The sequence below is a fragment of the Perognathus longimembris genome, chromosome 19, assembly GCF_023159225.1.
Source record: "Perognathus longimembris pacificus isolate PPM17 chromosome 19, ASM2315922v1, whole genome shotgun sequence".
Classification (NCBI taxonomy): Eukaryota; Metazoa; Chordata; class Mammalia; order Rodentia; family Heteromyidae; genus Perognathus; species Perognathus longimembris.
The window spans coordinates 32,477,343-32,748,559 of NC_063179.1; the positions used below are offsets into that span (position 1 = coordinate 32,477,343).

The window sequence follows — 271,217 nt, forward strand, 5'->3', positions numbered from 1 at the left end:
ATTTGGGAAAAGGAAACTCAGGGGTCTTAGGAGGGCTCCCTTTTAAAGTCATATGACTTGCAATAAAGTAACCACTTCATCTGAAGTCATCAAGGTGTTAAAGTGTGGGGGTGGTTATTTCAACATCAGATATAACCTGACAGACCACAGGATATCATATGTGTCACAGTAAGAATCACATCCTCAGCTCAGAAAAAGAACTACAGACATTTCTTTATATATATATACTTTTTTTTTAACCAGTCATGGGTGTGAACTCAGGATCTGGGCTCTCTCCCTGAGCTTCTTTTGCTCAAGGCTACTTAGTGTTCTACCACTTTGAGCCATAGCACCACTTTCAGATTTTTCTGTTTGTATGGTACTGAGGACTTGAGCCCATGGCTTCATGCGTGATGGGCAAGCACTCCACTACTAAGCCACATTCCCAGCCTAGAGATATTCCTAATAAAGAGCACACTCCATACTGTTCATCAAGGAACCGAGCTTGATTTTTCTCCAATATTAAGTCAAAATAGCCACAGCTAAATCCCCTTTTCCTTCTCTGCTCAAAGTGGAAAGAAAGAGGAAGAAAGAAGGGAGGCAGAAGGATGGGAGAAAGACAGGGACGAAAAAGAGGAGGGAGGGAAGGAGAAGAGGAGGTAGGAAAAAGGAGAGAGAAAGGAAGATGGTGACAGCTGGAGAGAGATAAGGAGAGCAACGGGGAGAGAGAGGGGGAAATGGGGAGAAAGGAAGGGAGGGAAAAGGGCAGGAAGAGAGGAAGGGATAATTTTAGATACAATATCTAGGGTTGCAATACCAAACTTTGGGGAAAACAACATCAGAGGGCTGAAAGAGCCAACAGCCTCTACCCCACCAGCCCACGTCACTAACCCTATCACAGATTCCAGATAGGGGCACAATAAACCCTCCTCCCCGAGCAGGGAAGAGAAAAATCCAGGCAGGAGCTGGTGGTACATAAATCTCTTTGCTGATCTCAACTTGCACTTGGCCTATTAATTCTTTTTTTTTCTTTATTGTCAAAGTGTGATACAGAGTGGTTACAGATTCATATGAAAGGCAGTGAGTACATTTCTTGTTCTAGTTGTTACCTCCTCCCTCATTTCCCCCTCCTCCCCTCCCCCTCCCCCTTCCCCTCTCCCCCTAAGAGTTGTGCAGTTGGTTTACACCAAATGGTTTTGTAAGTGTTGCTTTTTGAATCATTTGTCTTTTTGTTCTTTGTCTCTCTATTTTGGTATTCCCTCTCCCTTCCCCAGTTCTAATACCCATATAAACAGTATCCAGGGTACTCAGATGTGATACAGTGGTCGCGAGGGTACAGCCACAGGCAAGGAGTACAAGAGAAACAAAACTAAACAAACCAATCAGTCAACAAACAGACAAGGAAAAAGAGAAAAAAAAAGTAGTACGAGTTCACATGGCATGTTGAAAATAATTACAACAGTGGTGGTATACTTGCACTTGGCCTATTAATTCTTATATAACTAAAAGAGACAGCTAGAAAGTTTCTTAGTGACCCATTTTAGGGCTTTATCTAAAGCTCTGAGTTTTAAATCATCAAATTATAGGCTGAAGATTGCCACTGAATAAAAGGTCTTCAAAATCTCAGTGAGACATCTTGAGTTGTCTGTTCTGATGGCCCCATGGCTCCTCATGCACCCCACAGAATCACAACCTGCCCCTCAGTGAACCTAGCAAAGGAAGTTGTGCCCACTGGCCAGGCACCCATCTTCACTGATCTTACCCACATCTGTTTCATTTTCTAATATGAAACATGGAAATTTAAGGTAAAGAGAAGGAAACCACATTCTTTGCTCTCAAGTATAAAGGTAGAAGCAGCCAAGAACCAAAGCAGATTTTGCTGTTGATTCATGTGGTAACACCAGCCACAATGAGGAACTTCTGTGCATTTCTGACATCTTCTCTCTCAATTACCACATTTCTCCTGCTCATTTCTGAAGGTAAGACATGACCATTACATAACATAGAACATTTTCAGTGAACTTTTTTGTTAATATTATCTTATTATGCTAATGGAAGGTATTTTTCTCCAAAGCATCAAATGTTTCGCATTTTGTTTTGAATTCTACATAATTGTTTTTTGGGGGGAAAGGTTTTAGAATAAATTATTTATTTATTTATGAATAAAAAGATTTCTCATTTATAATTTCTTTCTAAAAGATAACAGAACAATTTTTAAGCTTCTTGCTGGTGATATGTAGAGTGAAAAATTCTTTAGAAAGACAATATAAAAATGAGTAAACAAATAAAATGACAAATCAGGAAAACAAGTTGTACCTTCCAAGAAAGAAACAGTAGTAGCTTCATCCATTCTCTCTCTCCCCTCTCTCCTCTCTATTGGCAAAAGAAGGAAGGAAATAAGGGAGGGAAGGAGGGAAGAAGAGAGGGAGGGAGAGAGGGAGGGAGGGAGGGAGGGAAGAAAGGAGGAAGGAAGGAAGGAAGGAAGGAAGGAAGGAAGGAAGGAAGGAAGGAAGGGGAAGGAAGGAAGGAAGGAAGGAAAGGGAAGGGAAGGGAAGGAAAGGGAAAGGATGACCAGATAGTCTTCAAGACAGCTAAGACAAATCTGTAGTAGATGCCAGCAGCCAACGAGAATAAATTAGAATGTTTATTGCTACGTCTCTAGGCTGGAATCTCTTTGGGAATACATAAGGACACTGAGAAAGTGCTCACATAAACTCTTTGGGAAGACTACACTATTTTCCTTTAAGCTGATTCTTTGGTCTAGAGAAGGGTAACTCATGTTCCAGCTTTTTTGTAACTTCCAGGTGCAGAAGTTGAAATGCTGTGATTTTTGTAGCACTGATGCTTGCAGTGCCCAGGAAAAGCTCTAAATTTTCTTTGCAAAACCTAGTAGCAGGTGAGGATGCCCTGAAGCTGTAGCCTGTGGGGCTGGCAAACATAGAGGCTGTGGTTTTTCCCCAGTACCTTCAGCTTTGGGAAGTAGAGGTGTTAGGCAGGGACTTCTATAATAACCTCAATGCCAGAAAATTCCTAAGAAATTGTGTAGCTTAACTTGCAGCCAAAAATGAAAGGAAATCTAAAAATAACAAGGCTGTAGGACAACTAGAACCAAAGGGTAGGCATATTACAAATATGGCAATGGCACAAAGATATTCAGGTAAGTTCAATTCTCCTGCACAGTGAAAAAAAGCTGGATATTTAAAATACAACAAAACCAACTAGCTCTTCTCCCTTTTGCTTCAAAAGGCAATATGGACCATTTGAGAATAGAAACAGCGAAGGGGGTCTTATGTTCTCACTAATAGTTTAACACTCCTCCTTATTAGCATAATCTGGAAGCTGTCTTAAAAATATTGACATCAAAAAGAAAATATTGACATCACAGTACCAGCCTCAAAACTTCAGATAAAATTTAATTTAGAATGGGAAGCAGACTGCCAGTTTCTGAAAGCTTCCCACGTTTCCTAATCTTAGCCCAGACCCTTCTAATAGACAATCATGGCAGACATGGACTTATTTCTGAGGCTGAGAGCCCAGACAAGCAAAATAAAAACTATCCAAAAAACAGTGCTCCATTAACACTCTATTCAACGTTATGATTTCTGGAGCTCAGAATGTCAAAAATGCACCTTTGTAATCTATCAATATGTGTCATCCAGAGAAAATTTGGGGTCAGGCTGAAGTTCTTTTTGTTTCCACGTTCCTTTGCCCCTTTATTTTTAGAGGTTAGGCTTTCACATTCTCAAAATTCCCTTGTGGAAAGCAAGGGAATTCTCATTCTCTTCCCCTTCCCTTCATCTTCTTCAAACCTTAGAAAAGTTCCTACGTCTATCATTGATATCTTTCTGTGATGTTAGCAGTGAATTTGCTTCACCTATAGAAATATCCCAAGAAAACTTGAGTCTCAGCCACCACTCAGGAGAAATAGCTTAGGAAAATCTAAGAATATCTAGTGAGGAATATGGAGAGCTGAAAGTCTATCACAAAGACACCCAAAGCATGTGTGCTTTGTCTGTGCCTTATTGATCTATAACAATAGCTCTCTCTATACTCCTAGTCTGCCATCATGGAGATTTTTCTAAGGCAGAATTCTCTACTTATAGAATCTCTCACCCTCTGCCCCGGCCCGCGGGGTTTCGTCAACCGGAGCCCGAGGGGGAATTGACCTGAATGAGAGACAAACCTGACACAAGGAGGGAGACCAAGACAGGATTCTGATCAAGGTCTCAAACTTTATTTTTGCAGGGCAGCTTATATAGTAATCAGCAAAGGGTAACTCATGTAGACAGGGTCATTAGGTTGCTGGGTTACAGAACCATAGGATGCTCTTTCTCAGGACAGGGACTGGGTAAAGTTCACAAGGTTGTTAATTAAAGCTAGACAAAATGTTAGGCTTAACAGGCAAGGTTGTAAAAGCATCAAACATTCTTATCAGCTAAGTCTTATAGTGTCATATTGTTAGAGCATGACAACCAGTGCCAGATTTCCTTATCAGTTAAGTTTTATAGTTTCTTTATGTTACATCCTGACAGCTATTTTGGCTCCCGGCAACCCTTCTCCACATCTCATTGGATAGGCTTTAGATAAAATTTGTCTGGAGGCTTAAGAGGATCTTTAGGTATAGTAAGTGTCATTCTCCTGTGAAGGATAGTGCAGCTGGATACCAAAAGTCTCACCCAAGTATATTTGAAGGGTCACAGCTAGTATCAGTTTGCGTACCACTTTTTTTTATTCTTTTCTTTTTTTTTTTTGCCAGTCTGGTGCTTGAACTCAGGACCTGAGCACTGTCCCTGGCTTCTTTCTGCTCAAGGCCAACACTCTGCCACTTGAGCCACAGTGCCACATCTGGCTTTTTCTATATATGTGGTGCTGAGGAATCGAAACCAAGGCTTCATGTATACAACAAGGCAAGCACTCTTGCCACTAGGCCATATTCTAGTTTCCATACTCCATTTTTATAAGGGGCTCTGGGAAAAAAGGGAAGTTTTCAGGCCTTTAGAGCTCTCCTCTGCTTTTTCAAATTACTAGTAAGAAGGAGTGGAGATCCTCATTCACAGCACAGTAGCCACCAGCAGCAGCACCTCCTGTAGCATTAGGCTGCCGCAGTAAACCAAGTATTAATTCTCTGCCCTTGGCAAGGTTTGAACCTGAACCTAGAGGTTTGTCACCCATTTCCAGCCTGACCATCTCTTGGAACACCAGTTTCTAGGATTCTGTGGGTATAATAGCAGAAACCTTCCACAGTGCCTACAGCACCAGGATTTACAGCCAGATGTAGAAAGGCCTATATGGAGTAAAAGCTCATCCAGGTTTTCTCCTTAAGTGGAAAAGGCATAGAAATTCTTGAAATACAGCTTTATGTAGAGCTTTTTGGAGTGGATACTGACCTGATTTCCCTTTTTATACTGAATAGAGGGCTGTGTACAAATCATTGGAGGAAAAGAGGTAACTCCTCACTCAAGACCCTACATGGCCCTACTTAAACTTGACCAGAAAACCATCTGTGCTGGTGCTTTGATTGCCAATGACTGGGTATTGACTGCAGCCCACTGTGTCCTGTAAGTGATTTTGAATTTTAAACTCATTTGTGGAGATATTCTAATTTGGGTTAATAATAAAAAGAGTCTATCTTACTAAGCCATGGGAGATTTATATGTATTTTCAGACTACTTAAGTTTCTGGCAACTTACTTTAACCCTAAAGGGACTTAAGCCCCAGACCTGCCCCCAAATTATCAGGCCAATGAGAAAGCATAATCCACAAGCTCTTTCTGAAAGTCTCCTCTAGACACCCAGGGCTCATGGCCTGCACAGTGGTTAGTACACACAAAAAGGTCAAAGTTGTGTACTCCCTCAGGGCCCTGGACACAGCCATCAAGTAGAGAAAAATTATTTCCAGTGTTCTCTTCTACCCTATAGTGAATGACTCATTCCTTCAGCCATCTCTTAAGTCCCAGTCAGCTATAACCTTGTAGCTTCTTCCAGGCCAGCTTTTCCTCACCTTTAAACCATGCCTCTAAATTTTGACTACCCAATAGGATAACCATGTGTGGCTATGCAAATGTAAATCAATTAAAGCCAAATAAAATTACAAATGTTTTCAGACACTAGCCACATTCAAGCCCTTAGTTGCCACATGTGGCTTGTGGCTACTGTATTGGACCATGCAGATTTATAAAGTATCCAGTGTAAACGCTACTGGACAGCACAGATTCCATGTCTTAAGCAAACCCAATCTCAGCTGTTGTAATGGGAAAGAAGCAGTGTAAACATCTGGAAGTATGAACTATAATCGGTTGTGAATGTAAGAGTATTTTTACATTAATATATAAAAGAATATTTTTGTTCACAAAAGTTAACCTTGGGGCCCTTGTTCAAGCCACTATCTCTGCAATAAATACACACTTGATAAGATACAAATAGGTTGTTCTGAGCAATCTGTTTCTATAAGTTTTCTCATTCATGATGAATTAGTTGTTCTCTAAAGATCCCAAGTGCTGGGTTTAGTTCTATGATAAAGCACTTGTCTAACACGCACAGGCCTTGGGTTCTATCCTCAGAACCACAAGCAAACAAAGATCACCTCAGTGTGTCACTTTACAACTGTTAGGTAGAAACCTTTTGCTTCTGTCTCTAGAGTACTGATATCTCTGGTAATACTGGATTGAGTGATCTGTGGCCTCATTCCCTATCACAGCAAAACAGGATGAAGGGAAATGGTAGATTACACAAGACTAAGTTTTGCTGCCATCAAATTCTCTTGTTTGTCAACGAATTTATAAAAACAAGCTGGTAGATGTGACAATGGTGATTACTATGGTTTGGATATTGTTCATTACCCAAAGGTTCATGTACTAGAATCTTGGTATCCAATAGGACCCTACTAGAGGTAGTGAGATCTTTCAAAAACAATTGGGTCATGAGAGATTAATGGTGAAGAGTCTAATGTAGTCTTGAGAGTTACATAGTCACTATGAGAGCAGATTGTTATAGAGCAAGTTCAATTTCCTTGGCTCACTTCCTTGCTTCCATTGAATCCCTGCTCTTCTATACCCACCCACTTCCCTTCTACTTTTCTGCCATGAGTTGTCACAGCATGATACCCTCAGCAGAAGCTAACGACACACTGATACCTTTCTTAGACTCCAGATCCAAAAGCTAAAGGAAGCCTCTTTCATTTATGAAGTATTTTGCTATAGCCATATAACATGAACTAAGATAATTATTATAATGAATTTCTAAACATCTTATTTCTTTTTTTGTGGATTCACCCTTTATTCTTTTTTTTCTTATTTATTGTCAAAGTGATGTACAGAGAGGTTACAGTTTCATATATTAGGCCTTGAGTACATTTCTTACACTGTTTGTTACCTCCTTCCTCATTTCCCCCTCCCTCCCTCACCCTTTCTTTCTCCCTCCATGAGTTGTTCAGTTGGTTTACACCAAATAGTTTTGCAAGTAAACATCTTACTTCTTACCTATTAAAGCACATGTTTTCTTTCAAGCCACAAATGATCTCCAGAAGAAGAACATTTACAAATGACACCATCAAACTCATCAACCCATAATGTTCTCAGCTCCTGATTAAAAGGTAAAGTCAGTAAATACCGCTGTGTCTATTCCAGGACCAAGACATCTGAGGTCATTCTTGGGGCTCACTCAATGAGCAAGAATGAGCCAGAAAAACAGAAACTGTCCATTAAGAAAGAGTTTCCCTATCCATGCTTCGATCCGGATACATTCGAGGGTGATCTGAAACTTCTCCAGGTGTGTGCCTTTGATTGATTTCCTTCTCCAATCACAGGACCTCCTATAGTGTGGCCCCTGCATGGAAAACTTTACTTAGTGCCCCTACTGATATAAACTCACGTAAAGAGGTCCAACTGTTGGGCTAGAACTTACACGAAAATGTTCATATTTATCTCATTCTGTTAACTCTTTATGTTTGTCTTCTCACAGCTGAACAAAAAAGCAACAATTAATAAGTATGTAGATATCCTGAATCTACCCAAAAGAGGAACTGATGTGAAAGCAGGAAGCAAGTGTCAAGTTGCAGGGTGGGGCACGACTAATAATAAGTCACCTATGTCTGATACTCTGAGAGAAGTAGACATCTCCATCATAGACAGGAAAATCTGCAATGATCACCAGCACTATAATTTTAATCCGATGATTGGGTTGAATATGATTTGTGCAGGAAGCCCCCGTGGTAGAAAAGACACATGCCTGGTAAGTAATATAAGTTCCCACGTGTTAGCTGTTAATAGTAGGATATACAGGTACAGCCTGGTAATGTCAGGCTGTGTCTTAGCTTCTACAGGGTCCCATTAGTTCTTTTTTTTTAAAGTTTTTATTATAAAACTGATGTACAGAGAGGTTACAGTTTCACACATTAGGCATTGGATACATTTCTTGTACTGTTTGTTACCTTGTCCCTCATACCCCCCTCCCCCCTCCCCCTGTCCCCCCCTGAGGTGTTCAGTTTCCCATTAGTTCTTAAAAGAAGTCTGACAAAAACTCCTAATTAGGGCTAGGGATATGGCCTAGTGGCAAGAGTGCTCGCCTCATATACATGAAGCCCTGGGTTCAATTCCCCAGCACCACATATACAGAAAATGGCCAGAAGTGGCGCTGTGGCCCAAGAAGCAGAATGCTAGCCTTGAGCAAAAAGAAGCCAGGGACAGTGCTCAGACCCTGAGTCCAAGCCCCAGGACTGGCCAAAAACAAAAACAAAAACAAAACAAAACAAAAAAACCCTAATTAATTTGCTCAGTGTAAATATATGTTTACAGAAAGCATATGGCTTACTGCATCATCTTGGTTTTATATTAAAAAAAAAAACACCAAGAAGCAATGTTTCTCAGTTTTCATATTACCACATATGATAACACAAAGGTATATACACCATGAAGAAAGGCTGAAATCAGCCTTCCTTGAGGGCCTCCAGTCTCATTTCCCATCCTGGAAGTCCATCTAGCCGGGACATGTTTGAAATACCTGCCATCTTCAAGAATAGCTGAAGACCTAAGATTAGACCCACAGCATCCTAGAACTGTGAGATACCCTGTAAGGAACCCCTGAGCATGACTACACCAGAGACCATGTCACACTTTACCCCAGGGTGCCCAGAGAGAGAGAGGGATTAAAGACAGGGTCCTGATTCAAGACGAGAGTAGGGGAACACTGCACATTTTTTAGCTCTAGGTACTGAGCTGACATTTCTCTTTCTGACTTGGGAATCATGAGCGACTGAGAGAGCCAGAGGTCTCTGCCATTTCCAGGACCAAGGCTAGCAAAATGGCAGGAAAAGATGGTATTTGTCTTCTTTTCCCTCCCTTACCCACTGTCTCACATATCCACTACTTAGGGAACCCAGGAGCCTAGAATAAACTGCTTTTGAAACTCAGATTCAACATCATGAGGCCCCAGCAGTGTCCTTAGATGCTGGTCTCCTAACCCCCTCTTTCATGAAGCTTAGCCATCTTCCCTGCTCTCTCAATGCCCTAGAATGGGTAAATTAAGCCTAAGACACTGATTCTGCAAATACCAAGCACTAGAGTAAGCAGTGAAAATATGTCTATGGGAAGACCTCAGGTTCTCACAAGGGGTTTTCATTTCACAGATTCCTAAGATGGACTTTTACCCAAAAGGGGCCACTTTGATTTTGTTTCCTTGAAAAGATCATTTACCTGCTGGAAGGACTGGGAAACATAACTCTTATACTTTGCCATATTGTGTTACTTGCAGTCAGCTATTTTACTCCTTTTTTTATTAAGTATTTTTGAGAAACCAACAAGTAGGAAGAGTTGCCTTTCTAAAAGCAGAGACTCAATCTCAAAATCAGTAGATAGCTTGCAAGCTTCACTCCAATTTTTGCTGGTTCATAAACACAGTGAATTAATTTTAAAATATTTAAATATTTCTTAACATTTTTTATCCTTTCAAGCACTAATTTTCAGTTCAGTGAAGGTTTTTCTCAACTTCTTCTTAAAGGCTGGAGAAATCCTCCTAGTTTGCTTGTGGTCAGGAGCCACAATGGTCCCATCGCACCTCCACCCTCTTGTTTTCTCAGGGAGATTCTGGAGGCCCGTTGCTATGCAGAGGCATTTTCCGAGGCATTACTTCCTCTGGCCTGAAAGGGAAATGTGGAGACCCAAGAGGGCCTGGCATCTATACACTTCTCTCAAAGAAATATCTCAAGTGGATCATCAAGACCATGAAGGGAGCATCTTAAATTACTGCATTTCCTTTCCTTTGCTGTCATTTCTTAGCCTTATCACAAATAAAAATGTGTATGTCTGAATCGGTTTCTTTCCTCTAACATTCGTGGGCGGGTCCATACCAATTGTATGAATAATGCCAGGGGGAGATTAGAGAAGGAATGTCACCAGTGTCACCCATACATTGAGTGATGGGAGAATTTCTCCCTAGACTACTCCCTGCACTACCTCAATGGACCTAATAGGAGTAAACAGTAAGATCAGTTCTGTGAAGCAACAAGCATGGAGGAGGGGGGATCAACAATTCTGCCGGTAATGTTCTAGACAATCTAGAACATTCAGGAAGGAAGGAAGTCTGCCCTTCAAAGGTTGTTGTTACATGTTCACACTTTCTAGTCTTATTTGTATGCCAAAACTAGTCTCTGAAAGAAATGAATCAGAAATGAGTAACACTATTTTCCAAAGACAGATGAGAAATAGAAATTAAAGTTCCAGAAGATACAAATTAAATGCTTGGCCAACCAAGAAAATTGTACAACACATAGTCAGCTTTGTTTCTTAGCAGTCTGCATTTAATTAGCAAAAAGCAGGACAAGAAGCATGACATAAGTGATAGAGTGCCAACACAGCAAGTGCAACACTCTGAGTTCAAACTCCAGTTCTGCCAGAAAATAATTAAAACGGTTGTTTTGATTTTTTTTATTTAATAAGACACATCAATCTGGCAAAGTTAAGTTTCATTGTTATTATTATTACAATTGTTATTACTATTATTAAAGTAGCTGTACAAACTGGTTACAGTTCCATAAGTCAGGTTAGAATTTGGTTTCTTTAAAAAAAATGTAAACAGAAAGAAGCCAGCTTAGACTGGTTAATATACTAATCATTGGCTTCAAACATAACTGCCCACCAGACTACTTAAAATTAGCAGTGCCTAAAATCCATCCAGAAATTCTGATTTAGTTGTTATTTGGTGGGTCCCAGAGTATAATATCCTTCATATGAACTCCCCAGCAATGCCAATATGCAGCCAGAGATGAGAACTCCCATATACATAGTGATATCTGATGCTGACTTCCACAAGACACTCTGGCAGGCACTGGAATAATAGTCTAGACACCTACTATAACCCTGAATTAGTTAAGATTTTACCTGCAATAAAAGGGTGGAGTATTCCCCAGTGTCAGTACATTTCACAAATTTTGAACTCATTCATTGCTAGTAGAAGTACAAATTAGTACAAATCACTTTCTCGGCAAAATTAGACATATCTATTAACACAACATATACACACGTGTGTGTGTGTGTGTGTGTGTGCGTGTGTGTATGTATATCCTCTAATCTAGCAATTCTACCCAGGGTATATGTTCAACTAGAGTAAGTGCTTTTATCCACCAAAATGTACTTAATAATATAGAGAGAAAACTTTATTCTTAAAAGTCAAACTGGAAATAACTCAAATATTCACTTATGATAAGATGAGCAATGGTCATATAATATTCAATATCAAAGAAAAAGAAAAATTACAGTTTAATTCAACGTAGACTTAACACTGTATTGCATGAATATTACATAGAATATTCCATTCATCTGAGGGCAACATAAGAAAATTCTAATCCATCGCTGATAAAGGTCAGAGTAGTAGGGTTCACTATATAATATTCACTATATAGGATCGATTAAAAATCATTATGTAAGATCAATATAATAGTGGCATTCCTTGATAGCAGGCAAAGGTAGAGATGCTCTTAGGATACCACAAATGTCTAGATGGTAGTTACACCATTATACAACTATACACTTAGGATACATGTGCTTTATTTATGTGATTATTACTCCTTACTTTACTGTGAAGCAATGAAAATGGATCTTTAAAAAGAAAGAGCTAGAGCTGGGTGCTAGTGGCTCATGCCTATAAACCTAGCTACTCGGGATGGTGTGATCTGAGGATCACGTTTCAAAGCAACCCCAGGCAGGAAAGTCCCTGAGACTCTTATCTCCAATAAACTATTCAGAAAAGGCTAGACGTGGCTTTGTGGCTCAAGTGGTAGAGCACTACCCTTGAACCAAAGAAGTTCAAAGGCAGTTCTAGGCCCTGAGTTCAAGTCCCAGGACTAGCACAAAAAAAAAAGAGCTAGAAGAAAAAGTGGGGGAAGAGAAGAGGATAGAGACAGAGGACAACAGAGAGAAGAAATTAGTCACAGATAATGTATGGGAGATGCCACAGGAAGAGAGCATGCTGAGAGGAGAGAGGCCATGCATACCAGGAGGTTCTTCACTGTATCTCATGCTAACTCAAGGAGACACCGGAAGCTAGAAAGAGCTGTGTGACTGGTCACACTTCCACACATAGGCTGTTCCATCCACAGCAGCAGAAAACACACGGGTCTGATCAGGACTGAGAGCCAGGTGCAGCACTCTGCCTCTGTGGCCTGAGGGAAGAAGGAAGGCAGTTCTTATTTCAACTTCAAGGCTGCTGCAAAAGACAAGAGGTGATATAAAGTAGGACCTGAATCATACCTCTGGATAGAGGGCTTCCTGTAGCCATAGGTCCAGAGAGATGCTCATTAATGTCAGTCAGGTCAACCCAGGCATCACCCCCCAGAGATTAAGGTTTGGCTCAGGGTTTCTCTTCTTCCCTTATCGGTGCCCTGTACCTGACCAATCAACAACCAGGAACTGGGTGGCTGATCACAGCAGAAGCTGACTCTTTCATAGTCTGGAGATGGGAAGTCGGGGAAGGCTCCAGGGAAATTTCTGTGCCTTTTAGCTCCCACTTTCTAGCAGCTATTGGCCATCTTTAACTCCTTTCTCCTACCTCTTTCTCTAGGTCACATGGCCTCCTCATTGCTGTATTTCTTACAAGAAATTGTGTCATGTCTAGGATAGTCCTAGCAGAAGATCACAATAGCTCAACAGCTCTGTACCTATGTACACATAAGATGATGCTAAGTGAAATGAACTCCAAGTTAAGGCAATAAGTGATTTACCATTGCTGTTGTTATTTTCAATGTACCACATGAAAATTATGCCATTTTCTTTTGTCTTTATTCCCCAGGGTTTTACCCCTGATGTCACTGTTACTGATTTCAGTACCCTGGGTATTGTATATACGCTTATTGGAACTAGGAAAGGGAAGAGGAACATCAAAATGGAGAGACAAAGGGTAAAAGGCAAACCAATGCAACAGCAATACTTACAAAGCTATATGCTATAATCCTACTGTACAACTCATGGGGGGAGGGAACAAGGGAGGGGGAGGGAGGGAGAAAAATGAGGGAGAAGGTAACAAGTTGGATAAGAAATGTACTCACTGCCTTACATATGAAACTGTAACTCCTCTGTACATCACTTTGACAATAAATTAATTCATAAAAAAGAGAAATTGTGTTATGACATTTGGAGCCATCTCATCTCAAGAACTTTAACTTAATCACATTTTCAAAGACCCTTTGTCTAAATAAAGTTATATTCATAGATTCTACAGATTCAACATGATATTTTTTGGGAGACAATTTTTAGCTGACACCGACATCATCATTCATACCCAACTGTTATTAATTCTGTTTTCTGTAATCTACCAACACCAAAGGAATGACCTAGAACCTAACCAAGTAAACTCATGCAACTTATTACAAAAGGACACCAAAATCTCTCTGCAAAGTCTCACCCATGAAAATCCTATTACACTAAAATTGGGCTCCAAACTTATCTCACCATATGACTTGTTTTGTATAACAACGGGAGGAACTACTGGGTCAGAATGTCTAAAAGACCCCCAAAAAAACCACATCTCCCTCAACTACATATGTTTTAAGATGAGAAAAAGTTAAGTGAATTCTCTGGAATCCTTTCTGATAATACTGGGGGAAAATCACAAGGAGTTAAGGCCGAAGAAAAATACCTCTAAAAATGTTTGTTTGTTTGTTACAGGACCACACAATAGGCTCAGTTGACCTAGAACACATAATCATTCTGCTTTGACCTTCCAAGTCCTAGCTTGCAATTGTTTGCCACCCTACCCAGCCAATGTCGATATTCTTATTCCAAACATGAGAAGATGATTTGAGTATCTCTCCAATACTCCCACCTAGGTAAGGCCCTAAACAGCTACTAAAATGGTTGCCCTGTAAAGAAACAGAGTTTAAAGCTTGATTGTAAATCTTTCTCAAATCTGAAAAGCTCCTGGAAATTCCATGCCTTCTGATTAAGAGTAAATTTCTGGGGTGATGGTTTAAGTGATAGGACACCTGCCTAGCAAGCACCAAACCCTGAATCTAAACAGGAGTACTGCCAACATAATAACAGTAACAATAAAAACTGAAATGCAGACACAGTCAATGCATGCCCCTCCCCCAGCTGTGTCTAGCCACCAAAGCAGCTATCAGGAGTTGCCTGGAGTCTTAATGTGCCAGATCAGACAACAATGAAGAACATAAAGGTCATGGTGTGGTTGTCTAATAGAGACCAGAAGTGTGCCTTAGCAGGCTGTTATGTTGCCAAATAACATTCCCAGAACCTCCAAAGAGAGGCATAGTATTAGCATTACCTAATTGTTTGTTTTCCTGTATGCTTCATCTCGCAAACATACAGGTTCTAAGAGAGATACTGCCTCTCTTGTTTACCTGTGTATTGCCTGAATCTTAATAAGTATCTGGCACATTATAAATGCCTCACATAATTAATGAATACATAAATTCCCATCGGCCTAGAGGCAAGGCTGAGTGGAGAGAGAAGGAAGATGGGATATATTATCAGAGTTCTGTAAAAGACCAGAGGGATGCAAGGGCTCTGTTCTGTAATCTTCCTGTCTCCCTGGAATGGGTAAAGAAGAAGCTTACTCGCCTCAGGGTCCCTTTCACATTCTAGACAAGGGCTGGTTCTCTTTCCCTCATCATGCATCTTTCCCAAAGAACACAATAAAAGTTTGTAAAATAGGGACATGGCATTTTACTCACCATTTACTTACCAAAAAACCCTGCTGACCTGGACAGAGTGGGACAGGCCCACAGAGCCACATCATTGCTAGGAGAACCATGGCCTGTTACAATCGCCTTTGTCTCAGGTAGCCAGATGAGGGAACAGATCTGCCATAATGTCCATAAAACACAGAATGTTAGCAAGTTCTGGCTCATTATGAATGTACTAAAGCTGATTCTACACAGTATGCTCTAACCCCCGCTTCCCACCCCACCTCCAGCCCACCGGCATCCTCCAGTAACAGCTGGAGTCCCAGTATTATAGGAATTATATTTGTTCTAAGAAAACAACAAAAGACCAAGAAGGCAAATCAGTCAGGTTAAAAAATGATGAGTTTATTTGATTTCCATCGTTGGACCAGAATAGACGACCAGTTTTACAAAGCAATGGTGAAAAAGAAAGGAAAAGGAAAAGTAGGAACAAAGTAAAATACAAGTTGAATTCACTTTAGGACTCCCAAATTAAGAGAGTTTACAGAAAAGAAATTCTTGAGACCTGGAATTCCTTATGAAATCAGTAGGTAAAGAGAGATGTGCTTAAGTTGAATGCTTATAATCATTTTCAGAAGATTCTAGAAAGTGGGGATGAAGGTGGCCTCCAGAAGAGATACTTACCTGTGAGTTTGTGCTTGGGGTCTTGATGCTTGTCCCAGTCTTTATATTCAAAATGTGTAGACATCCGTCCTTCATTCCTCCTCCAATAGCAAGGACCTCAGACTGCCAGGGACACCAGTCCATTGCCTGTAAAGTTAATGGCAACACAAGCAGGTCAGACTTGGAGAAGGTGAGTTCAGGAATGCATGTACTCCAGAGGCCCACAGTCCCAGAGGCCTACAGCTTAGCAACTCTCCTGAGCTTCCTATTCAAAGGCAGTGCAACTACACCCTCCAGAAATCATTTCCTGGGGACTAAAAGCCACTCCTAGAAAAAAAAAAAAAAAAGGCACATGATAAAGACTCTCTCGGGTTGTTCTTTTATTTTATTTTTGGTTTAATTTCTGTCGGGTTCAGTTAAGTGGTTAGAGAGAAGTGGAATTTTTTAGATCTGTGTGTTTCCTTTTCTGTTGTTGAAAATCACTAATATACTCAATTATGTTGGTTCTGACAAATTACACATTTCAAAATTATGGCTATAAATTTTGCCCAGTTATAAGTTTTTACAACACCAGCATCAGATAAACATGCTTATTTCTTACTGGCTAAAGGTTATTTATAGGGCCCGGTGGTGGAGGCCCCGCGCGGGGACCCTCGGAACCCCTGCGGTCGATCATGGCGCTGCAAGTGGCCCGGAGCCTGGGGTCCGCGGCCTGCGGCCTGCGCGCGGCCCTGGCGCCCACCGCGCCCTGCCCGCCGCGGCCCTGGCGGCCGAGGACGCTGCGCACGGGGCCCGCTCTGCCGTCGGTGCGAAAATTCACAGAGAAACATGAATGGATAATCACAGAAAATGGAACTGGAACTGTCGGAATCAGCAATTTTGCACAGGAAGCTTTGGGAGATGTTGTTTACTGTAGTCTGCCTGAAGTTGGGACAAAATTGAAAAAGCAAGATGAGTTTGGTGCTTTGGAAAGTGTGAAAGCTGCCAGTGAACTCTACTCTCCTGTGTCAGGAGAAGTAACTGCAGTTCATGAAGTGCTTGCAGAAAATCCAGGACTTGTCAATAAATCTTGTTATGAAGATGGTTGGCTGATAAAGATGACACTGAGTAATCCTTCAGAACTAGATGAACTAATGAGTGAAGAAGCATATGAGAAATACATAAAATCTATTGAGGAGTGAAAATGGAACCCTGAATAAATTAGAGTGAAGTAACTTACTGCAGCATAGTTGTCTAAATTAGTGGTGGATGAAAAATTTAACATTTTGCAGCAATTCAACACTTTCTGGTAGGAAAAGCAACGACTCAACACTGCTATGAGAGAAATACCCTTCACTTTCCAATGATTGCAGACAAACATCATATGTTTAGGTTTTTTTTTACAATAATGAGTTTTAGACTAAACTCTAGGATTTGGTATTCAGAATATGTTGCCCAGGGTAAAATCTATAATTATGTATCTCAAGGATAATACTGTTATCATACATCCTGTTGTAACTTTAAGTCCACCTCTGGATTTGGAATGACCCAATGACCTCGCCATTTGAAGTAACTGGGAGTGGAGGAAAGTGCTTGTTGGACAACCTCAGATGAAAAATTCTAGCTCCATTTTATAATGCACTGCATTTGCTGGTGCTATTTTTATACAATGAAGCAACAGGTTTGCAGAAAGTAAGAAAATAAATAAAATATTAAACCTCTTTAATCATGTTAAAAATAAATAAAGGTTATTTATAATTAAATGCTATTTTGCTTGTAGTAGAATCATAATTATGAAACAGATTATAATGATGGTTTATTTTATACTTCTTTATTAACAAGAATGAACTTCCTCTTGTGTTCCAAACCACTTCCTCCTTGTAAGTTTTTTTATCCTTTGGCCCATTTAAATATCTATAGTTTAATGCTTTTCTTAATTTTGATTCCATTTTCCTTTACTTTTGCTTTTGGTGTCAGTCCTGTGATTGAACCCAGATCCTTGCCCCTGAGCTTTATTTGCTCAAGGCTAGCTCCACCACCTGAGCCAAGTTCCTCTATGGCCTACTCTTAACTCAGTTCCCACTACTAAGTTGTCGATGTGTAAAGCCCACAAAATCTTCTTACAATAGGTGAACTTATAATGCGGGGTTAGTTAAATCATGGACATGTTTAATTAAAATCATCTGCTTTATTTAGGCTTAAAGATGAAAACTAAGTGTCTATAAAAACTAGGTTAAATATTTTGGGAGCTCTGTATAAGTGCTAGTCCTTAAAGATAAATGTTGTTAGATGCAGCTGAATTAGCTCTTTCAACAAAAACATTTTACACAGAATATGCAGTCTGATCACTTCATGAGTGGCGTTAGGTTCCTGCTCTACTTTAAAGATTGTAATTATTTTCCAAAGACAGCTGTAACAACAGATCGGTCCTAAGACTTCGCCTGTTCTTTTGTCAGAAGTAGAAAGTAATCTCCCTGCCTTTGAATCAAGGAGGACTTCTGAGGAGCTTATAACCAGCAAGTACAATGTGGTAAGGCTGATTTTGGAACTAGAATATTAAAAAGCTCTCTGAAGCACTGGACCAACTGTCAGGATGCACAAATTCCAGCTGTTTTGAAGTGACCCCTATTGTAAAGGAAGCCCTATCTACCCTAAGCCACAGGAAAAGCTAAAACCACAGCAAGCTCCTGGCTGGCTCACAGCTAGTCCAGCTCCAGACTTGTTAGCTTCTGCCGCAGTTACTGCATCTCATGAGAACCTGAGCCACCATTGCTCAGACAGGTTTTTCCCAGAGTCTCAATCCATGAAAAAGCAGACAGAATAAAATCAGTATTGTTTTACACCACTACATTTTTGAGCCATTTGTTCTACAGCGATTGATAAGCACAATAGACACCATGCACAGAAACCTTGGACAACGAATTTGTTAGAGTTTGTACAGTGTGCCTATCTTTCTCTGGTAGCAATCATCCATGGGGATATGAAAAGTGACCAAAGGCAGCCCAAATCTTCCCAAGTACTTTTTTACTGGGGTTATAGGAAAGATGGCTTCTGATCCCACACCCTCTAGGGAGAACTGGCGCTGAAGCTGCGAGAGCCATCTTGCCTACCAAATGGAGTCTGAAGGACAAAGCGCCCTAAGGAGAGACAGAGACGAACAGATGACATTACTCAAAGCCCTAGATCCAGCCATCACTTCAGCTGAGATCCTCAAAGGACTCCACAGTCACATGAGAGAACACTTTTTGTTTTTTGTTTTGCTCAAGTTCAAGGTTGACTTTGATTTCAGTGACTTAGAGCCAAAATATCTAATACAATAGTATGTCTTTCAGGACAGTGGTGGCTTCAAAACCTAAAACAATTCTAAAGGCAGAAAAAGTTGAAAATATTTAATGGCTTTCTTTAATGGTGTTTAAAAAAAAAAAAAAAAGAGGAAAGCTGGACAGCTGGTGGATTTCATACCTTAACTGCTGTGGGTAGAGGTATGACTATGAGAGGCCGGCTCTGGGCCCCCGCCCCTAGAGGGTGTGGCCATACTGTCAGCAGGCCTTCACTGCAGCCGCTGGCCAGCAGCCTGCCATCGGGCGACCATTTCAGAGCACAGACAGCATGCCCGTGGCGGAGCGTTCCAACGTGGTGCTGTGCTACCCGAACGTCGTGATGATGAACGCGTCCCAGTCTTGACCCACTGCGGAAAGGGCAAGAGGCAGGGTCACGTGACAGAAAAGTGAAGCGCCCCCGCCCCCTACAAAAGGGGGAAAGAAAACATGAGCAAATATATGTTTCAAATTACTAAAAAGACTTTAAGAAGCAGGAAGAAATTCCTTCAAAGAGTAGGATGGAATATTCTGCCTGGATCATTCTTTGTCTGCCAGAGTTTCAAAGTGAGATACAAAACATTATCTCTTGATAAATGTCTCTAATGGCTTTAATATGATGGCTTTAAAATATTCAAAGACAAAATACATTTAAAAGACTTCTAGATCTTTCCAGTTCGCAGTTTATACAACTTGGAATATTTCATACTCTCAATGAAATGGCTTTAGTATATACTTTTAGTAAAAGGCTAAACATAGTCTTTTATTACTGCATTATCGTTTTCTAACAGATGCATTCCTATTAACCTGTAGATCCACTCTTTTCTTCTAGTTGTTTTTTGGGTTTTTTTTTACATTTTCTAATGAATACCAATTAGTTGTAGAAGTCCAAGATGCTGGTATTCTGTTTTTCTTTTTGGTTTTGGTTTTTAATATTATAGTTCTGTTCAGTTGGCCCCCACAATCAACTAGTGACACAGATTTGGCTTAAGTTACCTGCTGAGAGTGAAATGATTCCAACTCAGAGCCCCAACTACTGACAAATGGCCGTGCATACTTCTCAGCCGCTTTTTAGTCACTATGTCCCATAACTGAAAAAGTGAACAAGGAGAATTATGTAACATTGGCATTATTAGAGCCCTCTGTCTCCCAAAGGCCCAATAACCAATTACTCTTGACACAGTCCATTATCAAGTAACTAGGTGAAACTCAACCCCTTAACCATAATCAGTATTCTTGAGTAGTCACGGGATTACCTGTGGAGTCTGTAAAGCACTATGCCGCTGGCAATATTGATTTAGTTGGAAGAAGAGAGAGCCTGGGGAAGTGGCATTTATTTTAAAGTGCTCCAGAGGAATTCAGTGTGCTGCTGGAAGATGAGAATCACAGTGCTTGTTCCTTCTAAACTGTGGGAGCCTCATGTCTGGAAATCTCTCCTCCATTACCAACAAACATAAGCGCTGGGCATAGAGTCTTATCAGTTAAGAATCCCTATTCCAAAACCTAAAATGATTCATGATCTGAAACATTTTTAATTAATCAGTAGGAATAAAATTAGGGTGTATGAATGCTTCCCAGAGTCAAAAATTCAATTTACTGCTAAGAGACTCCTTTCCAACCATCTGCAGCTGATATCCTGACCCTAACCCATATGAGGAAGATAACATTGGTTGATAAGAGTTTTATATATATATTTTTTTTTTAATCAAACTGAATTACAGGGGGTGTGCAGACTGATCGAGACAGATGGCAGCAGACAGGAGGTGCGGGACCGCACAGCCGGGATCGGACGTGAGCAGCACGGGAACCGGGCAGTGCAGAGGGGGAGAGCCAAGGCTGCCACCACCAAACGACCAATCGCTGAACCCCAGCACCACAGCCCCGAAGAGCCAACAGCAGTGCGGGACACACACGCAATCCAGGACCCAGTAAGTTCCCCATTACTGCCTCCCCCAATGGGAGACCAGCTATCAGACCCAAGCCCTACAAAGAAGCTAGATCTCCCTCCCTCCCCGTCTCCACCCCGAGGAACAAGGAATCCCCAAATCAGGCAGCAAAAGGTCCCTTCAGACTCTGGGAGGACACAGGAGCTAGCAGGGGTGGAGAAGCGCCAAGGCAACAGAGAAGGCTGAACCGGCCCCACCAACCCTGCCCCCTTCCCAACAGGGGCCCAGGGACCCACAGGCATTGGAAGCCCCACCTGAGGCGCCTGGTCCTTACAGACTTTTTGAACAAAAGTCACAGGCTCGCTGGTGGGCAATACCAGCCCAGCAGGGACACCTGGACCCGATCACACGCCCCCCTCCAGCGGAGGACAAGAGTCTGGGGGCACCAACCCGCGCCCGGACACTTGATCCTACTGGGGCCCACACATACCGCCCCCCACAGCAAACTCGCCAGAGGGCACAAGCATACCCCAACAACCCAGGGCTCGCTCTGGTAGGCATACCCCGCACAGGTGGGCAGGGCCCCCCAGTGGCAGCGCCCACTCTGATAGGCACACCCACACAGGAGGGCAGAGCCCCCCAGCGGCAGCACCAACCCAGATTGGCGCACTTTGCACAAGTGGGTGGGCTGCCCCTCAACAACACCAGCCCCCGGAGCAATCCACACAGGTGGGCGAACCGCCTGAGAAGTGAGCTCCTCTGACCAAGATACTAAGTGGAAAAAAGAACCAAAGAAGAGAAAAGCCTCCACACCACACTGAATCAGCGACCAGCAAACCTCCACCAGGGACATGCTAGGGTCAGCACAACACAGCGGCAGGACACTGTCCCGCAGAGAAAGACACAGAACCTACCCACCCCCAAGTGCAGTGAGGGTGACCACCTCAGCAACAACCGAGTTGGTCACGCTCTCCCATTGGGTAGTAAGGTTCAACAGCCAAACTCAAACCCAGAGCCAGGACACAAACAAGTCTCCCACTGACGAACCAGCAGGAACCAGCACAAAGCCAAACCAGGGAAGCCACCCACAGATCTCCAGATTCGCAAATCACAAAGAAATATAACAAATTTCATCAAAGGGCAAGCCAACTCGCTAGCTCCAAAAAGCAGTACAAGTGAAGAAGAGATGGAGAATAAAAATCAACTGAGACTATGATAGCAGAAATGATGGAAAGCCTCAGAAACAAAATCAGAAAACAATTCCAGGAGTTTAGTGTGGAAGTCTCGAAGGACATCCAGGAAGCCAAGAAAGAAATGGAAGCAAAAATGGATACAGTGCAAACCTCTGTTAAAGAAGACCTTAACATCCTGAGAAGTGAAATGCATGAAAAAAATAGATTTAAAATACAACTCTTTAAAGGAAGAAATTTCCACAATCAGAGGTGATCTGACAACCATAAATAGCTCCCTGACATCCATAAACTCCGCACTTGAATCCACAGCACAAAGAATTGACCATATTGAAGCCAGAATCTCTCTCTTGGACGATGATGCAGCCGATTAGGACCAGAAAATTACCACACTCCAAGAAACTGTAAAGCTCCAGGGCAGACTAATCCAGGAGCTAGTGGACAAAGACAAGAGATATAATCTGTGCATAATTGGAATAGAAGGAGCCGAATACCAGAGCAGAGGGCTTCAACATATTTTCAATAAAGTTATTGCAGAAAACTTCCCCAATCTCACAAAGGGACCTCATCCAGGTAACTGGAGCCTATAGGACACCTGGCAAACCAGACCCTAGAAAAGCCATGCCCAGGCACGTAATAATCAAGACTTCAGATCTCAAGAATAAGAGCAAATTCTGAATGCAGCCAAAGCGAAGAAAGTAATTGATTACAATGGGAAGAGGATCCGAATAACAGCAGCCCTCTCCACACAAACCTACCATGAGCGAAGAGAATGGAAGAACAACATCCAAGTCCTACAGGCCAACAACAGCCAACCTAGAATAAAATGTCCAGCGAAGCTGGAGTTCATATTTGAGAGGAAAACCAGATCTTTCCATAGCAAAGAGGATCTAAAGGAGTATGTGAGTAAAAAACCAGCCCTACAGTGAATTCTAAGAGGGGAACCCCACCCAACAGAAATCGGACAGGACACACAGACAGAAACAGAAAGAAACTACAACAGCCAGAGCCCAACAGAAAGAGCAGCTCACTAAAGACAAGAAAAAAACCAGAGGAAAAACAGCCTAACAAGAAAATGGAAGGAGGGGAGAAAGATGGCGCCGAAAGAATAGGGAGGCACCCCGACTCGCACCAACTGAATAGCGAGCTGGGAACTCCAACACCCAACACTCCACCAAGAACCCAGCAAAACCAGCATCCAGAAGCAGTGGAGAAACGCAGGAAAACAAAAAGGAGCAAAAAAGAAGAACCGAAAACCTACACGGAGCCGGAGATTCATCGGGGCACCCTCCCCCCACCAGCCGACCCTGGCCCAAACAGGGCCAGGCTGGGAAAGGGGAACCCGGCGATCGGCAGACAGGCTGCCAGGAGCGCAGAATCCATATAGCGGGAGACCCCACGGACACAAAGCAGGGTGCGGACCAAGACACACCCGGCAGCGACGAGAAGTTCGGGTCCACACCGGATTCGGACAAGGGAACCCAGCGCGGCAGAAAGAGGGAACAGGGGAAGCCGCCACGACACTTCGCCAACCCCCGAAGGGCCAACGGCGGCGCGGGACACACACACAAAGCAGCAAAAGTGAGTCCCCCATAATCCCTTCCCCCAACGGGAGACCCAAGCCCGACAAAGAAGCTATATCTCCCTCCCTCCCCCTCCCCACTCCCGTGGGAACAAAGAACCCCCAAATCAGGCGGGAAGCTCCCATCAGGCGCTGGGAAGCCAGTCTAGCAGGGGAAGGGCGGAACAGCCCCAAGCCCCCAAAGGTTCCTGAACTGGCAGAACCGGCCCCGTCCCCTTCCCAACAGGGGCCGGGGACGGCCGGCAGGGCAAGCCCCACCCGAGGCGCCTAGTAGACCTTGCGGACTCTTACAACTAAAATCACAGGCGCTGGTGGGCAATACCAGCCCAGCAGGGTCACCTGAGCCTGATCTCGTTCCCCCTCCTCGCAGCGGAGGCGAGGTCTGAGGGTGCTAACCCACACCCGGACAGTCGATCCCACTGGGCCCCACACATACTGCCTCCCCCCCCAACGGACTCGCGGGAGGACGCAAGCACAACCCAACAACCCAGGGCTTGCTCTGGGAGGCAGACCCCGCTAAAGTGCCTGTTGTAGGGGACTCACAGTGCACAGGAGGGCGGGGCCCTGGCGAAAGCGCCGGCTCTGGTAGGCGTGACCTGCACTGGTGGGCGGGGCCACAGCGACAGCACCTGCTGCCGTAGACACGCCTACAGAGAAGGGAGGGAAGATCTACACAGAGCTCCAGATGCGCAAATCACAAAGAAACATAACTCAGTTCATCAAAGGACAAGCCAACTCGCCAGCTCCAAAAAGCAGCACGACTGAAGAGGAGATGGAGACTAAAAAAGCAAATGAGGACATGTTAACAGGAATGATCGAAACCGTCAGAAATGAAATCAGAAAACAATTCCAGGAGTTTAGAGCGGAAATCTGGAAGGACACCCAGGAAGCCAAGAAAGAAATGGAAGCAAAACTGGATACAATGCAAGCCTCGTTTAAAGAAATGGAAGCAAAAATGGATACAATGCAAGCCGCCTTTAAAGAAAATCTCCACACCCTGAGAATTGAAATGCATGAAAAAATAGATTTAAAATACAACTCTTTAAAGGAAGAAATTTCCACGATCAGAGCTGATATGACAACCATGAATAGCTCTCTGACATCCATAAACTCCGCAATTGAAACCATAACACAAAGAGTGGACCATATGGAATCCAGAATCTCTCGCCTGGACGATGAAGCAGCTGACAACAACCAGAAAATGACCACACTCCAAGAAAAGGTGAAGCTTCAGGGAAGATTAATCCAGGAACTAATGGACAAAGACAAGAGATATAATCTGCGCATAATTGGAATAGAAGAAGGAGCCGAATATCAGAGCAGAGGGCTTAATCATGTTCTCAATAAAGTTATTGCAGAAAACTTCCCCAATCTCACAGGGGACCCCATCCAGGTAACCGAAGCCTATAGGACACCTGGCAGGCCAGACCCCAGGAAAACCACCCCAAGGCACATAATATTCAAGACTACAGACCTCAAGATTAAAGAGCAAATTCTGAATTCAGCCAAAGCGAAGAAGGAAACTTTTTTCAATGGGAAGAGGATTCGAATAACATCCGACTTATCCACACAAACTTACCAAGCTCGAAGTGAGTGGAAGAACACCATCCAAGTACTTCAGAATAACAATTTACAACCTCGGATCAAATATCCAGCGAAACTGGAGTTCACATTCGAAGGGAGAACCAGATCTTTCCACACCAAAGAGGAGCTAAAGGAGTATGTGAATAAAAAACCAGCCCTACAGCGAATATTAAGAGGGGAAGCCCACCCAACAGAGATCGTAAAAGACACACAGACAGAATCAGAAAGAAACTTCAATAGCCAAAGTCCAGCAGGAAGACCAGCTCACTAAAGACAAGAAGAAAAAAAAAAAACAGGAAAAAACAGCCCAACAAGAAAATGGAAGGAGAAAAAACACCCTTATCCTTGATCTCTTTAAATATAAATGGCTTAAACTCCCCGATCAAGAGGAGCAGACTGGCAGAATGGATCCGCAAACAAAAAGTTGACATCTGCTGTCTACAAGAGACCCACCTTACAGCAAGGGACAAAAACAGGCTTCGAATGAAAGGATGGAGCAAGATCTACCAAGCAAATGCACCCACCAAAACGGCAGGTGTAGCCATTCTGATCTCAGACAAGCTGGATTTCTCTTTAAAGTCCACTCAAAAAGACAAAGAAGGACACTACATATTAATACAAGGAAAAATCCAGAATCAAGACATCACGGTGATAAATGTATACTCACCGAACAAAAGAGGCCCGACATATGTCAAGCAAATTCTCACAGAACTACAGAGCAAGATAGATGCAAACACAATCATAGTGGGTGACTTTAACACTCCTCTCTCTCCAAGAGACAGATCCAACACCCAGAGGATTAGTAAGGGAGCTGAGGACCTAAATAACACCATTTCCCAAATGGATCTAACAGACCTATATAGAACCTTCCACCCTACAGAGACCCAATACACCTTCTTTTCAGCAGCCCATGGATCATATTCCAAAATAGACCACGTCATAGCCCAAACAAAGAACCTCAGCAAATACAAAAGTATTGACATCATCCCATGTATTATATCTGATCACAGTGGATTAAAGGTAACCCTCAACAACAAAGGATACCACAGAGCCTATACACACTCTTGGAGGCTAAACCCCACGCTGCTATCCAACACTTGGGCCACAGATCAAATTAAAGATGAAATCAACGAATTCATAAGCCACAATGACAAAGAAAACACATCACAAAGAAACCTATGGGACACAGCTAAGGCAGTACTGAGGGGCAAGATCATTGCACTCAGTACCCACATTAAAAGAATGGAAGCAGAGCAGGTGAATACCCTCACGATTAAACTAAAACAACTGGAGAAACAAGAAATGACAGAATCTAAAACGACTAGGAGGGGAGAGATTACAAAGATTAAAGAAGAGATAAATCTGATTGAAAATAGAAAGACCATTCAACAAATAAATAAGACTAAAAGCTGGTTCTTTGAGAAAATAAACAAAATTGACAGACCCCTTGCAAGACTCACAAAAAAAAAGAAGAGACTCATATTCGTAAAATCAGGGACTCCACAGGAAAAATTACAACAAGTACACACGATATTCAAACAATCATAAGGAGCTATTTCCAAAACCTCTACTCAGCAAAAAACAATAATTTTACAGAAATGGATCAATTCTTAGAGAAGTACAAACTGCCCAAACTGAACCAAGAAGAAATAAATCAACTAAATAAACCAATAACTTACGGTGAGATACAAGAGGTAATCAAGAACCTCCCTACTAAGAAAAGCCCAGGCCCAGATGGATTCACCAACGAATTCTACAAAACCTTTAGTGAGGAGCTAATTTCAATACTCCTCAAACTCTTCCGCGAAATGGAAACGGAGGGAGAAATCCCAAACTCATTCTACGAAGCTAATATCATACTCATCCCCAAACCAGGCAAAGATCCAACAAAAAAAGAGAACTACAGACCAATATCACTAATGAACACAGATGCAAAGCTCCTCAATAAAATATTAGCTAACAGGATCCAGAAAGTGATCAAGAATATCATACATCATGACCAAGTAGGCTTCATCCCTCAGTCACAAGGATGGTTCAACATCCGTAAATAAATCAATGTAATTCACCACATAAACAGAACTAAAATCAAGAATCACATTGTTATCTCAGTCGATGCCCAAAAAGCCTTCGACAAAATACAACATCCATACCTATTAAAAGCTTTGGAGAGAACAGGAATAGATGGAACATTCCTCAAAACAATAAAAGCCATATACAACAGACCAAATGCTAATATCATATTAAATGGAGAGAAACTTAAATCATTCCCCCTAAACACAGGAACAAGACAAGGATGCCCACTCTCCCCACTTCTGTTCAACATAGTGCTGGAATCCCTAGCCATAGCAATAAGGCAAGAGGAGGACATCAAAGGGATCCACATCGGCAAGGAAGAAATCAAGCTATCCCTATTCGCAGAAAACATGATCTTATATGTGAAGGACCCAAAAAACTCAGTCCCCAAACTCCTACACCTAATAAACCATTTTGGCAAAGTAGCAGGATACAAAACCAATCCACAAAAGTGAGCAGCTTTTCTGTACACCAACAATGTACAAGCAGAAAATGAAATTATAGAAACAATTCCACTTACAGTAGCCAAAAAAAAAATAAAATAAAAGTACCTAGGGATCAATCTAACCAAGGACGTGACGAACCTATTTAATGAGAACTATAAAAATCTAATAAGGGAAATCAAAGAAGACACAAGGAGATGGAAAGACCTCCCATGCTCATGGGTAGGCAGAATCAATATAGTGAAAATGGCCATATTGCCCAAATTGTTATACAAATTCAATGCAATCCCTATCAAAATCCCAGTCACATTCTTCACTGAAATAGAGAAAGCAATCCATAAATTCATATGGAACAGCAAAAAACCTAGAATAGCCAAAGCAATTCTAGGCAAAAAAAAAAAAAAAAAAAAAGCAGTGCAGGAGGTATCACAATACCAGACTTCAAAAGCTCTACTATAGAGCCATCATAACAAAAACAGCCTGGTATTGGTATAAAAACAGACCGGAAGACCAATGGATTAGAATTGAAGATCCAGAAATAAATCTGCACTCTTACAGTCAGCTGATATTCGACAAAGGAGCTAAAGACATACAATGGAATAAACATAGCCTCTTCAACTACTGGTGCTGGGAGAACTGGGCAGCTACATGCAGAAAACTTAAAGTAGACCCGAGCCCATCACCATGCACCAAGATCAACTCAAAATGGATCAAGGACCTCAATAACAGACCTGAATCCTTGAAACTACTGAAGGACAGAGTAGGAAAAACGCTAGAACTTATAGGCACAGGAAGAAACTTCCTGAATATAGTCCCAGGGGCACAACAAATAGGGGAGAGACTCAACAAATGGGACTACTACAAATTAAAAAATTTCTGCACAGCTAAGGACATAGCCACCAAAATAGAAATACAGCCAACCATATGGGAAAGGATCTTTACCAGCACATCAACAGACAAAGGCCTAATATCTGTCATCTACAGAGAACTCAAAAAACTAAGCCCCTCCAAGCCCAGTAAACCAATTAGGAAATGGGAAAAGGAGCTACAGAGAGACTTCACAAGAGAAGAGATAAAAATGGCAAAGAAACATATGAGGAAATGTTCACTATCCCTGGTAGTAAAGGAAATTCAAATAAAAACAACCCTGAGATACCACCTCACTCCAGTTAGAATGGCCTATACTCTGAACTCAGACAACAACAAATGCTGGAGGGGGTGCGGGGAAAGAGGAACCCTTCTCCATGGTTGGTGGGAGTGCAAATTAGTACAACCACTTTGGAGAACAGTATGGAGGTTTCTCAAAAAGCTCAATATAGACCTACCCTATGACCCAGCCATACCACTTCTAGGCATCTATCCCGAACAGCAGGTCCCAAGATATCAAAAAGACATTTGCACTTCCATGTTTATCGCTGCACAATTCACAATAGCCAAAATATGGCATCAACCCAGATGCCCCTCCACAGTTGAATGGATCCAAAAAATATGGTACCTATACACAATGGAATACTACATAGCAATTAGGAATGGTGAAATATTGTTATTCGCAGGGAAATGGTCAGAACTTGAACAAATATTGTTGGGCCTAGAACACAAAAAACAAAGGGGCATGATCTCCCTGATATATGACTGTTAAGATGGGGTGACGGGGAGACAGTAGACACCAGGTCTGTGAAACCAAAAACTTCTTGTCAAATGATATTTCCCACAGGATTGGGGCAGCGACCCAACATTATGTAACTAAAACCAAACAACTACTCAACATATAAAGGTCAAAAATTGAACTCTCAGTGGAATACAATAGCTCAAAAGCTATGTATGTACGTTCATATAAGACTATTGTCTACATATTGTCTAATGTCGACATTACATTTAAAGCCCTGGTGAATTTTCTTTGGCTAGGCCACGTGGCTACTGTATATGTTCTTGGTACATTGTGTATTGTATATATGTCTACCTGACCTACAGAAGGGAAAGAAAAACAGGGTGTAAGATATCACAAGAAATGTACACACTGCCCTACTATGTAACTGTACCCTTTTGCACAATACCTTGTCAAAAAAATTTGTTTAATTAATAAATAAATTACAAAAAACATAATAAAATGATTAATTATCAAAAAAACTGAATTACAGAGAGGTTACAGTTTCATACATTAGGCATTGGATACATTTCTTGTACTCTTTGTTACCTCGTCCCTCATTCCCGCCCCCCATCCTTTGATAAGAGTTTTTAATGGTACTGGAAAATGATCTCAGGGTCTTGTGCTTGCTAGGCAAGTACTCTGCAGTTGAGCCATCCCTCCAGTGCTTTTTTGCATTGATTATTTTTAAGCTACGATCTCACATCCATCCCAAGTGTGAACATGGACTGCAATCCACATATTTTATGTTTCCCACCAGAGCTGGGATGACAGGTAGCCTTCACCATACATATCCATCAAGATACAGTTTCCTGGACTTTTCTGTCTCTCCCAGCCTGGAACTGAAATCATCCTACCCTCTGCTTAGGATTACAGGTATCAGCCACTGATGTCCAGCAGAGAGAAAAAGTGTGTGTGTGTGTGTGTGTGTGTGTGTGTGTGTGTGTGTGTGTGTGTGTGCTGGTATTGGTACTGGGACTTGAACTCAGGGCCTGAGTGTTGTCCTTTAGTTGTTTTGCTCGAGGCTGATAACTCCACTACTTGAGCTACAATTCCACTAACAGATTTTGGTGGTTAATTGGAGATAAGAGTCACACAGATTTTCCTCCCCAGGCTGACTTCAAACCACATTCATCAGATCTCAGTCTCCTGAGTAGTTTGGATTATAGGCATGAGCCATCAGCACTGAATAAGGGAAAATATCTTTGTAAAAACAACAACAAATGAAATGTAACAGAAGACTTTAGAAGAAATTAACGAGAGTATTGCCATTTAGGAAAAAAATTCTTTCCCCACTTTCCATAGCTTCAACTAACCAAGTTTCTCTAATCCATCTTAGAGGACAGCTATTAGAGGTCAGTTGTAGTAGTCATCTAGTGATTACAGGGGAAATACCATGAGACAAGAAATAGTCAGGTACTTGTACTTCGCCCTCGCTGGTGCCAACTGCCAGGCATGTCCCCTCTTTTATCCAGGACACAGAAGATACATAATTACAAGTGAGACTTAAGTCAATGTGTTCAAGCACAGTATGATTTTCTCCATTCCATATGTAGACTGCAGATCCAAGGGCAATAGCAACAAGATTTTGTAAATTCCAGTCTAGAATATTCAGATCTGTAAAAAAAAAAAAAAAAAAAAAAGCACTCCAAATTAGGGCCATTATATGCCAAAGAAACACATTTTCAAATAAACATTTTTATTTCTAGGTAGGAATGAAAAAGTAATACTTTCCTGTGGTTAGAAAGCAATACTATGTGTCAAAGTTGATCATTAGAAGCTCAGAACTAAAAACCGGGCCAGGTTGGGTACCAGTAGCTCATGCCTGTAATCATAGATTCTTAGGAGGCTAAGTTCTGCAAATCATAATTTGAAGCCAGCCCACACAGACTTTAAGACTCTACTTCTAATTAGCCAACAAAAAGACAGAAGTGGAGGCAGGGCTCAAGTGGTAAAGTGTCAGCCATGAGCAAAAAGCCAAGCAATAGCACAAGACAGGAAAAGTATTATTAGTAGAGAAAGAAAAATTTAATTTAAAAAAAAAAAACCTGGCCAGGCATAGTGGCTCACATTTGTAACCTGATATTTTGATTGTGCAAATTTGGAGAACAGTGTTCAAGGGCAAAAAGTTAATCAGACCTCATTTCAACCAATAAATCGGTCATGGTTGCATGTGCCTGTTATCCCAGTTATGCAGGAGGCATAAATGGTCAGGAGCATGGTCCTGGCTAAGCTGGGCAAACATGTGGTATTTTATTCAAAACAATGGGAGCAAGAAGGGGTTAGGGACTTGGCTCAAATAGCAAAGCTCCTACTTAGCAAACACATGGCCCTGGGTTCAAACCCCAGTGCTGCTTAAAGTAATAAGAAAGAGCTAAAGTAGAATCCAGTCCAAGATTCATAATTAGAATAATACATATAATTTATGTTCAATATAACTATTTAGAGGCATTTTAACAATCTTGGCAGAATTACCCACCATTATTAGTACTCATGGGCATCATCTAACATTACTAAAAACTAAATGCACATAAAAATTAAATATGGATGATTATTATGATTTATGGCATTTTATATATGAAATGTCACTATCATTTCTAATCAACTACCGACCAAAGAATATCAAGAAAAGATAGTGACTCATTTGTGACACTTAGTGCTCAGCAGCATTCTCTTTTTGGTTTTTGTTGTTGTTGTTGTTGTTGTTGTTGTTGTTGTTTTTGGCCAGTCCTGGGCCTTGAACTCAGGGCCTGAGCACTGTCCCTGGCTTCTTTTTGCTCAAGGTTAGCACTCTAGCACTCTGCCACTTGAGCCACAGCTCCACTTCTGGCCATTTTCTATGTAAGTGGTGCTAAGGAATCAAACCCAGGGCTTCATGTATATGAGGCAAGCACTCTAGACACTAGGCCTGCCTTTGCTCATGTTGTTAATAGTTACCAAAAATGCTTTCTTCTCCCCTCCACCCTTGCAAGTCTCACCCATCTTTCAAGACCAAGCATAAGTCTGAATATCTAAAATCTTTCTAGGCAACTCCAAAGCTCACAGCTCCCTTATTCACATATTCATTATTCTATTCATAATTCAAAATTCTACATTGGCATGTTGGTATCCGTTTCATGTGTCAGTATTGCATCCTACCTAGATTACAAGCTAGGCACTGAACAAGGGCTCCCCATTTGGCTGATTAGATTTGCCTATGTTTAAAATTCATTCATAGCAATAGTCCAATATTAATAAAGCTCAATCTGACACAGTAAAATAAAGTATTTATGAATAACCATACTCATGCATCATCACCACCAGCACCCATTCCTGAACATGAAGGCTGCACAAGGAAAAACCAACCACATTCAACTACAGATGAATGGTTTAACGCTGAGACACAGGCACACCTGGGTCTTCCAGAATCACATTTCAAGTTTTTGTCAGAGCACTTGATGCTTTTTGTCATTTCAGCTTCTCCAGTCACAATTAAACAATAACTTACAGTAGTCATTTCGAAGACCAGTAAGATGAATCTTCACCTCTGGTTGGTATATGGGATAGTTTATATTGCTGCTTCTTTTAAGATGGAAGGATTCATCTCTGATTCCATCTCTGCAGCCTACAAAAACAAACAATGTATTCATCTCTATGGTTCAGAAAAAAAATATTTATTGTTGTGGTTATTAGATGACAATGTGAGCCAGGTGCTGGTGGCTCACACATGTAATCCTACTCAGGAGGCTGAAATCTGAGGAGCCTGGGCAGGAAAAGTCCATGAGATTCTTGTCTCGAATAAACTACTTTAAAAGCCATAAGTAAAGCTGAGGCCCTAGTAGTAGAGCAAAAGCCTTGAACAAAAGAAAGCCCTGCATGCAAGCCCCAAGAATACCACACAGAGAGAAAGAGGGATAGACAGAGAAAGAGAGAGAGACAGAGATAGAGAGACAGAGACAGAGAGACAGAGAGACAGAGACAGAGACAGAGGCAGAGACAGAGACATTACAGTATGAAAAAGAACGTGTTCCTTGTGATAAAAATTTTAGTACAAATAAGAGGGGAATAAAGAAAATAAAGAGGATTGCATTATTAATTTTTAAAAGAATATTTAAAATGATCCAATGCCACTTTCTTTGACAGTCCTGGGGCTAGGGCTCAGGGCCTGAACACTGTCTCTGGCTTCTTTTTTTTTTTTTTTTGTCCAGTCCTGGGCCTTGGACTCAGGGCCTGAGCACTGTCCCTGGCTTCTTCCCGCTTAAGGCTAGCACTCTGCCACCTGAGCCACAGTGCCCCTTCTTGCCATTTTCCATATATGTGGTGCTGGGGAATCGAACCGAGAGCTTCAGGTGTAGGAGGCAAGCACTCTTGCCACTAGGCCATATTCCCAGCCCCTCTGGCTTCTTTTTGTTCAAGGCTAACACTCTATCACTTGAGCCACAGGGCCACTTCTGGCTTTTTCTGTTTATGTGGTGCTTAGGAATCAAACCCAGGGCTTCATGCATGCAAGGCAAGCACTCTACCACTAATCCACATTCCCAGCCTGGTGGTACTTTTTCATAAAAGAAAAAGTGCGTGAGTACCAGAGCTAAATATAAGTAACAGCTTTTATGGGTCATCATGCTTTGAATATTTGCTCTCTTGTTTGAGATATTAAAGCCAGTGTATTTTCATATCTGTATTTTCACCATACCATATGTATCTGACAGACCAATCTCTACTGTGAATCCTTGTCAATATTTGTTGATCTGTTGATATTAGCTTTTTCTCTCACCATTTCTGTGTCAGAACACATGGCTAATTTTACCCCTGACTTTCTGTAGTCAGAATTATATCTTTGTTCTTTCTTAAGTTCTCATCAAAGATTCCACCAAGTTCAAACCACAAGCCACTGCCTTTTCATCTTCAACCAATCAACCTGTGGTCAAACTAAAAATGATACAATCAACAGGAACCTAGATAACTGACGGGACTTGTGGTTGGTATGACCTAATGACTTCAGATAAAATATGAGAGCTTCACAGTGCTCTACCAGGAAACCCTAAAAGCCACTCATTAACTCCTGCCTCTGTGTCAGTAATGCACACATGCAATTGTTGGCAGGGATACAAGGTTACTAAGTATATTTATGTCTTCCCACAAAGGATAGTGAACAAGTTTTGAAAGATATCAATACCCAACGATTTAACAACAGAGGTGGAAGTGTAGCTCAATGATAGAGCACACAATCCCTACCACCACTAATGGGAAATAACATCACCAGTAATAACAGCAAAAAAGCTCCTGAAACCAATGAGTAATTAGTGATTATACTAAGGTTGTAAGATATAAAGTTAATATACAAAAGTCACTATGACACTATTTAAATAAATAATTTGTAATCATCTTATGAATAAATTTTAAGCTGGACTTTCAAACTTTAAAACTTCTGCTCTATAAAAGACACTATCAAGAGAATGAAAAGCAAACCAGAGACTAGAAAAAAATAAAATCCATAATTTACCAAAATGTATCCCAAAGGGAAATATAACAGGCAAGTTTCCTTTATATTTACAAAATAAATCCCTAGTTGTCTCAGTAAGTTCCTCATAGAGAATTCAGATTCACAATCAATAATATCCCCATAAATGACACAATGTCCAAGATGGAATAGGAAAGTAGGGAGGGGGGAAACTTGCAGGGATCAGGGTAAAATGACTTTGAACATCTAAATGTAATATGGGACAAGGAATCCTCTGGAAACTACCACAGGTAGCTGTAGAAGCTTTCCCAATATATTGCCCCCACCACCACCAGTAGCTCCTTTCCGCTTGGGGTTCTGTCCTGCTTGAACGTCCCTGTGAGGTTTTCAAGTCCTAAGCAAATATGGATAAAGCTAGAAGACATGCCTCCTATACACAAAACTAGATAGAGCTTGTGTCCCAGTGTCCCAGTAGTGTACGAGGGATCCATGTCATATCTAGAACTTTCTCAAACTCAGTACCTGCCACTTGGCTCATTGGCTAGTGCTCTACTAACTGAGTCACACCTTCAACCCCACCTTTAACTTTTTCTAACAGAATCAATAGTAGATAGAGCCCTTCAATATCCCAAGGGCCTAGCAACTCCCAAGAGCCTAGCAACTAACTAGTCTTTGCTTCCAATATCCTCCTTTTTTTCTTTCTCTATTTTTTTTTTTTTTTTTTTTGCCATTCCTGGGCCTTGGATTCAGGGCCTGAGCACTGTCCCTGGCTTCTTTTTGCTCAAGGCTAGCACTCTGCCACTTGAGCCACAGCACCACTTCTGGCCATTTTCTATATATGTGGTGCTGGGGAATAGAACTCAGGGCTTCATGTGTATGAGGCAAGCACTCTTGCCACGAGGCCATATTCCCAGCTCTCCAATATCCTCTTGTTCAAATCTTTCCTCAGCGCTGCCATGAAGCCACCTCGCTAAAGCTAAGCTTATTTCCTCTGCCTCTTATTTTCAGCCTTACTAAAGTGAAAGAAAATGACCATTCTAAAATGTGAAGAAACAGATACAAAAAATAAGGGGTGAGGGGCTGGGAATATGGCCTCGTGGCAAGAGTGCTTGCCTCATATACATGAAGCCCTGGGTTCAATTCCCCCACACCACATATATAGAAAATGGCCAGAAGTGGCGCTGTGGCTCAAGTGGCAGAGTGCTAGAGTGCTAACCTTGAGCAAAAAGAAGCCAGGGACAGTGCTCAGGCCCTGAGTCCAAGGCCCAGGACTGACAAAAATAAATAAATAAATAAATAAATAAATAAATAAATAAATAAATAAATAAATAAATAAATAAATGGTGAATAATCTATTGTAGTATATTACAAACAATAGATTACAAGTTTCTAGAATGTAGATAAAGGGTTGATAGTTGACAAAGAGCATTAAAGAAATAACTTAAGGCCTTTGACTTTGTGGTGAGTACTGTGAAATAAATACTGACTACTACCTTATTATTTGCTTGTTATTTATTTGCAATACTAGGGTTTGAATTGGGAGCTTTGCACTTACTAGAAAGGTGTTTTACCATTTGAGCCATTCCTCCAGCTCACATTTTTTAAAGTATGGTATAAATACATCCAAAAACTGAAGAATAAAGTAAGAAAAGAATGAAATTCATACCTACTTTTCTAGGCAGTCATTGCAAACAAATTGCAATGTATTAGTATTATAATGAAAATAGCTGGCAATACCAGGGGAATAGCTAGAAAAACTAAGAGGGGTAGCCTCTCAAAAATGGTCTTTGGAGGTTGAGGGTAGTCAAGACAGTGTATTATACAAATTGTCTACATTTTACTGTTATCTTGATTTAATCTAATGAATATTTTTAAAATAACATTTTCAGGTAACCAAGAAATGAAGCAAGGAGACAAGAGTGTAAAAAAGTCACATGGAAAATCTTTGGCCTATACCTTTCCAAACACATTGGGACTTCTCACAGAGCTGCATTTTCCCACTCATTTGTTGATATAGCTGGTTTAGACATTTCTGGAAGCAAACACATATATAGAAAATACATCTTTAGAATCATGTATGCATATCTTAGCTGTGATGGATACACAGTTACAACTAACAACTGATTAGAAAGTTCAAAGAGTCTTCATTACCGTACCAAGACTACACTTAATTGCTATTGTTTATTATCCTCACTGTGTAGTGAACAATTCATTTAAATACATAGTGTATATATATGCATAATATATTTTTTCTAGTTTCTGCAACAACTCTATATGGTAGATACCAGCTAAATTAAAATCTTTTTATATTTAACTGGCCTAAAGTTATTTCCTTAACCTACAAACCACTCATAGAACAAAAATATCTCTACCCACTAGAAATGGGTGCAATTGGGGGCTGGGGATATGGCCTAGTGGCAAGAGTGCTTGCCTCGTATACATGAGGCCCTGGGTTCAATTCCCCAGCACCACATATACAGAAAATGACCAGTAGTGGCGCTGTGGCTCAAGTGGTAGAGTGCTAGCCTTGAGCAAGAAGAAGCCAGGGACAGTGCTCAGGCCCTGAGTCCAAGCCCCAGGACTGGTCAAAAAAAAAAAAAAAAAAGAAATGAGTGCAATTACAGAAATCTTAAGTCATTTATTTAAATTTCCATGAACATAATAAAATGATTTTGTTATCCCATTGAACCATATATAATGTATGCTTCTGATATTTTTTTATCCAGCTTTTATCAAAACTGAGAAAAACTGTCTTTTCTATCAAAGTGTGTTGCTTAAAAGGTAGGATCTTTGGCCTGTAGGCTTGGTTCTTGTTAAGGAAAAGCCAAGGACCTGCTTTGGGATAAGGAAGTGTTTTTGAAATGTAAGGTTTTGTCTTAAACTGGTTTCTTTTCAAGATGGAATTCAGACACATATCAGATTGTTCAAGAAATAGCAAAGGGTACAGGTATATTTTGAGATTACTTGTGTACTATTAATCTTATTTCAAAATAACCTTATGTAAATGCATTTAACCCTATTCACACGAGCAGATTGTGAACCTGAGCTCAATCAACCAGCACAAAGAGGTAGAGTCTGCTGTGTTAGGGATAAATAGGGCAGCAGGCTACCTTCTCTGTGTGCTTGCTTGCCAGATTTTTTGGCTTATAGCATACCCTTCTGCAGAAGTCAATTTTGTCTTGGTGAGACAATTCTTTATTTTCATGTATATCATTGTGACTCCAGTGGTTCTTGGAGAGCATATTTATAACAAAACCAGTTAGAAAAATCAGTAATGAATCAGAAAAAAAAAATGTACTTATTGGAACTTTCTCAAAGCATTCAGATGAATGAGTACTGTAAAGAGGCTTTTTTTTTTTTTTGCCAGTCATGGGGCTTGAACTCAGGACCTGGGCACTATCCCTGAGCTTTTCTGCTCAAGATTAGCTCTCTACTACTTTGAGCCACAGCACCACTTCTAGTTTTCTTGTGGCTAATTGGAGATAAAGAGTCTCACTGACTTTCCAGCCCTAGTTGACTTTGAATCGCAATCCTCAGATCTCAGTCTTCTGAGTAACTAGGATTACAGGCCTGAGCCACCAGCAGCTGGAAATAACAGTGCATTTAATCCTATGAAGGAAGCATCACTGGATCTCCACAGCTCAGACAGAAGTCTCTTTGACGAGGATCATTTTAATGTTTTGGTTTCATCCTCCCTCAATGTTATCACATAACAAACAGGGCCAGTTAATGACACATGGTTTTTTTATGTATTCCAGGTAGAACAATTAACTCTAAAGGAGAGTTTCCCAATCTCAGCACTATTGGCATTTGAGGGCAGGTAATGAAATGCACTGTTGTGGGGCTGTCCTGGGCAAAGTGGGATGATTTGAAGCCTTTGCCCACTAAGGTGCCCTCCTCCAGGGTTGTGACAATAGAAAACATCCACAGACTTTGCCATATGTCCTCTGGGCACAAAATCACAGCTGAGAACCACTAGGAACTGAGACATCAGCTCCTTAAACTGTGAGATGTTCAGTTGTTACTCTCTACCTACGTGGCCTTTAGAGTTAACATCTTCTTTCCCATCTCTGTCCAGGTCATGAGGTTCCTTGCAAAAATGGAGAGCAGAGTTACTTGTTTCTGAACTTCCTTTGATGGGTGTCTTCATGGTCTCCTCATAGGATCCTGCAAGAAAGACTTTCAGCCTTAAATTTTGTTTTTTTGTTTTTTGTTGGGGTTTTTTGTGGGTTTTTTTGTGCCTTAATTAGTTGTGTTACGAGCTTTTATTTAAAAAAGCACATTTAATACAAGTATAGTTTCGCAGATACAAGTTTTCACTTTGTATGCTACAAAAGTCTTTTGAATATTATTCTCATTACAAAAATGGAACCTTACAAAAATACTGACAATTTAATGTTTTTTATACACTTTTCTCTAGTTGCAGTTATTTCTCTCATTGTAAGATGATAGCTACCACAGAACTATGATATTTTAGTAAAAAAAAACCAAAAACAACAAAATTAACTCTGTGCTTTTTGAAGCAGCTAAAGTAAATGACACAGGTCGAGACACAGTTTATAATCATAGTGGATATAGCTAAACATTGTTTCAGAAATAATATTTTACATAGTTAACTTTTAAGGTCTTATACATTATTTATATAATATTTATATATAAAAATCATAGCTTGCTATACGTTGAAATGAAAGGACGGATTCTGTGGTGGGATGTACGCGTGGTCCATCCTAGGGTTTATGTAGCCCTTTGAGAGATTTTCATCCAAAACCAAGAGATCTGCATTTCTTCTTTCCTCCTTTCCTTGGAAGTTCAGTAGCAACAGTCCCTGACTACTGTCCATAGTGGGACCTTGCTTGCAAGGACACTTATGGATAGAGGATGAGGACAATTCTGTTCCAAGATTTAACCCATGTGTTCTGCCCAGCAGAACCCACCAAGAACTGCCCCAGGGCTCAACCCTGAGACAATAGTGCTTTATACAGCTTAGCAAGAGCAATTCCCAATAAGACCTTCTCCATTCCATTATCTTTGAGGGCAGCCTCTCTGGCAGGCTAGCATCAGCCCAGCTACTACCTCTGGCTCCTTCTGATTTGGAGTAGCCAGAAGGGTGTCAGCCTTAAATTTTGTTTTGATAATGAGATAATCACTTTGATTGGAGATCTGTCCATAGCATCTTTCACAGTAAACAGAATGTGAAAGCCTAGGTTCTCACCCCCCTTCCCCCTCCCCAAAGAAAGGAGGGTAGGAGGAAAAGGAAGGCACAAAGCCTTATCCGCGACACTGGGTTCATGCCTGAATACTCATGAGAAACTGCCTCGGTGGCCTCAGAATAGGAAGGAAATGCCAGGATTAAAGGCATGACTCCAGCTGCAGCAGCTGCACTAAGATGCTTTAGTTCTGCAAGAACATAAAGAATGGGTGGAAATAGTTCAATAGTGTAAAATGATGGCAAAGAGTATCTGCCCAACCTGTACTGACTTGACCAGGAAATCATTATAGGATCCTTGCTTTGCCCATCACCAGAATTCACTCTGTGATGGTGTTTCTCACACTTCACTTCTGCACACCAAGCCTTATCCTTGCCAGGCACTTTAAAAGGGAAAACCAAGAGTTGAATCATCAGATGACTGAGGGAAATATTTGCTTCTGAGAGATGGGAATAAGGGCTGGGCTCACTCACTTGCTCTCTCTTTCTCTCTCTTCTCTCCTTTCTCATTCCTCTCTCTCTTCTTGGGGCTTGAACTCAGGGCCTGGGCACCGCTCAAGGCTACCACTCTACCACTTTGAACTACTGCACCACCTCTAGTTTTCTGGTAGTTAATTAGAAATAAGAGTCTCACAGACTTTCCTGCCCAGGCTGGCTTGGAACCACCCTCCTCAGATCTCAGCCTCCTGAGTAATTAAGTCAGATCCCAGGTGTGAGCCAACAGCTCCGGGCTTGAAGTTTTTCTTAGGCTATAAGATTTTCTTTGCTTTTAGTTATATCATCATCCTTTATTTTGGTAATTTGCAATTACGAGAAATAAAGGGGAAAGCAGTTGACCAAAGATAACCCCAGACCGTCCTACAGGGCAAAGATAATCCAGGGGATACATCCTTTTCACTCCACAAAACTGGGCTCACCTGGAGTCAGGGTGTCCTTTTCAGACATTACCCTCAGCTCTGACCCAGCAGATTCTTCTAGGCCCAGGGTGGAACTCTCCTCCCCCAGAGAGCCTTCGGTGGCCTCCTGGATTGGACTCTGCTGCCATCTTGTGGTGATTGGGCTACTGGCCAAGGGAACCTGCGCCCACAGCCGCTTCATAAAGTTGCTCTTAAAGTTAGAATATGTAGTGGTGACTGGGTCAAATCCCTGTAACAGCAAAGAGGGTTGTGAGTTATTGTGTCTTCGATGGACAAAAGGAAACTTTCCTTAGTACAGGATGGCATGGTAAGTGCTAGACCCTATGTTCAAGCCTTAATACTGCCATAGAACGAAATTTACATGAGCTTTGTCTAGTACAAAACTAAATATGTACGCGACTTTTGTGACTTGAGAAGTTACTTAGATAATTATATATTATATACCTAGCTTCAAAATTATATATTACAAGTTTTTTGTTGACTTGAGGCATGGCTTAAATGGTACAGCACCTGCAAAGCAAGCAAGCCAAGCAAGCACAAAGCCTGAGTTCAAATCCATGCACCAGCCAGGTGCTAGTGGCTCATGCCTGTACTCCTTGCTACTCAGGAGGCTGAGATCTGAGGATCATGGTTCAAAGCCAGCCTAGGCAGAAAAGTCCTTGAGATGCTTATATCCATTAACCACCCAAAAGGCCAGAAGTGGAGCTATGGCTCAAAGTAGTAGACTATCTGTAGCCAGACTCAGGCAATCTCTGCACTTCAGCCAAGCAGCCCTTTGCCTGGCAAAAAGGGGGGAGAAAGAAAGAGAGGAGACACCATATTTGAAAATATATTTAATTTACAAAAATAAGAAAAAGAGGAAGAAGACCTGCTCAACAGATGGTTTTTACTGTTTTTGTTTGTTTGATGTTTGGAAATTCAAGTAAGCTTTTTTTAAAAAATTAAGTTTAAAAGAAGAAGAAATAGGGAGAAATACGTCAGCTAAGCAAAATGATGAAGACATTTCCCACTGGCGCCTCGGCAAGTCCGTGTGTCTCTGACTGGGCTTGTTACTCTGTCCATCTTGAATGCTTTCCACTTGAAATCTCTTCCATGATTCTCTGCCAGGGCAATTCCTAGCCCACTTTCACAGCTCAGTTTACCAACAACATCAGAAAAGTGTCCCAAAATTCCTTCCTCTCCATGCCATACTGGGTTAGGCGGTAAGGGAAGTGGAGTCAGGGTCCCCAGCAATATTCAGGTCCTAATTCTGGAGCCTATAAATTCCCCTTTATGTTGCCTTCCATGGAAATAGGACTTTATGATGTGATTAGGGGCTAACCTACCATGAGATGGGCATTCCATCCTAACTTGTCTGCTGAGCCCTAAATTATATCATGTGTTCTCATAAGAAGGCAGAGAAAAGCAAAGGGATGACAACATATCCCACATCAGAGACTGAAGTGTTGACTTCAGCAAACCAAGACAACCAGAACCTGAATGAAGTGGTAAAGCACAGATCCTCCCAGGAGCTTCTGCAGGAAGCAGGACCCTGCACATAGCTTCCACATAGCAAAACTGATCTTGGCTCTCTGGCCACCAGAACTGTGTGTTTTAAGCCACTGAGTTGTGCTCATTTATCTCAGCAGCCATAGGAAACTAATGCACACTCTTCACTGGCCTTGCACAACTCACTGCGTGTGCTTCCAATAGAACCCCACTAATAACAACATTCACTACTTATCTTACTACTAATAATATTGAGCTCTCAAGGTGCACGGACACTGGGATGTATGGATTGCATAGTTTAAGTTCCATTGCAATCCTGGGAGGCAGGTAGGTACCATTATTTGCCCCGTTCTGCAGAGTAACCTTAATGGGGTTACATAATTTGAACAAAGATTCAAAGATACTAAGCCAGGAGTCAGTAGCTCCCTGCTACTCAGAAGGCCGAGATGTGAGGATCTTGGCTCAAAGCCAGTAAAAGCCCATGATAATTTTATTCCCAATTAATTGCAAAAAAAAAAAAGCTGAAAGAGGAGCTGTGGCACAAGTGGTAGAGCACTAGCCATGAGAAAAAAAAAATGCTCAGGGACAGTGCCTAGGCCCTGAGTTCAAGCCAATTTGAATATAATCAATGAGCAGTCAAACCAAAGTATGAAGTAAATAACAGCTGGTAGCTGAAGGTGGCAGCAGTCACAGAGGGGACATGCAAACAATGAGGCCTAGGAGCTACTGCAGGTTGCACTGTTCTATTTCATCTTCAATGTTTTTAAACTTTTGTTCCAGGATCTACCTCCTGCTCAGGAAATGCCTGTCACATAGTTTCAATAGCTTGAGTATTTATGAATAGAGAGGAAGAGGAAAGTAAGAGAAAGAAGACAAAGAAGGGAAAAGGTTAAAAGACTCACTGCTCAGAGCCCACGGTTCAGCTCTCTACCTTGTGAGTTTCTATCATGGTGACATTGTATTGGGAGGAATTCAGAGCTTCAGGACCAAAACAATAAATAGAAAGACCCTAGAAAGGTTCAAAACAAGGTCAGGAAGTCACAAGATGAAACAACACAGAAACAAATGTACTGGAGAGCAAATCATCTCACACCCAAGTATTTAGCATGTGCAAAACAGCTGGACATTCCAAAAAAAGACATGTTGATGGCACAGTCTGGCATGGACCTGGTGACAAAGACAGAAGTCACAAAGAAGGTTCCTGAGCTCTCTGGTGAAATCAGACACACACACACACACACACACACACACACACACACACACACACACTCTGTCCTTCCTTAGGTCTGTGTGGCAGTTTCCAACACTGACACTATCACCAGCCCAAAGCAGCAGCATTCTCTCCACAAGATACTTCAGATTCAATGTCTCAATACTGTTCCAAGTTAATCATAAATATAAAAGACTCATCTCAAGGCAACAAACAGTACAAGAAATGTATCCAATGCCCAATGTATGATACTGTAAGCTCTCTGTACGTCAGTTTGATAATAAAAATTTGAGAAAAAAAAAAAAAAGACTCATCTCCCCATATTTGAATCTCAATTTCCTCACATTCCTGGGCAATATGACCCAAATCAAGAATGATAATGTACTGATGTTTCAAAAAGATGGGAGAAAGAACTTTGAATGTTTTTAGCATTAAAAAAGTGAGCAATGGGGACTGGAATGTGGCTTAGTGGTAGAGTGCTTGCCTCACATACATGAAGCCCTGGGTTTGATTCCTGAGCACCACATATATAGAAAAAAGCCAGAAGTCCTTTGCATGATTCCTTCCTGCATCTCTTCTCGGCTTTGAGCTGCACTCCTCCATCCGCCCTCACCATGCCGGCTCATGGAGGACTCAATGAACATGGACATGGACATGAGCCTACTGCAGCCTCAGAACTACCTTTTCAGTTTATGAACTAAAAGCTGACAAAGATTATCACTTTAAGGTATATTATGATAAAAATGAGCACCAGTTATCATTAAGAATGGTTAGAGTGTATATCACTGTTGTAATTACTTTCAACATGCCATGTGAAACCATAGCTTCCTTTGTTGATGATCCTCTTGTATTATAACCTGAGAGGCAGAAGCCCCTCCCCATGTTGGTGTGTTTGCTATGCCCCACTGAGGAAGAAAGAGGAGATCCCGCTCCATGTGGGGGAGACCAGAAGCTACACAACACACACACACACACACACACACACACACACACACACGACTGCCGGCAGGGGAACTAAAAAGGGAAGTACTTCCAGAGGAAAAAGGAAGAGAAGAGCAGGAGGAGAGAGGAGGGGAGTGAAGCGGAGTGGAGCAGAGCCAGATGGGCCAGAGGAGCAGAGCAGTGAGCTGAACCAGGCCGGTTCAAGGAGCGGTGCAGAGCTGACCGAAGCCTGCCGGAAGAGCAGGGCGAAGAGTAGAACTGAGCCAGCCTGAGGAGACGAGCGAAGCAGAGAGCTGAACTGGGTTGGCGGGAGGAGTGGTACAGAGACAAACTGGAGCCTGAGGCCTAAGGAAGGGTCCAAAGCTTTAGGACTGAGGGTGAGTCTGGAGCCTTAGGCCCGAGGAGCAATCTTAGGCCTGAGGCCGGCAGAGAAGCCTAAAGCCTGTGGGGAGGCTTGAGGCCTACAGGAAGGAAGCTTACTCCTCTGGAGGCTTGGAGATTTGGAGGCCAGGAGGCTGAGGTGGTTAGAAATTAAGCTGGAGGTTCAGAGTTCAGGTGAAGACAGGTCTCAGGTCCAGTTTCAGGGTAACTAACCCAGGACAAGGTAGTCGCGGGCAGCATTAGGAGGTAGAGGGTAGCTCTGGTTCCAGGTTTCAGATTGTAAATAAAACCCCTTTGTAAATAAAACCCCTTCCCACCTTCAGTTGTGCCTCAGTGGATCATTCTCACCCTTGGAACACAACATAATCCCCTTCCTGTGGTTGTCCCCACACTATCACTGTATCTCATCTGAGTACCCTGGATACTGTATATACTGGTATTAGAACTAGTGAAGTGAAAGGGAATATCAAAATCGAGAGACAAAGGATAAAAAGACAAATGACTCCCAAAGCAATACTTGCAAAACGATTTGGTATAAACCAACTGGATAACTCATGGGGGGAGAAGGAAAGGGGAGGGGGAGAGGGGGATGAGGGAGGAGATAACAAATAGTACAAGAAATGTACCCAAGACCTTAGGTATGAAACTGTAACCCCTCTGTACATCACTTTGACAATAAATAAGTAATTATTTTTTTAAAGGATGGTTAGTTTAGGGCTGGTGCAAAAGATGAACTGCATATCATCGAGGCAGAGGCCATGAATTTTGAGGGAAGTCCAATTAAAGTTACACTGGAAACTTTGAAAATGTCTGTGCAGCCAATGGTTTCCCTTGGGGGCTTTGAAATCACACCAACTGTGGTCCTGAGGCTGAAGCGTGGCTCAGGACCTGTGCACATTAGTGGACAGCACTTGGTTGCTGTGGAGGAGGATGCAGAGTCAGAAGATGAAGAGGAGGAGGATGTAAAACTACTGAGTGTGTCTGGTCTGCCCCTGGAGGTGGTAACACAGTTCCACAGGAAAAAGTAAAATTCGCTGAAGAAGAAGAAGATAAGGAGGAGGAAGAGGAGGAGGAGGAGGAGGAGGAGGAGGAGGAGGAGGAGGAGGAGGAGGAGGAGGAGGAGGAGGATTTTTTTTTTTTTGGCCAGTCCTGGGCCTTGGACTCAGGGCCTGAGCACTGTCCCTGGCTTCTTCCCGCTCAAGGCTAGCACTCTGCCACTTGAGCCACAGCGCCGCTTCTGGCCGTTTTCTGTATATGTGGTGCTGGGGAATGGAACCTAGGGCCTCGTGTATCCGAGGCAGGCACTCTTGCCACTAGGCTATATCCCCAGCCCGAGGAGGAGGATTTTGATGACAAGGAAGAAGAAGAAAAAGTTCCAGTGAAGAAATCTATATGAGATACTCCAGCCAAAAATGCACAGAAATCAAACCAGAATGGTGTAGGGAGCCAACAGCAAAGTTCATCCTGACTTCTGGCTATGCTCTCAAGGATGTGCAAGGACATGGCTTAGTCAATGTAGGGAACCAACTGCAAAGTCATCCTGACCTCTGACTATGTTATCTCAAGGACGTGCAAGGACATGGCTTACTTAAAGGACAGCACTAATCCGGAGATGTTTTATATGTCCACAAGAGTCTGTTTTATGTTAACCATTCAACATTGTTTTACTGCCTCTTGTTATTTACCAACTTCAGGGCCTCCTTGTTTTCTTAAACTTTAGTTAATCCTATGCCATTCCCTGGTTCCTAAACTGTATATAAGCTGGAAGTTAAGAATAAATGGGAAAAACCAGCAGCCAGAAGCAGTGGAGAAACGCAGGAAAACAAAAAGAAGCAAAAAAGAAGAGCCGAAAACCTACACGAAGCCAGAGAATCTACGGGGCACCCTCCCCCCACCAGCTGACCCTGGCCCGAACAGAGCCAGGCTGGGAAAGGGGACCTGGTGATTGGCAGACCGACTGCCGGGAGCACAGAGTCCAGACAGCGGGACTCCATGGACACCAGGGAGAGTGCAGACCATGACACACAGTGATGGCAGCGATGGGAAGTTTGGGTCCACACCGGGAATGGACATAAGTGGCTGGGGAACCCAGCAGTGCAGAAGGGAAGAGCCGGGGACGCCACCACGACCTTTCGCCACACCCGAAGGACCAAAGGCGGTGCAGGACACACACACAATCCAGGACCAGTGAGTCCCCCATTACCCCCTCCCCCAACAGGAGACCAGCTATCAGAGACCCAAACCCTAAAAAGAAGCTAGATCTCCCTCCCTCCCCCTCCCCACCCCAAGGGAACAAAGAACCTCCAAATCAGGTGGGAAGCTCCCATCAGGCGCTGGGAAGTCACAGGAGTTTAGCAGGGGAAGGGCGGAGCAGCCCCAAGGCTGCCCAGGAGCCGGAATTGGCCGAACCGGCCCTGGCCCTTCCCAACAGGGGCCAGGGGATGGCCGGCAGTGCAAGCCCCACCCGAGGAGCCTGGACCTCACGGACTCTTACAACTAAAATCACAGGTGCTGGTGGGCAATACCAGCACAGCAGGGACACCTGGGCCTAATCACGCCCCCCTCCTCGCAGCGGAGGCGCAGTCTGAGGGCGCTAACCTGCGCCTGGACAGTTGATCCCACTGGGCCCCACACATACCGCCCTCCACAGTGGACTCGTGGGAGGGCACAAACACAACCCAACAACCCGGGGCTCTCTCTGGTAGGCGTACCCCACTCAGGTGGACAGGGCCACAGCGGCAGCACCCGTTGTAGTGGGTGCACAGCGCACAGGTGGGCGGGGCCCCCGGCGACAGCGCCCGCTATGGTAGGCGTACCCCACTCAGGTGGGTGGGGCCACAGTGGCAGTGCCCGCTCTGGTAGGCGCGCCTACATAGGAGGGCAGAGCTCTACATCGGCCCGTGCCCACTCAGTTTGGCGCATTTCGCACAAGTGGGTGGGCCACACCCCAACACCACTGGCCCCAGAGAGGTCCACATGGGAAGACAAACTGCCTGAGAGGTGAGCTCCTCTGACCAAGATACAGAGTGGAAAAAAGAACCAAAGAAGAGATAAGCCTCCACGCCACGCTGAATTAGCGACCAACAAACCCCCAATAGGGGCACACTAGGGTCAGCACAGCACAGCGCCAGGACACTGTCCCGCAGAGAAAGACACAGAACCTACCGGCCCCCAAGTGCAGGGAGAGTGACCACCTCAGCAACAACCGAGAAGGTTACACTCACCCACTGGGAAGCAAGGTCCAACAGCCAAACCCAAACCCAGAGCCAGGACACCAGGGCACAAGGCTCGCACTGACGGACCAGCGGGAACCAGCACAAAACCAAACCAGGGAAGCCACCCACAGATCTCCAGATGCGCAAATCACAAAGAAATATAACACAGTTCATCAAAGGGCAAGCCAACTCGCCAGCTCCAAAAAGCAGCACGACTGAAAAGGAGATGGAGAATAAAAAAAGCAAATGAGGCCATGTTAACAGAAATGATGGAAAGCGTCAGAAACAAAATCGGAAAACAATTCCAGGAGTTTAGAGTGGAAGTCTTGAAGGAGATCCAGGAAGCCAAGAAATAAATGGAAGCAAAAATGGATACAATGCAAACCTCCGTTAAAGAAGACCTTAACATCCTGAGAAGTGAAATGCATGAAAAAATAGATTTAAAGTACAACTCTTTAAAGAAGAAATTTCCATGATCAGAGCTGATCTGACAACCATAAACAGCTCTCTGACATCCATAAACTACACAATTGAATCCACAGCACAAAGAAATGACCATATGGAAACCAGAATCTCGCTCTTGGACGATGAAGCAGCCGACAACAACCAGAAAATTACCACACTCCAAGAAACGGTGAAGCCTCAGGGCAGACTAATCCAGGAACTAATGGACAAAGACAAGAGATATAATCTGTGCATAATTGGAATAGAAGAAGGAGCCGAGTACCAGAGCAGAGGGCTTTATCATATTTTCAATAAAGTTATTGCAGAAAACTTCCCCAATCTCACAAGGGACCCCATCCAGGTAACTGAAGCCTATAGGACACCTGGCAGGCCAGACCCCAGAAAAGCCACCAGAAGGCACATAATATTCAAGACTTCAGATCTCAAGAATAAAGAGCAAATTCTGAATGCAGCCAAAACGAAGAAAGAAATTTTCTACAATGGGAAGAGGATCCGAATAAAAGCAGACCTCTCCACACAAACCTACGAAGTGAGTGGAAGAACACCATCCAAGTTCTACAGGCCAACAATATGCAACCTAGGATTAAATATCCAGAGAAATTGGAGTTCACATTCGAAGGGAAAACCAGATCTTTCCATAGCAAAGAGGATCTAAAGGAGTATGTGAATAAAAAACCAGCCCTACAGCGAATTCTAAGAGGGGATCCCCACCCAACGGAGATCATACAGGACACACAGAAACAGAAACAGAAAGAGCAGCTCACTAAAGAAAAAAAAAAGAGGAGAAAACAGCCCAACAAGATGATGGAAGGAGAAAAAAACACTCTTATCCTTGATCTCTTTGAATATAAATAGTATAAACTCTCCGATAAAGAGGAGCAGACTGGCAGAATGGATCCACAAACAAAAAGTTGGCATCTGTTGTCTACAAGAGACCCACCTTACAGCAAGGGACAAAAACAGAATGAAAGGATGGAGCAAGATCTTCCAAGCAAACGCACCTACCAAAACGGCAGGTTTAGCCATCCTGATCTCAGACAAGCTGGACTTCTCATTAAAATCAACTCAAAAAGACAAAGAAGGACACTACATTTTAATACAAGGAAAAATCCAGAATCAAGACATCATGGTGATAAATGTATACTCACCGAACAAAAGAGGCCACACAAATGTCAAGCAAATTCTCACAGAATTACAGAACAAGATAGACGCAAACACAATCATAATGGGAGACTTAAATACCCCACTCTCTCCAAGAGCCAGATCCAACACCCAGAGGATCACCAAGGGAGCTGAGGACCTAAGTAACACCATATCCCAAATGGATCTGAAAGATCTATACAGAATCTTCCACCCTACAGAGACCCAATACACCTTCTTTGTTGGGGACTGTTTTGGTCTTGGTGGAAGAAGGGCACCAAGAGCGAGAAACTGCCCTTCCCCCAGCCCTGGAACAATGGGAGGGAGCCCCTACCACCTTCCGGCCTCAACCAGAAAAGCCCCCCCGCCCCTTGGGAGGTGAGCTCGTGCGTGCCACCATGATGGTTGCCCGGCCAAGAAAGGAGGTTCCAGGATCACTTGAGTGACAGCACAGTCAGCCAATCAGTCAGTCACCCCAAGTCCTTCCCCTTCCGCCTTTGTCATCATAATAAATTTCTCTGTCCTGCCCTCTGGGGCTGAGACACATCCCACCATCGCAGCGTGTCCCAGATTGGAAAATTAAACCCAGAGCACCCGCTCTGGAGAAATGTTTTCTTGTTCTCTCCAGGAAAAGGAGGACCATGTTGGACTTCTGCTCTTCCATGGAAATATGGAAAGTAGGACTGCATACGGTAGGAGGCAACCAAGCTTCCTTTCCTTGTTTGCTTTCTAGATTTTTTCTTGAGCGTCTCATGGCACAATGTTTTTCCGTGGCAATACTGCCTACAGTGTCACACAAAGAAACTAAAGGAATTTTGCACCGCGCTTCTTCCTTTCCTCTCCCCGTGCTGCTAGACTTGGGGAGTCCCATTGGAAAGAAAATAGGAGCTGAGGGTATTGACACTCAACCCCGATGTTTTATGATAAAAATGTTTAAAAAAGTAAATGCAAAGGTTTAGCACCTTGGCTTCAATGTTTATATAAAAGAATGTTTTACTAATCACATATGTTTGAGTTATCAGCTACTGTGAACTGCCAGGAATGCCAGAGTTTCAACCTACTTCTACTTCACCACCAAAAGAGGGCTGATGTCTGCACCTGCCTGCACTTGGCAGAAACCAGCTGAGGATTCCGACTTCTGGACAAAGCCAGATGGATGGACCCTTACCTACCCTTCACCCGTTTTGTGGAAGGGGCCCACAGATCTTATGTCACATTTGCCCTATGCCCACACATGCCATGTATTTACAGCATCCCCTGCTCATTGAAAAAACAAAGAGGGGGAGATGTTGGGGACTGTTTTGGTCTTGGTGGAAGAAGGGCACCAAGAGCGATACGCTGCCCTTCCCCCAGCCCTGGGACAATGGGAGGGAGCCCCTCCCACCTTCCGGCCTCAACCAGAAAAGCCCCCCCCCCGCCCCTTGGGAGGCGAGCGCGTGCGTGCAACCATGATGGATGCCCGGCCCAGAAAGGAGGTTCCAGGATCACTTGAGTGACAGCACAGTCAGCCAATCAGTCAGTCACCCCAAGTCCTTCCCCTTCCGCCTTTGTCATCGTAATAAATTTCTCTGTCCTGCCCTCTGGGGCTGAGACGCATCCCACCATTGCAGCGTGTCCCTGATGCCTTCTTTCTGCCCCCGCTCCTGGTAACATGTGAGGGGACTGGGGGGAGAGGAGGCTTCAGCAACCTTTCCTCAACTTAGCGCAAGTCCACGAGAGTACGCCTTGTCCTTCTGCCTGTGGAAGGCAAGGACGAGTGCTCTTTCATAGATTTTAGGGTTCAAACATTCTCCCCGGAAGATCGGGGAGAAAGGGATCGTTCAGATCCCGACACTTCTTCTCAGCAGCACATGGATCATACTCCAAAATAGACCATGTCATAGCCCACACAAAGAACCTCAGCAAATACAAAAGTATTGACGTCATCCCATGTATTATATCTGACCACAGTGGATTAAAGGTAACCCTCAATAACAACGGTTACCACAGAGGCTATACACATTCTTGGAGGCTAAACCCCACACTGTTATCCAACACATGGGCCACAGACCAAATTAAAGATGAAATCAACGAATTAATAAGCCACAATGACAATGAAAACACATCACAAAGAAACCTATGGGACACAGCTAAGGCAGTACTGAGGGGCAAGATCATTGCCCTCAGCACTCACATTAAAAGAATGGAAACAGACGGGGCTGGGAATATGGCCTAGTGGCAAGAGCGCTTGCCTTGTATACATGAAGCCCTGGGTTCAATTCCCCAGCACCACATATATAGAAAATGGCCAGAAGTGGTGCTGTGGCTCAAGTGGCAGAGTGCTAGCCTTGAGCAAAAAGAAGCTAGGGACAGTGCTCAGGCCCTGAGTCCAAGGCCCAGGACTGGCAAAAAAAAAAAAAAAAAAAAAAAAAGAATGGAAGCAGAGCAGGTGAATAACCTCACGATGAAACTAAAACAACTGGAGAAACAAGAAATGACCGAATCTAAAATGACTAGGAGGAGAGAGATCACAAAGATTAAAGAACAGATAAATCTGATTGAAAAAAGAAAGACCATTCAACAAATAAATAAGACTAAAAGCTGGTTCTTTGAGAAAATAAATAAAATTGACAGACCCCTCACAAGACTTACAAAAAAAAAAAGAGAAAAGACTCATATACATAAAATCAGGGACTCCACTGGAAAAATTACCACAAGTACACACGATATTCAAACAATCATAAGGAGCTATTTCCAGAACGTCTATTCAGTAAAAAACAATAATTTTACAGAAATGGATCAATTCTTAGAGAAGTATAAACTGCCCAAACTGAACCAAGAAGAAATAAATCAACAAAATAAACCAATAACTTACAGCAAGATACAGGAGGTAATCAAGAACCTCCCAACAAAAAAAAAGCCCAGGCCCAGATGGATTCACCAATGAATTCTACAAAACCTTTAGTGAGGAGCTAATACCAATACTCCTCAAAATCTTCCATGAAATATAAACAGAGGGAGAAATCCCAAACTCATTCTATGAAGATAATATCATACTCATTCCCAAACCAGGCAAAGACCCAACAAAAAAAAGAGAACTACAGACCAATATCACTAATGAACACAGACGCAAAGCTCCTCAATAAAATATTAGCTAACAGGATCCAGAAACTGATCAAGAAAAGTATACATCATGACCAAGTAGGCTTCATCCCACAGTCACAAGGATGGTTCAACATCCATAAATCAATCAATGTAATTCACCACATAAACAGAACTAAAATCAAGAATCACATTGTTATCTCAGTTGATGCCCAAAAAGCCTTTGACAAAATACAACATCCATACTTATTAAAAGCTTTGGAGAGAACAGGAATAGATGGAACATTCCTCAAAACAATGAAAGCCATATACAACAGACCAACTGCTAACATCATATTAAATGGAGAGAAACTAAAATCATTCCTCCTAAACTAAGGAACAAGACAAGGATGCCCACTCTCCCCACTTCTTTTCAACATAGTGCTGGAATCCCTAGCCATAGCAATAAGGCAAGAGGAGGACATCAAAGGGATCCACATCGGCAAGGAAGAAATCAAGCTATCCCTATTCGCAGACAACATGATCTTATACCTGAAGGACCCAAAAAACTCAGTCCCCAAACTCCTACACCTAATAAAACATTTTGGCAAATTAGCAGGATACAAAACCAATCCACAAAAGTGAGCAGCTTTTCTGTACACCAGCAATATACAAACAGAAAAGGAAATTATGGAAACAATTCCACTTACAGTAGCCAAAAAAAGAATAAAGTACCTAGGGATCAACTTAACCAAGGACGTGACGGACCTATTTAATGAAAACTATAAAAATCTAAAAAGGGAAATCAAAGAAGACACAAGGAGATGGAAAGACCTCCCATGCTCATGGGTAGGCAGAATCAATTATAGTGAAAATGGCCATATTGCCCAAATTGTTATACAAATTCAATGCAATCTCTATCAAAATCACAGTCACATTCTTCACTGAAATAGAGAAGGCAATCCATAAATTCATATGGAACAGCAAAAGACCTAGAATAGCCAAAGCAATTCTAGGCAAAAAAAAAAAAGCAGTGCAGGAGGTCAGACTTCAAGCTCTACTACAGGGCCATCATAACAAAAACAGCCTGGTATTGGTATAAAAACAGATTGGAAGACCAATGGATTAGAATTGAAGTCAGCTGATATTCGACAAAGGAGCTAAAGACATTCAATAGAATAAACATAGCCTCTTCAACTACTGGTGCTGGGAGAACTGGGCAGCCATATGCAGAAAACTCAAAGTAGGCCCAAGCCTATCACCATGCACCAAGATCAACTCAAAATGGATCAAGGACCTCAATAACAGACCTGAATCCTTGAAACTACTGAAGGACAGAGTAGGAAAGACGCTAGAACTTATAGGCACAGGAAGGAACTTCCTGAATATAGTCCCAGGGGCACAACAAATAGGGGAGAGACTCAACAAATAGGACTACTACAAATTAAAAAATTTCTGCACAGCTAAGGACATAGCCACCAAAACAGAAAGACAGCCAACCATATGGGAAAGGATCTTTACCAGCACAGCAACAGACAAAGGCCTAATATCTGTCATCTACAGAGAACTCAAAAAACTAAGCCCCTCCAAGCCCAATAAACCGATTAGGAAATGGGGAAAGGAGCTAAAGAGAGACTTCACAAGAGAAGAGATAAAAATGGCAAAGAAACATATGAGGAAATGTTCACCATCCCTGGTAGTAAAGGAAATGCAAATAAAAACAACCCTGAGATAGCACCTCACTCCAGTTAGAATGGCCTATACTCTGAACTCAGGCAACATCAAATGCTGGAGCGGGTGTGGGGAAAGAGGAACCCTTCTCCATTGTTGGTGGGAGTGCATATTAGTACAACCACTTTGGAGAACAGTATGGAGGTTTCTCAAAAAGCTCAATATAGACCTACCCTATGACCCAGCCATACCACTCCTAGGCATCTATCCTAAACAGCAAGTCCCAAGATATCAAAAAGACATTTGTCCTTCCATGTTTATTGCGGCACAATTCACAATAGCCAAAATATGGAAACAACCCAGGTGCCCCTCCACAGATGAATGGATCCAAAAAATATGGTAGTTTTACACAATGCAATACTACATAGCGATTAGGAATGGTGAAATATTGTTATTCGCAGGGAAATGGTCAGAACTTGAACAAATAATGTTGAGCCTAGAACACAAAAAACAAAGGGGCATGATCTCCCTGATATATGACTGTTAGCAAAGGGAGACGGAGAGACAGTAGAGACCAGGTCTGTGAAACCAAAAACTGCTTGTCAAATGGTATTTCCCACAGGATTGGGGCAGTGACCCAACAGTATGTAACTAAAACCAAACAACTACTCAACATTTAAAGGTCAAAAATCGACCTCTCAGTGGATCACAATAGCTCAAAAGCTATGCATGTACGTTCATATAAGACTACTGTCGACATATTGTCTAATATCGACATTACATTTAAAGCCCTAGGTGAATTTTCTTGGGCTTGGCCACGTGGCTACTGTATATGTTCTTGATACATTGTATATTGTATATATGTCTACCTGACCTAGAGAAGGGAAAGAAAAACAGGGCATAAGATATCACAAGAAATGTACACACTGCCCTACTATGTAACTGTACCCTTTTTGCACAACACCTTGTCAAAAAAATGTGTTCAATTAATAAATTAAAAATTAAAAAAAAGAATAAATGGGGCTGCAGTCTTGAGCTGCAGACCTCACGAACTCCATCTTTTGTCTTTTGTCTTTTGTCTCTTGTCTTGTATCTTTCTTTTTCTTTAATCCTCGCCCCCTCAATCAGGATTCCCTTTCACTGTCGGCTGGCTCCGGCAGAATGGAAAAGACTCAAAATCAATGACAAGATCAAAAGGTCAAGAATCTGTCAAAAAACAGGAAAAAACTCCTAAAACACCAAAAGGACCTAGTTCAGTAGAAGACATTTAAGCAAAAACACAAGCAAGTAGAGAAAAAGATGGTTCTCTTCCCAAAGTGGAAGCCAAGTTCATCAATTATGTGAAGAATTGCTTCCGGATGACTGACCAGAAGGCTATTCAAAAATCTCTGGCAATGAAGGAAATCTCTTTAAGAGTAGTTGGGGCTGTTTGTTGAAATTTTCCATCTTATTTTATTTCTATAAGAGTTGATATCTGGCTGTCCTTTTTATAATGTGAAGTGAGAACTTTCCCTTCTATGTTTGATAAATGTTGTACAGGCTCCACTGCCAAAAACATATTGTCCAAAATGCCCATTTAGTTTTTAAAGACAGAACTCCACCCTGTGCTTGGATTTAAGTATGTATGGAATTGTTATGATGGGCCGCAGTAAATGTGATGGTCAGATGTGGAAATGGTGGGGATACAAAATATACATGTGAATATTGCCAAAGTGGAGCAGCACGTGGTGGACGGAAAGGAGCGGACGCTGTTGGTGCACCGGAAGGGCTCCACCCGCGCCTTCCCTCCTCACCACCCGCTCATCGCTGTCGATTACCAACTCACTGGACAGCCCGTGCTCATTGGCGGCACCATGGGAACCTGCAGTTACGTTGTCACGGGCACTGAACAGGGCATGACCGAGACCTTTGGGACAACCTGTCATGGAGCGGGCCGTGCGCTGTCCCGAGCAAAGTCTAGACGCAATTTAGATTTCCAGGATGTCTTAGACAAATTGGCAGATATGGGAATCGCAATCCGTGTGGCTTCACCCAAACTAGTTATGGAAGAGGCTCCTGAGTCCTACAAGAATGTGACCGATGTGGTGAACACCTGCCACGACGCCGGAATCAGCAAGAAGGCCATCAAGCTGAGACCAATCGCTGTTATCAAAGGCTAGGCCATTGCCCCCACCCCGGGCTTCTGGCCTCACTAATAACCTTAGCAAGGTGCAAGTAGACTGAAACAGTCTTCAGACGTGAGAGCTGACAGGTTCGCCTGTGTAGCTCTGCCACCATGCCACGGTGGCTACAGAGGACTGCCGTACCTGGGAGCCACACTGCTCCCGGGGGACAAGGATGGACTGCTTCCTCCACAGCACACCACCCCTTACCTGCCATAGGTGTCCAAAAGATCCTACTATTAAACATGAAGGTTTGGGACTGTGGCCTTTGTTCCCCTCCCCACCCCACCCCCTTTGTCACGTTGCCCATTTCATCCATTTATCACTGAGCAGAATTTTCAGTCCCCGTCCTAGCTGGAGAGCAGGAAACGCTGAGGACACGGGGTGAGTGGGAGAGGGGTGTGTTAAGGACGCCATATTGGGGAGAGGGCTAGACGGGGACAGGACAGAGAGGAAGGTAATGTCCCTTCGCCTGACTGCCTTTCTCATTTTAATACATGTCACCACAGCTTCAAAAAAAAAATATATATATATATACATGTGAAATAAACTCAGTATTAAAAAAAAAAAAGCCGGAAGTGGTACTGTGGCTCAAGTGGTAGAGTGCTAGCCTTGAGCAAAAAGAAGACAGGGACAGTGCTCAGGCCTGGCCAAATTAAAAAAAAAAAAGTGAGCAATGTGTGAAATTTTAGACATGTCTAGGCTGATTTAAATATTATACACTGGTTTATATGCATGGAAACATCACAATACCCCATAAATATGAAAAATGTTTATGTTTTTGTGTTGAATAAATTAAAATTAATTTCAATCAAAGCTGATAAGAATGGTTTCCCAATGCTACTACACAGCTGGTAGGAATGCAAACAAGTCCAACCACTCTGAAAAGCTGTTTGGAGGGTCCTCAAAAGACTACATATAGAGCTCCTCTATGATCCAGCAATCCCATTCCTGGGCATTTAGCCAAATGACCACAAACAAGGCCATACATACTAAAGCTACCAGTACAACCATGTTCATTACAGCGTTATTTACCATAGCTAAAATATGGAGCCAACCCAGTGGATGAATGGATCAAGAGGATGTAGTTCTATCTTCCATCAGAAAGAATGACATTGTCCCATTCATAAGGAAATGAAAAGACCTTGAAAAATTATATTAAGTGAAGTAAGCCAAACCCAAAGAAAAGTAGGTTACATGGTTTCCTTCATTTGTAAGAACTAGAATATGTCTATGATATTCTAAACATGGGATCTCAATAACCCAATTTCTTAGAGGACAATATATAATGAAGCATATCAACACAAACTCCAAGATATGGAAATGAGGTTCTTGTGATGTCCTATACATAGTTTTCTTTTTTCATTTCTCTTAGTTTTCTGTACCTTGTGTCTAGGATATAAGATTAGTTGATCAGTAGAAGGGAAAGTGAATCACAGAAACAGCAGGACAAAGGATGAACTAATGCAATATTGACACTCATGTGACAGTATGTTGGATATGAACCTTACAACATGGGAGGAGGGGAGTAGGGAGGGGTAAGCAGGAGAAAATGAGGGATGGGTTAACAGTGTTTAAAAACAAATGTACTCATTACCTTACTTATGTAACTGTAACCCCCTGCCCACCACCATTTCAATAAAGAGTTTTGTTGTTTTATTTTAAGATGGTTTCCCAGTAGGAATTGTTTACTATTCCCCATTGCCACATCCTGCCACTAAGGGGCTCTAGACCATACTTAAGTGTTCATCCTTCTATCACATTTGGCCAAGTATATCTTCAATCAGATTCCATCTTCTCTCAGCTTGGCTTGCTGCTCTGCAGATTCTGTGTTGCCTTCCAGACAACCTCTTCTCACAAGAACAAGTGTCTGTCACTGTCATTGTTCTCCATGCCTCACCCTTTTTGATCCTTAATGAGATTTTATTTAAAACTACATTTCCTAATGAATATCACACCTTCATCATAATACTATGTCATTCTTGCCCTCAGAGTCTTCCTCTAAATAAATATATTTTACCTTTCTCAAAGAAATGGTTTAATGCAGGTGAAATAATTTTGGTTATGAAACTGAAAGTCCTCAACTCTGTTCTTCATTGTTCCATTCATACGACTGTAATCTCAGATGAGCTACTAAAGAAGATGTATGCAATATAAATTTTAGGACCATAAACCACTTTGTTTATGCAAAGTACAATTTTTAAAACTAAAAATATGAAGTCCTTTATTTAGCATTCAGTTACTGGATGCCCTGTATTCCTTCCATTTTTGCATGTGTTCTCAAGTATCCCTATGTGATTTGAAATTAGGAGGAGGCTGGCTATTTCACTCGTACTTTCTTTCTGTCTTCTGTAATGCCTACTTTAGTAGATTACCAGTCAGTAGCTCTTCCCATTGTTGATACCCTAGCTTTCCTCAGATTCAATCTTCAACTGTAAATCCTTTCTTATCCTTTAGAGAAGTTGCTACTGTGCAGAGAAATGTTCAGCCTTAATATACTTACAGTCTAAAATAATCTTAGGACAGACAGGATATGGAAGCAATAATGACAGGTCCCCAGAAGCTGAGAGATGGTGACATCAAAATATTCACATAGAGCTAGGCACCAGTGGCTCATGACTATAATCCAAGCTTCTGAGGATCACAGTTTGGAACTAGCCAGGGCACAAAAGTCAGATTCTTATCTCAACCAGCAAAAGAGCTTGAAGTGAAGGTGTAGATGCCAATCTTCAGTGGAAAAAGCCAGGTAAGGGCAAAGGGCCCTGAGCTCAATCCCTAACACTGGCACAAAAATAAATAAAAAATTTTAAAAGTACAGTAGACACAGATTCATTACAGTTTGAAGAAGTATTAAGGAAACTTCCATGTATGTCTGTGTGTATCTATGTGTGTGTGTGTGTGTGTGTGTGTGTGCGCACATGAATGCTCAGCTGTTGTAGAGTGTATATCTTTTATTTGCCAGTCTTGAGGCTTGAACTCAGGGCTTAGGCAATGTCCCTGAGCTTCTTTTGCTCAAGGCTAGCACTCTACCACTTGAGTGACAGTCCCACTTCAGCTTTTCCTGTGTATGTGGTACTGCAGAATCAAACTTAGGGCTTCATGCATGCTAGGCAAGCACTCTACCACTAAGCCACATTCCCAGCTCTAGAGTGTGTATCTTACCAGGTATCATGATAAAAAAAAAAAATTCAAATACAGAAACAAAACAGGGAACTGCGTTCACCACAGAGGAGGGCGGCAGATGCCTTCAATGTTTTCTATCAATTCTTGCCATGCTCCCTGGAAATTATTAGCCTCAACTACAAGAAGTCACAGTAAATGAAATGGTCTTTCAGCAATCTCATTGCTCTTTCTAGTAGAAATTCCTTCAATGCCTGTAGAATGTGTAATGCATCTACAAAATACACAGTTCTTTCCAGCCATGCATCATATTACAAGATCACAGTTAATACCTGCTCTACACTATTCCCCAGTACTCTGCCCAGTTCTCAACAACCAACTTTTTGCTTTTAGTAAACACCTAGGCGAGCTCTCCTCTCTCTCTCTCCCCTCCCCCTCCCTCCTCCCTCCCTCCCTCCCCCCCTCTCCCCTCGCCCCTCGCCCCCCCACCCCGTGACTATTTCAAGTTTTTTAATTACAAGAGCGCCATCTTCTGGTGAAAGGTCATCTTTGTAGGGAGGGTGTTAAGAAACTACCAAAAATATTCATTTTTTCTTGGGAAAAATGCCTTTATAACACAAAGACAATGAAATGATGTGGAGTTCCTTCTTGCATTGGGAAGTTTTGCTCCATCCGCTCTGTGGGAAGGGTCCTTGGATTCCTTCGCTGTGAACGCCGCTGGCTATCCAGAGATTTCCTTTCAACTAAGCCTGGGTTTCAAGTTTCAGCTCCTCCTTCCCTTCCAGCCTGCTGAGGGAGACGCCCTCCAGAAGCATCCAAAATGGAGCCTCTGGTCCCTCACCCATTAAAATGTTCCGGGCCCAAAGCTAAGATGTTTGCGGTCTTGTTATCTATGATTCTCTGCACAGTGATGTTATTTCTCCTGCAACTAAAATTCCTAAAACCTAAAATGAACAGTTTTTACGCCTTTGAAGTGAAGGATGCCAAAGGAAGAACGGTCTCTCTGGAAAAGTTTAAAGGCAAAGTAAGTTACATCTTCAGTCTTCGTTTCTATTGTCTCCTCACCTCTCTGTTTATGCTCTTAATAAAAGGTTTGAAGTTGCATACTCATAAATTAGATATGAATGTTATTTAATATATCACATGAGTTATCAGAGCTTATTAAGAGTTATAATGAATAAACTGCCTTATTCTCAAAAGACTGGGTTTTGTTTTTTTCCTCAAACATGCTTTCACTTTTGTGTTGAATTAATACTTTGAAGTTTGTAGAAAACGGTTGTGGTTGATATGTTGATATTAATACAAGTTAGTTCTATAACCTAACTACACAAGAAAGAGCTAGGCTGGAGTCCTAACTCGCACATCTGGATTTCGGTTTCCAGTACAGTCAGCTATGATCTGAAACTAGGAACCTCGTTCTGAGGCTCCCAAAATGGCTTAGGAGTTTAACTGCCTACAGGATATTCTTTGCATCTTCTGCTTCACTTTCCGGTTGGATTTTTTTTCTCTCTCTCTCTTTTTCCGGGAGGTTTCCCTAGTTGTCAACGTGGCCAGTGACTGCCAGCTCACAGACAGGAACTACTTGGCGCTGAAGGAGCTGCACAGAGAGTTTGGGCCCTATCACTTCAGCGTCCTGGCTTTCCCGTGCAATCAGTTTGGACAAGCAGAGCCCCGCCAGAGCCAAGAAGTGGAATCTTTGGCCAGAAAAAACTATGGAGTAACATTCCCCATCTTCCACAAGATCAAGATTCTAGGACCTGAAGCAGAGCCTGCATTCAGATTTCTTGTTGGTAAGTATATACCTTGCATTGCAAACACAATTGGGTGGTTTATTTATTTTTTCATTTAAGTAACATTCACCCTATTTATTTTATTTAAAATATTTTGTTGGGAAAATGTCATTATGCTAATTAAAGAGCTAGACTCATCCTTTGTAAAGGTTTGTTTACTAAAATCAATGCTTAACTTTGTAGGTGGTGAAAGGATTCAGTTATGAGATATTAAATCCTAAAGACTTTACTTTGTGTAGCCCATGGCTGTTTTCACAAAATTCTTCTCTCATTTAACCAACATTTGTGGGCCAGTCTCTCTCCATTTTAAAGGTGTGCATTTCATGAATATTCATGGATGAGCACTATTAACTGAGCTATCTTTGCAGTTTGATGTTGCCCTTATCTGAGATAATATCCTTAAAGTTGACTATCTCACTTTATTAGAGTTTTGTCAAAATTCAAAACAGTACAATTTGAAGCTGGGAACTGGTGGCTCACACCTGTAATCCTAGCTACTTAGAAGGCTGAGATCTGAGGATTGTGGTTCAAAGCCAGAGTGGGCAGGAAAGTCAGTGAGACTGTTACCTCTAGTTAACTACCAAAAAACAAACAAAAAAACAAAAAAGCCCAGGAATTGAACTGTGGCTCAAGTGGTAGTGCACTAACCTTGAGCCAAAAAGTTCAGCAACAGTGCCCAGGGCTCTGAGTTCAAGCACAAAAACAGGACAGTCAGGCAGACAGACATTCAGACTTGATATTTCAGGAAGCAATAATGTTAGGGTTTCTCTACAATTAAACTAGCCACAGAAATCTTAAGATTTTGAGCCAGGCATTGGTGGCTCATGCCCATACTCCTAGCTACTCAGGAGGCTGAGATCTGAGGATCACAATTCAAAGCCAGCCCAGGCAGGAAAGTCATAGACTCTTACCTCCGATTAACCACCAGAAAACCAGAAGTGGAACTGTGGCTCAAACTGGTAAAGCACTAGCCTTGTGAAAAGCAGCTCAGGGACAGCACCCAGGCCCAGAATTCAAGCCCTATAACCAACTATAAATAGATTATAGATATATGGGTAGGTAGGTAGGTAGAGAGGGAAATGGAGAGGGAGAGGGAGAGAGGGAGAGAGAGAGAGAGAGTCAGACAGACAGACAGACAGACAAAATGATCTTAAGACTTCACAGGTTTCAGCAGGGTGCTGGTGCTTCATGCCTGTTATTCTAGGTACTCAAGAGGGTAAGAGCTGACTATCTCCATTCAAAGCCTGGGCAGGAAAGTCTGTGAGATTCTTATTTCCAATTAGACAGCAAAAAGACAGAAGTAAAAAGTGTGGCTCAAGTAGTACAGTGACTGCCTCAAGAAAAAAAAAAGTGACAGTACAAGGCCCTAAGTTCAAAGCCCCAATAGCAGCACAAAGGAAAAAAAAAAAACTTTCCACATTTAATTAGCACAAAGATTGTATGATATAGTGATAGTACATACTTTGGCCTCATACTTCCTGGGTTCAAAGCTCTGCTTAATTTCTTTTGCTGTGTGGCTTCAGGCACATGACTTACCTTCTCTGTGCATTTCCTTAGTTGTAAGACAAAAAAATAATATCTACTTCTAAGATTTTCTGAAGGATTAAATGTGTTGATTTTTAAGTAAGAGACACTTAAACACCTCCAGAATAACCTCCAGAATATTTAGCTAATGTCCTCTTACCTAATTTACTTTGATTCCACATTTTGCACTTTGATGAAACTACAGATGCGTACAATCAGAACCTTCTAAGAAGCATTACATTTAATTTCTAGGGAAATGGATAAAATGCCTAATACCATGAAAAGGTAACCGAGTGTAGCCCTCATCCCTTTTATTTCTGGTGTATACTGAGGAAAGTAAAGCCAGAGCACAAGCCCTCCAGCTGAGTGAAGTCGCTCATAAGAGTATTTTTCTTTATCATGGAAAACTTGTGAACCACTGCTGCCCGTTAGTAATCAGTGGTGTACTGATAATGGAGAGCTTCCCTGATCTTAGATGGGGAAAGGAAGAGAGCCCAGGGCTTAGGAGTACAGCACTGAGGGCTACCTCACTAGCCATACCATCTTCTGTCCCATCCATAAAATGGGGGCAACACACACCTCCCAGGGCTGCTGTAAAGATTAACTGTGAGCATCAATTTAAGGAACTGAGCACACTAGGCATATAGTAAGTACTTGATAATTTTTAGAATATATCTATGTGTGTGTGTGTGTGTGTGTGTGTGTGTGTTTGTTGTGTAGATAGATAGATAGCCTCAGGATCATCAGTAATATGAACATAAATCCTAGATGATGTAGATGAAAAAATCCCCATTTTATCAAAAGATTTATCAAACATATCATTATTGGTCAAAATGAGATGATTGTTTCAAACCCCTGATCATTTTCAGCTATGTTAATATGTAACAATACTGTACTTAAAAAAAATATAGTGAATAAAGAGGTAAATCATACGGGACCCTTAAACCATGTTATCTTTTAAAATCTAACAACTGAAAGTTGTGAGTCAGGGATAAAGTAAATTTCTTTTAGAAATTTGTTTTGCTGTAGATGGGCATGGAGGCATACAACTGACATCTCAGCACTTGAGGGGAAGATTTTGAGTTTGAGGCCGGCTTGGTCTATATAACAAAAGTCTATTAAAAATGAGAAGAAAAGAAAGGGAAGGAGGGAGGGAGAGAGGGAGGGAGGGAGGGAGGGAGGGAGGGAGGGAGGGAGGGAGGGAGGGGGAGGGAGGGAGGGAGGAAGGAATTTTAATCAACTTGTCTACAATACACAATTTGTTTCATTTCATGATTCTAGCTCAGGGCACTGCTCAGTGAAGTCACCAAGTGAGTTGAAACCTAGCTACTCAAGTATGTGCTCTGCTTTGTTTGGGGAGGGGCGGGGGTTCACTGCTGATGCTATTATAGTAATGTTATATGATTCTAAAGCATTCATTCATATACTCACAGAAATGAAAATCTGATGTGGGGTGTGGGGAAATACAGTTATGCTCTTCAACTACTTTCTGGTTGTTTCAGATTCTTCAAAGAAGGAACCAAAGTGGAATTTCTGGAAGTATCTGGTCAACCCTGAGGGTCAAGTTGTGAAGTTCTGGAGGCCAGAAGAGCCGGTGGATGCCATCAAGCCTCACATATCACAAATGATTGGGCAAATCATAATAAAAAAGAAAGAGGATCTGTGAAGATGCCACAGGGAAGGCAGTCCTCTCCAGAGGCTTTGTCCTCAGATTGAATGCTTTGACAAGTAAACGTAGCACTGGAGAATGACTTGGGTTTTTTTATATGCTATCTTACTAGTCAAGAGTAATGAATGTGTCAGGAGGAAGATGTTACCCAAGACAAAAAATTAAAAAATAGTAGCCAAAGAATCAAAATGCAGTACATTACATCCATCTGACTGTATTGAAAAATTTCAGGTACATAGTCACTAATGTGCTACAACATACTGTTATTCCAATTGGTCTTTTCTTCACTTGTACTTTATAGAGAAGCTAGCACCCAAACACCACTGTGTGGATACAAGAATACTTTGTGAGACAGGAATTTTTAATAACTTACTACAAATGGCTACATTGATGTAATAAAATATGTTGAAAAATGTAGAATGCATAGTTTCAAATACTGCCATGTTTGTTTCATACACAGGACTTTGTTGGCTTTTTTTTTTCTTTTCTGAAGAATAGGTCTCTACTGATTTACTCTATCTTGCTAAACAGTAATTCACAAATGGTATAATATTTCAAAAAGGCTATGTGCCAGAGGCTCACTCCTATAATCCTCGCTACTCAGGAGGCTGAGATCTGAGCATCAGAGTTCAAAGCCAGCCTGGACAGGAAAGTCCATGAGACTCATCTCCAATTAACCACCAAAAAAAAAAAAAAAGAAAGAAACGGAAATGGAAGTATGGCTCAAAGTGATGGAGTACTTGCTAGCCTTGAGTACAACCGTTCAGGTGCACTGCTCAGGCCTTGAGTTCAAGCTCAGGATTGGCATAAAAAAAAACTTCAACATTTTCAACCTCTCTCTTTTCTCCATGACCTTTCTAGAAGCAAATCAAATTCCATACATAGAATATTAACAGTGAAATCAGCCTTTGATTTTGCCTGAAAAGCCCAAGTGTAAAAAAAAAAGGACCTTAAAAAATAGAAAGGGCTGGGAATATGGCCTAGTGGTAGACTGCTTGCCTTGCATACATGAAGCCCTAGGTTTGATTCCTCAGCACCACATATATAGAAGAAGCCAGAAGTGGCGCTGTGGCTCAAGTAGTAGAGTGCTACCCTTGAACAAAAAGAAGCCAGGGACAATGCTCAGGCCCAAGTCCAAGTCTCAGGACTGGCAAAAAAAAAAGATAAGAGATATATAAATTTGCCTAAATATGTATCCTGAAAGTTTATTTCATTTCTAATGTTTAATAATTATAGTATATCTATAGTAGATAGATATGTGCATGTCATTCCTATTCTCATATAGTTAGCTTATCTGTCTACTTGGACCCAGGGCCTGAACACTGTCCCTGGCTTCTTTTTGCTCAAGGCTAGCACTCTCCCACTTGAGCCACAGCACCACTTCTGGTTTTTTCTATATATGTGGTACTGAGGAACTGAACCCAGGGCTTCATGTATGAGAGGCAAGCACTCTACTGCTAAGCCATATCCCAGCCCCTCAACAGACTATGAAGAAAGAATTCTGAGAACATGTTTTCTGTATGGAGGATCAACCTCAAAGCATCAAGCCTGCTAGGCAAATGCTCTACCACTGACTTCCAGCTCCCCTTGGGGAGGAAACCTGACACAGTGTTTGACAATTCCCATGTTGTAAATGTTCCCATGTGGCCTATTCCACCTTACCAATGTTTAATAACTGTCTTACAAATTTCCTGAAAATGTAAAACCTGAATTTTTCAAGCTATTATGAGCTAGCTCTAGCACACCAAAATTCCTTTAAAAAAATAATAATAGACTTGGATCAAGGTATAATAAGGATCTCCAAAGAGAAAAATCTAAGCCAAAAATGTATCACATATACTCATTATATATTATTTTTGACAAAGTATACAAAAATTAGAAGCTCATACAGTTTCTGAATTCTGAAATGCTGCCAATAATATACTGTCTAATCACACAACAATCTCTTGATGTAACTGGATTGTCTGCAGATGGTCTTATATTGGAAAAAAATGCAAGAAAGGAAAAGAGGAAAGAAATGGAGGCAGGAAGAAGGAAGAGGAGGGAGAGAGAGGGAAGGAGGGAGGAAGGAAGGAAGGAAGGAAGGAAGGAAGGAAGGAAGGAAGGAAGGAAGGAAGGAACTAAGCCATCCCATTTCTTGAATTCTTCCCTTCCCTTTCTCCAGACAAACTTAAGGCTGTACTTTCAGAATGATACATTCTCTTAGAGCAGAATAAAGAATAAGGAATAAGAAAGCCTTTCAGTGGGCAACCATGGAAACAGTTCTGTCCCCAGACCAGAGAATAGGACAATGGTGACCTCCAGAGAACACACCTGGGAGAGAACACCTCACACACCAGCCTAGCCTTCCTCCACCACCACCACCCCTTTGCTTAATCCCTTCCCTTCTGCCTATTCTGACTTCCCAAAGTGGCTCTACTTACTCTCATCCCTTTGAGAACACTTTTCTTTCTACATTCATATCTTCCTTTTCCCTTACCTATTGGTCTCTTTGTCTTACATCTATTATATTCTATTCTCCATACCTTCCACTCTACATATATATGTATACATGTATATATGTATATATACATATATAAGATACATACAAATCTTATTTTCTGCTTTGTGAGTGCAAATATCGCTTTGTGTCTTGTTATTTAACATTTAAAATAATTAAAACAGAAAAACAAATCTTCTAAGTTTACAAGGTTTTATTTATATTGACAAATCAATGACTATTGAAAATAACATGTTGAAAATTAACCTGTGAAAAAAGATTTTAAAAATATTTACATAGGAAGAATTCTTCAACACAAAGGCTCTAAAAAGAGAAATACAGGACAATTTGAAAGTAATAAAATGTACAAAAGACAAGCTATAGTCACTATTTACCCTGTGATTCAGAAATATGCCTAAATTTAAGGAAGAAACACATAAAAATTATTTTTCCAATTACTTATAGTCCTCTATGGTAGAGTGTGATATATTTCCCATATAGGGCATAATTAACATACCAGACAAAGTAAATTCTACTAATTTGTGGCAAATGTCCACACAAGACTCAATACTTCTCACTCTATTTCCAGAGGCAAAATGGCCTCCAATTGAATGAGAAATATGGAAGCATTTATGATCAGACTCTACAGCATAAGCTAATTGCAAGCCTCTACTATATAAATCAGTATACAATATCTTTACAGAACATGAAGAACTAAGCCAAATTTTTCTTTTTTTTTTTTTTGTTTCTTACTCAGCTTTTTATTCTATTACTGCCTTCACCAGATTGGATGAAGCCCACTCTCACTTAGAAGGACAATTTGCTTTGCTTACTCTACACAGATTCAAATGTTAATCTCTCTCAGAAACACACACACACACACACACACACACACACACACACACACACACACAATGTTTAACCAAATACCAAATATCTGGACATCCCATGACCCCGGTCAGTTGGCACTGAAAATTTACCACACCAAAGGAAAAATATGATGATCAAAATAATGCAGAGAATTAAGACTTCTGTTTAAACTACATTAATCTGAAATGCCTAAAAAGTACTGGAATGATGGACAGTGGGATATAGAAGCTTCAAGTTTTGGGAAAAGCCCATAACTGGAGGCCTAAATTTGAAATTTATTGATTTAAGAATGGCTATGTTTCTATCAGAAAGAATGACATTGCCTCATTCATAAGGAAATGGAAAGACGTGGAAAAAACCATACTAAGTCAAGTGAACCAGACCCAAAGAAACATAGACTCTATGGTTTCCCTCATTGGTAATAATTAGTACATATCTAAGATAATCCTAGAAGATGATCACAATAGCTCAAGAGCTATGTACATATCACATAAGATGAAGCTAAGTGAAATGAACTTCAACTTATGGAAACAGGCAGTTTATCATTGTTGTTATTTCTAACACACTAAGTGAAAATATTTCTTTTTTTCTTTTATTTATCCTCCCTATGGTCTAGCCACTGTTGTCACTGTATTTGATTTTAGTACCCTGTGTATTGTATATATGTTTGTTTGAATCAGGGAAGGGAACATCAAGATGGTGAAACAAAGTGTAAAAGTTGAACCAATGCAACAGCAATACTTACAAGACAGTATGTTGTAAAGGAACCGTACAACTCCGTAGGGGAGGGGAAATTGGGGAGAAGGGAAGGTGGAAGAAAAATGAGGGAGGAGGTAACAAGATTAACAAGAAATGTACTCACTACCTTGTGTATGTAACTGTAACCCCTCTGTACATCACCTTGAGAATAAAAATTTTTTAAAAAGAATGGTTTTGAAACAAAGGAATTGGATGAGATCACCTAATTAGAAAACAATAGTTTGGTGCCGGTGGCTCACACTTGTATTCCTAGCTACACAGGAGGCTCAGATCAGGAGGATCACAGGTCAAAGCCAACCCAGATAGAAAGGTCTACTATATTCCTTCTCCAATTAACCAGAAAAATGCTGGACTGGAGGCATGCTAAGCCAAATTTTTCAAACCATTCCTCTTCCCCCCCAAAAAAAAATCCCTAATTTTCTTGATATTTTAAGTGAAAATACTTCAGTAACTAACTCATCTTAATATTTACCTCAATCCTCCCTTCACCTGGTGTACATGTGTGGTCATAAGGTTCCACTCCACTGCCAAACTGAGGAGGAGATCCAGAAGGAGTATCAAAAACTTAGTTGAAAACTTAAGGCTTCCATTCCAAACTGTTATTCTAGTCTACATCTTATGCTTAAAAACATAATTATATAATCTCACAATGGCTCTGTCTGAACAAGACTGAAAATACCACTTACATGTTTTATATAATTAATCACAGTGCCCCTTTCTCCACTGTAAAGCTGTCCATTTGTACTCTGTTAGTAATCTGATAGCAATAATAACTGTAATGGAAAATAGGGCTCTGCCTCATAGCAAATACACATACACATTCACCCACACACCTTCACACATACACTCATTTTATATTTGATTACACTCTGGTGCCATTGTATATGCAATAAGATAGCAGTTGCATGTTAGCTGATGCCATTCACATATTCAACCAGCTAACAATACACTGCCAACCCATCACACACAGGTAGTCAGAGTGCTCCAGTCACAAGAGGATTTACCCAGAAGCAAGTGGCAGGGTTGCTGTGGCTGCTGACTTGGTCCAAAGCAGCCAGCTAACAACACACTGCCTACCTGACTCAGGTCACCGCGTTGCCTTCCATGGCCATGAAAGGTTAAGTTTGTAATGTGAAACCCAGTGGCTGAACTGTAATCTTAACAAGCACATTAAAGAAAACTTACAGGCAAACTTGTTTCCAGAAAACTATAAGATGCAGAGTCATTATTTGCGAAACATACAAATTTGAAAAAATTAAAACTTCTATAACACTTACACTTAGGTTTTCTGAATTAAAAGCTTATATAATAATAAACTTATGCTATTGCAGTATAAATGAATTAATTTACATAACTATAGTTCTTCAAATTACCTCTATTTACTGACCTAAAGGTCAGTTGTCTGTATTAGGAAGCATAATATCTAGTACTCATGGTTATAAGCTGAGCACAAGACATATCTACAGAAAAATCAATATTTAAAGAATTTAAAGGCTTAAGTATAAGCGGGCTCACGCCTGTAATCCTAGCTACTCAGAAGGCTGAGATCTGAGGGTCTCCATTCAAACCCATGCAGGGCAGGAAAATCTATGAGATTCTTATCTCCAATTAACTACCAGAAAACTGGAGTAGTAATGTGGCTCAAAGTGGTCGAGTGCACAAGTCTTGAGCAGAAAAGCTCAGGAGCAGCATCCAAGCCCTGAATTCAAGCCCCACGACCAAACAACAACAACAACAGAAAAGGCTTAAGTATAATTATTTTCCCCATCATATGATCTTAGTCATTGCATTCCACTATGCATTCAATTCAGTGTGTTACCATTTAAATGCAGAATATACATTATCTAGAAAAATCTAAAAAAGTGATGGGTTTGAAACAAGAACCTAAGAATAAAAAGTTCAAGGAAGGTGAACCAAAGAGAATGATTACAGCAGACGTAGGTCGCACAGTGTTGTTTTGCTAGAGTAGTTTAAATTTGTTCAGTTTTTACACTGATTATGAAAAAGTACTTCCTTGAGGCTTGGTCTTTCACTGGGAAAAGCACTAAACTGGATCAAGTTTAACCCTGGGCTATGCCACTTCTCCTATTGTCCATAAGATGGCACCATTTCTATTTTTTTGGGAAGCAAGCATCTGTGTGTGCAGTGAGTGGACTGGAGTGCAAAACTGCTACTCTCTGGGTGACATTTTAGCAGTTAGGTAGCAACTCAGACAACCTGCCCCATCCAAGCTTCCTCCTTTGCTTTTGAGACAGAAACTAGAGCACACTATTCGCAAATGATTGCTATGACTTGTCAGAGACCCTCAGTTTCTTGAATTTGTTTAGTACATGATTTGATTCTGCACTTACACAAATTGATCTTTTTTAAAAAAATTGTTTTTAGACCTGTTCCCACGTCCTCCAAATGCCTTCTTCAGCAGAATCAGTTTGCTCAAAGGTCAGAAGGAAGACAGAAAGCCCCAGTAAGTCCTGCACACTCACCCTGGGGAAACCCTGGCTTCTCTGCTGCTTCAGGTCTTTGGAGAACACCTTCATGACATTCTCCTTTGAAAAGACAAATAGCACATTGAGAGGCACAATAGTGGGAAATCACATCAGGCATTTTTTCCTCTAGATCCTTGCCAAACCACATTCACCTTGTTTAAACAACAAGGCACCGAGTCTATAATCGTAGCTACTCAGGAATCGGAGATCTAAGGATCACAGTTCGAAGCCAGCCTGGGCAAGAAAGTCTGAGACTCTTATCTCCAACTAACCCCCAAAAAGTGGTGTGTTTGTGTGTGTGTGTGTGTGTGTGTGTGTGTGTGTGTGTGTGTGTGTCCTGGAGCTTGAGCTCAGGGCCTGGGCACTGTCCTTGAACTTTGCTCCAGACTAGTATTCTGCCACTTAAGCCATAGTGCCACCACCACCACCACCAGCACCACCAAGTTGTAAAGTTTTGTGTCACCCTTTGGTCTTAAACAGGTGTTGCAAAAGGTACCTTTCGCCAGAAGCCCCTTCTTAAATAAAAGCCAGGCAAGGAAGGGACAGTTTGTTACTGACCCACAGCATGGCTTCTTCCGTGCGGACCCTGCGCGGGGCGATGCGCTCCAGCTTCCACTCCATCTCCGGCCGGCTTCGCGGTGCCTACAGTTCAGTCTCCGCAGAGTTCTTCTGGCTCCCCTCAGGGCTAGGCCATTAGCGCCTAATGTCAGTCCCTGGAGCGTCCTCAACTCTCAGCGTTCCCCAGGCCTCCCAGAGCGAATCACCCCGCGGACCCTTTAAAAAGCCCGCGGGGCGGCAGCCCAAGCGGGAATTCCCCAGGCGGCTTGTCATTGGCCAGCGCTCCCGTGACGTCAGGCCAGGGAGGGATTCCCCCGGGAGCCTGGCCGGCCCCGCGGCCCCGCCCTCCTGCCCGCGGCCCCGCCCTCCGGCCCGCCCCTACCCGCCCACCCCTGCCCCCCACTCGCGGAAGCGCGCGCGGAAGCGCCAAGCTTTGCCGCGATCCTTGGCGGGCCAGAGCCCGGGCCAGCCACCGGGGCTGCCAGGCCGGCGGGAGGCCAGGGGCTGGTGGCGGGCGAAAAAGCGGGTTTTCAGACTTCACCTTTCTTTCCCTCGCCAGAAACAATGAGACTTGGGGCCTAATCTCCAGCTACTCCTCCAACCCCACGCTGCTTTTCTGGGGTGGAGAGCGGCAGTGATTCTCAGCCCCGTCCTTCCATAAAGATCCCGAACTACTGAGGGTGGGGGAACACCTGTCCATCGGCATGTCCTCCGTGTTCAAACAGGCAAAGCGCGCCTGGATTGCCATTCTAGTGAGAAGGGAGAGGGCACTGGTATGCTCCAGCTCCAGTTCTGCTTTATGCATTGGGAAGTGGTCGGGTTCTCTAAGAGGTGAGAAGGGCAGTGACAGAGGGGACCTGAGAAAGGGTGAAGAGCCAGCAAGGAGAGCTGGGGGACCCTGACATAAGAGGGGCGAGGATGAAGACAGATGCCACTGGCTCATGCCTGTAATCCTAGCTACTCAGGATGCTGGAATCTGAGGATCGCGTTGGAAACCAGCCTGAAAATCCCCACCTCCACCCCTCCCCATGAGAATCTTATCTCCAATTAACCACTCAAAAAAAAAAACAAACAAACAAACCTTGAAGTGGCGCTGTAGCCCAAAGTGGTAGAGCCCAAGCCCTGAGTTCAAGCCCCACAAACGACACAGGGCGGGATGCTCGAGGGGTGGGGGGCAACCCAAGGCCAGAGCAGTCTTAGCTGCCATCTGAACTGCCAAGAGGGACAAACTGGCCATATGGCTAAGAGGATTTTCCCTTGCCACCCACCCCACTCACCACCTTTTGTTTCTAGGAAAAGGCTCCTAGATATTCAAAAGACGCTGAAACTCACTCTAATGCTTTCCTTGATAAAGAAAAAAGATATCAATGCTAAGATCCTATCTTAGACCAGTTTCCATTAAAAAAGATTAGGGGAAACTATTGTACAGGATAACTTCATCTTAAAATAATATTTATCAAAATGTTTGCCAGTCAAATAACTCTTGGATTAAAGATCTGTTTCGCCCACAAGAACTCTACTCCTTTTGTAGTGCATTTACAGGAGTACCCATCCCAAGTTCAAGCTCCAATAAATCCTTCCTGCGAACATGAGGGTTAAATAAGTGAACCATCTTTGAGTGAATCAGATGTATTAACTTCAGTGGTCAGCTTTGCAAATGTCAGCCAAAATTAGCAATCCCTTGGAAAGACCCAACACTGTGGCCTAAGTATGTAGGAGGAGGCATTTCTTAAACATTTCTTCATAACTTTAGCAAATATAGTTTAGGAACAGTGTGTGTCTAATTCAATTTTCACGTACTTGTAATGGTCTTCAAAATGCAGGGTGTGCAGGAGGTGTCACAAGGAGGAAGAGTGGGGGTTTAGAAGAGGTGACAGAAGAGTTGGAGCAGCCAGAAATGGAAAGTTGGGACCGTTTCTTGACCATGAAATTTCCCATTGTTCTGACAGTCTGAGCCGTTCCCTACCAGAGGAAATTTGAGGATCTAAGCTTCCCAGATGCAAATTGTTCTTAAGTACATATTTTTAATCTACATAACTATCACCCTGAGTTAATGACATTATATCCCACAATGCAGTGAATGCCACCAGCTCTCGCAAACGCCTGCCTTTTCTCCACGCATTCACACATTCACTCAGCACGCAGGTAGTTTGGCCCCAGTAATCTCCCCACAAAAAGCTGGATCTCTAGTTATACTTATCCGGCTTTTTGCAACTTGCTTTTTCTACTTCCCTGTACTCGATCGTTTTTTCCAGAAGTGCACCCCGGGGGAGCTCCCCATCCTCAATGACAACCGCTGCTTGGCGCGGCGCCGGCCCGGGGCAACTCCCGCCCCACGCCAGGCTCGGTCTGCGCCCGCCGGGCAGCTGCAGCGCCCGCTCCCGCCGTTCCCCAAGGATGGCGCCTCCGGCACGCGCCTGCCCAGCCCGCCGCCCGCGCGCCTACTGGACCAAAGGGACGGTTGGAGTCCGTTTCAACTGCCCTAGGTGGCTCGTTGCCCTGCCAGGCGGGGCTGGAGGAGTGGAGCCTGGGGGAGGGGGGGGAACTTGGGGGCAGCGCCTCGCAGGTGGACATAATATAGCACCTGATGATGGGGGACGGAGCTGCGCATGGATACCCTGCTGGGGTGAGGAAGTCAGCCCTGAATCCCAAAGAAAAGATACTCCTGCCCCGCCCCCCCCACGCCTGCCCCAGATGGGCACTAATAAACTCAGGGGGCCCCAACCCCAATGGATAGCTCAGAATAGCAACAAGAATATTGTAAAGTTTCTATCAAGGGAAACACCCCAATCTGCACAGTCCATAAGTAGCCTGCCACTTCTGCTTATATGACTTAGTGGGGGCTTTAAAATTATTAGTTCACTGTGGTTGTGGTGTGGGGTGTTTTTTTTTTTCTTTTTTCCTATTTCTGCATTATTTCTAAGTACAGGGCTTGTCATTCACCCACAGCCCAATTAAGGAGGATGGAGAGTCAAGTTGGTCCAGCTTTTAAAGCATGAAAAAGAGATCTCTTATTTCCTATAATGTGTTATCTCCCTTCCTATAGCGATCAGGTAGTGCCCAAATAACACAGTTCACAGCACTTCTAAGGCAATGTAAAATCCATTCATATAAAGATGATGCCCCCTCAAAGAAGACTTGGCTCAGATGCTCTAGACTTGAAAATCTTCCTTTCACTTGATGTTCTATCAGCACTTCAAACACAACTGTGGCACCGGTGGCTCATGCCTGTACTCTTAGCTACTCAAGAGGCTGAGATCTGAGATTGAAGGCTCAAAAACAGCCCAGGCAGAAAAATCTGTAAGAATCTTCAATTAAACAGCAAAAGGCCAGAAGTGGAGGTGTGGCTCAAGTAGTAGAGTGCCAGCCTTCAGAGAGAAAGCTAAGAGACAGTGCCTAGACTTGAGGTCAAGCTCCAGAACCAGTACAATAAGAATATAATGTTTAAAATGAAGCCAAATGCCAGTGGTTCATGCCTGTATAGCTACTCAGGAGGCTGAGATCTGAGGATCCAGGTTAGAAGCCAGCCCAGGTAGGAAAAGTCCATGAAACTCTTATCTCCCACTAACCACAGAACACTGGAAGTGGAGCTGTGGTTCAAAGTGGTACAACACTAGCCCTGAGTGAAAAAGATCAAGGATAGCACTCAAGCCCTGAGGTCAAGCCCCACAGCTGACAAAAAAATAGTACAAGCCCCTGATTTCATACACACGCATACACACACACACACACACACACACACACACACACACACACACACCTGAGCTCCCCATTACTCTTTGCATACATTTCCTAAAATGTTATCCTGTACCTCTCACAGTCATCAATCATTAGGTGCCGGACTGTTTTAACTTAATAAAATATTTTCAGAGCACATCCAATATAATAAAGAACCAGGACACAGAAGATTGCAAGTTAGGAAATCAATAGGAAAATGTTGATACAGCTATCAAAATAATTAGGTTTTATTCATAGAAGTATCTTTGAAGGTAAATGCTGTTCTTTTGTATAGGCTACAGATATCACAGTTGAGTATCAAACTTTATTATGGACACTGACAATGATATACAGAGAAATCCACAGACCTAAAAAGCCTTGCCTTAAAAGTCATGTCAGAAAAAAACAAGAAAGCAATTTGAAAGAAAATATATCCAAGTCTGTTTCCTAGACAACCCAATTTTTGTCACCATCTCTTTTTTTTTGTGTTGTTGTTGTTGTTGTTGTTTTTTGGGGGGGGCAGTCCTGGGGCTTGGACTCAGGGCCTGAGCACTGTCCCTGGCTTCTTTTTGCTCAAGGCTAGCACTCTGCCACTTGAGCCACAGCGCCACTTCTGGCCATTTTCTGTATATGTGGTGCTGGGGAATCGAACCCAGGGCCTCATGTATATGAGGCAGGCACTCTTGCCACTAGGCCATATCCCCAGCCCTTGTCACCATCTCTTATTCCATTCCTTCCTAGGCAGTAGTAAATGTCTGTTCTCCTAAGGTTAATTTTTCTGGTAACCTATTTCCTCATGATCTGTACAACTATAGTAATTTCCATCTCTCATCTGCAACCTCTCTAGCTCTACTGGGTTAAGATGTTCAGTCTGTATTCTAAGCTAACTCTAAGCTGAGTTGCTTCAAAGATTTGCTTGTCTTCAGTCTCCATTTTCTAACTCCAGCTCCCTCCCCAACCTATTTACCATCATTTCCTCACCACTTCAGCCAAAAAGTCTCACTTTAATTTTACTTGATGAAAATAAGCAATGTCCAGCATTGCTTGCTGGAAAATTTTTTCCATCTATTCCTCTATACTACATGTTCATGTGTTTCCTCCTCCTCAGTAATCGCAACTGATTTCTGTGATGTTTACAACATATCAGTTGTATGTTAAATCATCTATGGAGCATCAGGTTAGTGATGAGAGGAAAGAATCACAGGTGATTCAAGCTACCAACATGGCATCACTGACACGGACTTGAGAAGGGATGGGCAGAGCAGAACTGGTTTGTGGAACAGTTCCAAGGAGCTCCAGCTCACCATGGAGGACTTCTACCCCAATGCTCACCCTGAGAAAACTCACCTGGTGCATGGCATAGACTAACTCCAACAAGTATGTTTCACCATCCCTCAAACTTCTACTCAAGCCAATAACACTATGTCTCACAATCTTTTGGCCTCTTCAGTACTTGATCAACTTAGTGAATTGACTTTATGCAAAGAAAGAATTTTAGAGAACATCCTTGACATCTCATTCCCTTTCCATGCCCAGTCTATCACCTGACTGAGCCAATTTTAACCCTCCCCCCATTTCATCTTCACAGCCACCATCTTTATTTAGTTCAAGATATCATAAGTTCTTTCCTAGTTGGGAAAAAAAATGGAGAAATAGTCACAAGAGCAAAGTAACTCAGGGGCAGTCACTGAAAAGTTACAATGAATATCTTTAGAATGTGACAATGCAAACACTTTTCCATCTAAAACATAGTGCAGAAAATTAATCTTCAAATTATTCCTTCCAGATGTTTTTGGACAAAGCACAAGTCTGAGAGGCCTTGCTCTGCTAACAGCAATAGATGAGCACAGCAGCCCCATTTGTGGATCATACTTGACAGATGAGAGCTGGGATACAGAAAATGAACACTAAAAGGCTAAAGATTCCCAAAGGAAGTGCATGGGATTTGAAGTCCTAGAACCCAAAACTATGTGGAAAAGAACAGCAGCCTACCCACTGTGAGATGATTTACCTAAGTATCTGAGCAGCTTTCCTTAGTCAAGTCCATACCACAAAACTAAAGAGATGCTGTTGTAAGTGAAAATCACCTAGTAGCAGCCCACAGCTGCTCAGCTGCTCACCCATACTCATTCTTGTTCTTTATTTGTAAAGTTACTTGTTGTCATTGTAAAGTCACAGTGATCTTTTTCCAGAGTAGATCAACAGATCATGTCATTCTGATTTGAGGCCTTCGGTGGCTTTCTAAAGACCAGAATCATCTCAAAATCTAAGAATCCTGTATGATCTGCTAATTGCCTACCTCTCCAGCCTTACCTGGGACCACACTTCCTCTTCCATTCCCTTTCCAACAGCCTTGTCTTAAAAGAGCCATAATTCTGTTGCATTCGGATCACGATGTATTGCGTTCTCATGTTGCCTCTCCTGCTTGCTGGTTAATGTCTAGTTTCTTCCCAAACCAAACATCAACCTCTTTCCTGACCTTTCAGACCATTTCCTACTATGGCTGTAAGAGCCGCTGATTCTTTATCTGCTTAGGATTTATCATCATTTCCCCTCCATCAAAGGAGATGGTAAACCATGTGAGACATCTACAACCAATCCTGGTCTAGTCACTAGATGTCTGGCTTTAAAATTTGGATTAAAGTCTTTCCCTTTTATATATTGTTCTGCTTTCCATGATTCCAAATGAAGGTTTTTCTACACAGAAAAGAACAGAATAAGGAATAGAATAGAATAAAATAAAAAGTAGAAGAGTAGAAGTGCCAGCTTGTTTTAGGTAGCCTCTCTTCCTACTATTGGTGATATCTCAGGCAATTATCCTCTCTCAGCTTGTTTCCCAGTTTGAGAAAGCAGGACTAATCAGAGAGCTTGTCTGGAAAGCTTACTTTCTCATAAGCTCTTTCCCCAGTACCAGGCCCCTGGCACACGTGTAGCATACTTATCAGGACCAAGTGCTGCTTCCACTATAATTCTACACCCTAGACCATAAGTGCCATATAGAAAAAATTAGAGCCACACATAAAAATTTAAACTTGGTAGTATTCATAGTCAGAGAAGTAAAAATAAGTCAGTGAAATTAACTTGAATAATGCATTTTCTTTAACTTAATATATATACTATAGTATATACTATAATGTATTATTATATACTATAATATACTATAGTATATGGTATATAATATACTATAGTATATTATAGCATAATATAGTATATACTATAGTATATATTATAGTATATACTATATATTATATACTATATATTATATATACTACATATACTATATATACTATATATGTGTATATATACTATATATATATATATATATAGTATAACCTTAACTTAATCCAATCTATAACCCAATAACTAGAACTTTAACCTAATCTTTTGTATTTGGGTAACTGAATAAAAAGAGGTTTTTTCTTTTTTTTCTTCTTTTTTTGTCAGTCCTGGGGCTTGAACTCAGGGCCTGAGCACTGTCCCTGGCTTCTTTTTGCTCAAGGCTAGCACTCTGCCACTTGAGCCACAGCGCCACTTCTGGCCATTTTCTATATATGTGGTGCTGGGGAAATCGAACCCAGGGCTTCATGTATATGAACCAAGCTCTCTTGCCACTAGGCCATATTCCCAGCCCAAGAGCTAATTTTTATTATGCTATATACTATATATATATACTATATATATATACATTTTATATATAAATACATATACTTAATATATAAATATATATACTTTATGTATAGTGTATATATAGCATATACTATATATTATTGTATAGTATATTGTTGGGGACCGTTTTGGTCTTGGTGGAAGAAGGGCACCAAGAGCGAGACGCTGCCCTTCCCCCAGCCCTGGGACAATGGGAGGGAGCCCCTCCCACCTTCCGGCCTCAACCTGAAGAGAAGGCCCCCCGGGGGACCCCTTGGGGGGCGAGCGCGTACCTGCCCCCAGGATGGTTGCCTGGCCAAGAAAGGAAGTTCCAGGATTACTTGAGTGACAGCACAGTCAGCCAATCAGTCAGTCACCCCAAGTCGTTCCCCTTCCGCCTTTGTCATCGTAATAAATTTCTCTGTCCCGCCCTCTAGGGGCTGAGACGCATCCCACCATAGCAGCGTGTCCCTGATGCCTTCTTTTCCACCCCCACTCCTGGTAACATGTGAAGGGACTGGGGGGAGGGGAGGCTTCAGCAACCTTTCCTCAACTTAGTGCAAGTCCATGAGAGTACGCCTTTGGCCTTCTGCCGGCAGAAGCCAAGGCCGAGTGCTCTTTCATAGATTTTAGGGTTCAAGCATTCTCCCCGGCAGATCGGGGAGAAAGGGATCGTTCAGATCCCGACAGTATATACTATATATAGTATATATATTATAATATACTATAGTATATAGTATACTATGGTATATAATATACTATAGTATATATAGTTATAGTATATATATATTTATATAGTGTGGTTTCTACAGATCATCAATACAAAACTTTTAATAAGCTATTTTATTATTTTTGTATTAGATCCCCAAACTCCTGTGTGTATCTCTACACTTGCAGCAACCCAGTTTGTACCACCTGCCTCCCAGGCGCTCAATAGTCTCATATGGCTGGAGGTCTCAGTAGTGTAGAGCAGAGCAACCCTAGGAGCTCCAGTGCTCTCTCCCTCTTCTGCCCCCAAGTTGTTCAGTGTGACCCACACTGTCATTTTCAAACAATTGTTCATCCACTAGGTACTAAGTTAGGTGCTAGAAGGGCGTCATTTCTTAATTCCATTATTTATTTGATATAACTGAAATTTTAATTTTGATACTGATTAAAAGAACAAACTATCAAGGGAAATTGTGAAATGTCCTGGAGACACATAAAATGCCATAACTTACATATGTTTGTGGTTCCAAAGCAAAATAAGTGAGAGATTATATGTATTTCATGTCTAATCAATTATCTTTCAATGCTTCACTTCAAAAGTTAAAAGCTGGGCTGGGGATATAGCCTAGTGGCAAGAGTGCCTGCCTCCGATACACGAGGCCCTAGGTTCGATTCCCCAGCACCACATATACAGAAAACGGCCAGAAGTGGCGCTGTGGCTCAAGTGGCAGAGTGCTAGCCTTGAGCGGGAAGAAGCCAGGGACAGTGCTCAGGCCCTGAGTCCAAGGCCCAGGACTGGCCAAAAAAAAAAAAAAAAAAAAAAAAAAAAAAGTTAAAAGCTGCCAGACTGGACTTCTGCCTAGACCACAGCTAATATTCAGTACAGCAGACACCTTCTTGACAATGGATTAGACTAAAATGAACACTGTTATCACACATGACCTTTAGAAATGACCTTGCCCCTCCAACAAGGAAGCATTCCCAGCTAATTAAAATGAACACCTTTCTCTCCTGAAGATGGCGCTGTGAACATGGAAAGCGATTAGCTCTGGTAAGGAAGTGTAAGACTGTATTTATTAGGTTTTCAAAATGGAACATAATGTGCACCTCATTTTGATTTTCTGACCGTTTTATTTGCTTCACTTTGCGATGTTTCCCTCCTTCTGGAATCAATTGTACTGCGTACAGTAACTATGCCCATTAACTTTCTTGGTTATTTATTTAGTGCTGAGCATAGAAACAGGGCCTGCCTGACACATGCTCAACACTGTATCAACAAGCCCATCATTAACTTTTTTTTTTTTTTTTGGCCAGTCCTGGGCCTTGGACTCAGGGCCTGAGCACTGTCCCTGGCTTCCTTTTGCTCAAGGCTAGCACTCTGCCACTTGAGCCACAGCGCCACTTCTGGCCGTTTTCTGTATATGTGGTGCTGGGGAATCGAACCCAGGGCCTCATGTATACGAGGCAAGCTGTCTTGCCACTAGGCCATATCCCCAGTCCCCACCATTAACTTTTTGAGCAAACTTTATTAAAGTATTTTTCCTTAAAACTTTTAATAGCTGAATATTTTTGATGCAAGCTATGTGCAGACACTGTACAAAGCACTTTAAATACATCACAGAATCAGATCTAGAACCCAATCTTTTGTTTTTGGGTAACTGAATAAAAAGAGCTTTTTTTCCCTTTTTTTTTTTTTAATTTTTTTTGCCAGTCCTGGGGCTTGAACTCAGGGCCTGAGCACTGTCCCTGGCTTCTTTTTTTTTTTTTTTTCATTCAGTTATTAACTTCTTTTTACTTTTTTTTTAATTTACTTATTTATTTTTCTTATTTATTGTCAAAGTGATGTACAGAGAGGTTACAGTTTCATACGTTAGGCCTTGGGTACATTTGTTGTACTGTTTGTTACCTCCTCCCTCATTCCCCCATCCTCCCTTCCCCTCCTCCCTCTCTCCCCATGAGTTGTTCAGTTGGCTTACATCAAATGGTTTTGCAAGTATTGTTTTTGGAGTTGTTTGTCTTTTTAATCCTTTGTCTCTCAATTTTGATATGCCCTTTCACTTCCCTAGTTCTAATACCAGTATATACAGTTTCCATTGTACTCAGATAAGATACAGTGATAGTATGAGTACAACCACTGGAAGGGGATACAAGAGGATCATCAACAATAGAAGCTACAATTCAATTATTAACTTTTTAACAAATCTACAATAACATTTAAATATATGTTTCCTTTTTGATTTGTATACTAATTATTGCTTGCTTTCTATACAATTCTTATTGCCCCAGTCCTGGGGATTGAACTTACAGCCTGGGTGCTGTCCCTGAGCTTTTTCACCCAAGGCTATCACTCTGTCACTTTGAGTCACAGCACCACTTCCATTTTCCTGATGGTTAATTGGAGATAAGTGTCTCAGGGACTTTCTTGCCTGGACTGGCTCTGAAACATAATCCTCAGATCTCAGCCTCCTAAGCAGCTAAGACTAAGATCAGGATTGTGCAACTGGTACCCAGCTCTACACAATTTTTGAAATATTGTTTTCATTGACCTGTTGTGCTTTTCTAGCCTACTAAATTAGATAACAAGTATATTAACACCTACACCTGTTCTTATTTTGAATACTTTTATTTAGGTATTAATTTTTTGGTGTTACTGAGGTTTTAAGCAGGAAATTCAGATTTGTTAGAAAAGCTCTCTACAACTTGAATGGTGCCCCATTGGTTTTGCTTTAGTTAAATTAACAACAGGGTCTGGCATTTTAAATGAGTCAACCTCAGACTGTGATCCTCCTCCCTAAGACTCCTAAATAATTAGGATTAACAGTAGCACGCTGTCACATCCATGTTGAAATGGGGAATGTCTCACTAGCTCTTACCAGGCTGTCCTTGAACCATGATAAACATGTTTTTTTCCCACCTGCCAAGTAACTAGAATTGCCAGGTTACATCTCCATGATTAGGTCTATTTGGATTTTTTTCTCTTTAAATAATATGATGTTGATTCTTGCATGGTTTAAGTAGGCAGCCAATCTTTGGTCCATAAAGTAAATTTCTTATCTTCTGTTACTCTCATGGATTCCTTTTGAAAGCCCTCATTCATTTTAGCAAATATCAGATCTTTCCTTGAGATCATTAATCATTCAAAATGTATAAGTAAGTGGAAAGCTCAGAGGGATTAGCTAAGGGGTTTTCTGAGTGAGAAAAGGAGCTGAGGAAGCAGAAAGGATTGCGTCCGTACACAGGTGGGAGCCTCCTAAGAGTGTGTAACCCATAATACAGAGCCAGTGTTTTCTCTATCTCTGAATACTTATTGGGTCTCATCAATTAATTTTTTCAAACACGCTGTCATAAGACACAGGAGGCTCATCTCCATAGTCCTAGCTACTCAAGAGGTTCCATTGGGAACAGCTAGTCTGAAGCCAACAAGTGTAGGAAAGTTAGTTCGTGCGGCTCTTATTGCCAATTAATCAGCAAAAATCTGGAAGTGGAAGTGTGGCTGAAGTGGTACTAGAAAATAAAAGTAAAGCTGGTGAAACTTTCACTGTCCTTTTTGTTCACTGTTATTTGTACTTTTGATCCATTTGCATACAAAATGTCATTAATATATACAATTATGCACTGACAGCTTTAATACCTTCTCTTGCAAGAAATGATTTTTTCTTTTTTTGTCAAGAGTCTTGAACTCTGGGCCTGGGCACTGTCACTGAGTTCTTCAGCTTAAGGCTAGTGCTCTACCACTTGAGGCACAGCACCACTTCCAGTTTTCTGGTGGTAAACTGGAGATACAGGTCTCATGGACTTTCCTTCCTGGGGCTGGCTTTGAACCACAATGCTCAGACCTCAGCCTCCTGAGTACCTAGGACTACAGGCAGGAGCCACCGACACAGGGCTTAGAAATGATGTTTTTATACTATAACAAAAATTTAGAATTTTCAGCCTATAAAGAACATCTTAAATCCCCTTTATTGTCCTTAGTTTTCACTTTCAATGACATGCTCTTACCATATTTCAATATTTATTTCACTTATTTAGAAATTTCTTTATTTCCTTATTTGAAATTAACGACACAGCTTGTCAATACTTCAATCATGTGTTTCTTATGCAGTTATTTAACAGTATTTGTCATCATCAAAGTACCAAATAGGTCCTGCTCATGCTTTGATTTTTAAAAATATACATTTGTGATTTAATTTCCTATTTTCATGACAATCTCTATGCATTTAAAATATCCCCAGATTTAGTAGCTATTTCTTAGTTGACATCATTCCTAGTTGTGTCAGTATTTTATAAGGTGGCCTAATAAACTCATTGAAAGCTATTGATTAATAGGTGGGTAAGTAAGGGGGAGTGTAAACTAGAGAGTAATAAGTCTTATTAAAGTACGAGATATGAGAGTATGGGATACTATGGTAAAAGTCCTTTGAAACCTTAACATGAAATAATGAAGGATATCTTATGAATGAATTATTTGAATGGAAGATAAGTCTTCCTTAGGGTGAGTAATATTGGGAAGGAAAAGTGAATGGAGGTGGTAAAAAGAAGAAAGGTGAATATAGTTCTAGTATTTTATGTACGTGTATAGAAGAGTGAAATCTGTGGCAATTGCTTTGTGAAGGTGGAAATGGGGATAAAGAAGAGTAATGGAGAGAAGTCTGATCAAGCACATTGTAAGCATGTATGGAAATGTCACAATGAAAGCCCTCTCTCTGTGCTACTAATATGTGCTAATAAAATATATTAAGGAAACTTCTTAAAACATGTAATCAATATTTACTTTAGAGGAGTTGGAGTGGGAGGAGTTTGGCAGTCCTGAGATTTAAACTCTTGACTTTAGGCTTGTCAGGCAGACAATACTCTACTTGAGCCCGGCCCTCAGCACATTTTAAATGGGTGTAAATAAGTTTTTTATACTAGGATTTGAACTCAGGATCCCTTGGTAAGGTTTTTTGTTCATAGAAGGCTGATTATCACTTTAGCTCTGTTTCAGTGCCTGCTTTCTTCTGGTCACAGATTTCTCCTTCTAGGCTGGCTTCAAACTTTGATCTTCAGATCTCAACCTTCTTAGCTGACTTCAGGCCACAGCTCAGCAGGCACGTTTCTTTGCACCATCTTGAAAGTGATCCAGAAAAATCTACAGGCTCCACACACATCAACTGCAACACAGAAACACCAGCATGAGCCACGGGCACCCAGCAAATTCCTGGCTTCTTTTTGCTCAAGGCTAGCACTCTGCCACTTGAGCCACAGCGCCACTTCTGGCCATTTTCTATATATGTAGTGCTGGGGAATTGAACCCAGGGCTTCATGTATATGAGGCGAGCGCTCTTGCCACTAGGCCATATTCCCAGCCCAAGAGCTAATTTTTTAAATTTTTTTTTTCTAGTCCTGGGGCTTGAACTCAGGGCCTGGGCACTGTCCCTGAGCTTCCTTTACTTGAGGCTAGCACTTTACCACTTGAACCACAGCACTGCTTCCAGCCTTTTCTATTTCATGGTACTGAGGAATAGAACCCAGGGCTTTGTGCATGCTAGGCAAGCACTCTACCACTAAGCCATGTTCCCAGCCCTAGGAAGAGCTAATTTTTAAAAAGTGGGCTTCAGGAAATTTTATTTAACCAATTACCCTGGTTGCATACTGAACGAATATGCCCTAGATCCCTGAGTTTTTCTACAATTATTTCAAAAGTAAATCAAATGCTAGGTGAATCAAACTAAAGGCAGTAAGGCATTGCTACCAAAATTTAGCCTTTGGGGCCTTTTTCAGTGGTTGTACAACTTTGAATTCTGTAATCTAAGGTAAATATTGAAGCCTGAAGACTCAGGACAGTAAACAAATCATTGAGAAATAGGAGTTTAACTTATTTAACCTGATTTAAAAAAAAAATCTTTGTGTGCAAAGAATATATGCTACTGAAGTTTCTATTTTCTTCCATGGTGTTATGCTCCATAGTCTGTCATTAAATGTCATTGTTACTGTGGTTATTTTGAGACAGGGTCTTGCAATATAACTCAGGCTGGCCTCAAACTCACAACCTTTCTGCCTCTGCCTCCCAAGTGCTAGGAGTACAGGTATGCCCTATAATTCTGAGCCCTGAGTGGAGTTCTGAGTGTCAGAATCAATCTAGTCAAAATAATACTGAGGCAGAAGGAATGGAAATTATCCAAACTGCGCTGCTTGTATTATCACATGAGAATATGTATGTAAGAATACAGTAAAGGGGCTGGAGATATGGCCTAGTGGCAAGAGCGCTTGCCTCGTATACTTGAAGCCCTGGGTTCGATTCCCCAGCACCACATATACAGAAAATGGCCAGAAGTGGCGCTGTGACTCAAGTGGCAGAGTGCTAGCCTTGAGCAAAAAGAAGCCAGGGACATTGCTCAGGCCCTGAGTCCAAGGCCCAGGACTGGCCAAAAAAAAAAAGAATACTGTAAAAATGTTAGAGCACAGAGGGAATGCGGAGAAAGAGGAGCCCTATGGTACTGCTGGTGGGAATGGAAACTAGTACAACCACTCTGGAAAGCAGTCTGGAGGTTCCTCAAAAAACTAAACATATTGGGGCTGGGGATATGGCCTAGTGGCAAGAGTGCCTGCTTCATATACATGAGGCCCTGGGTTCGATTCCCCAGCACCACATATACAGAAAATGGCCAGAAGTGGCGCTGTGACTCAAGTGGCAGAGTGCTAGCCTTGAGCAAAAAGAAGCCAGGGACAGTGCTCAGGCCTTGAGTCCAAGCCCCAGGACTGGCCAAAAAAAAAAAAAAACTAAACATAGACATACCCTACAATCCAGCCTCCTAGGCATCTTCATTGAGCATCAGGAACAAGGATATGACAGGGACACCTGCATTTCCATTGTGCATTGGTGCACTGTTCACAATAGCCAAAACATGGAAACAATCAGATGTGCCACTACAGCTGATGGAACTCTAACAAATCATGTTGAATGAAATAAGCCATGACCAGAGACAAATGGCACATGGTCTCTCTGATACTCGGGTGTTAGATTTAAAATGCAACGAGATATGACAAAGTAACCAGGAGTCAAGATACTAATACATAATGAGACCAAAAGAGGACAGTCTTGGGAGAAAAGCACCAAATAGCAAGACCCAAGCACCTCTTCATATGTACATAAAATAATATACAGACTGAAAAGAACTCCAGAGATAAGGAAGCAAAGGACCTCTTCTTAATTTGCCTTATCGTTTTTAGAGGACTCTATATTCTTTACCTCATATATGGTGCATACACATGCACATCTGAGGGAGGCTGGGAGGAGGCCACAGAATGAGTGGAGCACAGGTGAAAAAATACAGCAGAGGAGCCCAACAGCTAAAATGGTCATTGATGAAAGTGAACTAAGCAACTCAAGGGTGGTGATGGGAGGGAGGAAATGAGAGAAATGGAACAGATGATACCAAACAAAGGAAAGAAATGTACAGATCACTTGATCTGGAAGAAATTGTTTTATTGTTAATGTTAACAGAGTTCATAAGCTTTGTAGATTAGAATGATGAAGTTCATCATTATGAAGGTTAATACGTGTACTGTGAAATTTATGTCGCTAATTAATCTCAATAGAAGAAAAAATGTTAGCACACTCTAGAAATAGTAGTTAACATTATTACGCTATGAGCATAGTACATGAGCTTGTTCCTGTTGGGGATTCATCTTGGCCTTAAGGGGAGAAGGGCGAGGAGAGCTGCTCCCGAGACGCCGCCCTTCCCCCAGCCCTGGGGCAGTGTGGAAGTGAGCCACACCTATCTCCTTCTGGGTCCGGAACCAGAAGGGGTAGCTTTGAGACCATCCCCCACCTTGTGCCAGCGAGCACCTGTGCTCTCCTTTTGAGGGCTTTGCCCAGAGGGCGGTACTATGGGAAGTGACATTAGCCCATGAGGGAGGTCCTTGGGAGCTGCTCTTTTTTTTTTTTTTTGGCCAGTCGTGGGCCTTGGACTCAGGGCCTGAGCACTGTCCCTGGCTTCTTCCTGCTCAAGGCTAGCACTCTGCCACTTGAGCCACAGCGCCGCTTCTGGCCGTTTTCTGTATATGTGGTGCTGGGGAATCGAACCTAGGGCCTCGTGTATCCGAGGCAGGCACTCTTGCCACTAGGCTATATCCCCAGCCCCTGGGAGCTGCTCTTGGATGGACAAGCTCACCAACCTATCACCAGCTCATGCTCAATCCTCGTCATCACTACTATATTACTGTGAGCCCCTCCTGATTAAATTGGATTGCTCTCCACAGCGTCTTCGATATCCGTCTGCGCCTGGCTTCCTTGGTGGGTAAGGAGGGAGGAAAAGGGGATCTCGTTCGGCCACGTGCACCTTAGGCTAGCCCGTGTCCCTTTGCTTCACCTTGGCTGCCTGCTGGTCGGGTGCCCAGGGGAGAGGTTGTAAAGGGGAGCACTGATAAGGGAGTAAGCTTGGCATCCTGCACCAGGGGAGGTAAATCTAGCCTGGCATGTTACTACATTCATTTGTGCATATGGCCTATGGTTATTCTACCTAGAAGTGAAGCTCGCCATCCCATCATCTCCATTGTCCAGATGGGAAAATGAGGCTGAAAGGTTACAAAACATGCCCAGGATGCCACAGCTAGTAGGTGGTTAACCTAGAACGCAAACCCAAGTAATCTTAACAGTATCTCTTAGCCACCCTGATAGTGGTTTTCCAGCACCAAGGTTTGAATACTGGGCCTTATGTTTGGCTTGCTTGCTTTACTGGTGCTCTACCACTTAATCCACACCTCTAGCAAGCATTTTGCTGGTTGTTTTGGAAATGAATTCTCCAGGAAGTTTCTATCCTGGCCATTTTAAAAAAATGTATTCCTTTATTGTCAAAGTGATGTACAGAGGAGTTACAGTTTCAGACATAAGGCAGTGTGTACATTTCTTATCTAACTTGTTACCTCCTTCCTCATTTTCCCCACGCATTCCCTCTCCCCATTTCCCTCCCCCCACATGAGTTATACAGTTGGTTTACAGCATATAATTTCATAAGTATTGATGTTGCATTGGTTTGTCTTTTATCCTTTGTCTCTCCATTTTGATATTCCCCTTCCCTTCCATATATACAATATCCAGTACCAAAATCAGTTACAGTGATATCAGGGGTAAAACCATGGGGAAGAAAGACAAAAGGAAAAGGCATAATTTCACATGGCATGCTGAAAATAACAACAATGATAAACAACTTGTTTCCATAACTTGGAGTTCATTTTGCTTAGCATCAGCTGTGTGTTCATATGTACATACCTATTGAGCTATTGTGCTCTTCTGCTAGGATTATCCTAGATGTATACTTATTATTCCCAATGAGGAAACAAAAGAGTCTATGTTTCTTTGGGTCTGGTCACTTCACTTAGTATGATTTTTTCCAAGTCCTTCCATTTCCTTATGAATGGGGCAATGTCATTCTTTCTGATAGAGGCATCGAATTCCATTGTGTATATGCACCACACTTTCTTGTCCTCTCATCCACTGAGGGGCATCTGGGTTGGTTCTATATTTTAGTGTTGACAAATTGTGCTGGAATGAACATTGTTGTGCTGGTGGCTTTAGTGTGCTCTTGTAATATTCTGCCCAAAAGTGGGGCTGCTGGGTCATAAGGGAGCTCTATGTTTAGCCTTTTGAGGAACCTCCATACTGCTTTCCAGAGTGGTTGAACAAGTTCACACTCCCACCAACAATGTAGTAGGATTCCCTTTTGGCCACATCCCCTCCAGCATCAGTTATTATTATTTTTCTTGATAATGGACATTTTTACTACTGTGAGGTGGAATCTCAATGTTTTGATTTGCAATTCTTTTATGGCCAGTGATTCTGAGCTCTTCTTCATGTGTCTCTTGGGCATTCTCATTTCCTCTTCAGAGAAGTGTCTTTTTAGGTCTTTAGCCCATTTGTTGAGGGGGCTTTAAGGATTTGTTTTGGAAATTTTTAACTTTTTGAGCTCTGTGTATATTTTAGATTTGAGGTGTCCTGGCCAACTTTAAATCATAATTCTACATATCTCTCCAGCCTGAGTAGCTGCCACCAGAGCCTGGAGATTTTTCGTGTTTGTGTGTGTGTGTGTGTGTGTGTGTGTGTGTGTGTGTGTGTGTGTGAATCCTAGAGCCTGAACTTTGGTCCTAAGCACTGTCCAGAAGCTTTTTTTTTGCTCAAGGCTAGAGTTGTATGACTTGGGAGACAGCTCCACTTCCAACTCTTTGGTGGTTCCTTGGAGACAGTCTCACAGACTTTCCTGACAAAGATGACTTTGAAATTATAATCCTCAGATCTCAGCCTCCTGAGTAGGTAGGACTACAGGCATGATCCACAGGCACCCAGAGTTGTTGATCATTTTTAAGATGGTTTTTTTTGTTTTGTTTTTTTGTTTTGGCTAGTTCTGGGCCTTGGACTCAGGGCCTGAGCACTGTCCCTGGCTTCTTTTTGCTCAAGGCTAGCACTCTGCCACTTGAGCCACAGTGCCACTTCTGGCCGTTTTCTACATATGTGGTGCTGGGGAATCAAACCCAGGGCTTCATGTATAGGAGGCAAGCGCGCTTGCCACTAGGCCACATTCCCAGCTCTTAAGATGGGTTTTAATTTGCTTCCTGGACTGCAATGTTTTTCCTTAGACTTCTGGTCATTACTGGGATGGCACCACATCTAGCTTCCCTCCATAATAGAAATAAAAGATTGTTTCAGGTAACTCTGAGTATGAACTATATTTTCTCAAATAAAGCCAAGGCAATTTATAAAACCTGCTTCTCATGCCTCCAGTGGTAATACTATAGAGACCATGTTACAGACAGAATGTAGAAGTATTAGTAATCATGAACAGATAGAATATAACTAAAGGAGCATCATACTCCCTACATTTCTTACATCACATCAATTTGTAGAATAGGAAATGATCTGAGAAACAGCCAGCCCTGAAGAGTACAACTGGCCCACTCCACTGTTTAGCCAGAACACTTTGTATTTGAAAGACTGAAGTGTAAAGCAGCTATGGACAAATACAATGGATTAGTCAATTTCGGGAAAGTAAAACAGGCTCTAATGGTGTGTTGGGGGTACCAACAGGAGGAGGGACTAGCAAACAGATGAATAAGAGTTTATTTTCATTTATGAAAATACTACAACAACAAAACTTGTTGAAATTGTTGAAAGGAGGAATGGAAAAAGGGAGAGTGGGGGCAAGGGAGATTGATCAGGATACATTGTATGCACATGTGGAACTATCTTAGTGAAACTTGCCCTTGTATAACTAATGTATTTTTTTTTTTCTTTTGGCCAGTCCTGGGCCTTGGACTCAGGGCCTGAGCACTGTCCCTGGCTTCTTCCCGCTCAAGGCTAGCACTCTGCCACTTGAGCCACAGCGCCACTTCTGGCCATTTTCTGTATATGTGGTGCTGGGGAATCGAACCTAGGGCCTCGTGTATCCGAGGCAGGCACTCTTGCCACTAGGCTATATCCCCAGCCAACTAATGTATTTTTTAAGATGACTTAGATCAGTCTGCAACATAGTTGCCAAATTGCCTTTTCTGGGTAGCAAGATATTATCCAGTACAAATTTTATTAACAAATCAGTAATTAGAATGCCTGTTCCAATAATTATGAAAAAAATTAATATTAAAAAAAAACTAGCCAGGCATTGGTGGCTCACATCTATAACCCTAGCTATTCAGGAGGCTGAGATTTGAGGATCAAGTTCAAACGTAGTCTAGGAAGAAAAGTCCATAAGACTCCTATCTCCAATTAACCAACAAAAAAAGCACCAGAAATAGAGGTGTTACTCAAGCGGTAGAGTGCCAGACTTGAATGAAAAAGCTAAAAGACAGCACCCAGACCTTGAGTTCAAGCCCTGTGCTGGCACACGCAAAACAGAACTAAGTCAATTTCAAGTGTCAACTATATAGAAATGGGCAAAGGAATGATACCAGAGAGAGAGAGAGAGAGAAAGAGAGAGAGAGAAACTTTTCAAAGAAGACAGAGCGCGGGTTGTGTTGAAAGGCTCTGTCCCAGGGCTTTGTCAGCACTCCAGTGGGAAATGACAGCCCAGCTCTTCATTCTTGTGCCTTTGCTAACTTCCTTCTCTCTCTTCCCTCTACCCAGCATGACTCTTGGCTTCTGACACACACAGGTTATGGTAAGGCCACTTGCTATGGAGTGTTTACTTGTGAAAAAAATAAGCTATCAGCAAAACTTTCCAAATTTAAATGTAAACGTGTCTTGCTTTCAGTCTAGAAGCCAAAGAACCTAAATCTAAAGTTTCTCTTAAGCAGTAACACCTGTAAAGTCTGCACTTGAGATTGGATTTGTGGCTTGTATTTGCTTTGTGTAATACCTGTGCTCAATTGCTTTCCAAGCAACATTCTAATTTGAAATAGGAGGTGAACACTAATGAAACTGCAAGAAAAAATGGGTGTATTTATCATCACTTGGACAAAACAGCAAGACTCACAGCAGAAACAAAATGAAAAGAACACAATTACCAAATGGTGTGAAGAGTTTAAGAAACAGGTTCCCAACCAAGATGCTCAGATGGCAGATATATACAGGTGAAAAGATGCTCCATATCATTCATTTTCAGGGAAATGAAAAGTAATACATTGATGTGAGATTACTACACACCTCCTAGAATAGCTAAATTCCAAAACACTGACAATCCTAATGCTGGAATCTGGACATTTGTAGTCATTGTAGCTTCAGTCATTGTAACTTCCATTTGCTGGCGGGGCTCTAACTAGTACAGCTACAATGAAAACATTTTGCAGTTTGTCAAAATGTTAAACCCAGAGTTATCATTCTATCCAGAAATTCCACTTGCAGTTACATCCAAGAAAAGCAAAAGTACTTCTACATAAAAACTTGTGCAGAATTTTCATGGTAACCGCCTCCTCCTCCTTCTTTTTCTTCTTCTCCTTCTCCTTCTGCCTCTCATTCTCCTACTTTCGTGCTAGTCCTGAGGCTTGAACTTTGGGCCTACACATTTTCCTTGAGCATTTTTTTCCTTCTCAATCCCAGTGTTCTACCACTTGAGCCACAGCTCCACTTGTGGCTTCTTGGTGCTTAATTGGAGATAAGACTCTCACAGAATTTCCTAACCAGCCTGGCTTTGAATTATGATCCTCAGATCTCAACCTCCTATGTAGCGAGGTTATAGGCACAGGTCAACAGTGCCAGCAAGTAACATTATTCTTAATTGCCAAAAATGGAGACAACTCGGGTATTCATCAACTGATGAGTGAATGAATAAAGGACTAAAATCAACCAGGCACCAGGGAGTCATGTCTGTAACCCCACTCAGCTACTCAGGAGGCTGAGATCTGAGGATCATGGTTTGAAGCCAGACTAGGTAGGAAAGTCTGTAGGACTCTTATTTCCAATTAATAACAGAAAAAGCTGGAAATGGTATTGTGGCTCAAGTGGCAGAGTGCTAGCCTTGAGCAAAAGAAGCTCAGGGACAGTGCCTGGGGCCCAGAGTTCAAGTCCAAGACTGGCAAAAAAAAAAAAAAAGACTAAAATCTCCTTACAAAGGAATACTATTTGATAAGAAGAAGGAAGGAATATAGTACTGATGCATGCTATAACACAATGAACCCTGAAACACCACAGTAAAACAGTCACAAAACATATAATCTGCCTATATTTTATATTCAGAATAGACAACTTTATAGAGACAGAAAACAAATCAGTGGTTGTTTGATACTTGGGATAAAACAGAAGTGATTGCTAGTAAGTACAGAATTTCTTAGGGAGGACAGCAATATTTTAAAATTAAACGTGTGGTGGATGTAAAACACCATGGATACACTAAAAATAGTGAATTGTATATTTTAATGGATGAATTTTGTAGTATGTTTAATGTGTCTCAATTATATTTTGATGATATTGGAGTTTTAACTCAGGGACTTGCACATTTCAAGGCACGTTGCTACCAGTTGGTCCATATTCCATTCCTTTTTACTTTATTTTGAGGGGTGGAGTCTCACACTTTTTGCCCAGAGCAACTTTGGACCATGACGCTCCTACCGGAGCCTCTCACATAGCTGAGATTACAGGTAAGTGCTACCAGGATCAGCCTAGTTAGTAAAGTAAGATCTTGCTAACATTTTGCCTAGGGTTGACCTCAATCCATAATCTTCCCAATATCTACCTTCTGCATCACTGGGATTACAGGTGTTCACTACCACTCCCAGCTCTAGAAATTTTATCTTTTAAAAATCTTCTAATTCAGTAAGCTATTGGGAGTGATGAAGATGATTGGGGATGGAGGTTGCTGTGAGGAGTAGTGAGGAGCCCATATTAAACAGACCCAGCCTGTGTACACAGAGCTAGTCCCAGAAATAAAAGGAATTAGTACAAATATCTAAGCAAATCAGGAGGTATCTGTACGTTTGGTATTTCTTTTTTTATCCCCCTCTGACACCTTAACAGTCATAAATCAAAGAGATCAAGGTATTTCTTAAAGAAATAAATATGGCCAGGCACCAGTGGCTTACAACTGTAATCCTAGCTATTCAGGATGCTGAGATCTGAGGGTTGCAGTTCGAACCCAGCCAGGAAAATTCATGAGACTCTTATCACCAATTAATCACCCCCAAACCAGAAGTGAAGCTGTAGCTTAAAAGTATAGAATGCTAGCCTTGAGCAAAAAAGCTCAGAGACAGTGCCCAGGTTCTGAGTTCAAGCCCCATGACCAACAAAAGAAAGAAAGGGAGGGAGGGAGGGAGGGAGGGAGGGAGGGAGGGAGGGAGGGAGGGAAGGAGGGAGGGAGGGAGGGAGGGAAGGAAGGAAGGAAGGAAGGAAGGAAGGAAGGAAGGAAGGAAGGAAGGAAGGAAGGAAGGAAGGAAGGGAAAGGAAGAGAGAGAGAGAGAGAGACAGAGAGAGAGAGAGAGAGCGAGAGAGAGAGAAAGCCAGCCATTGGCACACGACTTTATTTTTCTTTTTTGTGCTTGGTAGCCCAGTAAAGTTTGTCATTTAGACTTACACAATGTAATGAAACACAGAAAATGACAAACACTGTCAAGATGGCCATATGCAGCTTAGGCAACAACTGGTCCCAGTACAATCACAACTTTAATCCTAGCTACTTGTGAGGCTGAGATAAGGAGGAGCAAAGTTTGAGACAAGTTTGGGCAAAAAAAAGTTCAAGAGACTCCTCAACCAATTGCTGGGCACAGTGGTGAATGACTGTCATCCTAGCTACATGAAAGCATATCAGGAAGCACAAGGCCCAAGCAGGAAGTAATAAACTATCCCAAAAATACAGGACTAGGGCTGGGAATATGGCTTAGTGGTAGAGTGCTTGCCTAGCATGCATGAAGCCCTGGGTTCGATTCCTCAGCACCACATAAACAGAAAAGGCCAGAAGTGGCACTGTGGCTCCAGAGGTAGAGTGCTAACCTTGAGCAAAAGAAGCCAGGGACAGTGCTCAGGCCCTGAGTCCCAAGCCCAGGACTGGCTCTGTGTGTGTGTGTGTGTGTGTGTGTGTGTGTGTGTGTGTGTGTGTGCGCGTGCGTGTATTTATGTATATATATGTATGTGTAGATGTGTATATATGTATATATACATATGTGTGTATATATATGTGATTTAATGTAATTTAAAAGGAGAGCCTTTACTTAGCAACAAAATGTCCTAAATTCAAACCCCAGTTCTTCACAGAAAGAAAAGAAGGAAGGGAGAGAAGAAGGAAGGGAGAGAGGAAGGAAGGGAAGGAGGAAAGAAGGAAGGAAGGAAGGGAGGGAGAAAAGGAGGGAGGGAGGAAAGGAGGGAGGGAGGGAGGGAGGGAGGGAGGGAGGGAGGAAGAGGGAGAGGGAGGGAGGGAAGAAAGAAGGAAGGAAGGAAAGGGAGAGAGGGAAAGAAAAAAAATCCTGAAACCTTGAGAGTGAGGCCCAATCTTATGCAAGTGCTCAAAGCTCTTATTGTCACTCACAGAAAATGGTATTCAGGCATATTTACTTTCAATGGTGTCCTGGCTTAGAACTAACTGAAATTTCCACATCTTATAACTAAGTGCAATTTTTAATTATCACTTGGCTGCTCATTTAAGTCTTAAGTAAATCTGTGGAGTTTCTTTTCCTAGTACAACATAAATACATGCAAGTAATTGTCATGTCTGATTTTACCTAGTATTTTGTTAAGCAGCTAAAAGTAAATATTGGAAATAGTTGTTAGCTATGAGAGTTTGAACAGGTGTTTGCCTAAAGGAAGAGTATAGTCTTTAGCAGATTACTTCCCTGTCTTAATTGTGCTGATTTCCTTACACTTAATAGTGCTCAATTTTAGTGTCTTATTTTCCTGGATACTCATGGTAATAAAATGAAGACAGTGTAAAGGACGTCAATAAGTGAGTGAATCCAAGTGAACTCTAATTCAGGATGGAAATGAAAAGACTGTTAATTAAGTTATGGAGGAAAAAAACATTAAACAAGATTTTCTTTTTATTTATTTATTTAGTCAGTCATGAAGCTTGAACTCAGGGCTTGGGTACTGTCCCTGAGCTTTTGTGCTCAAGGCTCATGCTCTATCACTTTGAGCCACAGCTCCACTTCCAGTTTGGGGGGTGGTTAATTGGAGATAAGAGTCTCACAGAATTTCCTACCCAGGTTGGCATCAAGCCTTGATCCTCAGATCTCAGCCTCTTGAATAGCTAGAATTACAGGCATATGCCACTAGCACTCAACTCCCCATTATCGTTTATCTGCTATGGACTGGAAGGTTGTGTCCCCTGAAAAAAAATCCACATACTGAAATCGTAACTTCCAACGTGATGGTGTTAGGAAATGAGACCTTTCAGAGGTGATTAGATTTAGAGGATGTCATGAGGGTGGAACACCTTGATGTAATTTGTGTCCTTCTGAGAGGAGACAGGATCTCCCCCCCCTCTCTCTCTCTTCTCTCTCTCTCTCTCTCTCTCTCTCTCTCTCTCTCTCTCTCTCTCTCTCTCGTCTTACCCCACCCCATATGATTATCCAATAAGAAAGTGGTCATCTGTAGACCAAAAAGAGGAAGCTAATCAGACAATATCTTCACCCCAATTTGTTTTTAAATACTGGGGTTTGAACTCAGGGCTTCATGCTTCCTACGCAGGCACACTACCATTTTAGCCACACCTCTAACCTTCAACCAGCATGTTGATCTTGAATTTTCAGCCTCCAGAACAGGAAAACACACATACATTGTTTAAGCTGCAGGTCTATTTTATTTATAGCAGCCCACACTGACTAAGACATTGTCCTTACTTGTTTTTATTTTCCTCAGAGCACTTTCATAATTATGTTTAGTATTTATCTCTTCCTACAAGAATATAAATATTTTTTTTCTTTTACTGCTTTCTTTTTAAGCATCAACATCACTGAGATTCTCGGCAATGTTTTAACTCTACTACCACTAACTGATGAAAGTTAATTCTCTGTGTCATTGGTCACAAGGGAATTTTCTCTCCCTGGAAATGGAAATTACTTAGGTAGAGTTGCTACTAGCTAACAAGACAGTTATAGGTCTGTAAGATGAAGAGCAAAATGAAGTATGATTTTTATTTATCTAGGCATAAGGTATATAGAAAAGACTTTTGACAAGTCCGTTGTTTATCAGGACAGGTTAAGTGAACTTCTTTGCTTCATAGATTTTTTATCAGCCTGAGCTGTGGTAACATTATATTTAAGCTGAAGAAAAACAAAATCCAGAACCACCCACTTTACTTCTTAGTCTGTTAGACAAAATATGAGGAAATGTGGTAAATTTTATTGCTTTTCTTGTTGCTTCTAAATGACTATTTAAATACAGATAACAGTACACTGCACAAGCTGGAGAAACAGGTTGTGCCACAGTACCCAACTCACCTGTTACCTGATATGTCCACTCCAATGGCAGAACCAGCAATGCGGGGTGGTGTAACACACTTGGAGATTTGCCCAAGCTGAGCCCCTCAATACAAGAAGTAGTCCCCTTTTGAGAAATATGGAGGTTGGGACAAAACAGTCCATGACCTATGTACTCATGGACAAAGGGATGCCCCCCCCCCCACAACAAAGAGAAAAGAAGAAAAGTCAAAGTGAAGGCATTATATGTAACATATTTTTTTCTTAGGAGATCAAGCCAGCAATGTAAACCCTGTTATGTGTCCCAGTTTTATCTGTGGACTTCAAATAAGTAGCTTACTTTTATCAAGATTTCCACACATAGTTTCAAGCAAGAAGATGTGAACTAATCTTCCTTCCTTCTTTCCTTCCTTCATTCCTTCCTTCTTCCTTCCTTCTTGCTTTCTGCCTGGGGGCAGGGTGTCCTGAGGCTTAAATTCAGGGCCTGAGTGTTGTCCCTGAGCCTTTTTTTAAACTTTTTTTTTTTTTTGGCCAGTCCTGGGGCTTGGACTCAGGGCCTGAGCACTGTCCCTGGCTTCTTTTTGCTCAAGGCTAGCACTCTGCCACTTGAGCCACAGCGCCACTTCTGGCCATTTTCTGTATATGTGGTGCTGGGGAATCGAACCCAGGGCCTCATGTATATGAGGCAGGCACTCTTGCCACTAGGCCATATCCCCAGCCCTTAAACTTTTTTTTTTTTAACCTCAAGGCTAGTGTTCTACCACTTGAACTACAGCTCCTCCAGCTTTTTTATGGTTAATTGGAGACACGAACCTCATGGATTTTCCTGTCCAAAGTGGCTTTGAACTGCCATCCTCAGATCTCAGCCTCCTGAGTCGCTGTGATTACAAGTGTGAGCCACTGGCATCTGCCCAAAAATGGACACTTTTTAAAAGTAGAATATGCCCATTTCTTTAAAAAACAAACAAACAACTAATCCTTCCTAGCAAAATTTGTTTGGAGGATGGTTATTCCACATTCTACACAATTGTATCCTAATACAATTGTGAGTATAAACATTTTCCATAGATATTGCAAAAATAATATGAATAATTACTACAAATAAATATGCCTAGCACTTATTTTGCTGACAACTCTGGCGTCTTCAGAGTCTCCGTTCTCCTCAAGCAGCTGGTCAGGCTACCTCGACTGATACTTTTCTTATTCTAGTAGGTGAAATAAAACGTCACAGTAGGAACAAAATCAGATTTCCTCCCAGAACTGAGGAAAGTTGAACGATGTGTTGAGACATTCCACTAGCACTAGTGGGTCTAGAGTCCTTTCATGACCTGAGACTGGACAATTTCAGCTATGCCTCCTGTAATGAAAAATTACCTAGTTTCATAGCACCTCTTTTATTTTACAGAACTAGGGCAATGTATAATTTTTAAAATGTAGCAAATTGATTTTCTAAATTAGAAGTAAATACTTTTAAGTTTGACTGGGACGTGTGTGTGTGTGTACACAGTTTCACGGTGGAAGGGGAGGGACCACACTAGGTTTCAGAATCTTCCACTGCATTACTAACAAGACATTCGTGTTCCTGAAAGAATAAGATGCCGAGTGGCATTCGCCTGTTCAGAATTCTGAAAAACCAGACTTGGGGCAGTTCCAGCGACTGTCCCTGGGCCTCCAGCCTCGTCAGCTGAGGTACGGGCCAGCGTTTTCTGGCCCCGCACCCCAGATCAGCTGGGGACCCAGCGGAACTTGTAGCCCCCGCTGGCTGTCCGGATGGTGAAGGCCTTGCCCTGGGGGAAGGCGAGGGTGCGGATGGTGCTGTGGCTGCGGATGGGGGTGCTGAAGGAGGCGTCCTCGCCCAGCTCGCCGGGGCTCGGGTTCCAGGCGCCGCCGTCGGTGCGCAGCCCTCGGAAGGCGCCGTGCAGGTTGCCCGGCCGGGTGTCGGCGCTCGCGGGCTCGGGCTGCAGCCGGGGCCGCTTGGGATCGCGGCTCTGCAGGGCTTCGTCACAGCGCTGGGAAATCTCGCTGAGGATGGCGCCCACTTCCGCGCCCTCCTGGCCGGCGGCGCTGAACAGCTCCTCCAGGCTTCTTTTGGCTGACGCCTTGAGAAGGAAGGGCTCGGCGTCGGCCCCGCCGTCCTGGGATTGGGAGATCATCAGCTTCTAGGAAAGACGGGGAAAGCGCCGCCCTAGGGCTGGCTGGACTCACCCTGCGCCCCGAGTCCTGCGCCCCGCACCCCGCGCCCCGCACCCTAGGACAAAACAACGCTGAGCGCGCCCTGCGCCCTGGGGGCCGCTATCGTCCCCGACCCCTCGGGGTCCCAACACTGGGAACGAGGTGGCAGGGACTCTGGAGCAGTGTGGACACCTCGAGGTGTGCCACACGTCTGGCCACCCCACTTACGTCCAGCACCGAGGCCAGGTGCTTGGTGCGGCTGGCCAGCTCTTTGAGCTGCACGTTCCTCTCCTTGAGGGAGGCGATCTCTTCCTGCTTCTGGCTCAGCGTCTCGTGCAGCTGTGGGAGGAGACTCGAAGATGGAGCCGGCCACCAGCTCGGCCTGGCCCCGACCAGCGAAATCAGGTCTCCAAGGCATTGCTACTCCAGGGCATGGTCAGTTCCACTTTTTGGTTTTAGAACTGGGTTTTCAACTCTCTGTCTCCTACTCCTATGAAATTGCTGTACTGCATGAACCACGTCCTCAGCCCACCCTTTGGTCTTCGTTTGTTTGTTTGTATTTGTCAGTCCTGGGGCTTGGACTCAGTGCCTGAGCACTGTCTCTGGCTTCTTTTTGCTCAGGGCTAGCACTCTACCACTTGGGCCACGGCGCCACTTCCGGCTTTTTCTATATAAGTGGTGCTGAGGAATCAAACCCAGGGCTTCATGTATACGAGGTGAGCACTCTATCACTAGGCCATCCCAGCCCCTTAGTTTATTTTTCAGATAGGGTCTCTTGCTTTTGCCTGGGCAGACATCTGACACAGATTCTCCTACCTCTGCCTCCCAAATAGCTGGGATTACAGGGGTGCAGCACCACAGACTAAAGCAAAAGTTGGAGAGTTGAAGGCCAGCTTGGGCCATAAAGTACGATCTTGTCTCAAAAAATAATAATAAAACCTGATGTGGTGGGATTGCCCCTGCTTATCTTTGAAGTTGGAAACTTAGGGAACACTAGTCAGAAGGAGAACCGTATGCCGGTCCGTATGGCCACAAGGGCACATCTTGGCACTTGAAAAGCCCACTTCCACCCCCTCCAGATCCTGTCCTGCTCCCAGGGTCCTGGCCCCCAGCCCAGTGCCCCTACTTGGTTATTCTCCACCAGCGCGTTCCCCAGCGCTCTCTGGTTCTGGTCGGCCACCTCCTTCCAGTACTGCTCTGGCGGAGGCTGAGGAGCGTCTAGAACTGGCAGCGGTGAGGGCTCCAGCGATGGGGAGAGGCAGGGCCCAAAGGGTGACACTTCGCAAGGGGAAAAGGGAAAGTCACCAGCGGCCAGGGAAGGCGACATCAAAGAGGACGAATCTGGGGAGAAAGTGGAAACTGCCCTCAGACGCAGGTCCAATCAGCTACAGTGACAAAATGTCAGGCATCTTTATTAAGGAAAATATCCGGAACCCGGCAAAGCCGCCCACGATTGGCAGGCCCTTCCCATCTGCCATTGCACATATAAAAGATGCTGCAGAAAGTACCTCCCGAGTTCACCTGAACATCAGGAGAACCAGCTTGCTCCTGGAGTCACAAATCTCATTTTGCACACTCTGTCACTCACCCTTTCCTATGCCACAGCAAAACTCACCAAAATTCAGACCCCCAATCCCACTATAGATCCAGATATTCAACATCCCCACTGGAAGAAGAATGGTATCCTAAACATGGAAACGCCTGACCCTTAGGCAAGATGCTGGCGGGTCATTGACAGATGGGGAGGCTTGCCACCTTCGTGACCAGCAGCCAAGACCAGTCTGACTTTGGCATGGGAGGGGGGCGCTGTTGTTTAACTGTAAGGGACTGCACTTGCCTGCAATGAGATCGTCCACCGTGTCCCTGAATGTCTGCAAATCAAAATCCGCTTCCGTTGGCAAAGAATGGTTCTAAAATAAACCAGGAAAATTTGTCGGTCCACTTCGAGTCTGGCCTGCTCAGAACAATTCTTACACGGACAGACATCTTCCCCAGGTTCCACTGTGGCATCTGTCATGCACTCGTCCCTTTGCAGCAGAGTCGCCTATTGGAAAATGCAGGCTCCATTCGGAACCAGGAACCCAGCATTTCACTGAGCTTGATGGGGAGCCCTGCGCACCCGTGCCAACTGGACCACGAGGCTGGAACTAGCGGATTCTGCAGCCCCAAGGAGCTATGCTCATGAGTCCTCCCGCAAAGCATGCAGCTGTCCTCCACACCCAGCGCCAGGCTCTGGGCAGCAGTCTGTGTTGGCTCACCACCAGCTAGCTGCCTCAGTGCGCTGTTTTGTTGTGAACCTGTAGACCTCATCTCGTACACTCCTTCCATACCAGTAAAGGAGCTACCTCTGTAAGAGCAGAGCCTGTATAGACACCGAGTCTTTCCTCTCAAGACCTGATGGCACACAGAGTTCTCCAAAGACGGAACTTAAAGTCGTGCTTCGCGTGGGCACAGGCACCGTCCCAGATCCCCACTCTCTCCTTAAAGGAGGGGAAGAGTGGGCTCTGATTGAGAGACCCGAGCGAACTCGGAACATGCTCTGTTCAATCACGTGCTGCTTGCATTGCTCTTGGCTTTTCCTGCACATTGGATGCACGTGGGCTCCTTTCAGAGCGTCTGGAGATAAGGGACGTAAAAGGGTGGAAGCCCAGGTATCTTATTCCTTTCCCTTCCCAGGTGGACATGGGTGCCAGTCAAAAGTCAGGACGGGAGAAGAGAGAAAGAGGGAGAGAGGGAGAGAGGGAGAGGAGGGAGAGGAGGAAAGAAAGAAAGAAAGAAAGAAAGAAAGAAAGAAAGAAAGAAAGAAAGAAAGAAAGAAAGAAAGAAAGAAAGAAAGAAAGAAGAAAGGAAGGAAGGAAGGAAGGAAGGAAGGAAGGAAGGAAGGAAGGAAGGGAAGGAAAGAAGGAAGGAAGGAAGGAAAGAAGGAAGGAAGGAAGGAAGGAAGGAAGGAAGGAAGGAAGGAAGGAAGGAAGGAAGGGAAGGAGGTAAGAAAGCTGTCTTCGGGCTGGGAATATGGCCTAGTGGTAGGGTGCTTTCCTCACATTCATGAAGCCCCGGGTTCGATTCCTCAGCACCACATATATAGAAAAAGCCAGAAGTGGTGCTGCTCAGAGGTAGAGTGCTACCCTTGAGCAAAAAGAAAGCCAGGGGCAGTGGCTCAGGTCCTGAGTTCAAGCCCCGGGTCTGGCGAAAAAGAAAAGAAAAGAAAACTGTCTTTTAGCTTCAGGATGGCCAGTGTCTAGAGCTATTCGAAAGGAGGAGGGGACTTTATTTAAAAAATGCTCAACTGCACAAGTGCCTGCTCTACAGAGAGGAATGGTTTTCGTTGACTTTCTTCTAGAATCTTTACTTCTCTCTTCCACTCTCGTTAAATACACACGGAATTTCCTGAGTGGCTGGGGAAGTGGAGAACAAACAAGATGGTATCCTGCGAGCTAACACCCTGCTCCCTCCGTGTGTCATCTCCTCATTGCCTAGATGGGAGAGAAATAGCCCGTCAGAACAGCTCTGGAAATTCTGTCTTGACCACATTCGATGAGGGAAAGAAAATTCAGGTCCTCCCTTCATCAACTGAAAGTGCCTGGGCTGGGGATTGGTTTCTAAATACCCGCTTCACTCTCCAGCAGGGACGGGGTTATCAAAAGGGAAAGGTACCTGCGATGCAGCCAGGTCACCACTAGGCGGCGCGTCGGACCCGAGTAGCGAGGTGCAGTCCGCGAGGTCCTGCAGGTCTATGGTGGTGAGGGCTGCGCGGGGAGACCGGGAGATACGCGCCGGTGGAAAAGGGGGTGTCTCTAAGCCTTTCTGCCAGGCTCGCCAGGACATCGGAGCCCGGGGAAGAGAAGCTCCGGGCCGCGCTCGCCGCACCCACCCTGCACGGGGAATCCGCGGGGTCGCACAGGTGCCTGGCGGGGCTCACCTGGCAGTGCAGCAGGCTCCGCGTCCGCAGGGTCCTCGTACACCGACACCAGGCTGTCACCGCTGCACCCCGGAAAGAACTTCCGCGGAGGGGCACACTACGCGGGCAAAGAAACGGTGCATGCGGGTCAGAGCGGGGAGCGTCCAGTCTTGAGCGCCCCCGGCCTGCGATCCCCACCTTTCTCTCCGGCTTCCCGGGCTTGCACAGGGGTCGAGCCGCCAGCTCCAGCATCCTGTTGGGGCAGATGCTGTCGAAAGCCCGGCGCCCCGCCGCGCCGTCCCCGCACGCCTGCATCCCGCCTCCCAGCGCGCTCGGCGCGGCCCTGCTGGCCCGGGCGCGGAGCGCGAGCTACCCGCACCGTGCGCCCCCGGCGCCGGCTGGCTCCCAAGTCGGCCGTGGTGGAGGGAGGCGCGGGGCCGGGAAGGAGCACGGGGAGGGCGGAGAGGAGAGGGAGGACCGCCGCGCGGGAGGGGCGGCTTGCGCCCGGGCGCCAGAGGTGGCGCCTTCCGCCCCGGGCAATCTGTGAGCGGGCGGAGGCGTGAACCCAACCTGGCAACCCGGCTTCCCCCGGGAGCTGCGAGCGCGCGGCCCCGGCCCGCGAGCGCCCTTTCGGGGAGCGTTGGCGCCGCCGCCTCCCGGACTGTGCCAGGCGAAAGAAAAGGAAGGACGGGATGCCGGGGGTGGGGGTGGGGGCGAGCGAGCCCCACAGATCCCTGGTCCTGTGTAACGCCTTCCGATTTAGAGACATCGCGGGGAGACAAGGAACACCCCAGCCACCAGGCACAGTCCACGTGGAGTGGCACTTCCCTGCAGGATTTAGAAGGGATGTGGAATCCCGCAGGGACGGCCTGGAACAGGTTCCGGATGACAGAAACCTCTTCCCCATAATCTGGGTAGCATTCTGGGTCTTCATGAGACTTCCACTTGGCCTCTTGAGCAAGAGCTCCGCTCCACACCTCAGCCTGGCAAGACAAGAGGTGACAGCTGCACATCCCCTTCTAGCTTCTGAACTTCACCTTACAAGAGATAGTCCTAGATCTCCTGAAAACCCACCCCTGCCTTCCTCGAGCTCCCAGCTGCGCGTCCCACTGTTCATACAGTGTTCTACAGCTGTGCCAGTCTCGGCTCCCCTTCTGTAGCAGGAACCCTCTCCCAGGAAGGGCATCATCCCGTGAGACGACTTTCCTCAGGACCACTCAGATGCATCCATTTAACTCCATCCCCTGAAATTGCACTCTATGTATCTTCCTGGTGCATACCTTGGTTTTGCCTTATACTTAATACTAGAAGCCAAAGATCCTCTGTTAAAGTGTCCTGATCAGACTAGAGGCATGGTTCAAGCAGTAGAGCTCCTGTCTACTAAGTGCAAGGCCCTAACTTTAAACTCCACTTCCAGGCACAGTGACTCCTTCCTGTAATCCTAGCTACTTGGAAGGCTAAGGTCAGGTGATCCCTGTTTAGGTGTGGGTGGAGAAGATGATGAGGTTATAACTGAACAATCATGGTCTGGGGTGCCTCTTCTTCCCACTTTTATACCTGAAGCAGATATAGGAGGATCATAGTCCATGTCAGTCAAAGTACAAAGCTGGACTGGACTCAAAAAATAACAAAAACTGAAGGGGGGCCCTCAGGTGGTACAGTGCTTGCCTAGCAAGGCCAAGGCCCTGTGTCCAGACTTTGTTTTTGTTTGTTTTTTGTTTCTTGTTTTTGTTTTTTGCCAGTCCTGAGGCTTGAACTCAGGGCCTGCGTGCTGTCCCCAGACTTCTTTTGCTCACGGCTGTTGCTCTACCACTTGAGCCATAGCAGCACTTCTGGCTTTTTCTGAGTTGTTTATTGGAGACAAGCCAGCCCGGCTGCTTCGATTCACCATCCTCACATCTCAGCCTCCCAAGTAGCTAGGACTATAGATATGATATACTAGGGCCTGGCCAGGCTATTTCTTCAGTATCATAATGTTCATTTGCACCCATTTTCTGAATGAAGAAACAAGGTATCACTAGCAGTGGTAGAGAATAAGCAGTGGTGGGCTGGAAGAGTTGAGGAGACCCTCTGACACAAGAGCTGAGTTCCCAGGTTGGCTAGCTGGCGTTGATGTAGTATTGCTAGTGGGGAGGAGCCCTGGTTTGGAGTCAGAGTGCACAAGGATGGGGATTAGACTCAACCACATCTCTGTTCTAGGTCTTCAGAAAAACACCACCACCTATCTCAAAGTGTCATGAACAAGAGAGGGGTTAGTTATGTAAAGTGACTGCTGCTTAGTATGGGAAAAATAGGTAAGGTTTTTTTTTTTTTTCCTTTGGCCAGTCCTGGGCCTTGGACTCAGGGCCTGAGCACTGTCCCTGGCTTCTTCCCGCTCAAGGCTAGCACTCTGCCACTTGAGCCACAGCGCTGCTTCTGGCCGTTTTCTGTATATGTGGTGCTGGGGAATCGAACCTAGGGCCTCGTGTATCCGAGGCAGGCACTCTTGCCACTAGGCTATATCCCCAGCCCCCCCCTTTTTTTTTTGGTTGATATTTTTGGTGGTATAGCTGTTTGAACTGAAGGGCTCATGCTTGCTAGACAGGTGCTCAACCACTTGAGCTATGCTCACAAACCTGTTAGTTATTTTCCAGAGGGAGTGTCCTGGTTTTGCCCAGATCTAACCTCAGACCAAGCTCCTCCTGCCTCCAGCCTCCCATGGCATTTGCCATGATGCCACTTATTGAGAGATGGGAACTTCTCACTGCTCTGAAACCACAATCCTTCAGCTCTCTATCCTAGGCAGGCCCCACATCACCTGTGTTGAAAGCAGCTTTTGTAGTTCCACCTCCAGCTGGAAGAACACAGAGTAAGGCAGCTCAGGCACTGGAAATCACTTGGAGATTGTATGTAGAGAAGTACAAAGACGCTTCTTGAAATTTGCTTTGAGTTTGTTTTTGTCCTATGTTTTGACTTACTCTAAAATGCAGTGGCAAGTGACTGGAATTTTTTCCTCAAAACTGTTCTAAGGCTTTTCAAAGCATACAGAAATGTTGGGGAACAGTACAATGGACCACATACCTGCCCTCAGTTACTAACACTTTCCCCTATTTGTTTCATCTCGGTTTCATTGTTCTGAATTTTTTTTTCTCCACATAAGCCTTCTCCCTCACTGTGAAGGCTCTCACTTCTTGAGGGCTTGCTAGGCGCCAGGCTCTGTGCTGGGGTACAGGTTTATATGAACCCTCCCCATAGAGCCTTGTCTCAGACCTGCACAATAAATGTTACAGATGAGACTTGGGATACACTTATATATTTAATCACTATTTTATACTATTTTAGGATAGTTAAGCTTAATCTCAAACTTTGCAACCATGCTGGTATCAATAGCAGAGTTGCAGGTGGTGGAGCTGAGGTTCAAAGCCTATTGCACATTTATGGCAATGAGAATGAAGATGTGACCACCATAAAACCACAGACATTCCAGCAAGCCAGGCCACTTCCCAATCTAGTTTCTCGGCTGTGACATGACTACTAGGATGGTGCCCCAGTAGAGAACTCTCAGTAAAGAACTTTTGAGGCAACTACTTTGGGAAGTTTTTGAGAATGTCCAGAAAAATATAAATGGGAGCTGCTTAGCAGTGTGGAGATGAGTAGGATTCTGGAATAGGATCACCTGTCATCATACTCTGCCCCATGACATCCTATGAAAAATTGCTTCACAGAATTTAGAGGCTTGAAATAACCAATGCTGAAGACAGTATGCAGTCCATAGTAAGCACTTAACAGTCTTTATTACCATCATGCCATTGTTACTCTGGGCTCACAGGTAAGTGTGAACAACAACGGAGAATCCATGTGATTGCAGCAGAGAGGGGCTCACCTTGTGACAGCCCTTGGCCTTCAGAGCCTTTCTTAGCCACGTGGGATTCTCTGAGTGGAATGTGTCGCTTCACCCTCTGCTGTTGTGATGTGCCTACCTGGTCCCCACAGCTTTCTGCCTCCATATCACCTGCGGTAGTGAGTGCAGCTCTTGCCTTTTGGACAGCACAGACTGTTCTACTGTGCCACACAGCTCACCGCACTCCTCAGGCACCTGAGCGTGTCGGATGGGACCAAGCAGATCAGTGGGCTTGACTGCTCTCATTAGACCAAGGCTAAATCCTTCCCGTGGAGAAGCTAACTGCAGAGGGAAGCTGTGATTAAGGAGGATCCACAGATTGCCAAATACCCCTCCCCCCGCCCCTTTCAGGACAGATGGTAAATATAGCAGCATTCAAACAAACCATGACAGATAACCTGTATACTAGGGAAAGACAGCTCCTTTGCACGCTCCAGGTTGAATAAATAAACAACTAGGGGCTGCTATTGTACACTATTCACACACAGCAGGGTGGCGGCACCCCCAAATCCTGCGCCTGCCCGTTCTGGTCATCCCCGCGCTCCTGGGAGGCAGCGAGGGAGGTCTGGCATCCAGGCTGGAACAGACGGAACCTGAGGGTGTGCTCTACTTCAAGCTCGGAGACAGGCTGCATTTCTGGAAGATCTGGAGGGGCAGCATGTGAGGGAGGGAAGGGCCGTTTATGGCCACCAGCAGCCGCAGCTTGCCCAGGCAGTCCCGCAGCGCTTCCTCGGGGTGCTCGCCCAGGCGCAGGTCCACAGGGCGCGGGAGCCGCAGCATGCGGTCCGCCAGCGCCAAGCAGCAGATGGCCAGCAGGGAGGGGGTGTAGTTGGTAAAGGCATAGTCAGCCAGGCTCAGCTCGGCCACCGCCCGCGCCAGCGATTGTGCTTCTAGGGCTTCGCAGACCTCTGCCTGGCCGGCGTCCACGCGCGCGTGAGTGAAATGTTCCAGGAAGAAGCTGATGGTGGGGGCGCTCACGCTGAAATGCAGCTTGTGCAGCACGATGCACTCGAGGTTGCAGAGCTGCTGCCGGGAGAAGGCGCCGCAGCACAGGGCCAGGAGCTGTTTCACCCTGGGTGGGTGCACCTCCACCTGCAACACAGGCTGGGCTCAGTCCCCAACCGCCCCTTGCAGCTTCCAGGGCCGGGGCCCAACCCTATCTGAAAACAGAGAATCGGGATCCCTTCCAGAGGAATTGCTGGGTTTAGCCTTCCACTTGGGTCACCACACACTTCCCCCCACCGCCTCTCACCCCATGGTCCCGCTGAGAAGGTGGGTGGGTGGGGAAATGGGGGGGGGTGTGAATTCAGGGTCTAGGCGCTGGCCCAGAGCTTTTGTGCTCAAGGACAGGACTCTACAACCTGAGCCACAGCTCCACTTTCAGTTCTTTGGGGGTAGTTTATTGGAAGTAAGAGTCGCACAGACGTTTCTGTGTGCGATGGCTGCGAACCTCAGTTCTCAAGTATCAGCTTCCTGGGTAGCTAGGATTACAGGTGTGAGCCCCTGGCACCCAGCGACTGGGCAAAGTTTTGAGATTTTTTTCCTTCTTCTTTCGGCGCCACAAAGCTTTTGGGATTGACTACAGAGTGTGACTTTAGAAGCTGAGAAGGATTAGCTGGCAGGAAAATTGAGGTCAGGCAAGTGTAGATTTGCAAGCGCCCGCTGAAAAGAATTGAAGGAACCCAACGCCGAGTCGCGCGCTGGAAAGCCGGGTGTCCAGAAAGCGGATCGTCTGGCTGCACCCCTCCCCCGAGGCCTCCTGGAAGGAAGTACCTGCTTGCAAGCGATGAGCAGAGAGGTGACCCCGAGCAGCTGGAAGCAATCTGCAGCCACCGGCGTGGTGGTGAGGAAGCGATCCAGCGTGTTCACCGCAAGGCACAGCGACTCGAAGGAGAGGCCAAACTGGCGGTGCACGGGGATGAGCCAGCTGAGCAGTTGACAGCGGGCCTCGGCCGTCACCTGCAGGACGAGAGGGGCAGCCGGCTGAGCCTAGGGCTAGGAGGATGGGGAGATGAGGCTAGAAAGGAAGGGTCGAGGGACCCCGGGGGCTTTCCCCGAGGTAGACTGAAAGCGGGGGGGGGGGGGGGCGGGGGGAATGCACGAACTGGGCACATGCGCAAAGCGCAAAATCTCCTGGCTCATAGATGGACGCGCGCTGGGCCAGCCCAGCGGGTCACAATGTCACCTCGTGCAATCCCAGCAAGCCAGTGGAAGGTCAGGGTTAGGGGAGCAGTCCGTTTTGTAGATTAAAAGGGGTGGGGGGGGGGCGTCGCGTAGGTTATAAAACAGGAGTCCCAACTCGAACCTAGAAACCCGTCTGCACTCCACGCTACCCCACTATTAGCCTGGCGGCTCAGGGAAGACGGTGAGCCGAGTCCTCCCCACTTTTCTCCATCTGAAAATCGACGCCCGGACTCCCCAGTTCTGGGAAGCTATTGCGATCCATCTAGGGGGCGGGAAGTGGGCTGCACCGGCCTAGAAGGCTCGGAGGGCAGCCGGCAGGACCCGAGGGAGCCGGGACGGGCGGAGCGGCGGAGGCCTCACTTGTGGCTGCCGCGCCAGCGCCGCCCGCGGGTGGAAGCGGCTCTCCTGCGCCCTGCGGAAGGCGTAGCAGCTAGGGCCATAGTCGCGGAAGGTCTGGAGATCGAGCGGCGTCCACGGCTGGGCCAGGCCGGGGAGAGTGCTGCAGCCCCGAGCCGCCGACGCCCCAGGGCTGTCGGCCCCGTCCGAGCCGGAGCTCGGGGACTCTGACAGGTCGCCAACGCCAGAGTCTCCGGGGAGCGGGCGCGGGAGCAGGGGCTGCAGCGGTTCCTTCTTCCGGAGGCGCGGGCGCCGGCTCTTCTTCACTGGGGCGCGGAGGTTCTCATTGTTGACCCGACTCCCAACCCTGGTCGCGGGGCTCGAGGGGCTGGCTGGGGTGGGGGTCACCATGATGCAGCCAGGTGGCCCCTCCGCTGTCCCCAACGCGCGGGCGGCAACGGGCGCGCGAAAGAGACGCGCGGCGCGGCGGCTGGCTCGCCCCTAAGTACTGGGCCCGCCCCTTCCCTCTGCCACACCCGCGACTTCTCAGTGGTTGGGCTTGGAGCGGCACCAGAGCCGCGCTTTCTCGGACCAGGAACGCCTCTCCACTGCGGCTGGCGGCGGGTTGGGGCCGGCCACCAGGGCGCACAGCCGCGCACCTGCCAATCACTGTGCGCCAAGCGTGCGTCCTGCGTTGCCTGGGCAACCGGAGCCCGGGACTTGGCGGGAGCTAGGCGCGCGGAGTGGTTCAGAGTGGGGGCAGCCTCGGCCCAGCCAGGTGAGAGGCGGACTCAGCCACAAGACTCCTCTGCCCCTAGCAAAAAACAAAAAACAAAAAAAAACCACAAAAATCAAAAAGAGCCCCGTTGGCCAGATGGTCCTGATACAATGCGATCAGCTTCTATGTTGGGCTCTCACTCAGATCGGCTAATTTTGTGAAAGTTCACTTCTGAGCTGCAGATGGAAGGTCGGACTAGAATCGTGTCGGCACAGTTTTCTCCAGAAACCCACAGAAGTAAATAAGGATTCGTCTTCCTTCCTTCCTTCCTTCCTTCCTTCCTTCCTTCCTTCCTTCCTTCCTTCCTTCCTTCCTTCCTTCCTTCCTTCCTTCCTTCTTCCCTCCCTCCCTCCCTCCCTCCCTTCCTTTTTTCCTTCCTTTCCTTCTTCCCGGAGCCGAGCTTGGGTGTGTTCCTCCGGGCTGCTGTGTATATAGGAAGTATGTCCAGCAGCCAGACATTCGTGATCCAACAGACCCCAAAACTGTACAGACACCCTCACCGTAAGTCTGTGGTCTTCAAGACAGTACTTTGCCCTGAGCTTTTCTCTCCGAGCGAAATAAGCTCAGGCTGTAGGTGGTTAAGAACATTCATGTGTCGTGGGGTTGGCATTTCTAGATTCATCGAACAGTTTACAGCTTGTTCTGATTTAGGTCATTATAATCTAACCTCTGCCCCAAAAGCTCAGTCCTTTCGGGGATATTCACTACTTCCGGAACAAGGGAGAAATTTAGGAAGTAAAGTGGGGGGTGACGGCACGAACACCCTGGACACTTTTACTGGTTTAGTCCGCAGACTTCTGTCCTAGTGGAGCCCGCCCACCTGAGAGAAGCTAAGGATCTATGACACTTGAGAAGGGGAACTGGGCCACAAGGAACATCTTAATCCACCCCGTAGGCACATTAGAAATTTAATAGTGAGAATGGGATGGTGTGTCATAGATATGCAGATGAGAAGAAAGGAACGGGGTTTCACTGTCAGACACTTAAATAGAAACGTGAGAGATTCGCTGACTCAGAATCTGGGGTGGAGCCAGAATACAAGTGGCTGGCCTTAGTTTCCTCTCAGGCTATTGTTAGGGGACATTATGGGAGGGGCAATTGGTTCATAAGGGTTCAGATAGCAGACTTCTTCCTAGAAAAGCTTTGTGGGTGAATAGGGAGAATCTGGGAATTCCAGTTCTTATTACCTATCCAGACGTCTGGTGTGGTACAGTGGAAAGAGCACTCAGTCCAATTCTGTGGTCCAAATTAACATGTCTTCATTGGTCTTCTTGGGCAAGACATTCCTGAGTGTCCACATCCTCATCTGTTACATGTGGATTACTACTTTCCTTGAGGGCCAAGTGTCTTTTTGAATGTAATAGAGTTGAGGCCACTACTGACATTGGGGTATTAAGTATATTATTACACTAGATATTTTGCTGGGTTTTAAATATATATTTATCTTTTGTAGTGGTGTGTGTGTGTGTGTCTGTGTGTGAACATGCGTGTGCATGTGCCAATCCTGAGACTCAGAGCCTTGGCCCTGTCACTGAGCTTTTTTGCTTAAGATTAGTGCTCTACCACTTGAGCCATAGCTACATTTCTTTCTGGCTTTTTGGCAATTAATCAGAAATAAGGGTCTTATGGACTTTACTCCTGGGCTGGCTTCAAACCCAGATCCTCAGATCTCAGCCTCCTGAGTAGCTAGGATTACAGGTGTGAACCACCAGCACTTGGCTTATCTAGTGGTTCTTGTGTTGTGTGTGCTGGTACTAGGGCTTACTTGAAAACTACTTTTAACTGTAGGCAATTCCAGTTCTGCCAGGTGCTGGTGGCTCATGACTGTGATCGGTAGCTAGGCAGAAAGCTGAGTCTGAGAAAATAAGTATTTGAAGCCAGCCACACAGAAATATCTGAGAGACTATCTCCAAATAACCAGCAAAAATCCTGGAAAGGAGGTGTGGCTCAAATAGTAGAGTTGCCAGTAGTGAACAGAAAAAAAAAAAAAAAAACACCACAAACCAACAACTGAGAGCTCAAGGCCTTGAGTTCAAGCCCTTGAACCAAGGCAGGGGGGAGGGGGGAAGAAAAATAAAGAGAAGGGAGGAAAGAAGAAAAAGCAACTTTAATTTCAATGACAAATATTGGCTAATAAACTTTATATTAATTCTGGAAATAATTTGGCCCTGATATATTTAATTTGCTTTAATAACGTATTCCCTAAATAGCTTAACCATTAATAGCAATTAGCTTTGTGGGATCGCTAGCTGTCGACATAGATTTCATCCCCAAATGGACATGAAACTCCAAGCGGCCTTCATAGCTCTGTCTGGGATCCTTCCCTGTTCTTGCTGGCTTCTGTACACTGCAGATGTTTTCTTTTTTAAAATACAATTTTATTGTCAGAGGATATTGTCAGAGGATAGGAGTGCCACAGGAGTGATAAAGCATTACATCATGAATTGTAAATAGTGAAGCAAAAATACTTTGAGAATATATATATATATATATATATGCTACACATTCTGTAAACAATCACTCAAAATAAGCACTGATACAGGCCAAAATAGTTTTCTAGGAAATGAGAAGCCTCTTGTAAAGCATACTCATTGAAGATAATTTCTGTTGAGACTAGAGCCTGTTCTTGTATTTACTTATATGCTTACATATCTTGCCAATAGCTTCTCCTCTGCTTACTTGCCTGGGTGTTCCAAAAAAGGGATATCAGACTATTTCTAATTCACCTTTATCAATCTATGTTAGTAATATAAATAGAGTAAGCGAAGCAGTAAATTTCAAATTTTGTGCAAGGGAAACTAGTCATTAGTTTGTTTACAATAAGAAGCTAAATAATCAGTACTAAGTCCAAGATATTAGCAAACCTCTGCTCCTGCAGGTTGAATTATAATTACTGTGCCAGAGAGTTCTGGCAGCATCAAAGTCCTGTAATAAAAGAACGTAATACCAATTAGGTTTTGAAATACAGAGACATTAGATGAAGGAATTTGTATCTTAATAATGGCACCATACATTCAATGTAAACTATGTGGAAAATAAACTATGCAACTATGTGTGCAAGGATGGGAGAGAAAACTGGGAGAAAGCAAAGGAAGAGGAGACATTGCCTTAAAAAGAATGGTATTCATTACCTGACTTATGGAATGGTTACCTCTCTGTACACCTTAATAACAATAAAACTGTATTTTAAAATAATAATGGTACCCTAGCAATGACATCAAAACTGCCTCACCAAACCAAAAACTAAGATAATTCACTTGTCAATAATGTCCTGAGTCAAGGGGCTAGTTACCATTACATGAGCCACATAGTGAGTGCACTTCCTTTCATACAGTGTCTTGTTCCCTCACTCCCAATTCCTCCCTCCGGTCTCCACCTTTGAATTGTATAGTTCACTTTCATCAATGTCCAGTGAGCTCCACTGCTGTGCTTTTTAACCCTTTCCCCCTCAAGTTCTGTGCCCCTCACCCACTCGAAAATACACATATAAATACACCATACATAAAGAAGACAGAACCATCAAAAACTAAAAAAAGAAAAAGAACTACCCCTTATTATTGAATAGCCAGGAAAATGGAAGAATGATTTGAATAACTTGCCTGAAGCTACAGAACTATTTTGCTGCAGCTAGGCTTTGAACCCAAGGACTTTGCCTCAGAATCAAGATCTCCAAGTATGGGGGCGTTCAACCTACGCTGGGCAGGTCACCCCAAGTGGGTGGGAGACAAAGCACAGCCATGCTTGAGGGGAGAAGCAGTGCCCCGAATGTGTGTACTGAACCCTAATGAACTGGGAGTTGGCAAAACACTAGAAGGCAGTGACAAGGAGATTTCCCGAGGTAGACATTCAGATGTTGAAGACAAACATCTAGGCTTTAAAAATGTGCTACCCTTTGTTTACTAAATACCTGCAAAACTTGTCTGACTTCAAGAGCCTTTAATATGCCTTCATTTTCAGAGCTTAAGTACAGTAATAGAAAACAGATTCTTAAGTAAATACTGTAATTTTCAGTGACATCAAACTGAGTTTAAAGGTTACTTGGGGCACTCACAAAGTTGTCCGGGTTTTGCCCACCCACTTCTTTGTTGACTGAAACAAGATTCGGTTCTGAATTCAACTCCAGTGAGAATTGGGGCAGGGTGAGAGAGGGTCTTTGTCTCAAGCTGAAGTTCCCAGCTGGGAAAATAAATCCTCCTTTGGTTGCCTTTTATTAATATTCTGTTGTACATTGCATGAACGGCACCTGAGAGCAAACAGGTCAAGTCATGGTTAAGCAGCTTTCATTATAGAAACTTGGCTTTAATTAGGTTTTATATGTTTAAAGTACTTTAGTTTTACCTTGCTCTCTCTGGGCGTAGGTCCCAGAGAGATTAATAAGCAGAAATTAATTTTAAATACATTTCACAGAGAAAGCCCTGAATTTGGACCAGATTGTTCATACCACAAATATTAAGGAAATAAGTCAGATGCTGGTGGCTCACAGTGTGCTCTTAGCTATTCAGGAGGCTGAGATCCAAGAATCGTGGTTTGAAGCCAGCCTAGGCAAGAAAGTCTGTGAAACTCATATCTCCAATTAACTACCCCAAAACAGCCAGAAGTAGAGCTGTGGCTCAAGTGGAAGAGCACTAGCCTTGAGCAAAGGGACAGCACCCAGGCCTTGAGTTCAAGCCCCAGGACTGGAACAACAACAGTTAAGGAAGGGAGCATGCAACACCTATATCTCTGAGTGATGATCTTGGGTAGAAAATTGTAGAAGGTAGAACAGCCTGCGAAGGGTCTTGGGTGGGGTGTAGGGATGTCATCTTCCATGTCCCATCTATAACTACATTGAGCTAGGTTTAGACAGGAAAGCATGTGGTAAAATGGAAGAAGCCACAGATTTGTTGTTCAAAATCAATGGTATTAATTGCCCTTCTGCAGTAAGGACACCAAATTCTAGCTCTAGACCAATCTCACTCTTGAATTCTCCACTTGTGCTTTCAAATGCTTAGTCACACTTCCACATGGATGCCTGGCAGATAGCTCAGACTTAGCAGGCTTAACTCCACAACTCCTTATCTCCTCCAGAAAAGCTTTTCCTTCACTTATTTCTTTCCCATGTCACTTACAACAACTTGATCTTTTCAGTTACTCACACCAGAAAGTTTAAGGTTTCATCCAATTCTAAGTAAGAAAAATCATTTAAAAAATAATCTCTAAATTAAAATATTATTTATGATGGGGTGGGGATGCTTACAGTAAATCCCTTCAAAGTTGTTTTTTTTTTTTTGCCAAAATCTTGTGAAACACAATGGAAATATGTGTAAATTGATACTGATGGTACAAAAATACCTAGATTCTGGCTGAATTCTAGCTTTAAAGACTTATGTGAAACTCAGGTACTGGTGTCTCACACCTGTAATCCTCAATTCTGAGGAGGCTGATGTCTGAAGACTGAGGTTCCCAAGCTCAAGGACAGCACCCAGGCCTTGAGTTCAAGAGCCATGACCAATTGTTTTTTAAATCTTAGTTGAATAGAATTCACAGTTTTGGATATTAATCAGCCCTTCAGGTGCATCATTGTGTAATCTCTTTGCCTGGCTACATAAGCCCAGATTCTAAGTCCTCCCTAATTTATCCTGTCTTCCAACTCTGAGCCCCCGTTTAATCTCTTTCTGGAATATATGTTGACTCTAGTCTCTTGCCTCTGTTGTCATTCCCATAACATCACTTGCCTGAACTACTCCCCCTGACTAGGCCTCCAACAGGCCCCTCCAATCCTTTTCCACATGTCAGTCTCCTCAACAAAAGATAGCATCTCTCTCCATGTCGTCAATGGCTTCAAGTAATGTTTAAATACTTAACATAGTACAAGGCACTGTAAGATCTTGCTGCTGAAGTTCAGCAAGGTAATCAGGGATCTAGGTTACATTTGCATCCTAGGTCTACCTTTTACTAGTTCGCCTTGACTGAGTTACTTAAGCGCTCTCTCTATGCCTCAGTTTTCTCCTTTATAAAACAAAACAATGACCACAAGCTACCTCAGAGAGCTGTTCTGAAGACTCCATCAGTGTAATATACATGAACAGCAGAATGCAGTACTTGGCAAGATAAATTTTACATAAATATTTGCTATTCTTTCCACTACCTCTTTGTTTCCCCTTGATTCTCTTTACTAGTCATTCTGTATTGGGTAGACCCTGATTATCTTCAATGAGTATACTTTACAAGAGGCTTCTCATTTCCTAGAAAACTCTTTATTTTGGCCTGTATCAGTGCTTATTTTGAGTGATTGTTCACAGAATGTATAGCATATATATTCTGAAAGTATTTTTGCTTCAAAATTTACAATTTATGATGTAATGCTTTATCACTCCTGTGCCACTCCTGTCCTCTGAACAGATGGACAGTGTCTGTATCAGTTCTAAGTGGATAATGTAATATTAGTGCATTCTTTGAGTTGGAAACAAAGAGATAAATGAAGCTTTTGAAGACTTCAAATTTGAACAAGGTATATTTGGTATTTTATTGCAAGTACTTGTATTTATAAAATTAACAGACTATAGCATGTTGCTGCTTGTTTTCAAGTACATGGGGAGTCATTTTTTTAAGTCAACTTGAGATAGCTTTATAGAAATGCTTAACAAAAATTCTGCAACTACATCTTCATAAATTTTGGTATTTGCAGAAATATTATTTTAAAAATAGACATCTCAGGCCAAATGTAAATGATATTTGCAGTTTGAATAAATTCTGTTTACTCAAAAAATAGAGTGGTAAGAATCTCTAAATTTGTTGTGAGGATTGAATAAGACACAAGTAAGACACGTAATGTTCAATCGATCAGCTGTTGCTGCAGTTATGTAGTGATATTTTTCAGTGAAGGTATAAGATATGTCTTTTTGCCATGCAGGATGATTGTGGAAAATAACACTTGTTTTTCAGTTTGTTACGGTATGTGGCTGTGTGTGTGTGTGTGTGTGAGAGAGAGAGAGAGAGAGAGAGAGAAAGAGAGAGAGAGAGAAAGGAGGGAGGGAGGGATGGAGGGATAGTTTGCAAATATGCAATGAGGCTGCTATTCACATTACAGTTCCTCTGGACTTACCTGAAATTTGAGTGTATTTGAGTGTTGAGCTACAGGTATAGCCTTCCAAATAAGTACTAGTGGAAGGTGACATCTAAGAAGCTTTAGTTTTGTAGGGTAGGCACGTCTTCTCTACATGCAGATGCTGAATCTGACCATCAGAAGTAAAATGTCATCTTGAGGTAGAAGGATCTGGATCAGAAGTGGATAATGAGAAGAAATAAAAGGTCAGAGGAAAGTATTATTATAGTTGTAGCCGCTAAGGCCTCAGCTTTCTGTAGTGTGGGAGATTAAGCAACTAGTTTGCATGAGCCTGGGAAGCATTGCCTCACACTGGTCCTATCTTGACATTTGCTCTGCTGGGCTCCCTCTAAATGGTGAGGATGCCTGTGTAGACTTGAGGTTGCCAGGAAGAGTATATTGGTCTTGGTATCATGTGTCTAAAGTTTAAGGTATGATCCTTTGATATGACCTTTGTTATGCTCAGACTTGTTTTGGGTATTTATTATAGCTTTATAAAGCCATTACCAGTACACAGGGAGCAGAATTTTGTCAGAATTAGGTCATTCCTAGTGTTATTCATGGGACTGGGGATTTAGCTCAGCAGAACAGCTCCTGCCTGGTGAGCGAGGCCAGTTGGGTCCTTAGCCCTGGGGGGGAAAAAAAAAGCTATAATAAAGACCTAGTGTTATTCATATGAAGAGGTGTGATTTGAGTTGAGATACATAGGTAATTGGCAGAAAAGGAGTCTCTTTCTTTCCTGCACTTGTCTCTCCCCAGATATTAAAGTATCTAGATACTAAAGTAACCACGATGGACTGGGTACTGGTGGCTCACATCTGTGATCCTGGCTACTCTGGAAGTTGAGATCTGAGGAGCATAGTTCAAAGCCAGCCCAGGCAGGAAAGTCCTGAGACTCTTATCTCCAATAAAGTACTCAGACAAAGCCAGAAGTGGTGCTGTGGCTCAAGTAGTAGAGCACTAGCCTTAAGCATAAAGAGGCACAGGGACAGTGCCCAGGCCTGGCAAAAATAAAATAAAATGATTAGGGCTTAGGGCATGGCTCAAATAGTAGAGTGACTTCTTAGCAAGCCCTCAGTTCAAACCCTAGGACTGCCACACACACACACACACACACAAAATTAGCCACATGCACTGTGGCTCACACCTGTAATCCTAGCTACTCAAGCACCTGATACTAGGATGATGATGGTTCAAAGCCAGCCTGGGCAGAAAAATCCTTGAGATTCCATCTCCAGTTAATCAGCAAAAAGCCAGACAGGAGGTGTGGCTCAAGTGGTAGAGTACCAGCTGAGCAAGTAAGCCCAGCTCTTGCCCAGGGCCAGGGCTCTGAGGTCAAGCCCTGGTGTCAAGAAAAACAATGAGCTGTGACTATCAGCCTACTAGAATGTACACTTTGCCTTTCCACCTTCTTACTCAGCTTTTGTAAAATTACCTTTGTACAAAAGGAAGGATTCGAACTGGTGTAAACTTATTTTTCACATAGAAAGGTTTAAGACAAACTGCTCAAGGAAGACTTATGAAAGTTGTCAGTAGGCTATAACCATGCCTGAATACTATGGTTGCATCCCTCTTCTTCCACAACCAATATTTAATAGGCATCTACTAGGTGCCAGGCATTGCTCTAGTTTTGTAGCAAAGGTGGCCCTGCTTCCACAGAGCAAGAAGCAGGGAAGCCAAAGGAAAAACCCAATCAAGTCTGGGCATAAATGTAAAAGTATGATAGATACAGTGTGAATAGGCATATACTTTAAGACTTTATAAAGTCGTCTTCTTTGAAGGGAACTTTTACATGTTGTATTTGTAAATCAAAATGTCAGTCTTTTAGTGTGGAGTCCCCAATGTTGCTTTATTTTTGTCCAGACTGGGACTCAAACTCAGTATCTGACACTTTTGTTCACTGGCTGATGCTCTACCACCTGAGCCAAACCTCCAACCCCACTAATGTTGCTTATGATGTTATTGTGAGGGGAAACATTTTTTTGGTGGTTGGGTGGGCAGGTCCTAAACATATTTCCTAAACATAAATTCCCCTAAAATGTTTTTCTCAGGTTGATGTGCAAAAGTGTAGACTTACTGTATGCAAAAGATACCTTCCAGTCAAATGCAAGGTAAGTCTAAGAATTGTTTCCTATTGTTAAGATTGCTGTTGCTACTGCTGATTTAAAAAGATGTGCATTCAGCTTGGAGAAGGGACTCCTTATGGCCAGTGAGGCATCCTATATTAATAATAATCTCATACTCCTGTCTTTTCTTTCTCTATTGGATGGAAAACAAAGAAGGTAGCAATTACTGTCTTCAGATCATGGTAAAATAACCCTCTGTCACAAATGTAAAGCAAAGCTGGTCTATTGAAAAGCAACAAAAGGGTGAGGGTACAGATATAATGTGCCTACTTGGATGTCAAATCACAGGGTGGCAGACCACAACACAGCAGATGTTGAGGCCTGCCTAGTCATATGCTTCTTAGAACCCATGAGAAAAGACATCAAGGGCCCAAAGTGAACAAACTGCAGAGTATGTGGCAGTGTAGGCTGCCCTGTTGAGAGCAGGATCCAGACTCTACATATATTCAGCTAGATGGGTTTGAAATGAATAAAAGAAGGGCTGAGTCTTCTCAGGAAGCATGTCAACATGTTGAAACTGTGTCTTTCACAAACTGAGAAATTCTGTTTCTCTCCTGAGTCAAAATGGTCTAATATCTCCAAGTGTTAAGGACTGATAGAGGATGATAGCTACACAGAGAAACAAGTCACAGAACCATGAATAGACCTTGCCTTTAAACAATAAACAATATGCAAGACATGGATGATAACAAAGAATTTATTGTAAATGTAGTGGCAAATACACAGAATCACCATCATTAAAAAGGAACTAGAAAATTACACATGTTAAAAGTATGTGCTTTTTTCCCCCACCACCTTTACTTTAATGGCTACTAGCAGTATTTTAGTTGTAATGAAATACTTAATGGCCCATTTTCACATAATTTTATCATCATCCCAACTTTTTAAAGCATACACCATGAATTGTAGTATCAATTATTCTCTGTTTTTATCAGTTCTGTAATGATCTGTAGAATCTTGTCATCTAAGTAAAAGAAAAAAGAAAAATGAGTAAATTCAACAATGCCTACTTTTTAAAATGTAAACTTTAAAAAAACTTTGTTATTATAAAGGTGATGTACAGAGGGATTACAATCACATGAGTCAGGCAATGAGTGCATTTCTTTTTGTACAGTGTCTTCTGTTTCCTCACTCTCTCCCAGTCCCTCCCTCCTGTCTCCATCTACAAGTTGTATAGTTCACTTTCTTCAGTGTCCACTAAGCTCCACTGCTGCACAAATGACAGTACAGAAGTAACAAGGATGTTTAATACTGAGGATGTGTAGAAACTATGGTCTAGAATTACGTTAATACTTATAACTATTCTATGCCCATGTCAACATTAAAAGTTGACATTTTAGAAAAAAAGTCAACACTTAAGAATGTATAGGTTAAGGCCCAAAGACATAATGTGATGCAAACTGTTATTTCTTTTTTTGGCCAGTCTTAGGGTTTGGACTCAGGGCCTGAGCACTGTCCCTGGCTTCCTTTTGCTCAAGGCTAGCACTCTGCCACCTGAGCCACAGCGCCACTTCTGGCCATTTTCTATATATGTGGTGCTGGGGAATTGAACCCAGGGCCTCATGTATATGAGGCAAGCACTCTTGCCACTAGGCCATATCCCCAGCCCCTGCAAACTGTTATTTCTTAATAGGGAAATAGTTCTATAAAAATTTCTTAATAAAAAGAAGTGTCTCAACTTTTTCACCTAGCTGCAATATGCTCTACTGACTTCCAGGTCTTTAGAGTGTAGCAGGCTTTCCATGGGATGACCAAAGGAGAAAGGTAAAATGGTCCCCATGTTTAGCCCAAAGGAAAAAAATAATTTCTAACAGGGAAGTGCTCTTGGAGAAATGTCAATGGGAAGTGACAGATTTCTCAACACAACAATAAGATCAAATAGCAACTGAATTTGACAAATAGAACAGGAATGGCATTATTTACTAAGGGGGTGTTTTTGTTAATAGCAGCTTCTACATCTAAGTAGCTCTGAAATTGTGACTTCCTAAGAATCTCAGTATCACTCTTAGAAAGTTATAATTATTGGACCACAAGACTGCAATTCTTCATTTATACTGGATTTCAATGCTCTGAGTTTTAGTGGCTGTAATGAAAATGTTAGTAAGATGGCCTATGGCCTGATACTCAGCTTCTTTTTTTTTTTGGCCAGTCCTGGGCCTTGGACTCAGGGTCTGAGCACTGTCCCTGGCTTCTTTTTGCTCAAGGCTAGCACTCTACCACCTGAGCCACAGCGCCACTTCTGGCCGTTTTCTGTATATGTGGTGCTGGGGAATCGAACCCAGGGCCTCAAGTATACGAGGCAAGCTCTCTTGCCACTAGGCCATATCCCCAGCCCCTGATACTCAGATTCTTGACAGTTAAACAATGGCACATCTAGAAGGAACCATGACACAGTAATGTACTTCATTTCCCCTCCCAACCAAAGTATAGCTCACACTAAAAGGTAAAATACAATTTTTTTGAAGTTGCAATTGTAACTGTCAAGGTTCCCTAAGAGCCTGTACGGAATGATAAGTTTCCAGCAGCATAGGAAAACTAGTCTAGTTTAATGCTATGCACTTACATTCAATTATACAAATAAACAATGAGGCTTCAGAATAGGAACACTTGTTAGTAACCTCGGGACTCCCCTACTGCCTGGATATAATTAATGGCAGATATTTTGTTAAATATAGTGTGGAAATTAACTGGTGATACTTTGTTGAATACAGTACACCACTGATGGATTCTTAAACATTAAAAGCAGGAAAAGGAAATTCAAGTGCTTCATGATGTGATGCCATGGGAAGAACGTAGCACCAATTAGGTTCTAATCAGCTTCTAGATCTAACTACATGTTTACAAGAAATAAACACAATGACATGCTAACCAAATTTCTAAATGTGGGACAGTCTATCAGGAAAACTAAGTTTATTAAAATAATTAATTGCATTTATTTAACAAACAGTCTGTAGAGAGGAAGTGTTAACAGAAAGAGATAATAATAATGACAATAATAAAATGGCAACAGGCCTATCTCCCAGAGATCTGTATGTAAGAGACAGAGCTTTAGAGATTGAATGTTTTACAACTGTCAGGATGAGTTTGCAATTTGGAGAAACAATACAGCAAGCTAGTTAAAAACTTGTGTACCCATTTAAGATTTTGGTGGAAGGATGATGTATTTACTTTATATAGACATAGCTCTATATTTGTAGGAGATGCATGACAGAGAAAACATGTTAGGATAAATAAACCAGTAGAAAGTTCGTAACCAGTTCATAAGCCAAACCCAAAGAAACATAGGTTGCATGGTTGAGAATGTGCCTATAAATTTACAAGTAAACATAACTGGGTATAAGCAAGGGGTTACAAATGAATAAGCTGAAGTGTTTCTATGGAGAATGCAAATAGTTTCTTTAAAAAGACTAAGTCAAAGCCCCACAAAATAAGTACCAGGAAATGGGTTCTTGCAAGAGGGCAGGGTGGGGCCAAGGGGAGAGGGGTAGGAGAATGAAAAGAGAGAAAGGGGGAGAATGCAGGCAAGAATTCATTGCATATACCACAGAACTGAGAAATGTAAGGGAAGGGGTGGGTTGAAGGGGGTGAAGATGTTGAAGTGATGACACAGATCAAGGTGCATTGTACTTTGTTAAAAGACAAAACAATATAGAACCTAAAATTAAGATAAGAAAAGGGGTGGGTGAGATGTTGAAAGAGGTGATATTGATCCAAGATGGACTGTATTCATAAACTGCTTTGGTGAATTGTAGAACTACTGAAAGGTAATAAAAATATTTTTTTAATTCCTTAGTTATTTAAAAAATTTGTGTTTTTTTTGTAACAAGTAAACTATATTATTAATTTACTAGGATGCTAGTAAGTAGTACCATTTTTTTTTTTTTGCCAGTCCTAGGCCTTGAACTCAGGGCCTGAGCACTGATCCTGGCTTCTTTTTGCTCAAGGCTAGCATTCTGCCACTTAAGCCACAGCACCACTTCTGGCCGTTTTCTATATATGTGGTGCTGAGGAATTGAACCCAGGGCTTCACTCTTGTCACCAGGCCATATTCCCAGCCCAATAAGTAGCAATTTTTTTGAAAGCATGAAATGGTCAGAAGATAAAAACAAAATTTAGAAAACTTAGTAAACTAAACGACTCATAGGAGAAAGTTGTGAATAATCATATATTTGAGTTTGACATTCAGCATAAAATATATTTTATTAAAATAATTTTTAATCACATGGAACTGAATACTTCATCAGTGCCACAGAACACTCCAATGTCAGGTCATGATGTCTAGAATCTTTTAGAAGCTTCTTAGCAAGTTTTCCCACATATTAATATATACACGCATATGTACCTGCATATGCATATACATGAATACTATCTTCCACGTGTAAGCAGCATATACTTACTTTCAAGAGACATTTTTGGATTTTCAAGCTTTTTTCTCAAAACAGAATCAATGAGAGCTCTTAGCTGCTTGAAAATGACAGCTATCTTTACTGGTGCCTGTTAGGAGATGAAAAAAATGGACAAATTTAATCAGGGGAGTATAACTATTTAAACAAATCAAACTAAGTATACATGCTTGACATCTTACTTGCCTGGGTACAATTAGAATTTCTTTTTCTTTTTTTTTTTGGCAGTACTGGGGTTTGAGCCCAGGGCCTTGGGTACACTCAGTTTACCCTTTACCACTTCAGCTATACTTCTAGACATGCTTTTTGCTGGTTATTCTGGAGACGGAGTCTTGAGAACCTCATTGCTCATTATAGGCATAAGCCACCTAGGGCCAGGCCAACTTGATTTTTAATATAAAACACAATGAGGAATATATGACATTATTTCTGGTAGCTGAACTGTGCAAGCCTTTTAATTTCCTTACTAAGTTTGGTATCTCTTTCTAAAATGAAGCATTATTATTCTGATAATTCTATTTTCCTCTTACATAATCTGTAGTAAAGACAAGTTTTTGAGGAGGGAATTTTTAAAAAATTTATTTATATTTTTTTAAAATTAAATTTTATTGTCAAGGTGTTGTGCAAAGAGGGTACAGTTACATAATAAGGCAGTGAATACATTTCTTGTGATATCTTACACCCTGATTTTTCTTTCCCTTCCCTAGATCAGGTAGGCATATATACAATATCTAGTGTACCGAAATCATATGCAGTAACCATGTAGGGTATGCCACAGGAAATTCATGTAGAACTTTAAAGATAATGTCAACAATAGAATCCTTCTGTGTCCTTCTCTTGGAGTTGTTTTTGCTTATCCTCATCTTATATGATCATGTGTACATAGCTGATGAGCTATTGTGATTCACTGATAGGTCTATTATAAGCCTTTTTATGTTTAGTAGTTGTTTGGTTTTAGATACATAATGTAAAGTCGCTGACCCAAACATGTGGAAATACCATTTGAAAAGAAGTTTGTTGTTCTGAAGACTTGGTCTCTAATGTTGAGGAGGGAATTTTTTTTAACAGTTTAATTGAGATATAACATCAAATCATAAAAATGTACTGTTAAGTGCTTAGTTTCAATGGTTTTTAGTAAGTCTGTAGTATTTTACAATCATTATTACAACCCAGCTATAGGATATTACTAACATTCTAGCTTCTTTGTATTAACTAAAGGAACTTTCTAAGCATAACAGGATACATTAGATTTGCTTAGTTTAAGCTGATCAGTGTTGATAAGGCTACAAGGAAACAGATAAACTTATTGTGAGCAGTAACAAAGCTTGGTCTAATGTATTCACAGAATAGCTCAGCAGGATCTGTTTGATCCTTGTATGGGAGGCCAAAAGTAGTGCACTGAATATGAGTTTGGGGATTGGTAATCCTAGATTTGATTTTATTTTATTTTTGTCAGCCATGGGGCTTGAACTCAGGGTCTTGGTGGTGTTCCTGAGCTCCACTGCCCAACGCTAGCACTCTACCACTTTGAGCCACAGCTCTACTTGCAATTTTCTGGTGGTTAATTGCAGATGAGTGCACAACTTCCCTGCCCAGGCTGGCTTTGAATTGCAATCCTCAGATCTCAGCCTCCAGGGTAGTAAGGATTACAGGTATGAGCCACCAGCACCCGGCCCTATGTTTGAATTTTGCCCTACTAGCAGCCAATCCATGTAATATGGTAGATTCAATTTCTCACTATGCTTCAGAGTCTACTTAGAAAGGAAACTATATTTGGGATAACACATATAAAATTAACTACTGCCGTACTTAACCAATGGTAAACCACAATTGTTACTGATAACAAATCTGTTTGCTAATAGCATTATAATTTGACTTTTACTATTAATAGATATGAAACCACACAGGAAACACAAAATAAGGAATCCAAATTATGTGAGAAGAGATTATGTAAACTTCAATAACAATATTAACATCTACCTCAATAGTATAGGAAGTTGAAAACTTTTATGTAATCAGTCAAATCAGTTGTATTGTATACCTGAAAATAGATCCAACCATCAATAGAAAGAAGACGTTCCCGATGTTGAACTTCTATGTCACCACCAAAAAGTAAAACTGGAAAAGGAGTTATTAGGGTTGTTTCCCGCAAAAACACTCTGGCATATCTTATCTACATAAGAAAAAAAGAAAAAACAATTTCACAGTCTAAAAATGCCTGAAATTTATCTATTTCATGTAAGCACAATTTGTTACTCTATACTTTCTAAAGCTATGTCTCATTGTAACATACATTAATTTTAATAAGTCATTTTTACTGTCTATTAAGAGGCATTTTATATATTACCTGTAAAGGTGAATTATGTAATGAGCACAAATCAAACTAAGTACAAGCAATTTATTAAATAATATTTAATGATATTAAATATTTCTTTAAAATGAGTACTTGTGAGGTAACAAAAGTCTAAAATATGAAATAGAGAAAACACCATCTTCACTCCTACCATCTGTTTAAAACAAGATATGGAATGTCAATGCAGCTGGGATTCAAAATGTTGATTAATTATAGTCTATAAATGTTTGCTCTTAAATTACCTAACGTGACACTGGAACTCAAACTACCATCAAGTCATCCAAGTTCTACAACTCCATCCAAAAGCCCCTTATTTCGGAATGGAAACATGCAGGTCTTTTTTTTTTTAATCCTTTAAGATAACTTCTAATGAAATATTAAAGACATCGACACATTATTAGCCAGTATCTATTTGTTATAATTATCTTCATCCAAAGAAAGGTGATGATCAGAATATAATGTTTTGCTTTTTTTTTTGGCCATCCCTGGAGCTTGCGTCAGGGCCTGAGCACTATCCCTGGCTTCTTTTTGCTCAAGGCTAGCACTCTGCCACTTGAGCCACAGCACCACTTCTGGCTGTTTTCTATATTGTGGTGCTAGGGAATCAAACCCAGGGCTTCATGTATACGAGGCAAGCACGCTTGCCACTAGGCCATATTCCCAGCCCCATAGGGGCTTGTTTTTAAGATTTACTTCTGATTAAAGGAAGAGAAGTGTTTTTTTGGCTTAGAAACTGTGTTATCTATATTTCAAATATGAGTAACTCAATTTGAGAATTATATAAAATAATTATTGGGGTACTCTAACTTGCTATGATGTACTTAATACTAGACTTTAATAATGAATACTTTACCTTCTCCTGGTATAAAAGCCACCCATAAGTTTGCAAATCCCGGTTCACTGAGGAAGGATGTACTTGTGCCTTGCCTTGAGCTGTCTCTACAATGCAAGCCAATTTTTCTGTGACATCCACTGATTTCATGCAAATTATCTTTCCCACGTTGTCATACAGTCCAGCAGTCAATACAGCTTTAAGAAGGGCAATATCTTGGAAAGAGAGGGTCTGACAGGCTCTGTTTTCTTCCCAGCTGGTAGAAGTTGTGGAAGATGAAAATCCTGCTGCCTTAACCAACTTTATTAATTCTTGCTTTATATCCTAGATTGTTTTATGAAAATAAGAGATTTAACCATAATTGATTAAAATAATTTACAAATAACCTGGTAATTATATCAATCACTGTTTACTTTAAAAATAGATAGGATGTTAAATTATTTCTTTATATTATAAATTATTTTATTCATAAATTTTATAATTTATAAATTTATTTATAAATTATTCTATTCTATTATAAATTATTTTCTATCCTAACTCCAACCTAGAGTAGAAAAATATAACTGGGAAGTCAAGATTAGAGTCAGCTCTTCTTCCTCACCAACCAGATTTTAGTTGTCATAAAATCTCAGATTGTCTGTGAGAGAATTAAAATGGTGTCTGAACTCATTTTCATTCATCATATTTGTTTCAATACTAGCTCTCCTTAACTTTTTTTCTTTTGTTTCTACTAAGTAAGGATGGGGACAAAGAGAGTAAGCATTGGAGAGAATTACCCAGAGATTTTGATTACAGACTGTTAGTATTTTCTTTGTCTTTGGGAATGTCAAATTCCTAAAGAACTGTAACAGAGTTTATTTACAACTTCATTTCATCTAAATTTCAATTTAAGTGGCTTAACAAATTAAAATCTCAAGAAATGGCTTAAAAACTTTTTCTACCTTTAATGGTGTTCATCAATGCAAAATCATTACAGGACAGAAGAGCAGTTCTCAAAGTACATACCAGACAAGTAATTATAAGGTAATGTTTACACTTAGGATAGGTTTTTGTTTGAAGCTTGATTCTAAAGGAGGAAAGCTCAAATAACTGTTGTAACACCAGATTTTAGATCTCTTTGCAAATAGTAAAGACATTTAAAATCTGCAAATCAGGAGAGAGGAAGAAAAGGGGGTAGGGATCAACTTAAACTACAGGGAAGCTGAGAGAAAACAAGAGAAGGGTCTATTTGAAAAAATAGCCACCTGTGGGCCAACTAAGTGGGATTTCTACCTATAGAATCAGTCTGTTGGCCAAGAAGTGGCGATTTCCTGAATGTAGGGAAACTACAGAATAATTTACCTTTCCTTCTCCCTCCCTTCTTTTTTAAATAAATGACAAATAGGGGAAAAAAAAACCAACCCAAACCAGATGGGTATCTAATTGACGAAGAGACTTAAGGTCCACATCTACCAAATTTATTGTGTGGATCTTGTTTGGATTATGATTTGAACTACTGGTTAAAAAATGAGGACGACTTATGAGATCATTGGGGACATTTAAACATTGTATATTTGAGGATAATAAGGATTTTTTTTTTTTTGGTATGTGTGTGGGTTTTGGCACTTGAACTCAGGACCTAGGCACTGTCCCTGAGCTTTCATATTCATACTACTTGAGCTATCATACTACTTGAGTGACAGATTTCAGGCTTTTCTGGTGTTTAGACTTTCTTGCCTAGGCTGCTTTTGAACTGTGAGCCTCAATCTTAGGCTCCTGAGTAGTTAGAATTATAGGTGTGAGCTATGTGCCCAGCTAAGGAACTTTTTTTCAAGGTGTGATGTTAAGAAAAAAGTCCTATATTTCAGAAATAAATAATGATTCATCAGGCTGAAAAGTAATCTACAGGGCAGTGAAATAAAGGAAGCATAAATAAAATTTTTGAAGTGGAAGTGGGTAATGGGTATGTAGGGTATGAAAAACAATATTCCATCAGATTTTTGGTAGATTTGAAATTTGAAAAAAATTTAAAAGAAAAAAATGGGTTTTCAGAGTTGTGTAATTATTCCCCTTTGAGTCATTAAAAATAAAAATAGAACTTTAATTATCTTGATTTCCCTAGCTAGTGCTATTTATCTGAACTCATGTTGCCTCTTTTCTTTTTCTTTTTTTGGGTCTGGGTCCTAGGCTTGAGTTTAGGGTTGGGTGCTGTCCCTGAGCATTTTTTCTTAAGGCCAGTGTTCACTTGGGCCACAACTCCACTTCCAGCTTTTGGTGATTCGTTGAAGACAGAGTCTCCTGAACATTTCCTGTCCAGAGTGGCTTGAACCTTAATCCTCAGATCTTAGCCTCCTGAGTAGCTAGGATTACAGGCATGAGCCACTGGCACCTGGCTCAATATCATTTCTTGAGGATATTTATGACTGTTAAATGCTGTTTTAAATCACACGTAATGTGTTCAGGTTAGTTGTTGGAAGAAACAACAAACTATAAGCTTATTAGTTTATAATAAGCTTTTATTTTTGAAAAGTTTTCAAACTTATTGTTATAAGCAGCTTCTTAATTCAATCATTCTTTATTAAACCCTTATTGTTTGTCAAGCACTATCCTAGGCATTCTTTTTTTTTTTTTTTTTTTGGTCAGTGCTGGGGCTTGAGTCTCAGGGCCTGGGCACTGTCCCTGGCTTCTTTTTGCTTAAGGTTAGAAATCTACCACTTGAGCCACAGTGCCCCCTCTGGCTTTTTCTACATATGTGGTGCTGAGGAATTGAACCCAGGGCTTCATGTACACAAGGCAAGCACTCTACCACCAGGCCATATTCCCAGCCCTATCCTAGGCATTCTTTTTATCTAAAATAAAATTATTAATTATCCATCTGACTTTGACAGCTCTATTAAGAATATCTTGTTCATTTTCAGAACCTAGACCTAAAATGATAACAATAATGGGACAGGAAAATTGAAGAGGGGCTTTGGGTGGTGGACTTTGGATGGTGGGGTGGGGTAAACAGCAGTAGAGAGGGAGAAAGGAAAGCACATGGAAGGGTAAGGAGGACTGAAGTTTGACACATATACAGAAACACACACAATGGGACCTACCAAATACTGAAAAGGGAGAGAGGAGGAAAGGACAAACCTGTTCAAAGTACACGCATGGAATTAACACAATGAATGAATCCTTCTCAAGTTATTAGCGGATAGTAATTCAAAAAATAAAAATAAAATAGAAAAATTACCTCCAGGGTTAACAGTGATGTTCTGTTAAGAAAATTTCTCCGGCAATATGTGATTTCAGAACGATAGCCTCCTTCTTGTCGTGCTTTCTTCCATCTAGATAAGTAAAATGGTTCACTAGGTTTCCTCTCTAAGCTTGATAAAATTATCATTTAAAAGAAGAGGTCTTGCTATGTTGCAGTAGCTGTTCACAGAAGGATTTCAACTGTAATGCATTATTCTATGTAAGAGCAAATGATGAAATTCTTCAAATATGAGAAATACACATACATAATAGAATCAAGTACACATTTAATTTTTAGGAAGGAGCATAAAAATATGACTTTTATATGATTAGATCTTAACAGATGAAAAACTTGTTTGAATATTAAATATATTAATGTCAAATATAAAGTTTTTAGAATGTAAGTAACCTGAGGTCACTAGCTTATTGATAACACCCATATTATTTCTTTACCCTAGATAGGCATTGTAGATTGTCAGGTGATCTGAATCTGCCATTGCCAAAGCAGATTTTGCAAGATCTGCTTCATCTTTTCGACCAATGGGTGTAGTAAACGGTGACTTCTCTGTCATAACTGCCGCAAGTGTTGCCTAGCAATAAACCAAATAATTCATCAATAAAGAGATATACAATGACGTGGGTTTACAAAAGAAAACAAATCATAAAACAGTCCACTTTAATTGTTTCTCATTTTCAATATGTTTACCAAATTCTACCATAGCTAACTTTCATTGTAAATACTTTTAGAACTATTGTATGAAACTAAAAATTTGTATTAGTTTTTTTTTTGTACTACCACTGTGAGGTAAGGAATAGCACCAGAATTAGCAAAAATGAAAAACAAAACAAGCAACCTAAGTATCATTTAGTTCATAATCTGTTCAGTTATCTTGACTCTTACACAGCTTTATTTCCATTGACTGCAATGTTCTTTAAAAATTAGCAGAGTACAGGGGTTGGGAATATGGCCTAATGGTAAAGTGCTGGCCTCGTATACATGAAGCCCTGGGTTCGATTCCTCAGCAACACACACACACACACACACACACACACACACACACACACACACACACACACACACACACACCCAAAGCTGGGAGTGGCGCTGTGGCTCAAGTGGTAGAGTGATAACCTTGAGCAAAAAGAAGCCAGGGACTGTGTTCAGGCCCCAGCACTGGCAAAAAACAAAACAAAACAAAAAAAATTAGCAGAGTACAGGTAGCTCATGCCTGTAATCCTGGCTACTCAGGAGATTGAGATCCAAGGACCATGGTTCAAAGCCAGCCTGGGCAGAAACTCTTATCCCCAATTAATCACCAGAAAACTGGAAGTAGAACTATGGCTCAAAGTGGTAGAGCACTAGCCTTGAGCAAAAGAAGCACAAGGACAGCACCCAGGCCCTGAGTTCAAGCCCCACACTTGACCAAAAAAAAAGTAGTTGGGGCCACAAGTATGGATCACTAGTAGAGTATTTGCCTGGCATTCATGGGCCTAGAATTCAAAAGCTAAAACTTGTTTTTACTAAAAATGAGTGAGACCACACAATAACTTTTTGGTTGCAGCTTTCCAAATAACTACCATAACTTTGGTTTTTAAATGTAGCCTAATTTTGATGAGTAGCTTCTTTCTTCTTTTTGGTAGTGCTAGAAACTGAAGCAAAGATCTCATACTTGAGAAGCACTGTACCACTGTGTTACATTCTCAGTTCCACATTTACTTCTAATACCAAAGAAAATGAGACTATAGAGTAATATACTCTTGGTTGTTTTTAAACAGCCTTGTGACCAGAAAAGGCACAGCCAGATAAAATAGGACAGTTGAAATGCTACTACAAGAAAATATAAGATTCAAACATATGTGCAGAATTTGATAACTTTGAGGTAATTTGAGAAAACAAAATTCTGACAATTGCTGGCTAAGAGACAGAAGCCAGATAAAGGAAAGCAAGTTCCCCCCACCCCTCACCATGCCAGTCCTGGGATTTAAACTCAGGGCCTGGGCACTGCCCGTGAGCTTTGGTGTTTCACCCTTGAGCCACAGCCTCATTTCTGGCTTTTTGGTGATTAAATGGAGATTAGAGTCTCATGGACTTTCCTGCACAGAACCATGATCCTCAGCTCTCAGCCCGAGTAGCTGAGCTTACAAACACAAGCTACAAGCACCCAGAAGTTTTTGATTCTATTCTCAAAGTCTTTGATGTTTAAAAACTTCTAAGAATTATCTATTAAATATTAACTAGATATTCAAGTGGGGCTATTTGATAGCAAAAGTCAAGCAAGCCAAAATCATAAAGAAATTCCCACAGTATACTTAAGTAAATAAATAAGTAGATTTTCCAAGTGTATAAATATAATAGGTAAATATTAGATATAGAAATCTCTCACCAAGGATTCGGATCCCATGGATTCTTAATGTTACTACAGATACTCTAATTTGAAAAATTAAAAGAAATCATTTCCAAACTTACTAATTTACCAACCAAATGCTCTTTAAATGGAAGTAGCAGCAGGTCTTTTTCACTTACCACTGGATCAAGACAGCCAAATATGGCACCAAAAATGAGCATCTTGCCAATTTTGACATTCACAGGTAAAGCTGCAAGGTGTTGGCCCAATGGAGTCAGTTTAGGCTCATTCAGTTCACAAGCTCCAATTTTTCGGAGTAAATTCATTGCATTGCTAATTACTTGAAGCTGAGGAGGATCTAAGGCTTTAGAGAGGAAATCTTCAGGAGAACCAAGATTACATTTCTGCAGAATGAAAAAGTGATAAAATTGGTTTACAACTAGAATTATTACACTAGAGAACTACTACTGGGATTAAATTTTGGTTTTAGTAAAATCTCAACCAAAGAGGGCAAATGTGCAAGACTACCCTATTATTTTTCTTATAGTGAGGTAGGAGGAGGGTTGTGTTTAAAAGCAGTGGTAGCATGAGGATGGAAGCCTATACTGCACAAAGTTTATTACTAATTGTGTGTGTGTGTGTGTGTGTGTGTGCGTGCATGCATGCCTCTGCTAGGCTTACATTCAACCTTGTAGTCTCATTCATGGCTGGTGTTCTGCACCTCCAGTTCAGCATTTTGCTAAGTGAAGATAGGAATCTTGTACTTTTCTGCTCAAGGTGACTTCAACTGTGATCCTCTAGGTCACAGCTTCTTGAATAGCTAGGATTACAAGTGTGAGCCACCAGCATCTGGCTTTTATTACTGATTTTTATGGAGTAAAAAATAAAAAAAACAGTAACAACAAAAAATCTAAGAATGGAACGACACTGTAGACCTTTCAGTCTAGAAAATCCTAGGTCATGGTTTCTCAATCTCAGCCCTACTGGTTATTTGGGGCTGGAAAATTCTTTGTTTTAGGGAGATAACCTGTGTATTTGCCAGATGTTCAACAGCATCTCTTATCTCTGAAGTACTAAGGCTGGAACTCAGGGCCTTGTGCTTGTTAGGCAGATGCCCTATTTCTTGAGCCACACTACAGCCTCAGCATCCCTTATCTCTACTCACTAGGTACTGGTAGCATTTACCCCCTGCCCTGTTATGACAATCAAAAATGTCCCTAGACAATGGAATATGTTTCCTCAGTTGAAAACTACTGGTCAAGGTTAATCGTCTATGGCAAAGTTAAAGGATAGAGCTGGAATATGGCTCAGTGGCAAAGCACTTGCCTAGCAAGTACAATGTCCTGGGTTTGATCCCCAGGAACCAAAAAAAAAAAAAAAAAAGTAAAGAAAGCATAATAGATTTACTAATAAAAAGATTGCAAAGTGCATTCTATTTGTACTGGGACCCGAATTTGAGTCCTGGGTTCTGTCTCTGAGATTTTTTGCTCTACCACTTGAGCCACAGCTCCTCTTCTGGCTTCCTGTGGTTAATTGGAGATAAGGGTATTATGGACTTTTCTGTCCAGGCTGGCTTAGAACTACAATTCCCAGATATCAGCTACTCAGGAGAATAGTGAGATACCCACACGAGCCAATGGCACCTGGCTAAAGAGCATATATGCATGGGACTTGAACTCTGAGATGGGGTACTGTCCCTGAGCCTCTTTGTGCTCAAGGCTAGTGCTCTACTACTGGAGCCACAGTGCCACTTCTGGCTTTTTTGAGTAATTTATTGGAGATGAGTCTCATGGAGACTTTATTGTCTGGGCTGGCTTTGAACCGTGATCCCCAGATCTCAGCCTCCTGAATAGCTAGGATTACAAGCTTGAGTCACCAGTGCCCAACTGAAGAGCATATTTTTTTCTTAAAGAGTAAAATACTTGATTATTTAAAGTAATATATAAGATAAAATATGCTTAAATCTCCATTTCTTTTTTGAAAAAAGAGGTAAGGAACATAATTTCATAAATTACTTTGGGATTACCATAATATGAAGACATAATTCCTCCAGAGGTACCCTCAAGATTTCAGGCACAGAATAGTCCATGAATCCTTCAAATCTGAAAAGATCATACACTATATCAGCAATGTCCTTGAGTACCGATTTATGCATTCTACACTTCCAGTGTTGTGCCATACCTTTCTCTTGTATACATTCGGAAGCAGAAGCCATCTCTGACCCGCCCAGCTCTCCCCTGGCGCTGCAGAGCACTAGCTTTACTGACGAAAGTCTCAACCAAAGAACTCATCTGACTGCTTTCATGGTACCTAAAGAATGAATGTTTCAGAAGAGAACACAGTAGACAATCAACTTAAAATCAGAAAAAGCCAGAATACGTAACTATGAAAAGTTTAACATAGGCTAAAAAAAAAGTCCCTTACTATTGTGGACAAACTTTTCTTAAGCCACATTTCCTTTTTAAATAACTAGAAAACATTACTTACTAAAACTCACACTACCAAATTAAATAGGAAAAAACTGCCAAAGCTAATCTGACCAAACTAAGGAATCTTTCTGATTTTAGTGGAATACCTTTACATTTTCTTTTTTTTTTTGGCCAGTCCTGGGGCTTGGACTCAGGGCCTGAGCACTGTCCCTGGCTTCTTCTTGCTCAAGGCTAGCACTATGCCACTTGAGCCACAGCGCCACTTCTGGCCATTTTCTGTATATGTGGTGCTGGGGAATCGAACCCAGAGCCTCATGTATACGAGGCAAGCACTCTTGCCACTAGGCCATATCCCCAGCCTACCTTTACATTTTCTAATAAGAGTTATTTGATATAGTTTGTGAAGTGCTACTTTTCAAAAATTACAATTTTACACATCTTTCAGAAGATAAATGTTTCCTAATATAACCAAAATTTTCTACTGCATAATATTTTTCAAATTTTGCTATAGTTTACTAATAGTGTGGACAGTGACAAAGCACTAAAAGTGATCTCCCCTGCTTATATAAAATAAAAATGTAAAGTTTATCTTTTTGTTGAAGACTTAGGTTACGTGATGTTCTAGTTACTCTATCAGGCACTTTTAATTAGGAAATTAAAAATTTTTTTCCATTTACATATGTGGAAACTAATTATTAAGAAGGTCATACTTTGCTCAAGATAAAAGATTTAAATCTACCTCTGGCTTCAAAAGACATGCTATGGTATTCTTATAATACCATACCCATACACAATGGTTTTGTTAATTTATTTTACAAGCAAAAGAAGCTAAAAAGCCTTTTTTTTTCTTAGATAGCATTTCTCTTAAAGTAGTACTCAGCATTACTTATGGTAAAACCATGATATAAAATTCTGCCATTTATTCTTAGACATTTAAAGATTTCTACTCATTTTATTAAATCTTTTTACTTCAGGCAGAACTAAAACATTTGGAGTTTCCCTATTTGATTCTGCAATTTCTCCTGAGTACTCAACAACCACAAACTATTTCTAAGAGAAAAATGTTTTCATCTGGGACACTTAAAACTTACTTATTTTCTTTTGTTCTTCCAGTATCAATTACAAATACAACATCTGGGATAGTGATCCCCGTCTCTGCAATATTTGTTGCCAAAACAATCTGCAAATAAAAAACTAAAAAACTTAGATAACTTCCAGAATGTATCGGCATCTAAACTTTAGACAAAGCAGATGAATTTTTAAAAGTGAACTCAAATTTTATTCACAAAGTTTACACACCATTTGTCCTTGTTTAATTTTTAGTTTCATTTGCTCAGGTTGTTAGTGTATAGTTACAGATTTTTATTACAACAAAATATTATTCTCCTAATTCTAGTTAGTCATCTTAAAAAGTATTGAGGGCTGGGAATATGGCCTAATGGTAAAGTGCTCGTCTCATATGCATAAAGCCCTGGGTTCGATTCCTCAGCACCACATATATAGAAAACGGCCAGAAGTGGTGCTGTGGCTCAAGTGGCAGAGTGCTAGCCTTGAGCAAAAAGAAGCCAGGGACAGTGCCCAAGCCCTGAGTTCATGGCCCAGGACTGGCCAAAAAAAAAAAAGTATTGAGCTTGAATTGGAAACTGAGCCAGAGAACAGAGACAGATCACTACAACTCTTCCCAATTGTGAGGGAAAAAAGTAGCACATTACTGAGAAGAACTGGGCTGCTCTCTTAGATGTGTTATTTCTTAGCTTTCTGAGCTTGAGTAAGACACTGCCTTCTGGGCCTCATATACCTCCACTGTAAATTGGGAGGTTAAAAATATACCATTTGTTCGGTATAGCTCTGCAGTTTTTAACAGTAGTTGTTGGTTTTTTGTTTTGCCAGTTCTGCCTGGGGCTTGAACTCAGAGCCTGGGCTGTCCCTGAGCCTCTTTGCACTCAAGGCTAGTGCTCTACCACTTCACAGCACCATTTCTGGCCTTTGCTAAGTAGTTTGAGTTACAAGTCTCACATACTTTCATGCCCAGGTTGGCTTTTAACCACAATCTTCAGATCTCAGCCTCCCGAGTAGCTAGGATTGCAGATGTGAGCCATCAGTGCCTGGATATGTTTTAGTTTTAATACCAGCTTTAGTTCTGACTATGTTAAGATACAGAGCACTTGTACTTTGTAGCATAGTATAAGATATTTAATAACTAATAATTTTATAATTTAATTGGTAATAATTTCATTTTTCTTTTGGTTGTGGTAGTTCTGAGGATTGAACTCAAGACCACGCTGCTAAGCAAGTGCTGAACCATTTGAGCTTCACCTTCAGCCCTTTTATGTACTGCTTATTTCAAAGTATGCTCAGGCTAGTGTAGGCTACATTCCTCCTATTTGAGCTTCCCTGTGTCGCTGGGGATGACAGGTGTGGCATTCTGCTCAACCACTGTGTTTCCCCCATAATGGGATAAGGAGCACATGCCACTATGACCAGCAGTTGGTGGACATAGAGTCACATGAACTTTTATGCTCAAACCATGATCCTCTGATCTTTCCTTCCCAAGTAGCTAGAAACACCATACATGGCTTAAACACTTTTCTTTATGACAAAAAGCCAGAATGCTTTCATGAAATATTCTTAGGTAGATCACATATACATTTGCTGTGAATTTTACCTTCCTGATTCCGGGAGGAGGAAGTGTGAATGCTGCAGCCTGATCTTGAGTTGAAAGAATAGAATGCAGAGCTATCACTTTATATCTGAAAGTTAAAATCATAGTTCTTAGCAAGAGTTTCTCTTTAGAAGACACTGCAAAGAATGACAAAATTTATTTGCATATAAGGAACAACTTTAAACTTGCTTTATGAAAGAATTTAAACACAGAAGTTAACAAAGTAGTCTAATAAAAATCATTTATATATACAGAGACATCATTATAGAGAAAATAATTTTAAGTCTTTGTTTTGTTTTTTTGCCAGTCCTGGGGCTTGAACTCAGGGCCGGAGCATTGTCCCTGGCTTTTTTTTGCTTAAGGCTAGCACTCTACCACTTGAGCCACAGCGCCACTTCTGGCCTTTTCTATATATGTGGTGGTGAGGAATCGAATCCAGGCTTCCTGTATACGAGGTGAGCACTTTTACCACTAGGCCATATTCCCAGCCCCGAGAAAATAATTTTAATATGAATAAATAACAGATTGAGTTTCCTTGAAATGTTTGGGACAGAAGTGTTTCAGATTTTGGACCACTATAAATTTTGACTTTTGGATTAGGGATGGCTCAACCTGTATATTAAATACAGGGTTAAAAGAATTTTATTATTATTATTTTGAGTGGTTAATTAGAGATAAAGAATCTCACAAAGACTTTTCTGCCTGAGCTGGCTTTGAACTGCAATCCTCAGATCTCAGCCTCCTGAGTAGCTAGGATTACAGGTGTGAGCCACTGGTGCCTGGCAGAATTTTAAATAATATGATCATATGATAATAATGAAAATTTCAAGTATTAAATCCTTGCTATGGGGGAGGGTTGAAGTATACAGAAGCAAAGGTTTGCTTGGAATTTTCAAAAAAAAAATAAATCTGGGGGCTGGGAATGTGGCGTAGTGATACAGTGTCTGCCTAACATGCATGAAGCTCTAGGATCCTCAGCATCATATAAACAGAAAAAGCTGGAAGTGGCACTGTGGCTCAAGAGGTAGAGTGCTAGCCTCGGGCAAAAAGAAGCCACGGACAGTGCTTAGGCCCTGAGTCCAAGCCTTAGGACTGGCAAAAAAAAGTCTGTCAGGCCAGGTGCAGGTGGCTAGCTACTCAGGAGGCTGAGATCTGAGGATCAAAGTCAACACGGGCAGGAAAGTCCATGAGACTCTTATCTCCAATTAACCACCAGAAAACCAGAAGAGGCACTGTGGCTCAAAGTGGTACAGCATTAGCCTTGAGCTGAAGAGCTCAGGGACAATACCCAGGCCCAGCATTCAAGCCCAAGAACTGACCAAAAAAAAAAAAAGTATGTCACATAGAATATACAAAGTATATAATAACTTAACCCTGTCCTTAAATCCTCTATTACTTACTTGTTGCAATAAATAAAATTCCATCATTGAAAAAAAATTTTTTTAATAAATTCTGATGTGACTGTGATGACACAATAGTACAGCTAAACAGATAATTCAACTGCAACCTTTTTAGGTTTAAAAATTTTTTTTTTTTTTTTTTGCCAGTCCTGGGCCTTGGACTCAGGGCCTGAGCACTGTCCCTGGCTTCTTCCCGCTCAAGGCTAGCACTCTGCCACTTGAGCCACAGCGCCGCTTCTGGCCGTTTTCTGTATATGTGGTGCTGGGGAATCGAACCTAGGGCCTCGTGTGTCCGAGGCAGGCACTCTTGCCGCTAGGCTATATCCCCAGCCCCCTTAAAAAATTTTTTTAACAGTACTATCTTTTGTTTTGTTTTGATGCCATCCTGGGGCTAGAACTCAGGGGCTGAGCATCATCTTTTACCGTCTGCATTCAGGGCTGGTGTTTTAACAATTGAGCCACAGCTCCACTTCTGTTTTTTTGCTAGTTAATTGCAGATAAGAGTCTCATGTTCCTGCCCAGGCTGGCCTTGAATGGTGATCCTCAGATCTTGGCTAGCCAGGATTATAGGCACAAACCATGATTCTAAGCCTAACCAAATGACAGGCACCTGCCTATCTTATGCTTAACTACAGAATTATCTTTGCTTAATCATACTGAGTAAACAGCAAATGCAGACATAGTGTCTAAAAATTTCTACTAGTTAAAATGTAGTAACAGAAATTAAACAAACAAAAGCTTTTTCATCAAGGGCAATTTTAAGTACAGGTGAATAGACTTTGATAACTGATAAAAAAATTTTAATGTTTCGCTTTTCTAGTTTAAAATCATAAAAATATATACTGAAGATTTGTAGTTACCGTTCAGAATAAAATCTTCGGTCATTTGTTAGGAGATCATACAACTGTTGAATATGAGCAAGGCCTGGTAAGAAGATCAGTACTGCTCCTTCAATATTTCTGAACTGGGGACTTGTGTCTGAAAAATTTAAAGACAATATTCAGAACAGGAAGGGACAACATACAAAGTGTTAGTAAAGCCTTTCTGGCTAGTAGGAATGTTTTACCAAAACTATAAGAGACACATTAGAAATAGAAATATACCTAAATATGTAAGAAGTTCCAAAATAAGATCCAGGTTGATTTTATGCGGGGTCATGTACATAATAGCGTGCTGAGTACGGCTGCTATACTTTTGGTAAAACGGATTTAAGTCAGCACTTGCTCCAGTATGACCTAGGATGTATTCCTAAAAGAAAACCAGAGAAAGCTGAACAAAAACATTAAGTATTTTTATAAGACAAGGTGAAAAAGGTGGTACTGTATCCATTCAAATCTACATTTTTCTGTCATCATTTCAGTGAAATACAGCAAGAGAATAACTTGTTTGTCTATTTAACTATTTAATGATATAATGATATGCACCCATCTTTTTTGTTGTTGTTGTTTTTTGCCAGTTTTGGGGCTTAAACTTTGGGCCTGGACACTGCCCTTGGACTCTTTTTTTTTGCGCAAGTCTAGCGCTCTACCATTTCAGCCACAGTACCACTTCTGGCTTTTTCTGTGATTTTTGGAGATAAGAGTTTCATGGACTAGGAAATACCTGGCTAGCTTTGAACCATGATCCTCAGATCTCAGCCTCACCACTGGCACCTGGCTCTTATCTTCCTACAATGTAATTTCCTATAGCTCCAGGAACAGCAAAAATTTAATCTTGCCATGTTTTACTGAAAAAATTGAAAGAAAAAACAAATTCAAATATAGTAATTAAAATTTACTATAATAACTTATGCATTATTCTGGAGCAACTAAAGAAGAAGCCAGACCGAGAGGTCATAATGTCAATAAAATGTATTTTATTGTGTTATTTCATCTATACTCTACTTTGTTTATCCATTCCTATTATCACTCTCTTCCTTTTTCCTGATACAGGGCTTGAACTCATGGCCCCATGCTCATACTTTTTTTTCCCTGCTTTACTAGAGAATAGAATCTCTTGGACTTTTCTGCCTGGGATGTCTTGGAACCAAATCCAGATCTTAGCCTCTTGAGCAGCTAGGAATACAGGCATGAGCCACTGTTCAATTGTTTTTTTGAAATTATTTTCCTGAAGATTTTCTTCAGTTTGTAATTTTTAATATCTGGAATTTTAGAGAAAGATTTTAGTTTTACTTTCTTGGTTTATGTGCTTAATTAAAAGAAACAGTACCTTTTTTTTTGTTTGTTTGTTTGTTTTTTGCCAGTCTTGTGCCTTGGACTCAGGGCCTGAGCACTGTCCCTGGCTTCTTCCCGCTCAAGGCTAGCACTCTGCCACTTGAGCCACAGCGCCGCTTCTGGCCGTTTTCTGTATATGTGGTGCTGGGGAATCGAACCTAGGGCCTCGTGTATCCGAGGCAGGCACTCTTGCCGCTAGGCTATATCCCCAGCCCCAAGAAACAGTACCTTTAAGAGTAACTTTTACCTGTGTTTTCATCAGTTCAGACACATGTATAAAGTACAAGAAAAGTATAAGAGGTGTAGTGAAAACACCGAATCTCACTGACTGAAATGCAGGCCAATGTAGTACTTCTAAAACCACATAATCTTGACTAACTACTTAGGGAAGAACTGTGCTTACTTTAACTGGCTTCACAAGAGCTAAGGATAGCTCTATCTGACAGGATAGAAACTGCTAAGAAGCTAATGACAAAGATCTAGAGATGTAGATTGCACCATCTCAAGCATCTAGGATGATGAGCTAGAGAAAGTTTGCTCTCCAATTATTGATTAGTGCTATAAAACTACGGGTCTTGATTTTATGTCTATCTAATGGCCCAGAACAGGGCATAATATCACAAATTAACAAGATTAAATAGCCTTTAAATTTTTCTCATATTCTAGTCTGTTCCTGTTTTGCTAAACTGTACCGACATTTGCTGTTAGCTATATTAAAAATTCTCATGGCAGGTTATGTCCTCAGTTCTAAAAAAATTTCCTTTTTACCTGATATTTTTTGATTCCCCCAGCTTTACTTGTAACATTAATAGTGATTTCTTCTTCCTCCTCCAGAAATTTCTGACAATATTCAGAGTCTTTCTCTAGCACAAAGCCTGTTTCTTCTATTATATCTTCAAGATGAAAAACCTGTAGAGTAACCCAAATTCATGTAAATATCATTACAAACAGAATAAGGAGATTATCACTGAAGACCACCAAACAAATTGTTATGAAACTAAGCTCTCGATATTATTTGCAAATGAAGAATATATTTAATAAATGAGTCTGTTGATAATGTCAGAGTGAATTATATTATCATATTCACTTTTTAAATGAAAACGGTTAGAACAAAAGGTAAGCATTAAGAATAGTCAGAAAAAGTTTCATTGGGTGGGATGCTGGAGAATGATGAAAGGTTTGACACTGATCAAGATGCATTTTATTCATAAACTGCTTTGTTGAATGGCAACTCCTTTGTACAACTGCTTAAAAATAAGAAGCTTCAAAGCCAACTCTAAATTTGAGGATGGAAGAAAAAAAAAAGTTCCTTATTACTAGACAACCATCCTCCATCTAAGTACAACAATTTTGATATGGAAGTTTTATGCTCTACAGCCCTCAGTTCTGTCCTAAGAACACTCCCTGGAACTCTACTCTCAAGCAGAATCAGCAGCTATTTGCATCTCAAGGCACTCTAGGTTCTTTTTTAATTGTAGTACTCTAAGAACAGTTTCAAAGTCAGACTGCAAGGGCCTTTGTTCTGGAGGAATTCTCTGGTATGAAGGCAGTTCCTGCTTACACACACACAGAGGAAAACTCACCTCAACAGGATAACTTCTTCCTGAAATTCTGAGAATAGGACAGTGTGTAAAATATGTAGAAAACTTTTCACTGTCCACAGTGGCACTCATTAGAATCAAGTGTAGGTCAGAACGTTTCTGTAAAATTTCCTTCAAGATAACTAGCAGGAAATCTGATTGGACACTTCTTTCATGAACCTAATATAAGGCAATACACACACAAAAAAATATGAGGTATAGTAAGAGACTTAAATAATTCAATGTTTTATTAGTTGATATTCAAGAATACAGTTCATATATGTGGAGGAAGTGAGTTGGATATTTAAATAAGGCACATCACCATAACTGAAAAGGTCATTTTGCACAATTAAAAATTAGCATATATAACAGATACCATTAGCAACAATAGGACTCTAACCAAGGAGCTGGTTTGGAAATCAGATCACACACAAGTAATAGGATTAGTTTATCTCCCAAATTTTACTTAGAAACAAGAGTTACTACTCCTAACTCTGTCGTTAAGAGTATACTACTACCACTACACAAGACAGTTTACTCATTACATAGAAAAAAAGGAGCTGATTAGTAGAAATCTGACAAGATCTATTATTGTCTGCAAAAAGGGTTTTTATATCTTTCAACACATGCAGAGTTAGATGTTTTATGGCGTAGACGATGTACCATCAGAATTGACTACATATCTGCTGAATGTGCATGTTTGTGTTTTGTCTTTCCACACTCTTTATTTTCATCCTCTTTTATAACAGATTAATTTATGTGTATGCTAGTCCTGGGGTTTGAATTCAGAGTCTAGTTGCTGTCCCCTTTTTGCTCAAGACTAGCATTCTACCATTTGAATCAAGCTATACTTCTGGCTTTTTTGGTGGTTAATCAGAGATAAGAATCCTGGAGACTTTCCTGTGCTGGCTAGTTTTGAACCATAACCTTTAGATCTCAGTCTCCTGAGTAGCAGGAACCACTGACTCCCAGCTATTATAACAGGCTTAATTTAACAAAGATAAAATAAGCTAAGTTAATAAATCATTTGGTTGGAAGGGAGGAAGTAGTACTTTAGTGTTCACATTCTGCAATCAATTACTTAGGTTCAATTTTTGACTTACTTAATAGCAAGACTGGGACAATTACATAAATATCTTTATTTCTTTAAAAGGGAAAATTTTAGGGTCATTGCAACAATCAAATAAGACAATGGAAAGCCCTTAGAAAAGAGCTTAATAAATAGCAAGTATTTACCATTGTTAGATGCTAGGATGAAAAACTGACCAAGGTGGCTCCTTTCATGTTTTCAGTATAGTAAGAGGATATTATGTAGGACAGCTTCAAATTACAAATGAGTAGCTAATCTAGGTGGTCAGGATCAGACAAATTGGGAAATTGCCAGTGATCTTACATACTAAAGGATGAGTTTGAAAAAAAAAAAAAGGTAAAGCCCATGATGAGTAAAAGTATTCAGGTCAAGGGACCTACAGATATATTAAATCACGCTGGAAACATGAGGCTATAGCTGCAATCATCAGGATAAAAAGCAGCAACAACCAAAGTGGCGAAAAGGGAACCATAATATACTTGAGAAACAAGAAAACAAAAATGATAGCAAGTATGGTATGAGTAAGAGGCAAGGGATAAAGCTTAACCCACCCAGGTATGGCTTGTAAACCATGTTAAGGAGTTTAGATGTCACTCTAGTGAATCTGCTCAATGATTATGATATTTTATAGGAAGAGAATCCGGTGGTCTAAGTTTTATTTTAAAAGTAACTCCAGAGCTAGACATTATGATGCTTCTGGGCCTGGGAGACTAAGGCAGCATGACTGAATTTCAGGTCAGCCTGGGGCTTCATAATGAGACTCTGCCTAAAAAGGAAAAAAAAAGGTAACTGCTATACTGTGGTACAAAAGTATGGAACAATGGAAAGATGAAAGTTAAATGCACAATAGGCTTTTGTGGTATTAAGAGATACTATAAAAGAGTAATGGCAGTGAATTTGGAGAAAAGCAAATAAATCTGAGAAAGGCAGAATAAACACAAGGGTGATTGAGTTTAGAAAATGAGGAAAGAGAAGGAAATATTCTCCATGTTTTTACTTTGTTGGTTTGACCAGATGATTGTGGGGCTTGTTCACCAAAACTGAGAAAAAAGGAAGAGGAGAAATCTTCTTATAAGAGATGCTGAGGGGCTGGGAATATGGCCTAGTGGCAAGAGCGCTTGCCTCCTACACATGAAGCTCTCAGTTTGATTCCCCAGCACCACATTTATGGAAAATGGCCAGAAGGGGCGCTGTGGCTCAGGTGGCAGAGTGCTAGCCTTGAGCCGGAAGAAGCCAGGGACAGTGCTCAGGCCCTGAGTCCAAGGCCCAGGACTGGCCAAAAAAAAAAAAACTTGTCTGGTTCTTAAGTTATGAATAATTCAGATTTATATTTCCATAGCAATTTCCCAGGAGAACTTACTTTACTAGCCCTTAGCTACCACAGAATGGTGCCAGAATGCCTGGGTTTGAATCTCCAGCTGCAGAATTTACTGGCTACATAGCCACATAACATAGCTACATAACACAGCAAGCCATTTGACTTCTAAAAACAGTACCTACTTCATTATATTGCTTTTAGGATTAAATGAACTGAAATTTAACTGGAATAAAATTTCAATAATTCCTATCGTTAATTCATGTAGAATATTTCATATATTACATGAATATGAAAATATACACAGAATTATCTATTACAGAGTATTTATTAAATAAATTAATATGAGACATTAGAGGACACAAAGAAACTGTCAAGTACTATTAGAGGTAAATTTTTTTTGTTAGTCCTGGAACTTGAATTCAGGTCCTGGGCACTGTCTCTGAGCTACTTTTGCTCAAGGCTAGCGCTCTATCACTTGAGTCACAATGTCATTTCTGGCTTTTTTGTTTATGTGGTACTGAGGTATTGAACCCAGGGCTTCATGCATGCTAGGCAAGGACTCTACCACCAAGTCACATTCCCAGCCTGTGGTAACTTTTTAAAAAAAAAATAATGTTTGAAATTCATCAGGACTCAATTATAAAATCTACTTACCTCATCTACAATAACATGAGACACATTAGTTAGAAGACCATCTTCTTGAAGTTTTCTTAACAAAACTCCTGTTGTACAGTAGAGTAATCTGGTAGATTCACTAGCTCGAGATTCCATCCGGATCTGATAGCCACACAAAGAATTCTGAAGGGAAAACACAAAGTCATCATTAGATTCTTTCAAGTAATCTGAGAAATAAAATGTAAAACGTGAAGCATGAGTGACTTTACTATTTAGCGCAACTGAAATAAATTTACTTAGTATAATTTATCATTGTTATAAGTATTTTCCCATGGTATTTACATAAAATTATGACATGTGTTTTGGTAACTTTTTTTTTTTTGTGGTGGGAAAAGGTCTTCTCTATGAAGCCCAGGATGAACTCAATCATACTGCTTTAGCCCCTTAAATGCTGAGATTATACACAGGCTATTTTGGTAATTTTAAACAGAAAAACTTATTTTCTTCAAAGTGCTAAGGCAAAAAGTTATTCATCTAGCTTAAAAAACCATTCATAATTATAAAAACATTCATAAATGTTGAATCAATTTATTAAATTATAATAGAGCAAAATATTAATCAGGAATAATTTTAGGGCAAGAAAATTTACTGAGTACCCATGCTAGAAACAAATGTATATCATCTCTACAAAGAACAACTCAAAATAAGTAATCTGAATAATATGAACTGTAATTCAGCATATTTAGTTCTAATCACCTTAATCATTTATGGATATATTCTATAGGAAAAAACTTGTGATACGATAAAGTCAAATTTAAATTTGTCCATATTCCTAGAACGTAACATATGTGAACATTTCATTTTTCTTTTCTATAGGAACTTTAGCAACTGAGTTACTAGTACATTTTTCAAATGTGCCACATTAAAAAAAACAAAACAAAACATGAGAAGTGCCTGAAGTGTCTGAGTAGCAAGAAGTAGAACTTGTATATGGTCCAAGTTCCATTTGAATCTCAAGAGCACAGGTAATACTCATCACTCACTGAGATCAAGTTGAACAGTATCTTACCCTTCCTCCAGGTCCACTGTCACAGCCTAATTCATCACACACTCTGGTGGCTAAACTTACTGCTGAGATTCTTCGGGGCTGGGTACATACAATGTTACATTTGCTTGTTTCCCATCCTCTTAGAAGCAAATCTTCCAATAGAAAATGTGGTACTTGAGTGCTTTTACCACTCCCTGTTTCACCTGCCACAACCACAACCCGGTGCCTCTTAAGAGTTTCCACGATGGAATCTCGGTGTTTGAACACAGGTAACTGTTGTCTTTCCTTTAGAAGTCTCTGATACTTAGGTGTGCTTTGCAACTTTCTAAAGTGGTTTCTAACAGGTTCCAAATCTTCTACATTTGCTGATTCCAAGGTCAATGCAGAAAGATCCTCATCAGAAACTAAATTTTCCCAAGATTCCTCAGGATCTTCAGAGTTTTCTTTTTTACTTTCAAGATGCTGCTGCTGTTGCTGTTGCTGCTGCTGCTGCTGTTGTTTCACCTTATTTAAAAGTTTGGCAATAAAAAGATCACGTGGTTTATTGGTTTCCATTTTATTTAATTCTTCCCGTTTCTTTTCTGTGTCACTCCATTCCAGCCAGACATCTCGATAAGTGGGAGGGAGTAACTGATGAACAGACTATAAAGGAAAATAGCAGCTTTATTTTCATTATTAATAATGATATCAAAGTTCAATAGAATAGAACTTACAACAATAGTTATTTTCCTCTTTAAGTATAAAGCTATTCTTAAACTTATAAACTATTACTTTAACATAACATATAAATGTACATGGGCTGGGAATATGCCCAGTAGTAAAGTGCTTGCCTCCCATACAGGATGCCCTGGGTTCAATTCCTCAGCACCACATAAAGTGGTGCTGTGGCTTAAGTGGTAGAGTGCGAGCCTTGAGCAAAAAGAAACCAGGGACAGTGCTCAGGCCCTGAGTTCAAGCCCCAGGACTGGCCAAAATAAATAAATAAATAAATAGATACATACATACATACATACATAAATAAAAAGATGTGAGATATCTGTTGATCAATTTCAATATGTAAGCAAATTTGGATACAGAATTTTACTGTTACTCATAAGAAATAAACAGGAATAATTAGGGAAACTTGGATATTGAATATTTTTTGACAGTAAAGAATTAATATTACACTATAACATTAAAGGAAAACAAACTTAAAAAAATCTCTTAAATTCAACCAGCTCACACAACTATTTATCTGTAAATGTAGTCCAAAAGTTGGATCAGTCAACTTTCTCTTTAGATCTGTATTTTAAGAGAAAGACTGAGCAGCATTTAGGGTAAAAGGAAGTGAAATTATAATCAGAAATGAGGATTAATCAGAACACACAGTAAAACTGGAACAGAGGGCCATACTAACTTCCATATACTAATGTAGATGTAATGCATATATATTACATATGCATATGTACAAATCCATATGCATATGCATATACATATAAAACTATACATACAATCGTATGTACAATTCTAATAGAGATTAAACACCCCTTATCCAAAATACTTTGAGATGAGAAGAGTTTTGGTTTTGGTTTGATGTTATTTGCATATATATGAGGTATGTAAATCAGGTTAGAACTCAAGTCTAAACATAAAATTCATTTGTTTCATATATACCTTATAAGTTTAGCCTGAATATACAACATTTTAAAATGTTTTTCCATTAAAGTTCCTTGATGTTGAGTTTTCCACTTGTAATGTCATGTCCATGTTCCCAAAATTCAGATTTTGAAGCAATTCAGATTGAAGTTTTACATTAAGGATATCCAACCAATCCATAAATTAGTCCACAAATGACACATGACGTATCTAGGCCTGAAAGTCTTACCTGCCCTTTCACTAAACGATAAAGGGCTAAAGTTGCTCCCAGGTGCTGAGCTTGCATGCCATCCTCTGTTAAGATTGTAGGACAAACTACTAGGACATCATCTTCGGACTTGACTACTCTTACCCTAAAAGAAGTTAAACAAATAAACAACTTCTTTTAAATTCCTGAGGCTGGATTAAAAAACCTTGATCTTCCATTTGTGTTATTTGAAAATGCTCATCGAAGGCAATGCATTAGATCATTCATTCATTCAGATTAAATTCAGATTTAAACTGGGATTTGCTAACTAGGGCTCTACTTCTTGAACTAAGTACCAGTCATTTTTGCTTTAGTTATTTTTCACATAGGGTCTCGGGTTTTTGCCAAGGCTGATTTGGCCACAATCCTCTTTTTTTGCCCTCCACACAGCTTGGATGTCAGTCACATACTACTTTGTAGGTTGAGATGGAGCTTCGCTAACTTTTTGCCCCAACTTTACTTAAACCCCAAGCCTCCAGATCTATGTTTCTAAAGTAGTTGGGATTATAGGCATGAAAGTATGTCTGGCCTAAATGATTTATATGCACTGTGAACCGGAGATGTGGAATTATGCACTGCCACATGTCCACTTGATTCATAAGAAACAGAAATATTTTCATTTTATATTTTTTTCTAAAAGTTAATCTACTTCACCAGGAAAACATACCTACATTTCCAGTATCTACCTACTGCAACTTTTTCAAAGGAAGGGTTTGGACTCTTGGGAAGATTCTTCCTAACCCAATCAATCAGAAATTGTTTGGGAGATTTTCCAGTCCAGCTTCGAGTTGTATAGTCAAAATTTCTTACATCATGAGGTTCTTTCTTTTTATCTAAAAGAGCAAAGGTTAGTTTTAAAATAGTGGTCTCACGGCAACATAAATTCTCTTTTGAGTGATCATAATCTTCCCATTTCTGGGAATACCATTTTCAGAAGAGAAAGGATAAAGATAGGTAAAAAGGTTTGTTTTTTTCTATAGCTGATATAATTCTTTTAATGGACTGAATCATAGAAAATTCTGGATGTGTAAAAGAAATTATCTCGAGAAGACATCAGTCTTCTTACAAAATATCTTAATTTGGAAGGTATCCGATCATTAGTCAATGTAAAAATATAAATCAAGGCTGAGAATGTGGCTTAGCGATAGAGTGCTTGCCTAGCATGCACGAAGGCCTGGGTTTGATTCCTCAGCACCCACATAAACAGAAGAAGCCAGAAGTGGTGCTGTGGCTCAAGAGGTAGAGTGCTAGTCTTGAGCAAAAAGAAGCCAGCGACGGCGCTCAGGCCCTGAGTCCAAGCCCTCAGGACTGGCCCAAACAAAGCAATACAAAACAAAAATATAAATCAGAAGTATTCTTCCTGCTTAACACAGTCATTGCCATCATCATCACCAGCTGTAGAGTACGTGTAGTATTACCTAAAAGGACTCTATGATCCATCTCTTCCATCATTCCTACTCTTCTCCCATAACCCCCTATATACTGTGATCACGGTGGCTTTCACAACTCCTGAGATGCTCTTTTTTTTTTTTTTTGGCCAGTCCTGGGCCTTGGACTCATGGCCTGAGCATTGTCCCTGGCTTCTTTTTTGCTCAAGGCTAGCACTCTGCCACTTGAGCCACAGCGCCACTTCTGGCCGTTTTCTGTATATGTGGTGCTGGGGAATCAAATCCAGGGCCTCATGCATACGAGGCAAGCTCTCTCGCCACTAGGCCATATCCCCAGCCCCGTGAGATGCTCTTAATATGCCTGGTCTAATATAGTTGTCACTAGGCTCATACAACTAGTTAAATGTTTATTTACCCCGATACACTAACATTTTCTTTTCTTTTCTGCCAGTCCTGGGGCTTGGACTCAGGGACTGAGCACTGTCCCTGGCTTCTTTTTGCTTAAGGCTAGCACTCTACCACTGGAGCCACAGAGCCACTTCCAGCCTTTTCTGTTTATGTGGTGCTGAGGAATCGAACCCAGGGCTTCATGTATGAGAGGCTACTGCTAAGCCATATTCCCAGCCCTACACTAACATTTTATATGTTCATTACGCTTATTTTGTTAGGTAACTATCATATTGTATGGACAGTGTAGATATAAAACATTTCCATTCTAGAAAGCTCTGCTAAATAGTTGTGGTACAAATTTTCTTTCACTTTAGACTTCTAATGTAGTGTCTCTCTTCTTTGGAGGGCCTTTGCATTAATTTGTCACAAGGATAACATCTAATCATTTCTCAGATGTCAAGAGTTAAAACCAGGGCTGGGGATATAGCCTAGTGGCAAGAGTGCCTGCCTCGGATACATGAGGCCCTAGGTTCGATTCCCCAGCACCACATATACAGAAAACGGCCAGAAGCGGCGCTGTGGCTCAAGTGGCAGAGTGCTAGCCTTGAGCGGGAAGAAGCCAGGGACAGTGCTCAGGCCCTGAGTCCAAGGCCCAGGACTGGCCAAAAAAAAAAAAAAAAAGAGTTAAAACCAGTAAGGTGTCCCCAATCTAAACTAGGCTACCCTGATTTATATTAAAAGTCAGAGATTTTTTTTTGACACATCACAATTTTTTTGGGTTGGGTTTTTTTTTTTTAACTGTATTTTTTTTGTGGTTTCTTTTTTGGTACTGGGGATCGAACCCAGGACGTTGCACTTGCTAGACAAGCACTTTGCCACTAAGCTACATCCCAGCCTGACACATCACAATTTTTAAATACCCACTTATTTGTATATTTAAAGCTACCTTCCCTAAAGAAAGAACTGGGTTACTTTATTATTGTACACATAGCACTTGTTATTTTGCATTATAAATATTTGAAACGGATGTTGTAAAGAATGATGTACCCAGAGTATACAGATGGAAAAGTATGGTGGCAATCTCCATTGTGGTAGAATGCAAAAGATCTCATGCCATACTAAAGGTTTTGGCTTGTTACTGATGTCAATAGATTTTGAGTCAATTGAAGTTTGAGTTTGATCCTAAGCACTGGAAAAAAAAGACCCCTTAAAAAACAAAAATCAAAATGTTTGTAATAGGAAACTCACACTGAGATCTATGTTCCAAAACACAGCTGGTACAAATCAGGAGAATGAGCTGGAGATTAGACTAAGGCATAGTATTTGTAATTGTGAATACTATGTAAATGAGTTATTATCCTTGCTCCTTCTTAAAAAGCAAAGTTTGACTTCACTGCCATTTTAAGAAGTTAGCCAGAATGCAGAGATGCATTTTATACTGACATAATCTTATGATATTTTATAAGTAAATTACACATTGACCGCTTTTCCTTTATTTTACCTTTTTGTTCTTCAGTAATAGCAGATTTTTCAAATAAATTAAAGTTCAAAGCATTTTCCTCCTCTGTAGCTACAGGAGCCTTTTTCTTTTCATTTTGCTGATGTGAAACTTTGATGGCTGGATTGAAGACTGGATGGTCTTCTAAAGTTTCCATTTCTGCCAAGGAAAACATGTCTGCTTTCATGCATTTGTATTTATGCCTTATTATTTTGCAAAAATGGTTTACAAAATAGTCTTCTGCTTTTCCTGTAGTCAATCACTTAATAATTGCTACTAGGTAGTCTGTTAGAGGTTAGAGACAAGCAATTAGCTTTCGTAAGTAATTTATTTAACAGATGCAATTGGCCTGAAAAGAACATGTTCATTAGGAATGAATATACCTGACTGAATTTGTGTCTCTTTCTTGAATGGAGATATTTTATGGTATAAATCTGTAGATGGCAAGCCATGGCCTACAGCCTACTGTCTATGTATGGCCTGTGAGTTAAGATAGTTTCTACATTTTTCCAATGGTTGAAAAACTATAAATTAGATTACTTGGTGACATTTGAAAGTGACATGAAATGTGGAGCTGTTTCTATAAACAAAGTTTGATAAGGACATAGTCTTCATTTAGGTATTGTTTATGGCTGATTTTAGGTTGTAACAGCAGAGTTCAGAAGTTGTAACAGACTGATCCATGAAGTCTACACTATTCAGCACCATTTGCATTGCTACAGAAAAGGCTGGATACTCCCAGGTATAACTGTTAGCAAAGAGCAGACATTTTTCTATCTGGGAATTTGAAAGTCTTTACCTCTTTGAAATTTCCTTATTTTATCTTGAGCTTCTTTTTGTCCTTGCTTGTTTTTTTCTAGCTTAAAGGTAGCTGCTTGCTCCTTTGCATCTAGAAGTTTTGCTGCAAGGTGCAAGTACCTTTCATTCTGTTCAAAATAAAACAATGAAGAAGAAATAAAAAAAAAATAAGACTAGCTTCTCTGTGGTCAACATACTGTCATCAAAGAGCAAATCTACTTTTAGGAATTTTTCATAGAGAAATGAAAGAAATGGAAGACATACATTAAAAAAAGGCTTCTGAGAAAAATGTGTGTAACAAAGCTGGGTGCTGGTGGCTCATGCCTGCAAACTTGGCTATTCAGGATAAGTAGCTCACTCAAGCGAGCCAGAAGAAAAAGTCCATGGGACTCTTATCACGAATTAAGCACCAAAAAGCCAGAAGTGGAACTGTGGCTTAATTGGTAGAGCCATATTGGCTGTGTACAGTGTTTATTTACTATGAACAATGATGCTATAAACATTTATGAATATTTCCATTTTTCTTAAGTAAATATCTATAAATGAAACTACTCATTTGGTAGGTATTGTTTAACTTTATGTGCATAAGCCAGTAAGTCTTCCAGATTGGTATCAGTTATATCCCATTATCAATGTATGAATGTTCTAGTCACTTCCCATCTCCCTAACACTTATTACTGATGTTCTAAATTGCAGCCATTTTGATGGACATGTATCTCACTGTAATTGTCATTCCTCTAAAAACTAAAAATAACTTACATATCAACTGGCCTTCCATGTTTTTGCAAGGCGTCTGTTTTTAAAAAGTTTCTTCTATAATTGTGAATAGATACATGTTATGTACATGTTATTTTCTTCCTACCATGCTTTTACTCACTGCTGAATTCTAAATTTCCTCCAAAGGCCCATATTCTAAAAGGTTTAGTCACTGAAGACATGTGCTTGAAAACAACACTGGAATCCTACTCCTTCCTGTGTGCCCTGCTTTCTGTGTGCTGTGAGGTGAGCAGCTCCCCTACTTCTGCTCCTATCATGGTATTTTGGCTCACCACTATCTATCTCTGAAACGATGGGGCCCACTGACCATGGACTAATGCTTCTGAAGCTGTGAGCAAAATAATGATCTCCACCTTTTAAGTTGATTCTCTCAAGTATTTTTCTAGTAACAAAAATCTAACTCACTGACCTAGCAGCGTATTTTTATCTTATGATGTTTATTTTTTTCTCCAGAGAATGTGCTTTACTATGTTTTATAACACAAAGAATTTAGCATACTCTTTCACACATAAGACTCAACTTGGAAGCAATGTAATTAATAACTATGGAACAAGCATGTTACTCATCTTTTACATATTCATATCAATCAATATTCATATCAATCCCAGAAGTACTTCTCTAATTTACAAATGAGTAAACCAAGAGTCAGAAAATTATTTTGCCTAGTAATATCTAGCTAGAGGCATCATTTACGTTTCTACTCACAGGATCAAATTTTTCTTCCTCTTCTAAACTGTTAGAGTTGTCACTTTTTTCTTTTTCATTTTGCTGTTCTGCATATTGCAAAATCCACTCTTTTACATTTACCTCCATAGTTTTTTCTTCCTTTACTGGCTAGAAAAAAACAACAACAAAAAAATCTGAAAAATTAAAGTTGGAAAAAGGTATCAGAACTATCTACTATCAACCATTATTTATTCAGCAGGAAAAATGAGTTAAATACAATATTCCCCTAAGAAGTCTAAACCTGCAAAATCCAAAGAGAATGTTTACATAAAGAGTTAAAAAAGAATGAAAGAAGTATTTTTAAAAATTAATGTTAAGCCAGGTGCTGGTTGCTATACTTGTAACTCTAGTGATTCAGGAGGCTGAGTTCTGATGACTGAGGTTGGAAGCCAGATCAGGCAAGAAAGTCTGTGAAACTCATCCTCAATTAACTAATAAAAAAGCTGGAAGTGGAGCTGTGGCTCAAGTGATAAAGTGCCAGCTTTGGACACAAAAGCTCAGGGACAGACAGAGCCCACGCCCTGATTTAATTTTAAGTCCCAGTACCAGCACAAACAAAACAAAAGAAAAAAACAAACTAACATTGTTCTTTAGAAAGAGACTTTAAAAGGATAATACGTTAATTGATTTTTGATAATATGCCCTAGCTAACTACCTTTCTCAGTAATCATGTCCTCCTGTAATTTTATTCCAGAGACTGGGTTTGGTCATGTGACTTACTTCAACTAATTAGCAAATGTGTAGGTAGGGGCTTGATAAAATTTATATACTGTGCTCATCGTCTTGAAATGTAGTTGGTCCAGGGGCTGGGAATATGGCCTAGGGGCAAAAGTGCTTGCCTCGTATACATGAAGCCCTGGCTTCAATTCCCTAGCACCACATATATAGAAAATGGCCAGAAGTGGCGCTGTGGCTCAAGTGGCAGTGCTAGCCTTGAGCAAAAAGAAGCCAAGGACAGTACTGGGGCCCTGAGTCCAAGGCCCTGGACTGGCAAAAACAAAATAAAACAAAAAGAATTATTGGAAGTGGCTCTGTGGATCAAGTATTAGAACACTAGTGTTGAGCTGAAGAGCTCCAGGACAGGGCTCAGGACCAGAGTTCAAGCCCCACAACAACAACAACAACAAAAAAAAAAAAAAAAAGGAAAAAAGAAAACTGTCTCTTAAAATGCAGTTGATCCTCCATATCTTTGAGTTCTATAGGCCTGGAATCATCCAACCTCATGAACAAGGTATTTAGGAAAAACTTTTATATGTACTGAACATGGAGACTATTTTTCCTGTTTCATTATTTCTCAAACAATACTACTTCCAAACGATTTACATAGCATCCACATTACACCAGGGATTATAATAATTATTACATATTATTATACATAATCATTTCGAATGATTATGTACTTTAGCATATAGAAGATGTTCATGGGTATTATGCCAAATTTCCTGTCATTTAAGTGAGCTGAGCACTTGTAGATTATAGTATCCTCAGGGGTCCTAGAGTTGATCCCTTACAGATACTGAGGGACAACTATGCTTGCTCTTGGAAGCCTGATGCCTAAAATAAGTCTGACCTCTCTGAGAAACCATATGTGAGAAAAGCCAACAAAAGCCTGTGGAGAGCTAGCAGAAGCACTAGCTATGAGAGTAAAGGAACCAGTTTGGATATTTCAGCCAGAGAAGTTATCTTCGGCAAAAGAACTATTAAGCTGAGTCTGACCCCGATTATATAATTATTAAAAATTTTAAAAAGTAGTTTCTCATTCACTGTCTTTTGGAGTGGTTTGTTAGGCAACAATAGATACGTGACAGATAGTGATAGAATAGTCTGGCAAACCAGTTTTTGAGAAAAGTGACATACAAATCTAATGTTTATATTCTTATGAGCTGCGATATGTGCCTCATTCTGACTTCATGAAACTCTAAATGTTTAATTCTTGTGTGTGTGTGTGTGTGTGACAGAGAGAAAGAGAGAGAGAAAGACACAGAGAGAGAGAGAGAGAGAGAGAATGTGTGTGTTCAGGGGCTTGAATTCAGGGCATGGGTACTTTCCCTGGGATTTTGTCCTCAAGGTTAGTGCTCTACCACTTGAACCACAGCTCTACTTTGGAATTTTTGGTGGTATACTAGAGATAAGAGTCTCGTAGACTTTCCTGCCTGTGCTGGTTTGGAACCTTGATCCTCAGATCTCAGCCTCCTGAGTAGTTAGGATTACAGGCCACTGGTGCCCAGATAGATGTTAATTTTTGAGATTCAAGCTTATCATCATGCCTCAGCCTCTGGAGTTCTGGGACTACAGAAGTACACCACCAAGCCCAGACTATTTAGTTCTACAATTACCTTGATCTTAGGGTCTTCTTCCCGATTCTTGATTTTAGTTTGTAATGGAGGTGAAATAGTAGCTTTTATTTGAGGAGACTCAAATTTTGGTCTACTTTTGGGTTGTTGCTCTTCAAATTCTTGACTGAATCCTTCAGGAAGTGCATCTTAAGATAAAAGAAACTGTGTTGAAAACAAACATACATATAACACATATACATAAAACACACATATTTGTAAACTATACATATAAGCCAAACATACAGGATTGAATTTTCTTCTACTTCTCATCGTTCTAAGAAGAGAAATACCAGGATTAACTAGTTTTGTCAAACTAGAAGCAGGTGGGCATTGATAGATGATAGCCCACTTTTATGTAGCTATTGCTTTCACCTTTACAAAAGGCTCTCAAAATTTTTAAAAAGAGATCTTAGTTTTTCCCACTCAATGGATGTCATAGCACATGGTAGCACCCTTAATCTGTCACAAAAGCTACCAGCACTTTAGTTCTTGTCAAAGATACAATCATGACCCTCTGCTTAAATGTTCATCCAAGTACAGTACTAAGTTTTAACCAAAACCCAAGAGATGCAGCCTAATACATTACACACAGGCAAAGTATGAGAATTTGTTCATTAAGTACACAGTAAAAATAGAAAAAAAACCCACCAAAACCAAACATACAAATAACTAAGGAGAAAGTACTGAAAAGACAGATATAGATAATGATTGTTGTTTACCATCTGAAAGATTCAAACAGAGCCAGTCCAAAGCAGAATGAAGATCACCTCCATGTAGAAGTGTATTTGTCATGGCATCCTCAATGTCCTTTGTCTTAAATGAAAATGCTTGTAAAGCCATGTATAAATCCTGTGAAAGAGAAATGTAAAAAAAGAAAAATTATAACTGTCAATTTTCTCTTTCATCTCAAAAATTACAATTTTAAGAATAACAGGTGGGGGCTGGGGATATAGCCTAGTGGCAAGAGTGCCTGCCTCATGATACACGAGGCCCTAGGTTCGATTCCCCAGCACCACATATACAGAAAATGGCCAGAAGCGGCGCTGTGGCTCAAGTGGCGGAGTGCTAGCCTTGAGCGGGAAGAAGCCAGGGACAGTGCTCAGGCCCTGAGTCCAAGGCCCAGGACTGGCCAAAAAAAAAAAAAAAAGAATAACAGGTGGGAAGCATGGTTCAAATGGAAGGGTGCCTGGTTAGCAAACTTAAGAACTGAGTTCAAATCCTAGTCCTGCCAAAAAGGAGAGAACAAAAAAAGAATTATCTTTCTTACAGGAGGAGTGTTAAGGATATAGCTCAATGGTACAGTGCTTGCTTGCTTAGCTTTAATAGGCTTTGGGCTCCATCTCTAGCATCATAAATAATGAAAAATGAAAGCTAACTATTTTCTTACTATGCAAAGATAATGCTTACAGTGTAATATGATTCTGTTCAGGAAACTTTGTAAAACAACTTTCACTTAACATTGTAACATAAACATCAAATCATTAGAAATGTTATCGGCAAATAGTTACATGTCACTGGATAGGTATTTCACTATTTAGCCACATACTTTCCTGTTTGAACAGTTAGGTATTTTTTTCCTGTTTATTATATAAGCAGTGTTCCAATGAACACTATTAGATAACATGAACCTTGGAACTGGGCAGAATTGCGTTCAACTAGATTCTGCTTATTAACAATCAGGCTAAAACTGTTAATTTTTTTTTTTTTGCTGGATATGTGTCTTTATTGATTGAGTTTTTTAAAATTTATTTATTAATTGAACACAAATTTTTTTGACAAGGTGTTGTGCAAAAAGGCTACAGTTACATAGTAGGGCAGTGTGTACATTTCTTGTGATATCTTACGCCCTGTTTTTCTTTCCCTTCTCTAGGTCAGGTAGACATATATACAATATACAATGTATAAAGAACATATACAGTAGCCATGTGGCCAAGCCCAAGAAAATTCGCCTAGGGCTTTAAATGTAATGTCGATATTAGACAATATGTCGACAGTAGTCTTATATGAACGTACATACACAGCTTTTGAGCTATTGTGATCCACTGAGAGGCCGATTTTTGACCTTTATATGTTGAGTAGTTGTTTGGTTTTAGTTACATAATGTTGGGTCGCTGCCCCAATCCTGTGGGAAATACCATTTGACAAGCAGTTTTTGGTTTCACAGACCTGAGGTCTCTACTGTCTCTCCGTCTCCCTTTCTTAACAGTCATATATCAGGGAGATCATGCCCCTTTGTAAAACTGGTAAATTTTTAAAGTCTTTACTTTTGCATTTGAAGAAAATGATGCCAAATATACCTCATTGTCAGTTATGATGTCAGAGTAAGCAAACTGCGTGGCAGAGACTAACATAGTACTGGGCAGTATATTTTTTGGAATGTAACCCAGTTTTCTTATCATCATTTCAATGTGTGCCCTGATTCAGTACAATTCCTTCCCTATTCTTGTAGAGGGAAACCATCTATGAGATCTCCATGGAAATGGAAAAGATCATTTTTATCTAGTTAACTGTCATAAAAATGTCACGCTAAAATGGATGCTGTGGCATTTGTTTATAATATTAGCACTAAGGAAGCTGAAGCAAGAGAATGGGCTGTGTAGCAAGATTCTGGCCCAAAGGCAGAAAGGAGAAAGCCCTACTTCTATGTCATGTTTAGAGGTATGAAATATATAGAAACTTTTAAAAATACCTGTAACTTTTTGGCAGTAAGTCTTCCGGAAATCACTCCTTTGTCATGACTTTGCCTTTTATGTTCATTGATGACACCAATAATTCTTTTCTCTAATTTGTTATTAATTACCACCTGTTGAGACCAAAAAAGGTTACACCAGTTAAAAGTTAAATTTTAAAAAAGTCAAAAGCAAATCATATAGTTTTGTTGATTACTCATGTCAAACTGAAAATTTCAATTTCAGCTATAAGCAGATATAGTATATATATATATATTTAGATTATCATGAATTTCTACTTTAAAAAAACTGGGACTAGGGAAAAAGCAACTATATGTGACAAGGAACAAAAAAAAAGAGCCTCTTGATGCCAATTTCTCAAGACAGTGTCTTGTGTCACATTTGGGTGGCTATGATAAAGATTGCTGAATCACCCTACATATACTGAATCAGAATCTTTGGGAAAAGAATCTAGACATCTGCCTTAACGTAAACCGGGTCAAGCACAGAGCCTGACAGAATAAATGCTCCTCTAAAATAGGGGGTATTGAACCCCCACACCCACACGCACACCCACATCCCTTCTTCTTCATACCAGCACCAGGGTCCGAATTCAAGGATTCTTGCTTGCTCATGTGGCTCACTCACTCAGCTGGTGCTCTACCACTTGAGTTATGACTCCAGCCCTAGGTTACAAAATCTTTTGATTCATGCATTTTTCTTCTACTAGCCATTTATTTTCTGTCCCATGATATTTTAACCTCAGAAAATAAAATACCTATTCACAAAACAATACCTTCTCTTTATCATGTTTATCTAAATGCCAAAAATATATCCAGGAATTCATTATAATGAGGAAACATTTATAGAGACAATGTAACCAAGCATGGTAATACAAAAATGAAAGGGGAAAGTTAGGATATTTTATGCAGAGAAGGAGAAAAGCATACAGTTGGAGAAATAATGATTTTTCCACAAACTAAAGGTTCTTTTTTTCTTTCCTTTTTTAATGTAGTCTTGATGATTAAACCAGGGCCTTGTGCATTCTGGGCAAGTTAAAGCTATATCTCTGGCCCTAAAGTTTTTAAATTTTATTTATTTTTTAAAATTATCTTTGTGGTTGTTCAAAAGGGTTCCAACTCAACATATCAGTTTATAAGCACAATGCTTCTTGATCAATGTTACTCCTGCCATCATTTCTTCCCCATCTCTCCCAACACCTATCCTCTCAAGTTATCTGGTATAAAATGATTGTAAGTCTCCTGCCATCCCTCTTTTCTTTCACCTTCCCTTATCTTTACCACCACTCCCTGGACAAAACATGTTTCAGTTTTGTGGTATTTGTTTTGTTAAGCCCTATGTTAGTTTTGCAGAGGAGTTACCCCATAGCACCCAGTCCTAAAGTTTTAAGTGGAGAAGAATAATGAAGAGAGAGTAAGAAAAGTATTCTAAGTCAGATCTGAAAGGAAGTGCATGCCAAGCTTAGAAACATGGGACTTATCCAATCTTCCTATTTCTTTCAGGCTCTCCATATGTGTGATAACTTACTTCTGTTTAGCAAAGATTAACTTGAAAGGTACTACTTACACAAATTCTTTTTACATTTAAGGATACATTGTTTAAAATGGAGCATTTCTGGTAATTATTCAAAACTTTGGTTACTCACTTTCAAAATAGATTTATCCAGATTTGCTGGACCGCCAGAATCATTAGAAGAATTAAAACTATAGATTTTTGGACCTGTATGTAACAGACAACAAATAAAAGACAAATCATTGATTAACATCCATTGTACTATTTTATTTTTCCTCTAAAGATTGCTAAATATTAAATATCTTATTTCAACTTTTTTCCACTTCACCAAATAACTCAATCTAGTTGTTAGCAATAATACCTCCAAATTTTCAAAAATCATTTAACCACCAGTTTCTACTCATTTAGGTTAATCAGTTTCTTCTAAAATTCAAATGTTTATATATCTGTTGTTATTTTCCTATCTTTTAATCAAATGCTTTTCTTCTTGGCATTTAGCTGTGTTAAGACTTTTTGGACAGGTAATTTTGAAAAAAAAACAACACAACAAAAATCACTCCTCAACAAATATGGGTTGCTGCTGGGTGCCAGTGGCTCACACCTGTAACCCTGTCTACTCAGGAGGTTGAGATATGAGGATCATGGTTTGAAGGCCAGTCCAGGTAGGAAAGTCCTTGGGACTCTTATCTCCAATAAACTAATCAGAAAACGTAGGAAGTGGCCTGTGCTCAAGTGGTAGAGCACAAAAAGGCTCAAGGACAGCACCCAGGCCCAGAATTCAAGCCGCAGTACTGGCAAAAAAAAAAAAGGGGGGGGTTGCTAAGTGAAAGAGAGGTAGGAATTTCTATTACCTTTCTCCTTGAATTCAAGTCCAATTGCGACATTATAAATTCTTGGAGCTGCCATAAAAGTAGTCACAACCCTTTGATGGCTGTATAATTTAGTGATGGCTCCACAATTCTGGAGACCAGAAGCTCAAAATCAGAACTCTTCTAAGGATTTAAGCAAGAATGTTTCCTTGCCTATTCAGTTTCTACTGATTCCAGGTGCTGCTTGACTTGAGGTAGCCTAACTCTAGTTTCTACCTCTTTTTTTCCATATCATTTTTACTATATTTAAATCTTTGTGTTTCTCTTGACACTATTAGATTTACGGTCCATCCTAAATTTATCTCAATATCTTCAGTCAATTGTATCTATGAAGTCTCTCAATATTCTTTAACATAAGGAATATTTTTCCCCACTGAGATACCTAAACATTAAATTTAAGTGTCGTTTATCATTATTTTAAAATTCAAAGACTTAAGCTGAGTAGGTACCAAATGACAGGACAGAGTTCATAACCAGTCATGGCAAAAATCAAGTGAGATTCCCAATAAGCCAGGTATGCGGTGGTCTGAGCTTTTGTTTCCAACTAAGTATGATGTTTACTGTCTGAGATTGGCTCTAGGTTTAAAAAGTGTGGAACTCACATGAGGTAATGAGTTACCTAGGAAGCTGAGACCTGAGGATTGTGGTTTGAAACCAGCCAGAGTAGGAAAGTCTGTTAAGCCTCTTACCTTGTTAACCACCAAAAAGCCAGAAATGGAGCTGTGGCTCAAGCAGTAGAGCACTAGTCTTAAGCAAAAAAGCTCAAGGACAGCATACAGGACTGAGTTCAAGCCCCAGGACTAGAGTGCTTGCACGCGCTGTTCTCTCTCTCTCTTTCACACACACACACACACACACACACACACACACGAAACTCTATCTGAAAAATAACTAAAGCAACATAACTAAAGCAAAAATGGAGCGGGGCACACTGGTTCAGTAAGCATGAGGCCCTGGGCTCAAATCTCTGTACCACACACTTAAAAGAAGTAATAATATACATGTTTTAGAAGAAAACGAGTTCTTATGAATATAACTATCTGAAAGTAAGTAGTGTTCTTTTACATTTGGGCATTCTGAACAAGGCCTATTTGTGACTCCCTAAATTACTGCAGTGCTAGACAGCTATATAGGAGATAGTCCATTTAACAATTCATTAAAAAATAAATTCTAACATAGCATGGTTTCCGTATCTTCCAATTGTATGCTTCACCTTAATTCCATTAATCTCTTTCATAAATTCATGTCAGGAGTCACAAAGGAGAATGTATATTTCTGGGTGTCTCATTAGTTATAGTAAAACTCATTCACAAACTTAGCACACTTTATCAAAGCTATGGAGGTGCCCAGAAGCTCATCTAACCTAACTGTAATCCCTTTAAAGAAGCACAGACAGAGGAAGAAATAGTCAAGGTTGAAACAAAGAAAAGATAGGGTATAACAACTCTCAGGAAATTAGAAGAATTCTGAGAAATGTCAGTAAAAAAGTAAGGGAAAGTAAAAAAGATGTTGTTCCACAGAGTAAAACACACACTAGAGCAAAGGATACATTCAATGGATTTCTAATTACAAGTATAGTAACTTTGAAGTCTAAATATTACAACAAATTGCAGGGCAAAAATGTATTATCTACTTTCCAGGTGAAGGCTTCTTAGTGACTGCCCATTTCCCCAGTCTCAGGTCTTTTACTCCTTTGGCAATGCTTGTATTCTAAGACTTCCTCAAAAGCCCCAAGCTCTTTCTAAATTCACTGTCTCTGCACAGTTACTACTTCTGCCTGAAATGCTACTTCCACCATGCTTTCTACTGTGAGCTCTAACTTATACTTCCATACTTCTTATACTTCTAAGCTCAGCTTGTTGTCAGTGACAATGCTCATTCCTGCTCCCCCCTACGGTGTGACACACCAGGCTTTTCTTTGTGTCAATTACAAACCATAAAGTTGTTAGGCTTGCCCAAACCTAACAAAAGTAGCATGTCTACTTGTGCAATTAGTTAATGCCTACCTCCTGATATTAGACTGGAAAACTGGAGAGGTGATGTTTCTGTTTCATTCATCTTATCACACCAGCTACACAGTCAATATTTGTGGAGACACACACACACACACACACACACACACACCAAGTACTTGTTGAAGACTACAACCGAAAAGAACAAGACAGAGAATGATTTTCATCTTTGTAATCAGCCATCAGGGTGGCTTGCTCATCTGCAGCATCTCCAAAGTTATCAAGCCAATTTGCAGAGTCAAGCAAAATGGCAAGGCTGCCGAGATAAGACCAGGCAATTTTACACTAATGTCCAGTGTGTAAAGTGCGGCAATTCTTATTCGGTATTAATTTTTTCAGAACACGTGGAGACACTACATCGATGCTGAAAATACAGAACGGATAACAACAGAGATGATACCACGACCCAGGAACTCCACTGCTATTTGCTTTGGCAGCTGCTGGGCTGACAGCGACTCAGGATGAATCAATGGGGAAACGGCAGCAAGACAATTATTTTGCTCCTGGGAGTGGACAAAGTGTGGGCTAGAAAGGAGACCTCGGGCTGCAACAGGACTACAGACAGAAATTTGGAGACCTAAGTATGGAGGCTGACCTAAAGGCCACCCTCTTGGGGGAGCTGGCAGCCCTGGGTGTGGGAGAGACAGATTCTGAAGCCGACTGCTCGGGTTTGGAGGCTTGGCGAAGGGACACGGAGCAGGGTGGCCAGGAATGGGCGAAGCCCTCGTACCTTGCTTGACGCGAGACTCCCGGGCGCCGGCGGCGGCGGCTGGGGGCGGCCTGGCCACAGGCTTCTTGCTTTGGATTTCCGTAGAAGCTCCGGCCTCAGCAGATTTGGCTCTGGAAGCAGACACGGCGGCCCGCACCGCCGCGGCTCCCGGCGCTTTGTGCTTCTTGTTTTTGCCGCCCATGCTGCAGCTGTGGCAGATTCTTTGGGTAGTAGTATCGAACCTATATGGCGGCAGCAGCCCGGAAAGCTCTTGCCAGCTGGCTCCCGCGCCTCCACCCAGCGATCTCCATCCGGGTTTCCGCAGGCTGCGGCGGCTTCGGCCTCTGATTGGTAGGATTCACTAGGACCCGCCTCCTTACCGGGAGCACGTGTGTGTCTGGTGACGTTAGTACGCACGCCGCACAAAAAACCGAAGGGATAAAGTGCTTGACCGCCAGGCGATTCGACTACTTTTGCCTCTTTTCGGGCACCGTTGAGCTTCCGCTTGACGTCACTGTCGATGCGGTCGCGGGCGGGAGAGGGACCTGGTTGCTCCTCTCCAAAAGATGGCGGATGCTTTTGGGGACGAGCTGTTCAGCGTGTTCGAGGAAGACTCGACTCCGGCAACAGGAACCAAGAAAGACAAAGAAAAAGAGAAGGGGAAATGGAAAGGGCTGCCAGTGTCTGCAGATAAGGCCAGGTATGGAAGATGTCTAAGATGTGTTCCCCCCCCCCCCCCCCTCAGCGAAGGAATCTCTTGGTAGGAAGGGGAAAGAAAAGCGGGGTCCCTGAAGTGGAGTTGGGCAGTGAAGGAGTTAGCGAAAAGGATCGGAGACCCGAGAAAGAATGCTGGCTTGAGGAAGTACGGCCTGGTTCCCCCCACGTCTGCCGGCCGCTGGATTCCCGCCGCCTCCGATCCCTCCGGCCCAGGCTGCTGACCGTGCCGTTGTTAGCTGTGCTGAGACAGCGTAGGTTTCCCTGCACATCCAGCTCAGTACCTCGCAGGTAGTCTCTAGTAAATAAAACGGAAGGCTGGTTGAGTAAACGGCGAAGAAGCTTAGAAAAAAAGACTTGGATTGATCGGCCCCAGGACAGTAGTTCCTGTTGCAAATAGCACCGGGGAGTGATTTAATTTCCACCCTGTAGAGTTATTTTGTGCCTGAAGACCGGGTCTTGTTACATACCAGAGCTGGCCTTGAACTCGTAATCTACTGCCTTGGCCTCCACAGCTAAGCTCTTGGTTTTATTTTATTGCGTGTAAAAATGAAATTTATTAGTACTCGCCATTACGTTGTAACGATTGAGATAGCAGACTTAAAGCACTGGACAGTGCTTACTACTTAATAAAACCAAATTAATGCAAGCAATGCCGACGAGTACTTAGAAATTTTTTTTTTTGTTTGTTGGTCGTGGAACGTGAATTCCGGGCCTTGGCACTGCCCTTGAGCTTTTTTTTGCTCAAAGCTAGCGCTCTACCACTTTGAGCCACAGCTCCACTTCGGATTTTTAGCTCTGCTTCCTGTTTTTAGATAGGTGGTTGATTGGAGATAGTCTCAAGGTCTTTCCTGCCTGAGCTGGCTTTGAACCGTGATTCTTAGGTCTCAGCCTCCTGAGTAGCTAGGATTATAGGTGTGAGCCAACAGCATCAGGCAGGAAATATATGTTAAGCTGCTAAACTCTATACATAGACTGCTGCGTAAAGCTTATGAAACTGTTTATGGTGGAAATAGTTAAATTTAGATAAAGTGTTTCATCATCCATCAAGATTTACTCTTGGCCAGGGAGAGACCTAATAAGTGAATGAAGAAATTTTCTGTCTAGGTAAAGACATAAAATACATTTTAAAGAGTTATAGGATATGTTAATAGGTGATGAACATGAAATGAGTTATGTATACAGTTCAGTGCAGTAAACATTTGGGAAAAAGAGATGAATGAGGCTTAGGGAGACTTAGATACAAGAGGATATTCTAGATTGAGGACATCATTAATCATGCCATGATACGCACATACATACAGACACACACTCACCCTTATTATATGTATGTATACACACATATACGGATATGTATACACACATATTAAAGAAGACATGTTGGGATGGAGCAGGTTTTCAAGAGACCAGTAGTTAGTTTGGGATGATGTGGGATCTTGAATAGCAAGAAGAAAGTATTTCCATTACCTCATTGTGACAGAAGAATCTTAACCCAAGAGGTTATGGTAGAGGGAAGGAAAAGATGGACATTTTGCCAAGGAAACAATTGATAGGCCTAAATTAAGGCAAACAATGGAAAGTAAATCAGAATACACAGATTCTTCAATTTGGATGTAGAAGTGAGGACAAATAGGGAACGTTAGAGATTTTGGGATAAGTTAAATGATAATACATCCATGTGGACATGTTCAGTGTTTAGTTTTAATAAAGTAACTAGACCAGGCAGGAAAGTCCATGAGATTCTTATCTCCAGTTAAGCACCAAAAAGCTGGAAGTGGAGCTGTGGCTCAGGTGGCACCAGCCTTTAGCAAAAAAACTGAAGTTCAAGGCTATGAGTTCAAGCCCCAGGACCAGCACACACAAAACAAATCAAGGAGGGAGAAGGAGACAGAGTGAACGAAGGTATTATCCTTATCAACTACCACTGATAGTTTCCATAAATCAAAACTTTATTCTTAAAGAATAAGCTGGTTATGTACCACACTTTCTTTTTGCCCTTTCTGGGTAACACAGATGTTTTAGGTGTATACATTCCATATGTGATGAATAGCCTATGAGACAAAAAACTGGAGACCTAAAAGTTTGGCATGCAGTAACAAAGAACAATATCTCTTCTGAATGAATTGAAAAATGTGAAATTTGTTCTTTCACGTTTGGGAACTATGGTTGGTATTTTATAGTATCATCTGTTAGAATGTTTTAAGTTGTTTAGCTGATGCTAACTAACTCAGAGTAATAGAATTTTAGAAGTAAGGAGGTTGTAGTTATTCTATTTATATTTTATTGTCTACCAAAGATATTGATTGCTTGTCTAATTCAGGATATCCATGTAATGAGTTGGCAATGAATATGGAACTAGAACAAATACCTTTTTCATCATATTGGCTATGGCAAGGTTTCTAAATTTTAGATTTTATTAAGCATCAAAAAATGAACTTAAAATGAACTTAAAGCATGTAGATTACTCTTTTTTTAAACTTTCATTAAGAAACATACAAGAAAAAGTTTAGAGCAGGAATGAACTTTCATAAAGTGAGTATACTTATGTAGCCACTATTCAGGACAAAAAATAATTTAGAAATGTCTTTTCCTTCCAGAAAATGAGTGTCATAATAACTCATTAGGACTTTGTGTCTATTGTATAAATGGTAGTATGACTGCCTTTTTTGTTGTTGATTGATTACGTGCTTTTATGATGTGTTTTTTTTAAAGAAGTAGTTTATTGAAAACATTTATCAGAACTGTTCATTTGAGACCCAGCTTGAGGTTCATGCTTGAAATCTAGTTTGGGAAGCAGCAATCAGGATTATTATTCTCCGCCAACTCAGACCCAAAACAAAAACAAATTGAAACTTTATCTCCATCAGTAAATCAGCTGTGGTGACTCACATGTGTGGTGGTCCTTATCTACTAAAAGTCAGATAGTAGGATTGAGATTCAGGCCAGTCCTAGGCAAAAATATAAGACCCTACCTGAAAAATAAACCTAAAGAATGGGAGTGTGGCTCAAGAGTAGGAAAGAATTCTAAAATCAGGAAGTTTGAGCCACTAACTTAGTACCATCCAATTTATGCTCCTTTGATAAGTAATTATGTTGAGCTATTTGAATGTGCTGTATTTTTGTCTTTCCTTTCTCTGTGTGTGTGTGCATGCGCATGCGCGCGTGTGTGCTAGCGCTTAACTTTTTCACTCAAGGTTGGCACTCTACCAGTTTGGAGCCATTCTCCACTTTGGCTTTTTCTTGGTTTATTGGAGATAAGAATTTCATAGTCTTTCTTGCCTTTGATAGCTTCAAAAACGTGATTCTCAGATTCCAGCACCCTGAGTAGCTAGGATTACTAGTGTGAGCCACTGGCCCCTGGTTTAATGTTTGTGTGTGGGGGAGGGGGCAGTGCACATGTGCCAGTTGTGAGGTTTGAACTCAGGTCTCCTGAGTGCTGTCCCTGAACTAATGTGCTCAAGGATAGAGCTCCTTCACTTGAGCTACAGCTCCACCCACTCCTGGCTGTTTGGTGTTTAGTTGGAGATAAATGTCTCATGGACTTTCCCGCCTGGACTGGCTTGAACCCTGATCCTCAGATTTCAGCCCCCTGTGTAGCTTTCAGGTATGAGCTCCTGGTGCTCAGCTGTTCAGACAGTCTGGTTTATCATACTTTTATATTTTAGTTAACAATTCCTGGGCTGGGGATATGGCCTAGTGGCAAGTTCCTGAAGCTGGTTTTCTCATCTTTTAAAGTGTTTTTGTTGTTGTTTTCTGTCAGCATCAGATGTAAAATGCACATGGAGTGGGTTTTTGTGAGAGGATAGAGATCTGATTGTATTCCTTATGGATATGCAGTCTTCTAAACACCATTTATTGGCATAACTTTTACCAGCAAATAAACCAAAACATATTTTTCTTTCAAATAGTGTAAAAAAGTGTTCATTGTTGCTATATATCAAATATTTTGAGCATTAGCCAGTTCTAATTTTTAACATTTGTTTTGCTAAAGGTATAAATAATACATGTTAATAATATTTTACCCCTAAGTAAGAACTGTTGGCATAGAATTTATTCTAGTTTACTTTTTAGGAAACAGGTTGATGTCAAATTACAACCAGAGTCAACTAATAGTGGAAAAAACAAGAGAGATGCAGATTTTGAAGGCACAGAAGAACTTATTTTTGGAAAGAAACCCAGGATAGAAGAGTCAATAACTGAAGACTTAAGGTACTATTCCATGCTCATAAATGTTAGTAATTGTTTTTGGTTGTATGAAGTTTTATACGTTGCTTATAAGCTAGTATAATAGTATTTGACAAATTAGAGAAATTAAGATAAATATTCCTTATATATGTATTCATACAGTCATATAAATATGGGATGCTTATCTGTGTTTGGACAAATGACAGACAATACAGAAATGACTTATTTTTTGATATTTTGGGAACTGTTAGAAAAAGAATTTTGAAACCTTTTCTTAAAAAATTGAAAAGATAGGGCCTGGGAATATGGCTTGCTTAGTGGCAAGAGTGCTTGCCTCATATATGTGAAGCTCTGGGTTCAATTTCCTAGCACCACATATATAGAAAATGGCCAGAAGTGGCGCTGTGGCTCAAGTGGCAGAGTGCTAACCTTGAGCAAAAAGAAGCCAGAGCCAGTGCTCAGGCCCTGAGTCCAAGCCCAAGACTGGCCAAAAAAAAAATAGGAAAGATATATTTGCTTTCTTTGTAAATGTCTGAAGATGGTCACTGAAAAAGTAGAACAAAAGAAAAGAATAAAATTGACTCAGTGAAAGGAATAAGTGGGAGCACCTGAAGTAATTAAGTTTTTACTGCCTTTTGTGCTAGAATGCTATAAATCTCAAGACTCCTGTGACTGAGAAAGACCTCTGTATGCCCATAGTGGCTGAGTTTTTCTTTTTTTTCCTTTTTTGGCCAGTCCTGGGGCTTGCACTCAGATCCTGAGCACTATCTCTAGCTTCTTTTTGCTCAAGGCCAGCACTCTACCACTTGAGCCACAGCTCCACTTGTGGCCTTTTCTGTTTATGTGGTGCTGAGGAATCACACCCAGGGCTTCATGTATGCGAGGCAAGCACTTTGCCACTTAGGCCATATTTCCAGCTCCCTGGTTGAAAATTTTGGTAATTAGATTTCTTGGTTTCTGAAAGTTGGAATTTTCTAGACTTGATAACCCTTTGGTTAATCTGATCCTTGTTATATAATGATCTTTACCATTTTGTCTTTTTCCTTCTTTCTTGTCTGGTCTATTCTACATTTTAGTTGGTTGATGATTAATTTTAACTACTTACCTGTTTTGTGTGTGTATGTATTAGTACTAGGATTTGAATTCGGGGCTTGGCACTTGTTTGGTTTGCTTGATTAACTGGTGCTTTACAACTTGAATCACCTGCATTTTTTGCTGGTAGAGGAAATCGCTCAGACTTTGCTGCCATGCTGGCTTTTAACTGTAATTCTCCAGATTTTAGCCTCCTAAATACCTAGGTTACAAGTGTGAGCTACCAGTGCCTGGTTAGCAGTTAGTAGTTTTTATAACTAGTAATTATCTAGTATAAATGAGAGAAGATATGTTACTAAAATATTTAGGAAGGCACCTTGTGCCCTAGGTCTTGGTCCTGTAGTAAACATTGGTAGTTTAAAAAGTCTGTTATTATTGTAACTTTTGAATTTTATGCTCATTAAAGTAAATGTCAGGAGTATGATAAATAAGGGAATAGGAATCTAGCATAAAAAGTATATGTACTTTTCTCCACTTTATACATATGTGTGTCTTCTCAGATTCTGAACAGAAAGCCTAGATAAACATGATGTAACATTAGAATTTTGACTAGAATAAGGACTACTGTAAATTATAGCAACATCTGAATTAGATGACTTTTATACTTTCTACGGTGAGGCAGTTTTAATAGTGAGCTTCATGTTTTAAGATAACTACGGTCCTTGGTAAAGGTAGTTGTTATCCAGTAGTTGTTTGTGACTAAACTGACAAAATTCTTTGAATAAGTTACTTAGCAGTGTGTTCTATATTTGTAATTAAGAGTCGCTAGCTTAACATTTTGAATTCACAGTATGCATTTGAGTAATGTCACTAAATTTCTGAATATCCCTTAAAAATATTTTCTTAAAAAATGTATGTGGTTATACAGGGGTTTCAATTCAGCAAATCAGTTTGTAAGTACCATACATCTCCCAACTGAACATTCTTAAGAGAACAAATATTTCTGATTTGCAAGACTGATAGTTTTCTTTAGCAGTAAAATAGAAGGCTTATTATTTAATTGCATGGAAATAAAAATGTGTGTCATTCTAATACATTATTTTTAGTTTGGCAGACCTGATGCCCCGAGTCAAAGTACAGTCAGTTGAAACTGTGGAAGGTTGTACACACGAAGTAAGTGTAAACTTCATAAATTTTTAGGATTGAAAGTAGAATTTTCTTCTTTGTGCTCTTTATTATGTCATGATTTTTTATTAATTAAATTTTGTTGACAAGGTGTGCAGAAGGGGTACAGTTACATAATAGGGCAGTGAGTATATTTCTTGTGGTATCTTATACTCTTGTTTTTCTTTCTCTTCCCTAGATCAGGTAGGCATGTATACAATACTCAGTGTACCAAAATCATATACAGTAGCCATGTGGCATACGCCAAAGGAAATTCACCTAGAACTTTAAATATAACGTCAACAATAGAGTTTGCTAATCCTTGTCTTATATGATCATATATACATAGCTGTTGAGCTATTGTGATCCACTGAGAGATCTATTTTAGACCTTTTTATGTTTAGTAGTTGTTTGGTTTTAGATACATAACGTAAGGTTGCTGACCCAAACCTGTGGAAATACCATTTGAAAAGAAGTTTGTTGTTTCACAGATCTGGTCTCTATTGCCCCCCCCAACCCCACCCTAACAGTCATATATCAAAGAGACCATGTCCCTTTGTTCTCTGTGTTCTAGGCTTGTCTCACTCAACATTATTTGTTCAAGTTCTGACCATTTCCCTGCGAATACCAATATTTGTTCATTTTTAATCGCTATGTAGTATTCCATTGTGTATAGGTACCACATTTTTTGGATCCATTCATCCGTAGAGGGGCATCTGGATTGTTTCCATATTTTGGCTATTGTGAATTGTGCAGCGATAAACATGGATGTGCAGATGTCTTTTTGATATCCTGAGACCTGTTGTTCAGGACAGATGCCTAGGAGTGGTATGGCTAGGTCATAGGGTATGTCTATGCTGAGCTTTTTGAGGAATCTCCATACTGTTCTCCAAAGTGGTTGTACTAATTTGCACTCCCACCAACAGTGGAGAAGGGTTCCTCTCTCCCTGCATCCCCTCCAGCATTTGTTGTTGCCTGAGTTCAGAGTATAGGCCATTCTAACTGGAGTGAGGTGGGATCTCAGGGTTGTTTTGATTTGCATTTCTTTTACTGCCAGGAATGTTGAACATTTCTCATGTGTTTCTTTGCCATTTTTATCTCTTTTCCTGTGAAGTCTCTCTTTAGCTCATTTGCCCATTTAATAATTGGTTTACTGGGTTTGGAGGGGGTTAGTTTTTTGAGTTCTCTGTAGATGATGGATATTAGGCCTTTGTCTGTTGCTGTGCTGGTGAAGAACCTTTCCCATATGGTTGGCTGTCTTTCTAGTTTGGTGGCTGTGTCTTTAGCTGTGCAGAAACTTTTTATTTTGTAGTAGTCCCATTTGTCAAGACTCTCCCCTATCTTGTGCCCCTGGGACTATATTCAGGAAGTTCCTACCTGTGCCTATAAGTTCTAGCATCTCTCCTACTCTGTCCTTCAGTAGTTTCAAGGATTCAGGTCTCATGTTGAGGTCCTTGATCCATTTTGAGTTGATCTGGTGCCTGGTGATAGGCTACGGTCTACTTTGAGTTTTCTACATGTGGCTGCCCTGTTTTCCCAGCACCAGTAGTTGAAGAGGCTCTGTTTTTCCCATTTTATGTCTTTAGCTCCTTTGTCGAATATCAGCTGACTGTAAGAATGCGGCTTTATTTCTCGGTCTTCTATTCCATTGGTCTTCAGGTCTGTTTTTATACCAATACCAGGCTGTTTTTGTTATGATGGCTCTATAGTAGAGCTTGAAATCTGGTATTGTGATACCTCTTGCACTGCTTCTTTTGCCTAGGAATTGCTTTGGCTATTCTAGGTCTTTTGCTATTCCATATGAATTTATGGGTTGCTTTCTCTATTTCAGTGAAGAATGTAGCTGGGACCTTGATGGGGATTGTGCTCTTTATTGTGATGATTAGCAAGCAGTTTAACCTTGAAAGCCTTGGAAACGTAGTTTCCAAGGTGGTAAATGTAGTCCAATAGAAGAGCTAGCACTTCATGGTGAAGTCTTAAGTTCTGATAATGGCCTAACTACAATCTCAGGTAAATTTCCTAACCCATTTAAACATTATTTTTAATTTTTAAAATTAGTGAGATCACCTCATGGGATGGATGACTGTAAAAATTTCAAGCTAGGTAAAGTACCCATTACAGAGTCAATTGTTAGTACATGCTTAAAATCTCATACTTCCAAAGTTAAGTCTCAGTGACATTTTTACAGTTCATGTACTATTTCATGTCTTGCTCACAACTCATAAATTGTAGTTTTTTGTTCTGCCACAGATGGTGGTCACTGGTGACTTATAATATCTAGTGATAACTTAAGACTTAATTGTACTTGTAGTATCTTATTTTTTCAAGACTAAGAATTCTTATTTTTGCAGAAATAAGAATGTGTATACATTAGACACATAATGGAACTATATTTCCTTCTGCTAAGCCTTTCATCATTACAATAAAACCATATTCAAGATGCCATTACATATCATTAAACATTTTAAATTAAAAGTATTGTTGAATGAGCAAAGAAATTTACATTAAAAACAAATTTTGATGTAGATTTAAAACCTTTTCTGTTTTCTGCTAAAAGTTATTTTATGTTTCTGCAGAAATGGCATTTTGCCCAATATGATGCCCATGTGATCATTTATTCTATACTTATTTTAGATCCTGTTCAATGCTCTGGGCTTAGAAAAGGCAGAAGGAAAGAATTACAGACCTACTCTGAAGATGTCAAAAACTGTTTCTGTGCTCCGTAATTATCTTTAAGCCTGCCAAAAATGTAACTTTGATTCTCGTAGATATAAAGACATAATTTTGTTGTTCTTACTGCTGCTGTTAAATCCTAGAGATGGGGCTTGAAATCAGGGCCTGTGTTCTCACTGAGCTTCTTTGCTCATGGCTGGCACTTTGAGCCAGACCTCCAAGTGCAACTATTTGCTGGTGAATTAGAGCTAAGACTTGTGGACTTGTTTGCCCCGGGTGGCTCTGAACAGCATTTCTCAGCCTCCTTAGTTGCTATGATTATAGGAATGAGCCATAATTTTTTTTTTTGCTAATTTCTTAGAATCAGAAGACTGATAAAAATGATTCCTATCTCCTAGAAGTGTTGATTTACTTTCATAAGCTTACTTTTCAAAACGGAAAATACCAAATTGTTTCCCATTTAGATTCCATTTTAAAGATCATATTTCTTCTGACATATGTACATATTTATATTATTCATTAAGTTCCATAATCTTAAATTTCCCTTTTTGTTTTTTGCTGGTACTGGGACTTGAACTTAGATCTTCATGTTCTAGCTCGGTCTTTTCACTTGCTCCTGGTACTCTACCTGTTGAACCATGCCTCTGCCTCCATCTTTTTAATTTGGAGATAAGAGTCCTTGTGAATTTGTCTTCCATGCTGTCTCTGAAACTCAATTTTCAGATCTCAACCTTTTCTGAACAACTAGGAATATAGGCATGAACCATTAGCACCTGTCTTTCTTTTTTTTTTTTTCATTTTTGACAAAGTTTCGCTTTTAAATCCAGAACAGCCTTGAACTTTCATTCCTCCTGCCTTTGCCTCCTGAGTGCTGGTATATACTACCATGCCTGGCTGCACAGAAGGATAAAGATTTGAGCTTAAGGCCTCACATTTGTTAGGCAGATGCTCTACCACTTAAGGATACCATCTTGTTCTTTATACCTTTGGCCAGTCCCAGACCAGGATTTGCCTTCCCATGTTGTGAGCCTATAGAAATGCTTCACCATGCCCAGATTATTGATTTATATGGGGTCTCTAACTTCCTTGGATTGACTTCCAATTGCAGACATCTGTCTTCCAAGTAGCTGGTATTACAGGCAGGGTCACTATGCCCAGCCTCACTTTTGTTGTTATTGTAGCAGCACTAGGTTTGAACTGGGCTTTGTCCTCTCTTGGCTTTGCTTGCTCAGTTGGTACCCTACCAGTTTAGCTGTACCTCCAGTCAACATTTTACTGGTTCTTTTAGAGATGGTGTCTCATGGACTCTTCTAGCTGGGCTAGCTTCAACCTTTGATGCTCCTGACCTCAGTCATTTGACAAGTTAGGATTGCAGGTGTAAGCCACTGATGCCACTGGTATAATAGTATTAGTTAATTAATTTGTTTTTCAATATTGAAGTTTAAATTCAGGGTCTTGCCCTCCACCTCTAGCCTTACGTCTAGCCATACCTCTAACCTCACTATCCTTCATTATAGTCAATTTCTAATAATTAGTTTCTGTAATTACCCATACCAGCTGGATTGAGTTTCAAGTTTATTGGTAACCTCAACCAATATTTTATTTTATTTTATTTTTTGCCAGTCCTGGGGCTTGAACTCATGGTCTGAGCACTGTCCCTGGCTTCTTTTTTTTGCTCAAGGTTAGCACTCTACCACTTGAGCCACAGTGCCACTTCTGGCTTTTTCTGTTCATGTGGCGCTGAGGAATCAAACCCAGGGCTTCATGCGTGTTAGGCAAGCACTCTACCACTAAGCCACATTCGCAGTCCCACATTTTTTATTTAATTATTTAATTTATTGTAAAAGTGATGTACAGAGGGGTTACAGGCTTAAGGCGGTGAGTACATATCTTATCAAACTTGTTACCTCCTCCAACAACTGTACACTTTGATTTGTTAGGTTCCTGTTTATCTTAAAAATGTGGGAACATTGCTAGTCTTAGGGAACATTTTAGTCTTAGGAATTTTGTTCATTCTGAATTCTAGATAGTTGTATTTATTGGAAAAATAATGTCTTGATTTAAATAATTTATTCCATATAACTTTCTTTCATGTGGTGAGATCACCATTTTATTTCTATTTAGCTCTTATGAGCTGATAAACTATTTGAAAGATTAATCACCAGAATTAACTTCTATACTTCTGGATGAAGATGTTTTCTACCTTTCTAATTTTTGCTAGTGGATGATATATTTCCTTCTTCCTTTTCTATCTTTCTCTCTCTCGCTCGCTCTCTCTCTCGTCGGTCATGGTGCTTGAACTCTGAGCTGGGTGCCATCCCTGAGGTCTTCAGTTCAACTCTGCTGTTCTACCACTTTGAGCCACAGCACCACTTCTGGTTTTCTGGTGATTAATTGGAGATAAGAGTCTCATGGATTTTCCTGCCCTAGCTGGCTTTGAACCATGATCCTTAGATCTTAGCCTCCTGAGTAGCTAGGCTCCAGGTGTGAGCCACCAGCTCCTGGCTATATTTTCTTAGTCAAGTTAATACATACATTAGATATGGAAAATGTCAAAATAATTAATATAGGTTCTAGACCTCAATACACTGATTCTTTTGGGATTACATTATGTTTAGACAGACACCAGTAGAGATATTTTTGAATGCCGTCATTTTAAATTTTTGCCTTGTTAATAAAGGCAGCTGTTTAACTTTCTAGTGTCTTAAGAGTACCGGAAACATTGCAGTTTGTCTTATATTCCACACTATCATTGATTCTGGAGTGCGAATGTAAACTCTTGACTTTTCTAACTTGGACTTAGGTTGCACTTCCTGCAGATGAGGATTATTTACCACTGAAACCACGAGTTGGAAAAGCAGCAAAGGTCTGTGTTTTGGACAATATATTTTGTAAAGTTTTTAAAGCTTTTTATTCCTTAGACATCATTTTAAAAAATTCAAATGTGAGTTTTATACTTTTGTGTGTGTATATGTTCTGAAGCAGCCAGCTACAAAATATGGTAAGAGATGAATCAGTAAATAATCATGCTTAAAACCAAGCACCATATGGTGAGATTTTAAGATGTTTAAGGATTTTAATGAAAATTATCAGCCTTTCTGTTGGAAAAGAATACAAGTATGCAAGTTATTCCTGTAGTTTTATGGGTTTGTAGTTTATAAGTTTAACAAGCTTCTAGTAATATACAACCTGTACTTTTCTTTGTTTTGTTTTATTTTTGAGCCAGGCCTCACTATGTTGAGGCTGACTTCAGATTGATGATACCTACTCCTGACTCACTTTTCTGGGTGCTAGGATTACATCTAGCCTGGCTTCACACTGTTTTTACTAGATAGGTTTTGAATTCCTGATAGAAGACTTTTTGTGGTTAATTTTTCCAAGTAATTTTCTCTGATATTTTCTAAGTAGCAAAGAATATGAGCTCTTGAAGTCCAATGTCTTACTCTGCCTCTTCTGAGTAATGTATGCTGTGCATTTCATTTTTCAGAGCCTCAAAGTTACTGTCCATGAAAGGCAAATAATGATTTTATTTAGATGGTGTGAACATTAATGATTATTCTGTTTATTAATTTATGTATGTATAAATATAATGTAATAATTGGAAGGTTAAAGAACTTTCATACTTCATTTTTATTATGTCCACAAAAAGATGTGTTTTACTTTAAATTTTTTACTAGTAGATTGTTTATTTCTTAAATAGAACCATAAAGGAATTCTCCCATAGTGGTGATATTTATTTATTTATTTATTTATTGGTTATGGGCCTTGAACTCAGGGCCTGGGCACTGTCCCTGAGTTCTTTTGCTCAAGGCTAGTCCTCTACCACTTTAAGCCACAGCGTTACTTCCTTCCATAGTGGTTTTAATAGGAAAGCCTTTGTTTTGATTTTTAAGTGTGCTCTGAGCTAGATGTTTTTGTGTGGATGTTAATATTTTGTTTTTGTAGGAATACCCGTTTATTCTTGATGCTTTCCAAAGAGAAGCCATTCAATGTGTTGATAATAACCAGTCTGTTTTAGTATCTGCGCACACATCAGCAGGAAAAACAGTATGTGCTGAGTGAGTATTTTTTTTCAGTGAAATCTTAAAAATTACTTTTCCTCCTCCAAGTTTCTGTTTTTCTGTTTAAGTTCTATAAATAAACACTTGTATCTCCATGTTGTTTTAGACACTTTGGTTTTTCTTGCCTTAACTGAACTATCTAGGATATGTTGGGGGAAGTAGAGCTAACTCCATCTTGATTAGGGAAACATGGTAGCAATTGTTAAAATTAAGTTAAATATTAGGTCAACCTGACTGCAAAATTCTGCTTTTGTAAATGGCTTGCTTAACTGTTTTGTTGCTTGCTCTACCCCCTATGGCAACCCCCTACATCTGCGCTATGCTTTTACGTTTTCTAAACCCCAGCTTGAGAACTGTTAGGGGTCACAGTTTCAGCTCCTGAGTCTGTGCTCTGTCCCTGGCCAGTCAGTTTGCCTTTTGCTTCCCCAATAAATCCATCTTTTTGCTTGAGACTGTCTCTCAGTGGTGGACTCTTGGGGGAACGTGAAATCCCCTCCCTCAAACCCCGTAACAGGATCTTTAGTACAATGTTTTTAACAGTGGTAAAAGAAGACATCTTTGCCTTGGGTGAATGTTCTGCAGAGGCAAATTTGGACTAATATGCATTTTGGTGATAATTATATATTGATAAAATGTTCATAAAATATTATAATTTAATGAAATTTTGTAATATATACGTGTGTGTGTATGTATACTGGTCCTGTGGTTTGAACTTAGGGTCTGGGTGCTGTACCTGCACATTTTTACTCAATACTAGCTCTCTTCCACTTGATTCATAGCTTCACTTCCAGGTTTTGTTTTTGGTGATGAACTGGACATAAGATTCTCAGTGACTTTCCTGCATAGGTTGGCTTTGAACTGCAATCTTCAGATCTTAGCCTCCCAAGTAGTATAATTATTGTTTTTACCTTCTTAGGTATGCCATTGCACTAGCCTTGCGGGAAAAACAGCGGGTAATATTTACCAGCCCAATTAAGGCTTTGAGTAATCAGAAATACCGTGAAATGTATGAAGAATTTCAAGATGTTGGCCTGATGACTGGAGATGTTACGATTAATCCTACAGCATCTTGTCTTGTTATGACTACAGAGGTAATTTCTGTAACGTCTCATGTAACTTTAACTTTTTAATGTAATTCATGTGGATGTTCAATTAAAACTATTATTTTATTGTTTAATCTTTGTAGATAAAATGTATCACTTTATTTTGTGAGTAGATTTATTTGAAAAAATGATAAAAATTTATCTTAAAAATGTGCTGTAAAATTAGACATATTGCTAATTTACTAGTTCTTTTATTTATATTAAATCATTTAAATATTTTTGAAGGTTTATTATGGTCAGTTCATTGACTTTTTGCATGCAGCTTCAAGGATTTGATTACATTGATTGTTTCATATAAGTAGTGGTGTTCTGTGTGGGTTTTATTTTACAACTTAGTTTTGATTGTAGGTTTATAACCAGTTTTTTAAAAATATAATATTTAGCTTCTCCCCCAATTTCATTTAAGTTTTGTATGTACTTTTTACTCTTTAAGTTTTGGCCATAATTAGCATCTTTATTGTACTGAGTACTCTGTACATTCCTTAGTCCTATTTTTTTTAAAGTGTACAGTTAAAATAGATTGTATAAATTAGCTTCTGGCCTTGAGAATCCTCCAAAGATTATCACTCACTTTTCATTTTCATGCCAGTATTAAGTTTTTGTCTATCTGGGTAAGAAACTTCTATTTATGGAAGGCTTTCCTAACTCCAGAAATCAAGAGAACAGTTGCTACAAAGTACCCATATTATGAGGAGATTGAACAAGATGAGAAAAACAATCAAAGAAAAGAGCAAAGATGTGGAATCTGGTGTCTTGCTCAGAAGTTTCATTGAAGTACCTTGTGCAGTGACTTCATATTCTGAAGATAGTAGGAGTGATAATAAGTCTCTCCATGTATTCTGACTATTGACTGACTAGTGACTCTTGAGATATTGAAGATACACAATCCCCTAAAATTAATTTACTATTTCTACTTAGTAAAGAATATCCAAATTTTCTTGTTGGAAAAAAGCAGTTCTTACCTAACTGTTGGATATTATGTCAAAAACGCTGATAAATCTTTTTCTCCCTTTAGATTTTGAGAAGTATGCTTTATAGAGGTTCTGAAGTTATGCGAGAAGTTGCCTGGGTCATATTTGATGAAATTCATTATATGAGAGATTCAGGTATATTCAGCATTGTTGAAATGATATTAAGAATTTTGAACAAGAAGTTGTTGAATTTCACATATCTAGAATTATAAGCTATTGGCTCCTGTAATTTGTAGACAACATGATATAATAGTGATTGATTAAGATAAGTTTCTAAATAGTAACTTTTAGGGGCTGGGGATATAGCCTAGTGGCAAGAGAGCTTGTCTCGTATACATGAGGCCCTGGGTTCGATTCCCCAGCACCACATATACAGAAAATGGCCAGAAGTGGCACTGTGGCTCAAGTGACAGAGTGCTAGCCTTGAGCAAAAAGAAGCCAGGGACAGTGCTCAGGCCCTGAGTCCAAGGCCCAGGACTGGCCAAAAAAAAAAAAAAAAAACATAAATAGTAACTTTTAGGCAAGACAATGCAAATTCCAATGATGCAAATTAATTTGGCTACTTGTAAGAAGGTCTGTAATATAACTAATGCAAAAATTTAAAAATTTGGGGCTGGGGATAAAGCTTAGTGGTAGACTACTTTGCTTATCATGCTTGAAACCCTGGGATTGATTCCTGGATACCATGTAAACAATGAATAAATTTAGAAAAATTAAATTAAAACGACAGTTAAAAAAGATGCTTTAGAAAGGGAATTCTAAAATTTCTGTCTTAAAAAGTTAGCAATCTTGCCTTCATTGTTTATTTTGCTTAAAAAAACATTTGTGAAATGCATGTTTTTAGTAAAAAATAAAGTGGAGATTTAGGTAATAAAGCAAACAAGAAAATGTAAGTACCCATAACCCAGTCTATTATATGACTCTAATAGAGAATACTTGGAATTTTGGGTATAGGAAAGAGCTAAATTAACAAACACATTTTAATGTTTAAGATGTATATGAGATTAAGTCTATATGTATATGAGTTAGCCTATGTTTATGATAATAGTAATTCAATTTAAGACACCCTTTAATGACATTTCACCCATGTCAATCATACACTCTTTTTTTTGCGTTTAAAATCATAACTCGTATATTGATTAATTTTAAAAAAGAACCTATTACACTGGTTTTTAAGTCTTTCCCATTTAAATAAAAAGTGCCTAAAGAGTCCTTTGTTCTCACACCTGTCATTTATCTCCTGAGAGTCATGAGGGAAATTTAGATGAAAGAAACCTTATGAAATGGTGTAGCTTTCAAATTTATAATTTTGTGTAGACCATAAATTTCTACTTTTCAAAATGGAAATAGTATACCTGTGCTTTGCTATTGGGGATTTTCTTTGGCTAGTGGAAAGTCTGGAATTGCCATTTTCAGGCTGCTTCAGAGTACACACATATTCATGATGATAGCTTTCAGGAAGAGTAGATCACTAAAAATATGGTTACATAAAAAATAATCTGCACTTTTACTTACTACGCTTAAGAAGATACTTTTAGATATTATTGTTAAAGTGACACTGAATTTCAAGGTATATTTATTTTTTGCAGAGCGTGGTGTTGTATGGGAAGAAACAATTATTTTGCTTCCTGATAATGTTCACTATGTCTTTCTTTCGGCTACAATTCCAAATGCTCGGCAGTTTGCCGAATGGATTTGTCATTTACATAAACAGGTATTTTCTTTATAAAAATGATTTCATCATTCAAATATGTTATAGATCTTTAACTTTCTTGTACGTATTCCTACTGTTTTTAAGAGAATACCTTGCTAAGCTACGTGGCTCAAACCAATCAAGCCAATTTGGAAGGCAAAGACTGGAGAATCCAGTTTCAAGATCAGCTCCATACTATATCTGCCCAGGATTCTCTTTTGAACGATGACTGATTATAGTGGCTCAAGCCTGTCATCCCCAGCAACAACATTATGCACAAGTAGGAGGATTCCAGCTCATGCTGGCCTGGGCATAAAAAAAGACCATACCTGGAAAATAACATACGCCAGTAATTGCAAGGTCCTAACTTTAGTGTTCAGAGCTGCCAGAAAACCTATAGGAAAGCAGAACTCTGGTGCCTGTACTTCTACTTACTTATGAGGCTGAGATCTGAGGATCAGGGTTCAAAGCCAGCCTCAGCAGGAAAGTCTGTGAGACTCTTATCTCCACAATTAACCACCCCAAAATTGGAGTTGGGGCTGTGGGTCAAAGTGGTTTAAATGCTCGTCTTGAGCATCAAAGCTGAGGGATAGTAGCCACGGCCTGAGTTCAAGCCCCATGACCAACCAAAAAAAAAAAAAAAACCTGTAGGAAAAGAAAGAAATTTTAATGAGAAACATCTTTCCAATTTTAGCAGCTGATCATCAGAATCAACTAACATTTTACAAATGCTGATTTCTGATCTTTACTTCAAATCAAGCGTATCTAAATATCTGGGAGTGGGCCTGGGAAACCCTGATTTTCTAAATTTACCAAGTTCCCTGATGATCTTCCAAGTTTGGAAAATTATAGCATTTACTGTGATCATAGGCTATTAGTACACGCTAGCATTTCCTCTTAGTTTTGATACCAGGAAAAAGCTAATCATGTTTTGAGCACTTGGTTCTATTTTTCTCAGTAACATAGTCGTGCTTTGTAATTTTTTTCTTCTAGTTTGCTTTTTTAGTTCAGCTTTAGCATCTTTGAGAGACTTTATAACAGATACTTGTTTATGCATACTGAATTGTCTGTCTGTGTGCGCACATGCTCACATTGGTCTTACAACCTAACCTGTGGGCCTGGACTGTCCCTGAACTTCTTTTACGGCACTCTTGTCACGTGAGCCCTAGCTCCATTTTCAGCTTTTTCTGAGTACTTTATTGGAGATAAGAGTGCTATGAGCTTTCCTGCCTGGCCTGGCTCAAACTTCGATCCTCAGATCTCAGACTCTGGAGTAACCAGGATTGCAAGCATGAGTTACTGGTGCCCTTCTGTGAATTTATTCTTGGTTTTGTTTTCCTGTCCTTATTTAATACCTACGTCCTTTGAACTTTTTAAAATCAATTTACGAGTCTCCAGTAGTGTATTTGCATACTACTGTTGTTTCCCTTCTCCATATTATTCTTCCATAGAAACATGGCTTGCTGTCTATAGTTGAGTATCACAGAACTAGGTATTGAATACTTGAAGTTTTGTTCATATTTTTGGCCCTGGTTACAGAATTGAGTTGAGAAGCTGGTAGTGGTATGATTCAAAAGAACTAAGTGACCCAAAATTTATGATTTTAACATTTAAAATAAAGTGTCATATCTTTTTGAATGTTTAAATCACAGTTTTACAAAACTCCCTAAATTTTTTGATAGAACAAATAAACAAAAGACTTAATTTTTTGAAGAAATTTCATGTTTCATTCTTTTTTACAGCCCTGTCATGTAATTTACACAGATTATCGGCCTACTCCATTGCAGCACTACATTTTTCCAGCAGGGGGAGATGGTCTTCACCTTGTCGTGGATGAAAATGTAAGAATTGTCATTCTTCTGTCTATGTCATACTTTATTATCTTGTTTTGCTTTACTTTTGAACTGCAAATAGCAAAAACTTAGTTTTATTTATTTTTGTTTCAAGTATTTTCACAGTTCAGACTTGATTTTTGAAAATTTTTATTTCAAAAAGTACATTTGATACCAAATACGATGATACTCAACTGTAGTCTCCTGCATTTTGGGAGCCTAAGCCAGGAGGATCACTTGAGCCTATTAGTTCAAAATCACTTTAGGCATCATAGTGAGACACGGGCTCAAAAAAATAAAATTACATTTGAGATTTTGTTGTCGCAGGTACCGGGGCGTGACCTCGGACCTTATATTATACTCTTACTTGGATTTTTGACTTAATGCCGGCACTCTGCCATTTGAACTACATTTCTACCTCCAGGACTTTTTCTTTTCCCTGGTATTGGTGCTTGAATTCCCTTTGGAAGTTAATTAGGTATGAGTCAGAGCTGGCTTCCAAACATCATCTTCAGAGAGCAGCCTCCTGAGTAGCGAGGATTACAGGCATACGCCACCACTGCCTGGCTAGAATTATTATTTTCTAAATTATTTTTATTAAGGAATCATTTTAAGCTTTGAAAAATATTTGAGTTACAATTAAAAGTTTGTGAATGAAAAACTGTGATTCTAGGGTGACTTTAGAGAAGATAATTTTAATACTGCAATGCAAGTCCTTCGAGATGCTGGTGATTTGGCAAAAGGAGACCAGAAGGGGAGGAAAGGAGGAACAAAAGGTAATATGGAACTTTGTTTAGACCAGAAGATGTCACATGTAAATTGAATACTGAATTTACTCTTTTATGTTTTTCTAGGAGGGTGCTTAAATTTTTAGATGGCATATTCAAATTGAGTCAATAAAGAGTGATCTTTTTTCTAGTAGTAGTTTAGATGCAACTTATATGGTATACAATTCATCCTTTAAGGCGTACAATTGATAGTTTTGCTATACTAACAATTACATAAAATCCCTGTTAAATTGTATATCAATACGTGTGTGTGTATGTGTGTGTGTGTGTGTGTGTGTGTGTGTGTGTGTGTGTGTGTGTGTCTGTATTGGTCCTAGAACTTGAACTCTCAGGATCTGGGTAATGGCCTTGAACTTTTTTTAAAAAATTAATTAAATCTTGTTGACAAGGTGTTGTGCAAAAGGGGTACAGTTAAATAATAAGGCGGTGAGTATATTTCTTGTGATATCTTACACCCTCGCTTTTCTTTCTCTTCCCTAGATCAGGTAGGCATATATACATTACCCCATGTACCAGAATCATATACAGTAGCCATGTGGGGTACGCCAAAGGAAATTCACCTAGAACTTTAAATATAATGTCAACAATAGAGTTTGCTAATCCTTGTCTTATATGATCATATATACATAGCTGTTGAGCTATTGTGATCCACTGAGAGGTCTATTTTTGACTTTTTTATGGTTAGTAGTTGTTTGGTTTTAGATATATACGTAAGGTCGCTGACCCAAACCTGTGGAAATACCATTTGAAAAGAAGTTTGTTGTTTCACAGACCTGGTCTCTATTGCCCCCCCCCACCCCACCCTAACAGTCATATATCAAAGAGACCATGTCCCTTTGTTCTCTGTGTTCTAGGCTTGTCTCACTCAACATTATTTGTTCAAGTTCTGACCATTTCCCTGCGAATACCAATATTTGATCATTTCTAATCGCTATGTAGTATTCCATTGTGTATAGGTACCACATTTTTTTGATCCATTCATCCGTAGAGGGGCATCTGGATTGTTTCCATATTTTGGCTATTGTGAATTGTGCAGCAATAAACATGGATGTGCAGATGTCTTTTTGATATCCTGAGACCTGTTGTTCAGGACAGATGCCTAGGAGTGGTATGGCTAGGTCATAGGGTATGTCTGTGCTGAGCTTTTTGAGGAATCTCCATACTGTTCTCCAAAGTGGTTGTACTAATTTGCACTCCCACCAACAGTGGAGAAGGGTTCCTCTCTCCCTGCATCCCCTCCAGCATTTGTTGTTGCCTGAGTTCAGAGTATAGGCCATTCTAACTGGAGTGAGGTGGGATCTCAGGGTTGTTTTGATTTGCATTTCCTTTACTGCCAGGAATGTTGAACATTTCTCATGTGTTTCTTTGCCATTTTTATCTCTTTTCCTGTGAAGTCTCTCTTTAGCTCGTTTGCCCATTTAATAATTGGTTTACTGGGTTTGGAGGGGGTTAGTTTTTTGAGTTCTCTGTAGATGACGGATATTAGGCCTTTGTCTGTTGCTGTACTGGTGAAGAACCTTTCCCATATGGTTGGCTGTCTTTCTAGTTTGGTGGCTGTGTCTTTAGCTGTGCAGAAACTTTTTATTTTGTAGTAGTCCCATTTGTCGAGACTCTCCCCATCTTGTGCCCCTGGGACTATATTCAGGAAGTTCCTACCTGTGCCTATAAGTTCTAGCATCTCTCCTACTCTGTCCTTCAGTAGTTTCATGGATTCAGGTCTCATGTTGAGGTCCTTAAACCATTTTGAGTTGCTATTGGTGCATGGTGATAGGCACCAGTAGTTGAAGAGGCTCTGTTTTTCCCATTTTATGTCTTTAGCTCCTTTGTCGAATATCAGCTGACTGTAAGAATGTGGCTTTATTTCTGAGTCTTCTATTCTATTCCATTGGTCTTCAGGTCTGTTTTTATACCAATACCAGGCTGTTTTTGTTATGATGGCTCTATAGTAGAGCTTGAAATCTGGTGTTGTGATTCCTCCTGTGCTGCTTCTTTTGCCTAGAATTGCTTTGGCTATTCTAGGTCTTTTACTGCTGGATCTTCTTTTTGCAAGGCTCATGTTCTACCACATGAGCCACAACTCTATTTCCTTCGAAGGCTGGCAAACTGTGATCCTCAGATCTCAGATGCCAGAGTAGGTAGGGTTACTTATGTGAGCCATAACATTCCATTTTAAGGATATACCACACTATCTCATTTGAGTTGTTTGCTGTTTGGGGCAAAAGGAGTTTTTTATTTTTAAGGAGTTTTTATTTTAAGTTTATTTTCTAAAGTGACTATGTCATATTTCCATTAGAAATACTATGAGAGTTTGTTTTTTCCATTTCTTGCTAATTAGAGTCATGTAGTAGTGGTAAGTGGAATCTCAAAGTGGTTTTTATTTATATATCCATGGTGGCCTGTGATTAGCACTTTTATGTGCTTGTTGCCCATTTGTATACCTTAGGAGAAATGACTTTTAATCTTTTGGATTGTTGGATTGTTTCTTTGTTGAGTTATAAAGTTTCTTATATCCTGGATACTACACTTTATCAAATAGGTGATTTATGACAGGGTTGTATTGTTTTTCAGTTGATGTGTTACTTGTTTTTCATTATGTGAAACCCATTTTCACTTGATTCTCACTTTTCTGTTGACTTCTGCTTTGGGAGTCATATCCAAAAATGGTTTTTCTAGCTCTTGGTCATGAAGACTTCTTCCTACATTTATTTTAGAATTTTACAGTTCTAGATTTTACATGAGCTTTGTAATCCATTTTGAGTTAATTTTTGGTTTTGTTTCATCTTTACTTTTACAGGACCATCAAATGTGTTCAAGATTGTGAAGATGATTATGGAAAGAAATTTCCAACCTGTAATTATTTTCAGTTTTAGTAAGAAAGATTGTGAAGCTTATGCTCTTCAAATGACCAAATTAGATTTCAACACAGGTATTGCATATTTTCTTTATAGTTCCCATGCTATGTGTAAATGACTAAAATAAAGTCCTAGTAATATGTCTGTACACAATTATGTGACTATTCAGTTCACCTATATTTAAAATAATAAATACTTAGCCTTAGCACCTTCATAATAACCTCAGGATCTTTGAGTTACTACTTATTTCCTTTCTTTTCTCTTTTTTTCCTCATTGTTTGGGGGTACAGGGCTTGAACTCAGAGTGTAGCACATGGTAGGCAAGCATTCTGCTACGGAGCTGTAACCCCAGTACTCTCCTTTAATTGAAAGAAATGACTTCATCAGTTGCTTGGTGTTAAATCCAGAAAACATCCCTTCTTATATTTAATTAGCATAACTCAGTTACTGTTCTCTATCTGCCCCACTAAGGGTAGCTCTCTTGACAGAGTACCTTACCTTCTCTTCCTTTCCAAAACATTTTTTTTTTGCCAGTCCTGGGGCTTGAACTCAGGGCCTGGGGCACTGTCCCTAAGCTTCTTTTGCTCAAGGCTAGCACTCAACCACTTGAGCCACAGCGCCACTTCCAGCTGTTTATGTGATGCTGAGGAATCGAACCCAGGGCCCTGCATAACTAGGCAAGCACTCTACCATTAAGTCATATTCCCAGCCCCATCTAAAACTTTTGTTTCTTCTCTCCACTTTTTTCTCGTTCTCCTTTCTCTTTCCTTCCCTCTTTTCCTGCTTCCCTACTTCCTTTCTTCCCCTTAACTACCAGTGCTACATATGTTTAAAATTTCAGGGTTGTATATCGATTATCTCAACAAATACTTTCTTTTAGTAGTTGTTTGATGGCTATAATACAAGAAAATAGTACAAGGGCTAAGAGCTTGATCTTTGGAATGGTTACTCCAGCAATTAAAAGCAGAGCTAGTTTATACTAATCCTTATTTTTCTAAGTAGTATAAGGTACCTAGTGGTTTCTGTGACCTGTATTAATGAAATTGTTGCTTGTAAATCACTTAGTGTAATTTACTTTTTGTGGATTAAGTCTGCTAGATGTGTTTTGGAAGGCAATAAATTTTATTAGTTGTGTGGGTGATTTTTAATTTCTTTTTTTTTTTTTAAACATTATCTTTAGTACTGATTGCTTCCTTTTCCTTGATGGTTCTGGAATTTGAACTCATAAGTCCTGTGTTTGCTAGGCAAGCTCTCTACCACTTGAACCATACCCCCTTCCTTTTTGCTGTAGTTTATTTTTCAGATAGCATTTTGCATTTTAGGTGCCTTCTTTGACAACCTTTTCCCCATTCTATATCTGCTTCCTAAGTCGTTGAGATGTATGTAATATAAATGAGTTCCTCATCTCACTTGAAATACTGATTCTTTAGGGTTTATTCTCTGTAGACTGCTACTCTTTGTAATGTTTGAAAATCAATGTCACTGACTTACTTTATTTTTATACCACTGAATTTTCCTTTCTAGATGAAGAAAAGAAAATGGTTGAAGAAGTATTCAGTAATGCAATTGATTGTTTATCTGATGAAGATAAAAAGCTCCCTCAGGTGAGTTTTGAAGATGAGTCAGAATGGATATTAATAGGTAGCTTTTCTTGATTAATATTAGTATATGATACTGTTGGTACAATGCAGCATACATGTTTGAATGTTATTGAAATCCTGTCTCTTATCTTTCCTCTATTTTAAATTGCTGAAGAGTGGCAGAAAAAAATTGCTGCCTTAAGGAACTTTTTTCTATAAGTTGTGATCTGGTCATTTTTGCTTATGTTCTTATATTTCAGAAATCTTGGTCATAATTTTAAATCATTAAGTTTCTCAGTTCATAAGAATACAAAACAATGGAAATTACATTTAGAAAGGAAATTAATGCTTACTTTGTTTTAATCCAGTTGTTTTCCTTTGATGGTTGGAATTGATTGAAAATTCTAACATAAGCCCATACTTAGGTACTAATTTCAGAGATTCGATTTAATTGATATAGCCCTAGTTATTAGAATCTTTTGAAAGCTCTCCCTGTAATTCTGCTGTACACCTAAAGGTAAGAATTGCTGCTATTAGATTGACCTAATACATGAAGAGTTTATTGTACAAAAGGAGAATTTGAATGTCATTTATTTTACAGACTAATAGTTGGGTTTGTAAATTATCCCAAGACTATAGTGCTATATTTACTGATATATATGTTTTCATTTATTATTATTATTATTATTTTTTTTTTTTGGCCAGTCCTGGGCCTTGGACTCAGGGCCTGAGCACTGTCCCTGGCCTCTTCTTGCTCAAGGCTAGCATTCTGCCACTTGATCCACAGCGCCCCCCTCTGGCCGTTTTCTATATATGTGGTGCTGGGGAGTCGAACTGAGAGCTTCATGTGTAGGAGGCAAGCCACTAGGCCATACTCCCAGCCCTTCATTTATTATTTTTGAATAAGTTTTCTCTTCAGCTGAATTACTGATACTCAAAGTCTGAGCCATATTTTTTTTATACCTACCACCCTAGCATATTTGTGATAATTGTTTAGTGGCATTTGGTAGAATATGACTAAAAAGATCGCTTCAGTCATTCGTGTTTTTTTTTTTTTTTTTTTTTTTTTTTTTACAAAAAATACATACCTATGATAAATGTCTTTTTTTTTCTTTTTTGCTAGTTCTGGAGCTTGCACTCAGAGCTGAGCACTGTCCCTGGCTTCTTTTTTTGCTCAAGGCCAGCACTCTCCCACTTGAGCCACAGCACCACTTTTGGCCATTTTTTATATGTGGTGCTGGGGAATCGAATCCAGGGCTTCATGTATACGAGGCAAGCTCTCTTGCCACTAGGCCATATTCCCAACCCGTTAAATGTCTTATAGTTGTTTCTTTTCCTCTATTTTGAGTTGCCAGTATCTTTTCCTTCTTTACAGAGATGTCATGTTTTCCAGGCTGGCCCTATCCACCTGGACTCCTTCTTTTATCTTTCTGTCCCAGCTTCCTGAGTGGCTGGGACAGTGGGCCCAAACCACAAGGCTGAACTTTTTATATTAGTTTGTAGACACACAAACTGTTCTCTTCCTGAGGAGATTTAAGTGATCTGAAAAACTTAGAAGCAGTAAAGTACTTGTAAGTAGTCAGAATTTTATAATAATTTGAGAATATAGTTATTTTTAAAAGACTTTCTTGATAGTTACTTTTAAGCACAACTTTAATTGTCTCAATTTGAGATTTTTAAATTCACTTTTTCTCATATAATTATGTATATTACTCTAAAATTACAGGTTGAGCATGTACTTCCTCTTTTGAAGCGGGGGATTGGTATTCACCATGGTGGTTTGCTTCCTATTTTGAAAGAAACCATAGAAATTCTCTTTTCTGAAGGATTGATAAAGGTATGATTGTATTTTATTTATTTAATTTTTATGCCAATAGTGAGTCTTGAACTTTGGACTTGTGGTTCCTGCTCAGCTTTTTCACTCGGCTCTACCACTTGAGCCATCCCTCCATTTATGACTTTTTGCTGGTTAATTGTGGATAAGTACCTTAGATATGTCTGCCCAAGCTGGTTTGAACTATGATTCTTGGATCTCAGCTTCTTGAGTAGCTAGATTATAGGTATGAGTCACCTGTACCTAGATGATTTTATTTTTTATTATACCCCAAATTGTGTCACATGAGCCATTTGAAAATTGTAGTGAATGTTGACTATAGGCAGTTTGGTTTATTTTGTTTTGATTTTTGTAGTTTGAGGGATTGAGTCAAAGGCTTTATCTGTTAGTTTGCAAGGGCTTTACCATTAAGGTAACATAATTTCTAGTAGGCATTTTTGTGGGATTATTTATTGCTTGTTTGCTTTTCTTAAAACTTAAATTTCAGTGAGTTTGTTTAATTTGAATCTTATATGTAATAGTTTCATAAATTTAAGAGAGTAGATAAAAATTATTCATTGTTCTCCCTCCTCCTTTTTTTTTTTTTAATTTTGCCAGTCCTAGGGCCTGAACCCAGGGCGTGGGTGCTGTCCCTGCACCTCTTTGTGCTCAAGGTGCTCTTTGTGCTCTACCACTTGAGCCACAGAGCCACTTCCAGCTTTTTCTGGATAGAATTTATCTCATTGGGCTTTAAACCATAATCATCAGATCTTAGCCTCCTGAGTAGGTAGGATTACAGATGTGAGCCACCAGTGTCTGGCTGATTGTCTTTTTTTTGTTGTTGCTGTTGTTTTTGCCAGTCCTGGGCCTTGGACTCAGGGCCTGAGCACTGTCCCTGGCTTCTTTTTGCTCAAGGCTAGCACTCTACCACTTGAGCCACAGCGCCACTTCTGGCTATTTTCTATATATGTGCTCCTGGGAAATTGAACCCAGGGCTTCATGTATACGAGGCAAGCACTTTTGTCGCTAGGCCATATTCCCAGCCCTGATAGTCTTTTTTACAGTAAAGAGATACAGCATTACTGGATGTAGTAAAATTGAAACATGGAATTGATTCAGTAGACTTAAATACAGATTTAAAGATTTGTTTAGAGAAGAATTGAATTTGTGAGATATTCTGACAATTCAAAGAGTCTAAACAATGACATTGATTTATAACTGCAATGGTATGTTAAAAATGAGAAAAAACTTCAAAGCATAATCATAAATCTGTGTATATGTCTAACAATTTTTTATGTTTAAAAATTATTAAAATTAAAAATACCTTATAAACAGTTAAGTAGCTTTTAAGTAGAATATTTAGAAGAAATTTATTACTTTGAAGAGCATATTCAGTGTACTTTAATAAAGAATTCTGGATACTGGTAAGTTTCTGTTAGTAATAGAGACGCTAACTCCTCATCATTTTTTTTTTTTCTTTTCGTAACTGCAATTTTAATGGTTGTGTAAAGGATCAGTACACAGACATTTCCATTTGTACACAATTCTTAGCACACATACCAAAAGTTGAAAGCCAAAAGTTGAAACTTTTTTGTTGTTGTTGTTGGCCAGTCCTGGGCTTTGAACTCAGGGCCTGAGCACCATCCCTGGCTTCTTCCCACTCAAGACTAGCACTCTGCCACCTGAGCCACAGCACCTCTTCTGGCCGTTTTCCATATATGTGGTGCTGGGGAATCGAACTGAGAGCTTCATGTGTAGGAGGCAAGCACTCTTGCCACTAGGCCATATTCCCAGCCCCCATGAACTGTTTTGAAAAGTATTCCAGTGACATTCCAGCTTTAAACCTGGAAGAGAATTTTCCTCAAGAGGAAACCAAGTACCCATATTTCAAGTGTTGGTCCTGTTAGGTAACTTCCACCGTACAACGTCACAGTGTGTGCACGACACATGTTTTCCATCGTTCACAGCACAGTAAGAATTAGGAAAACGGGGCTACCACGAGCGGAGGTGTGACAGAGTACACAGTTGACAGGAAGGATCAAGGAGTGGTTTTCTTCAGGAAAACAGTTCTACCAGAAAACAACACGGGGCTAGAATTTCAAATATTCAAGACATGAAATGCACAACTGCGACTCCAAAATTGCCATTTACTAATGCTTTGTATTGCAGGATAGAAAACTAACCCCCCACCTATGAAATGTTATGTTAAGCCGGCACCTAAGACAGCCGAGGCCCCATAATTCAATAGCTCACTGTTTTCTGGTTGTACCAAAAAAACAACCAGCAAATGATTTCACTTCTTAAAAAAATCATTTACGCTTAAAAAAAAATAGGATGAGGTCGGATTCCCTCCTTTTAAAAAATGTTTCTAGAGCTACTAAAAAACTTGAATTTACAAAATAGTTGATAAAAATATTCCTCTGGATTGTACAAGACAGGAGACAGGGACCAGCAGTAAGACTTGGTGTATAGTTAGTCAGACTTGGCTTCCTTCTCTTCGGCTTCGTCAGAGACTGCACTCTCCTCATTCTTGGTCTTCCCATTTTCTGCAGGCAAATCTTATTTGGTGTCCTGGTTGGTCTCCTTGGCCTGTTTGCCCTTGGCTACTCTTTTTCCTTTTGTTTGCACTTTCTTGTCCAAAGCATTATCCTTTCCCGCGGGCTTTTTGGGCTTGGGTTCCAGAGTGGGCTTCGCTTACAAGCGGGCCTACCTCCTCTAGGGCTCGTCCTTCGCTGCCGCCTCTGCCGGGCTGACCTTCCTCTTGGGCATCATGGCGTTGCGGGGGTTGCCTGTGTGCGTTCGCTGAGGGCCCGGAGCACGCGACAAGGCTTCCCCCAGACGGCCGCCGCCGCCTGAGCTGCTGGAGGACCCGCAGCGGGGGCAGTAGTTTTTGTCTATAAAATTAGAATAGCTGTATATAAAAGATTAAAAGAAGATCCTTCACTTTCCAGAAATTTTCATCAGGACACACTACTATAATTCATGGGGTTTTTTTTTGGGGGGGGGGGCAGTCCTGGGGCTTGGACTCAGGGCCTGAGCACTGTCTGTCCCTGCCTTCTTTTTTGCTCAAGTCTAGCACTCTGCCACTTGAGCCACAGCGCCACATCTGGCCATTTTCTGTATATGTGGTGCTGGGGAATTGAACCCAGGGCCTCATGTACAGGAGACAAGCACTCTTGCCACTAGGCCATATCCCCAGCCCCCATGGGTTTTTATTCAGGTCCTTGAGCTCAAGGCTGGTGTTCTTCCACCTAAGCCACAGCTCCACTTCTGGATTTTTTTTTTTTTTTGCCAGTCCTGGGCCTTGAACTCAGGGCCTGAGCACTGTCCCTGGCTTCCTTTTGCTCAAGGCTAGCACTCTGCCACTTGAGCCACAGCACCTCTATATATGTAGCGCTGAGGAATTGAACCTAGGGTTTCATGTATACCAGGCAAGCACTCTTGCCACTAGGCCTCATTCCCAGCCCCCACTTCTAGATTTTTGCTGGTCAGTGGAGATAAGAGCCTCACTGACTTTGCTGTCCAGGCTGACTTCAAACTGGGATTCTTAGAGCTCAGGCTCTTGAGTAGCTAGGCTTGAGCCTAGCTTGAGCCATGCTACCTTTTTAGAAAGAAAAAGTTATTATTGAATTTTGTCATTCATGTATCATTCTTATGATTAGTGTGTCTGGCCTGAGGACAGTATAAGGATGCCAAAATCATTTTTTGAATGACAGGATAGCTTTTTGTATGCTTCTTGTAGCATGCCTTTGGCCATCTTCCTATATTGATAATTTTGTGTGGCCCATAAATGTTGTAAATATCCAAATGACCCTTGGTTTAAAAAAAACAACAACCAGGGGCTGGGAATAAGGCTTAGTGGCAAGAGTGCTTGCCTTGTATACATGAAGCCCCATGTTTGATTTCTTAGCATCACATATATAGAAAAAGCCAGAAGTGGCGCTGTGGCTCAAGTTGGCAGAGCACTAGCCTTGAGCAAAAAGAAGCCAGGGACAGTGCTCAGGCCCTGAGTTCAAGCCCCAGGACTGGCAAAAAACAAACAAAAAACAAAAAAACAGCCAAAGGTTCCCCATTTACAAAAGAATAAATACCATTCTTTTGATTTGATGAAGTATTATCTTCTTTGCTACTGATGAATATTGAGTACTTTAGTGACTTATAAATACATTTTTGTTGCCTAAACCAACTGTTTTTGCTGATAAAATCTCAATTGAATTTAGAGAGTCTCTGACTCATCTCCTTTCAGAAATCTTAATGCAAAGTGTACCAAGAACTGCTTAATTATCAGTAGAGTTGTCATGAAAGATGTGGTTAGAAAAATATTGTACAGCTAAATGCTTTAGGCCAATTAAGCCAATTGTATTCTTTCCAGTCACCACCACCAAAATGAAAGAAAAGACTATTTTCCCTGAATTATATAATATGTAAAAAATTGATATACAAAGTAGTGGAATATACCTGGAAATACCACCTGGGAATGTGGCTTAGTGGTAGAGTGCTTGCCTGGCATGCACAAAGCCCCGGGTTCTCTTCCTCAGTACCACATACACAGAAAAAGCTGGAAGTGGCACTGTGGCTCAAGAGGTAGAGTGCTAGCTAGCCTTGATCAAAAAGAAGCCAGGAACAGTGCTCAGGCCCTGAGTTCAAGCCTCAGGACTGGCAAAAAAATGGAAATACCATCTTTCTTGGCTTATCTTAGCAAGTCTCATTAATAACTAAGACATTAATTAATAGTATACTTATTTGCACTTAGAAATAATGACTGGATTTTCAAGCTTAAAATATGTATTTGTATATATTTATAGTTGTTTATTATATAATATTATATAATTACATAGCATAATTATATAATTGCTTATTTATTTAGGCCTTATTTGCCACCGAGACATTTGCTATGGGAATTAATATGCCAGCCAGAACTGTGTTGTTTACAAATGCTCGTAAATTTGATGGGAAGGATTTCCGATGGGTGAGTAGAGTTATTTATATGTTGAAGTGGTTTTGTTTTTTTTTTACTGTTTTCGAATATGACTTTGGCTTATGTAATCATTGAAATTTTATTTTATAGATACTTAAGAACTTGTCCCTAAGTTGATACAGATGGAGAGGCCTTAATGAAAATTTCTGAAACTTCAAAATCCAAAATTTAAGCATAAATGTGGTTCCCTAAATTTTTCTCTTTTAAATTTTAAGCAGCTTAGGTTTTGGATATTCAGAGTAGGGATGGCACAACTGATAAAGTCTATGCAAATATTCTGAAGCCAAATTCTGAATACTTCTAGACTTAGGCATTTCTGATGATAATCGATCTGCACAAAAAGTTACCAAGGATAAACCTTGGATTTTTTAAAAATTGTTGTTATGAATGTGATATAGAGAGGGGTTACAGTTATATAAGTCAGGCACAGAATCCATTTCTTTTTGGAAAATGTCACCCCTTTCCCTGTGCTCTCCCAGAAACCGTGGATTTCTATCCTAGCCCCTTTCTCAAATAAAATTCCTCTACCTAAAGAAGTTTGGTGACAGGCAGTAAGTATACAAATGACTTCTGAATGTTTAAAACATATTTATATTGGAATTTTCATTTAACGTTTATGTTGTTCACAATATGTCTACTGAAACAGCCATGTTTGCAGCTCATTATTTTATTTAGTAAAATAGAAGTTATAACAGTTAATCCCATCCAATGGAATTATTCTTTTCAAACTTGAAAGAAAGGAGCAAAGTTGGGAGTATGAGTAAAGCATTAAGCTGGGATATTTAATACAGAGGGCAAGTTCTTTATTATCCAGCAGTTTATCATATTTAAAATACAGATTTAAAGGTCTTGTTAGAACTGGAGTGTTTTACTAAAAGTAATCCCAGTTTTAAAGAACTTAGTACGAGTGAAGTTGATGGATATGGAAGATGTCTGTAGGTTACATCTAGATATTATAGATGCTCTGAGAAGTACTTACAGAGAGACTCAACATAAGAAAGGGAATCAGGTGTATATAATGGGTCATAAAATTCATAGAGAAAACGTCCTTAAAATAAGACACAACAGCAGCTAAGTGTTCTCCAGGCAGATAGTAGAACATTGGTAGGGGTAAAAGGTGATGGGCAAAAGATTTCTAGTTTGAGTGTCCATTGTGAGCCATAGACTCACATATCTTCAGTTGGGTTAAATCTTTGAAATTAGTGACTATTATCTGCTTAGAGGCATTTCTAGCAGTGATAAATCACCAAAACTATGAAAAGTCCTCATGGTAAAACTATAAAGTCATGATAAAAATTTTGATTTATTTCAAATTATGTGGATACTGTACAAAAGAGAAGTAATTAACTTCTGAGTCTGTTGTAACTTATTCACTGGCATCCTATGCCCTTTTGTGGTTGGCACATGATTTGTGGGGTAAAGGTAAGTGGATAGCTAATTTAACAAATGTTTTTCTCAGGATTCAAGATCACAATTAGAGTTTGAAAAATCATGATGTCCTACAATGTAATGATGCCCTAGATCCTATTCCGATTTTTACTGGTCCGCATATATTAAGTTGGCTATTTGGTTGTGGTGTTTTTTTCCTGCACTCTTCCTGATTTTTAGGTTATTGGGACTGTTTTTTGATGCTATTAGTAATGTACATCTTATGGCATGGTATTTCTTAGCTCTTTTCAAGGCACTTAAAAAATGGTTTTAAAATAGGCTTTTCTACCAGAAGAAAAGTCCATTTGTACTTAGAAAAATAATGTTCCCAAATGTTCAGGTGTCATTGCTGCCCTAAAAGCCTATCTATAGGAAGGTTACTAACCTTTCTCTACTACATTGTTCTTAGAGACAGAGGAGCTCTACTAATGCCCAGGAATATATACCAAGAATTGTGCTTTTGTTTTGAGGGGTTTATTTTATATGAATTTGATTTTGCAGATTCAGAAAGTTAGTATAATAAGTCAGAAGTGATACCTGCTTGAGTTTGGTGTATTGTTTGCTTTATTAGACTGCTATTTTTTTTCAGAATACCTAGATATTTCTTTTTCTTTTTTTTTTTTTTTTTTTTGGCCAGTCCTGGGCCTTGGACTCAGGGCCTGAGCACTGTCCCTGGCTTCTTTTTGCTCAAGGCTAGCACTCTGCCACTTGAGCCATAGAGCCACTTCTGGCCATTTTCTGTATATGTGGTGCTGGGGAATCGAACCCAGGGCCTCATGTATATGAGGCAGGCACTCTTGCCACTAGGCCATATCCCCAGCCCTAGATATTTCTTATACTAGTGACTTAGACATATTTCCTGGTAGCTGAGTATATTTGAAACAAAAAAATTAATTGTAAATAAATAGTAAAGTGTAAATGAAAGTAATTGGCTCGGAAGTGTTGCTTGTGGCTTAAGTGGTAGAACATTAGCCTTGAGCTGAAGAGCTTAAGGACAGCGCCCAGGCCCAGAGTTCAAGCCCCATGAGTAATCCAAAAATAAAAGTAATTGGCACATGTTAAAGTTACTTCATTTGGAGCTTTTTAAAAAAAATTTGTGTCATTCTCAACTGTTATGCACTTTTGTGTTTTTGTTGTTTGTGACCATTTGTTTTCCGGAAAAAGTAACTTTTAGTTGAGAGTTTCACAGTAAAAGAAAATTTACGTATATGTGTTTTTCCAGATTTTTTCCTACACTTGATATATTCATCCTGTCCCTTTAGATTTCCTCTGGTGAATACATTCAGATGTCTGGCCGTGCTGGAAGGAGGGGAATGGATGATAGAGGAATTGTAATTCTCATGGTAGATGAAAAGATGAGCCCAACAATTGGAAAACAGCTACTTAAGGTATTTGAGTTAATATTATGTGCTTTCATCAATAGTTACAGAAATTCTGGCAGCTTTATAATTAGATCATGTCAGATACCTGCCCAAAGAGCTGAGTTATAGTGTTTAACTCTTTGGCTTAGGGGTGTAGAAGAAGGTGACTGTTTCAAACATTGATGAATCTTGAGTTAGGTGATAGTGGCTATGGCAGCCTATAAATCTAGCTGATGATGAGAGGGTAGGTATAATTTGAGGCCAGCTTGGATAAGAAGTTTGTGAAATGCCTACTCAGCCCATTGCTGGGTGCAGTTGCTTGGACCTGTTATCCTCAAATCTGTGTGAGGCTGAGAGTGGGAGGATGGAGATTCTGGCCCAGCTCAGGGAGAAGAATTAGATTTTGCAAGGAAGGGATTTGGATGCATTGTTAACCTCAGCAAATCTTGAGAGTCTATAGTATGTGAATCAAGGTCCAAACTCCCATCCAGGCAGAAAATGAGCTCTATCTCAGGCTGGTGGTAACTGGTCTAGCTTTCGAGAACTTGCTTAGCAAGCCCAAGGCTCTGAGTTCAAATAGTACTATCCAGAATAGAAGCACTGAGATCTTGTATTCTATTTCACCAAACAAGCAAGGAGCAACCTAAAAAAGAAGAGACGTGAAGTCTCCAGAAGGAACCAGAAATACTTTGCCCTCCAAATATAAGATATTTCTGTATTTTCTCTGTTGCGTAAGTTCCTCCCTGCAACTGTATTTTACGTTATTTTTTACTGTCTCATCATTAGCCTAGCCCTTCAGCCACTTTTTTTTTTTTTTTTGCCAGTCCTGGGGCTTGGACTCAGGGCCTGAGCACTGTCTCTGGCTTCTTTCTGCTCAAGGCTAGCACTCTGCCACTTGAGCCATAGTGCCCCTTCTGGCCTTTTCTGTATAAGTGGTGCTGAGGAATCGAACTGAGAGCTTCATGTGTAGGAGGTAAGCTCTCTTGCCACTAGGCCATATTCCCAGCCCTAACAGCCACATGTAAGAGGATGAAAAGTAATTATCAAAATATAAGGAAAGAATGGTCTATAAATTGAGAGAGAACATATTTATTAGCAGTTTTAAGCATTTTCATCATTTCTTTATTCTGAAAGATTAAAGGTTACACTGTAATAATAAAGGTAAATCTTATTTACTTACAGGTTTATTTTGTCTCCTAGTTGTTCACTGCAGTAAATAAAGCAAGTTCTGCTTATCATTATTGTTTAAGAGCCAGTCAGATGGAACAACAACTGCTTGAACATTATCTAGTCAGTTCCAGAGGGGGATAATAGTTTTTTATACCTTCAGATAAATACTTGATCAGGAAGTAATATGTCACTTTCCTCTGTAACTTGTTAGTTTCACTCACTGAAGGACCAGAAAGGGTAATCCTTTTGAAAAGGCAGAAGACTTAAGTGTATTTGTCAGGGTTTTCTTTGTTTCATTTTGTTTTTGGTCCATTGTGGGGCTTGAACTCTGGGATGGGCGCTGTCCCTGAGCTAGTGCTCTACCACTTGAGCCAGTACCACTTCCAGTTTTCTGGTGGTTAGTTCGAGATGAGTCTCATATACTTTCCTGCTTGGGCTGGCTTTAAACCTCAATCCTCAGATCTCAGCCTCCAGAGTAGCTAGCATTATCGATGTGATTGGCAAATTATGCTAGTAAGTTTGCTTCTCTTCTCTTCTCTTTTTCTTTTTTTTTTGGTGGGTGGGAGTGTTGTTGGCCACAGGTTCTTGTTATATAGCTAGCTCAGCCTCACCTGGAACTGGTCATCCTCCTTCCTCAGCTCTGGTATGCTGGGACTACAGGAGTGCAACACTATACACAAGTTAGTATTTCTTAACATAGGTTAAACTATTAAGTACTAAAGCCAGTTAAAGGTAAGATAGATTGTGTAAATCTATTTGAATCCCGTATAAAATTGACATTCTTTTTCTCTCATAGGGCTCAGCTGATCCACTGAATAGTGCTTTCCATTTGACCTACAATATGGTTTTGAACTTATTGCGTGTAGAAGAAATTAATCCCGAGTACATGCTGGAAAAATCTTTCTACCAGTTTCAGCATTATAGAGCCATTCCAGGTGTAGTAGAGAGTAAGTATGAAATTACCATGGTAGAGCCTTGTTTAACCAAACGACAGAATAACTGCATTATTGATTGTTGTCGCCTTGTTTTTTTTCATAGTAAGACAAATTGTAGTCCTTACATAAAGGACTATCTGTCTACATCTGGTATTTATAAACTGGAAAATGTCAAACAGTGGTAAATTTTTAGAAAAGAAACTACTGGCAAGGTACTTTTAAGAATCTGGTGTATTAAAAGTTGACCTGTCTGGAGCATGTGCATATTGGTCTTGATTTTTCACCTTTTCTCATTATGCAAATGCCATAACATAAGCTTATTAATGATTAAGAAATACAGTGCTTGAACATGAGTTTAAAATTGAATGTTTTTAGAATTTCCAGCTCCTAACACTTCATTTCTAAAGTCCAAAAACCTTATCATACATGGTAGTGTAACAATTCATGTGGAACGGATTAAACACTAAAATAGAGACCAAGACTAAAAATGTTGTTTTAGATAAATCTTAAAAAATAATGTAACCATTATAAAAAAAATAAAGGATGAGGAGAAAAATCTTACAGAGACAGCTGTACAACCAAGTTAATACTTACTTTGTAGTTCTACCATCTTTCTCATACATATGCTTTTTTCAAAGGTAAAATCAGATTTGTTGTTTTATAATAGTAATTGTGGTATTTATATTTGATATTCTATGCTTATACTTCTGTTAAATGCTTTATATCACTAGCTTGTTGATTACATTTTTAATTCCAAGTAGCCTTATTTTTTTTAAGGTAAATTATAGATTGTTTCCTATCACTCTGTATAGGCCAATTCCACTAATTTTTAATAGAGCCAAGATAAAATTGATCCTCTTGTATGTTAGAATAGTAGAAAAAAGGCTCAGAAGATCTACACAAGCTAAATTGGCCCCCTTTACTCTCCCCCCCTTCCAATCCTTAACTGAATGACAGAGTATAACTCTTCTTTCCTGAGTACCTCTGGTATGAGAAGATTCTGCAACATAGAAGGAGCTTTGATATTATTTTACAGATTTAGAAAGAGGGAAGTCAGTTTCTTAAGGATGCACATTTGATAGATTGATGGTGGAATTAGCATTTTGGATTCTTGCCAACTAACCAGGGCTGTTTTTAGTAAGTATAAGTAATCTTCTTTTAATATGGTAACAAGAATAGATAATGTAATTGAGGGAAATAATAAGAATAACACAAAATGATCAAATAAACTTGGGCTTGCTGGCTTTTAGTAATATATTTACTAAAATTTCTGGGAGCAAAGTTGATTTATGACAAGTATTTAATTTTATCTTTTTAATACAAGTATGTAATGTCATTTGTGCTTGGTGTGTAAACTCTGGTTTTAGTAAAGAGACAGTAGAGTCTAGTTTCAGAAAATTACATTTATAAAGGATCTGGCTATTTTTCCTCTCATTGCAAATTATATAATAAACAAAAACAAGAGCCAGGAGCTAGTGGCTCATGCCTGTAACCCTAGCTACTCAGGAGCTGAGATCTGAGGATCTCAGTTCAAAGCCAGCTGGGGAGAGAAAGTCCATCAGACTTTATCGCCAATAAACTACTAAGAAAAAGCCAGAAGCGGTATAGTGCTAGCCTTGAGCACAAAGAGGCTGAGGGATAGTGCCCAAGCCCAGAGTTCAAGCCCCAGGACTGGCAAACAAAGAAAACAAAAACAAGATAAGAGAGGAGTCCAAAGGTTTAACTTCTGCAAATAACTAGTGAGCGGTTTAACAAAGTAAATAACCAGAAACAAAAACATGTTTGGTTGGGGAAAATGAGGGGGAGTACACAAATGGCGGGGGCGGGGGGGGGGGGACAAATGCAGTCATTTTTTATTCAAATGTACATTATGTAAAAATTGAACAATGTAACTTGAGGTTAGGGATGGCAGGGGGGAAATGGGAAAGAACTATGGCAGGATGACCCTGATTAAGACCTTTGGAATTGTAACTTCTTTGTAGAATTACTGAACAATAAAAAATTTAAAAACAAATAAGTACAGATAAGGAAATAGATTAAAAATTTTAGTCATTTAATAAATATCGATTCCCCCACACCCCAGCAAAAGCCCACAAGATCAAGAGATTTATGTGCCTTAGATTTGGGTTTTAATAACAGGTATTGGAATTACATAGAACTAAAAAGTGAAATTCACTAATTTTTACTACATATAGAAATTTTTGGTGTACTGGAGTAAATAAAGGAGAAACCAATAGAGAGGGCTAATAGGATTAAAATATATATGCATGTCTTAAATACGATGGTGCAAACCCTTGGTAAATTAATACAAACTTAAAAAATGAATAGCAGGAAAGTAGTTCAGGCTCACATAGCAGTAGAGAGGAAGAATGGGAATGACAATGAATATGGTTCACATAGTTTATTTGTTACATATGAAATTGGAGTAATGAGACTCATTGAAATGTTACATTTTCTGTGGATATGTATTTTACTGTAATAAAAATAGTTTGTTAACAGTTGCTTGAAGTCTATGGAATGAGAGAGAAAGCAAAGTCAATACTTTGAACAGCAAGATTAGGATAGGGGTAGAAATAGACAATCCAGTAACTATGAGGAGAGGAAAGGAGGAGGGGATGAATCAGAGAAGGCACAACTTAATGATAAGAAAAGAAACTAGACACTACACCTTACAGTCATCTCCTCAAAACTTCCAATGGAATCATGCAAAATGACTTTGTTTTCTGCAGTTGTAGTAGAAATAGTAGGTGCCTTGGGTATAATTTATGTACAGTACAGAATGTTTTTGATATTCATGTGTTTTCAATTTTCAGAGGTAAAGAACTCAGAAGAGCAGTATAATAAAATAGTGATTCCCAATGAAGAAAGTGTAGTTATCTATTACAAGATTAGACAGCAGCTTGCCAAGCTAGGTAAAGAGATTGAAGACTATATTCATAAACCTAAATACTGCTTACCATTTCTACAACCTGGTCGTTTGGTAAAGGTACGTATGTCATTCTTATTTTATAGACAATTTGAACATTTCAATATTTTTATTTAACAGTTGGTCTTCTATTACCTGTTTCATTGGCCTGTCATTAGATATAAAAGACTTAAAATAGTAGAACCGATGCATTGTCATTTCTAGCATTTATTTGCCATTTTGAGAGATTTCTGTTGCTGCTGTCTGATGGTGATTTTTTTTCTGTAGGATTACTAACCTAGTCCTTAAATCTAGCACTGACAGAGATTGGAAGCATGGCTCAGAGCGCCAGCTAGTGAGCTAAACTGCCAAATGCAGAGTTCAAGTCCCTGTCTGGGAATGGGATGGTGGAATCTAACAGTGACATTTGTTTAAAAATTAAGAAAATTAGAATCACTGGCCTATAACATGCATGTGAGGCTGTGATTTTTCTGGATATGAACATTTTTGTTTCTCTTTCATTTTCAGGTAAAGAATGAAGGAGACGATTTTGGCTGGGGAGTAGTAGTAAATTTCTCGAAAAAGTCAAATGTTAAGGTAAACTTATTCTTAAAGTAGCATTGCATATATATTTTCAGTAGGTAAACTTACTCTTAAAGTAGAATTGCATTTGTATTTTCAGTTAAGTTGTTTTGTTTTGTTTTTTTTTTTTGCCAGTCCTGGGCTTGAACTCAGGGCCCTGAGCTTCTTTTGCTCAAAGCTAGCACTCTATCACTTGAGCCACAGCGCAACTTGCAGCCTTTTCTGTGTATGTGCTACTGAGGAATTGAACCCAGGGCTTTCATGTATGGAAGGCAAGCACTCTACCACTAAGCCACATTCCCAGCCCTTAAGTGTTTTTTGCCTTTTTTTTAAGATTCATAAAATTATTTTAAGTAGTAATAGTATTTATTGCCTTAAAAGTAGTAACAAGTTCTACCATAGGAATTCATTTCTATGAATGATTATAAATTTTGTGTTTGAAGCAATGTGATTATTTCCCAGCAATGAAAATTTTTGTTTCATGATAATTGAGATTTTTTTCTTCCATTTCTTCAGGGTTTTGTTTTAATTTGATTATCTTGTTCTTGATTATTACCAAAGGAATTTACTTTTGATACTTAACAGATTAGAATTCTGCTTTAAATACAGGTTAGAAACTTGAAAAGAGATGGGAGAGCTGGTCAGTTTTCATATTCTGTCCAAATGGAAGTAGTAAAAAAGTTTATTTGGGTCATCATTTATATACATATTTTGACATTACTATCCATATAAGTCAAGCAGTATTTGTCAATTTATCAGAAGAGTGACTATTTTGAAATAAGTCAGCCATTGACCTAGTTTGTCTAGCTGCAGAAAGCACTACGTGACAGGCTTAATAAAGTGACTACAAGCAAGACAGCTACACTCCACAAGCCTTTTTAATCTGAAAATCATAGTCTTAAGTCATTTTAATCATTAAAACCCACTTTGTAGTAGATGTGATATGTGTTCTTTTAAAGTAGACTAGTTCATGGTTTTATTGTCTTTAACTTCTTTGTACATGTGTGTTGAGGCAATTAGGAATTAAGTTTTGGAACTTGAAGTTAGTCAGTGAGAATGCAGTTAGGAATCCAATGTGTGTGTGTATCCTACAAAATTCAGAAGCATGAGGGAACGGTGGGAAGGGAGTGGACAGGTGAGAATGTTGAAAGCGGTGACATTATCAAAATATATAGTATTCATGGACTGCTTTGTTAAATGACAACTCCTTTGTACAACTACTTAAAGATAATAATAATTAAAAATTTCTTATGAAAGAAATATGCAAACTGAGATGTTTAAGCCATTTGTTGTAGGGAAACAAGACCTTAGGTTTGTGATAGGTATTTTATTTCATGATATATTCCTAGTTTATTAAGTATGTTTTATCGTGAAAGTTTCTCTATTTCTACATGTGTATTGAGATGGTCAATTTGATGGTAATTTTTTTTTACTCTAGTATTCTCATATTGTATTTTACATTACTTTGATTTTCATATGTTAAACCAACCTACATTCTCACATTGTATTTTTTTTTATATATTGCTAGATTCATTTCTGGCATATTATTCCACACCCATATTTACAGGAAATACAAGTCTATAGGTTTTTCTTGTGATGTCTATCTGGGTTTGGTATCTGAGTAATCCTGGCCTCATAGAATATGAGTTGAGCTTAAACCTTGTGGGATTAGATACAAAATGCATCCTACTCAGAGGACTTTTTATTGTCTTTCTGTAACTATGACTATCATGAGTCTCCTTAGCAAGAGCTGGCAGTTGGTCATAACTCTTTATCTCATTGTTTATATAATTCATTCCATTTCATAAAATTCATTTTACATGCTCTTTGTGTATCTAGTTGTTTATAACATTAAATTAACTTAATAATGACCAGATATGTGTATACTTATATATATAATATATACACACATGTATATAAAGATATATGTGTATATACATATGCTTTGTATACATAAAATTAGAAAAGATCATCAGTAACAGAAAATGAATATCTCCAAATCATACAAATTAAGCACACAAAGCAGATTAGATTAACTATCTACATGTATTAGATTATATTAGGTATATTTATATGAATTTACACATATATGTATATGTGTTTATATACGTGTATAAGTAATCTCTGAAGATAAAAATAATCCAAGTCAGGGGCTGGGGATGTGGCCTAGTGGCAAGGGTGCTTGCCTCGTATACATGAGGCCCTGGGTTCGATTCCCCAGCACCACATATACAGAAAATGGCCAGAAGTGGCGCTGTGGCTCAAGTGGCAGAGTGCTAGCCTTGAGCAAAAAGAAGCCCGGGACAGTGCTCAGGCCCTGAGTCCAAGGCCCAGGACTGGCAAAAAAGAAAAAAAAATAATCCAAGTCAAAAAATACCATCTTTAACAAAAAGATTAGTTTGAAATGTACTCTTCTGAAACAAATTACCATAGTATGCTTCTGTATTCCTAAGATCTTTAGAAACATGGTTTTATTAGAATGTACAAGACTAAATGATGTAATAAAATGACATGAAGCCCTGTTATAAAGGTACCAGTATAGTCAGCAATTAAATAATCAATTGTGGGTTTTTTGGTTTTCCCTTGGGGCTTGAATTCAGGGACTGGGTGCTATCCCTGAGCTTTTCTGCTCAAGACCAGTACTCTACTACTTTGAGCCACACCTCTACTTCCAGTTTCCTGGTGATTAATTGGAGATACAAATCTCATGGACTTTCTTGTTAGGACTGGCTTTAAGCCTCAGTCTTCAGACCTCTACCTCCTGAGTAAGCTACTATTATAGGCATGAGCCACCAGCAGCCAATGTCAATCTGTTTTGTGTGTTTAATTAAGGATGACTTGGAGATAGTCATTTGTGTTACTGATGATTTTTTTCTCAGTTTTCTGATTCTGGCAGAACACAAACTAATCATTAGGAACTTGAAGGTGATATTTCTATCAGCTAGTCCTACTATTAAATGAGGATTCATAAATACTGAGTTGTTGCTGTGTTTTCTAATCCAGTGGAAAACAATGAAAGATGCAGAGCAACAACCTTCATTTTCTAAAAGAAATGTACTGCATTTTACATGCTAGTCATCATGCAAAATGTCAGAAAATAGGTCCTGTATACCTTGTATACCTGTTTTAAGGAGTTAATAGCCTTCTTTTATCCTGTTTTCCTAGCCTAATTCTGGTGAACTGGATCCTTTATATGTAGTAGAAGTACTTCTGCGCTGTAGCAAGGAGAGTTTGAAGAATTCAGCTACTGAGGCTGCAAAACCAGCTAAACCTGATGAGAAGGGAGAGATGCAGGTTTGTATTTTTCATCTGTAGATTTCAGATTATGTATTATTTATCATCATAAAAGTTTCATTATGATTGTAATGAACATTCTGTCATAATTTGTAAATGAGAAGTTTAAGATGTTTTGATATTCTGTTAAAATCATTTGAAATACTAGTAGAGTGATAAGATCTTAGGGGTGTGTGTGTGCATACGTGTGTATTTATACATGTGTATGTATATGTATGTATGTGTGCCAGTACTGGTGCTTGAACTCAGTATCTCATGCTCTTGCTTGGCTTTGTCACTCAACTGATGCTCTCCCATTTAAGCCACACCTGCTGTTCAGGATTTTTGCTGGCTAATTGGAAATTAGAGTCTCTTGGATTTGTCTGCATCGGCTGTCTTTGAACCTTGATCCTCAGATCTTGGCCTCCTCAGTAGTTAGAATTACAGGCAAGAACCACATTGTTCAACTTAGAAATTTTAGTTTTCTCTTATCAAATTTTTGACCAAGCAACTAATGATAAAGAAAAAGATAATAGTTTAAGTTTTTCTGTGCAACTAGATTTTTCCCATGGATATAGATTTTTTATTATTCATTGATTTTAAAGTTTGAATCTCTCCCTTCATGCTGTTTATTTCACTGTCCTGAAAATAAAGATTAAAGTATTGTTTTTTTTTGTGATAAAAATGATTACCAGAGTTTTAATTAAAATTACTTAATTTTACTTGCTTTCAGTTAAATGCACGCCATTTGAAAAAGTAATGAAGACAAAACCAAAAAGGATAGAAAAATTTGATATTAGCACATGAGATATACCTTCTTTTTTTCTTTAATTTTTAATGATACTAGGAATTAACCTCAGTGCCTCATAGAAGCTAAACAAATATTTTACTTCAAGTGTGTGACTTAAAGGCTTTGTCTTTCAGGAGTCATATATGTGATAATAAACTTGGCTTCTAGAAGTAGAATCTACCTCTGCAACATCATATATTTATATTGGATCAATAAATGATTATGGAGCTTAGAAATTTGCAGGTTTAAAAGTTAACTTCTTATTGGATATGTTTAAAATGATGCTTTACAAGTTTATAGGTAATTACCTTTTGATACTTGTCTTTTTAAGTGTTAGATTTATTCTTTAGAATTTCACCACCAAGGGGCTGGGGATATGGCCTAGTGGCAAGAGTGCCTGCCTCGGATACGCGAGGCCCTAGGTTCGATTCCCCAGCACCACATATACAGAAAACCGCCAGAAGCGGTGCTGTGGCTCAAGCGGCAGAGTGCTAGCCTTGAGCGAGAAGAAGCCAGGGACAGTGCTCAGGCCCTGAGTCCAAGGCCCAGGACTGGCAAAAAAAAAAAAAAAAAAAAGAATTTCACCACCAAGAGAAACATGGTGTTTTGTTCTTGGTCTTTTCCCCCTCCTAACACTTATATTACCTACTGACTCGCTAAATATAAAAAGAGGCTAGGGGCTGGGAATATGATCTAGTGGTAGAGGGCTTGCCTTGTATGCATGAAGCCCTGGGCTCAATTCCTCAGTACCACATATATAGAAAAAGCTGGAAGTGGCAATGTGGCTCAAGGAGTAGAGTACTAGCCTTTAGCAAAAAGAAGCCGAGGACAGTGAATGCCTAGGCCCTGAGTCCAAGCCCCAGGACTGGCAAACAAACCAAAGAGGCCAAAACTTGTCACAGTTTGCCACATATTCACTGTACCTGAAGGGACTTTAGGAGTCCTTGCAACTTGAAATAGCAAATGTGTGGCTTCCTTTTTTAAGGCAGACATTGATAATTAGTATGGTGTTCTTTCATGCTGAACTTCAGATTATTTTCCATGAAAAAAACCCAGGAAACCATTACTATAATATTCATTGGAGTTAGCATTTCAGGTGAAGCCTGTTTGTTCTCTTTCTTAGTTCAAGGCCTAAGTTTTTTTTTAGGCCTGCCTGTCTTGCCTCTTAATCAGACTACAATCTTTGCAGTCCTCAGGTGCAGTTTAACACACTTCTTAAGGGAAAATTCCTGGGCAAGCTGAGGGTCTTTTACTCCTTTACCACTTTTATTTGTTTTATTTTCCCATAGTTCTTTTAAAATTCCATTTATTTCAGTCTCCACTTGTGAGGAAATTAAGGAGAAGGGCATGATATAGTAACATGCATTATTTTCTTTAGTAGTTGTACAAAGAGGTTACAAGTTCATAAATCAGGTTATGAGTACAGTGCTTCTTGATCAATCTCATCCTTCCATTCTCCCTATTTCCCCTCTCTTATCCCTAAAGTAACATGAATTGTTTTTGTTTTTTAGTTTATGACATCAAGGATTGCATCTTAAAGACAGGGAGCAAATTTGTGCTTCTTCAAAGACATATAAACATCAAAGATGTATTTTTTCTATGCCTATAGCTTTAAGTAAAGTAGACTTTATAAATGAAGTGAGACTTGGAACTTGGTAGGAAAACTTTTTTTTTTATTTTGGGGAAGAATGGAACTTTTTTAGATTAGAATTACATTCTCAGTATTGGAAACAACATGAAACTCCCCTCTGTAGATAAAAACAACTCCAGGGTTGGAGGTATGGCTCAAGTGGTAGAGTGCCAGCCAGTGAGCAAAACTGTCAGAAACTGAATTCAAGTCCCAAGTCTTCTACAACCTCCAAGTTGTATGTCTGAATGACAATGACATAATAAAACACAGAGGACTGTTCCTTCCAAAGCAGAATTTGTGTATTACTTTTGTTAAATGAATATGTTGAATAGGAGCTCAGTTTCTAAGGAAACTTTAGCTACAGCTGCAGTGTCTATGTAGCTTTATTCAGGTTAGGTTAGAACCAGGGCCTCACACCTATAATCCTCATAACTCAGGAGGCGGAGAACTGGAAGTTCAAGCTTTAAAGCCAGCCTGAGCAGAGAAGTCTGAGAGACTCCATCTCCAATTAACTAACAAAGTATGAGATTGGTAGTAACTCAGATATTGTAGCACTGTCCATACCAAGAAAGCTGAGCCAGCGTGCAAGGTTCTGAGTTCAGTCCCTAGTACAAAAATAAACTAATTAAAAATAAAAAAATGAACTAATTAAAAATAAAGTTTGAAAAAGTTACCTGACTGCTACCCTTTATCACAACTACCTGTGACAAGTCAGGAGAAAATAATCAGGAGGTAATGATCAGAGTTGCAGGATCTAAATAGATGATTTTTGTTTTAGTTCTCAATGCTGGAAACACACTGGAATAAGTATTAAAAGCAAAAGGAAGATTATAGATCACAGCTATACATTTAGTACAGGTAATAATTGCTTGAAGATCAAGATACTAGAGTTTGTGGTGGAATGCAATATTAGTAGTTGATACAAGATACATTAAATGACTTTTTAAAATTTTTTCTTGTGATACTAGGGTTTGACACGGGTGCTCTGCCATTTGAATCTAGAGCTTTTCATTTTCTTATTTTCAAATAGATTCTTGCATTCATGCTCGGGGTAATCTAGACAGTATTCCTTCTATATATATTTCCTGCCTAACTGGGATGACAGTTGGGTACCACCATACTCACCTTTTGGTTGAGATAGCCTGACAAGATTTTATTCCATATGAATGTCTGGAACTGTGATCCTGTCCATTGCCTCCCGAGTAGCTAGATTTATGGACATGAGCCACTGTGTTCAGACTTTGTTTATTCATTTTTTAAAAAGAAAAGCTCTTACTGTATTGCCCAGGGTAGAGCCCCAAACTCTTATCATTGGGCTCCAATGACTCATGTCTCAGCCTTCTGAGTCATTAGCTCTGCAGTACAAATTGAAGTCAGATTTTTAAGTAAAACTGAACAAATTTAAAATAATTTGGGGCAACTTTTAAAATAGACAATTTAAACTCTGAATTCTAGCATCTCTTTTTTTTCTAGGGACAGTTTATTTGGTACTTTTTCTCTTTGTATGGGCTTTCTTTTGTTCCCTTTATGTGTCTCACTTTTTTATTGAAACCTGAACATTTTAAGTAATTGTAGTAGCTCTGGAAATAAAATTTTTTTCCAAGTTTCCTAGACTTTATTTTTGTTGCAATCTGAGTAGTTACGTTGTTTTTCTAAGGTAATTGTTAAATCTGTGAGGTGTGTTTGTGTCTCCACTGCTTGGCTAGTTTTGTGAATAGGAAATAAATGTGCATACTTCTTTAGATACCTGTCACTGAAGTCCTTCGTCTTGGATTATGGTCTTAACACTTACCCAGGGAACTAACATTACTGTAGTTCTATATGTGTAATCTCTTGATTAGATAGATGACAGCTTAAGGCCCTTTTACATCTTTCTGAGATTTGCCTGTACGTTTCTAAATTCTAAGTTCAAAGTTCTTCCTGTGAACTTCTTTTTCCCCAAATTTTACTTTTAAGTGTTTTAGTTGACCTTCAGTTTGTCCCAGCTACTATCATTCATTATCTCAGTCAGCAATGATATTAAACAAGGCCTTTTATTATTTTGGACAACTTCCCCAAAGAAAAATACCATTTTACTGAGCAAGTTCAAATAGAGATAGCTGTAGATGTAGTCTTTCAGAGAATGATCTGACAAGTGAAATAATGACAGTTCTTTGGAAACTGGGCTTTGAAGAAATTCTAGCCCTCTTCTGTTTCCTCCACTGGGTGTCAGACTGGTTCTACTAGTATTACAGACTTGGTTCTCAGACTTCTGTGGAGTCAGGATGTGGAACGGGAGAAGAGGAAGTTGAAATACCACATTGGTCTCGCTTTTGCTTTTCTTAATCAGAAGTCATTTTGGTTGACTGAATGCTCTTTGGACTACTTTGAGACTTTTGCTGATTTCCAGAATTCTGAAGCAGTTAATTTTGACAGTTCTTCCCACATTCCCACTGCTTTTACCAAGGAGAAGACTTGGGAGGTTTATGACCTTTTTTACTGACATTCTCCTAGATAAAGAAAATACATCTAGTTCATACAGTCATTATGACATTACTCAGATCTTAAATTAGAACAAGGCACAAATCAGTTTTGTTTTTTTTTTACAATTTAATCAGCAATACACTAGTTAACTCTCACCTTTCTGTGATAAAATCTAGTTGGTTCTAAAATCAGTTAGCTTGACTAAAAAATTTAAGAGCTATCTTGTATTTTAGCTAGTAATCTTAGTTTGAAGAGATCACATTGCTGGAAATTTATTAAGAATATATTGACATAACTTACTGGCATTGTTTATCATATCATTTGTTTGTTTAGAGGGAAATTGATTCATGACACATTGCAAAGATCCATAGGTCTGATCACACAAATATTTCCACTGTTGGTGTTCTTGGTATTCTAGCAAATTGTCAACGATTGCCCACATGATTGTTTCATGTGAAACAGTGGTTGCATCATGATAAATATATATGTTTGCCAGTACTGAGGCTTGAATTCAAGGCCTGATCACTCTCCCTGGCTTCCTTTTTGCTCAAGGCTAGCACTCTACCACTTGAGCCACAGCGCCACGTCTGGCTTTTCCTATATATGTGGTGCTGAAGAATCGAACCTAGGGGTTCATGTATGTGAGGCAAGCACTCTGCTACTAGGTCATATTCCCAGCCCCACAATAAATCTTAATTCTGTCAGCACCAGTGGTGCACGCCTGTAATCCTAGCTATTCCAGAGACTGAGGTCTGAAGATTGTGGTTTGAAGCCATCCCACACAGGAAAGTCCCTGAGATTCTTATCTTAACTAACCAACAAAAATTGGAAGTAGAATTGTGGCTCAAATGGTAGAGTGCTAGCCTTGAGCAGAAAAAGCTTGGGGATAGGGCCCAGGCCCTGAGTTCTATTCTGTGAAATAAATTGTGTGTGTGTGTGTGTAAATTATGGTCTAAGACAGAAAAACTGAAGAACCGTTCCAGCATCAAAGTGATAGAGTATTATAGCTAAAGATAGTGCGTGATTCTAGTCTAGTTCATATTCTTGAATTGGTACTTGTGGGAAATTAGATAATCCTTATGTGATCTGTAAACTTAAAAATGGGCCATTTTAATTGTAGTAGTATATGATGTTTTCTTCATAGGTTGTTCCAGTTTTAGTGCATCTCCTCTCTGCTATCAGCAGCATTAGGCTTTACATTCCTAAAGACCTTCGGCCAGTGGACAATAGACAGAGTGTCTTAAAGTCAATACAGGTATGCATGTTAGTTTTATACATAAATATAAATTTTATATAAATAGGGTATATGAGACGATACCAAAAGTTCTTTTAAATAAATTCAATTCAGGAAAAATGTAATCCCAATGTTTTTCATAAAAATATCATAGCAGATCTGTATTTAAATTCATTCCCTCTGAGTCTGCCAACCAAGTATATATCTTCTAATTTAACTGGGATAAATATTATATATTAACTTTTTTATGAATATGAATAGAACTAAATAAAATAATGGATTTTGTTTATTCTTTCGCATTTTGTCTAAGGGAGAATTAATTCCACATATTTTGTTTCAGGAGGTTCAGAAACGTTTTCCTGATGGTGTTCCTTTATTAGATCCCATTGATGACATGGGCATTCAAGATCAAGGGCTAAAAAAAGTTATCCAGAAAGTAGAGGCTTTTGAACATCGAATGTATTCTCATCCACTTCACAATGACCCCAATTTAGAAACTGTATATACACTATGTGAAAAAAAAGCTCAGGTATGGCAAAAAGTTTTATTTTTATATTTGAGTTCTATATATTTTTATTAAATAAATACATGGTTTTCATTTTCTTGGTTTTTTTTTTTAGTTATAACAGAATGAATAGCAATCTTTTAAATGAACTTATCAACGTAGGAATATAAACCATTGTCAGAAAATCAATGTTTGTTTTACTATAGTTTAATATTTAATTGAACTTTTTAAAGTAGTTTTTAAAAATTAAGATACAATTTATATAGCATAATACATTTTAAAGTATGCTGAAAATTCAGGCTTTTTAATATATTCACAGATTGCTATAACCCCTCACTACTATATTAATTCGAGAACATTTTTTTCATCATAAAAGAAAAAACAACTTTGAGCCAGTTGCTGGTGGCTCACTCCTGTAATCCTAGCTACTCAGGAGGCTAAGATCTGATAATCATGGTTCAGAGCCAGCCCAGGTAGAAAAGTCCAGGAGAGTCTTTTTTTGTTTGTTTGTTTATTCAGGAGACTATTATCTCCAGTTAACCACCAGAAAACCAGAAGTTAGCTGTGGCTCAAAGTGGTAAGAGTGCTAGCTTTGAGCTGGAGAGCTCAGGCATAGCATTCATGCCCCAAGTTCAAGAGTTCAAGCCCCATAACCCACAAAAAAGACCAACAACTTTGTATCTGTTAGCAGTCATTCTGTGTTTGTCACTCTTTAGCTTCTACCAACTAGATAAGTACTTTATGTAAAAAAAAAAAAAAAAAGAGTGATGGGAAAGTAAAATAAATCAAACTGTTGGAGGTGGCTAATGAAGAGATTGGATGAGGATGAGCATGATTAAAGGAATTTGCATTTATGAAAACAGAACCAAGGATACCTGTTGAAATGGATTAAGAAGGGCAAGAGTGTTAAGAGGACAGTGATTTATCAGGATATATTCTATACATGGCTGCAAATGTTACAATGATGTACAAGGGGTTATACATCTAACAAGTATACTAATTTAAAAAGAGATGGAGAATGTAGCCAAGAACCTATTGTATATCCTACAAAATTAAGAAAAATAATAAGGGTAGGACTGAGGTGAACTGTTGAAAGGGGTTTTATTGTACAGTGTTCATAAACTGCTTTGTTAAAGGCAATTCCTATTTGTACAACTTCTTAAAAATTATGTATGAAGCCAAAGAAAATTCATTTACATAAATGTTCACTTTATTATTAAATTTTCTTTGCTTTTATATGGCATAGATTGCAGTAGATATTAAATCTGCAAAACGAGAACTGAAAAAAGCAAGAACTGTCCTGCAAATGGATGAGCTTAAATGTCGCAAACGTGTTTTAAGAAGGTTGGGCTTCGCTACTTCCTCTGATGTCATAGAGATGAAAGGAAGGGTGGCGTGTGAGATCAGCAGGTAAAATCTGATTCTGCTAGAAATTTTTAAATGGCTTAAGATCTTCAAATAGCATATTATTTTTAAATGAAGGATGTTAATCTTTAGCAAAAAGTCTGTCTTAGATATAAAGGTTTTATACACATCCAGTACTGTTGCAGTACAATCAAGAAATACGAAAAGCCTCTTGTAGTGTAGTAATGAACTCAACCATTTCTAATTTCTAGCCCTTTTTATATTAATGAACACCTTGAATTGGTCATTATTCCCTAAGCTGTTATTTACACAACTTTTACTTGGTTTTATAAATAATCTAGGGATGCCATATAGAAAGGATTTCTATATAGGCTGTATGCAAATACCATGCCATTTTATGTAAGGGACTTCAAGTAAGTATCTTCAAGTTTTAGTATTCATAGAGATATTTTTAAAGCAACAAAACAAATAATCCCTCTCAGAGACTGAGGAACCACTCTATTAGTCTTGGTTTTGGTAATCGGTTACATTACGAATGACCTCTCAACTGTTTGGACTTAAAACAATAGTTCCTTTTTTTGTAATGGCTTCTTTGTGTCAGAAATTCACTAAGGCCTTGCTTGGATCTTCTCATTGCCGCGAGACTTGTGGTTAAACTACAATGGTAAAAGTCTGCAACAACTGGGTAATGGTAGGATGGGTGGATCTCTTCTTCTCTCCCTCACCTACCTTTCCCTTTTCTCTTTTCCCCTCTCTGTTTTCATATGGACTACTGTCATTACTCAGTGATAGCACTGACTAGAATAAGGTGAGGGCTGGGGATATGGCCTAGTGGCAAGAGTGCCTGCCTCGGATACACGAGGCCCTAGGTTCGATTCCCCAGCACCACATATACAGAAAACGGCCAGAAGTGGCGCTGTGGCTCAAGTGGCAGAGTGCTAGCCTTGAGCGGGAAGAAGCCAGGAACAGTGCTCAGGCCCTGAGTCCAAGGCCCAGGACTGGCCAAAAAAAAAAAAAAGAAAAGAATAAGGTGAAAGTGCATCCTGTTTTCTGGCCTTGTTTTACTTTGTTACCTATGCATATCATATACCATTACGTGGACCACATTCTCATCACATTTGAATTAAAATGCTCCTGGAATCAAATAAAGGACAGTTAGTCTCCATCTTAAAAGGGGAAGTGGCTACTGTCCCATATAGGTTTCTGTAATGATTGGATTTTTCTATACTTGCACTGTCTTTACTGTGGCCCTTAGCACATACCACTTGAGATGTGATCATTGAAACTGGGGAAACAGCTTAAAATGTTAAATTGTCACATGAGTATAGGGTAGTTTATATAGATCAGTGTGGGTCTAGAAGGCATTGTGGAATAAGAGATGCTGTTGTATTGTTTGGTGTGGTACCTCAAGCCTGTAATCAAAGCTACTTGGGAGCAGAGATTGGGAGATTTGGGGTTCAAAGCCAGCCTGACTTCCCCTCTCCTTCCCCCCCCCCCAAAAAAAAGAAGAAAGTTTACAAGATTCACTCTTAACCCAAGATTGGGCAAGGTGATAATGCACCTGTCATTGCGGTTATATGGAGAAGCTTAAATGAAAGGGTTGCCGTCCAGGCTGGCTCAGACGTAGAGTGACATCTATCTTAAAATTAACCAACACTTAAAAAAAAGGGCTGGGATTACATAAGTCATAGAGTGCCTGCTTTGCTAGAAAGTGCAAAGCTCTGAGTGCAAAACTGTATACCGCCCCTCTCCCCCAAAAGGAACTGTTGCCATCTTCAAAATCTAAAATTTTACATCAGCCTTAGAAACCATAACCTTTTAAATTCTTAACTTTTGGAATCCTTAACTTTTGAAATTCACAGGATGTTTTGTCTGTGTAGTAGTGGACCATTCATCCTCGATGCTAAAAGACAGTTTTGAAGCAGCCAAATATTGACAGGCCAGTACTGATTAGAGATATGTTTGAAATCTAGATTTGTATTAGCCAGACAGATATTTTACAGATTCATAGACTATTGATGAACAGTAACTTGAAATCAAAGGCCTTTTTACCCATCTTGGTTACATACACATTTGTTTTGAGATGGTGTCTTAACTTTGTAGTTTGGGTTGGCCTTGAACTTACAACACTCAGCTTGCTGGGTACTCAGATCATGTTACCATTTCTGGCATCATATATACTTTCAGCACTAGGAAAATAAGATGCAAAATGTGATCTTATTGGTACATTCCAATAAAGATTGTTTCTATTACTCTGTAGATTAATAACAAATGCTTACAATTAGAGTCCTGTGATCCCAGGAAAAAAGTGCTTATGACTTTTCTCTGATAAGTTGAGAGACCATTTGCATTTTGCTATTTGAGATCTTTTATATGAAATGTCCATTCAACATTTCCTACTTGTAATTTGAAAATATAGTCCTGCTCTTTCCTTTAAATCTTTCCCATTGATTTCTCCTTATTAATATGTTTAATTAAAAACTATATGTTAATGCTACATATGTCTTTGGCATTTGAAATTTATCTCTTCTTTTTATGATAGTGCTGATGAGCTCCTTCTCACTGAGATGATGTTTAATGGCCTTTTTAATGACCTTTCTGCAGAACAAGCAACTGCATTATTAAGCTGCTTTGTGTTTCAAGAGAATGTAAGTTGATAGATTTGTTAATTCATACATTATATAGTTGAGATTAAATAGTATAATGGATATTTCTTAATTATAACAATACTGTATCAGACAGGCACTAGTGGCTCACTCCTCTTATTCTTCTAGCTCAGGAAACTGAGATCTGAGGATTGTGATTTCAAGTCGGCCTGGGCAGGAAAGTCTTATCTCCAATTAACCATCAAAAAACTAGAAGTGAAGCTGTGGCTCAAGTGGAGGATTACCATCCTTGAGCAAAAAAGCTGAAGGACAGTGCCCAGGCCCTGGAACCAGCTCTATTATAATATAATCTTTGATAATATTAAATACATATAAGAGAGTAAGGTTTTATTTTTGGCCAGTCATTACTGGTCATATTCCAAGTTTTTAATTTTTCCTATAGCCCAGTTTTTTTGTTTTTTGTTTTTTTAATCTATCCCAGTCACATTGTCCTAGAAAGAAAAAAGATTTCTGAAAGTAAACTTAGGGAAATGTAATGAAACTGAAGGGAGATGGTGAGATTACATTAAACACACCCCATTAATAGACGTAACTTTGAACCAAATTGATTCTGTTAGAAACTGAAATCTTAGTTTTCGTGGGTAAGGTGTGAAGCAGAGACAGTAACTCTTGAAGGTTTAATAGTAACTTTTTCATGTACGTGATTAGTCCAAAATGGCTGGGCTAAGGATATACCTCAGCAGTAGAGTATTTGTCTGGTAAAGAAATCTAACACTGAAGTTTTAGATGGAACACACAAGAATACTAATTTGAAGTGTGTTTCTTTTTTTAATGTAATTTTTTTTTGGCCAGTCCTGGGGCTTGAACTCAGAGCCTGGGCACTCTCCTTGAGCTTCTTTTGCTCAAGGCTAGCACTGTACCACTTGAGCCACAGCATCATGCAAGGCAAGTCCTCTACTGCTAAGCCACATTCTCGCCCCTAAATTTGTTTCGTCGTCGTTGTTGTTATAAAAGTGATAAACAGAAGGGTTACAGTTACATAAGTCAGGTAAAGAGTATAGTTTTAGTATGCATTTTTAAAACCAGCATTAATTATTTTAAAAAGTAATATATGTTTTCAATTTTTCAAATTTAAGGCTTCAATGGTTATGAATGGATTGAGGAAAATAAGAGATTAAGACAAGGACACTTTTCTTCCAATACAACTTATTGTTATCTGATTTTATTTATTTTTCCCAGCTCTGAGTCTTTGAACTCTGGGTGTAGATGTTGTCCCTGAGCTCTTCAGATCAAGGCTAGCGGACTATACCACTTGAGCCACAGCACCACTTTCAGTTTTCTGGTGGTTAATTGGAGATAAGAGTTTCACACTAGGAAATTGGAAGGGAATACCAAAATCGAGAGACACAGGGTAAAAAAAGACAAACAACTACAAAAGCAATACTTGCAAAACTGTTTGGTGTAAATGAACTGAACAACTCACGGGGGGGAGGGGAAGGAAAGGGGATGAGGGAGGGGGGAATGAGGGACGAGGTAACAGTACAAGAAATGTATCCAATGCCTAATGTATGAAACTGTAACCTCTCTGTAATTCAGTTTGATAATAAATTATATATATATATATATATATAGAGAGAGAGAGAGAGAGAGAGAGAGAGTTTCACAGACATTCCTTCCTGGGCTGGCTTTGTGCCACAATCCTCAGATCTCAGCCTCCTGAGTAGCTAGGATTACAGGTGTGAGACACCAGCACCCAGCCACATTTTAAAATAATACTAACAGTAATTTAAAAACAGGGTAACAGTGGCTTGAGCTGTGATCTTGCTATTCAGGAGACAAAAATCTAAGGCTTTGGGGTCAATGGTAGCCATCAGCCTGGCATTCTCAGATTTCAGCCTTCCTGGTAGATAGGATAAAAGACATGAGCCACCAGCACCTGGCTAGGGACATTATTTTTAATGTTCTTTATTCCAAATGTTTGATTTCTACTAATCTAGAATTTTTTAGAAACTAAAGTTGTTTCCGACTTAAGTAAGCCATTTATCATGTTGATGTATCTGATTTTGATATCTGATCTCATTTCCATTGATAAGGCAAAAAGGTGGCTCGTGAGCACACTTTGCAGATTTAGCAGTGTAATATTTTCTTCTGAATGTAATTGAGGATGAAAATGATTTTTCTTATATTAAACTTGAGTTGATTAGAAACTCAAAATGCTAATAATTCACGCCTTGAGATTAGACTTGAAAAGGTATCATAGAAGCCTTCATTTAAACAAGCAGTTAGTATGCAACTATACTTTAAACTTGGATTTTTATATCTAACTTCCCTTTTTTTATAGTCTAGTGAGATGCCCAAGTTAACAGAACAATTAGCTGGACCACTTCGTCAAATGCAGGTGAGATTGTACACTACAAAATAAATGTTTTGACAGTCTAATTATAGTACAGTTTAATTATTGTCTTACAGAGAAATGATGTGAGTCATGTCATTTAATGTTACTTTAATTTTTAAAATTTTGCATTGATATTGACATTGAACTTGAAGCTGTATTTCCTGAAGCAAGTGCTCTACCATAGTCGAACACTTCCATTTAATGGTGTTTTATCACTATTTTCTTTTATCTTCATTTTAGTAATTAAACTTTCTTCATTGTTGCAATCACTTGTGTGAAGTTTGTTGAGTGCCAAGTTTAAACCAAATAATATGGATAGGCTATCTGACAATTTATTACTTGTATCATTTTCTTTAGTATTTAGAAATGGCATCCTATAGACTAGGTTTAGTTTAAATTTCTTGTACATTTTACATTCTAGTTTGCAGTGATTTTTTTCTGTTGATTTTAGTTAATGTATATTAAAACAAAGTGAGTTTTACTATGTTCTCATATATGCACATACTGTACTTTGGTCATTTTCATCTATATAGCCTCCATTCTAGTCTTTCCTGTTCCTCCAAGTGATCAACCTCTTCACATTATTATGTTTTTGGTAGTCTGAAAACATGTAATATTTGGTTTATTTTGCTTAGTATGATGATGTTCAGTTTCAAGATCATATTCCACTTTATATATGTGCCACATGTTTTTCCCCATCTTATCCTAATGGATAAGGATATTGTACATGTTTTCCTTTTGGAATTGTCTGTTCATTTGCCCTATATTTTATTCTTCAATGATTTGAGCTCTTTATATATCCCAGATACTAATCTCCTACCCCACATGTAGCTTGCAAAGAAAGATTTTTCTCATTCTGCAGGCTGTCTCTTCACTTTGTTAGTTGTTTCCTTTTTTTTTTTTTTTTGGCCAGACCTGGGCCTTGGACTCAGGGCCTGAGCACCCTCCCTGTCTTCTTCCTGCTCAAGGTTAGCACTCTGCCACCTGAGCCACAGTGCCCCTTCTGGCCGTTTTCCATATATGTGGTGCTGGGGAATCGAACTGAGAGCTTCATGTGTAGGAGGCAAGCACTCTTGCCACTAGGCCATATTCCCAGCCCTGTTAGTTGTTTTCTTTGCTGTGCAAAAATCTTATTTTTAAATTAATGTAGTGCCATTTGTCAGGACTTAATATTTTTCTGAGCTCTCAGTCCTAGTCAGTGAGACATTGCCTGTACCTTACCAAGAAATGGCTTACCTGTTTTCCTCTAGTAGCTTCAAAGTGCAAGGTCTTCATTAAGGTGTTTGGTCCAGTTTGAATTGAGTTTGCATAAGGTGAGAGATAGGAGTCTAGTTTCAGTCTTCTGCATGTGAACATAGTTTTCTAGAAAACATTGGTTGAGTAGGCTGTCTTAAATGGTATGTTTTTTGCCCCTGTGTGAATAATCCAATGACTGGGGGTGTGGGTGTATTTTGGCTTTGTTTCCCATGTGTCTACTTTTGTTTCAGTAACAGGATTTTTCTTTTACTGTTGTATTACGAAATCAGAGACGACTTGCTCAAGGTTGCCTTGCCGGTTCATTGGTCTTTTGAACTATCATGTGAATATTAGGGATTTTTCTCTTCTGTGAATTCTTTTTTTTTTTTTTTTTTTTTTTTTGCCAGTCCTGGGCCTTGGACTCAGGGCCTGAGCACTGTCCCTGGCTTCTTTTTTGCTCAAGGTTAGCACTCTGCCACTTGAGCCACAGTGCCACTTCTGGCCATTTTCTATATATGTGGTGCTGGGGAATCGAACGGAGGGCTTCATGTATACAAGGCAAGCACTCTTGCCACTAGGCCATATTCCCAGCCCCTTCTGTGAATTCTTGAGTGCAGTTTTGATGGTGTTTGTGTGCAATAAAGTTTTAAAATCAGTTTTATTAGATTGTATGTAGATCCTTACAGAAATAAAATTCCTGTCTGTCATTCTCTGAATGAACTGATTTTGGCCTGCCTTTTTCAGCAGTAAACAGGAAAATGGAAAGATGGGCTAAGTAAGGCCTTATACCAGGAGAAGGAAAATGAATCAGTGTTAACAGTTCATATCCCATTAGTATTATTAAAATTTGAGAACAGCAAATATTCATGTATTTTCATGAATTAGTGAGGAAATATTTTACTGTAGGATTTTTTATTTATTTATTTTTAACTGTAGGATTTTTTTCTCTATAATTTATTCTTTGTTATTTTTAGTGAATGAGCTGGAGATAAGTTAAATGCTGCCCTTGAAGATTTCTATTTTTTTTAATGATATAACCTAAAATCATGCTTTTATTTTTCTCAGCCAATATGACTTTTGAAAACTTAGTTGAACATTTAGCAGTGCAAGCACTGTGCTGCCTACTTAGAAAAGAATATCTAAGTGATACAATAATATCTAAGATGAAAAAGGGACTTGTAGAAAACTAGCTTTGGAAACCTACAGAATAAAAGTTATATGAGTGTTCATAAGTAAGGAATTTTAACCATGTTTTTTATCTTTTAAAGGAATGTGCTAAAAGAATTGCAAAAGTTTCAGCTGAAGCCAAATTGGAAATTGATGAGGAAAGTTATCTAAACTCATTCAAACCTCACTTGATGGATGTGGTATATACTTGGGCAACTGGAGCTACATTTGCTCATATCTGCAAAATGACAGATGTCTTTGAAGGTATGGTTAAATTTTTCATTCATATATTTTTCTAGATACAAGAAATGCACTTAAGGCTAGGGTTATTCCTCATTGGTAGAGTGCTTGCCTACCATATATAGAGTCTTAGAATCCCTCCCTCTTACCATACACACACAAAAAAAAGGAATTGAGCAATATACTAACGATCAGAGTAATAACTTTATGCTGATCTCTGGGCTGCTACTAGAGCCACAGCACCACCTCCCGCTTTTTGTGGTTCATTGGAGATAAAAGAGTTTTATGGACTTTCCTGACTGTGCTGGCATCCAATCGTGATCCTCAAATCTCAGCTTCCTGAGTAACTAGAATTACAAATGTGAGCCACCCGTGCCTGGCTTCTTTGTATTATTAAAAAAGCATAGTCTGTGTGCTTTAAGTTCTAAAATACAGTTCTAGCATCCAAAAACAGAAGTAACAAGTAGAGCCAGCACTTATTGAGCTTCTGTTGTTTTGTTGACAGCCATTAAACACTTTACATACATTCTCATCTCATAATAATCCCTTCTAGATTACATAATTAACATTATACATGTTAATTAACATTAGTTACCATTATATTATGCATTGTATATTAGCATAATTAACATATGTTAATTAACACGAGTGTTGTGTGTGTGTCTGTGTCTGTCTGTGTGTCTGTGTCTGTGTGTGTCTTCTAGAGGCTGAGAAGATTAGGAGTTCAAGTCCCACCTTGTAAAAGTCTAAGATTGTTCCATGAACTCTTAGGCCAGGATTGAAACTGAAGCCTTTGCTGTACATTGCTAATTATAGATACTCCACCTTTTCAGATGGGGGAGAAAGGGGGGAAAAGAATATCTTAATCTCTAATCATACATCTAAAATTACTAACCTGCACCTAAAAAGGTATGAAGCACCTCTTGTGTTTCCTATTTTATACCAAGATTGAGAGTGGCTAAGTGACATTCATATCTGGAATGTGTTGGCTGTGAAATCAATCAGTATTTAAAGGTAATTTTTAAAGGAGACACCAAACCTCTTCTATTTTTCAAATTTTTCAAATCTGCTGATTTTCCAAATCTTGAAATAATTTAAAGGTCAGGATGAGTTCTCTGAGTAACAACATGAGTTGATGGCTATCACATAAGCACTTCACTTTTTCACGCCTGCAGTGGACAGGACACAGTTACTCTGCTTGAAGAAAATCCTCTGAGCCTCTCAGTAGATCCTCTGCAGTAACCTCAAGCGTTAAGAGTAGGAAGTAATGGGGTTCCTTCCATCTTTTACCTTAGGTATCACCAACCCAGTTCAATCTTTAGAGATATAATTGAGTTGTATGGTCCTCAAATCCTTCCCCCATGCAGAATTCTCTCAGGGCTTCCTCTTCCGCTTTCCTTAATGGCAATTCCAGATCTTCACTGCTCACAAGCATTTTTCCCACTTCAGCTCTGCTTCTTGCCTGCTCCCTCTCCTGAAGAAAGTTAACACCAGTAGGCATCTCTTCTTACCCAGAAATTCATCCATATATATCTTCGACCCTGGAGAAAAGACTTATGCTCCCTGTTGCTCTGAATCCCAGGGTCTTCCTCCTCCTCCTTCTTGTTGAATCATACCATTTTTGCTAAAGAGCCGTAATCCTACCTGCTTGATAGATGAAAGATCCTGGGCAAGTTTTGCTTGACTGTACCTGCTACTGGTGCTGGTGTGCCACACTTTGCACTTTGTATTTAATAAACATTAACTGCTGCTGCCCACTTGGGCATGGGAGTTATTTTCCTCATCCTCACTCTCTCATTCCTTTTACAGCTAAGCTCTTGAAAAAGAGCAGTCAGTACCCACTTCCCATTTCAGTCTGCTTGAACCACACCTCCACTTCTTTTTGCTGCATCTCTCAGACTTGTCTGCCCAGGCTGGCTCTAAATAGCTATTCTCATATCTCAGCCTCCTGAATATCTAGTTATAGTTGTAAGCCACCAGGACTGGCTTTATAATATTTAATTTTAAGTATACGTATAGCTTACTTATAAATTGTATAATTGTAAAGTACTTACAAAACCCAGCTCAGTCTATGTGTGAATTACTGTAACATGATTATATGCTTGCTTAGGATCTTACTGTCTAGATTCCATCTCTGATGATAGTCAATTTATTAACTTCACTGTGTTTTTCTCTCTTTGTAATATAGGGATGACAGTGATACTTGCCTCATGAAATTGTGAGGATCAAACAAGAGAAAATTCATAAAATACAAAGTATAGACGTAGGACAAGTACACAGTAAACATTAGGATTCACCAACTTTTCTAAAATCATATTCCAATTTTACTTTTATTTCAATTTTACCTTTCCTTCATCTTAAACATTTTTATAAACGTCAGTTATGCTGCTAAAATATAAGAAAACCTTGTTATTATAAGATGTTCATATATATGTAAATGAAGTGTCACTCTTGACCCTAGATTATAAAACTAATTCAAATTTAGCAACACAGTGTAGATTACAACACAAGTGTATATCCAGTCATTCTGTAACCCCTGATACCTTCCTTGGCTTACTCCTGCAAGCCATGTACAACCACATTGCACATGTAGTGTCCTTTTAAGTGTCTTTTTCAAAGCGTCTCTACTGTAGAGATCCTCTTTTTAGCCAGTGTCATCCCAAAAACCTCCTGCTACCTGAAAGAACATCTTTGTCGGCTGATTGCTGTGGCTTAGGACATGTTTAGAAACTAGACATGTTCTTAGTGCACCCTTGTACAACATTTTCAGGCTCCTTTTAACACCCCACTTGGAGAGGTGGTCTGTGGGTACTTCCTGAAGTCCTAGGTGTGTTTAATTCAGGCAGAGAACCCAGGGCCATCCTTGAACAAGTGGAACTGTTTACAGTTTCAGCTTTAATGTAGCTGTGTCAGACAGGGTGAAGATTCATAGCTAGTCTCCTCTTTGTGCTTCCTTGAGGCACAATGAGGAAATTATTTCAGTTCCACAAGAATGAAAAGCCTTTACAAGACATATGGAATCCTGTTGTGTTCCCTCCACAGGATACTAGGCATGAGGTTGATACCTGAGGAGGCCATACCCAGGGTCCTGTCAGGCTTTTCTGCACTCTTATGGGCGTTCACTGCCTGCCTGACCTCATCCTTACAGACCCAGATTAAATACCATGTTTGCCAACCTTCCTCTTGTTTCATCACACAGGGCATTTAGTTTATCTACACTAAATAGCAAGTATCAACATGTAGTAAAATCTGTCTTCCTAACATTAGTCAAAAGTGGGAATTAAACTTGTCTTTTCTATAGACTTCATAGTGCCTAGCAGACAAGCCAGTCAAGTTTACTAGCTTATTTAGTGTCTCAAAGTACTGTTACTTGTTTTCTATATTCTTTTGCCTGGCCTCTTAACATTTTACTGTTCTTTAACTCATTTTACAAATAATTTGTTCCTTTTCTGTCTAGGCAGCATAATTCGTTGTATGAGGCGTCTGGAAGAATTGCTTCGACAAATGTGTCAGGCAGCAAAAGCCATTGGAAACACTGAGCTGGAAAATAAGTTTGCAGAAGGTCAGTATCCAGCTTTTCCTAATCATTTAGGCAAATCTTCTGTCACTTGAGCCACTGACACAACTTAGGAGGATATTTTGAAATGTCCTTGGTTTTCCTGGAGAATCATCCAGTAGTTTTGTTACAAAATTGAAATGTAGAGGATTTATATGGGGAAAAGTTTAGAGAGTTTGTATTTGTACTCATGAGTATTTATTGTTAAGTTCCTTTGTGCCAAACATTGTTTTAGATATTTGGAGTTGCACAGAGAACAAGGAGACAGGAATTGTTGCCTCCATGGATCTTACATTCTAGCATAAGGGTGACAGAAAAGTCAATAATTAAAATATATCAGATAGTTGTAAGTATGTAGGATTAAAACATGCCGAGGTTTGGGGGATGGGTGAGATGGCCTGGAGGGCCTCCACAAAGAAAGAGACCTTTGAGGCTCTCTAAATACAAAAGAAGAATCTCACTAAAATAACTAAAAGTATATTTATTTTCTCAGATGATTTTATTTTGAAGCAGTTTTCAACACTACCCCTACATATTTAGTGTACTTCAGTCAAACAAACAGGAGTCTGGCTTTCTAAGTTTTCCATCTTTTAGGAGGCTGTGAACTCCTTTTAGGTATCTTGGACCAACCACCGTGCTCTTGATTTGTCAGTTGCTGTTATTTAATCATGATTGTCATGCTGTCTTTGAAAGCTTAAACAGTATTTTCTTTTGTCCTAGGAATCACCAAAATCAAGAGAGATATTGTGTTTGCTGCCAGCCTCTACTTATAGTCAGCTTAAGGAACATGGATTTAAAAATACTCACCACTGGTTTGATTATAGTTGACTACAAATGCTTACAAGTGTTGTGGTTCTCTCATCTCAAACAGTTGTCCTTAAACATTTTAATATGTATTATATTTAAATCAAACATTATGGGAAAGTGTATTACATACACATATGTACATAAGCATTACATTTTTTAATAAAAATGTACATGTGGGGCATTGCTCTAGTGGAGGACTTGAAATTTGTTTTGGTGAACTTAGAGCGATTGGATAACCGCTATGTTAAATGTGACTGTATTTACTGATAAAGTGGGTCTTCAGGAGGTATAGCAGCAGCAGTCCTGGAAAGGCCTGTACACCAGGAATAAAGACACGTCCTGTTGGCTTCTAGTTGTAAGTCATTTTCCTTTAGAAAGCAGGCCAGTTTCATTTGCTACCTTGCTACTCTTCAGAGCTGGTGATTGTTCCGATAGTGAGTTCCTGCCGTTGGGGTTTTATGCAGAGTTGTGTGAGAGTCCTCCTCTTTTCTTTCTTTAAAGGGAGAATTTCTTGCCTTGAAGAAATCTGATACATACACGGCCTATATGGGACAAATTACACATGGAACAGTTATGTATATTTACTAGTGCAGTTTCCCTAAGGTTAAAAACCATGTAAAAAGGTGCACTAAACTGTTTGCAAAGATAAACAAAAGGATATGTATTGGGAATGAAAATTAAACTATAAAAAATTAATAGGTAATACAAATTTTAGTGAAAATGGTTATTGCAAAAAGAGTTGCTTTGTTATGCTTTAGGTAAATTGTTTCAGTCTACTAACACTTAATAATAAAAGTGTTAGGTACATAAGTTTTCAGTTCATACCAAAACTAAAATTGTTTATAGCCATAGGCTTGAACATAAGTATAAATTTAAGAGTTTTTATCTAAAGAATAACCTAATTTTTTTTTAATTAAACTTTTAATTTTTTTTTTTAAAAAGGGAACATAGCTGGGGTGCTAGTAATGCTATAGAAACAGGGTTAGAGGCCTAACTAGAGAAAAACCCTGATACTGGAGAGTGAACTGAGGAGCTTAAGGTCTGAAATCTGAAGAGAAAGAATAGACTAGGCAGTGGTCACCCTTCCAGCCCCTTGATATCTGCTTTAGCTCATTCCAGAAGGAAAGAAGACAAGGAAGTAAGGAGCTTCTCAGCAAAGCTGACTTTGCTTTGGTAATCTCACCTACTACCTGCCCCATTTAAGGAATTCCAGATAAAAAGTTTAGGACTGTTGGCACCCAGACCATCATTCAGGAGAGGGGAACTCATTCCAGGTTTCCACAGAACTCCTAGCTCAGATCTAGGGTACCCAGGGCTTCGGGTGAGCTCCTCTGGCCAACGGGTAGTCATGTGGTCAGTCCTGCTGCCTTGACCCCATCTCCAGGAGGGGCGATGGCCAGAGGAAGTAGAGGGAGTCCACCCCCCCACACCTTTTGAGGCACTGTTAGGCAGATAGGGAAGAAGGACCCTTAGGTCACTGGTTCTAGAAGGGATCCGATGGGGGCAGCAAATCTTATGGGCTGGACACAGAGTGGGAGCTTCAAGATAGCAGAACCATTCCCATGGGAGCTACAAGCCTCCATGGCCCATCTCGATTTCCTTTGGATTTCATCTGCTCCTGAACTGCACCTGTCATAGCAAGTCCATCTCCAGCCCCCATCTCCCCAGAGCCAATGTGAGTCAGGTGGACAAAATTCATTGGTTCCCCAATCATGGTTCGGTCAATCTGTCTTCTCTTCTTCTTCGGCTGGGGTTTCTCTACCACACAGCAGCCCAATTTATGCCAGAATTCACTCATATTCCCTGATGGTTTCAGCTTCACTGTGCCGGAGGCCCCAGAAGGAAACTGCTCTGGTGCCCTGGCCCACCCACTCCTTGCTCTTGGCACGTAAGGGCACTCTGGGTTCCGTCAGCTGGATGGGTGTGGACAGGGTGAACTCCTCAGGCAATGAAGTCAGGCTCTCAGACTCCGAGACAGAAACAGGGCCAGAGAGAATTGAAAGAGGAAAGGGATGGATGCGGATTGAAAACAGCTATAGCTTGCTAAGGTGTTAACTCTGGAAACTCACCTAAAAATTTCTTCCTGTGTGAAAGGCAATTTTCAGCTGCTGATTGAGAACTGCTGTCGTTTGTTGAAGGAATTGTCTCTAGAAACTCGGGAAATAGCTCATTCTTTTTAAAAGGGAGTTACCAGGTGTTGATTGACAAGAGCTGTAGCTTGTAAAAGATTAGCTCTGTGAACTTGGAAATCAACTTAGGCTGTAGAAGGGTGTGTCCAGAAGCCAATAGAGAACAGATGCAGCTTGGTAAAGGGATTAGCTCCTGACATTCGGGAAACAAACATGCCTTTGATAAAGGTGGTTTCCCTGTGCTGATTGAGAACAACCGAAGCTTTTGAAAGGGTGTACCTCTGGGAGTTAGGGAAACAACCCTTCCCTTTTTATTAGGAGTAACCTTTTGCCTACTGAGAACAGCTGTGGCTTATTACCGTGAGCAGGTGAAGGAATTAAGGAAAAAAAACTGCTTTGGTGTGCGAGGTACTTTCTCTGTGCTGATTCAGAACAGCTGTAGCTCGCTAAAGGTATTAGCTAGGGAACTCAGGAAAAAGTCCTAAGTTGAAAAAGAGTCCGTAACTAACCTGAAACCCAGCCACTAACCTAACACGAAAGCAAACACTATCCCTTGAAACAAACCTAACCCTAACCCTAGCCCCAAAACTAATGCGAAGGCCAACCCCTGTCCTCCAACTAACACTATCTCTAGTGCTGACCCTAACCTTAACATGAGCTCCAGCCCTAAAACAAACAGGAATCCTACTTCTAAGCCCAACGCCAAACCTAGCAAAACCTTATTCCTAGTTTGAACCTTATTATAGGGCCTAACCCTAGTCCTAAAACTAACTGGACATAAAAATACAGCCGCAACACTGTTACTATGACACCCTAGTCACAAACCTAATAATAACTCTAAACCCCAACTCTACACTTCAGCCTAAACCTAAACCTAAGTTCAGCCCTAACTGTAGCCCTAAACCTAACCCTTCAGCTTAACCCTAACCCCAGACACAACCCTAACCTTAACCCTAGCCCCAACATCAACAGTAAACCTCACTCTAGCACAAACCCTAAAGTAAACCTGATCCCTTACCTGAACCCAAACAAAAGCACGAACTCAATTCTGAAGAAGTCCCTCAATTTAAAGCCAAGTGCTGACCTGAAACATAGCCCTAAAACAAACCCCAGCCTAAACGCAAGCAGGAACTTAAAGCCAAAAGTGAACTCCAACTGAAATTGAAACTAAGTCCACATAGGGAAAACAAAACTGGAAGTGGAAAGCATAATTGAAATTGAGACCAGAATCGAAACCGAAACCCCTTCAACAGGAAGTAGAAACGAAAATCGAAATCGATACTGAAACCAAATTCCATACCGGAATTGGAAATCGAATCCGAAACCAAACTGCAAAAGGAATGTTGAAATCCAAACCGAAACCAACCCCCAAACCAGAAGATGAAAGAAAAACCAGAATCGAAACCAAAACCAACTTCTGAATGGGAAATGGAAAGCGAAAGAGATCAAAGTCCAACCGGAAGTGGAAACCGAAACAAGAATCGAAACAGAAACGAGACTCTGAACCAGAATACGAATCCAAATTGAAAACATCAATAAGAATCAAAACTGAATTCCAAGAACATATGGGAAGTTAAAACCCAAATTGAAACCGAAACCACAATGAAAGTCAAACCGTTAATGGAAATTAAAATCGTATCTGAAAGCGACCTCAAAAGCAAAACCAATATCCAAACTGGAAATGGAAATCCAAACTGAAATCAAAAACAAAACCAAAGTCCAAACTAGAAGTGGTAAATCGAAGCTGAGACCAATCGCCAAAGCAAAACTTGAAACCTATCCCAGAATCGAAACCAAGAAAACCCTCCAAATGGGAAACGGAAATTGAACTGAAATCAAACCCCAAACCGGAATTGGAATCGAAACCAAAACAAACTTCAGACCAGAAGTAAACAAAGAAATCAGAATTGAAACCAAAACCAACCTCTGAACGGGAAAGGAAAATGGAAACTAAAACCAAACTCCAAACTGGAAGTGGAAAACAAAATCAAAATCTAATCCAAGTTCCAAACCGGAAGTGGAAATCGAAACGGAAAGCAAACCTCAAACCTGAAGTCAAAACCGAAATCAGAATCAAAACAGAAACCAACCCCTGAAAGATAAATGGAAATGGAAACTGAAACCAAACTCCAAACCGGGAGTGGAAGTCGTAACCCAAATCAAACCCCAATGTGGAAGTCAAAACCCAAACCAGAATCGAGACCGAAACCAACCTCCGCCCTGGAAATGGAAATCGAACCTGAAACCAAACTCCAAACCGGAAGTGGGAAACAAAATCGAAATCGAATCCAAATTCCAAAACTGATGTGGACATTGAAACCGACACCAAATCCGGAATCTGAGAACAAAACTGAAACCAGAATCGAACCGAAACCAAACTCAATACCGGAAATGGAAATCGACACCGAAACCAAACCTCAAATCAGAAATCAAACGCGAAACAACAATCGTAAACATAACTAACCGACCACGGGAACAGAATTTCGAAACTGACACCAAATCCCAAACGGAAATTGGAAACCGAAACAGGAAATGATACCGAAAACTAACTCCAAATAGGAAGTCGAAGCCAAATTTGAAAGGTAAACCAGAATCGAAACCAAATTCAAAGCCCATATGGGAAGTGAAAACCCAAATCCCCACTGAGAGCACAATAAAATTCACAGTGTTAATGCAAACTTAAATTGAATCCCAAATGAACCTCAAAAGCAAAACCACCTCCAAACCCTAAATGTCTTTCAAAATCGATACGAAAACTTAATAAAACCATAGACCAACGACGAAACCAGAAACTGAGACCAAATTCGAAACAGAAACAAAGACACACCAAAACTGAAACTCAAACACAAACCCAGAGCCAAACATGATACTGTAAAAATCCAACCCACAATGAAAACAAATACAACATTAAAATCCAAACAAAAGTTGAGGCCTAAACTGCAAAGGCCTAGGACCCAGGCGGTGCTGTAACACTACCCCAAATGGAACCCTAGCTCAAATTGAAACCCTATCCCTAGTCCTAAGCTTAATCCTAATCATAAACCGAAGCACAACCTAAACACAACCAAGGACCCAAATGTAACTCTACCCCTAACCTTAACAAGATACATAACGCTAAGCCTAACCCTATCCCTAGCACTAATATTAACACTAATCCAAACCCTAACACTTAACTGTATCCGAAGGCCCAACTTTCACCGTAACCCTAAGACAATGCGCAATTGTAACCCTAACCGTAAACCCAATTCCAACCCTATTCCCAAACCCAGCCCTCACCCTAATCCTAAAACTATTTCCAACCCTATCCCTAAACATAGCCCAAACCCTAGCCCTTACCCTACACCGACCATAAGAAAACCCTATCTGTAACCCTGATTCTAGCCACAATGCTCATCCTAACCCTAATGATAGCAGGTATCTTGTTAAAGAAATTCACTCCGGAAACACGGGGAAAAAACTCTTAGGCTGTCAAAGGCAGTGTCAAGGAGCTGATCACCTACCGCTGTAGCTTGTTAAAAGAATTAGCTCAGGAAACTCAGGAAACAACTCCTAATTTGAGTAAGTGTTTCACAGCTGTTGCTTTTTAAGGGGATTAGCTCCCTGAGCTGGGAAACAACAGGTACCTTGTTAAAGGGAGTTTCCCTGTACCAATAGAGAACAGCTGTAGCTTGTTAAAATGATTAGCTCCTGGACCTTGGAAAAGAAATCATACATTGAAAGAGGGAAGGGATGGATGCGGATTGAAAACAGCTATAGCTTGCTAAGGTGTTAACTCTGGTAACTCACCTAAAAATTTCTTCCTGTGTGAAAGGCAATTTTCAGCTGCTGATTGAGAACTGCTGTCGTTTGTTGAAGGAATTGTCTCTAGAAACTCGGGAAATAGCTCATTCTTTTTAAAAGGTAGTTACCAGGTGTTGATTGACAAGAGCTGTAGCTTGTAAAAGATTAGCTCTGTGAACTTGGAAATCAACTCTTAGGCTGTAGAAGGGTGTGTCCAGAAGCCAATAGAGAACAGATGCAGCTTGGTAAAGGGATTAGCTCCTGACATTCGGGAAACAAACATGCCTTTGATAAAGGTGGTTTCCCTGTGCTGATTGAGAACAACCGAAGCTTTTGAAAGGGTGTACCTCTGGGAGTTAGGGAAACAACCCTTCCCTTTTTATTAGGAGTAACCTTTTGCCTACTGAGAACAGCTGTGGCTTATTACCGTGAGCAGGTGAAGGAATTAAGGGGAAAAAAACTGCTTTGGTGTGTGAGGTACTTTCTCTGTGCTGATTCAGAACAGCTGTAGCTCGCTAAAGGTATTAGCTAGGGAACTCAGGAAAAAGTCCTAAGTTGAAAAAGAGACAGTCTGTAACTAACCTGAAACCCAGCCACTAACCTAACACGAAAGCAAACACTATCCCTTGAAACAAACCTAACCCTAACCCTAGCCCCAAAACTAATGCGAAGGCCAACCCCTGTCCTCCAACTAACACTATCTCTAGTGCTGACCCTAACCTTAACATGAGCTCCAGCCCTAAAACAAACAGGAATCCTACTTCTAAGCCCAACGCCAAACCTAGCAAAACCTTATTCCTAGTTTGAACCTTATTATAGGGCCTAACCCTAGTCCTAAAACTAACTGGACATAAAAATACAGCCACAACACTGTTACTATGACACCCTAGTCACAAACCTAATAATAACTCTAAACCCCAACTCTACACTTCAGCCTAAACCTAAACCTAAGTTCAGCCCTAACTGTAGCCCTAAACCTAACCCTTCAGCTTAACCCTAACCCCAGACACAACCCTAACCTTAACCCTAGCCCCAACATCAACAGTAAACCTCACTCTAGCACAAACCCTAAAGTAAACCTGATCCCTTACCTGAACCCAAACAAAAGCACGAACTCAATTCTGAAGAAGTCCCTCAATTTAAAGCCAAGTGCTGACCTGAAACATAGCCCTAAAACAAACCCCAGCCTAAACGCAAGCAGGAACTTAAAGCCAAAAGTGAACTCCAACTGAAATTGAAACTAAGTCCACATAGGGAAAACAAAACTGGAAGTGGAAAGCATAATTGAAATTGAGACCAGAATCGAAACCGAAACCCCTTCAACAGGAAGTAGAAACGAAAATCGAAATCGATACTGAAACCAAATTCCATACCGGAATTGGAAATCGAATCCGAAACCAAACTGCAAAAGGAATGTTGAAATCCAAACCGAAACCAACCCCCAAACCAGAAGATGAAAGAAAAACCAGAATCGAAACCAAAACCAACTTCTGAATGGGAAATGGAAAGCGAAAGAGATCAAAGTCCAACCGGAAGTGGAAACCGAAACAAGAATCGAAACAGAAACGAGACTCTGAACCAGAATACGAATCCAAATTGAAAACATCAATAAGAATCAAAACTGAATTCCAAGAACATATGGGAAGTTAAAACCCAAATTGAAACCGAAACCACAATGAAAGTCAAACCGTTAATGGAAATTAAAATCGTATCTGAAAGCGACCTCAAAAGCAAAACCAATATCCAAACTGGAAATGGAAATCCAAACTGAAATCAAAAACAAAACCAAAGTCCAAACTAGAAGTGGTAAATCGAAGCTGAGACCAATCGCCAAAGCAAAACTTGAAACCTATCCCAGAATCGAAACCAAGAAAACCCTCCAAATGGGAAACGGAAATTGAACTGAAATCAAACCCCAAACCGGAATTGGAATCGAAACCAAAACAAACTTCAGACTAGAAGTAAAAAAAGAAATCAGAATTGAAACCAAAACCAACCTCTGAACAAGAAATGGAACTAGAAACTGAAACCAAACTGCAAACCGTAAGTGAAAAACAATGGAAATTGAAACCAAATTCCAAACCGGAAATGGAAATTGAAACCGAATCCAAACCTCAAACCACAAGTCAAAACAGAAACCAGAATTGAAACTGAAACCAACCCCTGAAAGATAAATGGAAATGGAAACTGAAAATAGACTCTAAACCGGAAGTGGAAAACAAAATCTATTTGGAATCCAAATTCCAAAACGGAAGTGGAAGTTCAAATCGAAATCAAACCCCAATGTGGAAGTCAAAACCCAAACCAGAATGGAAACTGAATCCAACCTCCAATACGGAAGTGGTAATCGAAACAGAAACCAAACCTCAAATGAGGTAAAGACATTGAAGACTCTATTCATAAACCTAAATACTGCTTACCATTTCTACAACCTGGTCATTTGGTGAAGGTATGTATGTCATTCTTATTTTATAGACAATTTGAATGTTTCAATATTTTCATTTATGTAACAGTTGGTCTTATATTACCTGTTTCGTTGGCTTGTCTCAGACTTACTGACTACTGGTTTTTATGTGAAGGAATATAATTTAATTTTGGAATCATGTAAAAATTTTCTAATTGTGAAGTTCTGCTACCAAATAAAACAGTTTTAGGTACTAGATAAGTTCATTAGGTATAAAAGCCTTAAAATATGAGAACAATTGCATTGTCATTTTTAGCATTTCTTTGTCAATTTGAGAGATTTCTGTTACTGTTGTTTGTAGAGTCCTGTGAAATCTGATGGTGATATTTTCTGTAGTATTAATAACCTAGTCCTTAAATCTAGCACTGACAGAGATTGGAGGCATGGCTCAGATGGTAGAGCGCCAGCTAGTGAGCTAAAGTGCCAAATACTGAGTTCAAGTCCCTGCCAGGGAGTTGGGTGGTAGAATTTAACAGTGACATTTGTTTAAAAATTAAGAAAATTAGACTGTTACTGGCCTATAACATGCATGTGAGGCTGTGATTTTTCTGGATATGAACATTCTTGTTTCTCTTTCATTTTCAGATGAAGAATGAAGGAGACGATTTTGGCTGGGGAGTAGTATAAATTTCTCAAAAATGTCAAATGTTAAGGTAAACTTATTCTTAAAGTAGGATTACATACATATTTTCAGTAGGTAAACTTATTCTTAGAGTAGAATTGCATGTATATTTTCAGTTAAATGGTTTGTTGTGTTGTTGTTTTTTTGCCAGTCCTGGGCTTGAACTCAGGGCCCTGAGCTTCTTTTGCTCAAGGCTAACACTCTATCACTTGAGCCACAGAGCCACTTTTCTGTGTATGTGCTACTGAGGAATTGAACCCAGGGCTTCATATATGGAAAGCAAGCACTCTACCACTAAGCCACATTCCCAGCCCTTACGTGTTTGATTTTTTTTAAGATTCATAAAATTTTTTAAGTAGTAATAGTATTAATTACCTTAAAACTTCTACCATAGGTATTCATTTTATGAATGATTGTAAATTTTGTGCTTGAAGCAATGTAATTATTTCCCAGCAAAGAAAATTTTTATTTCATGGCAATTGAGATTTTTCTTCCATTTCCCCAGGTTTTTTGTTTTAATTTGATTTTTGATTATCTTGTTCTTGATTATTACCAAAAGAATTCACTTTTGATACTTACAGATTAGAAATCTGCTTTAAATACAGGTTAGAAACTTGAAAAGAGATGGGAGAGCTGATCCGTTTTTCGTATTCTGTCTAAATGGAAGTAGTAAAAAAGTTGATTTGGGTCATTATTTATATACATATTTTGACAGATTACTATCCATACAGTCAAGCAGTATTTGTTAATTTATCAGGAGAGTGACTATTTTGAAATAAGTCAGCCATTGCACCTAGTTTCTCCAGCTGCAGAAAGCATACATGCCAGGCTTAGGAAGTGACCTCAAGGAAGACAGCTTCAATCCACAAGCCTTTTTAATCTTAAAATCTTAAGTCTTTTTAATCATTAAAATCCAGTTTGCATTAGACATGATATGTGTTCTTTTAAAGTAGACTAATTCATAGTTTTTTTGTCTTAAATTTCTTTGTATGTCTGTGTTACGGCAATTAGGAATTAAGTTTTGGAACTGGAAGTTAGTGAGTGAGAATGCAGTCAGGATTCCAATGTGTATCCCACAAAATTCAGAAGCATGAGGGAAGGGTGGGTAGGGAGTGGACATGTGAGAATGTTGAAAGCAGTGACATTATCAAAATATATAGTATTCATGGACTGCTTTGTTAAATGACAACTCTTTTGTACAACTTAAAGATAACAATAGTTAAAATATTTCTTATGAAAGAAATATGCAAACTGAGGTGTGTAAGCCATTTGTTGTAGAGAAACAAGATCTTAGGTTTGTGATAGGTATTTTAGTTCATGATGTATTCCTAGTTTATTGAGTATTTTTTATCGTGAAAATGTTTCACTATTTCAACATGTGTATTGAGATGGTCAATTTGATGGTGATTTTGTTTTTTACTCTAGTATTCTCATTACTTTGATTTTCATGTATTAAACCAACCTACATTCTCACATTGTCACGGTATTTTTTTACATATTGCTAGATTCATTTCTGGCATATTATTCCACACCCATATTTACAGGAAATACAAGTCTATAGGTTTTTCTTGTGATGTCTATCTGGGTTTGGTATCTGAGTAATCCTGGCCTCATAGAATATGATTATGAGTTGAGCTTAAACCTTGTGGGATTAGGTACAAAATGCATCCTATTCAGAGGACTTTTTATTGTCTTTCTGTAACTATGACTATCATGAGTCTCCTTAGCAAGAGCTGGCAGTTGGTCATAACTCTTTGTTTATCTCATTGTTTATATAATTCATTCCATTTCATAAAATTCATTGTATACACTCTTTGTGTATCTAGGTATTTATAACATCAAATTAACTTAATAATGACCAGATACATGTATATATATATATATATATATATATATATATATATATATATATATATATATATAATATAAATACACATGTGTATATAAAGATATATGTGTATATATATATATGCTTTTTATACATAAAACTAGACGAAATCATCAGTAACAGAAAATTACTATCTCCAAATCATACAAATTAAGCACACAAAACAGATTAGATTATATATCTACATATAATGGATTATGTTAGGTATATATGTATGAATGTACACATATGAATGTGTATGTGTTTACATACATGGATAAGTAATCTTTGGAGATAAAAATAATCCAAATCAAAAAATATTAACCATCTTTAGCAAAAAGATTGGTTTGAAATATACTCTTCTGAAACAAATTATTGTAGTATGCATCTATATTCCTTAGATATTTAGAAACATGGTTTTATTAGAATGTACAAGACTAAATGATGCAATGAAGTGATGTGAAAAACTGTTATAAATGTGCCAGTATAGTTAGCAATAAAATAATCAATTGTGGGGTTTTTGTTTTTCCCTCCGTCTTGGGGCTTGAATTCAGGGCCTGGGTGCTATCCCTGAGCTTTTTTGCTCAATACCAGCACTCTAGTACTTTGAGCCACACCTCCACTTCCATTTTTCTAGTGATTAATTGGAGATACAACTCTCATGGACTTTCTTGTCAGGGCTGGCTTTAAGCCTCAGTCTTCAGACCTCTACCTCCTGAGTAAGCTACTATTACAGGCATGAGCCACCAGCGCCCGATGTCAATCTGTTTTGTGTGTTTAATTTGGATGACTTGGAGATAGAATCATTTTGTTACTGATGATTTCGTTTCAGTTTTCTCTAATTCTGGCAGAACATAATAAACTAATCATTAGGAACTTGAAGTTGATATTTCTATCACAGCTGACAGTAGTCCTACTATTAAATGAGGATTCATAAATACTGAGTTGTTGCTGTGTTTTCTGATCCAGTGGAAAACAATGAAAGATGCAGAGCAACAACCTTCATTTTCTAAAAGAAACATGTACTGCATATTACGTGCAGTCATCATGCAAAATGTCAGAAAATAGGTCCTGTATACCTGGTATTTGTGTACTCATTTTAAGGAGTTAATAACCTTCTTTTATCCTATTTCCTAGCCTAATTCTGGTGAACTGGATCCTTTATATGTAGTAGAAATACTTCTGCAATGTAGCAAGGAGAGTTTGAAGAATTGAGCTACTGAGGCTGCAAAACCAGCTAAACCTGGTGAGAAGGGAGAGATGCAGGTTTGTATTTTATATTTGTAGCTTTCAGATTATGAATTATTTATCATCATAAGAGTTTCACTGTGATTGTAATGAACATTCTGTCATAATTTGTAAATGAGAAGTTTAAGATATTTTGATATTCTATTACAACCATTTGAAATACTAGTAGAGTGATAATAAGATGTTAAGTGTGTGTGTGTGTATGTATACATGTGCATGTGTATACATATATATGTGTGCCAGTACTTGGGCTTGAACTCACCATCTCATGCTCTTGCTTGGCTTTGTCACTCAACTGATACTCTCCCATTTGCTGTTCAGGTTTTATGCTAGCTAATTGGAAATTAGAATCTCTTGGATTTGTCTGCCTGGGCTATCTTTGAGCCTTGATCCTCAGATTTTTGCCTCCTCAGTAATTATAATTACAGGCATGAATCATCATTGTTCAACTTAGACATTTTAGTTTTCTCTTAGGAGATTTTTGACCAAGTAACTAATGACAAATAAAAAGATAATACTTTAAGTTTTTATGTGAAACTAGATTTTTACCATGAATACAGTTTTTTATTATCCATTAACTTTAGAGTTTGAATCCCTCCCTTCATGCTATTTATTTCACTGTGCTGAAAATAAAGATTTAAGTATTGGTTTTTTAATGATAAAAATTACAACCAGAGTCTTAATTAAAATTACTTAATTTACAACTGCTTTCAGTTAAATGCAAGCCATTTAAAAAGTAATGAAGATAAAACAAAAAAGGAAAGAGAAACATTTGACTTTGGCACATTAGATACCTTCTTTCTTTCTTTTTTTATTTATTTTTAATGGTACTAAGAATTAACCCCAGTGCCTCATAGAAGCTAAGCAAATAGTCTACTTCAAGTGTGCGACTTAAAGGCTTGGTCTTTCAGGAGTCATATATGTGACAACAAGCTTGGCTTCTAGAAGTAGAATCTACCTCTGCAGCATCATAGACTTATTTTGGATTAATAAATGATTATGGGACTTAGAAATTGGCAGATTTAAAAGTTAACTTCTTATTGGAAAACTTCTTTTTAAATGATGCTTTACAAGTTTATAAGTGTTTACCTTTTGATACTTGTCTTTTTAATTGTTAGATTTATTCTTTAGAATTTCACCACCAAGAGAAACATGGTGTTTTGTTCTTGTTTTTTCCCCCTCCTAACATTTATATTACCTACTGACTCCTTAACTATAAAAAAAGGCTAGGGGCTGGGAATATGACCTAGTGGTAGAGTGCTTGCCTTGTATGCATGAAGCCCTGAGTTCAATTTATCAACACCACATATATAGAAAAAGCTGTAAGTGGCACTATGGCTCAAGGAATAGAGTACTAGCCTTGAGCAAAAAGAAACCAAGGACAGTGCTTAGGCCCTGAGTCCAAGCCCCAGGACTGGCAAACAAACAAAAGAGGCCAAAACTCATCACAGCTTGCCACATAGTCACTGTACCTGAATGGACCTTAGGAGTCCTTGCAACTTGAAATAGCAAATATGTGGCATTTATGCCAAATATGTGGCTTCCTTTCTTAAGGCAGACATTGATAAGTAGTATGGTGTTCTTTCATGCTGAACTTCAGATTATTTTCCATGAAAAAAACCCAGGAAACCATTACTATAATATTCATTGGAGTTAGCATTTCAGGTGAAGCCTGTTTGGTCTCCTTCTTAGTTTGAGGCCTAAGTTATTTTTAGGCCCGCCTGCCTTGCCTCTTAATCATACTATAATCTTTGAAGTCCTCAGGTGCAGTTTAACAAACTTCTTCAGGGAAGAATCTTGGGTAAACTGAGGCTCTTTTACTTCTTTACCACTTTTATTTGTTTTATTTTCCCATAGTTCTTTTAAAATTCCATTTATTTCAGTCTCCACTTGTGAGGAAATTAAGGAGGGGGGAAGATATAGTAACATGCATTGTTTTCTTCAGTAGTTGTACAAAGAGGTTACAAGTTCATAAATCAGGTTATGAGTACAGTGCTTCTTGATCAATCTCATCCTTCCATTCTCCCTATTTCCCCTCTCTTATCCCTAAAGTAACATGAATTTTTTTTGTTTTTTAGTTTATGACAGCAAGGATTACAGCTTAAAGACAGGGAGCAAATTTGTGCTGCTTCAACGACATATAAACATCAAAGATGTATTCTTTCTATGCCTACAGCTTTTAATAAAGTAGGCTTTATAAATGAAGTGAGACTTGAAACTTGGTAGGAAAACTTTTTTTATTTTGGGGGAACAATGGAACTTTTTTAGATAAGAATTACATTCTCAGTATTGGAAACAACGTGAAACTCCCCTCTGTAGATAAAAACGACTCCAGGGTTGGAGGTATGGCTCAGGTGGTAGAGTGCCAGCCAGTGAGCAAAACTATCAGAAACTGAGTTCAAGTCCTAAGTCTTATACAACTTCCAAGTTATTGTATATTTGAATGACAATAGCATAATAAAACGCATAGGACTGTTCTTTCCAAAGCAGAATTTTTATATTAGTTTTGTTAAATTAATATGTTGAATAGGAGCTCAGTTTCTAAGGAAACCTTAGCTACAGCTGCAGTGTCTATGTAGCTTTATTCAGGGTAGGTTAGAATCAGGGCCTCACACCTATAATCCTCATAATTTTGAATCTAGACCTTTTTCCTTTGTTATTTTCAAGTAGATTCCTACATTTATACTGGGGCTAATCTAGACAGCAATCCTCCTATTTCCTGCATAACTGGAATGATAGTTGGGTACCACCATACTCACCTTTTGGTTGAGATGGTCTCACAAGATTTTTTTCGTATGATTGTCTGGAACTGTGATCCTGTCCACTGCCTCCTGAGTAGCTAGATTTATGGGCATGAGCCACTGTGTTCAGACTTTGTTTATTCATTTTTGAAAAGAAAAGTTCTTACTATATTGCCCAGGCTAGAGCCCCAAACTCTTACGATTGTGCTCCAATGACTCATGTCTCAGCCTTCTGGGTCACTGAGAGTACAGGCACACATCACCATGATCAGCTCTGCAATACAAATTGAAGTCAGATTTTTAAGTAAAACTGACCAAATTTAAAATAATTTGGGGCAACTTTTAAAACAGACAATTTAAACTCTGAATTTCAACATCTCTTTTTTCCCAGGGACAGTTTGTTATTTGCTACTTTTTCTCTTTGTATGGGCTATCTTTTGTTCCCTTTATGTGTCTCACTTTTGTATTGAAAACTGAACGTTTAAAGTACTTGTAGTAACTCTGGAAATAAACATTTTTCCAAGTTTCCTAGACTTTATTTTTGTTGCAATCTGAGTAGTTATGTTGTCTTTATAAGGTAATTGTTAAATCTGTGAGGTGTGTTTGTGTCTCCACTGCTTGGCTAGTTTTGTGAATAGGAAATAAATGTGCAGACTTCTTTAGATACCTGTCACTGAAGTCCTTCGTCTTGGATTATGGTCTTAACCCTCACCCAGGTAATTAACATTACCATACTTCTATATGTGTAATCTCTTGATCAGATAGATGACAGCTCAAGGCCCTTTTATGTCTTTCTGAGCTTTGCCTGTACATTTCTAAATTCTAAGTTTAAAGTTCTTCCTATAAACTTCTTTCTCCCCAAATTTTACTTTTAAGTGTTTTAGTTGACCTTCAGTTTTCCCTGCTACTATCATCCATCATCTCAGTCAGCAATGATATTAAACAAGGCCTTTTATTATTTTGGACAACTGCGCCAAAGAAAAATATCATTTCAATAAACAAGTTCAAATAGAGATAGCTGTAGAATGATCTGACAAGTGAAATAATGACTGTTCTTTGGAGACTGGACTTTGAAATAATTCTAGCACTCTTCTATCTCCTCCACTGGGGGTCAGACTGGTTCTACTAGTATTACAGACTTGGTTCTCACACTACTGTGGAGCCCGGATCTGGAATGGGAGAAGGGGAAGTTGAAATACCACATGGGCTTTGTTTTTTCTTTTCTTAATCATTTTGGTTGACTAAATGATCTTTGGACTACTTTGAAACTTTTGCTAATTTCCAGAATTCTGAAGCAGTTAATTTTGACAATTTTCCCCACATTCCTACTGCTTTTACCAAGGAGGTTTATGACCTTTCTCCACTGACATTCTCCTGGATAAAGAAAATACATCTAAGGAGAAAGATGGCGCCGAAAGAATAGGTAGGCACCCCGACTCGCACCAACTGAATAGCGAGCTGGGAACTCCAACACCCAACACCCCATCAAGAACCCAGCAAAACCAGCACCCAGAAGCAGTGGAGAAACGCAGGAAAACAAAAAGGAGCAAAAAAGAAGAACCGAAAACCTACACGGAGCCGGAGATTCTCCGGGGCACCTCCTCCCACCAGCCGACCCTGGCCCAAACAGGGCCAGGCTGGGAAAGGGGAACCCAGCGATCGGCGGACAGGCTGCCAGGAGCGCAGAATTCATATAGCGGGAGACCCCACGGACACAAGGCAGGGTGCGGACCAAGACACACACCTGCAGTGACGAGAAGTTCGGGTCCACACCGGGTTCGGACAAGGGAACCCAGCGCGGCAGAAAGAGGGAACGGGGAAGCCACCACGACACTTCGCCAACCCCTGAAGGGCTAACGGCTGCGCGGGACACACACACAAAGCAGCAAAAGTGAGTCCCCCATAATCCCTTCCCCCAACGGGAGACCCAAGCCCGAAAAGAAGCTAGATCTCCCTCCCTCCCCCTCCCCACCCCCAGGGAACAAAGAACCCCCAAATCAGGCGGGAAGCTCCCATCAGGCGCTGGGAAGCCAGTTTAGCAGGGGAAGGGTGGAACAGCCCTAAGGCCCCACAGGTTCCTGAACTGGCAGAACCGGCCCCGCCCCCTTCCCAACAGGGGCCGGGGGACGGTGGGCAGTGCAAGCCCCACCCGAGGTGCCTGGACCTCGCAGACTCTTACAACTAAAACCACAGGCGTTGGTGGGCAATACCAGCCCAGCAGGGTCACCTGAGCCTGATCACGTCCCCCTCTCACAGCGGAGGTGAGGTCTGAGGGTGCCAAGCCACACCCAGACAGTCGATCCCACTGGGCCCCACACATACCGCCTCCCCCAACGGACTCGCGGGAGGGCGCAAGCACAACCCAACAACCCAGGACTCGCTCTGGGAGGCATATCCCACTAAAGTGCATGTTGTAGTGGACAACAGCGCACAGAAGGGCGGGGCCCCCGGCGACAGCGCACACTCTGGTAGGCGTACCCTGCACTGGTGGGCGGGGACACAGCGACAGCACCTGCTGCCGTAGACACGCCTACGCAGGAGGGAGGAAAGAGCTACAAACCAAACCTGAGAAGCTATCCACAGATCTCCAGATGGGCAAATCACAAAAAAACATAACTCAGTTCATCAAAGGGCAAGCCAACTCGCCAGCTCCAAAAAGCAGCACGACTGAAGAGGAGATGGAGACTAAAAAAGCAAATGAGGCTATGTTAACAGGAATGATCGAAAGCGTCAGAAATAAAATCAGAAAACAATTCCAGGAGTTTAGAGCAGAAATCTGGAAGGACACCCAGGAAGCCAAGAAAGAAATGGAAGCAGAACTGGATACAATGCAAGCCTGCTTTAAAGAAATGGAAGCAAAAATGGATGCAATGCAAGCCGCCTTTAAAGAAAATCTCCACATCCTGAGAATTGAAATGCATGACAAAATAGATTTAAAATACAACTCTTTAAAGGAAGAAATTTCCACGATGAGAGCTGATATGACAACCATAAATAGCTCTCTGACATCCATAAACTCCGCAATTGAAACCATAACACAAAGAGTGGACCATATAGAATCCAGAATCTCTCACCTGGACGATGAAGCAGCTGACAACAACCAGAAAATGACCACACTCCAAGAAAAGGTGAAGCTTCAGGGAAGATTAATCCAGGAACTAATGGACAAAGACAAGAGATATAATCTGCGCATAATTGGAATAGAAGAAGGAGCCGAATATCAGAGCAGAGGGCTTAATCATGTTCTCAATAAAGTTATTGCAGATAACTTCCCCAATCTCACAGGGGACCCCATCCAGGTAACCGAAGCCTATAGGACACCTGGCAGGCCAGACCCCAGGAAAACCACCCCAAGGCACATAATATTCAAGACTACAGACCTCAAGATTAAAGAGCAAATTCTGAATTCAGCCAAAGCGAAGAAAGAAACTTTTTTCAATGGGAAGAGGATTCGAATAACATCCGACTTATCCACACAAACTTACCAAGCTCGAAGTGAGTGGAAGAATACCATCCAAGTACTTCAGAATAACAATTTACAACCTCGGATCAAATATCCAGCGAAACTGGAGTTCACATTCGAAGGGAGAACCAGATCTTTCCACACCAAAGAGGAGCTAAAGGAGTATGTGAATAAAAAACCAGCCCTACAGCGAATATTAAGAGGGGAAGCCCACCCAACAGAGATCGTAAAAGACACACAGACAGAATCAGAAAGAAACTTCAATAGCCAAAGTCCAGCAGAAAGACCAGCTCACTAAAGACAAGAAAAAAAAAAAAAAAACAGGAAAAAACAGCCCAACAAGAAAATGGAAGGAGAAAAAAACACCCTTATCCTTGATCTCTTTAAATATAAATGGCTTAAACTCCCCGATTAAGAGGAGCAGACTGGCAGAATGGATTCGCAAACAAAAAGTTGACATCTGCTGTCTACAAGAGACCCACCTTACAGCAAGGGACAAAAACAGGCTTCGAATGAAAGGATGGAGCAAGATCTACCAAGCAAATGCACCCACCAAAACGGCAGGTGTAGCCATTCTGATCTCAGACAAGCTGGACTTCTCTTTAAAGTCCACTCAAAAAGACAAAGAAGGACACTACATATTAATACAAGGAAAAATCCAGAATCAAGACATCACGGTGATAAATGTATACTCACCAAACAAAAGAGGCCCGACATATGTCAAGCAAATTCTCATAGAATTACAGAGCAAGATAGATGCAAACACAATCATAGTGGGTGACTTTAATACTCCTCTCTCTCCAAGAGACAGATCCAACACCCAGAGGATTAGTAAGGGAGCTGAGGACCTAAATAACACCATTTCCCAAATGGATCTAACAGACCTATATAGAACCTTCCACCCTACAGAGACCCAATACACCTTCTTTTCAGCAGCCCATGGATCATATTCCAAAATAGACCACGTCATAGCCCACACAAAGAACCTCAGCAAATACAAAAGTATTGACATCATCCCATGTATTATATCTGATCACAGTGGATTAAAGGTAACCCTCAACAACAAAGGAAACCACAGACACTATACACACTCTTGGAGACTAAACCCCACGCTGCTATCCAACACTTGGGCCACAGATCAAATTAAAGATGAAATCAAGGAATTCATAAGCCACAATGACAAAGAAAACACATCACAAAGAAACCTATGGGACACAGCTAAGGCAGTACTGAGGGGCAAGATCATTGCACTCAGTACCCACATTAAAAGAATGGAAGCAGAGCAGGTGAATACCCTCACGGTGAAACTAAAACAACTGGAGAAACAAGAAATGACAGAATCTAAAACGACTAGGAGGGGAGAGATTACAAAGATTAAAGAAGAGATAAATCTGATTGAAAATAGAAAGACCATTCAACAAATAAATAAGACTAAAAGCTGGTTCTTTGAGAAAATAAACAAAATTGACAGACCCCTTGCAAGACTTACAAAAAAAAGAAGAGAAGAGACTCATATTCATAAAATCAGGGACTCCACAGGAAAAATTACAACAAGTACACACGATATTCAAACAATCATAAGGAGCTATTTCCAAAACCTCTACTCAGCAAAAAACAATAATTTTACAGAAATGGATCAATTCTTAGAGAAGTACAAACTGCCCAAACTGAACCAAGAAGAAATAAATCAACTAAATAAACCAATAACTTACGGTGAGATACAAGAGGTAATCAAGAACCTCCCTACTAAGAAAAGCCCAGGCCCAGATGGATTCACCAACGAATTCTACAAAACCTTTAGTGAGGAGCTAATTCCAATACTCCTCAAACTCTTCCGCGAAATAGAAACGGAGGGAGAAATCCCAAACTCATTCTATGAAGCTAATATCATACTCATCCCCAAACCAGGCAAAGATCCAACGAAAAAAGACAACTACAGACCAATATCACTAATGAACACAGATGCAAAGCTCCTCAATAAAATATTAGCTAACAGGATCCAGAAACTGATTAAGAATATCATACATCATGACCAAGTAGGCTTCATTCCTCAGTCACAAGGATGGTTCAACATCCGTAAATCAATCAATGTAATTCACCACATAAACAGAACTAAAATCAAGAATCACATTGTTATCTCAGTCGATGCCCAAAAAGCCTTCGACAAAATACAACATCCATACCTATTAAAAGCTTTGGAGAGAACAGGAATAGATGGAACATTCCTCAAAACAATAAAAGCCATATACAATAGACCAACTGCTAATATCATATTAAATGGAGAGAAACTTAAATCATTCCCCCTAAACACAGGAACAAGACAAGGATGCCCACTCTCCCCACTTCTGTTCAACATAGTGCTGGAATCCCTAGCCATAGCAATAAGGCAAGAGGAGGACATCAAAGGGATCCACGTCGGCAAGGAAGAAATCAAGTTATCCCTATTCGCAGACGACATGATCTTATATCTCAAGGACCCAAAAAACTCAGTACCCAAACTTCTACATCTAATAAACCAATTTGGCAAAGTAGCAGGATACAAAATCAATCCACAAAAGTCAGCAGCTTTTCTGTACACCAGCAATAGACAAACAGAAAAGGAAATTATGGAAACAATTCCATTTACAATAGCCAAAAAAAGAATAAAGTACCTAGGGATCAACTTAACCAAGGACATGACGGACCTATTCAATGAAAACTACAAAAATCTAATAAGGGAAATCAAAGAAGACACAAGGAGATGGAAAGACCTCCCATGCTCATGGGTAGGCAGAATCAATATAGTGAAAATGGCCATATTGCCCAAATTGTTATACAAATTCAATGCAATACCTATCAAAATCCCAGCCACATTCTTCACTGAAATAGAGAAACCAATCCATAAATTCATATGGAACAGCAAAAAACCTAGAATAGCCAAAGCAATTCTAGGCAAAAAACATAGTGCAGGAGGTATCACCATACCAGACTTCAAGCTCTACTACAAGGCCATCATAACAAAAACAGCATGGTATTGGTATAAAAACAGATCGGAAGACTAGTGGATTAGAATTGAAGACCCAGAAATAAAACCACACTCTTACAGCCAACTGATATTCGACAAAGGAGCTAAAGACATACAATGGAATAAACATAGCCTCTTCAACTACTGGTGCTGGGTGAACTGGGCAGCCATATGCAGAAAACTCAAAGTAGACCCAAGCCTATCACCATGCACCAAGATCAACTCAAAATGGATCAAGGACCTCAACATCAGACCTGAATCCTTGAAACTACTGAAGGACAGAGTAGGAAAGACACTAGAACTTATAGGCACAGGAAGGAACTTCCTGAATAGAGTCCCAGGGGCACAACAAATAGGGGAAAGACTCAACAAATGGGACTACTACAAATTAAAAAGTTTCTGCACAGCTAAAGTCATAGCCACCAAAATAGAAAGACAGCCAACGATATGGGAAAGGATATTTACCAGCACAGCAACAGACAAAGGCCTGATATCTGTCATCTACAGAGAACTCAAAAAACTAAGCCCCTCCAAGCCCAGTAAACCTATTAGGAAATGGGCAAAAGAGCTAAAGAGAGACTTCACAAGAGAAGATATAAAAATGGCAAAGAAACACATGAGGAAATGCTCAACATCCCTGCTAGTAAAGGAAATGCAAATAAAAACAACCCTGAGATACCACCTCACCCCAGTCAGAATGGCCTAAACTCTGAACTCAGGAAACAACAAATGCTGGAGGGGCTGTGGGGAAACAGGAACCCTTCTCCATTGTTGGTGGGAGTGCAAATTAGTACAACCACTTTGGAGAACAGTATGGAGGTTTCTCAAAAAGCTCAATATAGACCTACCCTATGACCCAGCCATACCACTCCTAGGCATCTATCCTAAACAGCAAAACCCAAGATATCAAAAGGACATTTGTACTTCCATGTTTATCGCGGCACAATTCACAATAGCCAAAATTTGGAAACAACCCAGATGCCCCTCCACAGACGAATGGATCAAAAAAATATGGTACTTATACACAATGGAATACTACATAGCGATTAGGAATGGTGAAATATTGTTATTCGCAGGGAAATGGTCAGAACTCGAACAAATAATGTTGAGTGAGACAAGCCTAGAACACAGAAAACAAAGGGGCATGATCTCCCTGATATATGACTGTTAACAAAGGGAGACGGAGAGACAGTAGAGACCAAGTCTGTGAACACTGTATATGTGCTTGATACATTGTATATTGCATATGTGTCTACCTGACCTAGACAAGGGATGGAAAAACAGGTTGTAAGATATCACAAGAAATGTACACACTGCCCTACTATGTAACTGCACCCTCTTTGCACAACACCTTGTAAAAAAAAAATTTATGTTCAATTAATAATAAAAAAAAATTAAAAAAAAAATAAATAAAGTTATTGCAGAAAACTTCCCCAATCTCACAGGGGACCCCATCCAGGTAACCGAAGCCTATAGGACACCTGGCAGGCCCGACCCCAGGAAAACCACCCCAAGGCACATAATATTCAAGACTACAGACCTCAAGATTAAAGAGCAAATTCTGAATTCAGCCAAAGCGAAGAAGGAAACTTTTTTCAATGGGAAGAGGATTCGAATAACATCCGACTTATCCACACAAACTTACCAAGCTCGAAGTGAGTGGAAGAATACCATCCAAGTACTTCAGAATAACAATTTACAACCTCGGATCAAATATCCAGCGAAACTGGAGTTCACATTCGAAGGGAGAACCAGATCTTTCCACACCAAAGAGGAGCTAAAGGAGTATGTGAATAAAAAACCAGCCCTACAGCGAATATTAAGAGGGGAAGCCCACCCAACAGAGATCGTAAAAGACACACAGACAGAATCAGAAAGAAACTTCAATAGCCAAAGTCCAGCAGAAAGACCAGCTCACTAAAGAAGAAAAAAAAAAGAGGAAAAAACAGCCCAACAAGAAAATGGAAGGAGAAAAAACACCCTATCCTTGATCTCTTTAAATATAAATGGCTTAAACTCCCCGATAAAGAGGAGCAGACTGGCAGAATGGATTCGCAAACAAAAAGTTGACATCTGCTGTCTACAAGAGACCCACCTTACAACAAGGGACAAAAACAGGCTTCGAATGAAAGGATGGAGCAAGATCTACCAAGCAAATGCACCCACCAAAACGGCAGGTGTAGCCATTCTGATCTCAGACAAGCTGGACTTCTCTTTAAAGTCCACTCAAAAAGACAAAGAAGGATACTACATATTAATACAAGGAAAAATCCAGAATCAAGAAATCACAGTGATAAATGTATACTCACCGAACAAAAGAGGCCCAACATATGTCAAGAAAATTCTCACAGAATTACAGAGCAAGATAGACACAAACACAATCATAGTGGGTGACTTTAATACTCCTCTCTCTCCAAGAGACAGATCCAACACCCAGAGGATTAGTAAGGGAGCTGAGGACCTAAATAACACCATTTCCCAAATGGATCTAACAGACCTATATAGAACCTTCCACCCTACAGAGACCCAATACACCTTCTTTTCAGCAGCCCATGGATCATATTCCAAAATAGACCACGTCATAGCCCACACAAGAACCTCAGCAAATACAAAAGTATTGACGTCATCCCATGTATTATATCTGATCACAGTGGATTAAAGGTAACCCTCAACAACAAAGGAAACCACAGACACTATACACACTCTTGGACCCCACGCTGCTATCCAACACTTGGGCCACAGATCAAATTAAAGATGAAATCAAGGAATTCATAAGCCACAATGACAAAGAAAACACATCACAAAGAAACCTATGGGACACAGCTAAGGCAGTACTGAGGGGCAAGATCATTGCACTCAGCACCCACATTAAAAGAATGGAAGCAGAGCAGGTGAATACCCTCACGGTGAAACTAAAACAACTGGAGAAACAAGAAATGACAGAATCTAAAACGACTAGGAGGGGAGAGATCACAAAGATTAAAGAAGAGATAAATCTGATTGAAAATAGAAAGACCATTCAACAAATAAATAAGACTAAAAGCTGGTTCTTTGAGAAAATAAACAAAATTGACAGACCTCTTGCAAGACTTACAAAAAAAAGAAGAGAAGAGACTCATATACGTAAAATCAGGGACTCCACCAGAAAAATTACAACAAGTACACACGATATTCAAACAATCATAAGGAGCTATTTCCAAAACCTCTACTCAGCAAAAAACAATAATTTTACAGAAATGGATCAATTCTTACAGAAGTACAAACTGCCCAAACTGAACCAAGAAGAAATAAATCAAGTAAATAAACCAATAACTTACGGTGAGATACAAGAGGTAATCAAGAACCTCCCTACTAAGAAAAGCCCAGGCCCAGATGGATTCACCAATGAATTCTACAAAACCTTTAGTGAGGAGCTAATACCAATACTCCTCAAACTCTTCCGCAAAATAGAAACAGAGGGAGAAATCCCAAACTCATTCTATGAAGCTAATATCATACTCATTCCCAAACCAGGCAAAGACCCAACAAAAAAAGAGAACTACAGACCAATATCACTAATGAACACAGACGCAAAGCTCCTCAATAAAATATTAGCTAACAGGATCCAGAAACTGATCAAGAAAAGCATACATCATGACCAAGTAGGTTTCATCCCTCAGTCACAAGGATGGTTCAACATCCGTAAATCAATCAACGTAATTCACCACATAAACAGATCTAAAATTAAGAATTACATTGTTAGGAGAAGAAAGATGGCGCCGATGGAATAGGGAGGCACCCCGACTCGCTCCAACGGCATAGTGAGCTGGGAACCCCAACACCCAACACCCCATCAAGAACCCAGCAAAACCAGCAGCCAGAAGCAGTGGAGAAACGCAGGAAAACAAAAAGGAGCAAAAAAGAAGAACCGAAAACCTACACGGAGCCGGAGATTCACCGGGGCACCCTCCCCCCTCCAGCCGACCCTGGCACAAACAGGGTCAGGCTGGGAAAGGGGAACCCGGCGATCGGCAGACAGGCTGCCAGGAGCGCAGAATTCATATAGGGGGAGACCCCACGGACACAAGGCAGGGTGCGGACCAAGACACACCGGCAGCGACGAGAAGTTCGGGTCCACACCGGGTTTGGACAAGGGAACCCAGCGCGGCAGAAATCGGGAACCAGGGAAGCCACCACGACACTTAGCCAACCCCTGGAGGGCCAACGGCTGCGCGGGACACACACACAAAGCAGCAAAAGTGAGTGCCCTCCCCTCCCCCCTCCCCCACCCCTGAGGGAACAAAGAACCCACAAATCAGGCGGGGAAACCCCCATCAGGCGCTGGGAAGTCAGTTTAGCAGGGGAAGGGCTCAGCAGCACCAACACCCCACAGGTTCCTGAACTGGCAGAACCGGCCCCGCCCCCTTCCCAACAGGGGCCGGGAGACAGCCGGTTGTGCAAACCCCACCTGAGGCGCCTGGACCTCGCAGACTCTTACAACTAAAACCACAGGCGCTGGTGGGCAATACCAGCCCAGCAGGGGCACTTGAGCCTGATCACGTCCCCCCTCCTAACAGCGGAGGTGAGGCCTGAAGGTGCCAAGCCACACCCGGACAGTCGATCCCACTGGGCCCCACACGTACCCCCCCCCACAACGGTCTCGTGGGAGGGCGCAAGCACAACACAACAACCCAGGACTTGCTCTGGGAGGCATATCCCGCCGAAGTGCCTGTTGCACTGAACGCACAGCGCACAGGAGGGCAGGGCCCCCGGCGACAGCGCCCGCACTGGTAGGCGTACCCTGCACTGGTGGGCGGGGACACAGCGACAGCACCTGCTGCCCGTAGACACGTCTACACAGGAGGGAGGGAGGAGCTACAAACCAAACCTGAGAAGCCATCCAGATCTCCAGATGCGCAAATCACAAAGAAACATAACTCAGTTCATCAAAGGGCAAGCCAACTCGCCAGCTCCAAAAAGCAGCACGACTGAAGAGGAAATGGAGACTAAAAAAGCAAATGAGGCCATGTTAACAGGAATGATCGAAACCGTCAGAAATGAAATCAGAAAACAATTCCAGGAATTTAGAGCGGAAATCTGGAAGGACACCCAGGAAGCCAAGAAAGAAATGGAAGCAAAACTGGATACAATGCAAACCTGCTTTAAAGAAATGGAAGCAAAAATGGATACAATGCAAGCTGCCTTTAAAGAAAATCTCCACATCCTAAGAATTGAAATGCAAGAAAAAATAGATTTAAAATACAACTCTTTAAAGGAAGAAATCTCCACGATCAGAGCTGATATGACAACCATAAATAGCTCTCTGACATCCATAAACTCTGCAATTGAAACCATGACACAAAGAGTAGACCATATAGAATCCAGAATCTCTCGCCTGGACGATGAAGCAGCTGACAACAACCAGAAAATGACCACACTCCAAGAAAAGGTGAAGCTTCAGGGAAGACTAATCCAGGAACTAATGGACAAAGACAAGAGATATAATCTGCGCATAATTGGAATAGAAGAAGGAGCCGAATACCAGAGCAGAGGGCTTAATCATGTTCTCAATAAAGTTATTGCAGAAAACTTCCCCAATCTCACAGGGGACCCCATCCAGGTAACCGAAGCCTATAGGACACCTGGCAGGCCAGACCCCAGGAAAGCCACCCCAAGGCACATAATATTCAAGACTTCAGACCTCAAGATTAAAGAGCAAATTCTGAATTCAGCCAAAGCGAAGAAGGAAACTTTTTTCAATGGGAAGAGGATTCGAATAACATCCGACTTATCCACACAAACTTACCAAGCTCGAAGCGAGTGGAAGAACACCATCCAAGTACTCCAGAATAACAATTTACAACCTCGGATCAAATATCCAGCGAAACTGGAGTTCACATTCGAAGGGAGAACCAGATCTTTCCACACCAAAGAGGAGCTAAAGGAGTATGTGAATAAAAAACCAGCCCTACAGCGAATATTAAGAGGGGAACCCCACCCAACAGAGATCGTAAAAGACACACAGACAGAATCAGAAAGAAACTTCAATAGCCAAAGCCCAGCAGAAACACAAGCTCACTAAAGACAAGAAGAAAAAAAAAAGAAGAAAAAACAGCCCACCAAGAAAATGGAAGGAGAAAAAAACACCCTTATCCTTGATCTCTTTAAATATAAATGGTTTAAACTCCCCGATAAAGAGGAGCAGACTGGCAGAATGGATTCGCAAACAAAAAGTTGACATCTGCTGTCTACAAGAGACCCACCTTACAGCAAGGGACAAAAACAGGCTTCGAGTGAAAGGATGGAGCAAGATCTACCAAGCAAATGCATCCACCAAAACGGCAGGTGTAGCCATCCTGATCTCAGACAAGCTTGACTTCTCTTTAAAGTCCACTCAAAAAGACAAAGAAGGACACTACATATTAATACAAGGAAAAATCCAGAATCAAGAAATCACGGTGATAAATGTATACTCACCAAACAAAAGAGGCCCGACATATGTCAAGCAAATTCTCAAAGAATTACAGAGCAAGATAGACGCAAACACAATCATAGTGGGTGACTTTAATACTCCTCTCTCTCCAAGAGACAGATCCAACACTCAGAGGATTAGTAAGGGAGCTGAGGACCTAAATAACACCATTTCCCAAATGGATCTAACAGACCTATATAGAACCTTCCACCCTACAGAGACCCAATACACCTTCTTTTCAGCAGCCCATGGATCATATTCCAAAATAGACCACGTCATAGCCCACACAAAGAACCTCAGCAAATACAAAAGTATTGACGTCATCCCATGTATTATATCTGACCACAGTGGATTAAAGGTAACCCTCAACAACAAAGGATACCACAGAGCCTATACACACTCTTGGAGGCTAAACCCCACGCTGCTATCCAACACTTGGGCCACAGATCAAATTAAAGATGAAATCAACGAATTCATAAGCCACAATGACAAAGAAAACACATCACAAAGAAACCTATGGGACACAGCTAAGGCAGTTCTGAGGGGCAAGATCATTGCACTCAGCACCCACATTAAAAGAATGGAAGCAGAGCAGGTGAATACCCTCACGATGAAACTAAAACAACTGGAGAAACAAGAAATGACAGAATCTAAAACGACTAGGAGAGGAGAGATCACAAAGATTAAAGAAGAGATAAATCTGATTGAAAATAGAAAGACCATTCAACAAATAAATAAGACTAAAAGCTGGTTCTTTGAGAAAATAAACAAAATTGACAGACCCCTTGCAAGACTTACAAAAAAAAGAAGAGAAGAGACTCATATTCGTAAAATCAGGGACTCCACAGGAAAAATTACAACAAGTACACACGATATTCAAACAATCATAAGGAGCTATTTCCAAAACCTCTACTCAGCAAAAAACAATAATTCTACAGAAATGGATCAATTCTTAGAGAAGTACAAACTGCCCAAACTGAACCAAGAAGAAATAAATCAGCTAAATAAACCAATAACTTACGGTGAGATACAGGAGGTAATCAAGAACCTCCCTACTAAGAAAAGCCCAGGCCCAGATGGATTCACCAACGAATTCTACAAAACCTTTAGTGAGGAGCTAATTCCAATACTCCTCAAACTCTTCCGCGAAATAGAAATGGAGGGAGAAATTCCAAACTCATTCTACGAAGCTAATATCATACTAATTCCCAAACCAGGCAAAGACCCAACAAAAAAAGAGAACTACAGACCAATATCACTAATGAACACAGATGCAAAGCTCCTCAATAAAATATTAGCTAATAGGATCCAGAAAGTGATCAAGAATATCATACATCATGACCAAGTAGGCTTCATCCCTCAGTCACAAGGATGGTTCAACATCCGTAAATCAATCAACGTAATTCACCACATAAACAGAGCTAAAATCAAGAATCACATTGTTATCTCAGTCGATGCCCAAAAAGCCTTTGACAAAATACAACATCCATACCTATTAAAAGCTTTGGAGAGAACAGGAATAGATGGAACATTCCTCAAAACAATAAAAGCCATATACAACAGACCAACTGCTAATATCATATTAAATGGAGAGAAACTTAAGTCATTCCCCCTAAAATCAGGAACAAGACAAGGATGCCCACTCTCCCCACTTCTGTTCAACATAGTGCTGGAATCCCTAGCCATAGCAATAAGGCAAGAGGAGGACATCAAAGGGATCTACATCGGCAAGGAAGAAATCAAGTTATCCCTATTCGCAGACGACATGATCTTGTATCTGAAGGACCCAAAAACCTCAGTACCCAAACTCCTACACCTAATAAACCAATTTGGCAAAGTAGCAGGATATAAAATCAACCCACAAAAGTCAGCAGCTTTTCTGTACACCAGCAATAGACAAACAGAAAAGGAAATTATGGAAACAATTCCATTTACAGTAGCCAAAAAAAGAATAAAGTACCTAGGATCAACTTAACCAAGGACGTGACGGACCTATTCAATGAAAACTACAAAAATCTAATAAGGGAAATCAAAGAAGACACAAGGAGATGGAAAGACCTCCCATGCTCATGGGTAGGCAGAATCAATATAGTGAAAATGGCCATATTGCCCAAATTGTTATACAAATTCAATGCAATACCTATCAAAATCCCAGCCACATTCTTCACTGAAATAGAGAAACCAATCCATAAATTCATATGGAACAGCAAAAAACCTAGAATAGCCAAAGCAATTCTAGGCAAAAAAAATAGTGCAGGAGGTATCACAATATCAGATTTCAAGCTCTACTACAAGGCCATCATAACAAAAACAGCATGGTATTGGTATAAAAACAGATCGGAAGACCAGTGGATTAGAATTGAAGACCCAGAAATAAAACCGCACTCTTACAGCCAACTGATATTGACAAAGGAGCTAAAGACATACAATGGAATAAACATAGCCTCTTCAACTACTGGTGCTGGGAGAACTGGGCAGCCATATGCAGAAAACTCAAAGTAGACCCAAGCCTATCACCATGCACCAAGATCAACTCAAAATGGATCAAGGACCTCAACATCAGTCCTGAATCCTTGAAACTACTGAAGGACAAAGTAGGAAAGACACTAGAACTTATAGGCACAGGAAGGAATTTCCTGAATAGAGTCCCAGGGGCACAACAAATAGGGGAAAGACTCAACAAATGGGACTACTACAAATTAAAAAGTTTCTGCACAGCTAAGGTCATAGCCACCAAAATAGAAAGACAGCCAACGATATGGGAAAGGATATTTACCAGCACAGCAACAGACAAAGACCTGATATCTGTCATCTACAGAGAACTCAAAAAACTAAGCCCCTCCAAGCCCAATAAACCTATTAGGAAATGGGCAAAAGAGCTAAAGAGAGACTTCACAAGAGAAGATATAAAAATGGCAAAGAAACACATGAGGAAATGCTCAACATCCCTGCTAGTAAAGGAAATGCAAATAAAAACAACCCTGAGATACCACCTCACCCCAGTTAGAATGGCCTATACTCTGAACTCAGGAAACAACAAATGCTGGAGGGGCTGTGGGGAAAGAGGAACCCTTCTCCACTGTTGGTGGGAGTACAAATTAGTAAAACCACTTTGGAGAACAGTATGGAGGTTTCTCAAAAAGCTCAATATAGACCTACCCTATGACCTAGCCATACCACTCCTAGGCATCTATCCTAAACAGCAAAACCCAAGATATCAAAAAGACATTTGTACTTCCATGTTTATTGCAGCACAATTCACAATAGCCAAAATATGGAAACAACCCAGATGCCCCTCCACAGACGAATGGATCAAAAAAATATGGTACTTATACACAATGGAATACTACATAGCGATTAGGAATGGTGAAATATTGTTATTCGCAGGGAAATGGTCGGAACTTGAACAAATAATGTTGAGTGAGACAAGCCTAGAACACAGAAAACAAAGGGGCATGATCTCCCTGATATATGACTGTTAACAAAGGGAGACGGAGAGACAGTAGAGACCAAGTCTGTGAACACTGTATATGTGCTTGATACATTGTATATTGCATATGTGTCTACCTGACCTAGACAAGGAATGGAAAAACAGGTTGTAAGATATCACAAGAAATGTACACACTGCCCTACTATGTAACTGCACCCTCTTTGCACAACACCTTGTAAAAAAAATTATGTTCAATTAATAAAAAATAAATTAAAAAAAAAGAAAATACATCTAGTTCATACAGTCATTATGACATTATTCATATCTTAAATTAGATCAAGGCACAAATAAGTTTTGGATTTTTTTACAATTTAATCAGCAACACACTAGCTAACTCTCTCTCATCTTTATGTGATAAAATCTAGTTGGTTCTAAAATCAGTTAGCATGACTAAACAACTTAAAAGCTATCTTGTATTTTAGCTAGTACTCTTAGTTTGAAGATATCACATCGCTAAAAATTTATTAAGAATATATTGAAATAACTTACATACATTAGCTACCACATCATTGATTTGTTTAGAGGGAAATTGATTCATGAAACATTGCAAAGATCCATAAGGTCTGATCACACAAATATGTCCATTGTTGGTGTTCTTGGAATTTTAGGAAATTGTCTATAATTTTCCACATGATTGTTTCGTGTGAATCAGTGGTTGCATCATGATAAATATATATATTTGCCAGTACGGGGCTTGAATTCAAGGCCTGATCACTGTCCCTGGCCTCTTTTTTGCTCACAGCTAGCACTCTACCACTTGAGCTACAGCTCCACGTCTGGCTTTTTCTATGTCTGTGGTGCTGAGGAATCGAACCCATGGGTTCATGTATATGAGCCAAGCACTCTACCACTAGGCCGTATTCCCTGCTGCTGCAATGTTTACTATAAAGTGTTTACTAACCTCAACTGTTAAGTTACCAGCACCCTGGCTGCCACATCGCCAGGACCTGAACCTGCTTCTACCTCACCATCGAGGGAAGGAAGACCCATCTGCGCTACCTTGAATGACACCAGAATGGACCAGGATTCCTCTATTTCCTATGGACTGAGCCAGATAAGAGACCCTCTATTGCTTTGTGCCTGTGTTGTAATTGCTCATGTGTTACAGTTGCTCATGTTTGCATTTGCCTTGTATTACGATTGCTTATGCTCATGTCTGCTTTATGCTCCCATTTACGTTATGTTTACACTGCCCTGTGCTAGACACATGGGTCTCTTATATTGTAAGCGATAGGCCAGAGCTGTCTAGGTACCAAGTGGCCTTTGGCCTTTTAGCCATATAGGAACCCCATGAGGCTTGTTACTCGACCCCTAGGACCTGCTGCTCACTGAGGTCCACTGGCATGAGAGAAAATTATCAGGGCTTTCTTTCAAGTGCCAATCCCACTCTTCCCGAGTCCTCTCATCGGGCCCGCCAGCCCGGCAGGAAGGTCAGCCTGAAGAGCTAGGGTGTTAGCCCAAGACAGGTACGACCCCCCATGGGGGGGGCAACCTAAGACATGGCGCTCTCTCAAGTAGGGTGCCTCCTGCTGTTCAAAGAAAAAAAATTAAAAATAAATGTAAAAGAGGTAGATGTTGGGATCCAGCCCTTAGACTTGGCAGGGGGCTTGACACCCTTCCCCCAAGCCCTAGCAGAATGCGGAAGCAGGCTATGGTTCTCTGGGTCTGGAACCAGAAGAACTGGCTTTGCACCCAGCCCCCAATTCTCTCGCCAGCCCAGGCGCTTCCCAGTCTCACCGGCCCAGGCGCCTCCCAGTCTCACTGCTTTTGAGTGACATTAGCTCAAGGGGATCATGTGACAGTTTTCAGCCTATTGGCGTCCTGGCTGATCGCCCTCTCTCGCTATCATCTCCCTTTACCTCCGCCTTAATAAATCAGTTGGCTCTAGAAGCTTTCTCCGAGACTTGCGTACACCTGACTTTATTTACCGGTAAGGAGGCGGGCACGCTTTCTTGTCCGGCCGCGCGCGCGTGAGGTCGGCCCTGACCCCTCCATCCCATCTTGGATATCTGCCGGCCGGGTGTCCAGGAGAGAGGATGAGAAAAGGGGGGTGGCGAGAAACCTAGCTGAGCCTTGTTCCCCACGCCGGGAGAGGCAACCGAGCCCGACACCCTGCCCCACAATAAATCTTAATTCTGTCAGTACTAGTGGTGCACACCTGTAATCCTAGCTATTCCAGAGACCGAGGTCTGAAGATAGTGGTTTGAAGCCCGTCCATACAGGAAAGTCCCTGAGATGCTTATCTTCAACTATCCAACCAAAACTGGAAGTAGAATTGTGGCTCAAATGGTAGAGTGTTAGCCTTTAGTGGAAAAAGCTTGGGGATAGGGGCCCAGGCCATGATTTCTATTCTGTAAAAAAAAAAATAAAGTGTGTGTGTGTGTGTGTGTGTGTGTGTGTGTGTGTGTGTGTGTGTGTAAAATCAGGGTCTAAGAAAAACTGAAGAACTGGTCCAGAATCAAAGTGATAGAATATTACAGCTAAAGTTAATGCCTGATTCTAGTCTACTTCAGATTCTTGAATTAGTACTTGTGGGGAATTAGTCTTTATGTGATCTGTAAACTTAAAAATGGGTCATTTTAATTGTAGTAATATATGATGTTTTCTTCATTGGTTGCTCCAGTTTTGGTGCATCTCCTCTCTGCTATCAGCAGCATTAGGCTTTACATTCCTTTACTTTTCTTTTTTTTTTTCCAGTCCTGGGCCTTGAACTGAGGGCCTGAGCACTGTCCCTGGCTACTTTTTGCTCAAGGCTAGCACTCTGCCACTTGAGCCACAGCACCACTTCTACCCATTTTCTATATATGTGGTGCTGGAGAATCGAACCCAGGGCTTCATGTATATGAGGCAAGCATTCTTGCCACTAGGCCATATTCCCAGCCCTAGGCTTTACATTCCTAAAGACCTTTGGACAGTGGACAATAAACAGAGTGCCTAGGTCAATACAGGTATGCATGTTAGTTTTATACATTAATATAAATTTTATATATATAAATAGAGTATATGAGAAGATATCAAAATTTCTTTTAAATAAATTGAACTCAGGAAAAGTGTAAACCCAATGTTTCCCATAAAAATACCACATCAGATCTATATTTAAATTCATTCCCTCTGAGTCTGCCAACAAAGTACATATCTTCTAATTTAACTGGGAAAAAATGTATATATTAAATTTTTTATGTCCATATGCATAGAAATAAATAAAATAATGGATTTATTTTATTCTTCCATGTTTTGTCTATAGGAGAATTAATTCCACGTATTTTGTTTCAGGAGGTTCAGAAACGTTTTCCTGATGCTGTTTCTTTATTAAAACCCATGGCATGACATGGGAATTCAAGATTAAGGGCTAAAAAAAGTTATCCAGAAAGTAGAGGTTTTTGAACATCAAATGTATCTCATCTACTTCACGATGACCTCAACTTGGAAACTGTATATACACTGTGTGGAAAAAAAGCTCAGGTATGGCATAGTGGCATATGGTATAGAGTTTTCAGGGTATCTGTTTTAATTTCGAGGTCTTTGATCCATTTGGAATTGATTTTGGTGCAGGGTGATATATAAGGATCTAGTTTTAGTTTGTTGCAGGTGGTGAACCAGTTTTGCCAGCACCATTTGTTAAATAGGGTATCTTTCTTCCATCCTATTTTTTTACTCCTTTATTGAAGATTAAGCAGGCATAGTTCTGTGGGTTCATTTCTCAGTCTTCAGTTCTGTTCCAATGGTCTTCAGGTCTGTTCCGGTGCGAATACTAAGCTGTTTTTATTACTATAACGTTATAATACACCTTGAAGTTTGGTATTGTAATTCAGGCAGCAGTGTTATTTCTGCTTAGGATTGTTTTTGCTATTCATGGTCTTTTATTGTTCCATATGAATTTCTGGGTTGCTTCCTCTATTTCATTAAAAAATAGTTTTGGGATATTAATAGGTATTGCATTGATTTTGTAGATAGCCTTTGGCAATATTGCCATTTTGACAATATTTATCCTTCCAATCCAGGAGCATGGGAAGCTTTCCCATTTCTTTAGTTCTGCCTTAATTTCGTTTTTCATGTTTTTAAAATTCTCATCATAGAGGTCTTTCACTTCTTTGGTTAAGGTTATTCCTAGGTATTCTATGTTATTTGAGGGTATTGCAAAAGGTGTTGATTTTCTGATTTCTGCCTCGCTCTTCAGGTTGTTTGTGTATATAAAAGCCATTGATTTTTTGGGCTGGGATTATGGCCTAGTGGCAAGAGTGCTTGCCTCCTACACATGAAGCTCTCGGTTCAATCCCCCAGCACCACATATATGGAAAATGGCCAGAAGGGGCGCTGTGGCTCAGGTGGCAGAGTGCTAGCCTTTAGTGGGAAGAAGCCAGGGCTGGTGCTCAGGCCCTGAGTCCAAGGCCCAGGACTGGCAAAAAAAAAAAAAAAAAAAAAAAAAAAAAAAGCCATTGATTTTTGAGGGATAATTTTATATCCTGCTACTTTGCCAAAGTGTTGGATCAGCTCTAGTAGTTTGGGTGTAGAGACTATGGGGTTCTTTCGGTATAGGATTATGTCATCTGTGAAGAGAGAAAGTTTAACTTCATCTTTCCCTATTTGGATCCCCTTTATGTTTCTTTTGCCTAATTGCTCTGGCTAGGATTTCTTGTACTATGTTGAACAGGATAAGAGAGAGACGACATCCCTGTCTTGCTCCTGATTTTAAAGGGAATGGCTTTAACTTTTCACCGTTTAGAATTATGCTTGCTGTTGGTCTGTCATAGAGTACCTTTATTATATTCAAGAATGTTTCCTGGAATCGCAGTTTTTCCAGGACTTTTATCATAAATGGGTGCTGGAAGTAATCGAACGCCTTTTCCGCATCTAGGGATATAATCATGTGATTCTTTACCTTGCTCTGGTTGATGTAGTGGATTACATTAATTAACCTACATATATTGAACCAACTTTGTATCCCTGGGATGAAATCAATTTGATCATGGTGTATTATCTTTTTAATGACCTGTTAAAGTCAGTTGGTCAGAATTTTGTTGAGAATTTGTGCATCAATGTTCATCAGGGAAATTGTTCTATAGTTCCCTTTCTGTGGTGAGTCCCTGCCTGGTTTTGTGATGAGGGTTATACTGGCATCATAGAAAGTGTTTGGTACCGAACTTTCTCTTACAATATCATTGAAGAGTTTGAAAAGTATTAGTGTGATTTCTGTTTTGAAGGCCGTGTAGAATTCTGCTATGAATCCATCTGGAAATAGGCTTTTCTTGGATGGGAGATCTCTTATTGCCGTTCCTATTTCAATGCTGGACATAGGTCTGTTTAGAAGGTTTAAATCTTCATGGTTGAGTTTGGGGATATTAATTTTTGCTAGGAAATCATCCATTTCTTCCAGGTTCTCGAATTTGTTGGTGTAAAGGTTTACAAAACAGGCCCTTGTTGTGTTCTGAATTTTGGTTGTTTCTGTGGTGATGTTACCTGTTTCATCTCTGATCTTGTTTATTTGGGTGGGCAACCTTCGTTTTTTGGTGAGATTTGCTAGGGGTCTGTCGATATTGTTAATTTTTTTCAAAGAACAAACTCTTCATTTTGTTGATTCTTTTGATTGTTTCCTTTGACTCAAAGTCATTTAATTCTGATTTGATTTTAATTATTTGCTTCCATCTATTGGCTTGGGGTTTGGCTTGTTGTTCTCTTTCAAGGAGATTAAGGTGCTTCCTTAAGTTGTTGAATTGATGTTCCTCCAGTTTGATGTTGTAGGCACTCAGAGATATATATTTCCCTCTGAGTACTGCCTTTGTTGTGTCCCAAAAGAGCTGGTACTTTGTGTACTCATCTTGGTTTAATTCTATAAACATTTGAATTTCTGTTCTAATTTCTTCTATGACTGACTGATGGTTCAACAGTGTGTTGTTTAGTCTCCAAGAATTGTAGGATTTTCTACGGTGGCTGTTTGAGTTGAGCTCTAATTTTATTCCATTGTGGTCTGAGAGAAGGCAGGGAATGATTTTGATACTTGTGAATTTGTACAGATTTTCTTTGTGCCGTAAGATGTGATCTATTTTGGAGAATGTTCCATGTGCTGCTGAATGAATGTGTATTCTGATGTTGATGGATGGAATATTCTATAGATGTCAGTCAAGTTTAGTTGGTCTATGAAGTTGTTTAGTTCTGTGTTTTTTTTGTTCAGTTTTTGGCGTGTTGATCTGTCCAGAGGTGACAGTGGTGTGTTAAAGTCCCCAACTATCAATGTGTTTGGGTCTATGAGTGTTTTTAGAGTCGGTAGTGTGTGTTTGATGAAGTTGGGTGCTCCTGTATTTGGTGTGTACATATTTAGGATGGTTATATCCTCCTGTAGAAGAGATCCCTTTATTAGTATGTAGTAACCTTCTTTGTCTCTTCTTACCATTTTTAATTTGAAGTCAATTTTATCAGACACTAGGATTGCAACTCTAGCCTGCTTATGGGGGCCATTTGCTTGGTAGATTTTATTCCAGCCTTTCACTTTTAGATGTTTGCTTTTGCTGGATAGATGTGTCTCTTGGAGGGAGCAGAAAGATGGATCTTGATTTTTGATCCAACTTATGTGCCTATGTAGTTTGATTGGAGAGTTAAGTCCATTAATGTTGAGAGTTACGATTGAGAGATGAGCGTTTGTTCCTTTCATTATAGCTATCTTGTTAAAAGCTGTGTCTTCCCAATTCTTCAATTAATGTCCTGGTTTCCTATTTAGGGTTCATTTCTCTGTCTGTATAGTGGTCTTGATTATTTTCCCTGTATAGTACATCTTTGAGGATTTTCTGTAAAGCTGGTTTGGTGGAGATATATTGTTTCAGTTTTTCCTTACTGTGGAAGAGTTTTATTTGACCTTTGGCTATGATAGTTTAGCTGGGTACAGTATTCTTGGTTGATTTAAAAAATTTTTTTTTTTAGCGTTTGGCATACCTCATTATGTATTAATCCTTGGTTCGCCTCCTCATACTCTAGAATAGTTGTCTGAAGACATTCAAACTTTTCATTTAACATTTTTGTCAGTAGAGTTTGTAGAGCATTTTGAGGGTTCTCTTCTAGGTCTTTGATTGACTGCTCTGCTTCCTGCTTATTTTGAGTGGGAGATGAAATTCCCTTGTTTGCCCTCTTTTTGCCCATTCTTCTTCCACCCATTTCAATTGGAAATGCCAATCTACAAGCACCTGTGAGCTCAGTTTAATACCCCAAGCAGACCTTATCAAGCACTGTTGTATAAATCTTAGAAATTCACAATTATATACAGATATCTCCTCTGCCTTTTTTGTATATAAAATCAAATTTGGTGTCCCCAATGAAAATAGTTTTAATATAACAACCAACCTTGAGCCCTGTATTCAGTAGTTATTTATTTACCATTATACCCTATGAGCAATTTTTGTTTTTATATTTAGTTCTTTTTGGACTGGTGGGATTTTTCTATGCACCCCTTTGACTCACTCAGATTGAATAGCAATACTGTCTATCCGATAACCAGGGGTCAATGGAGTCTGGAGGTCCTGGAAATAAATTTAGGAGGGTAAGTTAGAGGTAATGAAGAGAATAATGTAAAATGGATGCGGGGGTGATGATTTTGGTTTAGTTTTAGTGAAGTGGAAAGATGAAGAGTAGAATCGGTAGAAAGAACGATGTTAAAATGATAGACAATGGACAGTCGGCAGAAAAGATTAAAGGAGTTAGTCAAAGGAAAGTAATTTTAAAGAAAAAAATGTGAAAAGAGAGACAAAGAAAAAATAGAAGAAAACAAACCCACAAAACACAAAAAATATTGCCAAAAAAACCCAATGAAACAAACATAAAAACAGAAAACAAAAAACAAATGACAACTCAAAATGGAAAATAAAAAAAGTTTTTTAAAATGTTAAAAAAAAAAAAAACAGAAAAGAAAGAAAAGAAAAGTAGAGTCTTCTTTGTGTGGGTGGCCTCTTTCCAGTCTCTGGTTTTCTTGCAATGGTCCACAGTCTATTTTCCTGCTGCTTGGCTGGTTTGATTTGCTTTCCGCTTGCAGGGGGTGGATCTGCTGTGACCCTACTCCCCTGTTAGCTGAATCCTGTCGTTTGCACAGCTTGCAGGTAAGACTTAGGTGTCTTCTGTAGTTGGGGAATGATGAACAGTCTTGGGAACCATGGCTCCACCCATCTGTTGTGTGGCCGCTGCCTTTAACACCTGGCTCTAAATAGACTGGGGACTCAGCAGGGCAAGGCACCTCAGGCCAGGTTTACCTGGCTGAGGGATGCTTGCCCCCGGGGAGGTTCCTCCCTCCTGGGGGGGCAACCTTCTCCTGTGTGGAGCTGGCTGTGGAGTTCATCTCAGTTTGTTGGTGGGGGTTGGGAGTTGGGGGTCCTCTGTAAAGGAGCAGATTGTCTGTCTCAGGAACTGTATACTCTCCATGTGATTGTTCCATGCCGCCAGTAGTTGCTCCCTATTTTCAGTTTGATTTTAGAGTTTCCGGCTGCTGGAGATTCGGCGGCCACAGCGTGGCGGGGCGGAGTGGGGCGGGGTATCTCTGGCTGAGTTTACCTGAGTCTGTGAGCTGAGGCCCAGTAAGGAGCATCCTGCATGGGCGGGGGTTTTTCTCCTGGGCAGAGCTGGCTCTCACCAGTCAGTCACTCTTGCCCTTTTCAAAGATGGCCCCTTCATCCTCACTTTCCTCTGGCCCGCTTTAGTTCCAGTCTGCTCTGACCAGGTCTATGCCAGTGTCAAAGATGGCGCTTTGGACTGGCGGTGGGGGAAGGGGTAGCTTCCAGAAGCTGTTCTGTGGGCGTGAGTGAGAATGTCTTTTGTGGAGTACACATGCTTCCTCTGCAATTTCGGCCCCTCCGTGGTCAGCCTGGGATCTGTCTGCCGCTGTCTGGAGGATTTCTTCCTGTGAGGAGCCTGAGCAGCTGTTGCATGTCTATATTGTAGCTTGGGCTTGACCAGGCCCTGAAGTTTCCTAGACTAACTGCAGAACATGTCAGTGTGAAGCCTGAACAAAATGCAGTCTAAAATAATCAAGGTAGCCAGAGAGACTTCATTTGACCAGAGGTCAGTTAAAGTTAGCATGCTTTAGCCATTGTTTATAAGACACTTCACTGCCTTGTTTGATAATTGTGCTGTGTACTGGAATATCAGCAGATAAATATTTGAATTGCCAGGTGCTCCACCAGGCAATTAAGCCCCTGACAAGTTACTGCCCCAATAAGTAACTAACGTATACATAGCAGGAGGGAACTGGCACCAAAAGTCCCTTGCAGCACCCCCCACTAACAGTCCCGAGGTTGATAATAGGTGCAGGCTGACCCCAGATGTCTTTTGCCAACTTTGACTAACTGTCTTGCTGATAAGCGACAATGCCCAAGCTAATCAGGAATAGATAACACACTAAAGGTTAACCAATCACATGTCTTTTTAACTGACAATCCCCTAGACTTGTTTACTATATAAACCCAGTGTAATCTGTGCTTGGGGCCTTCATCCATCTTGACTGTGTCCTTGTGGGCATAGGTCCGAGCTCGAGCTTACTAATAAACAACTCTTTGCTTTTGCATAAGAATCAGCTTCTCAGTGGTCTTTGGGGGGATCTCAAATTTTGGGCATTTCACCTGGTCGCCGCTCTGTGCTTTAGGTGCGTGGAGTGCTGGGCACTGTGCCGGCGATGGCACTGCCATGGTGGCGGGACACTGCCCGGAGCTCAAAACTGTGTTTTCAGGCCAGCAAAATAGATTTTTCCTTCCTGGCCAGAATCCCTGTACTGTTATAACTTGCTTGAGCTGTCTTCTAGGAGTAAAAGTTTCTCTGGAGTGGTAAAACTGGGATGTCAGAGGGAGCTTAACTAGGGCTCTGCTGCTCCTCCGCCAACTTACTAGAAGTCTCACAAGATTCACTCTTAACCCAAGATTGGGCAAGGTGATATGCACCAGTCGTTTTTGTTACATAGAGAAGCATAAATAAAAGGGTTGCAGTCCAGGATGGCTCAGATGTAGAGTGACATTCTATCTTAAAACTAACCAACATTTTTTAAAACGGCTGGGATTACATAAGTGATAGAGTGCCTGCTTTGCTAGCAAGTGCAAAGCTCTGAGTGCAAAGCTGTATACCGCCCCTCCCCCCCCAAAGGAACTGTTGCTATCTTCAAACTCTAAAATTTTACATCAACCTTAGAAACCAGTTTGTGTTGGTCCTTAACTTTTGAAATTCACAGGATGTTTTGTCTGTGTAGTAGTGGACCATTTCTCCTCCATGCTAAAAGATAGTTTTGAAGCAGCTAAATATTGATGGGCCAGTACCTACTAGAGATATATTTGAAATCTAGATTTGTGTGAGCAAGACGGATATTTTACAGATTCATAGACTATTGATGAACAGTAACTTGTTGACGTCAAAGGCCTTTTTACCCATCTTGGTTACATATGCATTTGTTTTGAGATGGTGTCTTACTTTGCAGCTTGGATTGGCCTTGAACTTGCAACACTCAGCTTGCTGGGTACTCAGATCATGTTACCACTTCTGGCATCATATATACTTTCAGCACTAGGAAAATAAGATGAAAAATGTAATCTTACTGGTATATTCCAATAAAGGTTGTTTCCATTACTCTATAGATTGGTAGCAAATGCTTATAATTAAAAATAATTGGGGGGCTGGGGATATAGCCTAGTGGCAAGAGTGCCTGCCTCAGATACATGAGGCCCTAGGTTCGATTCCCCAGCACCACATATACAGAAAATGGCCAGAAGCGGCGCTGTGGCTCAAGTGGCAGAGTGCTAGCCTTGAGCGGGAAGAAGACAGGGACCGTGCTCAGGCCCTGAGTCCAAGGCCCAGGCCAAAAAAAAAATTATAATTGGGGCTGGGGATATGGCCTAGTGGCAAGAGTGCCTGCCTCATATACATGAGGCCCTGGGTTCGATTCCCCAGCACCACATATACAGAAAATGGCCAGAAGTGGTGCTGTGGCTCAAGTGGCAGGGTGCTAGCCTTGAGCAAAAAGAAGCCAGGGACAGTGCTCAGGCCCTGAGTCCAAGCCCCAGGACTGGGCAAAAATAAAATAAAATAAAATAAAATAAAATAAAATAAAATAAAATAAAATAAATAATTGAGTCCCTTGGTCCCAGAAAAAAAGTGCTTATGACTTTTCCCTGATAAGTTGAGAGTTCAAAAATGATTATGTGAATGATCATTTGCATTTTGCTATTTGAGATCTTTTATATGAAATGTCCCTTCAACGTTTCCTACTTGTAATTTGAAAATATAGTCCTGCTCTTTCCTTTAAATCTTTCCCATTGATTTCTCCTTATTTTTATGTTTAATTAATGCTACATATGTCTTTGACATTTGAAATTTATTTTTTTATGATAGTGTGATGAGCTCCTTCTCACTGAGACGGTGTTTAATAGTCTTTTTAATGACCTTTCTGCAGAACAAGCAACTGCATTATTAA

At 40.3% G+C, this 271,217-nt stretch overlaps 9 protein-coding genes and 2 pseudogenes across 12 annotated transcripts; 5 read left to right on the forward strand and 6 right to left on the reverse strand.

The window, feature by feature from the left end:
* Positions 1–1,866: 1,866 nt before the first annotated feature.
* Gzma (granzyme A) lies at positions 1,867–10,212 on the forward strand. Its single transcript, XM_048368255.1, has 5 exons — positions 1,867–1,958; positions 5,393–5,537; positions 7,604–7,745; positions 7,938–8,207; positions 10,051–10,212. The coding sequence occupies exons 1-5, from the start codon at positions 1,889–1,891 to the stop codon at positions 10,210–10,212; spliced, it is 789 nt and encodes a 262-aa protein (XP_048224212.1). The 5' UTR covers positions 1,867–1,888.
* A 2,299-nt stretch (positions 10,213–12,511) lies between these two features.
* On the reverse strand, positions 12,512–72,085 carry Cdc20b (cell division cycle 20B). Its single transcript, XM_048368256.1, has 14 exons — positions 72,023–72,085; positions 71,462–71,524; positions 69,451–69,510; positions 56,399–56,545; positions 41,034–41,262; positions 38,947–39,077; positions 36,867–36,942; positions 32,958–33,074; positions 30,891–31,087; positions 20,064–20,158; positions 19,213–19,438; positions 15,793–15,918; positions 15,168–15,285; positions 12,512–12,630 (listed from the first exon to the last, which is right to left on the reverse strand). The coding sequence occupies exons 1-14, from the start codon at positions 72,083–72,085 to the stop codon at positions 12,512–12,514; spliced, it is 1,767 nt and encodes a 588-aa protein (XP_048224213.1).
* LOC125367643 (glycine cleavage system H protein, mitochondrial-like) lies at positions 16,446–16,994 on the forward strand. Its single transcript, XM_048368323.1, has one exon. It carries the CDS (start codon positions 16,446–16,448, stop codon positions 16,950–16,952), a length of 507 nt encoding a protein of 168 aa, XP_048224280.1. The 3' UTR covers positions 16,953–16,994.
* LOC125367640 lies at positions 44,356–56,023 on the forward strand (annotated as a pseudogene).
* Gpx8 (glutathione peroxidase 8 (putative)) lies at positions 60,568–65,546 on the forward strand. 3 transcript variants are annotated; one of them, XM_048368320.1, is made up of 3 exons: positions 60,600–60,911; positions 61,413–61,677; positions 64,704–65,546. In XM_048368320.1, exons 1-3 carry the CDS (start codon positions 60,708–60,710, stop codon positions 64,865–64,867), a joined length of 633 nt encoding a protein of 210 aa, XP_048224277.1. In that variant the 5' UTR covers positions 60,600–60,707; the 3' UTR covers positions 64,868–65,546. The 3 variants fall into 3 exon arrangements, with proteins under 3 accessions (XP_048224279.1, XP_048224277.1, XP_048224278.1); XM_048368321.1 differs by having other exon boundaries at positions 60,630–60,911; positions 61,416–61,677; XM_048368322.1 differs by lacking the exon at positions 61,413–61,677 and having other exon boundaries at positions 60,568–60,911; positions 64,704–64,772.
* Positions 72,086–99,621: 27,536 nt separating the features above from the next.
* Positions 99,622–104,282, reverse strand: Mcidas (multiciliate differentiation and DNA synthesis associated cell cycle protein). The gene is made up of 7 exons (XM_048368526.1): positions 104,166–104,282; positions 103,989–104,085; positions 103,724–103,815; positions 101,907–101,979; positions 101,196–101,410; positions 100,298–100,408; positions 99,622–100,056 (listed from the first exon to the last, which is right to left on the reverse strand). The coding sequence occupies exons 1-7, from the start codon at positions 104,280–104,282 to the stop codon at positions 99,622–99,624; spliced, it is 1,140 nt and encodes a 379-aa protein (XP_048224483.1).
* Positions 104,283–108,453: 4,171 nt separating this feature from the next.
* Positions 108,454–110,778, reverse strand: Ccno (cyclin O). Its single transcript, XM_048368456.1, has 3 exons — positions 110,392–110,778; positions 109,621–109,806; positions 108,454–108,939 (listed from the first exon to the last, which is right to left on the reverse strand). Exons 1-3 carry the CDS (start codon positions 110,776–110,778, stop codon positions 108,454–108,456), a joined length of 1,059 nt encoding a protein of 352 aa, XP_048224413.1.
* Positions 110,779–121,033: 10,255 nt separating this feature from the next.
* Dhx29 (DExH-box helicase 29) lies at positions 121,034–165,787 on the reverse strand. Of its 2 annotated transcripts, XM_048368555.1 has the most exons (27): positions 165,468–165,787; positions 161,990–162,063; positions 160,344–160,457; positions 158,374–158,503; positions 157,655–157,800; positions 155,298–155,426; positions 153,817–153,943; positions 153,021–153,176; positions 150,409–150,574; positions 149,724–149,847; positions 147,881–148,501; positions 146,851–146,994; positions 143,792–143,968; positions 142,977–143,117; positions 141,099–141,243; positions 140,856–140,973; positions 138,599–138,683; positions 137,025–137,113; positions 135,686–135,814; positions 135,531–135,606; positions 133,684–133,908; positions 131,613–131,749; positions 131,158–131,251; positions 127,965–128,267; positions 126,800–126,931; positions 124,753–124,849; positions 121,034–121,319 (listed from the first exon to the last, which is right to left on the reverse strand). In XM_048368555.1, exons 1-27 carry the CDS (start codon positions 165,646–165,648, stop codon positions 121,267–121,269), a joined length of 4,113 nt encoding a protein of 1,370 aa, XP_048224512.1. In that variant the 5' UTR covers positions 165,649–165,787; the 3' UTR covers positions 121,034–121,266. The 2 variants fall into 2 exon arrangements, with proteins under 2 accessions (XP_048224512.1, XP_048224513.1); XM_048368556.1 differs by lacking the exons at positions 149,724–149,847; positions 153,021–153,176; positions 153,817–153,943; ... (4 more) ...; positions 161,990–162,063; positions 165,468–165,787 and having other exon boundaries at positions 150,409–150,540.
* A 171-nt stretch (positions 165,788–165,958) lies between these two features.
* Mtrex (Mtr4 exosome RNA helicase) lies at positions 165,959–228,712 on the forward strand. Its single transcript, XM_048368557.1, has 27 exons — positions 165,959–166,146; positions 170,232–170,369; positions 172,484–172,550; positions 178,018–178,080; positions 179,160–179,272; positions 180,192–180,366; positions 181,394–181,484; positions 182,939–183,063; positions 184,785–184,883; positions 185,548–185,650; positions 188,457–188,588; positions 190,039–190,118; positions 191,821–191,931; positions 196,775–196,876; positions 199,576–199,701; positions 201,641–201,791; positions 204,593–204,765; positions 205,213–205,281; positions 208,432–208,560; positions 214,567–214,677; positions 214,997–215,185; positions 216,408–216,571; positions 219,069–219,174; positions 221,474–221,530; positions 224,032–224,194; positions 227,628–227,732; positions 228,447–228,712. The coding sequence occupies exons 1-27, from the start codon at positions 166,013–166,015 to the stop codon at positions 228,497–228,499; spliced, it is 3,129 nt and encodes a 1,042-aa protein (XP_048224514.1). The 5' UTR covers positions 165,959–166,012; the 3' UTR covers positions 228,500–228,712.
* Positions 193,981–194,676, reverse strand: LOC125367836 (annotated as a pseudogene).
* Positions 228,713–230,073: 1,361 nt separating the features above from the next.
* Positions 230,074–230,523, reverse strand: LOC125367584 (CDC42 small effector protein 1-like). The gene has a single exon (XM_048368257.1). The coding sequence runs from the start codon at positions 230,329–230,331 to the stop codon at positions 230,074–230,076; it is 258 nt and encodes an 85-aa protein (XP_048224214.1). The 5' UTR covers positions 230,332–230,523.
* Positions 230,524–271,217: the final 40,694 nt, after the last annotated feature.

Excerpts from the sequence above, each read along its gene's own strand:
- Gzma (XM_048368255.1), top strand. The coding sequence starts at position 1,889 with ATGAGGAACTTCTGTGCATTTCTGACATCTTCTCTCTCAATTACCACA. Across the intron at positions 1,959-5,392 it reads TCTCCTGCTCATTTCTGAAG|AGGGCTGTGTACAAATCATT; the intron begins GTAAGACATGAC and ends TATACTGAATAG. Across the intron at positions 8,208-10,050 it reads GTAGAAAAGACACATGCCTG|GGAGATTCTGGAGGCCCGTT; the intron begins GTAAGTAATATA and ends TTGTTTTCTCAG.
- LOC125367643 (XM_048368323.1), top strand. The coding sequence starts at position 16,446 with ATGGCGCTGCAAGTGGCCCGGAGCCTGGGGTCCGCGGCCTGCGGCCTG.
- Gpx8 (XM_048368320.1), top strand. The coding sequence starts at position 60,708 with ATGGAGCCTCTGGTCCCTCACCCATTAAAATGTTCCGGGCCCAAAGCT. Across the intron at positions 60,912-61,412 it reads TGGAAAAGTTTAAAGGCAAA|GAGGTTTCCCTAGTTGTCAA; the intron begins GTAAGTTACATC and ends CTCTTTTTCCGG. Across the intron at positions 61,678-64,703 it reads TGCATTCAGATTTCTTGTTG|ATTCTTCAAAGAAGGAACCA; the intron begins GTAAGTATATAC and ends TGGTTGTTTCAG.
- Cdc20b (XM_048368256.1), bottom strand. The coding sequence starts at position 72,085 with ATGGAGTGGAAGCTGGAGCGCATCGCCCCGCGCAGGGTCCGCACGGAA. Across the intron at positions 33,075-36,866 it reads GTCCCAATGTGTTTGGAAAG|GCTGCAGAGATGGAATCAGA; the intron begins GTATAGGCCAAA and ends TTGTTTTTGTAG. Across the intron at positions 31,088-32,957 it reads TGGTCTTCGAAATGACTACT|ATCTGAATATTCTAGACTGG; the intron begins GTAAGTTATTGT and ends TTTTTTTTACAG.
- Mcidas (XM_048368526.1), bottom strand. The coding sequence starts at position 104,282 with ATGCAGGCGTGCGGGGACGGCGCGGCGGGGCGCCGGGCTTTCGACAGC. Across the intron at positions 103,816-103,988 it reads GGAGCCTGCTGCACTGCCAG|CCCTCACCACCATAGACCTG; the intron begins GTGAGCCCCGCC and ends CTCCCCGCGCAG. Across the intron at positions 100,409-101,195 it reads CGCTGGTGGAGAATAACCAA|CTGCACGAGACGCTGAGCCA; the intron begins GTAGGGGCACTG and ends CTCCTCCCACAG.
- Ccno (XM_048368456.1), bottom strand. The coding sequence starts at position 110,778 with ATGGTGACCCCCACCCCAGCCAGCCCCTCGAGCCCCGCGACCAGGGTT. Across the intron at positions 109,807-110,391 it reads CGCTGGCGCGGCAGCCACAA|GTGACGGCCGAGGCCCGCTG; the intron begins GTGAGGCCTCCG and ends CTCGTCCTGCAG. Across the intron at positions 108,940-109,620 it reads TGCTCATCGCTTGCAAGCAG|GTGGAGGTGCACCCACCCAG; the intron begins GTACTTCCTTCC and ends CCTGTGTTGCAG.
- Dhx29 (XM_048368555.1), bottom strand. The coding sequence starts at position 165,648 with ATGGGCGGCAAAAACAAGAAGCACAAAGCGCCGGGAGCCGCGGCGGTG. Across the intron at positions 143,969-146,850 it reads CTCATGTTATTGTAGATGAG|GTTCATGAAAGAAGTGTCCA; the intron begins GTAAGTAGATTT and ends GCCTTATATTAG. Across the intron at positions 128,268-131,157 it reads CATCACTGTTAACCCTGGAG|GATATAAAGCAAGAATTAAT; the intron begins GTAATTTTTCTA and ends AAAACAATCTAG.
- Mtrex (XM_048368557.1), top strand. The coding sequence starts at position 166,013 with ATGGCGGATGCTTTTGGGGACGAGCTGTTCAGCGTGTTCGAGGAAGAC. Across the intron at positions 170,370-172,483 it reads TCAATAACTGAAGACTTAAG|TTTGGCAGACCTGATGCCCC; the intron begins GTACTATTCCAT and ends CATTATTTTTAG. Across the intron at positions 184,884-185,547 it reads ACCTTGTCGTGGATGAAAAT|GGTGACTTTAGAGAAGATAA; the intron begins GTAAGAATTGTC and ends CTGTGATTCTAG.
- LOC125367584 (XM_048368257.1), bottom strand. The coding sequence starts at position 230,331 with ATGAGTGAATTCTGGCATAAATTGGGCTGCTGTGTGGTAGAGAAACCC.